Raw genomic sequence first — 288,358 nt, forward strand, 5'->3', positions numbered from 1 at the left:
GGGATGATTGGTTTCTATGCCATCAATGTTTGTCACCTGATATCTGGCATCAGGTAAAAGTTGCCTTGAGGGGACTAGACATTCAGCCACCATGGTGATGCTAGCCCCTGTGTCTCTGAAGGCCTCAACTTTCAAGCCATTGATGAGGGGCTCCTGTCTATACTTGCTCAAAGTGTTTGGGCAAGCTGTGAAATTGGCAAACCCCATGCCAGTCTCATAGACAAGAGTATCTGAGTTAGGGGACCTGGATAGGCCAGGGTCCACCTGTCCTCCAAAAGTAAACCCACCCAAATTCTTGGGGGTGCTCCCACCACCTGGGGGACCACTGCTAACAGTGACAGGAGGTGTTGGAGCCTTACCTGGAGGTATATTCTCCTTATTGCCATTCTTGGGACAACAGCTATCTGTTTTGTAATGCCCCACCTGTTTACAGGTATGACAATACGGCTTTTTCTGGGATGTAGAAGTGTCTTGGGACCCACCCCCATTCTTGGAGTTTTGGGGCCCTGGGGAAGTCTTTTCCTTACTTTTATCCCCACCCTTCTCTTGAGGCTTGGTAGTCTCTTTCTTTTGGTCACCACCTTGGTTCTTAGGCCTGATCCTGGTTCTGACCCATTTGTCTGCCCTCCTACCCAATTCTTGTGGGGAGGTCAGATCAGAGTCAACCAGGTGCTGATGTAGAAGCTGATTTTGACAATTACTTAAGATTTGCTCTCTCATAATTAAATTATACAATCCTGTATAGTCAGTAACCTTACTTCCCAGCAACCAGCCCTCCAGAGCCTTAGTGGCACATTCAACAAATTCAGACCAGTCCTGAGTCTGTGTCTTCTGGGTATCTCTGAACATTAACCTGTACTGTTCAGTGGTTAAGCCCAACCCATCAATCAGAGCACTCTTCAGGACCATGTAGTTTCTAGAATCCTCATCACTAACTGTGAGGAGTCTGTCTCTGCCTCTGCCTTCAAAGGAGAGCCACAAGATTGCTGCCCACTGCTCCTGAGGGATCTGCTGTACCATGCAGGCTCTCTCAAGTGCAGTCATCCATTTGTGGATATCATCCCCAGCTTTGTAGGGGGGCACAATCTTACTCAGGTTTCTTGTATCAAAGGACCTGTCTTTATCCTTCTGGATATTGCTGCCACCAGTGGATCCTAATCCACTCTCTCTAGGCTGTCTTGCTCTAACAAGTTTCTCTTGGGCCAGGGCAATTTCTAACTCTTGTCTCTGGACTCTCAATTCAGCCTCTCTAATTTGAGATTCTCTCAATTTGGCCTCATGTTCCCTTCTCTGAGGGCTAGTCATCCTCTTTCTGGAGTGACCATGAGAACCTCTAGAAGCATGGGAGTTGTCAGAGTCACCTGAGTGAGTCCTTCTCCTCCTAGGCTTCTGGTTAAGTCCACCTGGGGGTCTGAATGGGTTGTTACCTGATTCATTCCCAAGTAAGCTTAAGTTAGCCTGGTTCAGTCTACTGACCAGCACCTGACTATTTCTGTCATCATCTGACTCACTGCTTTCCACCTCTTCCTCTTCCTCTTCCTCCTCATCTACCTGAGGAGCTCCAGTGGCGGAGGCTTCCTCATCTACCAGGATGATAGGACCAGGGGTGTCTACAGTGTCATCCTCTAAAGGATGGCCTCCTTCAGCATCCCCTGTGGGGTTTGCCTTAGAGGGCTTTAGAGTCTCAGACTGGTCTAAGAGCTCTCTTAGGTGGTCTGTAGTAGGGGAAGGCCCTGTCTTCAGACCCCTTAAGACACAAAGCTGTCTTAATTCCTTAAAGGAAAAAATAGCAAATTTGGATGGTGCCCTTGGAGGGTCACTCTCAACAGGGATGTTCCCAGTGGAACCCTCTGCTCCAGACATTGCTCTAGTGTGGGTGGATGTGTTGCAATCTACCTACACTGGTGTTTACCTACTAAACCTATCTAGTAGTTGTAGCTAGGTTGTGCTACTCCCTTTGCTCTACAACAACTAAGTTCAGTAGAACTTAAGTATACTAGTCTTGTTTTATATGTACCTAGCAGGTACCTGTATGATCTTTCAAATGAAAATCTCAAAGATTGTAATGGTAAAACAACAGCAAGCTCAGATCCCAATCCGCTGCTCACCAATGTGAGAAGTTGGCCTGGTATATAATGCTCACTAATTCTTAGTGATCACTTTGTACCATGCCAAGCAACCCTTATGATGATGGTTGTAATTCAACCTTGTAGACCAGTTATCCTAGTGGTAACGTGGACAAAGCAGTCTTAGGCTAAACTCTGAAAGGCATGTGAAGCCAGCTGTTATACCATACACAACCCCCTTGAATACCAAATGAAAGGGACACCACACAGATATATATTGAAAATATATATTGATTTATTAACTATAAAATCCCCTGGACTCTTTATGAGCACAGAAGCACAAGCGTTAAATCACAAGACAGTTTAAAATACACAAAAGTTGCACAATATGGATGAGCCCTAGGGGCCACCTAAACCATATACTAAGAAAGTGGTATAAGAGATACCAAAAGGAAAGGGAACAGGCCTAGGGCCTTGGGAATCGCTGGAGCTATTCGAGACTAGCAATGATTAAGTCGGGAAAGGCCCATGGGACTCGGGTGCAGTGTTCAAAGTGCACGCACTTTCCAATGCAAAGTCTATGGTGCGTAAAAAGTACACAAAGTTAGTTTAAGGGCACTTCCGCTGAACCTAGAGGAACAAAACTTAAGACACAGACCCTAGAGGTGTGTACCAGTGTAGGGACACCGGCGTTGCAATGTTACCTCACCCACAGGAAGTGGGTGCACAGGGTCGAAGTGGCGTCGGGTTTTGACACGCAGGTTCTTGGCGCTTGACGCTGAAGATGCTGCAGGCGATGTGAAGGAGAAGTGTCCGGTGGATCCAAGGGTGGATCTGAAGTGGTGAAGACCTGAAAGCAGAGGGGACAATGTTCAAAGTCACTGACCAGTGACCACCGTGGAACCAGATTGAAACCAGGCAAAGTCGGGTGCAAACAGGTGATGAGGTGTTGCTTCTCTCTGCAACCACGTGGACACGAAGAGGTCAAGGACATCCAGGAGTCGATCACTAACTGTCCCTTGAAGGCTCTAGCTGATGGCAGTGTCGGCAACTCGATTGAAGCAAACAAGCCTTGGCTAATGCAAGCCACGGGGAAAGTAAAAAAGGCTTATTACTCGGACCAGCAAGGTCAGAGCGGGTACTCCTTTCTACAGGAGCGAGGGCAGGTCTGGAGCAACCAGACCCACAGTGTAAATTGTAGGTTTCGTCACCAAGATGGCCGCTGATCACGTGACAAGCGGCCGGGATGGCGAGTCGAGTGGCACAAAGCAAAAGGGCCCCACGCAGATCGTGGAGATGCTGGAGGGCTGATCTTTGGTGCAAATGCTGCTCGGTTATGGGGCTTCCTAAACCCCAAAGCACAGAGTCGAGGGTGCCTCGGGTGCTGCGCAGTCAGCGTCTCGGGGGTCTTTCAAGATGTCCGCTCCCACGTCTCTCGGTGCCTCCACGGGTCCCTTCTTTGCAGGGACTGTGGATCGGGCTGTGAGAAGTCTGGGAAGCTGGGTCTTGTTAGGCTTTGCACTCGGGCTCCGGCGGGAGGCGGCGACAAAGCAGACGTCGAGGTGCTGGGGGATGCCTGTGTTCACAGGGTGGCCCCTCCTAGGCCACAAGGGAGATTCTCTTCAGTCTTCTGTGCAGCAGAATGTTGAAGTCCAGTCTTCTTCTTGTTTAAAGTTGATTTCAGGATGATCTCAGTTGCATTGGCACTGCTCCCACTCTTATTCCAATCTGAGGGGTGGATCTCCTGCTAGGTCCCTCCCCTATGGGTGGGACCAGGAAGGGGGGTGGTTACACCCCCTTTCCTTTGTCCAGCTCCTCGCCAGGACTGGGGCTGGAAAGCCCCAGAACCGGTTTGGGCTGGCTTATGCACAGGGACACCTTGTGTGCCCCAGGCATGTCTCAATCTATTCAGCCCTGTCCTACCCAATACACAAAACCCTGTCTGGGGTGGTGCTCGCACCTCCCCAGGCAGGAAACCCTTTGTCCAGGCCCTCCTCGCTGGAAGGACTCCCTGCAGCAGGAGGTCAGACATGTGTCTGTGGTGGCAGCATCCATTTTGTGATGCTGAGGCTCTGGTTAACTTTAACCGGGGTTAAGGCTACACACATGTCGTGTCCCTCTAGAAGGGTGGAATGCTATCCCCGTCGACAGAACTGTCGAGGGGATAGTATTCCAATTCGTATGACACCTTACTCGACATGTTTTGATAAAGCCAAACCAAAGATAGCATATAACCGCGAGGATTATAATGCACTTAAGAGTATATGGTATGGCAATATCCCAGAACAGCTTAGGGAGTGGTTCCCGACAGCTGCAGACAGGCTCAGCTCACGCTAGAGCACCATCTCACATATTTCCAAGCACTCTGCCTCCAGGATTGATGAGGCCTTCCATAGGAGTGGCTGATAGGAACATATGTGTCCAGTTTAGGGTTAGGCACAAACATACTGTACCTAAGTAAGAGGTGATTACACCAACTTACCCCAGCTGAGTGATCAGCCAGTTGTGTCAAATATGGAGGCCAGGCCAGGGGTGGCATAATACATGCTGCAGCCCCTGGTAGGCCTTGGCTACACCTATGCCCTGGGTACCTATGGTACACTGTTACAGGGGCCTATAAGGTGAACCAATTCCAAGTGTTTTATGCACCTAAGGTACATGGAGTCCATTTTAAGGAGAGAGCAATCGGCCTGGGGCCCTGAATAGCAGGATCCCAGGCCAACTAAGTCAAAAACCAGCTAAACACCAGGCAAAAAGTTTGGGGGTAACCATAGTCAGATATCCACCTTCCTACAATGTTGGCACAGGTTCGCGGAACGCAATCTAGAGGGAATGATAGAGGCAGACGAGGAGGGGGCAATGCGTTGTACGGGTGTACGGATATAGCGGAGGATCAATGTGCTTACTGTAAGAAGTTTGGACATTGGGCTGATGATTGTCCGGTACTTCGTGAGCAGCGTAGTCAGCGTGGTAGAGGAGGTGGAAGGTCGAGGGGAAGTTACTCGGGAGCGAGAGGTAGTGGAGGTGATCGTAGCAGGTTTGAAGAGAGGGGCCGTGGCCAGGATGAACGTAATACGTTTGATAGACGGAACCAGTATCAGATATCAGAGGGCGAGAATGTGGAACATCAGGATTATGTACATGCATAGGATTGCGTAGGATGGGGTACGGAATCAGTTGAAGTGCCAGTAGATCAGAGTGGTCCATATGTATCAGCGGGCATCTTGGGTTCTACTGATCAGTTTCTAGTCGACACAGGAGCTACTCGTAGCGCTTTGTCTAAAAATTTGGTTCCGAGGGCTCCCCTGTCTGGCGATATGATAACATGTGTAGGGTTTGATGGCACACCCACTCCTAGCCCATTATCAAAGCCTCTTGCACTCTGTCTCGATAAAATTTTCAGTTTTGGCCAATTTTTGTTGTCACCTTATACCCCGGATAATATTCTGGGCATTGATTTGCTTAAATATTTTCGAGCAACGATACGCTGTGCCCCCGAAGGGGTGCGGGTTATTTTGAATGACAACTACCCAGATCCGCACAGATTTTTCACGATTAAAGACATTGAAGCATTAGCCTCTCTCCCTCACATGTTATGGGCAACCTCGGATACGGATGTGGGACAGATGCTTATTCCACCTATTCGGATTACTGTAAAAGAGGGAGCTTCCTTGCCACGTGTTCCGCAATATAAGATCTCTAAAGAAGGTGAAATTGCTCTTACACACATTGTTCAGGATTTGATCACTGCAGGGGTAGTGGAGGAAGTCCCCTATAATGTTTGCAATAGTCCTATTCTCCCGATCCTTAAGAAAGATACTGACGACAAAGTCTATCGATTTATTATTGATTTAAGAGAAATTAACAAAATTGTCATTCCCCAATACCCGGTGGTGTCTGACATCACGACCTTGCTTCGACTGGTGCCACCAACGGCAACGACCTTTAGTGTTATTGACTTGAAAAATGCGTTCTTTTCCATTCCCATCCATCCTGATAGCAGATATTTATTTGGTTTCGTGTTAAATAATAAATCGTGTAGATTTTGTCGTGTTCCCCAAGGTTACACAGAAAGTCCTAGCATTTATAGCCAGGCTTTAAAAAGACAGCTTGACTCTTTTGAATTGCAACATGGAGTAGCCCTTATCCAGTATGTGGATGATATTTTGCTGGCTGCGGATTCTTATGTACAATGTGAGGAAAGTACACTTGCCCTACTGTCCTTTTTAGCTCAGAACAACCACAAAGTATCTAAGAAAAAGTTGCAATACTGTAGACCCAAGGTGACCTACCTCGGTCATCTTTTGTCTAAGGAGGGGCGTGCATTAACATCAGATCGAATTCAGGCGATTCTAGATACACCAGTCCCCCGCACTCAGAGAGATGTACGTGCTTTCATAGGTTTGACGTCCTTTTGCAGACAGTGGATTATGGGGTTTTCGCATATTATCAAACCTTTGTTAGCGTTACTGTCTAAAACGACACCAATGCCCCTTGAATGGACAGATGAATGTCAGAATGCGTTTGAACAATTGAGACAGGCTCTTTGCTCTGCACCCGTGTTAGGTACACCAGACTATTCAAAGATTTTTGCATTGTACGTGCACGAGAAAGATGGGTGCGCGTTATCGGTGCTAGTACAAGTACACGGGGACAAGCAGAGGCCATGCGCATACTTCTCGGCGCTTCTTGATCCTGTAGCACGAGGGTTACCTGGGTGTTTCCGAGCAGTTGCAGCAACAGCAGTAGCTATACGACAGAGTGAGGGAATAGTTTTATCGCACAAATTGTTGGTGTTAGTTCCCCATGCAGTCGATGCCCTGTTGAATCAGACGAAAACCCAGTATCTCACGAGTGCACGTTTGACAGGATATGAGCTTACACTTTTGGCGCCACATATAACACTAAAAAGATGTGCTACCCTGAACCCTGCCACTTTATTGCCCTCTCCGGTCGAGGAGGGTCAGGAAGAAAAACATCATGATTGTGTCTTCCTGACTGAGGAACAGACAAAGGGTCGTGTTGACTTACAGGATATGCCATTTCCAGATGTGGATGGGGAACTGTGGGTTGATGGATCGTGTTTGAGGCTGCCAGATGGTACGACTTCCGCAGCATACGCGATCACGACACTTAAGACAGTGGTAGAAACAGCACGAATACCACAAAAATCAGCTCAGGCAGCAGAGCTGATAGCCTTGACGAGAGCCTGCGAATTGAGTGCTGGCCTATGTGTGAACATATACACAGACAGCCGGTACGCCTTCGGAGTAGCACATGACTTCGGGCTACTCTGGAGAGAACGTGGGTTTTTAACTTCTCATGGAGTACACATTATGCACGGAGAATTGGTGCGTGATCTCCTAAACGCGTTGCTTTGTCCGAAGAAAGTAGCGATCATTAAATGCAGTGCCCATAAAAAGATCACTGATAAAGTGGGCCAAGGAAATGCCTTTGCAGATAGCATAGCGAGACAAACAGCTATGTCCCGAACTGACTCCCCTATGTACGTAACAAAATCACAAGCTGAGCGATGGTATGATGCTAGAGCAGAGATACTAGACATCCAGAAATCAGCGACTGAAGCAGAACTTGCGGCATGGGCAGCAGATGGGGTGCTAGATGATGAGGGTTTTGGAGAAGCAAAGACATGGAGAAATGGAAATTGCCTGCAGCTTATTTGCAAGCAATGGTTCAGATGACTCATGGACTAGCACATGTGGGATCTCTGGCGATTACTCGGTTGTTGACACGAGTTTGGGAACATCCCGAGATTGCCAATACTGCCAAGAGAGTAGTGCAGACCTGCCTGATATGCTTACAGCACAATCCTGCGAAAGGGACCCATACTCCGAAAGGAGGGTTCGTTCCACCTTCTGCACCATTTGAGGTACTCCAAATGGATTATATCCAGCTTGAGCGTTGCAACAACCTGAAGTATGTCTTAGTGGTGGTATGTGCTTTTAGCAAATGGGTTGAGGCTTTCCCCATGAAAGACAATACAGCTTTGACAACAGCTAAGGTGTTGCTCAAGGAGTACTTCCCTCGATTTGGAGTTTGCAAATTTTTGTGGAGCGACAATGGGCCTCATTTTGTCGTGAAAATTGTGGAGTATGTGCTGAAAGGGTTAGGAATACAGCAGAAGTTTCACGCTGTGTTCCACCCCCAGTCAGCAGGTCTTGTTGAGCGGTACAATGCCACGTTGAAACTGAAATTGGCTAAGATTGTGGCGTCCACGTCATTGAAGTGGCCGGATGCCTTACCGCTAGCATTACTCTCTCTCAGATCAGTACCCCACTCTCGAACTGGCCTCACACCATATGAAGTGGTGTTCGGAAGGCCGATGAACATCTGGGGAGTGCCTAAGCCGCGATCGATACATGATGTGCCTTGTATAATGATGAATGACTATTTGGCACGATTAACAAATGATTTACTTTCTATTCATCAACAGGTTCGAGAAGCGCTCCCTGACAACTCTACTGGAGAGGCTCACAATCTCCGTCCTGGAGATTTTGTGATGGTCAAGTCATTTGAGAGGGCGAACAGCTTGGAACCGAGGTGGCGTGGCCCCGAGCAGGTCCTCCTGGCGACTCGAACAGCTGTACGAGTGACCAATAGAAAGCGGTGGGTGCACTCAACCCACTGCCGTCGTGTCTCTCCTGATCTGGTGAATCCTGCTGTGTTGACTGACTACAAGGAGATTCTGGAGAAAGAAAAGAGCCCAGCTGCGACGTCGGCCGAAGTTGAGGGAGCCTTCCCGGACCACACTGTTTCTGGACGAGAGCGCTATAATCTGCGGCCACGATAAAGAAGATTTTTGGTTTTTCGAGACTGGTTGGTTACCGCTCTGGGGTTTGTGAAACGGAAACCGGGAATCTCAAGGGGGGGGATCAGTTCTGCCAAGAGTAGCGACACCCGTCTTGACCCCGGAGAAGAAAACAACGGCTACCTCGGAGCTCAGCACCGTATTTTTCTTTTTTTTAGGTATATACATATGTACATTTGAGACTTTGTGAACTTTTGAACTATCTGAGACATTAAGGACTTTTTGAACTATGGCGTCTTCAGCATTACGAGACAAAAGAATACTTGGTGCCATCCTTTTCGTCTTGACAATTGTAGTAATAGCAGTGATAGCCTGGGTAGTTGAACTCGTGGTGCGTGCACGTGAACATTTGCTGCCGACTACCCCGGCTCCATCTGAACATTTTCACTTCACCTTGCCCTATCATGAAGAACGGCACCGACAGACTTATTTGAATAATAGCTTTATTCAGATTCTGCATCATACGCATAACATGACAAATATGTCTAATTGTTGGGTGTGTGGGATGTTGCCTGGGCATCAGAAGAAAGGGGGCACTCCACTCATTCCACTCCCGTTTTCACATAATGGTTCCTGTAACGCCTGGTACACTCTTCTCTTCACCTTACGATGGCCAACAAAAGGGGGGGTGCTTTTCCGTTTGAATAAAATTTGCTATCACCACCGGGATGGGTATCCACGGGCTGAGGGTACTCGATTTGAATGGGAGGAGTACCGCCCCGATAATGCGTCTGCCCCACGTGTTTACAGCAATCAAAGGAATATCAATGTATCCAGTTCACATGTTATTAATGTTATTGCCACTAAAGCTGATTTGTGCATACGCAATAAAGGTACAATTGCGGTGGGGAAAAGTGAATGTAACACTACACTTACATTTGACAGTCCGAATGGCATATCGTTTGTAGCATCTCGTAATACTTATTTCATTTGTGGAACAAAGGGTTATCATCAGCTCCCATTAGGATGGTTAGGCACATGTTATGTATCGTTTGTATTGCCCCCTGTATTCATTGCCCCACCGATGTATCATAATGATTATGTCCTTTACCACGATTTCGTGTTGAATCGTGTTAGACGTTCTGTTGTTCTGGAGGACATTGATCAGACCGATACTGCTTTACAACAATATGTGGACTTTAATTTGGGACTGTTTTCCTTTGTGGGGGCTGCACTGAATAGTCGGAAAATACGACGATTGACCCGTGTTGTTGAGGCTGTAGCTAATGATACTGCTATTGCACTGGGAAATATTACTGAAGAACTCCAGATCTCTAGGATTGTCACGTTTCAGAACAGAATGGTTCTAGATGTGGTTCTAGCTGACCGTGGGGGGGCATGTAGAATCATCGGAAGTAGCTGCTGTGTATACGTACCTGATAATTCGCCATCTGTTTATGATGCTATTTCGAAATTGCACAAGATAGCTGCCGAAATACTCCCGGATAATGGAACTTGGACTCTTTCAGGGTGGTTCTGGTCAATGCGTACCACTTGGGGCTGGAAACTGTTAACGATTCTATGTATCATTGTTGGGATATTGTTTTTTGTATGTTTGTGTATACAATGTGGTCCAGCTTTATGCTCCATGTGCTTATCGGCTTGCATACCATCAAGACGAGCTCTTTCTCACAACAAAATGATGCTTCATAAAGAAGTAGCCCAAATAATGCTAATTGATATAGAAGATGAACACCCTGACTATGTTCACTATGAGGTAGCTTCAGCTAAACGCTAAAAGGGTCGTCTGTCGTAATTTGACAATGGCCGAGTTAGCGCTTAGCTGTGCTACACGTTTTCCCGCTTAACTTGGCTATACTTGGAAACGCCATCTTGTTTGTTACGGCGGCCATCTTAGATCATGAGCGGCCTCGTGGCCAGCGTGCCCTTTAGTCCGTTGTCCGTACCATTGACCACTCGAGTTTGCCCAGCAACAGGCTATTTTTAGTAACGGTCAAGCCTGTGCATGCGCAGTCTCAACTGACCAGTCACCCGTCAGGAATGTGCCGCCAAACTGCCCAGCGGGGTTGTAACCCCTCCAATGAGCTGGCTGTGTTCCAAAAATGACCATATATGTACATACTGCTCTGTAACTCTGTACCGCCTATCTTTTTATTACCTGCATATTGTATAAAAGAACGGGTCACACCGATGTTCGGTGTGATACTTCTTGCATTACCGAAGGGTGCTGTAGGAATGTACCACCACCCCATGGGGTCTTAATAAACTTGTTCTTTGTACTTTTCAGTTTCCGTGCCAACAGTTCTTTCAATGTAAGTGGGTTATCTTCGGAACATGTAGGCCTTGGGAACCCGATACAACACCTCTTTTCTCTTTCTGCACCTCTCTTGCTTCTATCTAAACCCATGTTCCCTCTTTCTGAACATTTCCTTCCTGTTTCTGCACCTTTCCTGCCTGTTTCTGCACCTCTCTTTTCTCTTTCTGAACCCTCTGTCCCTCTTTCAGCAAACTTGTTGCTTCTGTATGCACTTTTCTTGGTTCTTTCTGCACTGCTGTTGCCTCTTTCTGTATCCATCTTACCTCTTTGAGCACCTCTTTTGCTTCTTTCTGCACTTCTCTCTCCTCTTTCTGCACCCCTTTTGCCTCTTTGTGCACCTCTGATGCTTCTTTCTGCACTTCTATTGCCTTTTTCTACACCTGCATTGCTTCTTTCTGCAGCTAACTTAGCTCTTTCAGCACCTCTGTTGCTTTTTTCTGCAGATCTGTTGCCTCTTTCTGCACATTACATTCCTATTTCAGCACCTCTGTTGCTTTTTTCTGCAGATCTCTTGCCCCTTTCAGCACCCCACTTTCTCTTTCTGCACCTCTCTTGCCACTTTCTGCACCCCTGTTCCCTCATTCTGCACCTCTCGTGCCTCTTTCTGTATCTCTGTTGCCTCTTTCTGCACTTCGCTTGCTACTTCTGCACCATTCGCACCTCTTTCAGCACCTCTGTTACTTTTTTCTGCACTTCTCTTCCTTCTTTCTGCACCCCTCTTTTTTCTTTCTGCATCTTTCTTGCCTCTTTCTGCACCTCTGTTCCCTCTTTCTGCAACTTTCTTGCCTGTTTCTTCATCTCTGTTGCCTCTTTCTGCAACTCTTTTACCTCTTTCTGCACCTCTGTTGCTCCTTCCTTCACTTATATTGCCTCCTTCGTCACCTCTGTTGTTCTCTAGATTTTAAACCATAGCCCAGCAGGCACCAAGGGAAACCTAGCCAACCGTACATTTTTAAAACTAGACACTTAGGAGTATCCAGGGTGGGCTGACTTCTATCTTTTGTTACCCAAATCCCTTGCAAAGCTCAAACTTTGACAAACATAACACATTTTCCTCACATTTCTGTAATCTGCAACAACCACAAACTTCTTTCCACCCGGCATTCCCCTACTTCTCCCAATACAAAATGGTACCTCACTTCCGTAGGTATACCTACTGCCCATGATGGGAAGCAGCCTAAAACGTAATATGGATACAGCACAACACTGAGACTCTTTTTCCAGTGTTGGTTGCTCTAGATTTTAGACCCTAGCCCAGCTAGCAGATTGAAGCCTAGTCAAACTGTACATTTTTGAAAAATAGGCACCTATGGGTATCCAGAGTGGGCTGACTTGCTTGGCTCTCACCATTTTTGTTATATAGAATCCCTTGCAAACCTCAAACTTTGACCAAAAAAAAAAAACACATGTCCCTCCCATGTCTGTGATGGAAGTTTATAGAATCCAAAGGGAGGCACAAACTTCCTTCCACCCACAATTTCTCTAAGTCTCACAATAAAAATGTTTGCTCACTTGTGTGGGTAGGCCTAGTGCAGGCAACAGAAAATGGCCCAAAATGCAACATGGACGCAGCACAATTTTCCACCCAAAACTCATCCACCTTTTCCAATGTGGGTAGCTCTAGATTTTGGACCCTGTCCAATATTGCACCTAGGGAAACCTAACCAACCTGTCAATTTATGACAACTCGACACCTAAGGGTATCTAGGGTGGCCTGACTTGTGTGACTCTCGCCAAGACTTGTTACCCAGAATCCCTTGCAAACCTCAAAGTTTGGCAAACAACACATTTTCCATGCATTTCTATGATGGAAATTTCTTAGAATCCTCAGCAAGCCACAACATTCCTTCCTCCCATGGCATTCCCCCAAGCCTACTGATGAAAGGGTACCTCACCTGTATGAGTGTACCTATTACCTGCAAGAGGAAATGGTCCGAAACGCAAAATGGACGCAACACATTTTTTAACCCAAAACCGATCCTCTTTCTCCAATTTGGGTGGCTCTAGATTTTGGACCCTACTCAGCTGGCACCAAGGAAAACCTGGCCAACTCTTACATATTTGAAAACAATAGGGGTGTCCAAATTGGGCTGACTTGTGTGCCTCTCACTATGTTTTGTTACCAAGGATCCCTTGCAAATCCCTAACGTTGACAAAAAATGTTTTTTCTCACATTTCCAGTAAGGATAGTTCTAAAATCTGTGAGGAGACACAAACTTCCTTCCACCCGGCATTACCCCAAGTCTCCCAATAAAAATAGTAGATCCCTTGTGTGTGTATGCCTAGTGCCGGCGACAGGAAATGGCCCAAACCGCAACATGGTTGAAGCACATTTTTCCACCCAAAACTGAACCTCCTTTTCCAATGTCGGTAGCTCTAGATTTTGGACCATAGTCTAGCTGGCACATAGGGAAACCTAGCCAACCTCTTAATTTTTAAAAAACTAGACATATAAGAGTATCCAGGGTGGGCTGGCTTGTGTGTCTCTCACCATGTTTTATTACCCAGAATCCCTTGCAAACCTCGAACTTTGACAAAAAATAACTAATTTTCCTCACATTTCTGTGATGGAAAGTTCTAAAATCTAAAGGGAGCCACCAAATTCCTTACTCCAATGGCTTTCCCCCATGTCTCCAGATAAAAATGGTAACTCACTTAGGTGGGTATCTCTGATGCCCGTTGCAGGAAATGGCCCAAAATGCAACATGGAAGCAGCAAATTTATTCCACCCAAAACTGAACCTCTTTTTCCAATGCGGGTAGCACTAGATTTTGGACTCTTGCCCAACCGGCAAATAGGGAAACCTAGCCAAACTGTAAATCTTTGAAATCAAGACATCTAGGGGTATCCGGAGAAGGCTGACTTGCGCGGCTCTCACCATGGTACATCGCTTATGTGGCTGGGCCTAGTGCCTGCACAACAACAAATCAAACCAAGGTCAAAGAGAGTCCCTTTTGCGAGAACTCCCATTGATGTTAGTTTGATTAGTTCCGGCCACGCGCACCAGACCAGGCCACACATGTGGGGCAGCATTTTTATTTAGACAAGTTGTGGAGCACTCCGTGGTATGAATTTTGTGTTTTCCTTCTGATTCTAGAAGAATATTGCACAGAAATGCAAGTGAAATGTGTGATTTTAGTCATAATTTGAGATGAGATTGCAAGGTTTTCCGGGTAAGATTTTTATGTTTTTTAGTTTTTTTTTAGAGTTTCAGTAGATATTTATTGCCTCTGCATCACCAAGAAAAGTGTTTTGATTTGTTTTAATCCTTTCTTTCCATCACAATTCCGAATTACAAAAACAATTTCCTTGCGTAGGTTACTAATGGCTAATGTATTTTGAAATATTTCTACAGTTCGCTTACAGGTTGTTTTCTGTTAAAAAATACAATTGGAATTCTACAGCCGTTCTTTTACCACTCCCTTTACCATAGCAAGATTGTCATGTTCTTCACTTAATAAACTCCTCTCGCTTTGCAGTCGGAGAAAGAAATGAAAAGTAAAACACCAATCTCTATGGTAGCAGAAAGGGCAGCAAGACATAGCCAGTCATTTGACCTCTGTCTTAGAAAGCACATCAAATCTGATCAAACAAAAATGTAAAGGTCTCTTTAATGCTTATTCACCTTCTAAACTCCAGCATGGCTATTTTGGATGTACTGCAGCCCTACACACACCTACCTCCCATGTCTATGCAGAGGAATAGAAATGCTATTGGCTACAGTCTGCCAAGTAGAATGACAATTTGAAATAAAATACAGCTATTAACATTGCTGGTCAATTTCAGAAGGAAGTCAGCACAATGATATGCTATGTTATTGATATTTGTATAAGGCACATTCTGCCATTAATGTGGCTGGCTTCCTAAAACTGTTGCGAGTGCCACGCATGCTATTCAGTTTTCATCTAGTAAGTCTTGTTAAGAACTGCAAGTGCCACTTTACTGAGAGAGAGAGAGAGAGAGAGAGAGAGAGAGAGAGAGAGATAGTGTGTGTCCCATAGAAAGATGCATAGGTTGTGATGATTATATACATAGATGAATGGATAATTAACCACATTGAAGAGGCAGGCCAGACCTCCCTTGCCAGTGCTTGTAAGTGATGGGTTAGACAAGTTGTCGGGATACATGAGAGGCATACCATTCTGCACTCTCCTGGGTTTCAAGGTTCTGAAAATATCTAGAGTTAGTAGATTGTCCCTAGAGACAATTTACACCCTGGAAGAAAAAAAAAATATTACTTCACAAGCATATATTCCTTGAGTTCACACACATACTGGTTGGATTAGGCTCGAGGATGGGTGATGGTTACAAACGTAAATTTAATTAATAAGAGATTTCAAAAAAATAAAATACACTGTTAATAAATGAAATCTTAAAAAACTGAACCAATGACTCACTGCTCGTTAGCTGTACTTATGTGTCAAGGCACCACCAACTTTACAGGCCACTCACACACGTTTGACAAGTGACACACACAAGACCATTTACACCACTAGCCGTGGGCCCAGCCCATTGCAACATGCACTCCAACAGACAATGAAGAGAGACAATGTAGCCCCCAGCAGAGAAAGACAAAATAGGTGAATATTACATTACCACCGTATACTCCTCAAGTACACATACATACTGGTTGGATTTGGTACATAAATTTGTATTAACAAGAGAATTCACAAAGAGGAAATACACTGTTAATAACTTTAAAGTTATTAAACACCAAATGACTCACAGCTTGTGAGCTGTAAAGCTGTGTCAAGGCACCGACCACTTCACATTCCTTTCACACACCTTCAAATGTGACACACACAATACCATTCACACTGTCAGCTGCGGGCCCAGTACATTACATCATACACATCAACAGACAGAACCATTCAATGGACCATCACTTTTATACGCCTACATGACTGACACAGCAATCACACTGGCTGGTGCCTGATGGAGTGGACTGTTTTTTGTCTAGCATTGTGTGTAATGACCGGACCAGCAGCAAGTCACTACTCACACACTGCCAGCCAAATGCCACCTCACACACTCAACCAGCTAAGCACCAACTCACACATGCCGCCAGCCAAGCACCAATCTACACACTGCCACCCAAGCGCCACGCCATGCAGACCACCATCATATTTTTCTGAACAAAAAGAAAACACAAACCGATTAGAAGGAGATGACAAACTATACCCAAAAGCACAGCAGCTCTCATTAAGTACATCACAAATACATCACACTAACGCCAACTGTGAAATCTGACCGGAAAATATAAAACGATACAGACCAGTCACGTTACTTTTATGCTCATAGTTGCTTCCAATAACTCTGTTGTGTGTAGTGCAATTTAAAACATGCAGACACACCTAAACCAGGTTTTGAAGGACAATCGAGGCAGTACATATGACTCTCCTTCCACACACCTCTTTGGATACAGAATCTATCAGCCACATGCATCAAGCTAAAAACCGGTCGTCTAAGGGCATTTGTGTGTGCAACATATGTGCACAGATCAATTTCAGGGGTGCAACAGGGTGTCCTTTGAACATCCCTTCACCCTTGAAATTGGATTCTCAATTTGCGATTCTCTAAATGAGAATCGCAAATTGAGAATGTCTTCCCATTCATTCCTATGGGCCTCTAGGCCCATAGAAATGAATGGGGAGGTATTCCTTGCGAGTCGCAATTAAGGAATATTAAGAAATCACATTTTTTTTAGCGATTTCTTCATGCATAGGGTTTTGCGATTCCTTAATTGCGATTCCTTAAAAATCGCAGTTAAGGAATTGCAAAAGCCAACAATGATGCAAGTGCCTGTATATCTCCTAATCGGAAAGACTATTTTGGTCATGGGAGGAATGTGATTCGGAAAGTGTTGATCAATCAATCTAATCACATCCTCCCCCACTCCAACTCTAGGAACTCTTGCCTGTTCCACTATAACACGGCTGCCTACCACAGACTGCTGAAACTGAACAAATGTAAACTATGACTATGTCGTTAAATACAACAAAAGCATTCAAAGTTGCCAAATTGAATAAATGGATATCCAACTGCTTATACCAAATCTATGCCTTACAAACAGTAGTGTAAGGTTCCAACCTCTGATCTACTCATGTGCTTATTGTAGTCTAAAATTCACACAGGTTTGTTCATTTCAGCACCCTGACCCCAAACCATCCCCACCCCAAACCACGCCATGCAGACCACCATCATATTTTTCTGAACAAAAAGAAAACACAAACCGATTAGAAGGAGATGACAAACTATACCTAAAAGCACAGCAGCTCTCATTAAGTACATCACAAATACATCACACTAACGCCAACTGTGAAATCTGACCGGAAAATATAAAACGATACAGACCAGTCACGTTACTTTTATGCTCATAGTTGCTTCCAATAACTCTGTTGTGTGTAGTGCAATTTAAAACATGCAGACACACCTAAACCAGGTTTTGAAGGACAATCGAGGCAGTACATGTGACTCTCCTTCCACACACCTCTTTGGATACAGAATCTATCAGCCACATGCATCAAGCTAAAAACCGGTCGTCTAAGGGCATTTGTGTGTGCAACGTATGTGCACAGATCAATTTCAGGGGTGCAACAGGGTGTCCTTTGCACACCCCTTCACCCTTGAAATTGCATTCTCAATTTGCGATTCTCTAAATGAGAATCGCAAATTGAGAATGTCTTCCCATTCATTCCTATGGGCCTCTAGGCCCATTGAAATGAATGGGGAGGTATTCCTTGCGAGTCGCAATTAAGGAATATTAAGAAATCGCATTTTTTTTTAGCGATTTCTTCATGCATAGGGTTTTGCGATTCCTTAATTGCGATTCCTTAAAAATCGCAGTTAAGGAATTGCAAAAGCCAACAATGATGCAAGTGCCTGTATATCTCCTAATCGGAAAGACTATTTTGGTCATGGGAGGAATGTGATTCGGAAAGTGTTGATCAATCAATCTAATCACATCCTCCCCCACTCCAACTCTAGGAACTCTTGCCTGTTCCACTATAACACGGCTGCCTACCACAGACTGCTGAAACTGAACAAATGTAAACTATGACTATGTCGTTAAATACAACAAAAGCATTCAAAGTTGCCAAATTGAATAAATGGATATCCAACTGCTTATACCAAATCTATGCCTTACAAACAGTAGTGTAAGGTTCCAACCTCTGATCTACTCATGTGCTTATTGTAGTCTAAAATTCACACAGGTTTGTTCATTTCAGCACCCTGACCCCAAACCATCCCCACCCCAAACCACGCCATGCAGACCACCATCATATTTTTCTGAACAAAAAGAAAACACAAACCGATTAGAAGGAGATGACAAACTATACCTAAAAGCACAGCAGCTCTCATTAAGTACATCACAAATACATCACACTAACGCCAACTGTGAAATCTGACCGGAAAATATAAAACGATACAGACCAGTCACGTTACTTTTATGCTCATAGTTGCTTCCAATAACTCTGTTGTGTGTAGTGCAATTTAAAACATGCAGACACACCTAAACCAGGTTTTGAAGGACAATCGAGGCAGTACATATGACTCTCCTTCCACACACCTCTTTGGATACAGAATCTATCAGCCACATGCATCAAGCTAAAAACCGGTCGTCTAAGGGCATTTGTGTGTGCAACGTATGTGCACAGATCAATTTCAGGGGTGCAACAGGGTGTCCTTTGCACACCCCTTCACCCTTGAAATTGCATTCTCAATTTGCGATTCTCTAAATGAGAATCGCAAATTGAGAATGTCTTCCCATTCATTCCTACGGGCCTCTAGGCCCATTGAAATGAATGGGGAGGTATTCCTTGCGAGTCGCAATTAAGGAATATTAAGAAATCGCATTTTTTTTTAGCGATTTCTTCATGCATAGGGTTTTGCGATTCCTTAATTGCGATTCCTTAAAAATCGCAGTTAAGGAATTGCAAAAGCCAACAATGATGCAAGTGCCTGTATATCTCCTAATCGGAAAGACTATTTTGGTCATGGGAGGAATGTGATTCGGAAAGTGTTGATCAATCAATCTAATCACATCCTCCCCCTCTCCAACTCTAGGAACTCTTGCCTGTTCCACTATAACACGGCTGCCTACCACAGACTGCTGAAACTGAACAAATGTAAACTATGACTATGTCGTTAAATACAACAAAAGCATTCAAAGTTGCCAAATTGAATAAATGGATATCCAACTGCTTATACCAAATCTATGCCTTACAAACAGCAGTGTAAGGTTCCAACCTCTGATTTACTCATGTGCTTATTGTAGTCTAAAATTCACACAGGTTTGTTCATTTCAGCACCCTGACCCCAAACCATCACAGTTGAAGTACTTTCATTAAGGATGGTAGTCAGCATGTAGACATCCCTCCTGTCTACAAAAGTAACAGCTAGAAGTTTATCACTACGCAAGGCACTGCACTGTCAACTCTCATGTGTTTTTATAAATAAACTCTTTTGGGTACCTTTACATTTAGACCGGATTGTAGCACAAGCAATAGTGTCCACTTTGAACAATTCCCTGAACAATTGTGTGAGATAGTCATCCGTTTTGCCTTGATTACCCCCATTTGTTGCTTGGTACTGGTGGTACCTGACTTTGACTATGCCCTCTGTTGTGATTACTATGCCCAGGGCCTATGCTCTGATTATGAGGCTATGTAATTTAGGTGTAACAATAATTAGTACTGACAATCTATCTTTAAGAACTAGGAAATAATAAGATATGTAGGTTTAGAGGCCCAGTAAACTTACTGTATTTAAGTGTGCCCTACTGTGTTGTTTGCTATCATTTTAAATGCAGCCCTGCCTTTTTAAATGCAGCACTGCCTTTACAATAAATGTATATGAAAATTTGACTTTGGATTCAAAGGTACTTCCAAAGTCTTATTAAACTTCCTTATTTGTATATATGAGTCACCCCTAAGGCCTCCCCTAAATGGTCCATGGGTAGGGTGACTTGTAACTGGCAAAAGGGCATAATACAATGTGTTGTATAAGCCTTGGTGAGTGAGAAACTGCCAATTTTGTATTTCTCCATTATAGCGAATGTCTCCGTAGGCTAACATTGAGATACGTTATTAAGTATAAATATTGACAGACACCATCTAAAAATATACTTCAAGGTATCCAATTAATAGATGTTGGAAGTGGAGGTCCCAGTCGCTTATCTGCCGCCTCCAAATGCTGGAGGTGTGCGTTCCGATCCCTTGCTTCAATGTTAGGATAAGTAAGGCCACCGTCTGAGATAACCCTTAGTAGCTTGCCACAAGCAGCCAGGCTTATCTACAAGGCACGAGTGTTCAATATGCACACCCTCGCTCACAGTAACCCCATGATGTCGTCACAAATAAACTCCACACGAGTATTGACAAAATGAGTATAATCTTTATATAAGCAATTATACGATATGACCACATGATACAAAATAAACATATAAGAATGGGTAGTATTCTTTCCAGTGGGTTGGTAGGATCTACTCCCAACCACACTTCTAACCAACAGTTAAGCTCATGTCTAGTTGTTTCCCAAAAGGTTAGGCAAGTTGTATTGCTAGAATCACACAGGTTGAAAAAGGAAACAATACTGCAATGCATAACGATATTCTTTATACTGTGCAACAGAGAAACAATGCCATACGTAGCACCACAGTAATGTATTTTGCAATTGAAGGAATAATGCAATGCGTATCACCACCAGCATGCCCTGTACCAGGAAGAAACAAATCAATGCATCTACAATCCTGTACAGTGCAATGAAGAAATAATACACTTTGCCACAATATACTTAGATGCTGTGCACTGAAGAAATAATGTGATGCGCTACGTTACAATCAGGTAATATGCAAGGGAGAAAATTCTGCAGTGCATAGCACACCAAGCATGAAGTTCGTCAGGCACGAATTAGGTCAGGTGTCATACGACAGTTGAATAGTTCATTAGCAGCAATAATGCAAAGTGTAATATGACATGTTTACATGCTCCGTTAACAGTGCCCCCGTTATGGATCAAATGATGACAAAAAAAAGTATAGCTTCCAACTACGGCCCCAGTACTGCTCTGCTCGGGTCAGCACGAACTAGCATCTGAGCAGAAGCAACGGCTCGTGCAGCTGACTGAAGTGGGAGGCTGAGAGAGTGTCTCTTCGGGCTCGTAACCCACCCTAAGTGTTGATCCACATTACCTTGGGGCGCAATCCCACACTCCTCTCCAACGTCAGCGACTTGGGCCTTGATACAGAACTCCGTCACAGGCTGCGTCAGACTGGGACGGTTGGCTTAGCTCTTCCGTAGCTGATGGTCCGGGCCACTGCTGATTGACTCCGAGGTCCCCAATGACTTGGCTCTCACTCCAGCAGTCTCAGTAAACTCCAAGACCCACCCTCAGCACTGTGGAGACTTTACTTCACTTTGGTGCACACCCTAACCAGGCACTCCGCACCAGCACCTCAGGTTGCACTTCGACACGCACACTGCACGTCCGAGACTCGCTTCTTCTCTGGTGCTCAGGACGATCCGGCGCTCTTCACCAATGCTCCGCTTGTACCTCAACACATGCCCTGTGCACTCAAGACTCTCTTCTTCTCCCGGTGCACATGATGTCCAGGCGCCCTTCACCAACGCCCTGGCTGCACCACGACATTCACTCTTGCGTATCCTAGTCTCACCTCTTCTCCCAGTGCACACAATGTCCAGGTGCTCTTCCCTAAAGCCCTGGCTGCACCAATCTTGCATGTCGGAGGCTCACTTCTTCTTTTGGTGCCTTCGAGGCCCCGGCACTTTTCACCAACACACAGGCTGCACCACGACATGCACCCAGCATGTCCGAGACTCACTTCTTCCATTGGTGCACATGATGTCCAGGTGCTCCTCACCATCACCCTGGCTGCACCATGACACCCACACTGCGCATCTGAGTCTTGCTTCTTCCTATGGTGCACACGAGGCCCAGGCGCCCTTTGCCAACACCAGGGCTGCCCCATGACACGCACCCAGCTCGTCCGAGACTCACTTTTGTGGTTGGTGCACACGATGCAACAGACGTGCAGTGGGCACGCCGAAGGCACGCCTAAGCACGATCATCTGGTCTGCGCCCGCCCGCGACGTGACCAGTGCCAGGAACTCTGGTTCTCCTAGACATCTTCATTACAGCTCCACCACCCTACACGCACTCAAACCCGGAAGACACCCCGACTGCGCAAGATCCTAGCCTATCAAAACCCACAGGCAGTTCTCTTGCATGCCCTGCCGCATAACCTTCACCATCACCAAAGTCCCAAAAACAGCAAAAAGAACTCCTGATGTGCACCCCACTGAAGCCCTGACCTGCATCCATCTCAATGTGCGCTTGGTTCACTGACACATCATAGAAATCTGGGACCTGCTCGACACTCTCTTGCCCGGTGTCACGTTCTTCACTGAAACATGGACAAAAGCCACCTCTGGGCCTGACCTCACAGCCGCCATCCCCGACGGCTACAAAATCCAGAGAAAGGACTGTTCTCACCGCCCGGGAGGAGGACTAGCCATCGCACACAAGACCCCACTCTGCCTCTCCACATCCAGTACGAATGACCCTCAACCACCACTAAGCACCTCCACTACCGGATACAGACAAACCCTAGGACCACGCTATGTGGTACCCTTATCTACAGACCACCAGTACCCCCCACCCACCACGCAGAATCCATCGCCGATCTCCCCACACCCCACGCCATCACCAGCACAGATTACATTCTTCTCCGGGACCTGAACTTCCACCTCGCCAACAGCAGTGACCCCGACTCCAATGCCATCCTTGACAACCTTGACAACCTTGGACTGAAGCAACTCGTCAACAAACCCATGCACAACACAGGCCACACCCTCGACCCCATCTTCGCAGGAGGAACAAACATTCACTTCTACCTCTCCACCTGGCCCCTCTGGACTGACCACCACTTCGTCCATTTCACTTTCAACAACACCCCTAAACTCAAAACCCGCCCCACGCCAGCCACAACAGAATTGGAGCAAAGTCACAAAGGTACTCCTCAACACCACCCTCCGCCAACAGCCCCCCACACCATGACAGACTCAAACATTGTAGCCAGGGATCTTCACTGATGGGTGTCCCATTGCGCCAATGAGCTTGCGCCCCTCTGCCCACCTGTACTACAACATACGCTGAAAGCGGCCTGGTTCACCACAGAACTCCAAGAAGCCAGTTGCTCCTGCAGACGCCTAGAGAAATCCTGGTGGAACCTGAAAACCACGGAAGCACGGAATGACTACAGGTACGCCCTGAAGGAATACCACCACCACATCAGGGAAACCAAAACGGACCTTCATAAGACAAAAAGTTCAAACCAATGCTACCAACGCCAAGGAACTGTTCAGCGTCATACAGCAGTTGGCAAAAACCACCTGCAAAGCCACGGATGTCACACCCTCCCAGGAACTCCCCGACAAGCTCAGCTCCTGCTTCCATCTGAATATAAAGTCCCTCTATGACAACTTCAGCGAACCAAAGACGAGCAACACCGCCCTGCCGACCACCGTTGATAAATCAAAAATCTCATCCTGGGACCCTCCCATCACCGAATTCATCAGAGCCACCATAATTAAGACCCACTCGGGAGCCCCTATGGACCCTTGTCCACCCAAATCTTCCACAGGGCCGCCCCCATTATCGCACCCAACTAGAGCGGACCATCAACGCCTCCCTCAGATCAGGCATCTGCCCGGACGACTGGAAGAAGGCAGAGGTGAAACCCCTCCTCAAGAAACCATCGGCCGACCCAACGAACCTGAAGAACTACCGTCCCAACTCTCTCCTCCCCTTTGCAGCCAAAGTCGCAGAGAGACTAGTGAACACCCAGCTCACTGCCTTCGTTGAAGAGAACTCCATCCTGGACACCTCCCAGTCCGGATTCCACAGAAACCACAGCACCGAGACCGCCCTCCTAGCTGCAACCAACGACATCTTCATGCTGCTCGATCAGGGACACACCACAGCACTCATCCTTTTTGACCTCTCCACAGCCTTTGACACATTATCTCATTGCTCCCTCGCAGCCAAACTACATGAGGCAGGAATACAAGGAACTGCTCTCAAATGGATCCAATCCTTCCTCTAGGATAGAACCCAGAGGATTTCACTCCATCCGTTCCTCTCCAAACCCACCGAAATCAACTGCGGAGTCTCCCAAGGATCTTCACTCTGCCCCACACTCTTCAATATCTACATGGCACCCTCACCACCGTTGTCAGACACCACAGACTCAACATCGTATCCTATGCCGACAACACTGAGCTCATCCTTCCGCTCACCAAGGACCCCGAAGACACAAGACTCTGCTTCTAGAAGGGCATGCAGAGTATGTCAGCCTAGCTGCCTGAAACTTAACTCAGAAAAGACAGAGGTCCTCATCCTCGGCCCCTGCACCTCGGCATGGGACAACACATGGTGGCCCTCCGCCATGGGGAGCCCACCCACACCGATGGACCAAGCCCGGAACCTCAGCATCATCCTGGACTCGTGCCTCTTCATGAACCGCCAGATCGCCGCCATTGCCTCTGCCAACTTCAACTGCTTGCACATCCTCTGTAAGACCTTCAAGTGGACCCCCCCTGACTGCAGAAGGACCACACACTCATCACCAGAAGACTAGACTACGGCAACACCCTCTACGCAGGAATCAACAAAACGCTCCAACACAGGTTGCAGACCATCCAGAATGCCGCAGCCAGACTTGTCCTGTGAACACCACACCAGGAGCACATGCCTCGAAACCTACGAGACCTACACTGGCTCCCCGTCGAGAAGAGGGTTACCTTCAAACTTCTGACCCAAGCCTACAAATCCATCCACAACATCAGACCCAAATACCTCAATGAGAGAGTATCCGTCCACTTACCCAAGAACCTCTGCTCCGCTGACCTTGCCCTGTCAGAAGTCGCCTGCATTCGCAGAAATAGAACCGGCGGGAGAGCCTTCACCCACATCTCAGCCAGGACTTGGAACACACTCTCTGTGACAATCAGATGCTCCACGACCCTGCACATGTTCAGGAAGGACCTCAAGACCTGGCTCTTTGGCTAACCCGGAGCTGCCGCCCCACCCTCCCCCAGCACTTTGAGACCCTCACGGGTGAGTAGCATGCTTTATAAACCCCTGACTGATTGAAATGATCGATGTCCACCAGACACTCCTCACCAACCCCCTGGCTGCACGACAACCAGCACACTGTGAGTTCAAGTCTCGCCTCTTCCTTTGGTGCACTCGAGAACGAGGCACTCTTCACCAACACCCGGGCTGTACCACAACATGCCACCTTGCGCGTCCAAGCTCCACCTCATCTCCCAGTGCACACCACAACCAGACGCTCCTCACCAATGCCTATGCCTGCACCACAACATGCACTCTGCACGTCTGAGACTTAGCTTACTCCTGCATGCCCACGATCACAAGGCACAACTTCTGAGGGTCTAGAGAGGCAAAAAGCACACACACACCGTGTTGCTTCGAACTTCTCCGTAAACTTTTATGAACCTGTGTTTTCAAACAGTGAGCCAGCTCACCTCAGGCCCTTGTCGTCACAACACACAGCACAAAACACGGTCTTCATCAGGCAGGGGGACCCAGAGCCTCCAAGCACAGCCCGAGATCATAAGCAAGGATTGGTCTATTCACAGCAGTCTCTTCAGTTGATTCTTCTTTAGAAGAGGTTCCTTTTGACCTCAGAATGGGGACAAGCCTTTTCGTTCTCAATCCATATCTGTTTCATTACAACTTTCAGCTCTCCTAGTTATACTCCTTAACGTATTTGAAGTTTTTTTGAGCTCAGGGGTCCCTGATCCCTCCCTAAATCAGTTCTCGATGCCTCCCTCTCAGTGTCATCTCTCTCCATTTGATACTGGGGGCCTGGATCCTTAATCACTCAGCAGGAAATGGGTCAATTGGTTTATAGCACCAGCCCAGGCCTTTTCACCTCCCAGGCCTCTCCACTCCCTACCCTCCAGATGCAGGGCAGCCTGGTGCCATCTCAACCCCTCCCCGGGTCAAGACCTATCCCAGCTTCTCTTCACATTTCCGAGACACACAGAAATGCTCAGAGCATGAAACTCAGCCACTTACTAAAAGAGTTGTTTGTAAACAAACAGTGACAAAACCATCTTCACAGAAAGATGCATTATGACACTGTGAGTCCATACATACTAAATTTCACCTCTCCATTATAAACGGACAGGAAACTTGGCTAACAAACAAAACACCCAACATCCCCCATTCTGTCCCATGGGCAAAAATGCCCTTTCAGCAGTGAAATACTAAATGGAGAGTTTTTCAGTGTCAGAACATAACACACACCTCAGTTTATGTCCTGCCTTTTACCTAGACTGCACCCTATCCAGGGGTTACCTGGTAGTACCCCAGGGGTGCCCCATGTGTATGTAAAAGGGAAAGTCAGGCCTGACAAGTGGTTGCACTTGTCAGGACTACATGCTAACTTAGCATTCTGTGTGCAGGCCCTACACTAAAGGCCTGATTTCCCTTCTCCGCGCACCTTTGCATTACTAGACCTTGGACACCCAGTGCACATCACTAGGGACTTTTACTAGAAAGGCAAACATACCCATCATGGCCAAGCAATCACCATGAAATTATAAACAGGGTACTCAGGTACGTTGTCACTTATCAGCAGTGGCAGAGTGCCCACAGCATCCAAATTGGCTATTCTATGTCAGGAAAACAGTCAAGGTGGAAAGCAAAAAGTTTAGGGAACTTTAACCAAAAAGGCCAAGTCCTACAGTAGTTATAATAAATCCAACAACTTGCCACTTTTGTATTTATCATAATTATGATAGAAAAGAGGATAATAAACTTTCTTTTGTGTGCGCCAAAATCCAGTCTTTCATCTAATCTCGCCTGATGGGCCAGTCTCTTCCCAGGAAGGCCAGGCTGCTTTATTAGGGTGTGAAAAGCCCTGCTAGTGATACTGTGTTTCCTGTGGGCAGAGCAGATGTCAGGAAGGGGTTGAGGGGTAGCCAAAATGTCTTCAATGGAAGAATGACACTGTAGGACAGCACAGGCTGACCCCCAAATCCTGCCACCTTGGCCACACAGGAGCCCCTGTAATTAGATGTGGGAGGTGGTTGAGAGGGGAGTGTTTAAGAAAATTAGTCACACCAGGAGGTTGCGTTAGCCTGATCCACCTCTTCTGGAAAGACTTTCTCCATTTTGGGTTTTAAGAGAATAGTGCATTCTGGGAGAAGAATATGCCACACTTTGGAGAAAGTGCCCATAAACCTGGCTGGCACCCTGCATCCCTTTGGTCAGTGGTGCTCCCCTTCTTGATGCCCAGGTAAATATAGAAGAGCTGCATAGCTCCTCAGATCTGCCTAAAGCTACAAGGAGAAGAAGGACTGCACCTGCTACACAATCTGGTACTACAGTCCTAAGGACTTTGTTAGCTTCAAGAAGGATTAAGTTGTGGACTCTCTGAAAATTGCAGGTTAATAGAGCCCACCTGCATCTTCTATCAAGAGTGATCATCCTGGAGTGTGTACAGTTGACTTCTAAGGATTTGTCCAGGTGCCTTGTTGGAATTGTAGTCCAGATAACCAAAGGCCCATTTAGGAGATTCCAGTCCCTTAACACTTTGAACCCTCAGAAGGAACTTCAGGCAGAAGTTCCAGTACTTTGGAGAGGTTTGGACCAACTTTTAAAGAAAGCTCCATAAGGTGACAGACTCGACGTCGAGAGTCGAGCCAGCTATCTGCAACTGGGACCCGGCCTGGATTTCAGGTTTGTCCCACTGAAAGCTACAGAGCCCCAGACTTCCAGGATTTGACAGGGGCCTTGCGTATAAGCAATCCGATGACACTGCATCAAAATCAGTCGCTGGAGGTCACCGCTAGAAAGAGAGAAAATCCTTCAGAAAAGTTTCTGAGTGCAGAGTTAACATTTTGACAGAGGCCTGCCGCATAGGGTATCTGTAGCAGTTATCCTCAAACATTGACTTTGTCCCAGTCATGCTTAACAAGATGTCAAAAAGTGGCACTGTATGTTTTTAAACACTAGTAAATGTTTATTCTTTAACAACTCATAACTCCAGTTTCCTACATTGGATGTTTGTCATTTTGGTGTCTATTTGTTGATGAAAGGATAATCTACTAGTATATGTTAGATTTGTATTGGTATTGTGTGTTGTGTCTTACTTATTTAATGTATTGGTGTTTTTAAATGCTTTAACCATAACACAAGCAACTCCTTTTTGTGCCAACCATTCTAGTGTATATTCCAAAAATGTATCTCAATGGTTCAGTAAGAATGTACTAACCAACAAATTCATCAGTACTCATAATATATAAAACAATATATCACTGTTTCTTTAATTAAAAAAAGTACATCCTATTTTTATTGTTGTCATACAGAATAAATACAAAATATTCATTATTCACATAATTAATACAATACACAGTTTAAAAGCCTTTAACAGTCATACATGGTCATATAATTTTATCTGGCTCACAGGAATTATACAAATAAAAATCAACATTAATGATCACTCTCTGTATCAAATTATACATTCAATTCTGTAAAAGGTTTATTACAAAAAAATAACTGTTGATGCAGCACTTGGTGGTTCTTACGGTAGATCCCCTATCTTTTTCTCCAGTGTGGAGGAAACTCCCAGCATCACACCACACCAAATCAGGAGGGAGGCAAGTAGCCAAAGCGAGGATAGAAGGCACCCAGGACCCAATGGGTTTCCATCTATTCTGTACAAGAAAGGCCCCCTGTATTGGAGGCAGAATCCTGGTGCTGGTCTACAAACAGATACTGAAGAAAGAAATGATCCTGGAATCCTGGAAGGGATCTACAATCTCCCCCATTTACAAACAGGGCAACAAGGGCAATGCAAAAAACTACAGCTTTGTCACTTTGATTGTCAACGAGGCCAAATACTATGGAGGAGTAATCCTGGAATAACTCATCATATCCTGGGCTTCGACTAAATCCATTACACCAACAAACCATAGCGGCGTCTGCAAACAAATGGGAACAGCATCCAATATCATGGCCTTATTATTACTGATTGATACTGTAAAGGAATTGTTATTTTTTTTTTCTCATCAATTATAGCTCAGCATTCGATCATGTCGACCCAGCAAGACTTTGGCAGAAGCTGAAAAGATGGGCCATTCCTCCAGCCCTCTTTACATCAGTTATTATTATTACACATGAACACTTGTGTCAAACTCAAACTGGGAGCTGGGACTCACCTTCCATGCATATTAACACCACTAAAGGGCTAAAACAAGGGTGTGTCTTACCTGTACCTTGTTTAATCTCTTTATGTAGGATGTATCCGTGATGTTGGGGAAAAGCATATCACATACCCCGAAACTTGTAAACATGACTCTTTCCAACCAACTCTATGAGGACGACTTGGTTTTAATAAGCCAAACTCCAATTGGACTACAGCACTTACTAAACACCACTCAAGAGTTCTCTCACAAGATTGCTCTACAAACCAGTTCAAGGAAAATGAAAAGAATGGTAATAAGTTACACCAAAAAGAAAAAAACTGCACTGACATCTGGATACACATCGCCTAGAACCAGCAACTGAATACAAATAGTACTCGTACTAGATAGTAAAGGCTTCTACAAACCACGGATGAAAGCCCTATGATGGAAATCTATTACAACATTAGTCATGAAGCCCCTAAAAAAGGCACTATCAGGTTCTACTTTGGATCCTCAACTTCAGGTCCTCCAGACAAAGCTCTTTTCAATGTTAACTTATGGAAGCAAGCCAAATGCGAGGGAGGGATGCAATCGTCCTGGAGAAAATCATCACCAGCATCACAGAGCTATCTTCCACCTCCCAAACTACAGAAACAGACCCTGGCAAGAAGGGGGGGCATACCTAAAAAGCTGGCACAAGATAAAGGGAGCTGAGCAGGGCTCACTAAATTCACACTTCTGGGCTAAACTGTCATTCAGGGAAAACTCCCCAGCCAGAGTTTACCGCCAAGACTCCTTATTAAAGCTAAGCCTAAATAACCTATGGGAGACCCTCACAACCCACTCGAGCTTCAAAAAGGTCATCCTGTAAGTCACAAAAACTATCTTTTTATTCAACGACAAATCAGCGGTGGCAGAAAGGACATGCGGCTGGTTTGTTCTCAACAATTACAGTGTTGTCACATCGCAACCATACCTGAGTTCTGAATTTAACATAACGATGAAGGAAAAAATCAAAAGACACCGCCTGGGCATACTTCCAATTCTCTCTCACCTACCTCCCTGGAAGAGGAAGCAGTCCTTGTACCATGTCTTTCTATGTACTTGTCACTTGTTACTACTGATGCAATATATACTGAAAATAAGGGTTGATAAATTCTAACAATCTCTTCTTCCCCCAGTTTCTCTTCTATCTTACTTTGTTCTTAGTCTTACAATATCTTCTTACCCCAGTCTCTCTTTTATCTTAATTCATTTTTATTCAGGATCAATCATTCTTCTGCTTGAGATTAAATCATGTCTACATTTCTAAAGTAAACTCGCAATTTATAGCTAAATACAGGACCGGGCTATCCATTCCTCATCTAACAGTTCTTCCACCGGTTACAAACTGCGGGGAATATGTACAATAACTGGCGCATCCCTGCAAATCAGCAGGGATGCGCCAGTTATTATACGCCACAGCTCCGCCATCATGGATGCACCGCATTTACAATGCGGCGCACCATGGGGCAAAAACGGCATAGATGCGTGACACATATGTGCCGTAAAAGTAGCGCATTGCTGAAGTTGCGTCGCAAGTACGACGCAGCTCCAGCAATGCTATGGGGGCCCTATCTAGTTAATGCTGCGTCAATCCTTACGCCTGCTTCAGGAAAGCACAGGGTTTTGAAGTAGCATGGGCCTAAAAGTGACTGAGTGAAATCTTGTAGATTTCACTCAGCCACTATTAGGAGGCGTTCCTGGGCCGGAACGCCCTCTCCATGCGCAGGAACGCCTCCTTCTGGCGCAGGGCTTTACAACGTGACGCATCTCCTCGATGCGTCACGTTGTAAGCATCCCCCGCACCGTGGTGCAGGATTTGCGCCGCCGCTGCATCACAAAAGTGACGCAACGGCGGCGTAAATGAGGCGCAAGGGGCTTGTAAATCTGCCCCTGCGTATATTTTATACGGATTCAAAATCCAACCGTACTCTGAGTCTGTAAAACCCGGCGACCTCCTAAGGGGAAGTATAAACTATTACTTCCCTAACCCATATTACATAGCCCATATGGTTACTTAACATTAAATGATTACATAATCCACTGATCACCACAAGACCTCAATTTATAATGCTCCTTCATATTATTTTATGGCTGAAATTTAAACTACGAATTGCCTTCATCCTACATTAATCTCCGCGTACCTTATTATAGTCTTATAGCCCGCGGTAGCAGGCTATACCGGCTATTAAAGGCCCGCTGAATCTTCGGCTCGGGCGTTTAACGAGACAGCGGGTTTTAATAGCCGGTATAGCCCTGCTACGAAGGGCTATAAGGCTATTAGAACATTCTGCCACAAGAGGGCAGAATGTTCTAACAAATTAAACAACAGGTTCTCGAAGCTCGAGGGGATATAAATCCCCTCGAGCTTCGAGAAGCCTTTGTAGAACATTGTAATGTTGCTCTGCGGGCCTTTACCGGCCCGTAGAAGCAGGGAGCACTCCATTGTCTGCAATGGATCTCCCAACATTCCAATTTTCTAATTCTACTTATGGTTTCTTTATACTCCAAAGTAGACCGATAGTCATGTGTGTTGGTAGAACATTACTCCCTTGTTGCAGACCTTCCCCCATGTCTATTGCCACAACAGATGGCATAACCTCTGCCTGTCATACTGTGGCCCACGAGGTTTGTCAAGATAACCTCTGACCAAGTATGTCACCATTGTCTTTCCTTCCCATTACTACAAAGATCCATTCCCCTGTCTACTCACCGTGACAGCTTAGTATTCCCTCATCTATCATACGTAAATGGCCACCATTTTAACTTTTTACCTTTTACTATATGTACTGCTGGTTCACATGTCATACACACATACGTATTCAGATCCCTTCACTCTATGTCGGCCAATATAGAATCAGGTCCAGGTTCAACAAATTAAGTTATTTTCTCATTTCACTATCTCACTGACTTTATATTAAATAAAAAAACACAGCAACCATATCAATAACATGGTCTATTTATTTTTATCAATCCCTAATATTATTTACTGGGACAACTCTTTTTCCCGTATCTAACTTTTGTACAGGATATTGTAAGTATGGCTCTCCCATATGTGAACAACTTTATGAGTCCTGTAAAGTGCTCTGATAGCCTAACGGGTCAAGTCTGCATTCTATAAAACACAAAATTAAAGAAATAAAGAAAGAAATGCTCAAATCACGAAACAATTTGTCCTTAGGTCATAACACCATATAACTATTTTGCAGTATTCCTCATCCTATATTATTATGTAAAGGGATTAGCCAATTATTCTTTCCCATTCTTCTCTATTGTTATGCCTGTAATTATATATACTAAATTTAGACATATAATACTGTTCTCTTTGTTTCCTCTTTTATCTAGATCTTGAACTACTTACATTTTCCAGAATGAACCATTTTAATTCATCATCTTCATGTTTACACTCCAACTAGTGTTCTACTAGAGGGGCGTTTTTTCCCCCATTATAATAGCTGACTTATGTTCACTTACTCTGATTCTCATCTCTCTGTTGGTTTCTCCCACATATCTTTTGGCACACACACAAATAATTAGATAAACCACATTTTTGGGTTCTGCAGTAAGCCATCATGTTTATCACATGGGACACTCCATGTACCTAAACCTTATTACTCTTTACAATCATATAGCAACTGGTACAGGTGCCACAGGGGGAATTCCCAGCTAGTATAGACCCATCGCTGATGATTGTTTGTTGAGCACCTTTCACCTCTTTATACCTCCATGCTACATGGTTTCTCCTGTATGAAAACATGGGTTTTAGTAGCTGTTCACCACCTACTACATTTAAAAGTGACCAACTTCTGTTCACTACATTTTTTAGCTTCTTACTCATATTAGAGAAATTGGTTACACAGACAATTCTATTATTGACACCCTTATTGCCTTGCAACGTATATTTAACAAGGACCCCCTGAAGACATAGATAATGTAGTTCCTAGGTCAGGGTAAAAATCTCATGTGACAAAAAACAACCTAGGCAACTAAAGATATGGAGGACAATGATTAATGTGAAGGGACACAAGCTGGCAATTATTCTGAAAGTACAATTTTATTCTCCAATTTAAAAACACAATAAACAGTGACAAAGAACAAATTTAAAAATATGTTAAGCAAGAAATTGTAATACAATGAAAATTTCATAAATCTGACATAGTGCATAAAATTAATTTATACAATGACTAATACATAATAAAAAACAAAAAGAGACAAAATATAATCAAATATTAAGAAATGAGTGGCCTAATGGTTCTCTACGCGCGTTTCGGCGACCAGCGCCTTCTTCTGGAGTTGCCACGTGATATTCTAAAAATAAAAAAAGTTATACAAAAAATACAATTATTTACAACTAATGATATGACAAGTTAAAAACAACTGTACTTATCATCAACAATACAGCCATAGTGTGAACCCTTTCATTTTACTAAATAACTAAATAACATAGTGCATTTAGTAGACCTATTTTGCCTTTGTTCATTTCCCTACTCATTCAGTTCCTTTCGGTGGAATAATGGTTAGTTATAAGGGTATTTACTATTCTCTATTATACATGCAAGGTGGTTACAGGAAGTTAACAGCCTAATTCTGTATTTCCTAAGACATATCAGTCATTATGGTTAGAACAGATAAATAAATACTTACACGTAATTGTGCACTGCGATTAATACGGTGCGGCTGATGTGACGTATCGTATTGTTGTCTTTATAAAACTTCAAGGCAGTCTTTGATAAAGCTTAGAAGAGATTTCAAAAATTATAATTAATTCTCTTCAAATGGGCACATATTTCTTTTAGAGGCTTTAGAAAGTCACACCTTACCATGATTATTTATTTAAAACTATGGATTAGAGAATTGGACCCATCAGGCTCATATTTTAACTTGCCTATTGGAGAGATTACAGATAGACAAGGCATATATCTATGTCAATACGTATTAGGGGTATAGTCAACCTAACTTACCCTCAATTTATGCGTCAAAGTACATTTATTTTTTCTTTTTCCAAAAGGATGTAGTTGGTGGCGTTTTAATGACGCTGAGTGATGGCTCCCGAATGTAGTTTAGATCAAATATAGTATATTGAAGGACCTCCCTACCTAAAAGAGGGGATATTAGAGATAACTATGAGACAAACCTGTGTTTGAGACAGGAATGCATTAAGGTCATGCAATATTTCAAAGTTGGACTTACTCGACATTCGACGACAGGGCTCCTTCACTCATTTGGAGAGATATGCAGACATGCAGACTGGCGTCTTGGTTTATATTCAATAAAATATTTTAAAAGATCTCCCTGCCTAGGAAAATAACAGACAAATTTTCGAGTTAAGATATACTGTTACGTTCTGGCGGTCAATTCACTATGAGGCCAAACAGGGAAGAATCAGGCGAGTCCATTGTAACTTACCCAGCAAAAGCCAGCAGAGCTCCTTAAATCCTTTAAAAAGATGCGACAAATTCGCGTTTTGTTCAGAGCGATGGATGACTCTTGACAAGTGCACACATTGGTGACTGATTTTATATCTATAAGAGAGATTCCTGCCTGTAAACAAATATACATATAAAATAGGACTTATTTTTATTCCCTATTGATGTTTTAAGTTAAGGGGCAAGGCGGGTCAAATTTGACTTACCCAGTGATAAGGAGCAGGCTCTTTTATTCACTCGCACTGCAAGGATTCGCGTTTTGATAGGATGACGTATCGTCAATAGTAAATGTTTTAAAAGATCTCCCTGCCTATAGGGAAACACACAGAGGATGGTTTTAGGAAAAAAAAAAGGATATATTCTTATTCTTTTAGAGTTAAGTTAATCAATGGCCAGGGACGATCTGTCAAGACTTACCCGAGGATAAACGGCAGGGCTCCTTGATTCCCTCGAGATACTGCGCAGGTTACGTCCTGTGTCTCGACCGGTGGAGATGGTAGATGAGGTTTCTCCGTGGGTCTCTCGCTTTTATATTGGTATTTTTAATTCAAATCACCTTCAGCTGGAGGGATGTTTGTTTTGCGAGAGGGAGAAGTAGGACTACCATTGCTGAAAGGCTAGAGATAGATGACGGACTAACTAATTTCTGTTGTTTTAGAACGATCCATGGCATCCATTACTAAAAGGTGCACGGATCGCGACTGAAGATAATTAATGTACTGACTAGCTTATATTGTGTGTCCCAATCTTTCGCAATAATGCGCTATTGTCTAAATTTATGCCAAATGGGCTGATCCCTGCTAGAAAATGCAGTAGGACTGATATAAGGGGAATTGAAAAATGGTATTATTTGACACAAGAGAGAGAAGTGGGACTACCGTCACTGAAAGGCTAAAAATAGAGGACGGACTAGCTCACTTCTGTTGTTTCGATTGATCCATGGCGTCCATTACTAAGAGGTGCAAGGATCGCGACTGAACTTAATTAATGGACTAGCTAACTTTTGTTGTGGATCCTGATCTTTCGTGGCACTATTATCTGAGTTTTTACCCCATGGATTGGTCCGTGGTATAAAATGGAGAGGGACTAATAAAAAGAGAATGGTATTGTTTAACACAAAGTTGTTGGTGTGTTTACAATTGTTGGTCAAAGATATATATTTCTAGTGATTCAGACTTCATTTCCAATTTAGGATTGAACTCTGAAGCAACTAGAAGGCCGAAAAGGGGGAGGAGGGGGAAAAAACAGCCATTGCACAGACATAATTGTTTCTATTTATATACAAAAAGTGTCTGTTCTGTCTACAATATTTGCCCCTTTCGTTGAGTTAGTTGAAATGAGCAACAATCTAATTGTCAAAACTTTCATTTCTGGCAAGCGAACTAGACTTTCCTGATGGTGACAATAAAGATGGGTGGTCAATGTATTAATGAATGGCATGTTCCCATGGGATTTCGCTGTTCAATCCCTGACTGAAACAGTTAAAAACAAAAATCCAAAAGACTTCTCTCTTTTTCCTGATTGCAGTGCCGCCATTGGAATCCGGGGTATGTATCTTCTCTAAGATTCTCCACTTGAAGTCTTCTACACTATGTCCTTTTTCTAGGAAATGTTTCACCATCGGTGAAGTAATCCTTTTTGTTCTTATGGCGGAACGATGCTCATTAAGACGGGTTTTATTATATATATATATATATTAGGATATTATTACAGAATGGACTATATATTCTTTGATATTTTTATTTCTTTTATTAACCCCTTTTTGCCCATAAAAGAAATAAAAATATCAAAGAATATATAGTCCATTCTCGTTTCAAATCTACCCCAGTTGAAGAGAATTGGACACAACGATCAATTCTAAACAACAATCCTGTGAGAGGAACCTTTCCTTGCTCCTCATGCACATCCTGTAATAATATCCTAAGAGGAGAGGAATTCACCCACAATGGCCATACAACAAAAAGCCAAAGAAATGTGGAATTGCAGAACAACCAATGTGATATACTTTCTGCAATGTCCTTGCCTCTTAGGATATGTAGGGGAAACGTCACGGATGATTCAAACCCGTCTTAATGAGCATCGTTCCGCCATAAGAACAAAAAGGATTACTTCACCGATGGTGAAACATTTCCTAGAAAAAGGACATAGTGTAGAAGACTTCAAGTGGAGAATCTTAGAGAAGATACATACCCCGGATTCCAATGGCGGCACTGCAATCAGGAAAAAGAGAGAAGTCTTTTGGATTTTTGTTTTTAACTGTTTCAGTCAGGGATTGAACAGCGAAATCCCATGGGAACATGCCATTCATTAATACATTGACCACCCATCTTTATTGTCACCATCAGGAAAGTCTAGTTCGCTTGCCAGAAATGAAAGTTTTGACAATTAGATTGTTGCTCATTTCAACTAACTCAACGAAAGGGGCAAATATTGTAGACAGAACAGACACTTTTTGTATATAAATAGAAACAATTATGTCTGTGCAATGGCTGTTTTTTCCCCCTCCTCCCCCTTTTCGGCCTTCTAGTTGCTTCAGAGTTCAATCCTAAATTGGAAATGAAGTCTGAATCACTAGAAATATATATCTTTGACCAACAATTGTAAACACACCAACAACTTTGTGTTAAACAATACCATTCTCTTTTTATTAGTCCCTCTCCATTTTATACCACGGACCAATCCATGGGGTAAAAACTCAGATAATAGTGCCACGAAAGATCAGGATCCACAACAAAAGTTAGCTAGTCCATTAATTAAGTTCAGTCGCGATCCTTGCACCTCTTAGTAATGGACGCCATGGATCAATCGAAACAACAGAAGTGAGCTAGTCCGTCCTCTATTTTTAGCCTTTCAGTGACGGTAGTCCCACTTCTCTCTCTTGTGTCAAATAATACCATTTTTCAATTCCCCTTATATCAGTCCTACTGCATTTTCTAGCAGGGATCAGCCCATTTGGCATAAATTTAGACAATAGCGCATTATTGCGAAAGATTGGGACACACAATATAAGCTAGTCAGTACATTAATTATCTTCAGTCGCGATCCGTGCACCTTTTAGTAATGGATGCCATGGATCGTTCTAAAACAACAGAAATTAGTTAGTCCGTCATCTATCTCTAGCCTTTCAGCAATGGTAGTCCTACTTCTCCCTCTCGCAAAACAAACATCCCTCCAGCTGAAGGTGATTTGAATTAAAAATACCAATATAAAAGCGAGAGACCCACGGAGAAACCTCATCTACCATCTCCACCGGTCGAGACACAGGACGTAACCTGCGCAGTATCTCGAGGGAATCAAGGAGCCCTGCCGTTTATCCTCGGGTAAGTCTTGACAGATCGTCCCTGGCCATTGATTAACTTAACTCTAAAAGAATAAGAATATATCCTTTTTTTTTCCTAAAACCATCCTCTGTGTGTTTCCCTATAGGCAGGGAGATCTTTTAAAACATTTACTATTGACGATACGTCATCCTATCAAAACGCGAATCCTTGCAGTGCGAGTGAATAAAAGAGCCTGCTCCTTATCACTGGGTAAGTCAAATTTGACCCGCCTTGCCCCTTAACTTAAAACATCAATAGGGAATAAAAATAAGTCCTATTTTATATGTATATTTGTTTACAGGCAGGAATCTCTCTTATAGATATAAAATCAGTCACCAATGTGTGCACTTGTCAAGAGTCATCCATCGCTCTGAACAAAACGCGAATTTGTCGCATCTTTTTAAAGGATTTAAGGAGCTCTGCTGGCTTTTGCTGGGTAAGTTACAATGGACTCGCCTGATTCTTCCCTGTTTGGCCTCATAGTGAATTGACCGCCAGAACGTAACAGTATATCTTAACTCGAAAATTTGTCTGTTATTTTCCTAGGCAGGGAGATCTTTTAAAATATTTTATTGAATATAAACCAAGACGCCAGTCTGCATGTCTGCATATCTCTCCAAATGAGTGAAGGAGCCCTGTCGTCGAATGTCGAGTAAGTCCAACTTTGAAATATTGCATGACCTTAATGCATTCCTGTCTCAAACACAGGTTTGTCTCATAGTTATCTCTAATATCCCCTCTTTTAGGTAGGGAGGTCCTTCAATATACTATATTTGATCTAAACTACATTCGGGAGCCATCACTCAGCGTCATTAAAACGCCACCAACTACATCCTTTTGGAAAAAGAAAAAATAAATGTACTTTGACGCATAAATTGAGGGTAAGTTAGGTTGACTATACCCCTAATACGTATTGACATAGATATATGCCTTGTCTATCTGTAATCTCTCCAATAGGCAAGTTAAAATATGAGCCTGATGGGTCCAATTCTCTAATCCATAGTTTTAAATAAATAATCATGGTAAGGTGTGACTTTCTAAAGCCTCTAAAAGAAATATGTGCCCATTTGAAGAGAATTAATTATAATTTTTGAAATCTCTTCTAAGCTTTATCAAAGACTGCCTTGAAGTTTTATAAAGACAACAATACGATACGTCACATCAGCCGCACCGTATTAATCGCAGTGCACAATTACGTGTAAGTATTTATTTATCTGTTCTAACCATAATGACTGATATGTCTTAGGAAATACAGAATTAGGCTGTTAACTTCCTGTAACCACCTTGCATGTATAATAGAGAATAGTAAATACCCTTATAACTAACCATTATTCCACCGAAAGGAACTGAATGAGTAGGGAAATGAACAAAGGCAAAATAGGTCTACTAAATGCACTATGTTATTTAGTTATTTAGTAAAATGAAAGGGTTCACACTATGGCTGTATTGTTGATGATAAGTACAGTTGTTTTTAACTTGTCATATCATTAGTTGTAAATAATTGTATTTTTTGTATAACTTTTTTTATTTTTAGAATATCACGTGGCAACTCCAGAAGAAGGCGCTGGTCGCCGAAACGCGCGTAGAGAACCATTAGGCCACTCATTTCTTAATATTTGATTATATTTTGTCTCTTTTTGTTTTTTATTATGTATTAGTCATTGTATAAATTAATTTTATGCACTATGTCAGATTTATGAAATTTTCATTGTATTACAATTTCTTGCTTAACATATTTTTAAATTTGTTCTTTGTCACTGTTTATTGTGTTTTTAAATTGGAGAATAAAATTGTACTTTCAGAATAATTGCCAGCTTGTGTCCCTTCACATTAATCATTGTCCTCCATATCTTTAGTTGCCTAGGTTGTTTTTTGTCACATGAGACCCTTATTGCCTTGTCTATCTTCAAATAGGCTCTCTCTATTATAGTACTTTCCTTGTCTGTATGCTCTTCTAATCAATCTGTTGGGCTATACCTGCACATCAATTTATCTTATAGGATTGTGGCATGTCTTTCAAAATCTACTTTATCAGTACAATTTCTGCAAAGTCTGATAAATTGCCTAGAGGGAATGCTATCCCACTGGCACCTTGGATGGTTACTTGAATCATGGATTAGAGTGTTTCAACCTTCCTTGAGGCTCTAAGTGAGGATACTGGGAGTACGGTTGGGCAATTCATAGCTCATGCGTTGCACATAGGAAGAGGAGGATTTGGAGCACACTAATTCTGTATTTCTCACTAATGTACTGATCCCGGGAACTATTGGCAAGCTGTGATGATGTTCCACATGTAGATGGAAGCTGCCTTTTACATCTAGATACTTACAGTGAAGATACAGGAAGAGAATATGCAAAGGTTGAATGAGCTGGCCCACCGGGTTATCCCAAGATTGTTACAAGAAGTCCCTGATTCAAATACACTCAGATAATCTGAGCCTCCTTCGGAAGGTGTTCCCTCTCCTCCCCGACAGCTCGAGGAAGACCTTGGTTCAGGCTCTCGTGTTGAGTCACCTGGACTACTGTAACGGTCTTCTCCTAGCGGCAAGTGAGGGCGTTTTAAACAAACTCCAAGTAGTACAGAACACCGCAGCACGCTTGGTGACTAACGCCCCTCCCAGAACTCCATCCCGGCCCCTTCTTAAACTGCTCCACTGGCTGCCCATCCGGAAACGGGTGGAATTTAAGACCTGCTGCGTGGTGCACAAAAGTCTGCATAATCTAGGGCCGTCCTATCTAGCTGACAAATTTGTCCATCATCGCCCCTCACGCAACCTGCGCTCTAGTAACCAGCTTTTACTGCAGATTCCCCGATTCAGCAAGACCAGACAGGGAGGACGTGCCCTCTCTGTTATGGGTCCACGTCTGTGGAACAACCTTCTCTTCTCCCTTAGGCAGTGTACCAGCCACTCAATCTTCAGGAAGAGTCTTAAGACCACTCTATTTCAGTACTAGAGCCTACCTCTCCTTGCACCCTCCGACAGCACTGCGCGGAGATACACCTTCGGGTGTGATTCCGGCGCGTTACAAACCTATAAATAAATAAATAAATAAATAAATCTATCTACTTCAGACCTACTCTGCCCTCATAGAATCACCAGGTTGTTCCTTTGCAACTACTGATTCTTGTCCCAGATGTGGGCAGATGCAGGCGGATTTTTATTAAATGGCCTGGAGCTGCCCTAAGATCCAAGGGTTCTGATACTTATTAGCCAGAATAGCAGGCAGGCTAATTCCTCTAAACATTGTGGTATGTTTATTGGGGTGGATTCAGCACCCTAATGTTCAAAACGATGTATATCTTTGATACTGGATAAAGCCAGCTCACATAGCTCTGGCTAGAAGTCACATTCAGCATCACGGATTAATGCTTTGCTTAAAGATGTACAGAAATGAACAACTGAAGAAGTAGATGCTTTGAGCATCATGATGAGATGAGGAGAAAATATCGAATAAACTCAAAGTTGGAGGGGCCTTCTGTTGGATATTTAGGCAAAATCAGACCACCTCCCATCGTAAGGGATCTGGAGTTAGAAAGCACAGGATTACTGGATGTACAATCAGATATGGACTGTTGAGTGGTTCATCACTTGGGGCTAAAGTTACACCTTGTGTCGAAACAAGTTGAAGAAACCGTCACTACCCCACCCTTGACATCTTTCTAAATTGTAGTTTACGTATTTTTGTTACATTGTAAACCGTTATCAAAATACACATATCTCCCTTTTTTTAATCAATTTGTATTAGGAAAATTATTAATTTCTCTGATTGTTTTGATACAAAACCCTCTCTAGTAAAGTTTTATTTGTTTTTTGCTGGTCCTCATTGCCTTGTTGAATTCTGTTTTGCCTGGGATTGTTATTTGTCATTGTACTTTTTGCCCTGACACAGGAAATTGATCCACATTCAGGGGGTCCTTGTTATTTACAATTGCATTCCTGCCCTTCGACATTGGCGTAGGGTAGCGTAGCAAGACGACTGGCAGCGCTGCCCTACCCCAATACTTCATAAATGAGGACCTTTATTTTTAGCTACACCTTTGACCACGCCCCCACGCTCTCTGACCTTTGGTTTGCTAAACACTGTTTATTATTATTTCCCCATTGTAAAAATGATTTTGCGTGAGAATTTGGGGCGTTTATGGTTGTCGATGATGAGGAGTACCAGGTTCTGGAAACTTTTTTCAGGAGGGAGGCCTTACTCCTAAAAAGGTTTGACAAGGGGTTCTCAGCATCAAAAAGTTAGAAGACCCCTGCCCTAGAAAGTGGTGCCTTTAGGAAGCATACTGAAAGTGCGCCACCTTTTTGTGGTACATAGTCAGTGCACCTTCTAAAGGTATGTTTGCCTCTGATCCGGCAGACAAAACATAGTGTGGGCGCAGAGGCAAAGTGGTTCACACACCCATGCAAATGAGGAAATGATCTCTAATGATAGAGCTGGCACTACATGAGCTCTAGCGCTATCTGTATTAGAGAAGGAACAGCACAAGTATATGCGTCAGCCCTGGGGGAGCAGAAAGCAGGCACACATGCCTGTTGCACTCTCTGTAAAATGCCCCTGGTGTATACAAATTACAGCATTTTGAAAAAGGGAGCAGAGGTAGTGGGGGCAGGCCATGCACATGATGGTCTTTTAGAACAGAAGCTCAGCATGAAAATGAAGAAGCATCGTCTGTTTGAGAGACGATTGCTGCTGAGCGGGACCAGCAGTTTATAGCACTTGAGGTACTGGCACTGGAACTAGCACAGAGGGACTTTTTCAAAAAACATTGACAAGTAATAATAGGAAAGACTCCATTTCAATTTCAGTTTATTACATATATGCAGAATACAGATTCCATAAAAAAAATATTGAGGAAATATATTTGCAGTATATAAGTAGATACATTCATTCTCATAAAATGTGGAGCATTGTAGAGGAAAGCAAAATGTGTTATGTCTCTCTGTTTAAGTGGTTGATTAAAGTTATGAAGCAAAGAAAGTGTCTGCTGTTAGACAATGCTATTAGACATAATTAAATGATAATAGCAATTGCATGAAGCAGCTTTTCTACAAGAGAGGAAAAGTAAAAGTCATTACCAGCATTTAAGAATCCATTTTATACTTTAGGAGACAGTATTAACCGCGCAAGGATGGAGCCAGAGACTCGGGTAGCACCGATGATGGTCTACGGGACAGTGACGTTTGTTGGCCTGTCCCAGCCTGCTTGTTTTTTCTCTTCTTCGCGCTGCTGATGGACTGTCGGACACACAAACGTGATCTATAGTGTCCTAGTTTTCGTAAAAGAATCAGTGCTGAGGCCCAACGTTTGTCTGCCAAGCCCAGGGCCTGTGCAACTGAAGGACAGAATTCTAGTCTGATGAGACATGTAAGTACAGTTTCCTAAAAAAGAGTGCTCATGATCCCCATCTGCAACAACCAGCTCAAATTAAGCAGTGGTTGCACTTGTAACCAGTTGTTTAGTAAGCACATGCCAGGATCTGATGCCTTACTGATGCTGCAGCATTCAATGGGTCTTTAGAATCCATTTCCTTTTTGCATCTCTAATTCCTCCCTTTGGCACTGATTTCCAGTCCTTTTCTTCCTCTTTGTATGCCTTTATGGTTTTTGATCCATACCAAAGCCTACTCCTCAGACAGGAGTGTTGGTGCATATCACCTGTGACCCTGGGCACAAACTAAACAGGTGGCAACAATCTCATGGAGGGTTCCAACACGCTCATGCTGCAGCCTATGGTCAGGATGGGAGGTGGGATTTAAACAGATAATGACTAAAAAAAAAATGTTTAGAAAAGGGCATCCAGGGGGGCGTGGCTTGGACGCCGTGGCAAAATGGCGGATCCAGCATGAGCTCCGATCTTCAGCGGAGCTCTGCAGCACTTTTCTAACCTTGTTTCTTTTGTTTTATTAGCTAGAGAGACGGTCATCGCTATCGAACCATGTGGTGAGGTTATGGACCGCTTCTGGACTGCCTACATGCCCCAACCTCCGCGCTACGGACAGCCGTAATTTCACTACTATCTGAGACATGGGCAGCCGCCATTTTAGGTTGCTGCGCTTGCGTTTCCTCCTCAGCACGTCTATTTTAAGTTACAAGTATTGCCAGGCACGCTTCCACCTGATGGTTTTGTGACTACATTTTTGCATAATGGACTTATGAGGCTTTAGTTCTTCTGGCATATATTTCATTCCAATGTGTGTTTCTACTTCTTTTGACAAGACGTCATTCCTTCAGTAAAAAGCATTCCTCAAGCTAGCATGAATGCTAATTCACTACACGTGTTTTCCATTATGTTCCTGTCAAATGAAATAACCATTTTCATTGATGTTTTTTCTCTTTGGGAATTGTGCCTGTACATCTCGAGGTAACTATTATCCTCTGTTCCATTACTATTGGATTATTCTTGAGTATCCTATGCAATTTTCTTTTTTTTGGTGTCTCTTTTTCGAGTTACAATGGCCAATGATGCTCATTCTGCCAGAGCCTCTGTTACTGGTACAAAACCAAAGAGACACAAAAATGATCCACCGTCTCCTATTCATTCATCTCAAAACCCGGTTCTGGACTTTATCTTAGACGAATTCCGAGGCCTTCAACCATTTATGTCTACAACAAATGAAAAGCTAAAACAAATTGAGGAGAGATGGATTGGTATGGAAGGTGGCTCACTTTCATACCAAGAAGTGTGGCTCACTGGTTAGAGCGGCAGACTCTGATGCAGAGGTCTGGCCCGGACCAGGGTTCAATTCCCGTCATGGCAGGGTCTTGAGCTCAATGTCCTCGGACCCGATAATTCTCTCGCCTCGGTGCCTACTCTAATCATGGGTCCCACTCTGCAACCCTGGGCAATAGCTTGCTTAATCTCCAACACTGGTCCTACCGCTAGGATGCCTGGTTTCACCTTGGGGTGCCCAGGAGTGGGTACCTCACAGGAACAGTCCAGGATGGGTTCCTCAGCGGCACAGCACGGGGACACACTGGCTAGTGTAACCAGGCGCTTTATAAGCTCAGTATTATTATTATTATTATTATTATTAATAAGGTAAAGTGTTAGAATTGGAACAACGTGTCAGTGACATACAGGACGTAGCTATAAAGATCCCAATGTTAGAGCAAGAAATTCATAAACTGAAAATCCACACAGAGGATCTTGACAACCAAAATCGTAGGAACAACTTACGCCTGTATGGACTTCAGGAAAATGTTGAAGGTTCAAATATGGTTCTGTTTCTTCGAAAATTCCAACCTGAGCTTCTAGATCTTCCGCCTTCAACTTCTCCTCTTAACATACAAAGAGCTCATCGTTTGGGATGCCTAAACTCCACTGCTTTGAAACCTCGAGGCATCATTATGCTCTTCTTGGAATTTACGGAACTAATGTCTATTTTGAAGGCTGTTAAAGTGAAACGTCGTCTTATTTGGTCTGGTCATAATATTTTCATTTCGCAGGATGCCTCTAATGCAACTAATGCTCGTCGCAAAGAATTCCTCGCCCTGCGCCCTCAAATGCGACATCTCAATATTTATTATTGCATACTTCATCCACGTCTCTGCAGGATTACTCATGATGGTCATTCACGCTCCATTGATGATCCAGAAAAACTCAAATTTTTTCTTCACAGTTTCTCTTCCAATAGAATGGATACTAACACCTGACTTTTCTAACATACCACTGTTGCCTCTTTGATCTAATTTGTTATGCCCTCTTTATTTTTCTCTGACGCAAATTGTTTTCTTCTTTTTTTTGTTTTTGTTTCTCATTCGTTTGAGGTTCTTGTTCTATCATTTCTTTTATTCTTATTGCTTAGGTCCTCACTACCTTGCGTCACTATGCTCCATCTTCACTGTTTTCCATTCTTTCTACAGATCTGGTTGTTTTGCCTTGATCTGTATGTTTGTTTCCCTCCTCAATCTCTTTTCTGTCTTTACTTCTGTTTCTCAATTCTTTTCTTTCCTTTTTCCTCTTTCTCTCTCTCCTTATTGTTTCTTCTCCTCTTGTTTATTTTCCTTCATTTGTTAATTCTACCTAACTTCTTGTCTGCATATATTGGTTCTGTGTGTTTTTTTGCAATGTTTTCCTTATCTGATTCTCATGTGTGGTGTTTTATTTTTGTAGCTCCACTCCTGATGTGTATCAACTCAACTTGTGTTTTACCCTCCTAACCCTCCATTATGTGTAAGTTTGTCTCGTGGAACATCCGTGGTCTGGTAAATCCCATCAAAAGACAAAAAGTACTATCTCATTTATCCAAGCTTGATTCTCAGGTTTCTGTTCTCCAAGATACTCATTTGTACTGACACAGAGTCGCTTACATTGAAAAGACATTGGGTGGGGCAAGTTGTTTTTCTCCTGCTTCTAGTAAAAAAGGGGGTGTTGCTATATTATTTCACAAGTCATTGCATGTACAAATTGTGTCAACACAGAATGATGGTGATGAACGATGGGTAATGGCAAAGGTTGTCATACATAACGAGACCCTAGTTTTGCTGAATATCTATGGTCCTGTTAAACCAGATCCTAAGATTTGGAATGACATTAAAATTCTACTCTCCTCCACAGATTGTCCTAATATTGCTGTTGCTGGCGATTTTAACCAATGGATCGATCCCTTCTCTGATAGACTATCCAAATGTAAATTTAACCCTGATAAATCTCACAAAGCTTTTCAATCAGCCATTGCCTCTCGACCAATATATATATAGGAAGACATGTAATCCTGACTTACTTGAATATACTTTCTTCTCCAATGTTTATCACACCTGTTCTAGGATTGACTATGTTTTGGTTAGTAAATCCCTCCTCCCTTCTATTCAATCTTCAGAAATTGAATACATTTTAATTTCTGATCATGCCACGTCCATGCTGTACTTGACCTCTCACTTACATCCCCCAAATTAGTTGCTGGAAACGTAATAATTTTTTATTATCTGACACTGTTTACGTTAAAGACGCCACCACTTTTATCAATGGATTTTTCATTTTAATAATCCAATGGAGACCTCAATTTCTAATAATTGGCATGCATTCAAGGCTTCATTTCATGCCTTCATCATCTCTTATGTCTCACATAAGAAGAAAGTAATGCGAAAAAAATATTATGACCAATTACATCATCTTAAATTGCTAAAACATACTTATTTTACCTCTACTTCACCTTCCACCCTCCATAAATTAATTGAGGCCAAGTCTGAACTCAACAAATTGGTAACGTTTGAAGCATGTAACATTCTTCTCAAAATTAAATTCAAATATCATGGTGGTCAAAATAAAGCAGGTAAAATGTTGGCCAATTATTTGAAAATTAAATCTGAACGTAAAAACATTGGTCCTATTTTTAAGGAGTCTACTAAAACAATGGTGTCATCAGATGAAGATATCGCCGAGGTTTTTCATGAATATTATGGATCTCTTTATACTGATGACACATTTCTCAAATGTAGGCACCTTTTTCTCAGACCTCCCTTCTCCACCTTCTGTTCCTGATGAATTCAATGCATTAGAAAAAAAGATCACTTCTCAAGAGAATATTAATGCCATTAAATATTTTAAAAAATGAAAAGCACCGGGCCCTGATGGTTTATCTGGTGAATTTTAAACTGCCTTCTCCTCCATTTTTGTCCCTCGCCTTTTTGCATTCTTTAATTCCTTTATTACAGAGGCTAAAGCTTTTGGCTCCTTTATGGATGCCTTAATTATTATAATCCCCAAACCAGATAAATATCACTCTCATTGTAACAACTGTCATCCTATATCATTAATAAATTATGACTGTAAGATATTTGCCAAGATTCTTGCATCAAGACTTGAAACAATTATTCCTCTCTTGGTTAAAACTGACCAAGTCGGATTTGGGAAAGGTAGATTGGCAGCTTCAGACAATGCACGCATGTTCGCAAATATTATTTCATATGCTAACAAATACAAATCACCTCTTGCAGCACTTTCATTAGATGCCGAAAATGCCTTTGATCGGATTAATTGGCAATTTATGTTTAAAACTCTCCAATGGTTTGGTTTTGGTCCTATTTTTATTTCATATATTAAATTATTATATTCATGTCCCTGTGCTAGTGTTTTTGTTAATAATCATTTTTCTAAATGTTTTTCCTTATCCAGTGGTACAAGACAGGGGTGCCCACTTTCACCCTTATTATTTGTTGTATGCCTTGAACCTTTCCTGGAGCGTATTCGTGTTAACTCACATATTTCAGGTTTTCTTCTTAACTCCATTGAAACCAAAATATCTGCTTATGCCGATGATATCTTAATATATATGTCAAATCCCACTGACTCCCTTCCACCTTTTTTGGAGGAGGTCCAATTATATTCCAATATTTCCGGTTATAAATTAAACCTCTCAAAGACTGAAGTGTTACCCTTAGACATCATATGTTACCAATATATGTATAATGATACTAATTTTGCTTGGCGTCCCACAAAAATCAAGTATCTTGGTGTTTGGTTTTCCACCTCTATGTCCACCACACTTAAACACACGTTCAAAGTGCTACTTGCCAAAATTCAATCACTTCTTCTTACTAGGTCTCCCTTGTATCTCTCCTGGTGGGGTATGTTAGATACTATTGAAATGATGATTGGACCTCATGTACTCTATACATTGTCTATGCTACCTGTCCAAATTCCCATCTTCTTTTTTTCTCAAATTAATTCCAAGTGCATAACATTTTTATGAAACAACAAACACCCACGTATTGCCCTTACCAGACTTATTCATCCTAAGTCTGAGGGTGGTGTATGCTTTCCTAATTTTAGAGCATACCACTCAGCTTTTCTCATTAAAAAATCCTTTGCTCTATCCTATGATTTTGCAGACATCCCTATACCTAGATGGATTGTTTTTGAACGCTCATTACTAAAAGAGTTTCCTTTTCAAGATGTACTTTTTATGTCCAATAGCACCTTTCTGTCAAGTAAACCTATTTTAAAATATTCCCAGAGTTTATTATATACTACATTTTCTAATGTTTTCGCTCCTTTTCAGTGTTTTCTATCCTCTATAATTTGGTATAATAAGTATCTTAAATATAAAGGTAAATCATTCTACTAGAAATTCTGGAAAGAGAAGGGAATTATTTTTGTTTACCAACTGATTTTCCGCAATTCTGTTATTCCTTTTCCCACTCCACAAGTACAATATAATTTACCTGACTCTTTTATTCATGAATATAATATATTTTCCAATGCCTTACAATCACAATTAGACACTTTTGACCTTCCAGCTGATGTACCTTCTCTTACCCCCACCTTCTCCTTTATATCTTTTATTTCCCACACACAGACCGAAGGCTGCTCTTGTATGTAAGTTTTTGTTATCAAATGTTACTGAGAGATCCAAATCTCCTATTGAAAATGCATGGGAAGCTGATTTGACTATTTCTTCTCCTGTTACAACTTGGGATAAATTGTGGTCTAAGTTATTTAAAGTTTCTGCTGCTGCTCGTATCACCCAATCTCTCTATTTCATTTATAATAGAGCTGTTATATTTCTAAGTTTTCTCCTTCTACTTCTCCTCTATGCTGGTCCTGCTCTAAAGATATGATTTCTCTATTGTATTAGCATTTTGGAAATCTGTTTGGTCTACATGCATGAAAATGTTTAAGTGTGATATTACTCTATCGTTACAAAATGTTTTTCTAGGTTCTTTATCACCTGATGTTGATGACTCAGCTTCTGTTTCCTTGTTATTTGACCATTTTATAGCATTAGCCTTTAAGGTACCTAGAAAGATAATTCTAAAATGTCCTCATTAACTTGGGGGAATTTTATTTGTGATGAGCATAGAATTGCTAATGTTTCTTCCATTTCTATCTCTCAAAAAATTAAGTCTGATCTTCTTTGGTTACCCTTTACAACTTATCTCTCTATTCCTACTCCTGTACACTAGTTTTATCTTTTTTCTTTCTTTTCTTTTATATCATTCTCCTACATTCTTTTAGACCTTTTGTACCCTTTGTTTCTTTTTCTCTCTTTCCTATCTTTACCTTTTCCTTCCTCTTCTTTCCTCCCCCTCTTATCTCTAATAATATTCCTCTATTAAACCTTTTTGCGATTTATTTACCTATGTTTTATAATATGCTCTTTTTAATATTATTTTTTTAACTTCATTGTGCTGTCCTAAATTTCTCCCCTGTTTCATGTAATTGAAAATCCAATAAAAACTTCTTAAACATAAAAAAAGAAAAAGGCGTCCAGAAAGACGTCACTTCTCACACTCAGCTCTACTTAAAATATTCTTGAAGTATACAGTAACAGCGCCTGCCACCACCCGACACCTGACCCTAAGGTAGTACCAACTGCTGCTCCTACTAGCGCTCCCAGAACTGCACCAACAGGACCCAACACAGCCCCAGTGACAGCCCCTCCTACACACCCAGATGCAAGCCCCCCTGTCAGAGCTCCCGCTTCAGCCCCTACTTTAACTGCGTGTTTTATGCTCCAGATAACTTGAGCCTCGGCTTCCTTTCGAGCGTTTTGTAGTTCAGCATTCATAAATTGTTCATTTTCTGCCAATTTCTTTTCAGTTTCTTCCTTTATTTTCGCATCCTCCTCCGGTGTTATTTTACTGTTGTTTTCCATCTTTCGCATTTGATCACGCAGTATTTCATCTTTCTTCCTTTCTGCTTCTACTTGGATCCCTTTCCTTATCTCTTCCTCTGTTTCCTGCACTGCCTTCTGCGCCCTCTCATACATTTCATGTCTGTGGAACCCCCCTTTATTCCTTTCCACCATGCTTTTAATGATGTCAAACAGTTCCCGCCTCTGCTGCTCCGCCTCTTCTCCTTTTGCTCTGTTGTTAAAAGCGCAGTAAGGCCGCTCAGGGTTGATGATCAGATCTTTATACGTCCCGTCAGAAGCATTCACAAAGTCCTGCAAGGACTCATCTTCCAGATCCTCTTTCCGGGTAAACAGGACCATCATGTGCTTCTCCGCCCCGGGTCCAAAGAGATCCCGCAGCAATGCAACAGCCTCCCTCTCCTCCGGGGTGAACCGCCCCGCCTGCAGCACCAGGATGATGGCGTGAGGCCCCGGGGCACTGAGGACGACGTTCTCGGCCACCTTTTGAATTATCTTCATGTTACAAATATTTGTGTCAAAGAGCCCCGGAGTGTCGACGAGTTTGAGGTCTTCGCCATTAAATTTACAGCTCGCCACCTTACAGTCCTCGGTCACTGACGTTGCTGAGGGTCTGGACTCAAACTCTTCTCTCCCCAGATGGTGTTGGCGGAGGCGCTTTTCCCAGCTCCGGTTTTTCCAACAAGAATTAGCCTCAGCTCTTTCCCCTCCTGGCATTGATTCTGAGGGCGGCCTGACAAGAGAAAGCAAGAGTGAGTGATTCTTGTATGATAATGACACCATGCATAATACAACTGTCATTATTATACTTACAGTAGCCCGTTTTGTTTGGGTTTCATTAAATACATCTTAATTAACAACATCTGATATCATGATAATGAGCAAATGACGTATCTAGGGGTTATATTTCTAAATTTATTATACTTAGGATACATATAAGGAGCCCCTTAACAGCCTATGCCAAACCCAGAATCCCCCCTCCAGAAAGAGATCGTTCGGGCGTTATGAAGAGATACAGCCGTTTCATCAAAAAGACTCTCTGATGGTACTTTGAATACAAACCATAGATCTAATCATACCCCCAAACCATTGGCAATGGATCATAATTCACAGCAGAGTGACCTTAAAGGAATTTGTCACAATGTCCCTGGTCTTGACAAGGAGCTCTTCCGGCAGTTGAAAACGTTCAGCCTCAAGGATTTGCCACAACTGATGTCCCCTATTAAGGGATCCAGCAGCAGCAGCAAAGCATCGAGTAACAAAGCAAATGCTAGAAGCAACTTCATCGACATGATCAATCAATCAATCAAGGGATGTGTAGAGCGCACTACATACCCGTTGGGGTCTCAAGGCGCTGGGGTGGGTAGCTGCTACTGACCAAAGAGAAAGGTCTTTAGAAGTCTTCTGAAGGTCAGCAGGTCTTGGGTCTGTCGTAGGGTGGTGGGGAGGGTGTTCCAGGTCTTGGCGGCGATTCGGGAGAAGGATCTACCACCGGCGGTCGTTTTCTGGATGCGTGTGACCATGGCAAGGGCGAGGCTGGCTGAGCGGAGGCTGCGGGTGGGGGAGTAGAAGCTGGGTCTTCCATTGAAGTATGCTTGTCCGATGTTGTGTAGGGCTTCGTGTGCATGGATGAGGAGTTTGAAGGTTATCCTCTTGTTGATGGGGAGCCAGTATAGGTCTCTCAGGTAGGGGGTGATGTGGCTGGGTCAAGGGATGTCGAGGAGCAGTTGTGCTGAGGCTTTCTGGATGTGTTGTAGCCGTCTCAGGAGCTTGGTTGTTGTTCCTGCGCAGAGGGCGTTTCCGTAGTCCAGCCTGCTGGTGACGAGGGCCTGGGTGACGTTTTTTCTCATTTCGGAGGGGATCCACTTGAAGATCCTGCGGAGCATTTGGAGGGTGTTGAAGTAGGATCTGGAGACGGCGTTGACCTGCTTGGTCATGGAGATGGTGGAGTCGAGGATGACCCCCCAGGTTGCGTGCGTGGTTGGTGGGTGCTGGGGCTGTTCCCAGCAAAGTAGGCCACTAGGAGTTGTCCCAGGCTGAGGGGGTGGAGCCGAGGATGAGGACCTCTGTCTTGTCAGAATTCAGCTTAAGCCTGCTGTCCTTCATCCATTCGGCGACGGCCTTCATTCCTCTGCGGAGGTTGGCTTTGGTGGTGAGAGGGTCTTCATGAAGGAGATGATAAGCTGGGTGTCGTTGGTGTAGGAGATGATGTTGAGGCTGTGCTGATGGGTGACATGGGCGAGTGGAGCCATGTAGATATTGAACAGCGTAGGGCTGAGAGAGGCTCCTTGAGGTACACCACAGATGATCTTGGTGGTCTTGGAGGGGAAGGGTGGGAGGCGGATGCTCTGGGTTCTGCCGGAGAGGAAGGATGTGGTCCAGGCCAGGGCCTCCTCTTGGATTCCGGCATTGTGGAGGCGTGCTGTTAGGGTGCTGTGGTAGACCGTGTCGAAGGTGGCTGCAAGGTCCAGAAGGATGAGGGCGGCTGTTTCTCCTTTGTCCATCAGGGTCCTGATGTCGTCGGTGGTGGCAATGAGGGCAGTTTCGATGCTGTGGTTGCTGCAGAAGCCGGACTGGGATGGGTCCAGGATGTTGTTGTCTTCGAGGTATCGGGTCAGTTGTCTGTTGACAATTTTCTCTGTGACTTTCGCCGGGAACGGGAGCAGTGAGATGGCCGGAAATTCTTGAGGTCCTTGGGGTCCGTCTTAGGTTTCTTCAGTAAGGCGTTGATCTCAGCGTGCTTCCATCTTTCCGGGAAGATTGCTGTCTCGAAGGAGATGTTGATAGCTTTCCGGAGGTGAGGGCGATGGCTGAGCTGGATTTGTTGAAAACGTGGTATGGGAATGGGTCAGACAGGGATCCAGAGTGGATGGAGTTTATGGTCTTGATGGTGTCTTCGTCGCTGACGTTCGACCAGACGGTAAGGCGGCTGGTGTGGATGGTGGTTGCAGGGGTATTGGGATCATCGGTGGATGTGGGGGTCGTGGCATTGAAGCTGTTGTGGATGTCGGCGATCTTGCGGTGGAAGAAGGTGGCCAGCGAGTCGCACAGGTCTTGAGAAGGGGGAATGTTGTTAACTTTGGAGATGGGGTTGGGGAGTTCTTTCATGATGCCAAAGAGCTCTTTGCTGTTGTGTGCATTGTGTTCCAGTCGATCCTTGAAAGCGGTCCTCTTGGCGGTCCTGTTGAGTTGGTGGTGTCTACGAGTGGCGATCTTGTGGGCCGTATGGCTGTTTGGTGTTTGTTCGCGGAGTCAGTTATTCTCCAGTTTTCGACAGATACGCTTGGAGGCCTGGAGGTCTTTGGTGAATCATGTAGCTTTTATGCTGGAGTGGTTGGCGGCGGGGGTCCCGAGTGGAGTGGAGCGAGGGTGTCGGATCAGTCGTTGATCCACTGTTTGAGGTTGAGGGTGGCGGTGTCGGGGTCAGTGGGGTCAGGGGCTGGTCTCGGGGCGAGGGTGGTGGTCAGTTGGTCTTCGGTGATCTTGCCCCAGCAGCGCCGTGGCATCTGTTGGGTGCGGTGGTGCGTGGTGGGTTTCTTGAAGGTGAAGTGGACGCATCTGTGGTCGGTCCAGTGGGGTTCGGTGGTGTGGTTGAAGGAGACGTGGGGACTTCCGGAGAAGATGGGATCAATTGTGTGTACAGCGGCATGGGTGGGTGTTGTTACAAGCTGTCTGAGTCCAAAGTTAGCGAGGTTGGCGATTAGGGCGGTGGTGTTGGCATCGTTGTTGTCCTCAAGGTGGAAGTTCAAGTCTCCGAGGAGGATGTAGTCCGTAGAGGTGAGGTCGTGAGTGCTGATGAGGTCATCGATGGAGTCGCTGAACTGTGGTCGGGGTCTGGGTGGTCTGTAGGCGAGGGTTCCTCTGAGGGTGGTGTTGGGGTTGGTGTGTATCTGGAAGTGCAGGTGCTTGGCAGTGTTGAGGGTGTTGTCGTTGTTGGTCGAGACTCTGATGGTGTTCTTGTGGATGATGGCGATACCCCCTCCCACTCCATTGGTGCGCTGTCTGCTGGAGATCTTGTAGCCTTCTGGGATGGCTATGGCGATGTCTGGTGCCAAGGTGGTGTTCAGCCAAGTCTCTGTCAGGAAGGCGACATCGGGGGGTGGTTGAGTCTAGGAGGTCCCAGAGTTTGATGGCATGTTTGTGAGTGGAGCGGGTGTTGAGGAGGATGCATTGGAGGTTGTTGGGATCTTTGCTTGATGGTTTGGGGGGCTGGATGCTGGTGAAGCTGCAGTTCTGACAGGTGACGGGCCTGTGGGTGCGCTTCGGTGTGGCCCGGTAGCAGGCGTGTTCTCGTCAGGGGTTGAGTGCACGGAGGGTGCTGGGGTCGTAGTGCAGTCGGGTGCAGAGGTGTCTCTGGGGGCCAGGGGTTCTGGAGCTGGGCGCGGTCCAGGCACGGATGGGCGCAGACGGGCTTGCATTTGGTGCGCCTTAGGCGCGCCATAGGCGTGACCGCTGCGCTGCCACGCAGCGGCTGCCATAAGAAGGGGAGGTGGGAGGGAGGAGCAGCTAGGTGGGGGAGTGGGCCAATGGGGGCGGGGAAGCGGAGCCGCAGGGGATGCAGCGGCAGGGAGCAGGATTGGCGAGGGAACGGGCACTTAGGGAGGATACAAGCACAGACAAAGGCAGGGAACAAGTGGCACAAGGCATATACAGTCACAAAACAATACAAAAAGCAGTACAAAAAACTGTGGTCACAGGCAAAATGCGAGCGGGCACAGAGCAATGGGGCGGGGGTAGGGACGCAGTTGCGGGGAGCGAGATCGACGAGGGAACGGGCACAGGGGGAGTAAACAAGCACAGGTAAAGGCAGGGAACAAGTGACACAAGGAAAATACAGTCACAAAGCAATACAAAAAGCAATACAAAATCAGGGGTCACAGGCAAAAGCGAGCACGCACAGAGCAAACCTAAGGCCTAGCACTGGCCACCAGGGATGAGGCACAGGTGGTATCCTGCAGGTGGAGGCGGGCCTTGAAAACCCTCAGAAGCAGCGGCTGGTCACAGGAGCACAGGGGCAGTCAGGTGGAGCTGCACGGCATGGGGAGCAACCTGCCTGTAATATGAAAGATGATGAAGAATCTATAACAGCCCCTAATTCACCTGTCTATGAAGATATGGGGTATTCTGAAGGAATCAGCTTTGGAGGCTATTGTTTTCATTGTGCAACAGCTGCACGTAAACTCCAATGCTGGATATGCTTCGATGGACCTCAGCAACTCTCAGATTTAAGAGCCGCCGTTGAGTCCAGAGAAAATGACGAGCCAAGGTTAATCAAAATGGTTATAGACACTTATAACATATATATGGCTATAATTTATTTTTAACAAATAGTTTGTCTTTTTTTAATTTTTTCAACCATAGGAAGCATCAGCAAAAAAACCTGTGTTAGAGGGGACTTAGCCAAAAGTTAACGTCATCAAATTTTACTGCTTATGCAGTTCAAAACAGACTGAGAGTTCCACAAATCAAAATAAAGATCTGCAAAAGAAATGTGTTTGTGTCTTTAATATTGCAGCTTTTGAAAAGGAGGCTCCAGGAGTACCCTATGATGACATATGCCTGTTGAATGTTTTACTGTGTTTGTTGTAAGCGCATGTATCAAACGTGAGTATTATAACTTCTGCTAAGGCCATAAAATGAATGATCTGCAGCAGGAGGCTCACAAGTGTCTATATGACTCATGCACTTCAAGAGCAATATGTCATTTATGTAGTTTGCTAGACCCAAACAAAGTATATGAACTGTTAAGGTTGGAGTATGGTTTGCCAGAGGAAAAGAGAAAATGTTCATCCTGATATGATTAAGGTCTTGTCGACCATGTTCAATGAGATCCTTTGTTTGAGTGAGCCAAGCTCAAAACTCTGTTGTATGCAAGGTTTGTGTATGTATTTTGTTAGAAGGATGGCAGACAGGGCTATAGAACACGTATGAGTAATATTTATTTTTAAAAATTGACAAGTCGGCTCCTTAGTCCGGCAAAAACTGTTTTAAAAAATGATGAGTCCCCCAGTATTGTGTCATTATTGTATTATTTAATGTTAAATACTTACACACTTTTTAGGCCAAGCATCAGAATGTTGGTGCACAAGATATGTTTTCTTAAAGAAAGAATAGCTGAATTACGGCCTGCAACTCTGAAGCTTAGTGAGCTGCCCATAACAATGCAGTGTGACAGTCCCACGTGCATAGCCAACTGGTGTATCAATGTGTGGCTACTGACAACGGATGAATACTGTAGCACAATTAAAAGCTGTATGAGGAAGTTAATACTATCAACGACAACCATCTTACATATCACCTTGAACCTACTAACTGAAGGTTATTTCAGAAGTAAAGTTTTTGTATTGTACAACAGAGAATTGTATGATCTTTTGAAAACCATCAGTATCCTGAGTGTACAAAGTTATAGGAGGGATAGGCTAGAACTCTTGTCTAGAGCTGTTGAAGTTATAGCTGTAAAAATATCAAAAGATGTGACACTGAGGCAAATTATCTACAGGACTCATAGCAATGTATGTAGCATGTGTCATATTATGTACACGTGTCATGAATCTGTGTAGTGTCCTGTCTGTGTTGCTAACATTCTTCATTTTTAATAAAATTCCCCTACACAAAGCCATTGTCTTTCATTTCATGGAAAACAGGAGCTGATAACATGTCTGGGGACGGTTTAAGTAAGATTTATTATGATGCATGTTGAGTCTGAAGCTTTGGAAGCATCAAAGCTCTGTTTAGAAGGACTCAAATTGAAAATGAGCAGTACACAGTGCAGGTGAAGATCTGGTTATCTGGGGAAAAGGTGCGTTCACTCAAGAGGTGTTTTAAGAGGAGACTGACCATCATCAATGTGCAGCTAGATTATCAATGGCAGTTGGATATAATCAGTCCTCAAGAGATAGCCAAGCATAATAATGGAATTCTATATGTATTAACATTAATAGATATATTGTCAAAGAACACTTTTGCAGAAGCACTAAGTGACAAAAGTGGGGCTAGTGTCAAGAAGGCCAATAAAGCCATCTTCAGGAAGGGGCATGCTCTTAAAAACTGCAAACAGATGCCAGAATTTTGTTTTTTAAACAATTGTTTCAGAAATGATTAAAACAACACACAGTTCATCATTTTGTAATGCACAATCAGTCAAATATCTTTATTCGGTTTATGAGCACCATAAAAGCAAGAAAAACAGTATATATAAACAGTTGTAAGTACCTAATCCATTCAACACAATCACGACTCATTAATATGTATAAAATCGATCAATAAAACCAGTAAAAACAAATTCATTTTAGACACAATGTTAAAAAGGAAATGTACATGATATAGTGTTTAAGTTAATTTTCTCAAGATTCTTACAGCTGCTGATAAAAAATTAGCAATGTTAAAAGTTTCCCAGTCAACATTTGCAAATGGAGAAAGGCTGGTCTCACTTACACAAAGCCCTTGTTACTTAGAATTGGGATAATAAAATGTTTCCTAATGACAATAAGGTGTTCACAGAAAAATTATCGCAAGTACAAGGGCCAAGGTCGTCTGCCCTCTTTCAACCTTTCTGTTCACCAAGAAGAAAATGAAATTGGTTAAATCTGAATCTAGTCAATAAGAAACAATGGTTATTGTTTGTGACATAGCCTAGATACGGTTCCATAGATGGTGTTGTTTTACATAGCTGGTGGGCCCTTACTGTCACCTTTACCAGCTCTCTCTGTTCCCTATCCATGGTGGCTATGCGCAAGTACATTTCCTTAGACCATTTTATATCTCCCTTCACTAAGGTTTCTGGGGCGTGATATAGTTCTGGTCGACCCAATTTACCTGCAAGCTTCTGAATGTATTTGAGCCAGGGTATACTCAGCCCGCAGTCGAGTGACATACAGTCTTTCAGAATGGTGTGGTTAAGCACTAAGTCAGTGTTTAACCAGGTGGCTATCCATTTCAGAAGAGGTGCCACAGCAATAGCATCTTCAACAAAGCGAATTCCAAGCTCCTGATGGACAATGTAATTAGCTGTTGTCTTAGGGACAGATAAAACGTTCTTTAAAAACCTTTCTTCAACCGTCTGTATGTTCTTAGTGTTTTTTATGCCCCACAGCTCGGCCCCATACATAGCTAGTGAAATACACTTGGCTCTGTATATTTGGATAAGGGCCTTCATTGGTCTGGCTCCTAACTTTCTGGCAAAACCCAGTACAGCCGGGGTAGCCCTTATCAATACGATTTTTTTCGCTATGATTTGGGTTACCCAGGATCCTTGATCGTCAAATATTTCACCCAGATAAGGGAATGACGTCACCCTGGTTAATATGTGTCCCTCGCAATAAAACGTTTTAACCTTTGGGGATTTCTGTCCAATAGCCATTATGTGCGATTTTGCAAAATTTAGACTCAAATCTAATGATTTCATAAAGACAGAGAAAGAGTCTAACATTAACTGAAGTCCCACTGCCGTCCTTGCTAGGAGGGCGGCATCATCCGCATATAAAAGTGCGAGAATCCGGCGTTTCCCTGCACGAGGAATATCTTTACAGGAGGCAATTAGGGCCATGTCTAGGTTATTGATATATAATGTAAAAAGCAGGGGCGCCAAGATACACCCCTGCCTAACTCCATTAGATATGGGTATGTCTTCCGTACAGTTACCCTGTTGGTCATACCTCACTGTTGCAGATAAATCCCTGTGCAGGTCAGCTAGGAAATAGACGATGTTTATGTCTACTCCACAGGTTAGGAGCATGGACCAGAGCTTCTACCTATTTACTCGGTCGAAGGCCGAGGACAGGTACCTTTCTTTGCCACCGTATATTTACCTATTAGTAGTTGCAAATTTAAACATTGATCCGTGGTGTCCATCCCTTTTCTGAAGCCATACTGGGCCACAGAGAGTGTTCCAGATTCCTCCAGCCAACCAGTCAGTTGGCAAAGGACCACCCTACCAAGCACTTTCACAGAGGAATCAATTAGGGATATCGGGCGGTAACAGCTCGGGTCACTTCTATTTCCCTTCTTATATATGGGTATAATGATAGATCTTGCCCATGTAGAGGGCAAGCCCAATTAACAGGCATTTACAAAGACATTATATAAAATCTTCGACCTGGTTTTTACATCAGATTTAAAGAGGTCTGCCAGAACTCCGTTCGGGCCTGGGGCCTTGTTACTAGTCATTTGCATAATGGCCTGTGTTACCTCTACCTCTGTAAATGACAATGAATATTTCTACATGTTTAAAACTGGGCCTTCCAGCATCCCATTTCCATCATAAACTTGTTTGAAATGACTGTGCCATTCTTTTTCCTGGATACCGCAATCAAGCTCACTATTGCTTTCATCCTGGAAAAAGGGCTTGTTCACCACAGTCCAGAATTTGGCACTGTTTTTGATTACGTCTATTGGTAAAAGCTCGTTCCAAGCTTCTTCCCTAATTTCATTTCTTCTCTTTTTTTGTACCTTTTTATAAATGTTCCTAAGGGCAGCAGTTTCCGCTTTATCAGGCGGAGCGGCTTTCAATGCTACCATCAGCTTCCGATGGGCTATTGAACAGTTGTGATCAAACCATTTTTCCCCCTTCCTGGGTTGCCCCTTAACTATTTTTTTGAGGTCACTATCAACCTGGGTACATATTCTGCCATAGGCTAGTAGGACCTCATCCCCTGTGACACCATCTTTCAAACAGGTGGTCATATCATCCCCAACCTTTCCCATCAAATTTTCCCTGAAATCTATCGACACCACTCAGCACCATGTCAGGCGTCGAGATTGATCGATAGGTCTTATATCATAGATTCCAGTTGTCTGGTTGGATTCAACTTTTTTCTTTAGGTCGTCAGTCAGAGACACCCTGACAGGGTTATGATCTCCATAGGTAGACCAACTCACATTATACTGGCTGACCCTACTTGCTATATTTACACTTACAAAAATATAATCAATTGTTGACCCGGAACCTCTTCCTTTATAAGTTGGGATGTCTCCTGTAGACTTGGTAGGGCATATCAATTAATTACTTGCCACCAAGTCTTCCAAGTACAATCCCTACGGGGTGTGTTCAAAATGAATATGATCTTGGTTCGCTGGACCTAGACTATCCCGTACAAAACAGTTACCATTACAACGGTGAACATTAAAATCTCCAAGGACAATAACCGAATAACAATTGGTATTGTTAACATTATACAGCTCCAAAAACTTGTGTAGACTGACTAAGTGTTCATTTAAAATACTCTTTTCAAAGGAGTTAAAAAAATTGACAATAAGCCAATTCCCAGATGATTTAGTAAGAATTTCCACAGCTAGACAGTGCGGTGTACCTGTCTCCACTTTATTATAAGTCCCCTCAAGTTTAAGTGAAATAAGGGTTAGGAGACCCCCCTTCGCCCTCCCCTTAGGGGAGGCAACTGCTGCCGACCAGAAAGCCACATACCCATCCAAGAAAAAGGTGTTCCTTGTGTCCCAAGTTTCCTGGAGCCCAATGATGTCACAATCAGTCAAACAATCCCTCCACTTTACATCATTTGCTTTGCTCTTCAACCCGGCGATGTTCCAGCTGAGGACCCTTGTTCCTGGACATGGGGCCCTCTCTACCACCATAACATCAAAACAACCGCTTGACCGGCCCCTACAGTGTTCATAACATTGAGGTTTCCACCCCCGCAAATGCTCGCTGAAGTTCCATTTAACCCACATTCCTCCTCCACAGCCAATGGAGAAGCTACAGCAACAGGTGTGGAATGGTCCCGGCCGTGTTCAAGGCAATCATTTGAATCTAGATCACTCAGGGGTTGGTATCGATTGAAAGTGACAAACCACCAGGGTGGTAAACCCTGTGATGCCAATTCCTCTGCCCCTACATAAATCGTTAACGGACTGCTGAGTTAAATGTCTATAAAAGTACCCCAATGAGCGAAGTGTAATGCCCTGATCGGACTGTGGCAGCGAGGAAGCCCTTAGCAAAGCATTATTGACAAGGAGTGGATTACTGAAGTTTATAATGACACAATTGCCACTGATGTTCTTTTGGGATCGTCCTATCCATGCAACTCTCCTGGTGGTTAATATCTCCTGTGATAAAGCTAATGGAAACCCACACTCTCTGTTTAGCCACGATACAGTTTTATTCTTTAGAGATTCGTGAGATTCTTGCTTATTTATATGACCAGCCTCTATAAAGGGTGGTACATTTGTCAACACTGCGACAAACGGGGCACATTCAGGAGGTAAGTCTGGCTGAGCACTAACAGTGCAACCAGTCTTTACTTCTGCCGGCCTTCTTTTACTCCCTAGACATGTTGTTGGTGGTGTATTTTTGCATGCAGTTTCCAGGGATACAGAGACTGCTTTTTCTACTGTACAGGATCCCACATTTGTGGGCTTTGTTGTCTCTTTAATAACCCTAAGGTCCTTTTCAACAGTTTTATCAGCTTTATCAATAGGGGATTCCAGGAGGCTGCCTAATCTCACAATTTCTGCAGACAGAGTGACAATTTTGGCCATTAAAGGTTTAAATAGCTCAGTGATTTTCGCCTCCATAATGCCAATCAGGCAATCTAATTGCTCTGTATCTAATTTAAACATGGCATTATTAGTTGCTACCTCGTTTAGATTTTCCACACTAACGAGTGGCGGGTCAGCTCTTTTATTGAGGGTTCGCCCCCCCCGTTTAATCTGCGTGTGCTTGCGGGACCTCAACACTCTCTGTGTTACCGGTGCCGTGGAGCGCTCGGCTGGAACGTCATTTGCAGGATATGCCATATTTACTGAGTCACTACTATCACCCAGAGTTGAGAGAGACAACGCCGTGGGCGAAATATGCAATGTAAGGGAACTGTTTCCCTGGCCTAGTGATTTTCGTCTTTCACTGTTTATTTTAGTCACAACTTTCACTAAATAATTATCTAGTGTCGCTACTGCAGGAGGTGTTTTACCTATTGCCGATTTCTTCATTTTTAGAAGTAGGAAAAAGGCCTTTAGGGGATCTGATGTAGGACAGAGGCAGAGGAGATTGGTGCACAATACAATGATTTGAAGTATTTCCATTCCTTGTCCTAAGTGACCCACACAAATACTCTATTAGAAATGAAGATCTCACTCACACCGTAATGACAATGGTCAGCTACGCAATACAGGAACCGAGGTCCGTGGCCCAGCCCTGCCTCTTTAGGCCTCTGAGGGCCACAGAGGGCCCGCCCTTGTCCCGGACTTCTCCCGGGGAGCTTCTGTGCGACTCGCGGGGCAAGCGGTGTTCCGGCCACTTGTAGCGCCTCCGGGCACGCTGCCGTCGTCAGGAGTGTGCATCACACCCCCCAAGCCTGCCGGGAATTGTAATTTGGGTGCAGGCGAGTGGTAGGTCCAGCCGTTCCCCTCACAGCATCCCGTGGTGTTTGCTGTGCTGTGCTGTTTCTCTCACGGCTGCCAGGTAGTGTCGGTGCCCCCAGGAGCTCACAGTGCTCCAGCCACTTGTAGCACCTCCGGGCGCGCTGCCGTCGTCAGGAGTGCGCGTCACACCCCGCAAGCCTGCCAGGAATTGTAGTTTGGGTGCAGGCGAGTGGTAGGTCCAGCCGTTCCCCTCACGGCGTCTGGTGGCGTTTGCTGTGCTGTGCCGTTTCCCTCACGGCTGCCAGGTAGTGTAATGCACATGGTGGCAAAAGCTCCTGTTATGGAGTGTTTTAACTGAACTTTAAAATGTGGAGATATTTCATGACCTACAACACCTAGCAATATGTGGATGTTCTACAGGCTTTTACAGATACTTATAACACTAGTTATCACAGAACCTTCAAAACGTCTGTCATAGAGGTAATGAATAATAATGCCTTTGTGCTGTGTTGAATGGTGTACGGGGCCGTTTTTACTGCCAAGGTAAAGAAGCCTCTTTTGAAAAAAGGTGATTATGTTAGTGTTCAAAAGTTGAATTGGGTCTTTATGAAGAGCTACCAGCAGACTTTTAGCGATTTAATATTTATAGTGGAGAGTGTGGAGCTTAAAGAAGGTATATACATTTACAGGTTGAAGGACTACGATGATGAAACAGTGTTGGGTGCCTTTTACAATGGAGCGTTACAACAGGTACTTGATTATCCACACAGGGTTTACTGGTCTGAAAAGATTCTGAAATTGGAAGTTAGCGGGGCTAACAGACAGGCCTTTTTCAAATGGAGAAGGTATCCCGAGAAATTTAATAGTTGGATGCTGGACAGCTTCCTGCAGGGTGTGTGAGTACACTACGGAGACAAAATCATTTTATATTATATTGCCATCCAATGCCTCGTAGGACATTTTCCTAGACAATCAAATTTTGAATTAAAAAGTGAACTGGTTATACCTGTGGGCCTAGAAGGTGAAGGGAAAGCCTAACCGAAATCCAATATCCAAGAACATGGTATACATTTTCAATGCTCAAGGTCAAATGTACTATAACTAGGCTGTGGGGTTTTAGGTTTAAGCCTATAACAACTGATAAAACCCCACTGAAAGAGAAATAGCCCTCACCAGTGAAAACATATAAACAATTACAAAACACCTGCACAACCACAAACTGAATGTCATTGAAAGAAAGGAAAAAGAGAGTGAAAGAGTCATTTATTTTCGCCCTGACGGGGCCAATACAATGTAACATTAGCAGTAACAATGCCTGGGCTAACATTATTCTGCTTGAGTTTTGTTGTTTAGGGATGCCACTAAAACATTTTTCTACATCCTCTTCCCTTTCTTCAGTTTTGTGGTCTTTGGTCTCCACTTTCAGATTCACACCGACCCTAGGACCACACTTAGAGGCACCCTCATCTATAGGCCTCCAGGTACCCGCACTCAATTCAGCGATGACATCACGGACTTCGTCAGCCCACACGCCCTCACCTCCGAGAACTACATTCTCTTAGGAGACTTCAACTACCACCTTTAAAAAAAACACAACATCAACACCACCACCCTTCTGGACAACCTGGCCAATCTTGGACTCAAACAACTTGTTGACACCCCCACCCATATGGCCGGACACACGCTCGACCCCATCTTCACCTCCAGCAAGCACATCTCCTTCGATCGCACCACAACTCTCCACTGGACGGACCACAGCTGTGTCCACTTCAGCTACAGAACCACCCTGAACCACAACTGCCCACAACCTATTCCTCGAAGAAACTGGAACAAAATCACCCCCGAACAACTCCTCACATCACTCAACCAAAACCCTCCTACCCTCTCATCGGACCCAAACCAAGCGGCCACCAATCTCAAGCAATGGATCGCCCTCAGTGCTGACGAATTAGCGCCCTTGAAAAAGCACCAGATCAAATCAGCCAGCAAAAAGGCTCCCTAGTTCAATGATGACATTAAAAAATCCAAGAAGCTTTGCCGCGCCCTGGAAAAAACATGGAGAAAAAATCCAACCACCGACAACATGTCCACCCTCAAAGCAGCCACCCGCAAACACCACCAACTGATTCGATCCGCCAAGAAATCAGCATTCAAGGATCGTCTCGACAACAACAATCACAACAGCAAGGAACTTTTCAACATCATCAAAGAATTCACCAACCCCTCCGCAGCATTTAACGACATCACTCCCTCCCAAGACCTTTGCGATGCGTTATCCTCCTTCTTCTACAACAAAATTGCCGACAGTCACAACAGCTTCGAGAATACTCCCAGCGTTCAACCCTCCCCACCCCCCTCAGATCCTACTCCGCCAACTAACAACCTTAGCGCCTGGAACCCAATCACCACTGAAGACACCATCTGCCTAATGAACTCCATCCACTCGGGCTCGCCAACCAACCCCTGCCCCCACCACATCTTCAACAAAGCGGACTCCATCATCGCACCCCATCTCCGAGATATCATCAACTGCTCATTCAACTCTGCCACCTTTCCAGAAATCTGGAAACACGCCGAACTCAGCGCCCTTCTGAAGAAACCCACAGAAGACCCCTTGGAACTCAAAAACTACCGACCCATATCCCTCCTCCCATTCCCGGCCAAAGTCATCGAGAAAGCCGTCAACAGCCAACTCGCCGCTTTCCTTGAATCCAACAACTCCCTCGATCCATCTCAATATGGGTTTCGAGCCAAACACAGCACCGAAACCGCCCTCATTGCAGCAATTGACGACATCCGAACACTACTGGACAACGGTGAAACAGTGGCCCTCATTCTACTCGACCTATCCGCTGCTTTCGACACAGTCTGCCACAGCACCCTTATACAAGGCCTCAGCAGCATCGGCATACAAGGAAAAGCCTTGGACTGGATCACCTCATTCCTCGCTGGGAGAACTCAAAGAGTCCGACTTCCCCCATTCAACTCTGAGGCCACTGAAGTCATCTGTGATGTACCACAAGGCTCTTCACTCAGTCCCACCCTCTTCAACGTTTACATGAGTCCACTCGCCTCCATCGCTCGTCATCACAACCTTAACATCATCTATTACGCCGACGACACGCAGTTAATCCTTTCCCTCACCAAAGACCCTAACACCGCCAAGAACAATCTCCACGAAGGCATGAAAGAAGTAGCCGAATGGATGAAACATAGCCGCCTAAAACTCAACTCAGACAAAACGGAGGTGCTCATCCTAGGATCTTCCCCCTCTGACTGGGACGAATCTTGGTGGCCTTCCGCCCTGGGAACAGCACCCACACCCACAGACCATGCACGCAACCTTGGCTTTATCCTAGACTCATCTCTCTCGATGTCCAGACAAGTCAACGCAGTCTCATCCTCCTGCTTCAATGTACTTCGCATTCTCAAAAAGATCTTCCGCTGGATCCCCCTCGAGACAAGAAAAACTGTCACCCACACACTGGTCACGAGTCGACTGGATTATGGTAACACACTATACGCCGGAATCACAGCAAAATTACAGAAAAAACTACAACGCATCTAAAACGCATCAGCAAGACTCATATTAGACATTCCTCGCCAAGACCACATCACCGGACACCTAAAAGACCTCCACTGGCTCCCCGTCAACAAAAGAATTACATTCCGCCTTCTCACCCACGCACACAAGGCCCTTTACAATCTAGGACCCTAATGCCTCAACACTCGACTGTCCTTCTACAAACCCACCAGACAACTAAGATTGTCCAATCAAACCCTCGTTTCTGTCCCGCGCATCCGAAAATCCACCATGGGTGGCAAATCCTTCTCCTTCCTTGCTGCCAAGACCTGGAACTCACTCCCCACTCACCTCCGACTTACTCAAAACCACATCTCCTTCAGAAAAGCACCTAAAACCTGGCTATTCGACAAAAATTGAACCCCTTCCCCAAGCGCCTTGAGACCCTCTGGGTGAGCAGTGCGCTATACAAATGCCCGAACTTGAACTTGAACTTGAACTTTTAATTGTTTTATAAATTATAGAGAATCTGGAAATATCAAAATCATATTTGATATTTTGGCTGCGTTTGATTCTTTCACTGATCGGTAAAATGGCTTGTTTCATAAGAATATTTCCTAATATGTGTAATCACATTTACTCACAGAGAATGGGTAAAAACCCTCACTACATCAGCCCACAGTTTCTAGTGGGTCAGTATTGACAGCAGGTGAATTGCCAATACCTCAGACTTTAAACATTTAATGCAAGGTACAGTGACAAGTATACGTATGAAGAGTGCTATCACCAAGCATCTGGGATAGTGATGAAAACATGACACCAGACTTTTGGAAAACATGGTGTGTCACTTGGAAAGCTCTTCAAAAAAATTTCTTTCCAAGTTCAACAAGAATTGGGGTGATATTGTTTGTATTTGCAGTGATTCAGCTACATATATGAAAACGTTATGTGATGACCTGTCAAAATTGATACCTGAGCTGAAGTGATTCCCTGTAGGAGATCTTTGCCACTTGTTAAATGGTATGTTGAAAGCATCTTTGCAATCTTCAGGGTTAATGAGGGATGCTATTGACTTTTTAGTCCATTTGGGTGCACTGTTTTCTTATGCACAGGAACTAAAATGCAAATATTTATAATGTTGTGCTTTGTGTGGCATCAAAGAAATAATCATCTTAACTGTGTCCCTTAGCTGATGGTTCTCACTCCAAGGGGCTATGAATGCTATATTATTATTGTGGCAAGCGTTTACAGAATGTTTGCTGAGTGATGGTGCCAAAGGCAAGAAATGTGAGAATCTTTGGTTGCATAAAGATAGTGATGTGAAAAACGTGCACTCTACTGCATTATTGGCTTTTTACAGGAAAACATAACTTCTGTAGTGGACATAATAAAAAAACTAGAGTTTGAAAACACCCTTGTCTGCCAAGTGTTCAGCATAATTGGTGTAGATGTGAAATCTCTCCTGAGAGTAGGATGGGCAACACCTTTAGTGACTTTGGCACTGCAACTAGTATTGGCAGGGAAAGCTATGTCAGTGGCCAGAGTTAAAAAATTGTGTACTGGCTGTTTTGGAGTTGCCCGTCTCAAGAGCCAATGTTGAGAGGGTTTTTCACAGAAGTTTACATGAGAAGGAAAGGGCGAGAGCACATGTCCAAAGACTCACTGAAGAAGTATTGTATGGTGTATTACAATAAGTTTAATTTGCAAAACTCTATTTGACCCTCATATATACTTTACGTACATTGTCTACATTGTCTACATATCATGTTTTATAAGTGCAGTAAGCAAGCAATAACAAAAGCAAACCATTACATAAACACCGGAAAACACTTTTTCTGTGGTTTTTAATGACGAGAAAATGTGTAACCACTGACATCAACTGTTTTTTAAGGTATTGAAAACACTGAAAAAACCCCACCAGAATTTACCAAAAATAGAAACTGAAAAAAGGAAAGCCTAATTATAACGTGTGATAAGGATCACTTGAGCATCAATGCTGGCTTTCCTCACATATATTACTTCAGCGTCACAGGGGTTGTCAAGGTCATCAAAAAATAAATAGCTACCATTGAAAGATATTTGAATATTCAGCTTGTATTAGATAATGGTAGAAGGAAGGTGTTTCTTAACCAGTTTACCGCTGTGGCAATTCCGCCATGGTGCGAGCATTCCATTGCGTGGGCGGGCCGCGTCGGCCAACGGACGTGCGCAGCATTACCAAGGTAGGGCTCATGATGGCCGTTGGCCGATGACTGCACTCAAGGGGTTAAAGCTCCGAATTGTAATACAGAGTTTAGCTGTACAGGTAAATTAAGAAGATCTTTAGGAACAGTGCAGCGCATAAAAAGCCAGGTGGAGTCAGACACTACAAGCCCCAATATTACTGGAGGGTTCTAAACATCTATGTGTGGAGTGATATTGTAGTGCTGCAGAGGATGGGATCGGGGATACCATTGTTAAGAGTGGTCCGGGAGAAGTGGGAAAATAATACAGTGATTAATATTCAATATATCAAACCTGACTATGGAGTAATTTCTTAAAAACATGACGGGAATGATCTTCGATGATAAGTCTGAGTCGGCATCCTTTAAATACGTGAAAGTTATTGCTAAGCTTCATTTAAAGCTGCGACGCAACAGCGACTATTATAAATTCATCATGGTGATCATGAAAATATACAGTGACCCTGCTCTGTACAGGGAATATTACAGACACCAGGACAGATGTTGAGGGCCACCATTCTTTCATGGGGCCTCAAATATTGACCAGGATGTGGTGAGATCTATAACTTCAGCTGTCACCAAATGTATAAACAAACAACCCCAAAAAGGAGCAGGACTTTTGTACAGCCTAAGCACATGTATTAAAAAGAAGCAAAGTTCTTTGTGGCGTAGGAATCCACTGGCTCCCTATAAAAAAGAGGCACTCTTCAAAAAAATGCTCACAAAAGAAGATCTGTAAGGCAGAAGAGATCCCAGAAGAACAAGAGAACACCAGCTAGCATAAATATTTTTTATAATGCAATAACCTGTAACATTACGCATTGGAAGAATGCTCCAAATCAGAGTTAGACTTGTTTTTTCTAAAACTCACTCAGACCAGTATCTAAAACAGTTTTCTCATGTAAGTATCACCTCTAGGAGCTTTGAATCCATTAGCACGGTAGAGTTTTTTGTGTCAGGGTCCACGGATATTTATCTGGAATATCAGCAATACTCTGCTGCATCTTGTTTGTAAAATTGTAAATGTGGATGGTGCCAACATACCGGGCGCCGCTAAAGTGGCAATGATCGCTTACCCCATCGTGACCATGTTTAACCAGGTGGACTCATCATGCAGGGTGATAACATGTAGGCCTACAGATCCTACATCTAGAGTATTAAAAATTATAGCTGCAACACCATGGACACATAGCTGTTAGCAGAGCTCTTCTACAAGTATACTTGGGCAAATTTTATTTTGAAGACAAGGAGCTGGATGATGACAATCAAGGTTTTGTACAAAGAGGAAGAGACAGTTTGACCTCCTCAGGCTTATACATTCAGACATATTCTTCCAAATAATCTGCTCATCAATGGTATTGATCTTAAGATCACACTTAACCGCAAAAAGGACTCATTCTGACTCAACAGCAGGGATGCGGAAGTGTAAACTGATCATACTGTCTGATAGCTTGTTTGTAAAGAGAGTGAACGTGCCATTCCATACGAGGGTTATTAACTAAAAATGTTTTAATGTAATTTTATCTGTACCTATTATGTGACGTTTTCATCCTGGTGGTATGTTCCACTCTTTTTATGATTTTAATAGATCAAATAAAAGTATTTTACTCTTGTGTCCTCAAATGTCTGACTGGCTTATGCCAAAATATTACAGCTGTTGAACACCAAGTATGCCTTTGAAAGAATAGCTCTGAAGATATTCAGCATCCCAGCTGGTACCGTATGAACCCAGCAGCAAAATGTTTCTTTTGGGTACAACTACCAAACCTTATTATCATAGGTTTTCTTAACAACACCCTTTCAATTTCAAACTCAATGACATCAACTATGCTGCATTGTTCCACAAATAGGCTGTAATTCCTCCAAAACCATACACACCCAGCTTTGGAGACACTAATTTTATCAGGGAATATCTGGGCTTGGTTTCAATAACCGGGAAACACCTGCATGACTCTGGAGTCATCATGTCAAGAGAACAATACGGGACAGTCTACATGCTGTTCGCTTTTGATCTGACCCCTGTCATGGAAGACGGGGACCACTACAGCTTTATCAAAAATGGAAATATAAAAGCAGAAATATGCTTTAGTCAGCCCTTGGCTACAAATGTGATCATGGTTGTTTTCTGTTTTTTTTTCACAAAATCATTCAGATCAACCACGCCTGGCAGATTTTCTTTGATTATCTTTAGCAGATTGATATTGTAAAATGGAAACTTTTTAGATTCTGTATTTTTTAAGCTGTCTTAAAAATGCTCAGAAATACTTTTTATGTGTTTTTCCAAGTGACACTACCTGGTAAAATAGGATTTGAACGACTCCACACACTCATCTTTAACACAGATTCACACTACATGGAAGGAACACATTGGGAGGGCCTGTTTTCAGATAAAGACAAGGTTACAGTGTGTGACAGTGCAGTGGCATTGCCCAAGCATAGCATCTATACAAAAACTATTTTCAAGCATGTAAAAAAAGCTGCTGCTAGAGTGGAGTATAATAAAACACAGGTACAGGATTCTCTTGCCGTCAGATGCAGAGAGCATTGTATATATATTATTAGCAAAATGTCTGAGGGTGCGACTTTTAGAATTTTTTAAAATCTATATTCCAATGACCTAATTAACAATGACATTATTGTTATGAAATATGTGAAGGAAAACTCTAGGTCTACATCAAATGCTTCTGAAACAGAATAGGTAGTTTTCCAACAGTGTAATGCTGGGTAACATCTCTTAGGAATTGTGACTGTCTAAAATAAAAGAATAAAAACTTAAATGCAGACTCACGGGCATATGTACAAGCCCCTGTCGCCACCACAATGTCACTTTTTACAACATTGTGGTTGCGATAGGGGCTTAGCCTTATTTACAAGGCAGCGTTAAGGCACTTAACATGGCTTAATGCTACTTTGTGAAAAAATCCTATTTGAAAAAGAACAGAGGTGGGTGTACAGGCTCTCTACGCACCTAATTGAACTTAATGATGAGATAGCCTGGAATAACATACTGTGAGAACCCCATAAAAAGGATTGAGATAAATAAGACTTTACTGTTAAAGATGCTAGTAAGATATGATTTGCACACATCTTTTTAACTCTGAAAATCTTACCTCAATGCAAGCAATTACACATCCTGCAGACTCAAAGGACACTGGAAATACCCTAATTTAAGAATATGGTACACACTCTATTGTTGACATATTCCACTCTACAGTCGCAAACCATAGATAGGATACTGGAAAGATTCTTCGATAAATCTAACTATAGGATCTTGAATCACAATGTTATCAATAATGTGGTACATAAAGCAACAGAGGAACGATTCCGTACCCCTCATATATCAAACATCATGCACAACCTCATGGTTCACATAAGAGGGTGGATACTATTGACTACTACCGGCACTATGTGATTAAGTGGCGTACACCGGGTTAATATAACAATGTGTAGTTTCCATGTAGTTCCCAATTTCATGTGATCCCACTGCGTAAACTGAAGCGCGGCCGATGACGTACTCCTCGAGTGCAATTCACATGCCCTAAACACAGCTGAGGTGATATGCATGTAGATTAGACAAAAAGAGAGTTTTCCCTAACAAACCCAGAAAAGACTGGGAAATATTGTAGCAAAAATAAGGGGTTCCTTTCCGTGGTTCTTAGATGCGAGTGTAATGTACTTTGTAAAGTAAGACACCTAAACCTTTCTGTCCTCAATTGTATATATACTAAACATCCCATGAATTATATCAAAAAAACATAATCTTCATTAAAATCATATTTATTAAAACAAACTCACTCAAATAACATTGTATAGGCAAAAGTTTTGCACATAAAAGATTACATAAATCATAGTTATTCACAAGCACATTACAATATAATACCCATGGTCTGAACAGCAGAGAAGAGTGGGAAAGACTGGTCAGATAATATTCAACTACCATTGAAAGCTCCTCTGGGCGCACCTTATGTTCTTTGAAATGATGTCTGTTATGAATTCATAAGAATATCACATCAACTGTTAAAACAAGCAAAATTATAAGAGATATAAAATGTATGCATCCAAGTATGTATATTTGTTTGTATGAAATGATGGAATTTACAATTGGATTATATATAAATGTGAACATGTAGAAATGCAAGAGGGCCAGCACTAAGTCCGAAATTTATCCATTGGGGTACTCTAGAAACTACGCACTGATAAATACAGAAACGATAAACTCCTCTGTGTTTATATGTATGTATGAGAATGTAAAAGGACGCTCCGTTGTGATAACCATGAGCATTCTTTAGCTACATAACTCCCTCAGTATCTTCATCTATAAATTGGTCTATACAAATTGTCACCCTTTATAATTAAAGTTTATTATGTTAAAAATAATGCATTTATGCTCTGAGTTCCACGACATGAGCGTTCCTTAAGCATATATACGTATAAGGTTTTATGTATTGAAATGTATAGCAAACCATTAGTGATATGTTTTATCCTCATATGAATTTATGGTAGGCATTGTGAAGTGACTGAAAAGCAGGGTTCTGCTCATTAGCACGCGGAAGCCCCATATAGAATGTCCATCAAGAATAAAACTATGTAGAAACGTAAAAAGAACTACTAAAATGGCGTGATAATTAATAGATCAAAAAATGATAATAGTCCTGGAAACGAAATAACACAATACAGTGCCCAGGTGTAATCCACTGTACTTGAATTTCATAAAAACGAATGGCCAGCCATAAGTTAAACGTGGCTTTTCATTTTCTATCATGAAGCAATACCGCTATATGGGTGTGGTCCGTCTTCATTTGTATGCACAACTATGTGCGAAGGGACTGAAAAAACTACCAAAATGGCGGCCATAGAGTAGGCAACTCCAAATAATCATGGCACAGGTGGTGAGAATTATCCACTCATGTAACACTCCCCTAACATATAAAAAGACCCGTACTGCTCTGGTCCACGATCTGACGCTGGAGATCGGGTGACCAGGCAGGCGGCACGCTGCTCCGACCGCGGAGGTAAGACATATGGGGTTACTGGGCGGGTGCACATCTAGGGTAACGAACAGACGCCTGCCTATAACGCGGCATTTAGATCATTCCGGTAATGCCCTACATGGGCCCATTTAACAGCCTGAGTCCCTATTAATATGCCTTTTTAAGTAATTTATATGTCAGCTTCATTGATTATTCTCTGACCTGACTTTCACCACGAGCTATGTTTTGCTCCTAATAAAGAATCCACACATTGGGTTCTCCCTCATTTTGAATATCAAGTAGTCTAACTTTGCTCCAATAAACAGAGTGATGTTTAATACCTGTACACTATATCTATTGTCTATTTAGATAAAAGAACTGTCTTCAATTTAAATAAGAAGCATTCCGTTCCAACTACGCTAAAGTAAAGCTGGGGAGTGGAAAGACGCCTTAAAACCTACCGAGCTGGCAATAATCTGAGTCTCCTGATTTATATGCAGACCGATTTACAACGCCACGATCATAAATACAAAGTAAGCATGAGATCTTTAGGTCCTACAAATAGCTCAATAGTAGTCGGTTGTTCATATATAAAATATACATAGAACGTATACCGAATTTCTTTCTTTATACACAGGTCTTTCAAGGAAACACAAAGACCCATAATAGTGGATAAGGTTACTCTATCCCCAGGATTAAGACTGGTACCGCTAATTGAAAACTGCGAAAGATGTAAGGAATTTGTCACTTGTAATATAGACACCATTAGAATTAAATAAACTTTTCTACAATGAAATTTAAATCCCTCACTGAATGTATACTAATCTATTGTCCATATACTTTTTAGATTCAAGAATGTTAATGTAGTCCTGAGGAAGGTGTGCCATCGATCTAAAACACCGAAACGCGTCGACAATTTTGGCTACTTTTAACTTTTTTATATGCAATTGTGTTGAATTATATTGTAATGTGCTTGTGAATAACTATGATTTATGTAATCTTTTATGTGCAAAACTTTTGCTTATACAATGTTATTTGACTGAGTTTGTTTTAATAAATATGATTTTAATGAAGATTATGTTTTTTTGATATAATTCATGGGATGTTTAGTATATATACAATTGAGGACAGAAAGGTTTAGGTGTCTTACTTTACAAAGTACATTACACTCACGATATGCATGTAGACCCAGAAACTCTCTTGCTACAACTGGGTCACGTGGCACGGCATCACCTGATCCCTAGCACAAATTACAGGCATCTTAAAAACCAGGAAGTGAACACTCTGGTTCTAACATGCAGGGAGACAATGTTACTGCTTAAATGCTCAGTGGATTCGTCACCCTTGACAAAGTAAGATAGCCCTGTACCGTTAAACCAAACAGAAGTACCAAAATCGTGAGCAAAGTATCAATTTACAAAGTTCTAAAAGTTGGTGTGTCCATTCTTCTTTTTAGTGTGTGACTACAGGGACAGTCAATCCCTGAAACTCCCTATAATGTCGGTAAACTGACTTGGACATCTAGGTAATTTCTATTGTTGGCTGGTGTAACACACCGCCGTCTATCCTTTTGTTTATGCATTTTGGTTGTGTATGTTCATGTTTTGTCAAGTGAAAATGACACTACCAATTTTCAATGGATATAACACGCAAATTAGTTAGCATTTATTAACCACATAAGAAGGGTGCACGTTAAGCAATGACTATCCCAATATTTGATCATGAAATTCTTTCGTTTCAGCATTGACCGTACGAGAAAAAGGTCCTTCAGTGCATGGTCTGTATAAATGTGCATGCGCTTTGAAAATAATATACATTGCACATGCTAATAGGCTGTTTATTACAATCAGCATGGTAAACGTAGGTCCTGAAGAAAGCCAAATGACCTTTCGAGGCAGTTTTATTGGCTGAAACATGTCAATTCAATTCAATTCAAGAAAACTTTATTCGGATTGCAAAAAATCCATGAAAGTCACACATTACATAAAAATACATTTTAAAAAATAATTTACACAATTTCCAAAAATAGTTAAAAACTGCAATTGGTTTTCAAGTATTAATGTAAGCAATCAAAGTCAGGTTATTAAAGTGCGTTCCAATGTGCATTCCAATTAGCTAAAGTGCTATTGCAAGGGAGGCATTTTAGGCACGTGAGCATTTCAGGGAGATTCCATAGATTTCCGTGCATAAAAGATGACTTTCAAAAATGAGCTTGCACGGAAAATCAGTTCAACATTTTCTAATTTTAAAAGCATGAGATATGATTGAGTTAGGGAAACTGGTCTTTGTTTTTTAAAATATGGAGCTAAAAACCACTTGATATATTTCATAAAAAATTTACAATGAAAGAAAAAATGTAAGTCATTTTGTCTGCTATGTCCATCGCAAGGGCAGGGGCTTAACTCGTGTCCAAAGTTCATCGTGCTGTGGCCCATGGGAAAACAGAGTGAGTATTTTATAGATCCAGCTCTTAGGCGAAATAATAACGACCTTTCCCAGTTGGTCATAGGGAGTCTTAAGTATAAAGGTATTTGTTGTGGAGATAAGTCATTGTTTATGTTGATCACATATGATTTGACAGTTTGTTTTTGTAATTCTATCTCCAACCTCTTTTCCCTGAAGAGGGCATAGAGTTCAATTTGTATGTCCTTTTAGTCCGTGCTCTTAATCTGGGAAGGATCGTTAAAAAGATGAGTTTTACCAATACTGTCTAGGCTTTCCTTTGTTGCCCGAAGCCACGGGATACTCATACCTTTGTCACAGTTTAGACATTCGGACACAATTTCCTGTGTTAAGGTAGCACGTTCATTAGCCCAAATGGACAACCAAAATATTGCAGGTCGCGTGGCAATGAAGTCGGTTATGTAGGGCAAGTTGAGCTCAGCATGGCAGATGTACCCGGAAGAGGAAATTGGAGCTCCAAGAAGTTTTCTACATAACCGGTTTTCTTCTATCTGCAGGCTGGATGGGCTCACTATCCCCCAAATCTCTGCGCCATAGGTTGCAACCGGGACGCATTGCAATTTATAGATTTTCACAATTGCCTCAGTTGTTTCTGACCTTTTTGGCCGGGGCAAGGCAAGGATTGAATTTATGGCCTTTGAGAACTTGCCTGTGGCGTGGGCGAGATGCCCACTCCACAGGCCGTTCGCAGCAAAGACCATACCTAAGTAGGGGAATGATTTGGTGGAGTGTAACTTCTCTTGACCAATCGAGATGGAGTTGAGTTGTTTGGCCCCTGGCCCGCATGTCATGATAAATGATTTTTTAAAATTCACCTTCAGGTCCAGATTCCCCATAAAATGTACAAAGCTCTTGACCAGGGCACGGAGAGCATTCGGTGTTAGGCCCATGATCACCGCATCGTCTGCATAAAGGAGTGCGGGTAGCAGGTTCCCTTGGATTTTCGGGACATCCGTTGTCGTCTTTTTCAGGGAGTCACTCAGTCCATTTATGTAGATAATGAACAGCAGGGGTGCTAAAACGCACCCCTGACGGACGCCTCTTTCTACCTTAATTGCCCCCGAGATTTCGCCCTCCATTCCAATTCGTACCTGGGCTTTAGTGTCCACGTGTAGGTAGGCCAGGAAGTGTACCAAGGGTTCGTCAAGGCCATAGGAGAGAAGTGTCGCCCACAGTTTCGACCTATTCACTAGGTCGAATGCGGACGACAAGTCCATAAAGGCTAGGTAGATTGGAGAAGCCTTGGCTATGGTGTATTTGCCTATTATGAGATTGAGATTCAGGCATTGTTCTGTTGTCCCGACCTTACTTCTAAAGCCCATCTGACATCTGTCCAGCACCCCTGTTTCTTCGGCCCAATCATTCACTCTGTTGTACAACACCCGACCCAGAATTTTCAGGGTGTTGTCTAAGAGTGAGATGGGCCTATAATTTGCAGGGTCAGATCTTTCACCTTTTTTGTAAATAGGCACTATTGTGCTTGTGGACCAGGTGGCAGGGATGGCGCCCATCGGTGCACTGTTGAAAACATTGACCAGAATAGGCCCCCAAAATTCTGGTTTGTGTTTGATTAAGTCAATTGGGAAGCCATCCGGCCCTGGCGCCTTGTTCCCAAGGCTTTGGTTGATGGCCAGAACGACCTCCCCCAGGGTTATATCAAGTGGGCTCAGTTTGTCGTAATTATGATCTTCTACGGGAGCAGCAGGGTTAGCATATATTTTGGAGAAATGTTGCTCCCAATGCTGACGTGAGATGGTGCAACTAATTGGTGACAACTGTTTCCCCATGTCCCGCATCTTCCTTACAGCGGGCCAGAAAGTTGCACTATTTCCCACAGCAGCGGAAACTGATAGTTCATTCCAATGTTCCTCTACCATGGTGGCCTTCCTTATCCCTATAGCTGCTTTGTAGGCTTGCCTGGCGGACCGTACATCTACTTGGTTCCTCGGTTTGGAGTTTAACGCCTTGCGAAGAGCCTTATTTGCCGCTGAACAACAACTGTCGAACCACCTAGGCTCGTCGTTATTTTTCCTGTGGGGGACTGTCAGAAGAGTCTTAATAACATGGCACAGATTTGCAAAGTCTTTGATTATCCTATGGTGGTTCCCATCGGTAAGTGAGCAAGAGGCAACTGTTGGTTGATGATTGCTTATAATTATGTCCATAATGGATCCGCAGTTCACCCCTTTCCACTTTAACCTGAGGTTATCTGTTGATGTCATAATATCTCTTGCTCCCAAGGTGCGGGGGGGTGCTTGGACCGGGCCCATTCTTAAGCTGAATTCTAATGCGTTATGGTCTCCGAAGGCTGTTTCTACGACTCCTGCTTGGATAACTTTATCTAATAATTCCACAGACGTGAAGATGTAATCTACTGTGCTGGAGAAATCTCTCCCTCTGAAAGTTGGAATATAAGCAGTATCGCTATTTTTGAATGTATCCATTATATTCGATAGGGTGTGGGTATTTATAAAATTTTTCAGTTCATTCCCGCGTTTGGTGGCCCTATCTGGTTGATTTGTACCTGCTTTGGTTTTCGATAGTTTGGCATTAAAGTCTCCAGCTAGGATGATCCCATTGTTTGCACAGTTGTTAGCTGATTCAGTTATTCTTGTAATGTTCTCGAATAGCTCTATATAGTTCTTATTAGGGGTCGAGTGAAAATCGTTATTATAAAAGTTGATCAAGTATAACGGTGATCTACATGTAAACTCGATTATTTGAATATTTGGGCTCTTGGTTGGTATTGGTTTAATAGCCCCCCCTAGAGTTATTCTAAACCCAATCAGCAGGCCTCCCACTGGGCGTCCAAAGACTGGCTTTTGAGCGCAGATGCTATAACATTCAAAACCCTCTATGGCTGTTTCAGAGGTGGCCCATGTCTCTTGTAACATTATAATGTCTTTGTTAGATATAAATTTTAACCATTCCTGGTCCGACACCCGTTGTTGGAGTCCGGCTACATTCCAGCTGACAATCGTTAGCACACTATTAGGGTTTTTATGAGTATATGGATCTGGAGGGTTGGATGTTTTGCGTCCTGTAGTGTTATCCATTACTTGATCTTTCTTTGCTAGTGGCAGCCTCGGGGAGTTTTGGGCCAGTTGTGTGCTTGGTGTCTCCTTGTCGTGCACCTCTATGTTTTTAACGAACTCATCGGGGCAACCCTGTTTTGTTCCCTCCAGTTCAATGTTCAGCAGCCCGGGTGATGGAGGAAGTCAATCAACCATCTCGAGGCTGCTGAATCTATTGAAAACTGGTATACCCCAATAAGCATCTCTACTTAGTGTGTTCCTATGGGGATGTCTATGGTTATCTTGCCCCCACTCACCCCAGTTATTTCCCACATCTTCTTGCCCCACCTGGCACCAGTTTCTCTCGAAGGCATGATCGTGCTGATTAGGTCTCCTAGATGGGTAGAAAAAGGAGAGGTGCCTTGTTTCTATACCTTCGCTATACCCCTCACTTCTCCATGAACAAATGTGTTCTACCGTGCGTGGGTCATCAAAGTTAACAATCACACAGTCACCATGTGTTTTCTGTGTTTCACGGCCCACCCACAGTACTCTTGTAACTGTTAGGATTTTACTCCTGCAGTATGGGGGTAGGAGTCTGTTATTATTTAACCAAAAACTGACTTTATTTAGTAGGGACCAGGTTGGCTCTTCAGTATTGTCCGGTATCTCGGGGACTCCCGTCATTACCACTACATATGGACTAGATCCGGGGGGCAAGTTAGCATGAAATCTTCCATGGTTTCCTTTATTCCTGTCCTTATGATTGCTAGTGGTGTCCCCCTTTGATTGTATTGGGTTAGGTTGTTTCCCCTGTGGGATTGTGTTTAAGGTGGGTGGGTTTAATTTTTTCATAGCTCCCTTTGGAGGTGGGGTTGGCTTATGTGTGTTACTAAGGTCTTTAGCTGGTTTTTTCACAGCTTGCCCCGAAGGAGGTTGAATATATGGTTTTGCTGCCACTGAGACTGGTGTATCTTTAGGGAGTGGGCTTTTAACTAGGGCGCTTAATTCGTTAAGTTGTTTTTCCATATTCCCTAGTCTTTTTTCGAAACATGTCAACCAAATAGAAACCTGTGATCATTAAAATCATAAAAATGTCACTAATCTGATTTTAATCAAGCCCCTAAACCTACACCATGAAATCATTTTTTTACGTTTTCAGAGGTTATTGTGCCTCACCTACACTCCCTGCCTTCACTCACAGTTACTTTAGTACTCTGCTTTCAATCGCATTGAGCCCACTCACACATCTTATATGTGTGGCTGAGGGTCCAATGATGAGCAAGCCATAGGTGGTACCTGTGGGTGAGGACCATAATAATATATATACATATACATGCATTTGTATATGTACTGAAAAACTATTTCTAGATTCAAATACAGATAAGTCGGATATAAATGTCTGAGAGAAATGTAAGGTAAGCACCGATTTACCTGGGTGCTGTTACTTACAGGTCTCGAATACACTAAATACGCGCACTTTATGAGACGCAAGGTTGTTGAATTTCTATCTAGGACCCTAATAAAGGCATACGAATCATATCTATATTCAGTAATAGCCCATGCAGTCCAAAGCACAGCACGGCTACTCCCATTGACTCCTAGAAAGTACAATGCGTTTTTTAAACAAACCAAGCCACCAGCAGCCTGGGAAATCCCCCCTGCTTTTGTTTTGATTTGAACAAGAACTCCTGGAGTCCAGCAAGAACTGTTAGTTCTTAGTGACGTCTTATGTCCAACCTTACGTCAAACCCAGCACCTTTCAGGTATAAAATACCAACAGTTGCCTTAAGCAAACACACGGTGGTTTTGGAGCAGGGCGGCCATCTACTTGCCCAAGAGCCTAGCTGATGCGAGAGCCCACGGAAGCCACCCCTCCCGTTTGACGCACTGAGAGAGACGCTGTCTTTTCTCCTGCCGAGAAACCAGCTCCGGTGTTCTCAGCCGCCCTCGCGGGTTGCTGGGATATCAAGTCCTGAGAGAGAGATACCAGACCTCCTGCATTCTTTTACCAAGGTACGGAGCTGACTAAACCCTTAAAGAGAAATCTTGACTCAGATTCTTGGGAAAACCAACTTAACTTAAACTGCTCCTTACTTATTAGGCTTAGGTCAGGTACACCGGGGTAGTCGTATTTAGAAGCACCAGTTGAGTACGTTAGTCAATGTATATATGTATGTATATATTTTATCCATTTTAAAGTGTCATATGGCTAAGAAACCATATCAATGCTTTTACAGTATTATTTCATAATACTCCTTTTACTGTACGCACTTTACTTTACATTAAGTATTGCAATTGTGGCAATTCATTTCTCTTGCATGAGAAAGAAGACTGCTCAATAAAACAACACCTTTTATTGAAAACGCCCGTCTCTCTATTTCTCTGCACTCTAGTGAAACTAAGTATGCACAACTGACTGAGTGAAATAGCTGTCTATTGTTTTCACACAACTCTAGAGATACACTCTTATTCTGAGGGAGCAAAGTTGTCATGTTTTATGGTTGTCAGAAGCTAATCCCTTCTTGTCTATTCAGGGCGGTTAAACTCCTTCTCGTCTATTCGAGAAAGTTTCTAGTGAACTCTGAGCTAGCTGGCAAACCTTAAGTCTAATATAGTCAGTAGAGACCTAGAAGACCTCAGTCCTACGTCTACACTGCTGGTCATATTATTCCAATGCGCAGAGCCTATTGGGAATATAGGAACTACACTACATGGCGCCCAACGTTTGGTAAGGTGATAAATCTAACGCAAGACGTTAGAGTAACTCAGTCGTGCTTTTTCACACAGACCATTTTACCGTAAAAACTCCAATAGACGTCTGGAGTGGGTAAAAGGTTAAAAATCCGCCGGAACTTAGTAGGAAGAGATTCCTATGTACAGTTTTTCGTTTAGTCAACGTTGAAGGATACAGTGTTCCAAAATATTGTGCACCTAATCTTTGTTTCCTTGAAACTTGATCTGCAACAAATAGCTTTCTGTCAGTAAAAATGGTGGAAAGTGACGAAGAAAGGGAGCAAGCTAGAATAGCGGCTCAGCTCTTAGAGGATGATACAACCATCCAGGAAAACGACTCGAGTGTTATACTCATTCCGGTCAACGTAAGAAGAACTATAACTCATAAACTTTCAAAAAACGGACTAACATCACGAGGTGGTACAGTCATATTCGTGGTAGAGGCCCATGAATATCGTCAGACAGAGGTATTCTATTCATGGATACACTTTCCAGCAGCACACGCTGTAACACACGACTTCCACTATTACAAAATAGAGGAACCTCCGGATCTATACACTCCTTTCGAGGACGTTGAAATCCCACTAAATTACCAAGAGCACCTGCTCTGGTTTAATGGCGCCCTAAAACATAATAATCATCACATCACCAGGCTCGGTCCACTAGATAGACCAGAAGCAACGGGCCGGTCCTATGCAACTATGCAACACACCCAGACTACGAAATAATGTCAAGCGAAGAACTCCTAGTTAAACTAAAAGAATTAACAAATGCCTATAGAGAATTAGTTCAATGGCAAGGGATGATATAAAGAACCTCCAGAAATTGAAGGAAACAGATATAGCAGACCAACCATTTGAACTTGCCAGAATCATAGAAAAATCCCATGAAGAGCTAGGAAGGGATAGTTTGAGTGGGAAACCGGTAAAACCCCAACTAACTGAAAATCCTGAAAAAACATTTATTAAAAATAATCTGAATACTCCAAAAAGGAGTTGGGATGGTAATAAAAAATCCCCTCCCAGGGAAAAATGATTCCAGTCCAGAGGAAGGTCTCCTCAACGGAGAGAAAGATCTCCTGACCGAGGAAACAAGTCTCCCCAGAGGAAGCCCTCTGAAAAAAGATACAACCTTAGGAATAGGGAAAATCTGAAAAAACCTGATAGATATCAAGATATCGATACACGTCCCTCTCGATCTTTTCAGACTTCCTCGCAGAAAGCGGAAAGAAGAGGACGGTCAGAACACAGGGAAGAGCACATCAAGTCCAAAGACAAGGAACCTGCTCATCAAAGTAAAAAATTACAATTTCCAAGAAAGAAAGTAGCCAGCATTAAAATAATAAAAAATGCTGAGGATACTGAGGACACAACTGAAAAACGGAGAGTGGGCCCAGACAATGCTAGACAGCGCAGCAGAAGTGACCATAGCTTTCAAGATCCTGATGAATCTTCTGGAGACAGTGGACACGAATGAATACATTCAGGTGGAAACTGCAGATACCAGAGTTAGCAAACCTCATAAAATATACGAAATAATATTGCGTATAGAGGGAGATAAGACTGGGAAATTTAGGGGTCTCTTTTGGGATAACCTTTCGAAAGGCTATGACATCCTTTTAGCTTAGAAAGACTAGCCACCAGAGTTTGTCAGGGAGTGCCCTCATGGCGAAAAAATGATTATGCTTGCGTTCTCAAATCATATTCCTATTCATAGAAAATATACACTTTCCAGAAAATGGGCAGTAGCCCAAGCTCCTGCATTATATAAAAATCATGTCGGATGGAATGAGGACTCTCCTCCTCACAAAATCCAGTTAAAATGTCAAGCTACTGCACAAAGGCAGTACCCAATTAAGCAAGAAGCTAAAAAACAAGTCAGGGAGATCTTAGATCAACTTGAATACCAGGGGGTGATTGAAACATGCACCTCACAAATGAACAATCCTTTGTTTCCTGTCTCCAAACCAGACGATTCATATTGTCTAGTATTGGACTACAGACACCTTAACTCATGTTGCAAAACATTTGCAGTAAAAAATTCACACAGAGCAGCACTAATGAATAACATTGTGCGCAAAAAATACAAAACGACATTAGACATCTCTAATGGATTCTTTTGTCAAAACATAGCACCTGAAAGCAGGTATTTGACCGCTTTCTCAATAATGGGGTCACAGAAAAATTTCTGTCGACTCCCACAGGGATTCAAGAATAGCCCAGGATTATTCTCAGCAAGGGTAACAGAGTTACTACAAATATATGATGATGAGGCATTATCTTATGTCAATGACATCTATCTCACAGATGATGACCTGGATACTCACTTGAAAAGAGTGAACACCATAATACTTAGGTTTGCAGCTGAGGGTTAAAAATTCAACTTCAAAAAGTCACGAATTGCCCATCTAACTGTCCTATTTTTAGGATATGAATGATCTTTTTTTTTTTTTGTTTGTTTTTTGTTTTTTGTTCCTCATCTCCTCCATGGCTTAATCCGTCAAACCCGTGGACAGGGGAAATTGGAATATGAGAAGTAGACATGCTGTCTCAGTGCAAGACTGGAAAGGGTGTAATCGATGTACGGATCCGTCAAAACCCTGCAGCAGTGTCGTTCTCCCATATAATCCTTACCCCTTTTGTGCTGCTTGACAGATAATTACCATTAACCAGCTTCCACCATTGCTGTTACCACCAATTCGCCAAAGAGAGAGAGAGCGAAGTTTTATAGCAAAAAGAGTGTATCGTGGCTTCGTAATCATTGGAACTGGGGGTAAAAAAAATAATAAAAACAAATAAATAAATAAATAAATAAAAACAAACCCAGCTCAAATTATTAAGACCAATCGAGTTTCAGCCAAAAGGCTCTTTTGTCAGATGTTCCAGCCCTGGAAAGATCCATTTTTGATATTTGTAACATGGAGGAACACCAGTCACGTAACGACGGAGGAGAATCCTCTTTCCAACGCTTACAAATTTCAGGTCGAGCCACCAGCTAGAGTAGAACAAAAGGTTGTTGTTTAGGCTTCGCTTTTTGTCCACTACTCTAAAAATTACAAGCCGGAGATCTATCGTCACGATGGAGCCTATTGAAGATGTTAGTTCATTGCCTATTGATTGCCAGTAAGATGATAAATTTGGACTATCAAAAAACATGTGTGTGTCCGAGGCCGCCACTAGGCCACAACGGGCACAGGCCACTGCTTCGCCTGTTGAAAATTTAGACAATCTCTGAGGGGAATAATAAGCCCTGTGGAGGGTATACAAATGGTTTCTACGAAGCCAAGCAGGTTTGACAATGTCCCAGAGAACATTACAGGAAGCTAACCATAATTAATGCAAGTTTATAGAGGGCAACAGGGAGCCCCACAGCTGCTCAGGAAGATGGAATTCCCCGTCAATCTCCTCTAAGATTAAATTGTAAAAGAAGGAGACCTCCTTGAGTGCAGGCGTCTTATCAAGTAAAGAAGATTCCAATTGGCTACTTCCTCCAAGAGGTAATTGAGGGCAGCGAGAAGCCCCTGTTGTTTGTGCTTGTGCCCAACTTCAGAGTTGTAAAAATTTTAATCTAGAAAAATTAGGGCCCACCTTACTCACTAGATGTTCCCAGGAGAGCATATCCCCTTCCAAAAACAGGTCTCCCCATGTAGAGATTCCAGCGTCTTTTAATGGACTTATCAGTACGTCGTTAGCACAGCCAGGAGGCGCAGGGAGATCCCATATAGGAGATCTATTTGAGTGATAACCTATTTTAGTAGTGACTGTGAGATTGTACCAGGATCTTGCTAGGCCCTGCAGCACCTTCAGTTTGATCTTGTTGAAAAAGTTGGGGTCTCCAAACTTAAAAAGAAACCCCAACTGCTCTAGACCTTCACACTGTATTAGAGTAGTGAACATTAACCCAATGCCTCGATCTAGTGGAGTCTTAAGTAACATTCGGGTATGTGTCATCTGAAAGGCCCAAGCATAGATCTGGAGGTCCGGACCAGCCAAGCCACCCTTCTCCCTACGATGCCTCAATTTCCTCCAAGCTATTCTCGCACTCTTGTTCCTCCAAACAAATGAGGTGATGTCACTCTGCATCTTCGCTATCAATGATGTATCAAAATAAAGTGGTACACTATTGAGGATAAAGGTCAACCTAGGTAAGATAGACATCTTGACTAAGTTTGACCGACCCAGGAGCGTTAGTGGAAGATGTCCCCAAGAACTCATTAATTTCCTACATTCTTTAGCCGCTAAGGTAAAGTTAGTGGAGACGATCAAGTTGATATCCTTGACGATTCTTATACCAAGATATCTCATGTTGTCACAGGTTTGCAAAGGAAGCCCCATTACTTCACTGTTCCACACCATGACCTCGGTCTTTGTGGCATTTACTTCATAACCAGAGATGTTACCAAATTGACGTGCTAAGTTTATGATTGTTGGAAACGCAGTGCTGATATCTGAAGTTATGATCATGATGTCGTCAGCATACAGGGATACTTTTTTTCCCAATCTCTATATCTAAAAGGTAAGATGTTTTTATCCTCACTGATTTTTGGAGAAAATGGCTCGATATAGAGATCGAAAAGCAGGGGCGATAGCGGGCAGACCTGTCGTGTACCCCTTGTGATGGTAAATGGTAATGACAATCCGCCGTTGACCAAGACAGAAGCAGTTGGATTATGGTATAACAGTTCCACCGCCCTGCGGAAAGCCTGACCCACACCGAATTTTTCCAAGGCCCCCGACAGGTACACCCAGTTAACCCTGTCGAAGGCCTTGGCAGCGTCCAAGGTGAGAATAGCTAAGGGTAGCGAGGAACTAGTTGCCATGTTAATTGCTCCTATTAGGTCGTACGTCAATTCAAAAAGCTGACGCCCTTTGACAAAGCCCTTTTGATTGGAAAGTAGGACTGAAGGAACGACCTGCCCCAACCTCTTAGCTAAGAGTGACGCGAAGATCTTGTAGTTGGCGTTAAGTATTGAAATAGGGCGGTACTGTTCCGATGCCGACCAGCCCAACACCGCAGGAGTGAAGAACGTCCAAATCCTTTACCCTCGCCGTGACCTCCAACCCCCGCGTTTAAATCGGGTGGTGGAGAACACGACACCGGGAGAAGGTGTGTAACAAAACAAGGGAACCCAAGGTCTTGGGGAACACAGATCGACTCCTCAGGCTTCTTGGCAGCTGACAACTTGACTCAGACGAGACCGCTATAAATGAAAAAAGGGGACAAGTTTAAACACACCTCTACTAATATTACCGGTGCCAAGTACACATACGAACCACTGACCTCCCTGCTTACCCCGGTTAACAAACGGGAGTGGCCTGATACGAAAAAGGATTCCTTCCACCGCAATCGTATTGGTTGTTTCTTGCGTAACCCCAGACCAACCACGCCCCCTCGGGAAACACCGAGAATGTCAAAGGGGGTGGAATACACAAACATAAGACATTAAGGGACAGGGGAAAAAAGGCATCAAGGGAATTCGAAAGACACCTAAAAAAACCCTGGAATCTAAAAAGAACACGAAGGTAGCACAAGAAAACGGCCGTTTTTCAGCTTCTTCGTGAAACCACCCAAAACAATATACAACAAGGTGGTTTGGATACAAAAAAGGGATAAATAACGGGACGCTAGAACTCTAGGAAATGCAGCCGTGAATCCAGAACATCACCGATAATCAAGAACAGGTCCCCAATAAGGGTTCAATAATGCCCAATGGAATAAGAAACATGGTAATAGGGAAAACAGGGGATCAACACCCAGCACTTGAAAAGACCGCTGGAACTGAGCTTGAAGGAAAGGGAACAAGGTAGAACAACAGGAACAGGAAACACACGGCAAGGGACCATAGTAGAAACCAAGCACCTGTTTCCTGTTGATCGCCCCCTTATAAAGCGAGCCCTAGGGAGCATCCATAAATTCGCATATGCACTTGGCACTTTAAGCTAAAACCAATAAACGGGAAACTAGACAGAAGGCACCAGGCCCCCCTGAACCCCAACAGGTAATAGCCGCAGTCGGTGGGAACCTTGCCTGGTTTCAGGATGAGTGTGATTGATGCTTTATTCCACGAAGTGGGCGGTAAATCACCCTCCATCAAAACTTGATTAAATAACTCGGCGAGAAAAGGAGCAATATCAGCCGCAAGGTGTTTATATATCTCGGCGGGCAGGCCATCTGGCCCGCCGCCTTTCCACATTTACTGTTAAGTATAGCAGTTGATACCTCTTCTACCGTTATTGCCTGATCTAAAAAAAGCAATTTATTCTTGAGAAAGTGATGGCAGTGAGATATTACTAAGCCAATTCTTTACATTTTCAGAAGAGATGTTATTGTCCTTTTTGTAGATAGCCCGGAAGAAGTCTTTAAAGGCTGACCTAATTTCTAAGTCAGAAGATACCGTACCGGAGCTATTGATTATAGACCGGATATTATTGTGTGTCTGGTCAGTTCTAGACTTCCAGGCTAATAATTTACCCGCCCCCTCTCCAAATTCAAAATGGGCTAATTTACTAGCTTCCCACCTTTGCAGGATGCGATGGTTAAATACAGAAGCTAATTGCCCTTTGAGCTTCAACAACTCCTCCTGCTTAGCCAGTATGGCATAGTCGGGGGCATTATTGAGATCTTCTAACTTAGTTCGGGCTGTCAGAAGGCTAGCCTCTATCGATGCGACCTCTTGAGTATACTGTTTCTTTCGGAACATACTTTTGTTCTTAATAACTCCTCTCAGAGTGCATTTAAAAGTGTCCCCTACTGAGCTAGAGCTCGCAGAACCGATGTTAATTTTAAAGAATTCTTGCGTTTCTGCTCTAATATACTCTAAATCGTCTGGAGAAGTAAGGAGAGACCTGTCAATAGACCATGACCTCATCGGGGGTTGAGATTGTGGTTCAAGATCTAAAAGTACCGCCGAATGATCCGACAGGTTAGATGGTAAGTAAGTTACGCTCTTAACCAAATTAGTCAGAACTCTACTTACTAAAAAGAAGTCGATCCTGGATCTATGACGATATTTGTAGTTTCAAAAGGAAAAAACAGCTTTCTGTCCCGACCTTTCTCTCCAAATATCAATCATTCCATATTGGTGCATGGATTTAAGTAAAAAGTCTCAGGATTAAGATAGACTAAGTTGTCGACTGGAAGTGGTCTTCCACATTAAAATCCCCCGCTATTATCATTGGCTCTGGAAAATGCAAGAGCTCAGAGAATAGCGAGATCAGGGCCGAGGGGTCATCTCGGTTAGGCCCGTAGTATCCTACTAACGTGAGGCGTGCACCACCTACCATTACAGTCGCAATAGCCCACCTACCCGCGGATCAACCTTCTGCTCTAAAAATCTAGTAGTTGTAGTTTTTTTAAAGAGGATAGTAACCCCTCTAGTATTAACTGTTTGAGAAGTAGTAACAGATAGATCTATTCACCTGGTTTTTTTACCACATCTAATACTTCAGTTTCAACTAGATGTGTCTCCTGAAGTATAATGACCTGCGCATCAAGATCACGTATATATTGTAAGATCGTGTTTGATCTAGGTTTGGTGCGCAGGCCATTAACGTTCCAGGAGAGAATCTTAATGACACTCATAGTTAATATATCTGATGAAGCTAGACTCTACCAACTTACACCCATTGGTACGGCTCGAAGATGCAAAGTCTGTCCATATTTTACATATATCAACCAATTTGGAGATGAGAAACTTTTTATGTTTATTTACCCTAACCCTCACCCTAGTGAAACCCGCCCCCCCTCCTCTGAGGAACCCTTGTTTGACTAACCGGAACACGTCCGGTTTGTGGTACCCCTGACCCATTCTAGGCTCACGTGAAGCGTTATTGACTGTAGTGTTGAGGACTAAATACGTCTAACTAGAGTTTAGCATGCTGTGGTCACACTCCGATCAATTAAATTATGTTAAGTTGGGATTTTTTTTATTCATCTTTTTTCATTTTTTTAATTTTTTTATTTTTCTCTCTACTTTCTTTTTTCTTATTTATCCTGTTTTTCTAATCTTTTGCTGGAAAGTTTAAAGTCAACTTAAAATTATAGTGTGTATGTAATCATGCATGCGTAAACTCTATGGATAGCAATAGTGGGGGACCACAAATTTCTTAATTTAAGTCTAGCCTAGCCTCAACTCTTAGAAGAAGTACCAAGATTCATCAAAAGCTCGTCCGCTGCCTGGACTGTACGAACATTGTACATTTTGTTGCTAAACATAATCTTCAGTGCTGCAGGAAAACTTAACTGTACAGATGCTCCCAAGTTCCTAAAGGCCTCCATCCTCCTGCCCAGTTCCCACTGTCTGTCCAGTGTTGCCCTTGAGAGATCAGATCGGATTTAAAAAGTGAAATCCACTCCAGTCAGGGATTTTTGTTTGAGGGCTAAGTTAAGAATGTGGTCCTTCAATAAAAAAGTATGAAAGTTGACCAGTATCTTCCGGGGCTTCGTCCGCTGCGGATTCCGCCTGAAGGGATCCCTATGAATCCGCTGAATGTCTACATTTAGTTCCTCCTCTGTATGAGGTAGATTAAGAGATTTTTTAAGGAGTTGGATGGTATATGCCTTAATGTCAGCTCCTTCACTTCCTTTAGGAACATTAAGAATGCGGATGTTACAGCGCCTCGCTTTGTTCTCCAGGACCTCCATTCTATTAGCCAGTGTAGTATCCTCTCTTTTAAGTTTCGCTATATCACCCTTAGCACTTTCTAATTCTAGAGACATAGCAGCTGTTGTTTCTTCCAACACCCCAGTTCTTAAAAAAAGCCCGTCTATTTTGTTATCTAGTGATTCACAGTATGTCCTGATCTCTCTCTGAATTTTTGATGACTCTTCAAACCCACGTTTGATGTCAGCCGACAAATTGGAAAACATAGTACTGAGGAGATATCTGGGGGTATAGCAGTGGCAGCAGTACTGGCAAGTAATGGTGTATCAGAACTTGGGGAAGGACTGTGAGCTAGTTGTAACTGGATAATCTAGTTAACATTTAAGGGGGTCTCGAGCTGTTGTTGTTGCTTCCCTAATCCCACTGGTTCGAGTCATGCATCCACCTCCGGACCGGTAAGCTTGCCAGGGAGGCCACAATCATCTACTTCACCGATTCTAGTTGATAGCACCGGTAGCAGGACAGGCTTGTTGAAACTTGAAAACCTGGTAAGGTTGTTGCTGCTCTTAGGACGCTGCTCCAATAGCACCTCTGAAGGAGGGATAGCTGATTCTACATCAGTCAATGTAATAACAGTAGATAAACATCCCTTCTCACCAGGTTGACTCTCATTACGTGCCTCCTCTTCCATATTTTGAAAACAAGGGTCTGGAGAGGTCACGCAATCAGTTGTAGCTGTGCTAAAAATTGTGTCTGAAGAAACAGAAGCAGTGGGGGGACTGCTCTGTGCTAAGATTAAGACCTGTGGTATGGCCTTAAAATAAGATCGCAGAGGGGGCGTTATTTTAGAACCTGAATCCAAAACAGTTTTTGCTGCCTTGGATTTCTTTGCTCATTTAGGTTTGACCTCTGAGGAGAGGTAGGAAGAGGTTTTAGATGGCGCTTTACTGGCGCTAACGGTAGTACTGTTGTTGCTGGCAAGTATTGGGTTAGTTGGTTTAATTGATTCCAGTCCTCAACAATAGTGCCGTGGTCCTCCCCCGGCCTTCTGTGCGGTTTCCAGGGCTGAGGGACCAAACAGTTCTCTTCTCCCCCAATTAGGCTTTCCCCCCTGTTTGTGATGTACGTTTTGGCTTTTAGTGGCTTTTTTTCCTTTACGCCCCTTTTTAGTTGTTGGTAAACTCAATTATAAGGGAAACTCAGGTTGAATTGAGTTATAGCCCCTGAGGGAATATGTATTTTTAACCAAGCTACCCCCCTGTCTGCCGCTAAGGCCTGCACCCAGTTTTAGCCCTACCTCAAGCCCCCCAAGTCCCTGTTCAGGTGTCTCTTCTGGTGTCTTCAAAGATTTGGAGACTGCTGTCCTCCCCTCTCCCTGCTCACCCTCCACCTTATTCGTTGCTACACCAGGTGAGACGGTCTCTGCCACTGCTTTTGTTGTTGTCGCCGGAGTGGAAACGGTTATATCAGCAATTTCTTCTGTTGCCGCCTTGCCCCCCTTCCTGCCTGGGGCCCCGAGGTGAGAATCTCTACAAAGGGAGAGTTGTCTCCCACGGCGGAGATCCAGGGCGGCCCGGTGCCACTTCCACAGCACCGCCGGCGCCCGTTTCCGTGTCTGCAGTGGCAGCTGAGCCTCCAACGATGAACTCGGGAGAGCTCGAACAACCACCGAGTCAGCCTGAAACACGCCCCCGTAAACACACATGAAAAGCGAGAGAGGAGACCGGGTCAGGCAGCCGGAGGAAAACTCTTCGTATTCGGAGGAGAAAGGTATTTACACTAAACAAAAAGTCTCCCAAAAGATAGCAGGGCTAACAGGATTACTGACGCCCTCATTCACAGAAGATTTACAACGCTCCGCTAGAGCCTAGAGCGGAGTACCGCGGCAGCTAGCCTGCTGCTGCCATGTTCCTCTCCAGTAGGTGTCTATACGTACCAAGGATATGAATTATGAAGCGAAGGCAAAAGCCTAGCAAACAACTTCTTAGAGAAGTGCGCTGTACTCCAATCACCAAAAACGCTGAAGAACTTACAATCAATACTAGGATTCCTGAATTTCGGAAGAACTTATATTCTAAATTATGCAGAGAGGGTTAAACCTCTCTATGAATTAATAAAACCTGATTTTAAGCCAGTTAATTGGACTCAAAAACACACAGAAATTTTGAGGTCATTACAAACAGACATGTTAGCTAAAACAAAATTACAAACTCGCGACAACATACGCAACCTTGTTATCCGAGTCATCCCAGGAAGATGCGGATTCAAGTACCTAACCTCTAATGAGGGAGAAACTTTACCAATAGCTTACAAATCACACTTGTACACACAAGCTGAAATTAAATTCAGTTCAACTGAAAAAATTCTAACTGCGGTTCAGACTGCTGTAGCAAAAGAAAGAGCCCTAGCACAAGGTAAACGAATAATAATCGTAACACCAGTACCTGCCCTAGAAGCGGTAACAAAAGCAAGCATTCCAAATGCTAAAGCACTACATCCAAGATGGATACAATGGGTTAATTCTCTTGCTGCAACAGACGATGTATACAAATTTGATCCAAATTTAAAAACACAAGACTTTCTTCAATATGAATATCAATGTCCTCTGCCAACCGAAATCCTGCCTCTAGAACATTATGTCTGTATAATATATACAGACGGATCAGCACAACGCGCAGTTGGTGGTAAACAGGCTTACAGTGCTGCGTGCGCGATTGTTAAAGGTCATTGGCACAAAGGAAAATTTAGACCACTGGTCACTAAAACGCAATCTCTAGGAGATTGTACAGCTCAGCTAGCTGAACTATTAGCATTTAAGATGGTGCTTGAGAATACCGATCGCGAATTCCCCACACTGATAGTGTGCGATTCATATTACTGCGTTCAGTCTTACAATGAAAACTTGCAGAACTGGGTTCAAAATGGTTTCAAAGATGCAAAAGGAGGCACAATCAAGCATAAAACGCTTTGGGAACCGGTAGTTCATTTACAGAAAGAACTACAACAGACTCACGTGATGCATACACTGAGTCATCAACGTGATGGCGTTCACCTTGCGGGGAATTCAGTGGCTGATGAAGCTGCAAAGGGAGCTGTGCAAACGGCTTCCGTAGCTGCTATCACCCGGTCAAAAAAAAATAGACAGCAACATACTACAAGCTGTCAGTGCGTCAGTAAAAGATGACAGAAAAACACTCCCGAAAGGCTTTCCAGTAAAGTACTCATACATAACTGATGCGAATAATGTTCCTTTTGCTCGAATCCATGGAGTGGGGGATAGGGCAATTCCAAACATGGAACACAGGTTAGGACTAATTACAACGGCACACGAAGGGTTGGCTTCTGCACATGCTGGTGTTTCAGCCACAATATCAATATTAAAACAGAGATATTGGTGGCCGCGCATGAGAAAACAAACTAAGAACTATGTTCTAGAATGCGAAATATGCCAAAGAATGATAGTATCAACAGTGAAACGACCAACACAGACGCCCCTTATGATCTCAGATAAACCATTAGGTTGGGTTTACCTGGACCACTGTGGTCCCTTAAAAAAGGGATGGCAACTATAAATATATCATGGTCGCAGTGGATTCCTGCATGAGATTCATTTGGATGTGGCCCCAGCGCTCGGCTGATGCCAGAACTGTTATAAAAGATTTGCGAGTCTTTATCGGCACATACACAATTAGCATGCTACATTCTGACCAGGGTCCTGCGTTTAGCTCTAGGGCTTACAAGGAGGCCATGACCAGCATGGGCATTGCATTGCGGTACTCTTGTCCCTTCCATCCTGAGGGAAATGCGGTAGTGGAAAGAAAAAACTGGGACATAAAGCAATCTATAACAGCGAGGGTATTAGGTTCGGGTGATGGGTGGGTCCAACATTTAACAAGTGTCCAACGTAGTCATAATAATCTACCAAGAAATTCTCTAAAAGGTTTCAGTCCGTATGAACTATTGTTCGGTACTAGAATGCATATTCAGGACCTTGATAGTCAGACTTCAGTGGTAGAAGAAAAAAGCTTTGATATCAAAGACCGTTTGGCTGTTTTACAGGACTTAAATGAAACAAGAAAAAGCCTGAGCAACATAAAGTTAAAGCAACAGCCAACAGCCACTGAAGATAAACCACCTGTCCCAGCAAGACCTGTCTGGATTCCAAAGATTGGGGATCTGGTCAGAGAGAAGATCGCGGTAAAGAAGGAATTTGGGCCTTCTTACAGAAAAACAGTACATGTCTTAGCTGTCAGCGGAACAAGATCAGTTGTACTACCGCCCCTTGCTGGTAAAACGGAGAACCGAGTTGTATCCATCAACCTGGTAAAACCTCAATCATGTGGCCGATAATAAGTAGTAGGCCCAGTGGACTCCCAAGAAATAGCAGAATACCAAAATTTGCTACAAACAAAGAGGTTCAATCTGAAAGACTAATCACATTTGATAAACCTGCAGTGAATAAAAAAGGACTATGCAATAATGCCATGGAACTTGTGCCTCTTGGAACCCGAATTGAAACAATCCGTCAAGAAACACCTGTCTACAACGATGTAGCCTCGGACTATGCTAATGAAACAAAGAAAATTGCAAAAACTAATGATAATCCGGAAAAAATTCCAACAATTGACAGAACTGCATCTGGCTACTTTATCAATTTCGACGACTTCTCTGAAGATCCAAGCGAGCATGAAGAAATGCCTCTAATAAAAACTTTCAAAGACAAAGTAACTGAACTCTTGCATCAACTCAAAGAAACCTATCTGATTTCTCCGTGGATTGAATTTTGGATTGTGTTAGGTGTACTTTTACTCCTGCTTTGGCTCATCATAGTTCTTTGTTTGGGAAAATTCATTGGAGGAAAATACAGTACAATGGACACAGCAAGTCAGAAAATCAACTTGGTCCTAAAGCCTCACAAGTCATCTCACATCAAGAAAAGAGAGCAATCATCAGTGAATGTCACAGCCAATCCGATACCCGGTGGGGTAGCATGGGACAAAACGGACTATGAAATCTATGGCCCGATTGAGCTCTTGAAATATCCACATCAATTCAAGGTTTCATTAAGTGACTTTGTAAAACCAAGTACATTCTCTGATGATTGGGACTTTGAAAGTATTAATGATATGATGTCAGATTTAGTTATGTCAGCAAAATTCACAGAACATGATTATTTACAGGGTTCATCTAATTATGAACAGTTGTACTGTTACAACCATTATGGTGATCACTATTTGCATAAAACTGCTCAGCCAAGAAATGTTTTACCTTATAATCAATGGGAACATTGTGAAACTCCACCTAAAAGCAGCTCAAAAATATTTGTTGAAAAATTCCCATACTTCTCAGGGTTTAACATGAGTGATCCAGAAACATTTTATTTTAAAATGTTAAATAAGACAGGAATGAAAACCATGTTGACAAATACTACATTGATTTATTCTGAAACATTCTATGAAAAAATTATTACATTCGGTTTTGAATTCTGGAAACACAACATTGAAACAAAAACCATCTGGGGTACAAAAGAATGGCAGGTCCAAGATGTAGAAGCATTGTTTAGAGCCTGCATGATCCCAGAACAAATAATATTCTTGAATGACACCGTTCAACAGACTACTTGTCTTGGCCTAGCTAAGATTAAAGACTTAAACAAACCGTCTATTCCAAAACCCATACCTGATAGTAATAGCACTACTGATATGGAGATAGACGTATCCCATATTTTACACCAAAACAGAACACATCCTGGTTGGAAAAAGTGGTTGATCTGGCCAACAGACACGTATAACTGTCAAGATAGATTCCTGGACAAAATACAGGGGTTCAAAATGACCAGGCCAGACCCAAGATACTCCCAGAGACAACATCCAGGGATAGTTACAACATACAGTGTAGGGAAACTATGCCTTGAGTGGCTAGAGAAATCCACACTGGCTGAAATTAAGCAACCCTTGACTTTACTTAAAGACAGTGATGACTTGCGTGATTTCATAATGGGACCACACAAACAGCGTCAAAAACGTTTCATAGCGGCCGGTATATACGCTGCGTACAACGAAGCATGGAAAGTAACTCAAATTGAAACTGCAGAAAAAATACGAGAAATTGATTGTATAAATTGGGAAAAATCACTTTCTGTTGTGGACAATGGGTTAACGACTCTGTCCTCCAGAATATATATTCACTGGACAGTATTGTATCATCTGCTATAGATATAATAGAGCAGGACTTACTAATGTTACAACACGTCAGTCCCAATTACGTTCTATTGTACAGCTTGGCTGGACCTTGCAAAATCTGCGTTCAGGCTACGTGCCGTGGCGTTTAATCAACACAACGTCATTATTTTCTATCTTTAACCTTACTGATAAACAAATCAGTTTGGCAGAAAAAAGAGCAGAGTATACGATTCTGAGCATTGAAAAACTTGAGAGATTACCGTTGACAATGTCAGAAAAACCTGTCATTTAATGGATAATGCACGGAATAATTACAATTCCCATAACAACTTTCCAATTCAAATACTGCCAAGAGTATATACCAGCGAGCCAGTATGAAAGGTTGGGTAAAGGGTACATCAAGTCATCATGGAAATTACCTTATACACACACATGTTACAGTGAAAAGAAAAGGAATGTATTTCTTAGTGGAAACAATTGTAAAAAATCACTGGGCTGTACACTTCTTTGTCAAGGTATTAACTTGCATGGGGCCTGCAAAGGGTCTTCAAATAACCTTTCATGTCACCTGCACGGCCCTCCTGCAACACATATAGAGCCATTCTTTAGACAACTCTCTAACGGGAGTTATATTCTAATAATTGACCACAGCTGTTGTGGCATGGTGCCAGGGAAAGCCCATCTCGTGAGCGTTAGTTCCATGGTCACATGCTGTATGCAAGTTTTGTATCCACAACAAACCAGATATGGAGGCGGCAATATGGACTCGTTTGAATATCTCTTCTATTCGAATTGATACTTTAAGCAGAATGAAGTCTATTCTTTTACAGACAACTGTGCCTTTGACCTTGTCCAAAGAAACGTATGATCTGCAAGTCGCAAGGACAACAGCAGAGATACATACCCTTTTATCAACAAATTGCCCCGTGCATTTCGTAGAAATGCTAAGCTAAATTTTAAACATGTCTGATACCAGTGGCATCGCACATGTATTTAAGACAATTTTTTCGGGACTGTTAACACTCTTCAAAGCAGTTCTGGGCATCTTTCCCAATTTTGTCCATTCTGTCTTTGACGGCCTACCACTACTTTTGGGACTCGTAGCAGGAATTTTATTATTGATCCTTTTGCTCCGATATGGCAAGCCAAGTCGCAGACACGACTCCAGCAACGATGGAAGAAACAATCCTAGCTATACGCTATCGGGACCGCATAACTAAAATCCTTGGATTAGCCCGGCTAAGAGATCTGAATATGACCTGGTTTCTTTCATTCAGACCTATCTAGCAAAATTGCATCTTACCTGTGCTTCGATATATGCTGTGCGGAGAAGAATGCGTGTTAGACATCTGTCTTACACTACCATCAGCAGTACCAATGGATATTGATACTTTACTAAGTCCTGTAACGGCTCATGCATCATGTTGTCCCCAGCGGCTACTCATTCTGATGACGGCATTCGTTGAGACTTCACCACTAAGAGTATGTGGCAGTGAAGTACGAGATGAGAGCAGCATCACCCAGGTACAACCAGTGAGCATTGCTGATCCTGACATCGATGATAGCATTCATTCTCACGACTGCACTGTTGCGGCATTTACAAACCTTGGTCGAACTTTCACCTGATGTCGTAGACCACTTTTATGCGAGTCTGTCTGAAATGATGTTCTCCCCTGAACAGAAATAATAAAAAAATGTAAGCAGCAAGCACACAGCGTTCCCTGAACTCTGAATTCGGCCTTCACCTTTGATAAACGAAAGCTATCGAAAATATTTGGAACTATTTTTTCGCCTGAAAGCGACATTTTTTTTTTTAACTTCCAAAATATTTACCTTTTTTCGGCACAGAGTACTCTGCTTAAAAAAGAACTATTCTTAGAGAACAGAGCTTCTATTTTTAGGATACTAGAGACAATATTTTACCTCAGCCTCTAGCATAAGTAAAGCATTTTTGCATAAATATGTGATGGAATGGTCTGAACCTTCTTTTATGTATTAAGAGCCATTTCATGTGTAATTTTCGCAATTTGTTCAGCTGATAAATATATGCATTTAACTGAATGATGACACTGCTTGAAAAGCGTACAGTACCAATACTCATTTTCGTGTATTTACCATATACCATTTCAAATGCGAAATATGTATTTTGGGGTGGGTTGGAAAACACACATGCAACGCTATATGTTTACTATTGCTTCGTTTTTTAGTAATGATGGACATTAATCCATGAAGTGGGTGTTGTATTCCTATCTAGGACCCTAATTCGATATTCCCGATTCGTGCCCTTATGCGGTTATAATCAATAATATCCTTAGAAAGGCATACGAATCATATCCATATTCAGTAATAGCCCATGCAGTCCAAAGAACAGCACGGCTACTCCCATAGGCTCCTAGAAAGTACAACGCGTTCTTTAAACAAACCAAGCCACCAGCAGCCCGGGGAATCCCCCCTGCTTTTGTTTTGATTTGAACAACAACTCCGGGAGTCCAGCAAGAACTGTTAGATCTTAGTGACGTCTTATGTCCAACCTTACGTCAAACCCGGCACCTTTCAGGTATAAAATACCAACAGTTGCCTTAAGCAAACACATGGTGGTTTTGGAGCAGAGCGGCCATCTACTTGCCCGAGAGCCCAGCTGATGCGAGAGCCCACGGAAGCCGCCCCTCCCGTTTGACGCACTGAGAGAGACGATGCGTTTTCTCCTGCCGAGAAATCCTGCTCCGGTGTTCTCAGCTGCCCTCGCGGGTTGCTGGGATATCGAGTCCTGAGAGAGAGAAACCAGACTTCCTGTGTTCTATTACCATGGTACGGAGCTGACTAAACCCTTAAAGAGAATTCTTGACTCAGATTCTTGGCAAAACCAACTTAACTTAAACTGCTCCTTACTTACTCCTTCCCACTTATTAGGCTTAGGTCAGGTACACCGGGGTAGGCGTATTTAGAAGCACCAGCTGAGTACGTTAGTCAATGTATATATGTATGTATATATTTTATCCATTTTAAAGTGTCATATTGCTAAGAAACCATATCAATGCTTTTACAGTATTATTTCATAATACTTCTTTTACTGTACGCACTATACTTTACATTAAGTATTGCAATTGTGGCAATTCATTTATCTTGCATGAGAAAGAAGACTGCTCAATAAAACAACACCTTTTATTGAAAACGCCCGTCTCTCTATTTCTCTGCACTCTGGTGAAACTAAGTATGCACTACTGACTGAGTGAAATAGCTGTCTATTGTTTTCACACAACTCTAGAGATACACTCATAATCTGAGGCAGCAAAGTTGTCAGAAGCTAATCCCTTCTTGTCTATTCAGGGAGGTTAAACTCCTCCTCGTCTATTCGAGAAAGTTTCTAGTGACCTCTGAGCTAGCTGGCAAACCTTAAGTCTAATATAGTCAGTAGAGACCTAGAAGACCTCAGTCCCACGTCTACACTGCTGCTTATATTATTCCAATGCGCAGAGCCTATTGGGAATATAGGAACTACACTACAAGGTATCTCCTCGCTTAGTTTGTTGATGGCTACTAATATAACCGTACAAGACTAGCTCTTGTGCATCCATCTGTAGGCCATACCCACTCTTGCTCTGGGATTATCAATTCAGGTAAATTTGAGCAAGAAATGTATGCTTTAAAATACATTGTGGTTACAGACATGAAGTGGCAAAGAGAGTGAGGTTCCCATACAGACAGTATAAACTTCCTTTTCCTGTCATGAAGACTCCTCCCTGTGCCTAGTTAAGCCATGGTGATTTTTCTTTTGGATTTTGGATGGAAAGCATCACTCTTCCTTTGTCTGTGATTTGTGCTGAATAAGCCATCCTTGGAAGCTGGAACCCTTTTTTTGTAAGAAATTCAATTAAGCTTAGTCCATCTCACTGCAAAATGTTTATGTTCGCATGCACCAGTATTTTTGTGCTTTTTACATTTTATTTGTTGCTGATGGCCTGGAGTCAAAGGTGGGAGGTGCAGGCTGATCCATGTGAGAGTTAGGAATAATGGACATTTTTGGATGGTGGAGTGTTAGAAATGGGATCTCTGGTTGTCTAAGGTTTGCGCCAAAGCCAGGCAGAGACCACCACTCTAGTCAGGACAAAGGAGTTACACGCCAAAGATAACTCCTGCTCACCCCCTTGGTAGCTTGACACGAGCAGTCAGGCCTATCCCGGCGGCCATGTGTAAAGCGTTTGTGCAACACAAACACACAGCAGCAACACACTAGGCATACCACAAAAGGAACTCCACACAAGGTTATATAAAAAATAGCCTTTGTATTATCATAAACACATAGAATAGTAATCACACGATATACACTGTGTCAACTGGCACTAGGCAATATTTACAGGGGACTATTTACACACGACAGGGCCATTGGGGCCACTGTCAAAACCATCACAAATCACCAATTGTAAAGGTCGAACAAATAGTAGATGTAGAGCACAACCAGTAACTACTGGCAAAATAATGATCTAAGCATTAGACACCATCCTAACATATCCTGACATGACATTAGGCATAAAACACATTAGGCCTAAAAACCATTAGCATAACCGCATTACACACTAACCTCATAACCATAAACATCATTAGAGGCATAGACCAGGGCTTAAAGGCATTGTGCATAAAATCAGCAATGCAAACCTTTGGGGAATAGCATTAGGCATAAAACACAGTGTGCCCCAATCGGGGGCCCCACAAACTGGAACTGGCCCCAGGCCAATTGGCCTCTCCCAGGGGCCCTATGTCCAACAATGTCAGGGCCTATGTAAGAAGTTGGCCTGATATGTGATGTCCACTATTCTAGTGGGCACCCTGTATCAGTCCAAACAACCCTTATGGTGATAGTTGTAAAGTCAACCTTATAGACCAGCTATCCTAGTGGTAGCATCGACAAAGCAGGCTTAGGCTAACACTTCAGAGAGCATGTGAAGCCAACTGTTTTACAAATAATAACCCCTTGAATACCAGATGAAAGGACACCACAAAAGGTATATATAAAATATATATGTATTTATTTCTAACACAACCCCTCTGCACTCTTTATGAGGTTAGAGTTTGAGATACAGCACAAGTAACTTAATAAGCATACGTTAAGTTGCACAAATACAATTCTGCCCTAGAGACCTCACGAACCATATAATAAAGAAGTGGTATAAGTGCCATAGGGCCTAGGAAATCGGTGGGGCTACACTGAATAACCACAGGTTAGGAAGCAGGAGTCCCACAGGATGCGTGTGCAGTGTCTAAACAGACATGCGGGTTCTCATAGACTTAAAATGGGAACGTAAAGTTTAAAAACTAGTTGATTTCGGACAGTCTGGGTGGACTTCGAGAAAGCCCAGTTAAATTAGGACACTTGGATAGTTATTACCCACGGGAGCCCTGGAGTACTCGAGTTACCTCACCCAGGGAAGCCGGGTGCATAGGTGCAAAGTTGTGTCAGGTTTCGTCGTCGATTCCTATGGAGAGCTGCAAGAAGATGCTGCAGGCGACCAGGAGGAAGATGTCCTGATGGATCCAAGGGCGGATCGGAGAAGTGAAGAACCTGAAAGCGGAGGGGACAGAGTCTGGGTCACTAGCCAGTGACCAGGATGGAACCAGGACGGAACCAGATGATGTTGAGCTGCGATCAGTGAATAAGAGAAGCTGGTCTCTGCAGCCACGTGGACCATGAGGCGTCAACAACAACCAGCAGCTTGATACAGACTGTCCCATAAAGGCTCTCGCTGTTGGTGGTGTCGGCTTCTGGATCGGAGTCAACAAGCCTTGGCAAAGGCAACCCACCCAGGATACAAAGATTGGCTTCCGGTACAGACCAGCAAGGTCTGTGGAGGTTCCCTTTTGCAGGAAAGCAGGAGCTAGCCCAGAGCAACCAGGTAAGCAGCGTTGTTTCAAAATGAAGTCTTCAAGAGAGCCACTAGCTAATGGGCCAGCAACTGTGAAGACGCGTCGAAAGGAAATGCAAGGGCAGGCCCAACGCGGCACTCGTGGAGTGGGGAGGGGTGAGCTTCAGAGCACATACGTATTGGTGTTGGGGATTCGCAATCCCCAATGCACAACTTTGAGGACGCCTCAGAAGCTGCACAGTTTATCAAAGATCAAAATGCCCATGTGTCCAGTCCCACGTCTCTCATGTCCGCCACGGGTCTCAGCTTTGCTGGAAGTGTGGGTCGGGTCGGAGAAGTCTGGAGGTCCAGTCCTGTTAAGCAGGGTCATCGGGATCCTTCAGGAGTGACAACAAAGCAAACTGGCAATTCACTAGTTGGTGCCGGTTTGCACAGGGTGGTCACTCCTTGACCACAAGGGAGATTCTTCAGTCTTCTAGTTGCAGTAGAATGTCGAAGGTCCAGAGTTTCGTGTCAGAGTTTCAGTTCAGGATAATCTAAAGTCTCTAGACTCAGCTCTTAGCTTTATACGAATTAAAGGGTCTGGATTACCTGCTAGTTCCCTCCTATGGGTGGGACCAGGGAAGCGGGTGGTTACACCCTTTTCCCTTTGTCCAGTTTTGCGCCAAAGCTGGGGCTGGAGTGCCCTAGCAACTGGTTTGAACCTGACAAAGCATGGAGCACCTTGTGTGCCCCAAGCAGTGTCTCATTCCTTTCAACCCACCCTGCCCCAATATACTATAGCCTGTCTGGGGAGGTGCTAGCACCTCCCAAGGCAGGAAACCTATTGTCCAGGCCTCCCTCGCTGGAAGGGCTCCCTGCTGCAGGAGGTCAGACTTGTGTCTGTGGCAGCAGCATGCAATTTGTGATGCTGAGGCACTGTTTAACTTTAACCGGGTAAAGCTACAACTACATGTCTTCTCCCTCCAGAAGGGTGGAATGCTACCCCCGCCACCAGAACTGGGTGGGGGATAGTATTCCAAAGCGTATGACACCATACACAACATGTTTTGATGAAGCCAAACCAAAGTTAGCAGTAACCGCGAGGATTATAATGCACTTAAGAGTATATGGTATGGCTATATCATAGAACAGCTATAAGGACATGGTTCCTAAAGCTACAGACAGGCTCAGCTCATGCTAGAGCACCATCTCACATACAACCAAGCACTCTGCCTCCAGGATTGTTAAGGCCTGCCATAAGAATGACTTATAGGTATATATGTGTCTATATGTAATGGTAGGTATAGGAATACTATACCAAAGCAAGGGGTGATTACACGTCCTTGCCTCAGCTGAGTGATAAGCTGAAAACTATCCAACAGGGCACTGCGAGTGTTATACCTGGAGCAGACTTATCATGCCCTTGACAGATGTTATATTCTTATTGTGGTGCCCTCAAGTCATTAGATTGACACCTTAAGAAGCTTACCCTTGAAGGAGGGTTGGACCTCTAACACTCTGGGATTTTCACCTGACCACTCACATAATTGGGAATTGACATGGCTGAGTTTACTACTGACTATTACCACAGATATATCTTTTTGGGTGCCCAGCGTGATTGTAGGAGAGTAGGGTCTGCTATCCTATGGTCACCCCAATTTTTGCTTTTTGCTTCACTGGTTTTCGACTTACTGAGGCTGTGGGCCTGCTAATCAGACCCCCAGCCTGCTGTTCTCTCTCTAAATTCATAATACATGTGCTATAGGTACATACCACAATTGGAAAATGGACTCCTTGTCAGCCCCTGTACCATGCACTATAGGTGCTCAGGGCTTAGGTGCCACCAAGGCCTACCAGGGGCTGAAGCATAACTTTTGCCACCCCTGGCTGGTTCTTAAATTGACACAACTGGCTGATCACTCAGCTGGGGCAAGTGGGTGTAATCACCCCTTGCTTAGATGTAGTATACCTATATCTAAACCTATATCTGGACACATATAAACCTGTGAGCCACTCCTATGGAAGGCCTTACCAATCCTGGAGGCAGAGTGCGTGGTTTTATGTGATATGGAGCTCTGGCATGAGCTGAGCCTGTCTGCAGCTGTCGGGAACAACACCCTAAGCTGATCCGGGATAATGCCATACCATATACTCTTAAGCGCCTTATAATCCTCGCGGTTATATAGCAACTTTGGTTTGGCTTTATCAAAACATGTCGTGTAAGGTGTCATACGAATTGGAATACTACCCCCTCGCCAGTTCTGGTGACGGGGGTAGCATTCCACCCTTCTAGAGGGAGAAGACATGTTACTTTACTGAAACGCGGTTGATTTAAAATGAGCCTCAGATCCACAAAATGGATGCCTCTGCCACAGACACGGGTCTGGCCTCCTGCTGCTGACCGAAACTCAGCAAATGGTGGCCTGGACAAAGGGTTTCCTGTCGCAGGGCGGTGTCAAACCACCCCAGACAGGAGATAGTGGATTGTAGCAGGGAGGTTTCAAAGAAACCAGATACTGCCTGGGGAGCACAAGGCTGCCCCTTGCATAATCCGGCCAAACCGGTTCTGGGGCACACCAGCCCCAGGCCCAGCGCGGCCTGGATCAAAGGAAAGGGGTGTAACCACCCTTTTCCTGGGTCCCACCCATAGGAGGGGACCTAGCAGGATGTCCAGCCCACCAAATTCGAATAAGAGTGGGAGCAGTGCCAATGCAACTCAGATCATCCTGAAGAAACATAAGAAACGAATTCTGGACCCTTCGACATCCTACTCAACGTAGAAGACTGAAGAATCTCCCTTGTGGTCAAGGAGTGACCACCCTGTGCAAACAGGCAACATCCAGCCCTCGACCCTTGCTTTGTTGCAGTTCCCGCCGGAACTCGAGCGACAGAGATCGACGAGATCAAGCTTGCCTGCCTTCTCCCAGCTCGATCCACAGTCTCTGCAGAGCTGAGACCAGTGGAGGCGACCGGAAGCATGGGGCATGCCATCTTGCAAAGGCCACGAGATGCTGACCGTGCAGCCCACAAGTGACCCTCAAAGCTGTACACCGGGGTTTGAGAAGCCCCATTCTTGAGCTACACTTTCACCAAAGCTACCCCCTCCACACTCGACGAGTGCTGCATGGGGCCCTTCTGCTTGTGTTGGCTCGACGCGTTGGCCCGGTCACTTGCCAGCTGGCTTGTGGCCCCTGTGCCAACGAAAACTTGAATACGACTTGCTTTTCTGGTTGCTCCAGATCTGCACCAGCTCCTGTGAAAAGGAGCCCCACTCTGACCCTCCTGGTCTGAGTGAGAAGCAATCTCCCGGTTCCGCGTGGATTGCTTTTGCCAAGTGCTGTTTGCTGCAATCTTGAAGCTGACGGTGCTGACGGCGAGAGCCTGCGTGGGACAGATCGTGACCTGCTGCTGGACGTCGCAGATGCCCCAGAGCCCACGTGACAGCGGAGAGAACCCTCTCAACAACCATCTGATTGCGCCCAACATTGCCTGGTTCCGTCCTGGTTCCACCCTGGTCACTGCTGAGTGACCCAGACTCTGTCCCCTCTGCTTTCAGATTCATCTCGACTTCGATCCACCCTTGGATCACACCGGACACTTCTGCTTCTCATCGCCTGCAGCTTCTCCAGCTCCAAGCACCAAGAACCTGCGTGTCAAAACCCGACGCCTCTTCGACCCTGTGCACCCACTTCCTGTGGGTGAGGTTGTGCACAGCAAGGGGGCTAAAAAAGGGCAGAGGCCCTACCATTCCTTCCCTGATAGCTATCCTGGAAAAGGATGACTTAGATAAGGTGAGTCAGGCTCCCTTAGATTCAGGTGAGGGGGTGAACTCCCCTGAGAATGAGAATCTTCCTGAAGAAGAAGAAGAAGAGGAGGAGGAAGAGGAAGAGGAGGGCTCAGACATAGAAGAGCCTGTTGATCAGGATCAGAGGGTGACCCTGGTACAGGTTGCCAGGCTTAACCAGGCCAACCTAGACCTACATGGGAAAGGAGAGGGCCAGTACCTCCCCAGATTCCATAACTTAATTCTCCCAGGCAACAGGAGGGTGAGATCTCCATCAGGGGACTCTCGTGTTTCTAGTGTCTCAAGAGAATCTCAAAGGGGAATGACTTCCCCCCAGAGGAAAGAGCATAGGGCCAGGATGAGGGCTGTCCAACTCCAGATAGAGAGGGAAGAGATAGCCTTGGCTCAAGCTAAACTTGCTTTAGCAAGAGAAAGAAAATTGTGTGGCTTAGATGCCACTGGTGGCAGCAAAGTTCCTAAAGAGAAAGACAGGGCCTATGATAATAGAAACCTGACAAAAATTGTGCCCCCCTACAAGGAAGGGGATGACATCCACAAATGGATGACTGCTCTTGAGAGGGCCTGCATGGTACAGCAGGTCCCTGAGGATCAGTGGGCAGCAATTTTATGGTACTCCTTTTCTGAGAAAGGAAGGGATAGGCTCCTCACTGTTAGACCTGAGGATGCCAACAACTACTCTGTCCTGAAGAGTGCTCTTATTGAAGGGTTTGGCCTAACCACTGAGCAATACAGGTTGTTGTTCAGAGACACCCAAAAAGCACAGACTCAGGACTTGACTGATTTTGTAGATTGTGCCACTAAGGCTCTGGAGGGTTGGCTGCAGGGAAGTAAAGTCTCAGACTATACAGGATTGTACTATCTTATAATGAGAGAGCAGATCCTTAATAACTGTCAGGACCAGCTGTTGCATCAATACCTTATTGACTCTGATTTGACCTCTCCCCAAGAATTGGGAAAGAAGGCAGACAAATGGGTCAGAACAAGGATTAAGCATAAACCCCAGAACCATGGTGACCAGAAGAAAACAGACCAGAAGGGTGGGAATCAGAAAGATAAAGATAAAGAAAAGGACCAGAAGTCTTCAGGCCCTCAAACTAGTAATAAGGAGGGTGGTTCCCAAAATGACAAAAAGAAAAAGAAGAATGATGGCCCAAAGGAACCTTGGTGTAATACCTGCAAATCAGTTTCACACTGGGGCAGTGAATGCACTAAGAAAAATCCAGTTCCTGCCACTGCAGCTCCAAAAGCAACTGCACCCCCTAGTACAGTCAGCAGTAGTAGTGCTCAACCTAAGGGGATAGTAGGGTTAACCTTGGGTACTGAGGTGGAATCTGGCCTAGTCAGAATCCCCACACAGGCAGTTCTCCTATATGATGTGGACTTATCTTTGACCACTGCAGTGAGCCTCAGTAACCTGGGCAAATATAGTCAGACTCCCTTAATCAATGAGAAACTGGCTCAGGCCTACAGGGACACTTGTGCCAGTGTCACTATGGTGACACCAGACTTTGTGGACCCTGGTCAGATTGTACTAGGTGAAAGTTACCTAGTGACCAATGCAAGCAACTCCACTACTTCACATAGTGTGGCTGTTGTGAACTTCTCCTGGGGAGGGGTAAATGGCCTAAAGAAAGTTGTTGTGAGTGCAGACCTCCCAGTAGACTGTCTGTTAGGCAATGATCTTGAAAGCTCAGTTTGGTTAGAAGTGGAGTACAGGACTCATGCAGAAATGCTAGGGATTTCAGCTCATGTCCTTGCAGTGACAAGGTCTCAGGCTAAGAAGTGCCTTCCTGAACCAGTGGTGGATCTTGAAACATTAGACCAACCACAACCCAAGAGAAGGAGAAAGAGGGTTAAGGCTGTGCCTTCCCACTTGCCCCAGGTTGAGGACCAGGTTTCACAGGAAACTGATTCTGCAGTCCAAGAGGAGACTGTCTCTGAGGAGCTTGAACCTGATCAGGTTGAGTTTCTGGGGACAGGGGGACCCTCAAGGGCAGACCTGGGGCAGGCCCAATTAGATTGCCCTTCCCTTGAACCCCTCAGACAGCAAGCTGCTGCTGAGGCTGCAGGGAATGCTCAAGGTGCCCATAAAGTTTATTGGGATGATGGACTCCTTTATTCAGAGGCTAGAGACCCCAAGCCTGGTGCCACCAGGAGGTTGGTTATACCTTTGAAGTTTAGGGGTTTCCTTCTCACCTTGGCCCATGATATTCCCCTTGCAGGACACTTGGGCCAGAATAAGACTTGGGACAGGCTTGTTCCTCACTTTCACTGGCCTCACATGTCAGAAAATGTCAAGGAGTTTTGTCGCTCCTGTGTCACTTGCCAAGCCAGTGGTAAGTCAGGTGGCACAACAAAGCCCCCCCTGATACCACTACCTGTGGTGGGGGTACCCTTTGAAAGAGTTGGAATAGATATTGTGGGTCCCATGGTTCCTCAAACAGCATCTGGGCACAGATTTATACTGGTGGTAGTGGATCATGCCACCAGGTACCCAGAGGCAATTCACCTGAGGACCACCACAGCTCCTGTGGTGGCAAAAGCCCTCATTGCAGTTTTCTCAAGAGTGGGCTTTCCAAAGGAGGTTCTTTCAGACAGAGGTACCAACTTCATGTCTGGATACTTAAAAGCAATGTGGAACGAGTGTGGAGTAAGCTATAAGTTTACCACACCCTACCATCCACAGTGCAATGGGCTTGTTGAAAGGTTCAACAAGACCCTAAAGGGAATGATAAAAGGTTTACCAGAGAAGCTTAGGCGGAAATGGGACATCCTTTTACCCTGCTTGCTCTTTGCTTACAGAGAGGTCCCACAGAAGGGGGTTGGCTACAGCCCTTTTGAACTTTTGTTTGGCCACCCTGTGAGGGGTCCATTGTGTTTGGTGAAGGAAGGATAGGAGTTACCTCTCAAAAAGCCTAAACTAGATATTGTGGACTATGTACTTGGTCTCCGCTCCAGGATGGCTGAGTATATGGAGGGAGCATCCCAAAACCTTGAGGCCAGTCAAGAATTACAGAAAGCTTGGCATGACCAAAAGGCTGTTCTGGTTGAGTTCCAGCCAGGGCAGAAGGTGTGGGTGTTGGACCCAGTGGGGCCAGCAGCTCTCCAGGACAAATGGACTGGACCCTACCCTATCATTGAGAAAAAGGCAGAAGTCACCTATGTGGTTGACTTTGGCACCCCTAGGAGCCCCCACAGGGTGCTCCATGTAAACCGTTTGAAAGCATTTGTTGACAGGGAGGACATGAGTCTCCTCATGGCCACAGATGGGGATCAGGAGGAAGAGAGTGACCCTCTCACAGACCTGCTTTCTCAGAACCCTGATGATGGTTCAGTTGATGGAGTAGCCTTGGCAGGCAGCCTCACTGAGCAGCAACAGGTGGACTGCAGACAGGTGTTGCAGGCCCACAGGCATATGTTTTCACTCACACCCAGCCAGACTAATTGGTGCATCCATGAGGTGGACACTGGTGACAGTCTGCCTGTGAAGAATAAGATCTACAGGCAACCTGACCATGTCAGGGATTGTATAAAGGCTGAGGTGCAAAAGATGTTGGAGCTTGGAGTGATTGAGCCATCAGAGAGCCCATGGGCTAGCCCAGTGGTCCTTGTGCCAAAAGCTCATACCAAAGATGGAAAGAGAGAATTGAGGTTTTGTGTGGACTACAGAGGTCTCAATGCTGTCACTAGGACAGATGCACATCCCATTCCAAGAGCAGATGAGCTCATTGATAAATTGGCTTCTGCCAAGTTTCTGAGCACATTTGATTTGACAGCTGGCTACTGGCAAATCAGACTAGCTGAAGAGTCAAAAGCTAAAACAGCATTCTCTACCCCTAGTGGTCATTATCAGTTTGTGGTAATGCCCTTTGGTTTGAAGAATGCACCTGCCACCTTCCAAAGGTTGGTGAATCAAGTCCTTGCTGGGTTGGATGACTTTTGCGCAGCATATCTAGATGATATTGCTGTCTTTAGCTCCACCTGGGAGGATCACCTGATCCACCTGAAGAAGGTTCTGGAGGCCCTGCAAAAGGCAGGCCTGACTATCAAGGCTACTAAGTGCCAGATAGGGCAGAGCAAGGTTGTGTACCTGGGCCACCTAGTAGGTGGGGGTCAGGTTCAACCATTGGAGAGCAAGATCCAGACCATACAAGACTGGGCTCCTCCAACTACCCAGACACAAGTCAGAGCCTTTTTGGGCCTGACTGGGTATAACAGAAAATTTGTAAAGAACTATGGGTCCATTGTGACACCATTGAATGACTTGACAGCCAAGAAGATGCCCAAAAAGGTTCAGTGGACAGTTAGCTGTCAAAAGGCATTTGATGACCTGAAGAAGGCCATGTGCTCTGCACCTATCCTGAAGAGTCCCGACTACTCCAAACAGTTCATTGTATAGACAGATGCTTCTGAGTTGGGGGTGGGAGCTGTGCTTTCACAACTTAATCAAGATGGTCAAGACCAGCCCATTGCTTTATTAGCAGAAGCCTGACCCCCAGGGAGAAACGTTGGTCAGCTATTGAGGGGGAGGCCTTTGCTGTGCTTTGGGCCCTGAAGAAGTTGAGGCCATACTTGTTTGGTACTCACTTCCTAATTCAGACAGACCATAAGCCCCTCTTGTGACTAAATCAGATGAAGGGTGAAAATCCCAAACTGCTCAGGTGGTCCATTTCCCTACAGGGGATGGACTTTACAGTGGAGCACCGCCCAGGGACTGACCATGGTAATGCAGATGGTCTCTCCAGGTACTTCCACTTAGAACATGAAGACTTATCTGGTCAAGGTTAAGTTTAATGTCCCTGCGTTTGGGGTGTTGGGGGCTGTGTAGGAGAGTAGGGTCTGCTATCCTATGGTCACCCCAATTTTTGATTTTTGCTTCACTGGTTTTCGACTTACTGAGGCTGTGGGCCTGCTAATCAGACCCCCAGCCTGCTGTTCTCTCTCTAAATTTATAATACATGTGCTATAGGTACATACCACAATTGAAAAATGGACTCCTTGTCAGCCCCTGTATCATGCACTATAGGTGCTCAGGGCATAGGTGCCACCAAGGCCTACCAGGGGCTGAAGCATAACTTTTGCCACCCCTGGCTGGTTCTTAAATTGACACAACTGCCTGATCACTCAGCTGGGGCAAGTGGGTGTAATCATCCCTTGCTTAGATATAGTATACCTATATCTAAACCTATATCTGGACACATATAAACCTGTGAGCCACTCCTATGGAAGGCCTTACCAATCCTGGAGGCAGAGTGCGTGGTTTTATGTGAGATGGAGCTCTGGCATGAGCTGAGCCTGTCTGCAGCTGTCGGGAACAACTCCCTAAGCTTATCCGGGATAATGCTATACCATATACTCTTAAGCGCCTTATAATCCTCGCGGTTATATAGCGACTTTGGTTTGGCTTTATAAAAACATGTTGTGTAAGGTGTCATACGAATTGGAATACTACCCCCTCGCCAGTTCTGGCGACGGGGGTAGCATGCCACCCTTCTAGAGGGAGAAGACATGTTACTTTACTGAAACGCGGTTGATTTAAAATGAGCCTCAGATCCACAAAATGGATGCCTCTGCCACAGACACGGGTCTGGCCTCCTGCTGCTGACCGAAACTCAGCAAATGGTGGCCTGGACAAAGGGTTTCCTGTCGCAGGGCGGTGTCAAACCACCCCAGACAGGAGATAGTGGATTGTAGCAGGGAGGTTTCAAAGAAGCCAGACACTGCCTGGGGAGCACAAGGCTGCCCCTTGCATAATCCGGCCAAACCGGTTCTGGGGCACACCAGCCCCAGGCCCAGCGCGGCCTGGATCAAAGAAAAGGGGTGTAACCACCCCCTTCCTGGGTCCCACCCATAGGAGGGGACCTAGCAGGATGTCCAGCCCACCAAATTCGAGTAAGAGTGGGAGCAGTGCCAATGCAAATCAGATCATCCTGAAGAAACATAAGAAACAAATTCTGGACCCTTCGACATCCTACTCAACGTAGAAGACTGAAGAATCTCCCTTGTGGTCAAGGAGTGACCACCCTGTGCAAAAAGGCAACATCCAGCCCTCGACCCTTGCTTTGTTGCAGTTCCCGCCGGAACTCGAGCAACAGAGATCAACGAGATCAAGCTTGCCTGCCTTCTCCCAGCCCGATCCACAGTCCCTGCAGAGCTGAGACCAGTGGAGGTGACCGGAAGCGTGGGGCACGCCATCTTGAAAAGGCCACGAGACGCTGACCGTGCAGCCCACAAGTGACCCTCGAAGCGGTACACCTGGGTTTGAGAAGCCCCAACCCTGAGCTACACTTGCACCAAAGCTACCCCCTTCACACTCGACGAGTGCTGCGTGGGGCCCTTCTGCTTGTGTTGGCTCGACGCGTTGGCCTGGTCACTTGCCAGCTGGCTTGTGGCCCCTGTGCCAACGAAAACTTGAATACGACTTGCTTTTCTGGTTGCTCCAGATCTGCACCAGCTCCTGTGAAAAGCAGCTCCCACTCTGATCCTCCTGGTCCGAGTGAGAAGCAATCTCCCGGTTCCGCGTGGATTGCTTTTGCCAACTGCTGTTTGCTGCAATCTTGAAGCCGATGGTGCTGACGGCGAGAGCCTGCGTGGGACAGATCGTGACCTGCTCCTGGACATCGCAGATGCCCCAGAGCCCACGTGACAGCGGAGAGAAGCCTCTCAACAACCATCTGATTGCGCCCGACATTGCCTGGTTCCGTCCTGGTTCCACCCTGGTCACTGCTGAGTGACCCAGACTCTGTCCCCTCTGCTTTCAGATTCATCTCAACTTCGATCCACCCTTGGATCACACCGGACACATCTGTTTCCCATCGCCTGCAGCTTCTCCAGCTCCAAGCACCAAGAACCTGCGTGTCAAAATCCGACGCCTCTTTGACCCTGTGCACCCACTTCCTGTGGGTGAGGTAAAATTGCAACGTCAGTGTCCCTACACTGGTACACACCTCTAGGGTCTGTGTCTCAAGTTTTGTTCCTCTAGGTTCAGCGGAAGTATCTTTAAACTAACTTTGTGTAACTTTTACGCACCATTGACTTTGCATTGGTGCAAGCCGCACTTTACGTGCTGCACCCGAATTCCGTGGGCTACTCCCGACTTCAGCATTGCTAGTCCTGACTGCTCCCAGCGATTCTCTAGGCCCTAGGTCTAACCACTGTTCGATTGGTATCTATTATACCACTTTCTTAATATATGGTTTGAGTGGCCACCCGCCCTCATCCATAATTGTGCAACTTTGTATGTTATACTGTGCTTTTGATTTAACGCTTGTGCCCCTTTGCTCATAAAGAGTACTGGGGATTAATTTAGAAATAAACACATATATTTTTATAATATATACTTGTGTGGTGTCCTTTCATTTGGTATTACAGGATTGTAGGTGGTAAAACAGCTTGCTTAACACGAACTCTTAAGTTAAGCCTTTAAGGCTGCTTAGTCCATGCTACCCCTAGGATAGCTTGTCTACAAGGTTGACTTACAACCAGACACCATAAGGGATTGTTTGGACTGATACAAGGCGGTTCCAGAATTGGAAACACCACATATCAGGCCAACTTCTCACAGTGATTTAGCGTGGGCTCTAGCTATCTTACTGGCTGTATGTTACTGAGTGACCATTGATAAAAACCGACAATTTACTACTCAAGGAAAAGGTCACATATCGCGTTGGCCTTTCCGTTCGGTTGGACTCCGGTTATTTGTACAGAGTGAACTTTATTTTGATTCTTGAGTTCGGTAAATTTCTTTTATGATATCTGGATTTCTACTGACTTCTTATTCTTAACCTGATGAGCAAAGACTATTCCAAGAATAGCTCTGCCTTGAGGAAGTCTGGTTTGAGACAAAACATGTGTCGGCAAGTTGGGCAAGTTGTGCTGGAAAATCTTTTAAAGAAATCAATAAAGACATCGAAGAATTCTTCGTTTCTTGGATCCTTCTTGTCATGCAATGAGGAAATGTTTAGGGACAATTTTTTTTCTGTGCTGAAGGGTGCTATTTAGACACTCATACTGTTGCTTATACTTGGTACCTATTTGAAACTCTAACATAGGAGTACTGGCCAACCCCTTATTTCATTGGTTATTGATTTGTAGCACATATTTGTGGGCTATTTGACACCGTTGGGTAGTAGGTGTGACAAGGGCTATCTGAGCACCCATTTCCTTATACGATTTTTTGAATAACAAATATTTGTGTCCACTTATACAGTATACCTGAAGACTTACTGGGTTAAAGAGTGTGCTGACGCTTCTCCCTAGGGAGAACGCTACTACCCAAAATTTGGAAATATGATTAGCCAGTTGTTTCCATTTGGATGGCCAGCCAGGGGTGGCATAATTCATGCTGCAGCCCCTGGTAGGCCTTGGATACACCTATGCCCTTGGTACCTATGGTACACTATACAGGGGCTCACAAGGTGACCCAATATCCAATTAGGTATGTACCTAAAGTACATGGAGTCCATTTTACAGAGAGAGCAGATAGCCTGTGGCCTGAATAGCAGGATCCCAGGCCAACTAAGTCAAAAACCAGCTAAACACTAGGCAAAAAGTTTGGGTATCCATATAGTCAGATATCCACCTTCCTACAGCCTAGATGCAAAAACTCCAAAGGGGCGCAAATGACAGGGCCTAAACATTGCAGCTGCCGCTAATGGGGGTGCAGCTGGGGAGATAAATCTGGACAATGGCACTCACTGGGCTTTCCTGGACCCCCACTGGGGCTCTCGACAACAAAACGTGCCCAAACATTGCTGTTGTCCGCTACGGCGGCGCAACTGAGGAAGTCAACTTGTACGGCCTCTAACATGCCTTGATACCTTGCTGGGACTCTGCACCTATGACCCGAGCAAAACTTGCACTGCTGTACTGCACGGGGGTGACCAAGGAGGGGAGGGCACTGACAATGTGCCCCGGGGAGCCCATCTCACCTGGGACTGCTTGTAGTGCAGAAACCAGGCATGCAACCCTGGGGAGCTACCTAAAGCCTTTGGGAGCCCCTCCGTCCTTGGGCTTCATTCCCTAGTGCTCTCCTACAGGCTCCTCAGTGCCTATAGCAGTCCCGCTTGGGCCCCACTCACCGTTCCTTGGGGACTGAGCGGTTCCTTGTAGCGGTCAGCTGGACATCTGGGAGCCTTCCTACCTCTCTCCGGTTCCACCAACAGGGGACCGCTTCTCCAACACGGTCACTCGCTGGGGAAGAGGGTGGATTGCAACCATGAGGTAACCGCAGTCTCCGGCCTCTCCCCCCACACTGATCTTGCTCTCCCACCGCAACACGCGGGGCTCCCCGAATCCTACAGTCTCCTTGGGCAGTTCTCATCTTGCCGGGTTCTCACAGCAGCAGCGCGCCATCCCAGGACTCCGCCCTGGATCAGGCGGACCGACCTGGCTTCCGGTTCCAGCTGCAGCGACTGCAAACTTGTTCACTGAAAAGCAGGGTGGGTTCCCTCCTTCGATTTAAGTACAGCTGCGAGGTGGGCACCCGCTCGACAAGGCAAGCATTTGGGGCTCTTCCTGGCAGCAGGCAGGGTGGGCACCCGTTCTTGAGACAAATACCAAAGTGGGGGAGGCTCCTGCTGAAATCAGCCAAAAATGCGGGGTGGGCTCCCGCTCCCTCAAATCAGCACACAAGTTGCAAAGATGCGGGGTGGGCACCGGCTTGGCGCACACGAATGCAGCGTGGGCTCCTGCTTCAATAAGGAGCTCAGGGGGGAATCTCACACGCCGGGATTCCATCGCAGCCTTGTGCTGCAGCAGGGTCAGCTCCTCTCTACTCAGGCAATTAACACACAGGGCTCATGAGGTGCTAGGGAGCCCTAAAGTCCTTAAAAGGGGCAGACCAAAGCACAGTGCAGCAAGGCAGGCCAACATTCAGGGACCCCCAAGAGTCAGCAGCAGGGTCGCACGGCAGTCCTTCCTGGCAGAGTGTCCCCCCAAAGGAAGAACAAGCACAACATTTTCATGGGGTCACATCCCCTTCTTTTATAGGACATTATTCTTTGTGACACAGCACAGGGCTTGGGAAACCAGATGCAACTGGTTTTGGAGCACTCTGTTTACCAGGCTCCTCTTCCCCATTGTTAGGTGGGGGCTCAGTGATCAGTCACACCACAGGGGGCAGAGCCAACATTGTGGAGGGGAGGCAGAGCCCTATTCAGGTCCCAGGTGCAACTCCTCCCTCCCGCCTAGATGCAGATCTCTCTATTCACCACTGGGCTGACTCACCCTGTCTCCTAGAGCCAACCACACCATCCAGCCCCTGTCACTAACAAGCCAGACAGGCAATTCACATCAGACAGGAAGATACATACACACAGGAATGCCTACTTCTAAAAGTGGCATTTCTCCATCAGTCACCATAAATCTGCACATTTATTCTCACAAGTTCATACATACTAAACTCACCCCTGCACTCCTTTCATACAAGGAGTTACCAGGGACACACATTTCCCCATGCATTCCTATGGAAAGGCAGGCCAATCTCACCAGCCACTCAGAACGCGCATGCACTTTACACTTGGCCACCGTGCTAAAGTGTGCAGAGGCCAAAAACTACCAATATTAGGTCAAAGAAAAGGCAAAAAGTTTAGGAGCGAACCTGCCAAAAGGGCCAAGTCCAACATGGAGCCGTGGGATTGATAATATTTTCTCATTTTCTTTGTGTTTCTAATGAATTTGGTCCAGATTTGACTTCATGTGTGGAGTGTTTTACCTTTTAACTCTCAGACTGCTGTAGGCCTTGTATGCATTTTCAGCATACTTTGTATATTCTCATTGCTGCTGTGAAAGATATAATTTAAATTATTTGAGGGGCTTGTTGATGACCTCCTATTCATGGTAAATTGTGATTATTCTTTTTTGTCTGCGTATGCCTGTTGGTGACTAGGGTCAGGGTGGCTCTAACAGCCATGTCCCATTTAGCAATTTTGCTTAGTTCCTTCCATTGTATTTTTCTACAATTGTGTGCGTTTGTATGTGTTTGTGTGAGATGATTGCTTTCTTATTTTTCTTCAGCTTTAAAGGAAAATGCTCATGGGGTGCCATTCGAGTGCATAACATTCAGCTTTTCCATCCACGGCGAAGGGCCACATTTAGAGTAACTCTGCCGGCAGGACCACAAGGCCAATAATTCCTGCAACACCCATTAGGAACAGCTTGCAATTGGGCACCAGTTGGGTGCTTTAAATGCTGTCTCTCTGTCCTTGGTGCAGGACGAATGAGGAGTAACTCTGATAGCAAGGCCAGCAGGCGCATACCTCCTGCTACACCCCAGAGGAGGAACTTGCAAAAGGGTGCCAGTCAGGAGGATTAAATGCAGATAATCTGGCTATGGCTCAGGACGCTTGTGGGATGTGCCCGGGCTCTGTGAAGGATGGAGTAGCTGCTAATATGTATAAATTAGATTCTATGAATTGGTTAAACATTTTAACTATCATCTTAAATTCCACATGTAAAGAGGGGATACCTCCGTTATGGTCTAATGTCAACAATTATAGCTGTTTTAAAAAAAAATCGATTCAGTGGTTGAGGTTAGGAGTCATGTTATTCTTACACAATTGAATGTGGTGAATGAAATCAACGTACTGTCTAATTTGCAATATGGTTTTAGGCCAATGTAGTGCAAGAGGTACTCTTGTGGTCTGACACAGTAACACTAGTTCAACATGGCCGCTAAACTAAGTCCCATTTCTGTTTCTAACGTCCCTCGTCCACTCGCAACCAGCCTTCTAACATCAGTTCACTTCCGCATAAAAACAAGACTGTGTCACGCAGGAACCACGGGAATATAAGTAACGAGACGTCTTACACATGCTACGACTTTGAATGAAACCTGCAAACTTTCTGGTTTACAAGTAAGCTGTAGGAGAGTAGGGTCAGCTATCCTATGGTCACCCCAAATTTTTGCTTTTTGCTTCACTGGTTTATGACTTAATGTGGCTGTGGGCCTGCTAATCAGACCCACAGCCTGCTGTTCTCTCTCTAAATTACTGTCAATGCACTCTAGGTGCATTACGAATTGGAACTGGTTCCCCTTGTTGGCCCCTGTAACAGTGTACCCTAGGTACCCAGGGCATAGGTGTTTCCAAGCCTACCAGGGGCTGCAGCATGTATTGTGCCACCCCTGGACTGGCCTCCATATTTGACACAACTGGCTGATCACTCAGCTGGGGTAAGTTGGTGTAATCACCTCTTACTTAGATATAGTATCCCTATATCTAACCTTAACTGGACACATGTTAACCTATAAGCCATTCCTATGGAAGGCCCCTACAATCCTGGGGGCAGAGTGCGTGGTTACATGTGAGATGGTGTTCTAGCATGAGCTGAGCCTGTATGCAGCTGTCGGGAACAACTCCCTTAGCTGTTCCGGGATATTGCCATACCATATACTCTTAAGTGCGTTATAATCCTCGCGGTTATATGCTAACTTTGGTTTGGCTTTATCAAAACATGTCGAGTAAGGTGTAATACGATTTGGAATACTATCCCCTCGACAGTTCTGTCAATGGGGATAGCATTCCACCCTTCTAGAGGGACACGACATGTACCTAGCCTTAACCCCGGTTAAAATGAACCAGAGCCTCAGCATCACAAAATGGATGCTGCCACCACAGACACAAGTCTGAACTCTTGCTGCTGGGAGTCCTTCCAGCGAGGGAGGCTTGGACAAAGGGTTTCCTGCCTTGGGAGGTGCGAGCACCACCCCAGACAGGATTTTGTGTATTGGGTAGGACAGGGCTGAATAGATTGAGACATGCCCGGGGCACACAAGGTGTCCCCGTGCATAAGCCAAACCAAACCGGTCCTGGGACTTTCCAGACCCTGGCCTGGCGAGGAGCTGGACAAAGGAAAGGGGGTGTAACCGCCCCCCTTCCTGGTCCCACCCAGAGGAGAGACCTAGCAGGTGATCCACTCCTCAGATTGGGAATAAGAGTGGGAGCAGTGCCATTGCACCTCAGATCATCCTGAATCAACTTGAAACTAAGAAGACGACTGGACTTCGACATTCTGCTGCACAGAAGACTGAAGAGCATCTCCCTTGTGGCCTAGGAGTGGCCACCTTGTGAACACAGGCACCATCCAGCAACTCGACGTCTGCTTTGCCGCCACCTCCCGCTGGAGCCCGAGCCCAGAGCCTGACAAGACCTGGACTCCCAGACTTCACACAGCCCGATCCACAGTCCCTGCAAAGAAGGGACCTGTGGATTCACCGAGAGACGTGGGACCGGACCTCTTGAAAGACCCTCGAGAAGCTGACTGCGCAGCATCCAAGGCACACTCGACATTGTGCTTTGAGGACTGGGAAGCCCCACCACCGAGGAGCCCTTGCACCGAAGATCAGCCCCCCAGCATTTCCACGATCTGCGTGGGGCCCTTTTGCATTGTGCCACTCAACTCGCCATCCCGGCCACTTGCCACATGGTCAGCGGCCATCTTGGCAACGAAACCTACAAACTACACTGCGGGTCTGGTTGCTCCAGACTTGCCCTCGCTCCTGTAAAAGGGAGCACCCGCTCTGACCTTGCTGATCTGAGTATTAAGCCTTTTTTGATTCCTGCGTGGCTTGCATTAGCCAAAGCCTGTTTGCTCCAATCAAGTTGCCGATACCACCAACAGCGAGAAGCCTGCGTGAGACAGCTCGTGATTGACTCCTGGACGTCCTCGACCTCTTCGTGTCCACGTGGCTGCAGAGAGAAGCTACACCTCATCGCCTGTTTGCACCCGACATCGCCTGGTTCCAATCTGGTTCCACGGTAGTCACTGGCTAGTGACTTTGAACATTGTCCCCTCTGCTTTCAGGTCTTCATCACTTCAGATCCACCCTTGGATCCACCGGAACTCTTCACATCGAGCCGCCTGCAGCATCTTCAGCTCCAAGCACCATCAACCTGCATGACGAAACCCGACACTACTTCGACCCTATGCACCCGCTTCCTGTGGGTAAGGTAACTCAGCAACGCCAGTGTTCCCACACTGGTATTCACCTCTTGTGTCTGTGTCTAAAGTTTCAGATTTCTAGGTCACTCGGAAGGTTCCTAAAACACTAACTTTGCAACTTTTACGCACCATAGACTTAACATTGGTGAGTGCATGCACTTTAAACACTGCACCCGAGTCCCGCGGGCCTTTCCCGACTTAGTCACCGCTAGTCCAGATCAGCTCCAGCGATTCCCAAGGCCCTAGGCCTGTTTCCTTTTCGATTGGTATCTCTTATACCACTTTCTTAGTATATGGTTTAGGTGACCCTTAGGGCTCATCCATATTGTGCAACTTTTGTGTATTTTAAACTGTGTTTTGTTTTAACGCTTGTGCTTCTGTGCTCATAAAGAGTATAGGGGATATTTGTAGTTAATAAATATATATATATATATTTTGAATATATATCTGTGTGGTGTCCTTTCATTTGGTATTCAAGGGGATTGTGTATGGTAATACAGCTGGCTTCACATGGCATTCAGAGTTTAGCCTAAGACTGCTTTGTCCACGTTACCACTAGGATAACTGGTCTATAAGGTTGACTTACAACCAATCATCATAAGGGTTGCTTGGCATGGTACAAGGTGATCACTAGAACTAGTGAGCATCATATACCAGGCCAACTTCTCACATAAGCCACTTTAGAAACACATTTAACTTGCATGGCAACTTAAACTTTCAGGGTTCCACTATAAGCGTCCGCGCTTGACATTAGGAGCAGGTTGTGGGGGTGCGTGGTCTGGCCACTGCTGAAGATGGCTGAAGATGGCCGCCTCACAAGAGGGGCTTCAAAAGGAGTTGGCGCCCATTAAATGCGAGACCTTTGACATCATTTTAGCATTAGGAAGGTCATGAAGTCAACAGAACAGGTGTGCTGGTTTTCTTCAGTGTGGGTCAATCAATCAATCAATCAGTGACACTTATAGAGCGCGCTACATACCCGTAGGGTCTCAAGGTGCTGGGGGGGGGGGGTGCCGCTACTGCTCGAACAGCCAGGTCTTCAGCTTCTTCCTGAAGGAGAGGTGGTCTTGGGTCAGGCGCAGGTCGGTCGGGAGGGAGTTCCAGGTCTTGGCGGCCAGGTAGGAGAAGGACCTTCCTCCTGTAGTCGCTCTTCGGATGCGGGGGACGGCGGCGAGGGCGTGGTTGGCTGATTGGAGGTGGCGTTTGGGAGCGTAGAAGTTGATCCGGCTGTTGAGGTAGCTCGGGCCTTGGTCGTGTAGGGCTTTGTGTGCGTGGGTGAGGAGGCGGAAGGTGATTCTTTTGTTGACGGGGAGCCAGTGAAGGTCTCTCAGATGTCCGGTGATGTGGCTGGTTCGTGGGATGTCGAGGATGAGTCTGGCTGAGGCGTTCTGGATCCGCTGGAGTCTCTTCTGGATCTTGGCGGTGGTACCGGCGTGGAGGGCGTTGCCGTAGTCCAGTCGGCTGGTGACGAGGGCCTGGGTGACGGTCTTCCTGGTCTCGGTGGGGATCCACCAGAAGATCTTCCGTAGCATGCGTAGGATGTTGAAGCATGCCGAGGAGACGTTGTTGACTTGCCTGGTCATGGAGAGGGAGGAGTCCAGGATGAAGCCCAGGTTGCGTGCATGGTCTGTCGGTTTGGGTGCGGTGCCCAGGGCGGGAGGCCACCAGGAGTCGTCCCAGGCGGAGGGTGAAGAGCCCAGGATGAGGACCTCCGTCTTGTCAGAGTTCAGTTTCAGGCGGCTGGTCGTCATCCACTCGGCTACCTCTTTCATCCCTTCGTGCAGGTTGGCTCTGGCGGAGGCGGGGTCGTTGGTCAGGGAGAGGATCAGCTGGGTGTCGTCGGCATAGGAGATTATGCTGAGGTTGTGTTTGCGTACGATGGCCGCGAGGGGGCTCATGTAGACGTTGAAGAGGGTGGGGCTCAGAGATGATCCTTGAGGGACGCCGCAGATGACTTCGGAGGCCTCTGACTTGTACGGTGGTAGGCGGACTCTCTGTGTTCTTCCGTCGAGGAAGGAGATGATCCATTCCAGCGCCTTGTCCTGGATTCCGATGTTGCTGAGGCGCTGTACTAGGGTGCGGTGGCAGACCGTGTCGAATGCCGCGGAGAGGTCTAGGAGGATGAGGGCCGCTGTTTCTCCATTGTCCATCAGGGCTCGGATGTCATCGGTGGCGGCGATGAGGGCGGTCTCGGTGCTGTGATTGGCTCGGAAGCCGGACTGTGAGGGGTCGAGGGATCCGTTCGTCTCGAGGAAGGCGGCCATCTGCTTGTTGACGGTCTTCTCGATGACTTTGGCTGGAAACGGGAGGAGCGAGATGGGGCGGTAGTTCTTGAGTTCGGTGGGGTCCGCTGTTGGTTTCTTGAGTAGAGTGCTGAGTTCGGCGTGTTTCCAGCTCTCAGGGAAGATGGCGGTGTCGAAGGATGTGTTGATGATGTCTCGCAGGTGGGATGCGATGACAGCGTCGGCCTTGTTGAAGACGTGGTGAGGGCAGGGGTCGGTCGGTGATCCGGAGTGGATGGAGTTCATCGTGCGGATGGTATCTTCGGTGCTGATCGGGGTCCAGGCGTGGAGGGTGGTGGTGGGGGGTGGTTGTTCGGTCATGGTGTGCGTTGGTTGGTTGTTGAAGCTGTTGTGTATGTCCGCGATCTTGTTGTGGAAGTATGAAGCGAGGGAGTTGCAGAGGTCTTGCGATGGGGTGATGTCGTTGTTTCCTGCGCTGGGGTTGGAAAGCTCTTTCACGATGTTGAAGAGTTCCTTGCAGTTGTGTGCGTTGTTGTCCAACCGGTCCTTGAATGCTGTTTTCTTGGCGGCGCGGATCAGCTGGTGGTGCTTCCGGGTGGCAAGCTTGAAGGAGGTCCTGTTGTCCGGTGTAGGTTCCCTTCTCCAGACTTTCTCGAGGGCTCGGCAGTTCTTCTTGGAGCTCTTGAGTTCGTCGGTGAACCACGGGGCTTTCTTGCTGCCGGGTCTGCTGGGCGGGGTCCTCAGCGGGGCGAGCTCGTCCGCGCAGATGCTGATCCACTTCGTGAGGTTGTCGGCGGCCTGGCTGGGGTTCGCTGAGCTGGCAGGAGGGTGCTGGCTCAGGGAGGTGGCGAGCTGGTCTGCTGTGATCTTGTTCCAGCTTCTGCGGGCGGCCTGTTGCTGGTGGTGGTGGGTCGTCGTTCTCTTGAAGGTGAAGTGGACGCAGCTGTGGTCCGTCCATTGAAGCTCTGTGGCGTGGCTGAAGTCGATGTCTGTGCTGGAAGAGAAGACTGCGTCGAGTGTGTGTCCGGCGAGGTGGGTGGGGGTGGACACCAGTTGCTTGAGTCCAAGATTGGCGAGGTTGTCGAGCAGGGTGCTGGTGTTGCGGTCGTTGTTGTTCTCCAGATGGAAGTTGAGGTCTCCCAGGAGGATGTAGTCAGCGGAGGGGAGGGTATGCGGGCTGACGAAGTCGGCGATGTCCTCGCTGAATTGTGTGCGTGGTCCAGGGGGTCGGTAGATCAGGGTGCCTCTGAGGGTGGTGTTTGGGTTGGTGTGGATCTGGAAATGCAGGTGTTCGGCGCTGGTCAGGGTGTTGTCGGTGCTGGTCGTGAGACGGATGGTGTTCCTGTGGATGATGGCGATGCCTCCTCCCATCTGGTTGGCGTTGCGGTCCCTCCGGACGATCTTGTAGCCCTCTGGGATAGCGATGGCGATGTCGGGAGCTGAAGAGGCGTTCATCCAGGTCTCCGTGAGGAAGGCAACGTCAGGGGCTGTGGCGTCTAGAAGGTTCCAGAGTTCGATGGCGTGTCTGTGGACGGAGCGGGTGTTGAGCAGGATGCACTTGAGGTGGGTGCTGCTGGTGTTCGACTTGGCGGGTGCTGGTGTGAGGCAGGTCCGGATGCAGGTGAACTTGCAGGCGTGGCAGCTGAAAGGTCCGTGGGTACGTCGAGGAGTGGCTTGATGGCATTCTGGGAGTCGGCCGGTGTTGAGTGCGATGAGGGTGGCGGCGGAGTACGTCAGGCGGGTCGTTCGGGGTCTTCGGGGGCCAGGGGTCCTGGCGCTGGTCGCGATCCGGTCGCGGACGGGCGCAGACGGGCTTACCTTTGGCGCGCCTTCGGCGCACAAACGGCGCACCCGCTGCGCGTGACCGCTGCGCGTTCGCACGGTCGCCATTTAAGGCGAAGTGCGCGGGTGGGCGGAGCAGCTGGGAGGCGGGAGCGGGGAGGGTACAGAATAGAAAAAGGGGCGGGGAAAAGCGGCGGTGGCGGGAAGGGAGAGCGGAGGGCGGCGAGGTAGGCGGACAACCAGGAAGGAAAACGAAAACACAGGCACAACAAAATTAATAAAAACAGGCACAAATGGGGGCAAAAACAGAGCAAAAGACAACACCTAGCAGCAGAAACAGCAGAGCCGGCAGGCGCTCACGGAGCACGCCGGGGGGGCGTGGTCAGTGGCAGCGAGGCAGCAGGGCAAGGGGCACACGCAGCAGCTGGTGGCCGTGCGGCGCGGGGGTGTCCCACAAGTGGGTCACACTCACCTGCGTCGCACGGTCGCCATTTAAGGCCAAGTGCGCGGGTGGGCGGAGCAGCTGGGAGGCGGGAGCGGGGAGGGTACAGAATAGAAAAAGGGGCGGGGAAAAGCGGCGGTGGCGGGAAGGGAGAGCGGAGGGCGGCGAGGTAGGCGGACAACCAGGAAAGAAAACGAAAACACAGGCACAACAAAATTAATAAAAACAGGCACAAATGGGGGCAAAAACAGAGCAAAAGACAACACCTAGCAGCAGAAACAGCAGAGCCGGCAGGCGCTCACGGAGCACGCCGGGGGGGCGTGGTCAGTGGCAGCGAGGCAGCAGGGCAAGGGGCACACGCAGCAGCTGGTGGCCGTGCGGCGCGGGGGTGTCCCACAAGTGGGTGACTCTGTTCCTGAGGAATGGAAACTATGCATTCTTGACACCGGAGCTCCGTGCTGAGAGAAAGCCCTGACGTCACTGGCAGCCTTCCTTTTCATTTATTGAAACTTATTTCTATCCACAACACTGCTTAAATAACTGTGCTCTCTGAGGTGAGAATTACAGGACACTGCATAAATCCCTTCAGAGGACATGTGGCTGTTGTACTTTCAGCGCCATTATTTCAGCCTCTGACAGGGATCAGCTGTCCCTGCTCCTGCCCTGTGAAATGCGATTCTGAAGGAAGATAAGCTTACTGGATTTGTGCCTCTTGAAATACAGAGACTGAGAGAAAAACATAGGAGCCTTTCATTTTGAGTCATGACTTCAACTGACTTCAGTCAAGGTCTGTAAAGTTCATTTGGAGTTCATATGCCTGCTCTTTAAAATAATTAACTCAAGAAGTGAGGGAGGGGATTCAGCTGTAATTACTGGTGTGAAGTCTCCCTTTTTCTGAGGAATTAAATGTGGCTGTTTTGTGGAGCTGAATTACCTAATTATAATAAACAAAGGCTTTGCCCTTTTGTGAGGAAAATCTGAGTATTCTGCGCACAGTCTGCAACATTGTATACCAAGGCTTGCATTTTTACATTGTGAAGTGCCTGGTGTGTCGACAGAGGTGCTTTGGTGGAAGAGATGGTGATGAACAATCCTTGCTGAAATATAATTGACATTGGAGCAGTTCATGTGCAATTTTTGTAAAATGTCCTCTAAAACCTTAACTAAATTACAATAATTTCTTGTGAAGTTTGTGTTGCTGGGACGGCTGCCATTGAAATTCAGCTATACTGTTGTTCAGCACACAGTTTAACTGAACAAATGTCCAGACTGCCTTTGAGATTCTTTTGTGGATATATGTGCAGTCCTTAACTTTCTCGAATAAACCTTGCTTTTTAACTTATGTGCTGAGAGACTCTGGTCCTGTCAGCCTGCCTACAAACTTGAGCCTGGAGTTCACAGCTTCCCACTTGCAAAGTTCCACTGGTCACATCTGAGCTTCCTGGCTTTTTCTCACGCGCCTCAGTCTGCTCACCACACACATGTATTTGCTGACTGCTGTGCTTCAAGAACACACTTTAATCCGACATTTTGAAAAATGAGAGCTTTACAGTGGTGATACTTCTGAGGGATTCTGAGAGACTTAGCAGAAATCATAATGTCTACTACCAAACATGGAAATAAACCCTCTAAACAGTCTCTTTTCTCGAATGTACTTAAGCAGTCACAAAATACAACTGCCAACAGCTCTTCCTCTACAATGGACAATTCTATACAAACTAACCTCACCATGCACAGGCAAACCATGGATCGCATCCTACAAGAAATATCAGTGGTCAGTCACAGACTTGAAGTCATGGATTCAAATATTTCCTCATTAACAGCAGAGACTAAAACAATACGAGCGGACATTGCAGGATTTCAAGCCAAGACAGAGGAGCTTGATCACTGGCTAATAAATGTAGAAACTCATCTAGATTCAATACAAAACAGACATCAAGAGCTTTTATTTTTACGAAGTAAGTTAATAGATTTGGAAGACCGAAGCAGGAGGGATAATGTTTGCTTTTTTGGTTTTCCGGAAAAGATTGAAGGTTCAAATGCTAGAACATTTCTACAAAATATCCTTACAAGAATTATGGACATTGCTTTTGACCCTCCACTGGAGATACAACGCGCACATCGAATTGGTCCATTACGTGAAGAATCTGCAACAAACTCACGTCCCCTCATTGCTTGTTTTTTTTAAGGCATGAACAGACCAGGCAAATATTAATATTAGCACGTACTCATGGTCCATTCTCATACAATGGGTATGAAATTCGTATTACAGTTGATTTTTCCAGAGACACTAACGAGAGACCAAGGCCTTCCTTTTATTTATACCTCAACTACGTCAGCAAGACATTAAATATAGTCTATTTGATGCTGCTCGTCTCCGAATTTCTAAGGATGGAATACCTAAAGACTTCTATGACCCTGAGGACGTCTGTATATTTTTAGACAATTGGAAACCGCAACAAATGGAAACTCAGCAGTCCACTCCAGATCTGTCACATCACGGTTCTTTTCCTTGGGGCATCGATCAATCCACGACGTAATGTCATCAGTCCTTGACAGAGAGGCAGAGATTTTGAAAGGACTATTCGTGGTCATGAGGACAAGAATGCTGCTCTTCAATCTGTATCTGCCTTCACTAAGGAACAGCCTAGGGATAAATCCCGATCTCCACTAAAATCCACTTTGAATGCAGAATGTGGATGACGCAATACTTCTCTACAATTTTGATCAAATTAACCTATGCTCACACTTGTATCTTTAAATGACTAACCACTCTTAATGAACTCATAACATACAAGAACTGAAGCTGTTATCTTACCTGCGGACAGATGAGTATTAACATCTAATTTGAATTAGAATGTTGATGATTTAATGTTTTAATATACTTTTATTCAGATTTGGCTCTGTCTTCACACCCATTTTCCTCTAGGTGTTAGATCAAACTTAATGAACTCATGATATGAATGGGGAGAAGAAGATATATCGTCATCAGTTTGCTGAGTAATACAGTTATTGTACTGTTATTTATTGCTGTTCCTTTCTTTTCTCTCTTTTACTTTTCTTTTTGTTTCATCACATCTATTATATTAACTATATTGCCTTCAAACAGTGGGTCTGTCCCTCTCACTGTTTTTACACATATCTGATTGATATTCTTGGTATTTATTTATTCACTCTAGGATTGTGGTTATTACAACTCTTCATGCTGATAATCCCAATCTTTTAATTCTTCACATATTATCTAATTATCTACAGGGTTACAACTCCCTCTCTCCTTATCTTATCTTTATTCTATTCTTTATTTTAAATGTAATACTCTAATGGTTTAACAATGTGTTTCGCAATTATATTATAATGATATGTTCTTTAATATTACTACGATACCTCTTCATTAAAACCCATCTGTTCCCACTGTCTTAAGCCATCTGCCTCCTCCCCCCCTCCCTCTCAGTAGGTTATGCTGTAGTTTCTTCAGCGCCGGGACGCCTCGTTGCTGGGGCAGCTGTCGCGCTTTAAAAAACTCATAACATAACATAACATAACATATGAATTATAATAATTCTCGTGCTTCTGCATCTATCATTCAATGCAAGAGCCTTATAATTACTGATAGGTATATACTAATTAATTTTGTTTTCTTTTCCTTCTATTGATTGCGTAATGTTAGTAATACTGTTTTTTACTACCAAATTTACTGTTTACTTTCTCCCATTCATATGGTAAATATTCTCTGTATAGATCAGTCATAGGTTTCAATGTTACAGTATTACAATGTATTGTTCTATATTTTATTAATAGTAAGAATACCTGTTATTATAAACATTTTAAAGACATCTTTGGATTTATATTTGTCAACCACTGCTTCACTCTCCTGGTGGGGCCCCTCCTCGTGGCGGAGGTCCATTAGAGTTTAGACCCGTGGTTAAAAGTCCTGAGATCCCCTGTGCCATTTTATACTTGGCACTCTTTCCTCCCTATCTTTCCCTTTGTCATTTATACTACATATTACTCCATCTGTTGCATACACCTCTACCTATCTCCACACATATATTCTTCCATCATCAAATAGCAATACAATTTGATCCATTTATTATTTACCTGATCTTTGCTACGGTCCAAGGTCCCTTTTTATCCTCTTAATTTAAAAAAAAAAGAATTTATTTTTATTTTTTCTTTCCTTTTTCTCATTTCTTTCATGTTCTTATCTGACATGGCCACTTCACACAATCTTCGAGTAATACCCTGGAATGTTCATGGATTGACACATTATATTAAAATAAAAAAGACACTCTCTTATTTACAGTCCAAGCATGTGGACATAGCGCTCCTCCAAGAAACCCACCTTGATGCTAAAGAGTCTGAAAAATTACGTAGAGACTAGGTGGATCGGGTAATACACAGCAGCATACAGAAGAGAACTGACTCAGATGCGACACCAACCCACAAATGTGGAGTTGCGATTCTTATCCGTAAATCCTTACCAGTGACAGTCTTGAACTCCTGGATAGATCCGGATGGCCGATATGTCTTTGCTAAACTTCGCATCGGTGAAACACACATATGCGTTGGCTCCATTTACGCTCCGACTGGAGCAAAACGATCATTCCTCCTTCAATAAACCGCCTTTTAACTGAAATAGGTGCTTCCCAGTTTCTTATTGGTGGAGATTGGAACCTAGTGCGTGATCCTGTCCTTGACAAAATAGGCCCTCTAGATAAGGCAAATGTGGCAGATAGGGCTCTAATGGATGATGTGGTGGCAGAAAATGGTTTGGTAGAACATTGGTGACTTTCTCACCCGATGGATAAGGACTACACCTTCACTTCCCCTACGCATTGCACGCTCTCTCGTTTGGACTATTTTTTAATCTCCCAAAATGTAGTTCAAATAACACAGGACTCTCAGATACTGGAGGCAATGATCTGTGATCATTCTCCAGTTCTACTTTCCTTACAAACTGGTTTATCTAAGCTAGGTCGCAAGCCCTGGCGTTTAAACATTCAACGTAACAGGGCACCCAAAAACAAAATTTTATTAAATCCCATTTTCAAGACTTTATGTCAGTCAATCAAGGGTCCGTTGACTTCAACAGAACTCTCTGGGCGGCGGCAAAAGTCACTATTCGTGGGCAGCTTATGAGAGATGCAGCTCAATTTAATAAAGAAAATGCTAAAAAGCTAAAAGAATTGGAGCAAGATATTGTGTCTTATACTTGCCTATATACACTTAATCCAACGATATCACATCGTAAATCATTGGAAAAAGCTTTTATGCCTTTAAACAACCTTTTTACCTCTAAGGCAGAATACGCCCTACATAGAATGAAAAGGATACATTATGAGCAGGGGGAAAAAGCGGGAATATTATTAGCAGCCCAACTACATCAGCAGCAAGCAGCTATGGCTATACTGGCCATTAACCCCTTAAGTGCTGCTGACGGCCAACGGTCGTCAGCAGCGCTACATCCCCAGTGCTGCGCACGACCATTGGACGTCCATTCAGCACTGGTTCCAATGGACAGCGCAGCACTGGGGAGGGATGTTTACACGCAGCTAAGGTGTTAAGTCAATGAATGATGTTACCCTAACTAAACCCCAAGATATTGTTAACGAATCTGCCCAGGATTATCAGTCTCTTTACACTGCTGAAATTCAACTTGACACTGACAAATTGGATTCTTTCCTTACAAATGTAACCTTACCCTGTTTGTCAGATGAAGATAGAATCTTATTGGAAGGTGAAATTACCAGGGACGAACTATAGCGTGCAGTTGCTGGTTTCCCATACCATAAGGCCCCAGGAGAAGATGGCTTTCCTGCAGAGTTTTATCTTTGGGCAGGATTTGATGTGTTTGACTCTCTTTAACTCGCATTCCAAGAGGCAGAGCGTGAGGCCTCCTTGGGCCTCATATCTGATAAAGCTATTATTGCTGTGTTACCTAAACCTGGTAAAGATCCTCTATTATGTAGCATCTATAGTCCCATATCTTTATTGAATTGCGACAACAAAATTCGAGCTAGCATTCTGGCCTCTCGCTTGCGTAAGGTTATCCCATCTCTCATACACTGTACCCAAGTAGGATTTGTTCAATCTTCGCACTCTTGCCCGCACACTATGGTATGCCAAGAATCTTCCTGATGACGCTTTGGCCTTGTCGCTGGACGCGGAAAAGGCATTTGATCGGATTGAATATTAGGGTGTTGCAAAAATTCAGCCTGGGAGACCAAGTCATAAACAAAATACGCTTGTTGTACAAAAATCCCTCGGCACAGATAAATTGTGGGGGCTTTATCTCAGATCCATTCCCTATCAATCGAGGTACTCGTCAGGGTTACCCCCTCTCCCCGTTACTCTTACTTCTAGCCATGGAACCGTTAGCTGCCTCCTAAAGACAATCTACTTATATTAAGGGCATCTCTCTTCTGACAGGTGAATCCGAAATTTATCTCTACGCAGATGATATTCTTCTTACACTCACAGATCTCTCCATCTCTTTACCATCTGTATTAAAAATAATAGATGACTTCTCCTCCCTATCTTGGTACAACATTATTTGGAACAAAAGCGAAGTGCTACCCATCTCGAACGGGACCACAATAGCGGCCATTCAAGGTTTTCCCTTTCAATGGAAATCTTCTCATCTCAAATATTTGGGCATACTAGTGAACAAAGGTCTAGAGGGCATTGTTACAGATAATCTCAATCCCCTCATTGCTCAAATGCAACGTGATTTTGAAAAGTGGAAGGCTTTGGGTCTCTCAATGTGTGGCAGGGTTCAAGTCGTGAAAATGGTTACTCTTTCTCGTTTTCTTTATGTCCTCCGCATGCTCCCTATTCAGGTCCCTGTGACTACGTTATGTTCAATTGATTCTAAGATAAAATCTTTTATATGGAATCTGCCAAACCCCGTCTCTCAGCTTCAAAACTAAAGGCTCATCGATCCTGTGGAGGAATAGGTCTACCTTCAGTGGAACATTATGCTTTGGCATTACAACTTTCTCAAATGTCATATATGCTTCCACATTCATCAGATGGGCCACAGTGGGTACATCTTGAACACTACCTTTCATTAACAAAAGCAGGTCTTCCTGTTTTATATGGCTCTGAATCACGTCCCCGAGACTCCACTAATCCTATTTTGTCGGCACCATTATGGAATAATTCTGCAATCCGCATTAAAAGAAAATCAATTTTTTGGCCAATTTGGGAATCAGCAGGTGTTTCCACCCTAGATCAACTTTTTTCAAATGGTGATATTAAATCATTTGTCCAACTGCAGGAAGAATATCATTTGCCTGATATTCAACTTTCAAAATATAACCAGTTACGGCAATCCTTACAAAGAAGTCTAGGACCTCCACCATGGCTCTTGCCTGACTCACCAATTGTGACATATCTCCACACTTGGGGTAAGATGAAAGGACCTACATCTGGTTTCTACCAAACTCTTACTTTGCATCTTTTTTCTCAACCCTTATCGCAAACTCTACGTACTAAATGGCAAACCTTATTATCGGTCTCTTACACAGATGATGATGAATGGTCTGACATTCTTAACAATCTCAATAAGGGTGCTCGTGAAGCACGATTGAAATTTTACATGATTTTACATGATTGGCACTGGTCACCAACAAAACTGCATAAAGCTGGCTTGCTTCCCCATTCTAACTGCTGGAGATGTGACAGTATGTCTTGTAACATTTCTCATATCATCTGTGGATGTCCTGTGATCCAACCCTTTTGGAATTATGTAGGTGAAACTTTTTGTTTCACGATGCCTCTACAAAGTCCACTTTCGCATGCTACCATTCTTCTGCATGATACAAATCAATCACAATCACTTTCTAAGCCACAAGCCCGACTTTTACACACAGCCTTAGCTACAGCCAAAATTTATATATTACGGCAATGGAAATCGCCTCAACCACCATCACAAGAAACATGGATGGTGGCCATGATCCAAACAGCTTCCTACGAACGTATTATATACAACATACATGATAAAGCTGATCTCTTTCTTCGAATATGGTCACCCTTTCTAGCTTCAAATACCGATGCTAACGTTAAGGACCCTTCTACGCAGTAATTTAATTTCTATTTCCTCTTATTCTCATTCCTTATTCTTTATTGGTGGTTATAAATCTCAACACATATTATATTTATGCCGTCCTGATCACGGAAGAGGATATCTACTATTTGTTGTTGTTTTTAATAGCTATTCACCAGAACTTTTACTTGTAATTCTATATCTTTTAATATGCATATTTATTCATGTGTGTCTCTCTGCTTACACTTACATTTTCCATGATATGCCTATTGTTTTCATTTATTGTTTGTACATTTCTCTATATTATCAATTTCACTCTCTTTTTCCATCTTCATCTCGTATTTCATTTTCCTACTCATCTCCCTTGGTTCCGTAACAATATATTCATATACCTGTAATATAATGTAATTTATTTAATTTTGTTTAAGTCACAGAATATTTTTATATATTTTTTCTCTTTCTTTGAATCAGCATAATTAATGTATGTTATAGTAAGTATTTATTGTATTGTATTTTGCCTTACTTTATCTTATCATATCTCATCTATCTTGTAGAATGTCCTCTCATACACTTATGTTTATGTACTTCAAATGAAATTATTTAACCCGTATATTCACCTTTTACCTATCCGCATTGCTTTTCTAGAGTGTCTTTTTCTCCTTGGAACATACTCATATTGTATTATGCTTCATATGTGTACATTTTTTTACTTATCAATTTCTTTTGTGATCCCTTCTTTCCTTACCTCTCTCTTCCCCCTTCCATGAATTCCATTTTTTATGGCCTCAATATAAATCCAAATATTTGTCCTTGAACTTATATGTTTATGTATTTATTACATTATATTATATGATTAATTATTCAAAAAGTTTTACTATGTGCTTATAACAATGTTCTTATATATTTATTGTATGATAATACATACAGTTATCATAATATATGTATTTTTCTATTAATAAATGTCAATAAAAAATGTAAACACAAAAAAGAGCGGGTCGTGATATCCTACCACTTACGTTTGACACCGCTTTCTGATCACTATCTAATTATTTCTTCACCAGTGAATTCAGATAACACTCAGCACTTTTTACACCGGCAATACACTTTACGTAAAGCATGTTCTAACCCAACTAAATATTTTGAGTCTCTTCAGACACATTCAATCTTTGTACATCCCTCTTTTCCCTGGGCACTTCTCATTCTCATTTTGACTGCTCATTTTGACTATATATAAACTCAGTGCTTCTTCTTATCAATCAATACATATTTATTTAAATGTATAGATCATCTCGCAAGAAGACCATGTTGGCCGAAATGCATTGTAACAAATGCATATTGTAAACCACTAATAATGCATTTTGGGTATTGCAGTTTAAAAGCTTTATTGAGCACTCGCAACTTTGTGACATAACAATACATTGATGTAAAAAACTCGGAGTATTTTGGTTTATTTAACATTTCAATATTTGATTAACTGTTGGAACTCCATTGGAGAACGCAAGCCAGTGCCTAGGGGACATACCCCATAGATATGGGGATGCAGCAAAGGTTGATTTGCATACACCTCTATTGACAAAACACAGCTGTGTGCACACTGTTACCAATTCTACCTACCATTACTGCCATAGAGGGTGACCTGGGCACTGAACCCTTGAATATCGTCTGCATTTGGTTATTTGTCTTTTAGTGTTTGTTTTTCTGTTTATATTGTAAAATGTCATATTGTAACAGAAGCCACTTTGTTAAAATTTCGACCCATCCTATTCCATATTCTAGAAATGTTGGTGTCTGCAAGGGCTACAAGATTTTAAGTGTATGTTTATTAACTTACAGGATTGCACCATCCACAACAACACATGTGGGAGTGCTTCATCAGGGTCATACAGAGCAGTAGCAGGGAAACCAATAGAAACACCTCTTAGAATGTTAGAGTGTTGCATCATGGGGCATAGAGAGCAATAGTTGGTACCAATAGCTACAGATCTTTGGAAGTCGGAGTGCTTTATCAGGGTGTATAGAGAGCACTATTGGGTAACCAACAGGCTAGCTCGAAACCTGTGGCACAGTGAGCAGAGGTACCACATCCAGGCATACTCGTCCCGCTTGTTTGCAACACATGTGAAAAGAAAAAAAACAATGGATGGATGGCTGAATAAATCAAACATTCACCCTCAGTTACGGAGCTGGCTTGAATCTTTTTTTTTCTTGCTTACCATGCCACCCCAGTTTTGAATTAGCCATGTGCAAATCCTTCTTGACCTTGCTCCACATGGGTACAGTCCAGCCCGAACTGCCAGGCCAGGTCCTCCCTGAACTGTAAACAAGCATACTGGTACTGATTTCGGGGTATCACCCCTCATCAACCAGGCTTGCCTGTATTGAGTGGAACAGTGAGCATGGGATCCACGTCTGGGAATACCCTTCCAAACTGAGGACAACAAATGCAAAAAAAATGTTTGACGGAATGCTGAACAAATCAACATTCCACCATCAGTCAGAGATCTGGGTTTAATCCATCATTTCTTTGCTCACCACAACAGCCCAATTTGGTCTCAGCCAGACCCAGCCCAGACCAGTCTCGACCCTGCTTCACATCGAAACACTCCAGAACAAACTGCCACGCCAGGTCCTCCTTGGGCTGGAAACAAGGATCCTCAGTGAATTAAGGTGTTGACTGCATGGGCCTGTGTTTGACCTCATGGTCACAGTTTCAAATCCCAGCAGCTCCACTCAGCCTTTCATCCACTTGAGGTCAATAAAATGAGTAACAGTGAGTTGTATGACAAAAACATCTGTTATTCAGTGTCAAGATACCTACGGGTGAACGCACGCTTTACTAATACACATATTATATTATGGTATGTTATGATGGACAGAATGATGAGCATATCAGACATTCACCCCTAGTCACAGACCTGGGTTTAATCCATCTTTTATTTGCCTACCATGTCACCCCAGTTTGAAAGTAGCCATATGCAAATCATTTGTGATAATGCTACCCATGGAACTGTCCAGCCGGAAAATCAAGGCCAGATCTTCCATGGACCAGAAATAAGCAACCTGGGCCCTGTTTTGGGGTATTACTCTTCATCAGCAGGCTAGCTTGCAACCATTGGCACAGTGAGCACAAGACCCACATCTGGGCATAACCTTCCCACTTTTGGCAACAAATACAAAAAGAACAGATGATGGACAGAAAGCTGTCCAATTCAAACAAGCCCTGCCAGTCAATTATATGGGATTAATCCATAATTGTTTTGCTTGCCAGGCCACCACAGTTTGAACCCAGCCATATGCAAATCAGGGAGAATAAGGCCTGGCAGTTAGACCTGCGAAAACTGATTTGCATATGACTGGGTACAAACTGGGGTGGCGTGTGGAGCTAAGAAATGATTGATTAAACCCAGATCTGTGACTGGGTTGAATGTTTAATTTGTTCAGCATTCCATCTATAATTTGTTTGCTGTCATATGAAAATAAGTCTTGACCCTGCTTTCCATGGGCAAACAGTCCAACCAGAACTGCCAGTCAAGGTCATCCCTTGGCCGGTTTTGGAGAATCACCCCTCATCAGCTAGGCTAGCTTGAATCCAATCGCACAGGGAGCACAGAACCCATGTCTGGGCATACCCTTTCCAATTCTGGCAACAAATGCAAAAAGAGCATATGATGGAAGGAATGTTGAAGAAATCAAACATTAACCCTCAGCCACAGATCTGGGTTTAGTCCACTACAGGCAAGGCTAGACCTTGCCTGGCAGTTCGGGCTGCAGTGGGTCTAATCCACCATAGAATGCTTATTTCTTGTCCATGGTGGACCTTGCCTGGCAGTTCCGGCTGTAGTGTTCCGAAGGGGAGGAAGTTCAAGACGATTTACATATGTTTGGGTCTCTAAACTGTAATGGAGTAGCGAGCAAAAACACTGGATCAAACCCAGATATGTGACTAGGGGTGAATGTTTTATTTGTTCAGCAATCTGTCCATATGTTTTTTACTGTAATTTTCACCCAAAGTGGATGGGTATGCCCACGTTCGGGATACATTCTCGCGTTGCCACAGGATTCAAGCTAGCCTGGCTGATGTGGGCAGATAACCCAAAAAAGATCCAAGGATATTTGTTTCTGGTCCAGGGAGGACCTGGCTTGGCTGTTCCCATGGTGAGCAGGGTCAATACTTACTTGCATATGTCTGATATATTAAGCTGACTCTGTATAAACTATAGCAAATTAAAGTATAGTGTGCACAGAGTCCAGTGGGTCCCCAGTGGCTTACAGAGGCTTAAGTAGATAACTCTAAAAGCTCCATTCGTGTTAGTGTTGTTGAGTAATTAAGCTTATCAGAGGGCCGTGATAAGCATGTATTGTACACACTTAGGCAAGAAATGATAGCACACACTCAAATACTGAAACTGGGCCAATTGAATGCATAAAAAGTTATACTTTCCAAATATAGTAATGATTGTTTTTTTGAGTCAGTAGAAAATGCTTTACAGTGAAAGAAATATTTTGCAGAATTAGCATGGAACAGTAGAACTTTGCAATGGAAATAAATAGATGTGTGTATGCAGTAGATTTGTAAATGCAATGCAATGCGAAAACAGTAGCATGCCTTGACAGGTAAGTTCACAATTTACTCTACCAATCTTCCAGGGTTTAGTTTGACACTGGGTAAGGTACCTCCAGCGGCACTGGGGGTGGCTGGATGCACAGATCAATGGGCCCAATTTAAATCAATGAAGGCTGGGGCTACCTCAGAGAGGCATGGTATGCAGGTAAGCGCCCACGGTTTCAGCAAACAGGCCCTGGGGGTAAAGAACAGCACAGGGAGGGGCACAAGCCAGCACCAAAGCTACACCACCAGTGGTGGTCGGATATAGGATACAAATTCAGCGTTGGGTGCCCCATGCTTTTCAATAGGGAATCTTAGTCATAGCAAGAGGTTGCAGGCTCAGACCAGGACACTGGATGAAGGTGAACTTACCAGCTGGGCAGGTAAGTTGGAGAGCTGGGAGAGGTCCAGGCACCATCAGTTGAGGTCCCCAATGCAAGGAGGCTGAAGATGCAGGGGTGCCTTTTTATGTTGTATTTTCTTGGTTGGAACTGTTCGCGGTCAGTAGCCCCTACATGAAAAGAATGCAGGCAACTTTGTGGGGTCCATAGAGGTCAGCCACCGATGGAGTAGAAGTAAGGATCATTGGGAAGATGTCACTGGACAAGTAAGCCAGGTAGGTCACTCCCCCCCCGCTGCAGCTCCACCAGCGCTCTTGGTGTTTTGTGCTCTGTGCCCCACTGACCATTGTATTTTATTCCCCCTTCTTGTGTATTCTTTTGCCATGTGTAACCTTTTATGCCTTGTGTAAGCTGTTGTGCCTTGTGTAACCTTTATTGCTTTTTGTTCCACCATGCCCATTCCCCACAGTTCCCACCACTGCTGCCCCTGCGGCCCTGCCCCCGTGCCCATTAGCTGCCCCCTGCCACCCGCCTCCGACCTCCCAGCTGCTCCTCCCTCCCACCTCCCCTTATAATGGTGGCCGCTGCGCGGTCATGCCGCTGGCGAGCAAAAGGCATGCCTAAGGCAAGCCTGTCTATGCCCATCCGTGTCTGGACCACGCCCAGCGCCAGAACCCCTGGCCCCTGCACCAGCCATGAAGACCGCCTCAGATACGATGCCAGCACCCTCATCGCTCTCAACCCAGGACGGACCCCCACCTACTGCAGGGCCACCCCAAAGCGCACCCATGGCTCCTTTAAATAAAATAGAATCATAAATCATACATTCTTATATAGCTCCCTTCACCGTAAGGTCTCAAGGCGCTTGCTTTGGGAACCCGTCCTGGCTTTTTCCTGCGAGATGACCCCTACTGGGCATCCCCAAGGTGAAAGCCAGGCATCCCATCACGGTGGGGCCGTAGTGGAGATTAAGCAAGCTATTGCCCAGAGTTGCAGATTGTGAACCCATGATTCGAGTAGGCACCAAGGTGAGAATTATCAAGTCCGTGGACATTTTGAGCTCAATACCCTGCCGCGTCGGGAATTGAACCCTGGTACCGGGTCTGACCTCTGCGTCCGGGTCTGCCTCCTCTAACCGGTGAGCCACACTTCTCCTTTACCTGCCAGAATTGCAGCTTCTCCTGCATCGAAGACACAGAGACTCCAGCGATGACAGAACACAACAATCTCCGATGCATCCTGATCAACACCCGCTCCGCACGCAAATACGCCATCGAGCTCTGGGACCTACTCGACACCACATCACCAGACGTTGCCTTCCTGACCGAGACCTGGATGAGCGAAGTCTCCTCTCCAGACATCGCCGTAGCCATCCCTGACTGATACAAGATCGTCCGCAGAGACCGCACAAACTGAGTCGGAGGAGGAATCGCCATTGTCCACAAAAAGACCATCAGGGTCTCAACAAACACCAATTACACTCTCAGCACCCCCAAACACATGCACTTCCAGATCCACACGGAACCGAAGACCACCTTAAGAGGCACCCTCGTCTACAGACCACCAGGACCCCAACCACAATTCTGCGACGCCATCACCGACTTCATCAGCACGCACGCACTGACCTCCAGCGACTACATACTCCTCGGAGACCTGAACTTCCATCTGGAGAACAACAACAACAGCAACTCCTCCACCCTGATAGACAACCTTGCCAATCTTGGACTGGAACAGCTTGTTACGACGCCAACCCACATCCCCGGACACACGCTCAACGCCATCTTCTTCTCAAGCCCCAAGTCTCCTTCAGCCACGTCTCCGAACCCACCTGGACTGACCACCACTGCATCTACTTCACCTTTCGGAAATCCGTCACACATCACCTCACCCCACAGATCCCCCGTCGCTACTGTGGCAAAATCACCGAAGTACAACTACAGACAAACCTCACACTCAACCCACTGACCAACCCCGTCAACCCCAACGATGGTGCGCGAACCCTCAGACGATGCATGGACGACTGCGCCAACACCCTAGCCCGCTGAAAAAACAAACCTTCAAAGACACCAGCAAGATAGACAATTGGTTCACCCCAGAACTCCTAGATTCTAAGCGCACCTGCCGGAAGCTGGAGAAGATATGGCTCAGCGAGGAGTCACCAGACAGCCGCACAGCCCACAAAAACGTCATCCATAATCACCACCACCTCATCAGGACCGACAAGAGAATTTCCCTCAAAGACCACCTCGAGAACAACGCACACAACAGCAAGGAGCTCTTTAACGTCATTAAAGAACTCTCCAAGCCCTGTGCGACTCCCTCGCCACCTTCTTCCACCGCAAGATCATCAACATCCATGACAGATTCAACTCCCGGATGACCCCACCAGGCCCCAACACGCTGGACCCACTGCACCCCACCGACCCAGACCCCCTGACAACCTGGGCCAACGTGAGCATTGAAGACACAATCAAGACTATGAGCACAATCCACCCCGGCTCGCCGTTTGACCCCTTTCCACACCACATCTTCAACAAAGCCAGCAGCTCCATCGCACACCACCTGTGCAAGATCTTCAACCTCTCCTTCAAGACCGCGACCTTCCCTGAGAGCTGGAAGCATGCCAAAATCAACACCGTACTGAAGAAACCCAAGGCAGACCCGAGCGAACTCAAAAACTTCTGGCCCATCTCCCTGCTTTAGTTTCCAGCTAAGGTCATCGAGAAGATAGTCAACATCCAGCTCACCCGCTACCTCGAAGACAACAGCATCCTGGACCCCTCCCAATCAGGATTCCACAGCAACCACAGCACCGAGCCCACCCTCATCGCCGCCACAGACAAAATCAGACTCCTACTGGACAGCAGAGAGACGGTGGCCCTCATCCTTCTAGATCTCTCTGCCGCCTTCGACACCGTCTACCACCGCACACTGCCCACACGACTCCACGACGCAGGGAACCGAGACAAGGCACTGGACTGGACCTATTCCTTCCTCTCTGGCAGAACCCAGAGAGTCCGCCTCTCCCGTTCCGATCCGGAGCCTCCGAGATCATCTGCGGCATCCCGCAGGGATCCTCCCTCAGCCCGACGCTGTTCATCGTCTACATGGCGCCCCTCGCACGCCTCGCCAGACATCACTATCTCAACATAATCTCCTACGCCGACGACATGCAACTCATCCTCTCAATCACCAAGGACCCTCTCACCGCCAAATCCAACATCCACTAGGGAATGAAGGCTGTCGCCGAATGGATGGAGGATAGCTAACTTAAGCATAACACAGACAAGACGGAGATCCTCATCCTCGGGCCCAACCCCTCAGCATGGGACAACTCCTGGTGGCCTGCATCACTGGGGACACCCCCGCACCCTCCAACCATGCACGCAACCTGGAAGTCATTCTCGACTCGAAACTCACCATGACCAAACAAGTAAACGCTGTCTCCTCCACCTGCTTCAACACCCTCCGTATGCTCCACAAGATGTACAGATGGATCCCGACAGACACAAGAAAAACAGTCCCCCAGGCTCTAGTCAGCAGCAGATTCAACTACAGAAACACCCTCTATGCCGGCGCCCCGACCAAGCTCATCAACAGACTGCAAAGAATCCAGAATGCCTCTGCACGCCTGATACTCGACGTCCCGCACCGCGACCACATTAACCCCCACCTTAGGAACCTGCACTGGCTCCCTGTTGACAAAAGAATCTCCTTCAAGCTCCTGATCCACGCACACAAGGCACTCCACAAGACTGGCCCAGCCTACTTCAACAGCCGACTCTCCTTCTACGTACGCAACAGGAAACTCTGCTCTGCAGACCTCTCCCTGGCCATCGTCCCAAGCAGCCGTAGAACCACAGCCGGAGGCAGATCCTTCTCCCACCGCGCTGCCTCAACCTGGAACACCCTCCCCCTCATCCTACGACAAACCAAAAACCTACCAACCTTCAGGAGACAACTCAAGACCTGGCTGTTCGACCAGTAGCTACAGCACCCCCCCTTCTCCCCTCCCTCAGCGCCTTGGAACCCTTGCGGGTATGTAGTACACTCTACAAATTGATTGATTGATTGATTGAGTAAGCCACTCGGGCTTTGGGCATCTGTGTAGAGTGGGCAGGGCTCGCAGATCCACCTGGATTCGGAGTCCTTAAAGTTTTCTCTGGACAGGGTCACTGTCCTCGGAGATCTTGGTCTTTATTGAAGAGTGCTAGTCTTCCTGGGGTTCTTGGAAGTCATTGGCCACAGGACAGGCATTGTCTTCTTTGCAGGCTCGGGTAGTAGGAGACAATGTGGTAGGGCTTGGCCCAAACAAGTAGGCGTCTTCGTGCTGGGCTGCACAGCGTCCTCTTCATTCTTTTTAGGATAGGATAGGATATAAGCTTATATAGCGCTCGAATGCCGTGGCGGCTTGGCGCTGATGTAAGTGGAGATGGTGCGATCTACGTTATCTGATTGTATTGAGACAAAAAGCCATGTCTTCAGTTCCTTCCTAAAGAGTCGTCTATTAGATTGAAACCAAATAGATGTAGGCAGTTCGTTCCAAAGCTTTTCAGCAGTGTGAAAAGGTCCCCCCCATCTTACTCTCCTGATTCTGCCAATCTGTAGGAGGCCTAACTTATTGGATCTTAAGGGACGGGCTGGGAGGTAAGGTCTAAACATTTGTTGAATGTCTTTAGCACCTCCCCCATAAGTAGCTTTATGGACCAAACACAGCACCTTAAATTTCACCAGCTGCTGTACGGTAAGCAAATGAATTGCTCTTATTCCAGCAGAGGTTGATTGGCCTCTAGGTATATTCAGGAGAAGCCTGGCAGCAGCATTTTGTAAGGATTGCAGCCTACTCATCAGTGTTTTGTTTATTCCCAACAACAGGCCATTGCAGTAATCTAGCTTGGACAGTAGTAAAGCTAGTACCACTGTCTTTTGCAATTCCTGTCCTATAAAAGGAAAGATTTTTCTGAGCATTTTTATAAGAAAAAAGCAGGACTAGGAAAGGCTATTTACCTGGGCAGAAAAATTTAACTGACTGTCAAAAATTACCCAGAGGTTTCTGACCTTAGAGACTGGGCTAGGACATATTCCTGCTCTCTCTGGCCACCAGGAATCATTCCACGTAGGTGGCCGATGACCAAACTCAATGATCTCGGTCTTGCCAGTGTTGATCTTTAAAAAGCAATGGTTCATCCATGTGATGATTTCATCCAAACATGTATGGAACCTAATAGCCGTGTCTTTGGGTTGTTTGTTTATTGCGATTATCAGTTGGGAATCATGTGCATATGAAACCAACGCAAATCCGCGTTTCTTGACTAGTTTCGCCAGGGGCATAACATAAATATTGAACATGGTTGGTGACAATGCTGACCCCTGTGGAACCCAACAGGGCAGGTGAAAACTCTCTGATTGCATGCCCTCCCAGTACAAAGTCTGTTCTCTATCGCCCTAAAATAACGAAAGGAGAGACAGAGCTGAGCCATCGATGCCTACCTCCCGCAGCCTTCGCACTAACACTGCATGGTTCACAGTATCGAAGGCTGCCGACAGATCCAATAAAACCAGAACTGCCTTGCCCCCTCTTTCCACCACACCTCGGATCTCCTCCGTTGCTACAATCAGAGCAGATTCCGTAGAATGGTGCGATCGAAAGCCGTGCTGAGTAGAATTCAGCAAATTATCAGTGTCCAAATACTCAGTTAGTCCCTTGTTTACTGATTTTTTCAGAATTTTTGCAGCTATGGGCAGGCCAGCTATTGGGCGATAATTCTTGGGCTCCGTAGGATCTAATGCAGGTTTTTTCAAAATGGGCCTGATCATCGCATTTTTCCAGCTTACTGGGTAGCTGCCTGACTCTAACACTTGATTAGTTAGAGGGGTCAATTCCTCTCCAATTTTCCTTGCAGCCAAATGCATGATGGTGGCCGGGCATGGATCTTTAGGTGAGCCCTATTAAATTGAGAGTAGAGATTTATATATTTCTTCTTTTGTAATAGCTGGAAAGCATGTTTGCCTAGAGTTTGTAGTGCCTGCCTCTACCGATGGGCAATCCAGTTTATCTAAATCCTGGTCGTGTGGTGTAGTGCATGTAGTCAGCAGGTCATCATAGATTATTTGGACCATACTCTGAAAGTAGGTGGCCAGTTTGTCACACAAACTTTGGTCTTGTTAGAACACATTAGTTTGCTGAGATTTGGAGAGCAAAGCAACAGTTGTAAAAGGTTCCTTGGAGGAATTACCAGCTGCCTCAATCTTGGAGGCAAATAATTTCTTTTTTGCAGCAATAATTTATACTGTTGAAGACCAAGATTATAGGTTATTTTCTTATCTTTACTAAAGTCTTGTCTCCACAAATGTTCTGCCCTCCTATAATTTATCTTGAGTCCCTTCAACTCATGGCTATACCAAGGTGATAAGGGCTTTGATCTCTTTACTGTTAGCCATTTTTCAGGCGCAAAAGAATCGGCTGCTGTCAAAAGCCATTCATTAAACCTGGACACAGCCGTGTCATTATTCCTAGCCCGTGAGAGAGAGGATTGAACGAGCGCTGTCTCCAAGTCATCCGCTTGGACTTTATTCCAGTGTCTGGTCTTTATCTTCACCCCTTTCAATTGAGTTTGGTGTGTTGGTGAGGTGACCTTGGTGTTAAAATAGATCGATTAATGGTCTGACCATTGGAGGGTAGACACTCTAGACAGACTTGTCTCCAGATTGTTGGAGAAGATAGCATCCAGGGGGTGGCCTGCCTAGTGAGTGGGTTTGTGTATCAACTGGTTAAAACCAAAAGCTGCCATATTATCTAGTCATAGGCTTGAATCAGAGTTGTTAAATAAGTTCCAGATGATAATTAAAATCACCAAGGATTACAGAAGGGTGGGGATCAATATGGGATTCCAACACTGTCATCCATGACTGTGCAAAAGTGGCTTTGGGTTCTGGTGGACTATAGATCAGTATTCTTTAGAAATAAAACAGATTTTTTGATTTGACAGTAAAATATACTGCTTCCACCGGTAGATCCTGAATAGCTTCTATTTGCACTTTTAGATGTTCCAGATAGATTATAGCTATGCCCCCTCCCCTACCTTCCTCCCTATCTTGTGAAATGACCGCATTGCCGTTGGGTAGCGCTATGTTCCAGTCAGGACTTGATGCTTTATCTTTCCTGGTCTCGATCAAAAAAATGATGTCTGGATTTGTACTTTGAATCAGATCCTCAATCTGATACTTATGTTTACCTACAGAACCTACATTTACCAAGATGCTATATATGTTCTGTTCCTTAACTGTAGGAGTTCTATGCGAGGCGTTGCATGTCGCGGTGTCCTTCCAGTCGCGGTGCATGCTACAGCTCGATGACGCATAAGGACGGAGTCGGTGAGCGCAGAGCTTGCGTTGTTCGAGGCGGACGTTGCTTGATGCGGTGCCTACAGGACACTGGGCCGGTCGTGAGAGTCTGTCACAGCTCCCTGCCTCTATAGCCACTGAAACAGCATTTCCAGCAGCAATTCACAAAGGTTGGTGAAGTCCACTGGTCCTGGGACTTCGGTTAGGGGGCAAGCTCTCTTTCGAGCCCTTGGAGATCTTTGCGCAAGTTGAAAGTAAAGTCCACAAAGTCCTTTATCTTCTCTTTGGCAGTCAGGCAACCACTGCAGGCCAATCCCCAAGCAGCACTTTAGCTTGGGAACAGTCTCTCCTCAGTCTTCTTCAGGTTCCTTCTCCTCAGCAGAGGTTTTGTCTTGTAAGTCCAGAAGTGATCTAATTTCATGGGATCACGGTCCCAATACTTATACCCCAAAATCCTTTGTTCTCTGAGAGGAGAGGGGCCTGTGCCCAAATCAATCCAGTTCTGAAGCACTCTGTTTACCATACTTCTCCTTTCCTTTCACAGTGCAAGGTAGGAACATCAAACGCCCCACATGAGGTGGAGCCTGCATTGTGGAAGGCAAGTACAGTCCTGGAGCACTTTGTTGACAGTCTTCCTTCTCTTCTTTCAGTGTGCAGGGCAGAGACATCAGACACACCACAGGGGGTGGAGCCGGCATTGTAGAGGGAAAGCCCAGCCATATTCAGGTCCCAGGTGCACTCCTCCCTCCCATCTAGATGCAGATCTCTCGATTCACCACCGGGTGGCCTCAGCTTGTCTCCTGGAATACCCCAGCCATGTCACATACAAACCCAGACAAAGGAATACACAACCTAGCAGAGGCGGGCTGAAATGGTTAGGCAAGCAATTACCTACTTTCTAAAAGTGGTATTTGCAAACACAGAATATTAAAATAAACTTCACTAAAAGATGTATTTTATTATTCTGAGTCCAGGCATACTAAATTCGAATTTCCACCATGTTCTCTGAGCCTGTTAGGATTATAAAGTGTAACAATTCTAACAGCCTATTCTGGCCTATGGAGAACAGGTAGCCTTGCAATAGTGAAAAACAAAAATGGCTGTAATTCACTATTAAGACATGCCACACACATCAGTGCTTGTCCTACCTTATACTTACAATGCACCCTGCCCTTGGGCCTACCATAGGGGTGACTAATATGAATTCAAGGGAAGGTTTAGGGACTGCCAAGTGGGTGTACTTGCCCAGTAAGCATGACAGTACCAGACTGCACGCAGGCTCTGCAATGGCAGACCTTAGACACATTTTACAAGGCCTCTTCTGTGGGTGGCACAACCAGTGCTGCAAGCCCACTAGCGGCATTTGGATTTACATGCCCTGAGCACAATCAGTGCACTGTACAAGGGTCTGACAAGTGAACCAAATATTCAATCGCGGAATCACTAATCAATACATATATTACTTTACAGTAGGGAGCACTCGCACTGGGACACTGGACATCAGTGGCACAGTGCCCAAAGCATCTAACACCAGCAAAAACACTTGAGGCAAAAGAAGAAATGGAAGGGAGACCAACGCCAATGCTTCCAGGCCTAACAGGGTGAATGTTTGATTTGTTCAGCATTTTGTCCATCATTTGTTTGTTTTCATTTTCATCCTAAGTGGGATGGGCAGGCTTTGACGTGGGTTCCTTGCTTCCTATGTAACTGGATTCAAAATAGCCTGGCTGATGAGGGGTGATACGCAAAAACCAGTCCCAGGATGCTTGTTTCTGGTCCAGGGAGGGCGTAGCCTGGCAGTTAAGGCTGGACTGTTCCCATGGAGAGTGATTTGCATATGGCTTGGTGTAAACTATAATGGTTTGGTGAGCCGGATAACAATGGATTTAACCCAGATCTGTGTATAGGGGTGACTGTTTGATTTGTTCAGCAATCCGTCCATCATTTGTTTGCTGTCATTTTCAACCTAATTGGGGTGGGGATGCTCAGATATGGGTCCCATACATGCTATGCCATCCGATTTAAGCGAGCCTGGCTGATGAAGGGGGATACCCTAAACCTAGTACCAGGATGGTTGTTTCTGGTCCAGGGAGCACCTGGCCTTGCAGTTCTGGCAGGACTGTTCCCATGAGGAGCAGAGTGAAGACTGATTACATATGGCTGGGTCTAAAAAATACAATGCCATGGTGAGCAAAAAAACAATAGATTTAATCCAATCTGTGACTGGGGGTGAATGTTTGATTTGTTCAGCATTATGTCCATCATTTGTAAAAATATGTAATGGGATTGCATTTATTGGGTAAACCCAAGAAATGTCATGTTTTATTCCTTGAAAATATATTGAATATTTGTTCAATCTTCTAACCATTTATATTATATATATGTAGCATTTTAATAAAAACAAAACAAACACCACTTGCTAGAAAAGTAACCCGCCACCAAATATACAATTTAAAAAAAGGTAAATTACAACTAAGATGTATGTTCTGAATTTCGGACAGCTGCTGTTCTCCAGTGTGGAAACCCTACTTTGCGGCAATCCATAGTTTTTACATTCAACCCTCCTGACTATAAGAACAGTAATAGATGTGCTTTATCTAATGTGACACCTGACACATATTTTCTACTACCCTATGTGACTAAATCAAGACGAATTATGAACTTCCTGTGAAGTTCAATAATCTTGTCTCTCTTAAAAATATGATAAGCCGTTAATGCTTGTAGAAATTCGATATAGGTAGATTTCAAGACCCCACCCTCCCCCCCACAAAAAATAAAGAGATACATACAAAATACAGGGAGCATTGGCGAATTGAATGACTTTTCACATACCCCTTTCTTGTTTACTAAGGGGTGGGGGACCAGGGGTGGTTTGAGACCAGAAGTTTATTATCAAGCACCATGCAGGAGATTAGAGGTGGAGACTATCCTCACAGAAAGGGCTTTCAGACAGGATAGAAAGGGGAGCAAGTTGACTCTCCCTATAGCAGCATCCTTTGTTCTACTCCCATTCCCCAATTTCAAGCCTCAATTGTCATGCCACAATTGTACTGCTGCACCTCATTCTCAGTAGACAACAGAGTGACAGAGAAGGAATGCTCTGTCATTTCCTGACAAAGAGGGCTAGTTCTGCATAGTACTGCATAGTCCAGTGAAAGCACAAAGGGGAAGGGAAGAAAGACAGACTCACCAATGCTGTCCAGGCTGTCCTTTTCTCCACTGGGAAGTGATTGCTGCACATTGCCCATTGCACTCCTGCCCTGCTTTGCGGTCTCGCCTCCCACGGGTTGGGCACTCTGGCTTCTGCAAGGAAGTTGAGCATATCAGTTAATACTCGCGTCATCAGGAGGAAATAATGCAGCAATGGGGAGGGGAAGCAGCCGGCAAGACATGACCGGAAACCTTCAAGGGGGATAAAAGCGTTAATCTGCCATTGGAACATTGATTTCAGTGATGATTTAAATCTGCCGGTTAATCAGCGGAATTAATGAGAAATTCTGCATTACATGAGTAAAGGGGAAATACTAAATAACTCCAATTCCACCAGCCAAATTAAACATTCCACCTATCCCTAATGATATACGATTGCTCTTGAAAGTAATAGGAAGAATGTTAGTGTCATGAATGCAGAGATGGTTATATAAGTCTGTCAAAAAATAACAACTTCCAAGGTCCACCACTCATCATTACATGATTTGGCAATGAGCTGAAAGTTTGTTGGAGACACAGAGGGCCAGATTCACAAAAGTCAACTTTGGTTTAAGTGTACGTTTACTACTTTTTTGTATTCACAAAGCTAAGTTACTACTAGTAACTTTACTACCTATCAGGCACTGTGCAGTTACTGTGGTGTGGCGCCTTTCCACAAAATACCAACAGGCACATAATGACCATGATCAGACAACATGTGCAACTCTCATATGGCAGGCTTGACGTAATTGAACCGCATGCGGTTGCGGCACCTTAAGGTAGTGGATCAGATAGCATTATCATTTGAATGCCTAAGGTAAACAAGATACACCACTGAATTTTTTGGGAGGCACAGTACACTCACTGCCAGACTGTTCACTGATTAATGCAGCTCTGAAGTGAGCGTGGCTCCTTGCGACTGGTCCCAGGGGCTATATAATGTGTGACTAATCCATTTTAGTGTGGTCATGCGCACACTAGCAAATAAATGCACTAGTCAAACCCTTTATCCTTGGTATTTGGTGGGGCTGCAAGTACTAACCCAAAAGCCAGTGGCGTAACGAAACTTGAGGAGGCCCCCCTGCAAACTACATGGAGGGGGCCCCCTCCCATCCTCCGTGCCAGTCTAGAGCTCTCAGGCCAGCGACCCGCCGTACTGCAAGGGATGCCGGGCTATTGTTATGCCACTGTCACCAATCCAGCCGTTATAAGTAACACTGGATGGTGGAGTCAAAGGTTGGGCTTAGTCTGCCCGCAGGCTATCATAGGTGGTGGTCCATTCATTACAGGGTCCCTGCCATCAGTAGGCCGGGGAAGTTTGCCCAATTTTAGGTGGGTTTCCTGATGCAGACTCCTGTCATGATATACAACATCGGGCCCACTCATTGTTCAGTTTTGACAAAATTGCATCCACTGCTCCTTCTCGTTTCCGTTTTAAAACATTAGACAATGCGACAATGCAGTATCTCAAAAGCAGAAGTAACTTCAAAGAGCAAATTTTGATAATACATTTTTAATAGTAGACTATAGCAATCTTAAGAGGCATTGCATAGCCCCATACACACTGTGACCCCAAATCCATCACAGTCTCTGTCTATCTCTCTCTCAGTGAGTCAGTCTCTCTCTGTCAGTCAGTTGGTCTCTCTCTCTCTCTCTGTCAGTCTATATCTCTCTTTCTGTCAGTCTCTTTCTCTTTCTCTCTCTCTTTCAGTCAGTTTCTCAGCCAGTCAGTCTCTCGGTCAGTCAGTATTCAGTCACTGAGTCAGTCAGTCTCTACTCTCTCGCCACTCTATCTCTCTCTCTCTCCATTCTCTCTCTCAACTCTGTCCACTCTATCTCCACTGTCTCTCTCTCCACTCTCTATCCACTGTCTTTCTCTCCACTGTCTCTCTCTCCACTGTCTCTCTCTCCACTGTCTCTCTCTCTATTCTCTCTCCACTCTCTCTCTCTCTCTCCACTCTCTCTCCACTGTCTCCCTCCACTCCACTCTCTCTGTCTCTTCTCTCTCTACTCTCTCTCTCCACTCTCTCTCCACTCTCTCTCTTCTCCTCTCTCTCTCCACTCTCTCCACTCTCTTTCTCCACTCTCTCTCCACTCTCTCTCCACTCTCTTCTCTCTCTCTTCTCTCTCTCTACTCTCTTTCCTCTCTCTCTCTCTCTCTCTCTCTCTCCACTCTCTCCACTCTCTCTTCTCTCTCTCTCTCTACTCTCTCCACTCTCTCTCTTCTCTCCCTCTCTCTACTCTCTTTCCACTCTCTCTCCCTCTCTCTACTCTCTTTCCACTCTCGCTCTCTCTCTCTCTCTCCACTCTCTCCACTCTCTCTCTTCTCTCTCTCTCCACTCTCTCTCTCTCTCTCTCTCCACTCTCTCTCTCCACTCTCTCTTCACTTTCTCTCTCTCCACTCTCTCTCCACTCTCTCCATTCTCTTTCCACTCTCTCTCTCCACTGTCTATCTCCACTCTCTCTCTCTACTCTCTCTCCTCTCTCTCTCTCTACTCTCTCTCCACTCTCTCTCTCTCCACTGTCTCTCCACGCTCTCTCCTCTCTCTCTCTCTCCACTGTCTATCTCCACTCTCTCTCTCTCTACTGTCTCTCTCCACTGTCTCTCTCCACTCTCTCTCCACTGTCTCTCTCCACTCTCTCTCCACTCTCTCTCCACTCTCTCTCCACTCTCTCTCTCTCTACCCTCTGTCCACTCTCTCTCCACTCTCTCGCTCCACTCTCTCCATAGCTGTCAAGGTTTCAGGTTGCTTATGTGTGACATTTTCATAATTTCAGTGTAATTATGGGTGACATTCAACGTCTATGAGTGACACTTTCTCGCAAGCAAAAATAAAGCAATGAAGGCAAAGGAAACACATAAATATCAGAAAAACACACCCCTTTGAGCAAAGAGAAACTCTAGGAGATCCTAAAACATGCTGCAAAGCAGCAGAAACATAGCTGCCAAGTTTGCAGACTACTTAAGTGTAACAATTTGGTGGTGTCAGTGTGCGAATGTGCTGGGCTACCGGAGTTATGCAATTGTGCAGTGATTTTTGCATAGTAGTAGATTTGCCACATTTGCTACATAATCCTGCATCTGTTGCATAATCTACAGCTACAAAATTTTGTTTCAAGCTCAGATGGTTCAAAAGTTTGTAAAAACAGATAGACACCTGTTGCAGTGAAGTGGAAGGCCCATTCCAAAGGTTGACTGCTCAACTTTATGTAGCTTATTGCTATATATGACGCACAACTAATGCTCACACAATGTTAACAAGCTTAAAAATTTCAAATTAATGAAGTAGTACCATCACAAAATGTGCCGCATAATTTGCCTTTTCTGGTCCTCTTAATTTACTCAACTCTGCCGCATGATTTGACCCTCCCCTGCCACATAATTGCAGTGGCCCTGCGTATGAGTGAAATTCTACTTCAAATGAGCAACACTCTGAGTGACACTTTCTCACAAGTAAATTTAAGCAGTAATTAACCATTACTAAGATCTGTGAAAGGGCTGCTGGCCTAAGAAGTTTCCAATCTCTCCTGTTCTCTCTTTACACTGCTTGTATCTACAGTCTTTCACTGTTAGCCACTTGTTCCCTCTTTTTCTCCACATCTTTTTAAAAACCTTAATCTGCATATTTTGCATCATCTCTTTCCTCATCCTCATTTGTTTTTCAATATGTCCTGCATGCACAACTTGTATTGCCCTCGTCATCCCACATCTACCCACCCGCTCTTCCCTCATTTTAAATCACACTTTTTTTTCATGCAATCAATATTTCGACATTTACATATTACTCCAGCACTCATTTTTGTAAAAAATAATTAAATCACAATTGGCCTACATGTGAACATCTCTCTACAGAGAGGCCAATGCTTGACAGTGTAAACAGATTAATTCAACCCATTGTGGGAAGCTCTCCATGCCTTCAGCCTCAGCTACACATCTATCTATCATGTCCCATTATACCCACTCACAAGCTTTAACTAGCTCAGACGCCTATAATCAACCAATAGAGTTGATAGTTCCAATGCTGCCTCATGCTGAAATGCATACTTGGATGACACACCCTCTGCTCTCTGACCTGCCCATTCCGTCAGTGAGCTGGCCCTCATAAAAAACGTGGTGAACCTAGCTCGTCTCGCATACCTAGCATTCGGTGCCTTTACCATCAGGGCAGTCCAGAGCCCTGCTGGAAGTCCGAGAACCCCTTCACGAGGGTGACGGGGGCCCTCCATGGAGGTGGTGGCGGGTAACCCTTGGAGCCCAACTTTAGCCCTAATTAGACCCTTGGAACCCAACCTTGCCACTAATGAGGTACTGGTATGCCTGGCTAAGAATCCTCGCGAGAGCCAGCTGTACACAATCTGGCACCAAAGGAATTTAGGGAAAAGATGTCTGTGGAAAGGGTGACTAATAGGAAGAGAGTCCGACCTGCCAATCACTGTTCGGCTGTCTGTTCATCAAAGTGTCAGAAGAGGCAGGAGCTCTCCCCCGCAGGGGGGCAAGTACACAGTGCACTGCTCACACATTTAACAGCCGCATAGGGGGGAAGGGCACTAACAACACCCCAATCTCAACTGATAGAAGAAAAGTATACAGAATGAGCAATGGCAAAAACAGCGCTAAGTCCAAGCGAAACTGAAACCAACGAATTTGGTGAGGATCACACACTATACACGCGATGAATGAAGCCAGGATTAGAACTCAGCTTTCTTGGATTCAGATCAGAAAACTTGCCTCATAGGCCATATCTTCTCATCAAAAACGTGGTGAACCTAGCTCGTCTCGCATACCCAGCATTCGGTGCCTTTCCCATCGTGAGATCGCCCCCAGACACAGTGCCACAGCCGGCCTGTCAATTCAATCTATCTCTCCCTGCCCAGTGGCGTGCCAATCAGAAGGGGTGGTGGGGTGGTGGGGGGAGGGGGGATAGGCTCTCATCAACCTGCAGTGCAAACTATCTAATGCAGTGCAGACTTTTCTAATGCCAGTACGCAGAGGCGCTGCCCACGCCCATCAGGCTGCCAGGTGCACTATGTCATTTACTGACGGGAAACGCTGCCGGGCAATCAATCATGTAAATGATAAAGAAGGCCCCGCACTGGTGATGGGACACCGGACGGACTTACTTCAGTCTACTTTCAACTTCAGTTGTTCACACAGTCCTGTCCTCTCTGACTTGAGCGTGGGCGGGCCTGGCTTTGTTTCTCTTCTCTCGACTCTTCTTCTTCACTTCTTCACGTGACGCCACACCTTGCATTTGCGTGTTTGCGCCACGGCACCAAGCGATTGCGCATGTGCTGCTGCAGTGCTCTGTGTTCTTCTGTTGTTAACTTAAATTATGGCTATGCGCGCCACCGCGCCCGGGCGCCCTTGATGCCACGCACACGCTGGCCGCCCCACACGCACCTGAGTGCTGCTGCTTATTGGCCCGGGTGGCTGGCGCATGATGTTTGTGCGTGTCACCACCACTCAGCAGCAGCCAGCCCTAGTGCCCACGCCCCCACGCGCATAAGCGGCGGCGGAAGTGCGGAAACAGAAAGTGAAAGGAATGAAAGGCCTGTCCCGCGGCCCGCTGCCATTTCATAGAATCAGGCGGGCGGGCTTTGATTAAGAATGATAACAGTTATCTTAGTCTAAGCCTGCCTGATTGTATGAAATGGCGGCGGGCCGCGGGACAGGCCTTTCATTCTTTCACTTTCTGCAGAGTGACTCCAGTCCGATGCACACTGCACACTCACCCACAGGGTGACGCCGGCGGGGGGCCCCCACCATTTCGGACTTGCTTCTCGGGGGCCCGGCCGGGGCCCCTGCCGGCCCCCCAATCCATCGAAGAAGTAGATCCTGACTCGGGCCCGGCCCGGCCGGGGCCCCGCACGCACCATGGCATGAAAGCATTTATTTTCGAACACTTTGACAGTGACTGACTGTCACTTCACTGACTAGACTGACTGTCTCAGGGTGAGTAATGGCCCCGGCCGGCGGCCGCAGCCGCACCATTTACTACTAGCTCCTCCAGACAGTCACAGTCCCACTCTCCAGCCAGCCTCCCAGGGGGGCCCCCGGGCCCGGCCGGGGCCCCGCACGCACCATCTCAAATATACTCGCAGGGGCCCCGGCCCCCTGCCGCAGCGCTGCGCACCATTATGAGCCTCACTGCCTAAGCCTACACAGGCCAGGCCATCGTACTGTATTGTGTTGTACTTGTGCAGCTGAGAGTGACGTGAGAAGGGGCCGGGGGGCCCCCAGGAGCTCGGGGCCCCCCCCCGCAATGCGTGGTCTGCGGGGGCTTGTGTTACGCCCGTGCCAAAAGCCCACTCTTCTGTCACATTGAAAGAGCATTTACAAGAGAAGTTGTTCACAAGGGAGATACATAAGGTGAACCTCACTATGTAAGTACAGGGAGGAAGATGAGAGGATTGGAGTAATGAACATTACCAGAAGGTAATCTGAGCAACAGCAACTCAAGCTGTGCTCCCTAGCAGACATGGTGATCAACCTACAGGCATGCATTAGAGGAATGCCCCTATGTGATAGTACAACCAGAAACAACAATTTACTGCACTACACAATATTATCAAACTGATTGAAAACCATGGCATCTTTATAAATTAACTTTATTGTGGTAGGTTGTTCTTTTTTTATTATATTAGTTTATTATTTTAATATATTATTTTCTATATTACTCCACAGACTCTGCTAACATGGCAGTTCCAGGTATTAAAGCACCTCCTATATCTCATGCTAAACCTGCAAGAAAATACTACACTTTTTTACATACATTTTCATTCTAGCAATTCCTAGTGACTAGTGAAAGAGCAAGCAATTTTTCACAATCAATTAGGAGTAGAGGGCAAGTGGTTATATGAACAACTAACAAATTTCACTTAGCGATGGTGTTGGGCAAGTTTATGAAATTTCACTGCTCATACTAGACATAGATTCCACAACATAGTAAACATCTCAAATGTATTATTTGCAAAAACTCAAGGCATTGCATTGTATGTAGTTGCACTAAGATGTTTGTTTTTAATGTTCTAAATTTGGAGACTTTTGTGATTTTCTTATAAGGCACCAAAGTAATTTAGAAAAATAAAGTACATTTTAATAAATTAAATGACACAAAATGCCAAAGTCCAAAAGTTGGGCCCCACAATTATGATTTTTTAAAGTTTTAAATGTGAAAAAAGCACTGAAAAGCAATAGGTGCCAACAGAGCAATCTGGCTGCACTTGACTGGTACTTAGGACCAAGGTCATGACAACTACTGCGGATCACGGGTTGGATACAGAAACCAGGTTCAGCCATTCAGAAGTTTTACCTTCAGACTCAGTCCTTGAAATGGAAGTCATAAATCCTAAGCTGGTAAGGCAGCAGGCTGTGGCGGAAGAAGGCCCCATGTCATAGGATAACAGCTGGACAAGGTCTCAGTGAAGCTGTTGACTTTTGGCGGTAAAGCTGAAAGTGGGAGAATTTTGAATTTTGCGCCCTGAGTGTATCCCTCCCCATCTCGATACTTTTCACATTGAAGATATCTACCTTCATACTTAGTCACTTTTTTGAGCTTGTATTCTTCCACCATGAGGCCGGATACCTTCTCTGTGAGGTCCCACTAAATCAGATTTGCTGCATTTGAAAAGGCTTGAGTGGAACCAACCTTAATCTTTGGCTCAGAGTCACGCACTTTTGCTGGATGGGCGTGGCAGATAGGCCCCAGTCCTATGGAGGTCTTTGGAGCCAAAATATTTCTAAGTCACATGCTTCAGGAAACATTAGCAGAATTACACTTTGTTACCAGCCGATGGTCCAGGACCTTTTAGACAGCACTTGGGGTCAGAACTCACTCAAGCAGAGGCCAGCAGTATGGTCCTGGTCAGGTCTAGTTAAAACTGGTCAGTTTGGTAGTTGCAAAAAAGACCTATTGTAGCTTTTTGTGTCCCTGTAGCTTGAAGAGAAGGTCAGATTTATGGACCTTGGAGTCTGTTTCTATGGGCTGGATATAAGAGGGAATGCAGATCCAGTCTTTTGGGCTCATCTCAGTCACAGACATAAAGTCCAATCTTCGTCTGTTCATCTATAAGTCTGGAGAGTGTTCTGAGGAGGTTACTGTGTTTGAATGCCTGGCCCACCCCTATCCAATGGGGTAAAAGTTCCCATAGGCAACCCTACCAATGTTTTCCAAAATTCCTGCATGCCCTACTCCAAACAATCCCACAGTGCTTCTCTCTACCTATAACCAAGATGGTAGAACTTTTCTGCGTAGAGCATCTGGGCCCACCCTAGAGGTGTGTCCAAGGAAATGAGCAACCTCTTCTCTGTGGTCCCTCAAAACTAGTTCTGGGGGCAGCTCATCTCCAACTAGGATTGTGGTCTAGCTGATGATGTGGACAAAGAAGAGGGCCATTTCCGACCATAAAAATGCTTTGCCATATGTACAAAACACAAATTGCAATTCTGTAACACATAACAAATTGCAGTTCATGTAATTCAGTATTTGGAATCGCCGTATTTTGGGCATCCCTTCCAAATACTGAATCTGAATGGGATGTATGAAAGTTTTGCAACCGAATTACGGTGGCAAAACATTCATATTTTACGAGCTCCTTGAATGAGGTGTACACCCATTCGCAAAACAGGACAGGGTCCCCAGGCACCCTTCCTCTGTGAGAACGGAAAGCAAATACTTTTTTTAAGCAGGTAGTGGTCCCACAGACAACTGCCTACACTTAAAAATAAAACTGCAATGTTTCTTTTTTTCTTTTTAAACGCATGGCATTTTCCTTTAGGAAAACAGTCTGGAAAAAGCAATCACAGATATGATGGTCTGCTGACCTGTGATGGTTGTGATTCCTAATGAGTCACAGATTGAAACTTATCTCATTAATATGCTTGAAGTAAGTCTATTTGCAACCCACTAGTTCGCTAATGAAACCCAAAGAGTGTCATACATTAGGAATAACAATTTCCAGATTGCTTTATGGAGTCGCAATTTGGAGATCGTTATAGCTGATGTTAGAACATCTGACCCTAAATTACTAGTTGTGGGAAAAATGTTAATTACGATAGAGTATAAGCAGAGATTATTTTTGTGTTACTCTTGTCATGCAAATGTACTGAAAATAACTCAATTATGCCTGCTTGCATTATTTGGAGTAATTTATGGCAAAATACCCCAAACGAGAGGACATGAATAGAGCATGAGGAGCTGGTGGCTACTACGGTTCCTGTTTCTTTGCATTTAGTGCTAGTTTCTTAGCACAAAATTAGTCCTCTGTTTCATTTTGGACGTGAGAGTGCACTTTGCTCTCTGAAAATAGCACTAAAGGCCGGGTTTCACTCCTTCCATAATTCTGCATAATCTTACTTAGGCTTTCTGTAATATTACATAATTACAATACAGCAAATGTCAGGAATTACTCCCTATTGGACTTGGCCCTTTTCCCTGAAATTTTTTGTTTTTCGCTCCCCTAATTCAGGATGTCCCCCCATCGTAATAAAATTGTACAGGCCTGTGAGGTTGAGATGCCCTGGGTAATATTAAAATCAATGCTATGTGCAGGTGCTCTCTACCCACAACATGGCTGCCACTGACCCCTGCTACTGCAGCGTGGTCTTTTCAGGCACACTCTAGTTGCCAGGACCTGGCTGGAACCCCTAAACTTTGTAACCATTCCAGCCTGCCTTGCCTGCCCACAATTAGAGTAGGGAAGCTCCTGGCACCTTCTAGAATAGGGGCGGAGCCTATTTTTGCCGCCTTAGAGGGTGGTCACCTGACCTGGGCCGATATAAAGAAAGGGAGGGAAACTTTCCAGTCAGTTGGGGCATCACTGACCTGGGGGACCCACGCAAGAGACTTAGGCGGTAGGGCCTAGTCAAGGACCTATGCCACTTGGAGTGACAGGGCTTAGGTGCTGCTTTCCAAGTAGAGTGAGGAACCCTGAACTAGCCCACTGATCTGGCCCGGAGGCAGGGGAACCCAGGGACCACCTGAAGTGACCTGCTGACAAGCCTTCAACTCAAATCCCCCCCCTCCTCAAGAAACCAAGAATCCACTTCAACCAAAGGGCGCCAGAACCAACAAGTGCCAAGAAGAAGCTCACCTGCGCTAACCAGGACTACCGGGGGATCAATCAGGTACTGGACTATGCTGCACCTGCAGCCCCCTGCCTTCACCTGGGCCTGCGCTGTCCTGCCTAACTCCCCCTGACTGACTGTCTGTCCTGGACTGCGATACTGCCTTCCCTACCTACCCAGCGCTCTCCTACTGTGCCCCCGTGAGAAGCGCTGTGATTCCAGGGACTGGGGCTGCTCCAGAGCGCTGTTGTTGAGACCTGCATAATTGCTCCTCAATAGCTCTCCTGTGTGCCACCAGAGAAGCGCGGCCTTCCCCGAGCTGCTGCGCCCGGACAAGCGCTACATCTCCCCCCAGGCACTGGACTGCCACTTGCTTTCTGTGCCCCTGAACTGCTCTTCCCCCCGCACCTGAAGTGCTGTGGTGCCCGAGACTGTTGGTGTCCTGTGAAGCGCGGTTCCTGCAAGCACCCTACTTTCCCCTCAAGCGCTCACCTGCTGTGTTCGGCGAAGCGCTGTGATTGCCCTCAGGCAGCCCCCAGAGCCTTGGGGAGACCGCCGCGATCATCCGCCCGGCTGTGCCCTGAATGAAAGCCTCCTGTCCAGGCCTTCGCAAATTCCTGTCAGGCGGCTACGTACCTCAACTAGGCCGCGCTAGGCCCCGAGGCCTTTCACCCCCATCACGCCCCCGTCCATAGCCACGCAGCCATTGGCTGCAAGTGTCACGCCCCCTGCAGCCGCTCCGCGATTGGCTGTGAGGTCGGAAACCTTCACTAGCCTCCTCCTGATTGGTTCCTGGGCCTGGAAGCCACGGAAGGCCCGGGAACAGCCTGCCGAGACCCCGGAGGGCTCGGAGAGAGAGCGAGAGCCCCACCTGCCAGCGCCAGCCCCCGAAGGGCCGGGAATCAATCGAAAGGTCGTAGGAGGCCTACCCACCATCTACAACCCTCCGCAAGGGGCCGGGTGTGCCCAGAGATAACAGGTAAAGCCCCGGGGGGAGGGCAGAGAACCTGGACAGAAGCAGGGCCTCCCAGGAGCGAGTAGGAGGCCCCGGGACCCCCCCCCCTCTCGGGAGGACTTGAGACTGGGCCCCGTTGGCCCTAGTTAGCCCCTTCAAGTATTGGAACGGGGACAGGGCCCTAAAAAACACCGTGGGGCCTCTAGTGACAAAATGTTAACCCCTGCCTGGGATATAGTTGAATGCCCGCCGTGGCAGCCTTATGCCTGGCCAATGTTGGAAGTAATGAAATGCTCATTTTAAGCCGGATACAGGGCTTATTGGTGCCTAATGAAATCCTTGGTGCTGAGTAATGGAATGGTGATAATTTCCTAATGAAAGGCTGATTCCTAATTGAGGAAAACTGGTGTCTGGGGCCCGTTGTCCCCCATTAGCCCCATACCAGTCCTAGAACTGAGCAGAACCTCCGGTAGGCCCCTATAATGGGGCTAGTAGGATGCACCCCTGGCTAGGGGTCAGTTACTGGTCCTTTGAATGTTGCCTGATCCTTGAGGAAAGATTCTTACACCTGCCTAATACAATATTCCCTGAAAGTCTTTAGTGAGCAAATGAAATGTTTATTCCTGAGGAGATGTTGATTCTTGATGCCTAGTGTATCTATGCTCCTTTTTTTACCTTAGGCACTGCTTACTCTTGCTTTACTGAAATTCACCACATAAGGTAAATGAAATGTTGGTTCCTGCTTGACCTTTGATGAAAGGTTTGCCTTACCTAAGGGGATGGTCATTCTTTTACCCACGGGGATGCTTATCTTTGCATAGAGAAATGTTACCTGGGCCAGGGCCCCAAAAAACAACGTTGGGGGGCCTCAATGAATAAAAGTTAACCCCTGACTAGGGGCTGTTATGAGATGCCTGGCTAATATAGCCCAGTAATTAAATGTTTTCCCCATGCTTACGGGATGGTTTTCCTCTGCTGAACCAACTGTTCTTCCTGCCCCAGTGTTCCAATTTCTACCTACCAACAGGGTTACTCCAGAGTGCTGAAATGTTTGTGCCTGCTTAGTGTAGGTACTGAAATGCTGATTCTGACCTACTGACCTGGGGATTGAAATGCCTACAGTTCTATAATGAAGAGGTTGCTTACATAATGAGATGGCCATTCCCATTCAATGAAATGTTGCCCTTAACTAATGAGATGCTTGTTCTCTTATAAGGAGATGTTGCCTGACCTCTAAAGAGTTTTACTTGCCTAATGTTATGGTCACCCTCGCTGGCTGCCTGGTTATTTAATGCCTAATGAAATGCCCTCGGTGAGCAATGAAATGATTATCCCTGAGTAAGGAAAGGTTTACTTCTGTATTATGAAATGGTTACTCCTGTTTAGTGCCACCTTTCCTAAAGAGCCTACAGTTACCTACTGACATGGTTACTGCTGTGTCAAGAAACGTTATTTCTTCCCTGACAGGGTTATTGCGATATGCTGTGTTGATTAAGGAATCACACCCTTTACTCCTGCAGTGAAATGATTATTGAAATGTGTGGGATTGATGATGAATGTTTATCGTTTGCCCTCAGGAAATGTTCCTGATTAATAGGGGTAATGCACTGCTTATTCAGGCAGCAGGTAATGTGTTGGTTTTCACCCTAACGAAATGTTTTTATTCTCACCTGATAAAAAGTATATCTTTACCAGATGAGCAGTTTTCATTCCTATCTAATGAGATGTTCTTCCCCTGTGTGAGGACAGGTTTATGCCTGAGTTCATATGAAAGGCTATTGCTGGGGAAATTAACTGTTTCTTCCTGTCGGATGACCAATTTATTCCTGCTAAGGAGTTTAATTAAATGTTCACCCTTGCGCGGTGAGAAGTTAATGGATTTGCCTACTGAACACGTTACTTACCTGATGAAATGTGTACTCTTGCTACATGACAATGTCATCCTTGCCTGATGAGCTGGTTGTTAATGCCTAATGAGAGGCTCACCTTCGCGGGGTGCCTTGGTAGTTAAAGCCTCATGAAATGTTTTACTCTGGTCTAATAACATGCTGATTTCTGATGCAAGGAAATGTTTATCGTGAAGTAATGAGATGCTAATCCTTTAATGAAATATTTATTGTGATGTGTTAAATTGGATATTGAACTGCTCCCTCTACTCCCCTCTGATGAAATGCTTTGTTGAGTAAATGATACTGTGATTTTTGATTACCTTGATCTTATATAAATCAAACAACCTGGTGTTGTCTCAGTCTGTGTGTGCATTTATTGTCTCAGTGGATGAGTGTGCTGTGTAGTCACTTAACACCTAAGCTTTCGGGTGCCTACCTGCTCGTACCAGGCTACCCCCGGGGAACTGGTGACCCCAGTTCCTACACTCCCACTCCTCTAAATTACTGGAAAGTGTGCTGTTATGCCCACACATGTCAATTTGAGTAATTTGTGGCAAAACTGCCTACTCAAGAACATGTAAACCTCGGGCAAAGCTGCTGATGGCTGCTGCTGTTGCAGTTCTATTGCAAGTACTTATATTTTTTTAGTGCAAATGCATCCTTGGGTCAATTTAGGAAGATAGGGTGCAAATAGCGCTAAATGCAGAGTTTCACTATTCATGTAATTACGCTACAGTAAATTAAGCAAGTTACATCCACTCCTACTTGGGACATTTAACTTAGAGGTCCTAGGTACACTTGCATACCATATACCAGGTTCTTATAGATATGTGAAATATGCAGAGTAGGGGTATTCCAATTTCATCTGTTGAAATGGGGAGCACAGGCACTTGCCCCTGGTTAGCAGAGGTAAAGTGCACAGAGTTCTACAACCAGTAAAAATAGACATGGCACATATCTGGGAGTACACTACAACGAAGATGGTCATTTCCAACAAGTGCTATACATTTTCCACTCATGCTGTACCCTACTGATGAGCCCCAAGTAGGAAGAATCATATATTGCAGTTCAAGGTGGACTGTACCTATGAGGAGCAGGGTTATTACTCATTTTTATAAGGTGGTTTTAAGCAAATTCATGGTGGATGAAAACAGTGGTCTCAAATGAGGCCTGAGCAATTGCCAATGGCTGAGATTAGTTCAAACATTCCATCCATCTATATCTCCTTGTTGTTGTTGTTTTACAGTTGATGATTGATGTTAATTAGGGGCAACCTTCCTGAATACCGATTCTATGGCTGTCCCTTCTCAGTGTGCATTTTGAGCAGTAATAATCACAATGCACAACCTCAGTTTCTCAATTAATAATACATTTCAGTGACCACCTGGTTGGTTGCTCCTGCCAAACAGAAATGTTTCATTTTGCTTTTACTTGACTTAGGATCACACCCCTGTTCAAAAAGTTTGCAAGTTTGCACAGAGGACTAGCTAAAAGTGGTCAAGCTCAAGCCAAAGCAGGTCTATCCAAATGGTAAGGGTAGCCCACCTAAATCCTGCCAAAGATAATCATAAACATAGAAGGAGTGAAGGAGACAATATTAAATGACTGTTGGACTTGGCCCTTTTGGCAGGTTCACCCCTGAACGTTTTGCTTTTTAGTATTACATAATGATAGTGATTTCTGGCTTCTACACACTTTGACACTGTGTTCCAGTGTAAAGTGCATGCGCTCTTTGAGTGCGTGTGGTGAGATTGACTTGCCCTCCCATAGGAATGCAAGGGGAATATGTGTGTGCATGGTTGTTCCTGATGTGTGGGGAGTGGATGGTCGAGTTTAGTATGTGCGAACTCGTGAGATGAAATGCTGCACGATGATGTGCGCAGATTTAAGGTGTCTAGTGTAGAAGTGCTACTTTTAGAAATTGGCATGTCTGTGCAGTGAATGTGAATTGACTGTCTGGCTTGTGATTGACTGGTGCTGGCTGGTGTGCTTGGCTCCAGGAGCCAGGATGGGCCTGCCCGGTGGTGAATGGGGAGATCTGCATGTTGATGGGCTGGCCCTTCCCTCCACAATGCTGTCTCCACCCTTGTGGTGTGACTGATGTCCCTGACCCATCCTGTGAATAGGGAGAGGGGCTGAGCAAAACAAAGTGCTCCAGAACCAGTTGCATCTGGTTCGCCCCTTGCCTGCACCTCATGAAAATGTTCTTGTTCCTACTTGAATATACGAGGGGTGTGCTGCAGCTGAGGCCCAGGGGAAGGCTTGCCTCCCTGGGCCCTGCCCAGCCCCTGGATGCCCTGGATGCCTGGAAGACTTAATTCCCTTGGGACCCTCCTGCTTTGCCCCAGGATCCTCTTTTTACCTTCTTGGACCTTTTACTTGATGTTGAGTTTGCCAAGGTTTGTTACAGCCTGTCCAGCGCCATGGGAGCGCTTTTGCTCTCTTTTAATCAGCGAGCGAGAGCCTGGAGGTTGAGCAGCACGGCGCTGCAGCCCTTGCCGAGGGAATCCCCCTCGTAGGGATTCTCCCCTCCTTGTGGGCTTTTGCGGGTGCCCACCGCGCTTATGTGTAGTTCCTGAACGCAGGTGCCCACCCTGCATTACAGCTGCCTATTTGAATCAAAGTAGGTGCCCACCCCGCTATGTATTTGTTCTTACGAGGGAGCCTACCCCTCTTATTCCTGGGAGAGATATCACCGCCACGGCCCGCAGCGAAAAAGAAAGTGTTGCCACCAAGCGCATGACGGCGGACGGGAATTCCGGTTTCAAGGAGGAAGTCCAGTGCCTGGGGGAAGTTGCCTGAAGCTGCCGGAACCTCGCAGGCTCTCACCTGAAGTCCCGGTCCCCGAAGGAAGGGCCGGGTGAAGTACGAATGCCACCGCAAGAGCAGCAGCGCGATCTCTGCTGAGGGGGCGCGAGGCACATTGCCTGTGCCTGCCCCCGCCGCATGCTGAGAGTGGAGTCCACCGAGGGCATCCCGGTAAGTTCAAAAGGGCTGGGGGGGCTACATAGGTGCTTTGTCCTGGCCGACCACGGCCCGGAAGGATAGCGGTGCAGAGTGGTGCCGCCAGGGAATGGACCACTCCAACGATGGGCACCATTTTTAGTACGTCCCCAAACGGGACCCGAGGAGCCAACGCTTCCCGGTGATGGCAGTCTGAGTGGGACTGCCAGGAGAGTGGGCCGCTCCCACATGGGGTACTATTGTCCCCAGAGCCAGCACACACCAACGTCAGCCTCATTATGTCTTTCAGACCTCAAATGGCTCCCCCAAGTGGCCATACATGTATTCCCGGGTCCTGAGGGGCCCATGCTGCATTATTAAGATGGCCAGTTCTTCCCCTCGAGAGGCCCCATTGTTCAAGGCGCCAGTGTGCTCCCGGGGGCATAGCTGATTTCAGAGCCTGGAGGGCTCCAACATGTGGCACATTTGTTCCTAAGGGCTAGTGAGAGCCAATGCCGCATGTTTGCTTTCACAGCTGCCCAGCAAGTATTGGGCAGCTGCACCGTTTAGGTATTTCTTGCAGGGGACATGTTCTTGGTGAATATAGGAGTGAGATGCATTCCTTTGCCCATACCTTGGCCTGTACAGCTATGCAGCACTTAGTTCCAGCTGCATCGTTTAGACCTCCCAGTCATTGCTCTCAGCTGCCCAGCAAGTAGTGGGCAGTGGCCACGTTTAGGTTATGTGCCGTGGCGCACCCTTGACTCTCGCTGCCTAGGCAGCAGCCCTGACTCTCTGGACATAGGGCATTTGAGCCCACTTCTTAGATGGCCAGTTGGCCAGGGGGATGGTTAATTTTATAGGGCAACAAATTAGGAAGGGTCAAGGGGATTTATATTTATAGACCCTCCATATTCAAACACCCCTACTTAGACTAAGAACTAACAAGAAGAATTGGAGGGTCTATGAGACAAGAGGCTGAGTCTGTAAGGTCCCTATTGAGATACCACACTGTTGGATTACACAAGACCAGTCCAAGTGGTCACACGACACTAGCTGTGTAGTCGATATCCTATCCGACCACCCACTTGGCGGAGCCTCGTCATATAGGACAACTAGAACCAGGGTAGTGCGTCAAGGCCAAGATGAATTGGCCATACAACCCACAGTTCTGGTTCAAACAGTGAAAGTGTCCATGCCACTGAATGGTACTGGTCATGTGCAGTGCAAACGAAAAAGTGAATAAGTGATGTTTAAAATGGCGTTCCAGGCAAAACAAATTCTTTATTGATATTCACCAGGACGTCAGGTTAAAAACAGGTGTAGAACAGTGTGAAAAAATCACTGTTTGCTTAGCTATGTTGTGAAAGCGGCCAACATGTTTCTGCCAACTGGTGTAACTACACCGGCATTCTTCAGGGCCATATAGATAAGCTGTTGCTACTGCATAGAAACACGCTAATGTTTTTCTATAAAGTGGAGAAGACAGGCCAAGAATCCTCAAGGACTGTCAAACTACTGGTGTGGTCACATTGACCATCCTACCGTATCCCCTTGTGCAAATATCTTGATGGAGGATACACTCCTGTAAAAGAAACAGAAAAGGAAAAAAACTATTTTGTGTTCATTAAACAATGTAAGCTAAAAAATGTCATAAGGACCATAAAGAGGCTCAGCGAGGCTAGTCCCTATTAGAACAGCCAATGAATATTATTTAGGTTGCAAGAAAAGTAAACCATAGACACTGCTAAATGTAATTTAACAAAAAGTAAAGTAAACACGACTTACCCAGCAGTATGTGGGAGTCAAACCTCACCTCACCCGGCAACGGCTCGGAGAATGAGGCCCCGCTCTAAGCACAAAAAACATATATAAACATGTAAGCCTAAGTGACTCAGAGGGCTAGAATAGTGTCCTGAGTCAAAACTATGTTTTAAAGAGTTTGTGCATACAGAAAACTGGTTGTTAGATTGCCCACAATGATCCTAAGTCCCATGGAGAGTAAAGGAAGGCTGGTTGATTGGAACTAATATAAAAACTTGACTGACTGAAAAGATCCTCTGTGAAAACATATTCTTCACTAGTGACAATTGTCACATGGAAATGTACCGTGGTGTATCTAATTCACAATACAGTTTAAGGTTTTAGGCTGTGAAAAACAAACATAGCCAATGTCTGCATCTAAGGCTTAATTGCAATATTGGGCACATTGCAAGTCCTTACTCATAAAATCAATTGTAAATTATTGTTCTTGCAGGAGCAGGTGAAACTATTCAAAGCTAAGTGATTAAACAAAGCTCCTACAACAGTTTGGGCACAGCGCGACGCTCCTACTTACCTCTCCGTCGGTACCTCTCGGCTGAATGCGAAGCCGAAGGGGAGGCGACGAAGAGAGGCGAGGCGCGTGGTTTTATACCCGCTCTGATTGGAGCAATTGTCCGTAATGTCAGACAGCTGCTATTCGATTTGCGATGACAATCTGCGAGCGTCTGATACAGCGCGCATGCGCACCACGATGCGGTCAGTACCTGGGGCATGCGCAGAAGGATAGAGGCGTGCCCTCGGTTGTGTAAACAAGCACCGCTCAGTCGCGCATGCACCGCTGTGTGTTCCATCAGTTTTTTAACAAGAGAAGTGGCTCGCAAATTGAGCGTGGTCGCTCGTCGTGCTGGAGATAATTATAAAACAACACGCAGAGCATACGATGGAGAAAAGGAAACGCTCTAGATGTAACAGTGTCATCTCCATAGTCTGGAGACTTGATGGAGGCACTGTGTAAGTTCAAAAGGAAAGTTACATTGCCTCATGTTTCTGGCAGGTGTTAAAAAAGTCTCTTGATGTTATTGAAGAGTATAGTAGAGGGCATTATGAAGTTTATGACGCGCCCAGGTTTTATAAGTTGCTTGGAAACACCACAGGGCTAACTTCAGAGTGTAGAGACCGTGTAAGGGTATAAGCTGAGAACTACCCTAACACTGATATTGGTCGTGTGGCTAAGTGTGAGCCACTAGGGATACAATCTGACCACTATAGACCATGAGTTTAGCTCCTTGATAGACAGGGCGAACACATCATAGGGGACTAAAAGAATAGAGCCACCCGCGATGTATACGCTAACCCCCAGATAGATGCCAATGGGATGAAAGTCATTGATTCCCAACGTCTGTGGCATATGGTTTTGATCAATGGAGGGGTATGGTGAAAGAATTTTTGTACTTTGATTCAGAATGTATAGAATTGACAAATCCTAAGGGTTATGTTTCCATGGAAAATCGAGGATGGTCATATGGACACCCAAGGGATGTTGTCGTTCAACCCTGATATGTCAGTCTTCAATTTGAAGATCCAGCGTTGTTCCTTAATAAATAGAAATCGTGAGACATCTGTTATGTGCGCTGGGATAAAGGGTTGTTCTAATACCACCCACCTCAGGTCATCTGCTTTGTGCTTCTTAATTAGAAAGTGGTTCGTCAGGCAGGTGGACTGTTTGTTGCACCTTATCGTGCTCTTGTGCTCGCCGATACGCAGCTTAACTTTTCTAGTGGTGTGTCCGATGTAAGCCAGACCACACGGGCATGTGATCATATAGATCAATCGCTCCAAGTTGCAGTTCGTGTGGTTAATCAATTTCCATGGCCTCGATGTACCGATATCTATGGAAAGGGTCTTGCGGGTCTGCGGGCAAGCCGTACAGCTACCGCATGGGTAGTGCCCCTGTACCGGAGTGGTATTCCAGATGGTGTCCAGAGTGGTAGTAGTCTCTCTCCTCTGTGTCCTTGGTCTCGTGTGAACCAGACTGTCTCTGATACTGGGTCCACGTTTAAAGGCAAACAAAGGCCTGGATATCGCACCAGAAGCTGTGTTGAGCATTTTCCAGTGCTTCAGTACTATTTTCTTCACTGTGTTAGATCGAGTACTGAAGGTGTGTACCATTGTAATCCTGTCAGTCGGTGTTCTGTTTTGTTGATGTTCAATCAATGCCTCTCGGTTGTTATTGAAGGCTCTTTTGTGCGCCTTACGTATCAGATGATTAGGATAGTGCAGTTCCTTCAAGTTCCGTGATAACTCTTTTGCGTGTTGTTCGTACAGGCGATTGGAGGAACAGTTTCGCCGAATCCTCAGAAATTGACCCACCGGCAGGTTGTCACGTAGTGACTGTGGATGGAAACTCCGGTATGACAGTAAGGAGTTTCGAGCCATGGGTTTCTTGTATAATCGACTCTGCAGGCCGTCCTCTCCCGGAAAAATGAGAAGATCCAAAAATGGAAGTTGCTCCTTGCTGTACTCAACTGTAAATCGGAGATATTGATTTCTCGAATTCAACCACGTATGGAAGTCATTAACCTCCGGAGTAGTGCCTCTCCATATGACAATGATATCGTCTATATATCTGCGCCACAGCAACACCTGATGAAAGTAAGGGTTGCTGTGGTTTAGGACATGGTGTTGCTCGAATTGATGCATATACAGATTTGCCAAACTGGGGGCAAAGACACTCCCCATTGAGGTCCCGGAGACTTGGAGATAGAGGTCATCTTGATATTGAAAATAATTCTCCATCATAGCCAGTCTGGTGCACTCCATGATGAAAGGTATTGGAGTGATAGTATCCGGAGGTTTAGATTCAAGTAATTGCCTGATACAGTCCAGAGTTTCTTGCTGAGGGATACACGTATAGAGGGATTCGACGTCGAAACTCACCAGTAGGTCGGTCTCGACGTTGAACTCGGTCTCAGCAAGTAGTCGTAGAACGTCACCAGTGTCCTGCAGGTACGTGGGTGTCTCTCTCACTAGTGGTTTTAGAAAAACATCTACGAAGGTGGATAGTGGCTCAAGTAGAGACCCAATCCCCGAAATGATTGGACGACCCGGAGGGGGTCTCTTCTCCTTATGTATTTTGGGGAGGCAGTAAAAGTAAGGGACCACCGGATGTGTCGTGGTCAGATACCTAGCCTCCTGAGGTGTAATCCAGCCCTCGCAAGATGCTTCCTCGATAAGACTTCTTATTTCATTGGAGATTCTCGTAGTAGGGTCCTCCGTTAGTCGACGATAGGCTTTGGAATCATTCAATTGACGTACGCACTCCCTGTGGTAAGTGTCAGTGTCCTGGATGACAATAGCACCGCCCTTGTCGGCGGGCTTAATTGTAATGTTGGTGTCTTTGGACAAGGTAGTGAGTGCCAGCCTTTCTATTCTGGTCATGTTGGAAAAAGATCTTTTGTTCGCTTGGTCCATATTCATGATATCATGAGTGACTGCCTGCTCGAAAGCAATGACCCTCGCTGGCACTTGGTGGTTGAGAGGCGTATATATAGATTTCGGTCTGAGGCCAGTGTTCCGATCAGAAAGGTCCTCCAAATCTATGTTTTCATTGGCTGATTTGAAGAAAAAATGTAAACGGACCTTCCTGAAAAAAGATTCCAATTCGCATCTCAAATTAAAGGGATCTCCTTCATTAGTTGGAACAAATCCTAGTCCTTTGTTAAGGACTTGAATTTCGGTGGATGTAAATGTTCGGTTGCTCAGGTTTACCACTAGATCACTAGTCTCTTCTAGGATTGTGCTCCTCTGTTGTTCGCAGTCTCTGGGGCCCAATTCACTGACTGTTGGCCTCTTCTTTTCCCGCGACTTCTGCCTCGGCCCTGCCATAAAAAAGACTGGTCATAGTAGAAGTTTGGGTTGGGTGGGTAGTTAGGCATTTGATGGCCCATAGGGGGTCCCATAGGTGGTTGAGGATAACCCCAAGGTGCGGGCGGCCACCAGGGCCCTGGATTAGGGTAGTATTGAACCCCTCGCCCTCTGTTGGATCTTCTCTGGGGACCCCTCCCTCTCCCTCGATTAGGTGTACCTCTGTTTGAATCACCTTGGTCACTTGACCCTGAATCTGAACCAGAGGAAGAGTAATTAGACCCGTATCTCTTTCCTCTCGAGTTATATACGGGGGCTACATAGGAGTCACTGATGTAGGGGTATGTGGTTTCCATTGAGAAACGTGCTAGATCTTTTTTAAATTTTTCAACTTTGGTCGAGAGGATGTTGTCATAGTATTCTTTATTGGTTTTGTTGGTCTCGTCCAAGTTCTTTTTGAATGGTACTGACCGAATTGCTGCATTAATTTGGCCCTCAAGAACTTGGATTTCAACCAGTAAAGCATCGGCTGTCTTCTTAGCAGTTTTGATAATCAAGATAAGCCAATCGTGTGTGCAGCGCCACGTAATGAGCGCCCAATCCCTTAAGAACCCCTTATCTGTTAGAAAGAGGCGTGGTGTGTTGGTAACTATCAGGCCTGATGGTGCACACTTGCCATGCAAGTATTCATTCATAATTACTCCATGTATTGTGGTGCGGGAATGATTTTTCTTCATGTTTAATAGAGTCACCCAATCATCCTCAGTTGTGGTAGTGGTAGTGGCAGATGTTGAAGCCAAACCATCTAGGATGCTAGGGTTGTCAGTCAGGAGTGTGTTAAGATCATCGTCATCAAAAGCCAACCCTCCAAAGTCAGCCATGGTAAAAGATCAAAATGAGGCAAAACAATCAACCAGTGAGCAGAACAAGACAACAACAATGGCGTGTTGTCGAAAATAAAATAGACCCGCAGCGGAAGCTGCTCAATACTGAAAAACAACAAATTAGGAAGGGTCAAGGGGATTTATATTTATAGACCCTCCATATTCAAACACCCCTACTTAGACTAAGAACTAACAAGAAGAATTGGAGGGTCTATGAGACAAGAGGCTGAGTCTGTAAGGTCCCTATTGAGATACCACACTGTTGGATTGCACAAGACCAGTCCAAGTGGTCACACGACACTAGCTGTGTAGTCGATATCCTATCCGACCACCCACTTGGCGGAGCCTCGTCATAGAGGACAACTAGAACCAGGGTAGTGCGTCAAGGCCCAGTTGAATTGGCCATACAACCCACAGTTCTGGTTCAAACGGTGAAAGTGTCCATGCCACTGAATGGTACTGGTCATGTGCAGTGCAAACGAAAAAGTGAATAAGTGATGTTTAAAATGGCGTTCCAGGCAAAAAAATGTCTTTATTGATATTCACCAGGACGTCAGGTTAAAAACAGGTGTAGAACAGTGTGAAAAAATCACTGTTTGCTTAGCTATGTTGTGAAAGCGGCCAACATGTTTCTGCCAACTGGTGTAACTACACCGGCATTCTTCAGGGCCATATAGATAAGCTGTTGCTACTGCATAGAAACACGCTAATGTTTTAATCGTGAGACATCTGTTATGTGCGCTGGGATAAAGGGTTGTTCTAATACCACCCACCTCAAGTCATCTGCTTTGTGCTTCTTAATTAGAAAGTGGTTCGTCAGGCAGGTGGACTGTTTGTTGCACCTTATCGTGCTCTTGTGCTCGCCGATACGCAGCTTAACTTTTCTAGTGGTGTGTCCGATGTAAGCCAGACCACACGGGCATGTGATCATATAGATCAATCGCTCCGAGTTGCAGTTCGTGTGGTTAATCAATTTCCATGGCCTCGATGTACCGATATCTATGGGAAGGGTCTTGCGGGTCTGCGGGCAAGCCATACAGCTACCGCATGGGTAGTGCCCCTGTACCGGAGTGGTATTCCAGATGGTGTCCAGAGTGGTAGTAGTCTCTCTCCTCTGTGTCCTCGGTCTCGTGTGAACCAGACTGTCTCTGATACTGGGTCCACGTTTAAAGGCAAACAAAGGCCTGGATATCGCACCAGAAGCTGTGTTGAGCATTTTCCAGTGCTTCAGTACTATTTTCTTCACTGTGTTAGATCGAGTACTGAAGGTGTGTACCATTGTAATCCTGTCAGTCGGTGTTCTGTTTTGTTGATGTTCAATCAATGCCTCTCGGTTGTTATTGAAGGCTCTTTTGTGCGCCTTACGTATCAGATGATTAGGATAGTGCCGTTCCTTCAAGTTCCGTGATAACTCTTTTGCGTGTTGTTCGTACAGGCGATTGGAGGAACAGTTTCGCCGAATCCTCAGAAATTGACCCACCAGCAGGTTGTCACGTAGTGACTGTGGATGGAAACTCCGGTATGACAGTAAGGAGTTTCGAGCCATGGGTTTCTTGTATAATCGACTCTGTAGGCCGTCCTCTCCCGGAAAAATGAGAAGATCCAAAAATGGAAGTTGCTCCTTGCTGTACTCAACTGTAAATCGGAGATATTGATTTCTCGAATTCAACCACGTATGGAAGTCATTAACCTCCGGAGTAGTGCCTCTCCATATGACAATGATATCGTCTATATATCTGCGCCACAGCAACACCTGATGAAAGTAAGGGTTGCTGTGGTTTAGGACATGGTGTTGCTCGAATTGATGCATATACAGATTTGCCAAACTGGGGGCAAAGACACTCCCCATTGAGGTCCCGGAGACTTGGAGATAGAGGTCATCTTGATATTGAAAATAATTCTCCATCATAGCCAGTCTGGTGCACTCCATGATGAAAGGTATTGGAGTGATAGTATCCGGAGGTTTAGATTCAAGTAATTGCCTGATACAGTCCAGAGTTTCTTGCTGAGGGATACACGTATAGAGGGATTCGACGTCGAAACTCACCAGTAGGTCGGTCACGACGTTGAACTCGGTCTCAGCAAGTAGTCGTAGAACGTCACCAGTGTCCTGCAGGTACGTGGGTGTCTCTCTCACTAGTGGTTTTAGAAAAACATCTACGAAGGTGGATAGTGGCTCAAGTAGAGACCCAATCCCCGAAATGATTGGACGACCCGGAGGGGGTCTCTTCTCCTTATGTATTTTGGGGAGGCAGTAAAAGTAAGGGACCACCGGATGTGTCGTGGTCAGATACCTAGCCTCCTGAGGTGTAATCCAGCCCTCGCAAGATGCTTCCTCGATAAGACTTCTTATTTCATTGGAGATTCTCGTAGTAGGGTCCTCCGTTAGTCGACGATAGGCTTTGGAATCATTCAATTGACGTACGCACTCCCTGTGGTAAGTGTCAGTGTCCTGGATGACAATAGCACCGCCCTTGTCGGCGGGCTTAATTGTAATGTTGGTGTCTTTGGACAAGGTAGTGAGTGCCAGCCTTTCTATTCTGGTCATGTTGGAAAAAGATCTTTTGTTCGCTTGGTCCATATTCATGATATCATGAGTGACTGCCTGCTCGAAAGCAATGACCCTCGCTGGCACTTGGTGGTTGAGAGGCGTATATATAGATTTCGGTCTGAGGCCAGTGTTCCGATCAGAAAGGTCCTCCAAATCTATGTTTTCATTGGCTGATTTGAAGAAAAAATGTAAACGGACCTTCCTGAAAAAAGATTCCAATTCGCATCTCAAATTAAAGGGATCTCCTTCATTAGTTGGAACAAATCCTAGTCCTTTGTTAAGGACTTGAATTTCGGTGGATGTAAATGTTCGGTTGCTCAGGTTTACCACTAGATCACTAGTCTCTTCTAGGATTGTGCTCCTCTGTTGTTCGCAGTCTCTGGGGCCCAATTCACTGACTGTTGGCCTCTTCTTTTCCCGCGACTTCTGCCTCGGCCCTGCCATAAAAAAGACTGGTCATAGTAGAAGTTTGGGTTGGGTGGGTAGTTAGGCATTTGATGGCCCATAGGGGGTCCCATAGGTGGTTGAGGATAACCCCAAGGTGCGGGCGGCCACCAGGGCCCTGGATTAGGGTAGTATTGAACCCCTCGCCCTCTGTTGGATCTTCTCTGGGGACCCCTCCCTCTCCCTCGATTAGGTGTACCTCTGTTTGAATCACCTTGGTCACTTGACCCTGAATCTGAACCAGAGGAAGAGTAATTAGACCCGTATCTCTTTCCTCTCGAGTTATATACGGGGGCTACATAGGAGTCACTGATGTAGGGGTATGTGGTTTCCATTGAGAAACGTGCTAGATCTTTTTTAAATTTTTCAACTTTGGTCGAGAGGATGTTGTCATAGTATTCTTTATTGGTTTTGTTGGTCTCGTCCAAGTTCTTTTTGAATGGTACTGACCGAATTGCTGCATTAATTTGGCCCTCAAGAACTTGGATTTCAACCAGTAAAGCATCGGCTGTCTTCTTAGCAGTTTTGATAATCAAGATAAGCCAATCGTGTGTGCAGCGCCACGTAATGAGCGCCCAATCCCTTAAGAACCCCTTATCTGTTAGAAAGAGGCGTGGTGTGTTGGTAACTATCAGGCCTGATGGTGCACACTTGCCATGCAAGTATTCATTCATAATTACTCCATGTATTGTGGTGCGGGAATGATTTTTCTTCATGTTTAATAGAGTCACCCAATCATCCTCAGTTGTGGTAGTGGTAGTGGCAGATGTTGAAGCCAAACCATCTAGGATGCTAGGGTTGTCAGTCAGGAGTGTGTTAAGATCATCGTCATCAAAAGCCAACCCTCCAAAGTCAGCCATGGTAAAAGATCAAAATGAGGCAAAACAATCAACCAGTGAGCAGAACAAGACAACAACAATGGCGTGTTGTCGAAAATAAAATAGACCCGCAGCGGAAGCTGCTCAATACTGAAAAACAACAAATTAGGAAGGGTCAAGGGGATTTATATTTATAGAACCTCCATATTCAAACACCCCTACTTAGACTAAGAACTAACAAGAAGAATTGGAGGGTCTATGAGACAAGAGGCTGAGTCTGTAAGGTCCCTATTGAGATACCACACTGTTGGATTGCACAAGACCAGTCCAAGTGGTCACACGACACTAGCTGTGTAGTCGATATCCTATCCGACCACCCACTTGGCGGAGCCTCGTCATAGAGGACAACTAGAACCAGGGTAGTGCGTCAAGGCCCAGATGAATTGGCCATACAACCCACAGTTCTGGTTCAAACGGTGAAAGTGTCCATGCCACTGAATGGTACTGGTCATGTGCAGTGCAAACGAAAAAGTGAATAAGTGATGTTTAAAATGGCGTTCCAGGCAAAAAAATGTCTTTATTGATATTCACCAGGACGTCAGGTTAAAAACAGGTGTAGAACAGTGTGAAAAAATCACTGTTTGCTTAGCTATGTTGTGAAAGCGGCCAACATGTTTCTGCCAACTGGTGTAACTACACCGGCATTCTTCAGGGCCATATAGATAAGCTGTTGCTACTGCATAGAAACACGCTAATGTTTTTCTATAAAGTGGAGAAGACAGGCCAAGAATCCTCAAGGATATATGACGTTAAAACGCATATTTTTACAACGCATACCGTTACAACGGGACTTTTACAACGCAAATACTATTACCACGCATGTATTTACAACGCATTTTTTTACAACGCAGGTACCTTTACAACGCATACCATTACAACGTAAGTATTGGTAAGTATATATAATTTTTTTAATTGTATATTATTTAAAATTATTTTTATTTAATGTAATTGTATTTAATTTAATTTAATTTAATTTAATTTTATTTAATTAATTTAATTTATATTTATTTTTATTTTATTTTTTTCTTGTACCCCTTTATCTAAAATTCCCAAAACTGACCCTGAACCCTAAAAATACCCCTTTACCCAAAAACTGAAAACTGACCCTAAACCCAAAAAATACCCCTTTACCCAAAAACTGAAAACTGACCCTGAACCCTAAAAATACCCCTTTACCCAAAAACTGAAAACTGACCCTAAACCCTAAAAATACCCCTTTACCCAAAAACTGAAAACTGACCCTGAACCCTAAAAATACCCCTTTACCCAAAAACTGAAAACTGACACTGAACCCTAAAAATACCCCTTTACCCAAAAACTGAAAACCGACCCTAAACCCAAAAAATACCCCTTTACCCAAAAACTGAAAACTGACCCTAAACCCAAAAAATACCCCTTTACCCAAAAACTGAAAACTGACCCTGAACCCTAAAAATACCCCTTTACCCAAAAACTGAAAACTGACCCTAAACCCTAAAAATACCCCTTTACCCAAAAACTGAAAACTGACCCTGAACCCTAAAAATACCCCTTTACCCAAAAACCCAAAACTGACCCTGAACCCTAAAAATACCCCTTTACCCAAAAACCCAAAACTGACCCTGAACCCTAAAAATACCCTTTTATCCAAAAACCCAAAACTGACCCTGAACCCTAAAAATACCCCTTTACCCAAAAACCCAAAACTGACCCTAAACCCTAAAAATACCCCTTTAAAAAAAACCTAACATATAACATTTTAAATATAATTATATACTTACCTATACTTACGTTGTAATGGTATGCGTTGTAAAAGTACCTGCGTTGTAAAAACATGCGTTGTAAATAAATGCGTGGTAATAGTATTTGCGTTGTAAAAGTTCCGTTGTAATGGTAGTGCGTTGTAAAAAATGCGTTGTAATGTGTGTTTACCATCCTCAAGGACTGTCAAACTACTGGTGTGGTCACATTGATCATCCTACCGTATCCCCTTGTGCAAATATCTTGATGGAGGATACACTCCTGTAAAAGAAACAGAAAAGGAAAAAACTATTTTGTGTTCATTAAACAATGTAAGCTAAAAAATGTCAAACTGTTGTAGGAGCTTTGTTTAATCACTTAGCTTTGAATAGTTTCACCTGCTCCTGCAAGAGCAATAATTTACAATTGATTTTATGAGTAAGGACTTGCAATGTGCCCAATATTGCAATTAAGCCTTAGATGCAGACATTGGCTATGTTTGTTTTTCACAGCCTAAAACCTTAAACTGTATTGTGAATTAGATACACCACGGTACATTTCCATGTGACAATTGTCACTAGTGAAGAATATGTTTTCACAGAGGATCTTTTCAGTCAGTCAAGTTTTTATATTAGTTCCAATCAACCAGCCTTCCTTTACTCTCCATGGGACTTAGGATCATTGTGGGCAATCTAACAACCAGTTTTCTGTATGCACAAACTCTTTAAAACATAGTTTTGACTCAGGACACTATTCTAGCCCTCTGAGTCACTTAGGCTTACATGTTTATATATGTTTTTTGTGCTTAGAGCGGGGCCTCATTCTCCGAGCCGTTGCCGGGTGAGGTGAGGTTTGACTCCCACATACTGCTGGGTAAGTCGTGTTTACTTTACTTTTTGTTAAATTACATTTAGAAGTGTCTATGGTTTACTTTTCTTGCAACCTAAATAATATTCATTGGCTGTTCTAATAGGGACTAGCCTCGCTGAGCCTCTTTATGGTCCTTATGACATTTTTTAGCTTACATTGTTTAATGAACACAAAATAGTTTTTTCCTTTTCTGTTTCTTTTACAGGAGTGTATCCTCCATCAAGATATTTGCACAAGGGGATACGGTAGGATGGTCAATGTGACCACACCAGTAGTTTGACAGTCCTTGAGGATTCTTGGCCTGTCTTCTCCACTTTATAGAAAAACATTAGCGTGTTTCTATGCAGTAGCAACAGCTTATCTATATGGCCCTGAAGAATGCCGGTGTAGTTACACCAGTTGGCAGAAACATGTTGGCCGCTTTCACAACATAGCTAAGCAAACAGTGATTTTTTCACACTGTTCTACACCTGTTTTTAACCTGACGTCCTGGTGAATATCAATAAAGATTTTTTTTTGCCTGGAACGCCATTTTAAACATCACTTATTCACTTTTTCGTTTGCACTGCACATGACCAGTACCATTCAGTGGCATGGACACTTTCACCGTTTGAACCAGAACTGTGGGTTGTATGGCCAATTCATCTGGGCCTTGACACACTACCCTGGTTCTAGTTGTCCTCTATGACGAGGCTCCGCCAAGTGGGTGGTCGGATAGGATATCGACTACACAGCTAGTGTCGTGTGACCACTTGGACTGGTCTTGTGCAATCCAACAGTGTGGTATCTCAATAGGGACCTTACAGACTCAGCCTCTTGTCTCATAGACCCTCCAATTCTTCTTGTTAGTTCTTAGTCTAAGTAGGGGTGTTTTAATATGGAGGGTCTATAAATATAAATCCCCTTGACCCTTCCTAATTTGTTGTTTTTCAGTATTGCGCAGCTTCCGCTGCGGGTCTATTTTATTTTCGACAACACGCCATTGTTGTTGTCTTGTTCTGCTCACTGGTTGATTGTTTTGCCTCATTTTGATCTTTTACCATGGCTGACTTTGGAGGGTTGGCTTTTGATGACGATGATCTTAACACACTCCTGACTGACAACCCTAGCATCCTAGATGATTTGGCTTCAACATCTGCCACTACCACTACCACAACTGAGGATGATTGGGTGACTCTATTAAACATGAAGAAAAATCATTCCCGCACCACAATACATGGAGTAATTATGAATGAATACTTGCATGGCAAGTGTGCACCATCAGGCCTGATAGTTACCAACACACCACGCCTCTTTCTAACAGATAAGGGGTTCTTAAGGGATTGGGCGCTCATTGCGTGGCGCTGCACACGCGATTGGCTTATCTTGATTATCAAAACTGCTAAGAAGACAGCCGATGCTTTACTGGTTGAAATCCAAGTTCTTGAGGGCCAAATTAATGCATCAATTCGGTCAGTACCATTCAAAAAGAACTTGGACGAGACCAACAAAACCAATAAAGAATACTATGACAACATCCTCTCGACCAAAGTTGAAAAATTTAAAAAAGATCTAGCACGTTTCTCAATGGAAACCACATACCCCTACATCAGTGACTCCTATGTAGCCCCCGTATATAACTCGAGAGGAAAGAGATACGGGTCTAATTACTCTTCCTCTGGTTCAGATTCAGGGTCAAGTGACCAAGGTGATTCAAACAGAGGTACACCTAATCGAGGGAGAGGGAGGGGTCCCCAGAGAAGATCCAACAGAGGGCGAGGGGTTCAATACTACCCTAATCCAGGGCCCTGGTGGCCGCCCGCACCTTGGGGTTATCCTCAACCACCTATGGGACCCCCTATGGGCCATCAAATGCCTAACTACCCACCCAACCCAAACTTCTACTATGACCAGTCTTTTTTATGGCAGGGCCGAGGCAGAAGTCGCGGGAAAAGAAGAGGCCAACAGTCAGTGAATTGGGCCCCAGAGACTGCGAACAACAGAGGAGCACAATCCTAGAAGAGACTAGTGATCTAGTGGTAAACCTGAGCAACCGAACACTTACATCCACCGAAATTCAAGTCCTTAACAAAGGACTAGGATTTGTTTCAACTAATGAAGGAGATCCCTTTAATTTGAGATGCGAATTGGAATCTTTTTTCAGGAAGGTCCGTTTACATTTTTTCTTCAAATCAGCCAATGAAAACATAGATTTGGAGGACCTTTCTGATCGGAACACTGGCCTCAGACCGAAATCTATATATACGCCTCTCAACCACCAAGTGCCAGCGAGGGTCATTGCTTTCGAGCAGGCAGTCACTCATGATATCATGAATATGGACCAAGCGAACAAAAGATCTTTTTCCAACATGACCAGACTAGAAAGGCTGGCACTCACTACCTTGTCCAAAGACACCAACATTACAATTAAGCCCGCCGACAAGGGCGGTGCTATTGTCATCCAGGACACTGACACTTACCACAGGGAGTGCGTACGTCAATTGAATGATTCCAAAGCCTATCGTCGACTAACGGAGGACCCTACTACGAGAATCTCCAATGAAATAAGAAGTCTTATCGAGGAAGCATCTTGCGAGGGCTGGATTACACCTCAGGAGGCTAGGTATCTGACCACGACACATCCGGTGGTCCCTTACTTTTACTGCCTCCCCAAAATACATAAGGAGAAGACACCCCCTCCGGGTCATCCAATCATTTCGGGGATTGGGTCTCTACTTGAGCCACTATCCACCTTCGTAGATGTTTTTCTAAAACCACTAGTGAGAGAGACACCCACGTACCTGCAGGACACTGGTGACGTTCTACGACTACTTGCTGAGACCGAGTTCAACGTCGAGACCAACCTACTGGTGAGTTTCAACGTCGAATCCCTCTATACGTGTATCCCTCAGCAAGAAACTCTGGACTGTATCAGGCAATTACTTGAATCTAAACCTCCGGATACTATCACTCCAATACCTTTCATCATGGAGTGCGCCAGACTGGCTATGATGGAGAATTATTTTCAATATCAAGATGACCTCTATCTCCAAGTCTCCCGGACCTCAATGGGGAGTGTCTTTGCCCCCAGTTTGGCAAACCTGTATATGCATCAATTCGAGCAACACCATGTCCTAAACCACAGCAACCCTTACTTTCATCAGGTGTTGCTGTGGCGCAGATATATAGACGATATCATTGTCATATGGAGAGGCACTACTCCGGAGGTTAATGACTTCCATACGTGGTTGAATTCGAGAAATCAATATCTCCGATTTACAGTTGAGTACAGCAAGGAGCAACTTCCATTTTTGGATCTTCTCATTTTTCCGGGAGAGGACGGCCTACAGAGTCGATTATACAAGAAACCCATGGCTCGAAACTCCTTACTGTCATACCGGAGTTTCCATCCACAGTCACTACGTGACAACCTGCTGGTGGGTCAATTTCTGAGGATTCGGCGAAACTGTTCCTCCAATCGCCTGTACGAACAACACGCAAAAGAGTTATCACGGAACTTGAAGGAACGGCACTATCCTAATCATCTGATACGTAAGGCGCACAAAAGAGCCTTCAATAACAACCGAGAGGCATTGATTGAACATCAACAAAACAGAACACCGACTGACAGGATTACAATGGTACACACCTTCAGTACTCGATCTAACACAGTGAAGAAAATAGTACTGAAGCACTGGAAAATGCTCAACACAGCTTCTGGTGCGATATCCAGGCCTTTGTTTGCCTTTAAACGTGGACCCAGTATCAGAGACAGTCTGGTTCACACGAGACCGAGGACACAGAGGAGAGAGACTACTACCACTCTGGACACCATCTGGAATACCACTCCGGTACAGGGGCACTACCCATGCGGTAGCTGTATGGCTTGCCCGCAGACCCGCAAGACCCTTCCCATAGATATCGGTACATCGAGGCCATGGAAATTGATTAACCACACGAACTGCAACTCGGAGCGATTGATCTATATGATCACATGCCCGTGTGGTCTGGCTTACATCGGACACACCACTAGAAAAGTTAAGCTGCGTATCGGCGAGCACAAGAGCACGATAAGGTGCAACAAACAGTCCACCTGCCTGACGAACCACTTTCTAATTAAGAAGCACAAAGCAGATGACTTGAGGTGGGTGGTATTAGAACAACCCTTTATCCCAGCGCACATAACAGATGTCTCACGATTTCTATTTATTAAGGAACAACGCTGGATCTTCAAATTGAAGACTGACATATCAGGGTTGAACGACAACATCCCTTGGGTGTCCATATGACCATCCTCGATTTTCCATGGAAACATAACCCTTAGGATTTGTCAATTCTATACATTCTGAATCAAAGTACAAAAATTCTTTCACCACACCCCTCCATTGATCAAAACCATATGCCACAGACGTTGGGAATCAATGACTATCATCCCATTGGCATCTATCTGGGGGTTAGCGTATACATCGCGGGTGGCTCTATTCTTTTAGTTCCCTATGATGTGTTCGCCCTGTCTATCAAGGAGCTAAACTCATGGTCTATAGTGGTCAGATTGTATCCCTAGTGGCTCACACTTAGCCACACGACCAATATCAGTGTTAGGGTAGTTCTCAGCTTATCCCCTTACACGGTCTCTACACTCTGAAGTTAGCCCTGTGGTGTTTCCAAGCAACTTATAAAACCTGGGCGCATCATAAACTTCATAATGCCCTCTACTATACTCTTCAATAACATCAAGAGACTTTTTTAACACCTGCCAGAAACATGAGGCAATGTAACTTTCCTTTTGAACTTACACAGTGCCTCCATCAAGTCTCCAGACTATGGAGATGACACTGTTACATCTAGAGCGTTTCCTTTTCTCCATCGTATGCTCTGCGTGTTGTTTTATAATTATCTCCAGCACGACGAGCGACCACGCTCAATATGCGAGCCACTTCTCTTGTTAAAAAACTGATGGAACACACAGCGGTGCATGCGCGACTGAGCGGTGCTTGTTTACACAACCGAGGGCACGCCTCTATCCTTCTGCGCATGCCCCAGGTACTGACCGCATCGTGGTGCGCATGCGCGCTGTATCAGACGCTCGCAGATTGTCATCGCAAATCGAATAGCAGCTGTCTGACATTACGGACAATTGCTCCAATCAGAGCGGGTATAAAACCACGCGCCTCGCCTCTCTTCGTCGCCTCCCCTTCCGCTTCGCATTCAGCCGAGAGGTACCGACGGAGAGGTAAGTAGGAGCGTCGCGCTGTGCCCAAACTGTTGTAGGAGCTTTGTTTAATCACTTAGCTTTGAATAGTTTTACCTGCTCCTGCAAGAACAATAATTTACAATTGATTTTATGAGTAAGGACTTGCAATGTGCCCAATATTGCAATTAAGCCTTAGATGCAGACATTGGCTATGTTTGTTTTTCACAGCCTAAAACCTTAAACTGTATTGTGAATTAGATACACCACAGTACATTTCCATGTGACAATTGTCACTAGTGAAGAATATGTTTTCACAGAGGATCTTTTCAGTCAGTCAAGTTTTTATATTAGTTCCAATCAACCAGCCTTCCTTTACTCTCCATGGGACTTAGGATCATTGTGGGCAATCTAACAACCAGTTTTCTGTATGCACAAACTCTTTAAAACATAGTTTTGACTCAGGACACTATTCTAGCCCTCTGAGTCACTTAGGCTTACATGTTTATATATGTTTTTTGTGCTTAGAGCGGGGCCTCATTCTCCGAGCCGTTGCCGGGTGAGGTGAGGTTTGACTCCCACATACTGCTGGGTAAGTCGTGTTTACTTTACTTTTTGTTAAATTACATTTAGCAGTGTCTATGGTTTACTTTTCTTGCAACCTAAATAATATTCATTGGCTGTTCTAATAGGGACTAGCCTCGCTGAGCCTCTTTATGGTCCTTATGACATTTTTTAGCTTACATTGTTTAATGAACACAAAATAGTTTTTTCCTTTTCTGTTTCTTTTACAGGAGTGTATCCTCCATCAAGATATTTGCACAAGGGGATACGGTAGGATGGTCAATGTGACCACACCAGTAGTTTGACAGTCCTTGAGGATTCTTGGCCTGTCTTCTCCACTTTATAGAAAAACATTAGCGTGTTTCTATGCAGTAGCAACAGCTTATCTATATGGCCCTGAAGAATGCCGGTGTAGTTACACCAATTGGCAGAAACATGTTGGCCGCTTTCACAACATAGCTAAGCAAACAGTGATTTTTTCACACTGTTCTACACCTGTTTTTAACCTGACGTCCTGTCCTGGTGAATATCAATAAAGAATTTTTTTTGCCTGGAACGCCATTTTAAACATCACTTATTCACTTTTTCGTTTGCACTGCACATGACCAGTACCATTCAGTGGCATGGACACTTTCACCGTTTGAACCAGAACTGTGGGTTGTATGGCCAATTCATCTGGGCCTTGACGCACTACCCTGGTTCTAGTTGTCCTCTATGACGAGGCTCCGCCAAGTGGGTGGTCGGATAGGATATCGACTACACAGCTAGTGTCGTGTGACCACTTGGACTGGTCTTGTGCAATCCAACAGTGTGGTATCTCAATAGGGACCTTACAGACTCAGCCTCTTGTCTCATAGACCCTCCAATTCTTCTTGTTAGTTCCTAATTTTATAGGGCGCCAGGCCCAAATGTGATTTATGTGCTCAAGTGATTTATGTGCTAATGCTTTTGGGTGCTATGAAATGTATTGTGTGTAGGATGTTTTGCGCACCCTGTTTGATACCTCTAGATGTGGTTGATGCATAGGAGGTAGTTTTACCTATTTAGGTTTCTGTTAGGGAGATTATACTTCCCTGTGTGATTTATGCCCCTAGTATAATTTTTATTTAGGTGGTTAGGGTCTAGTGTATTTTGACTTGTGGGATACTGTGCGTAATGGAGGTCATGTCACAGACTGTTGCAAAGTACAGTGATTGCCAGTGTTTACTGGTTGTACGTTCTATGACCTATTTTACTTGTATGTTTATGATCTAGTTACTTTTACCAAGTTCCCTTTGTGATGTTCTGGCAGTGGCCCATGTGGCCCTGTCATGTGTAAATAATCCCTTGTAAATATTGCCTAGTGCCAGTTGGCACCATGTACATAATGTGATTATTATTCCAATGTGTTTTGAGAAGACAAAGGCTATTTTTGATATAAACTTGTGTGGAGTTCCTTTGGTTGTGTGCCTGGGATGTTGTTGCTGGTGGGTGTGTGCACAAATACTTTACACATTGCCTCCGGGATAAGCCTTACTGCTCGTGCCACGCTAACAAGGGGGTGAGCAGGGGCTATCTTTGGCGTGTAACTCCCTTGCCCTGACGAGAGTGGTGGTTTCTGCCTGGCTTTGGCGCAAGCCTCAGCAAAGCAGAAATCCCATTTCTAACAATGACCAACATCTCTCTTACGACAGACAAAGAGTTCCGATCATTGGGGTCAAAGTGATACATCTTTTAATCACCTGTCATGGTTTACTTTTGATGGCAATGGTGATGATAAGGTAGCCAGAGAAATACACTCTGAGGGGTTGATTCACAAACATTGCTTTTTTAGTAAATCTACACTTTGGTGTACATTTACTGCTTTTTGATATTCACAAACTGCATTTTTGTAGTAATTTACACTTTTTTTAGCAATTCCAGCACTATACATGGCCATCCACTGGTACTGTAACCTCCATTGTTATTTATGGGAGAGTGTTGCAGTATAGTGGTTGTCCCTGTGTAGTGATGGACTTACTACAAATGTATCAGTTACTACAAACATGTAGTTACTGAACGTACTACTGGTTTTTTTGTAGTAACTTACAGAATACAGAAAAGTTGTACATTTTGTTAAACTCAAATGTATAAGTTACTGTTGTGAATTGTGCCTGAGGAGCAGGTGTAATCAGAGGTTTAAGCACTGGTGTTTAACTGATTCTCCCCTGGGAATCCTGAAGTCAGAGAAGCCTCATGTTGCTACCTTTTTAGGCTGTGGGGTACACTTCTCTAGAGTGCTGTCCACCATTAACTTTCATAGCAGGCAGGGCTTGTATCCTTGCAATACAAATCTGCAGTCATTGCAGAAAGAATTTTGTCTTAGATGTTTTCCTTGCCTGGTAAGGGGAGACAGAAAGTAAGCCAATCCGGACCCTATACTGCACTGGTGTACATCATCTTTCTTGGTCATAAAGAGTCCTAAAAAAGTATTGGGCAGGATAGTAAGTATGTATCCCTATACCATGTCTCTTGCAGAGGTCTGTAATGAAATTATTCCTCTACCAAATTCTGGATGATCCCTGCATGATCAGCTCCTGCCAGGCAAAATAACAGAAACCTTTCCTGGGCTGGCACCAATGGCTGATGAGCAGGTAAACTAGGCCCCAATAGCAGGCCAAATCCATTGAGACTGAACATCAGGCAGAAGAAGAAGTGTTGCTGGGAATCTTCTGCCAGTAGGCATGGCAGCCAAATGCTAAGGAAGGAATATGGTTGTGCTACCCACATAGTCCTCTGGATCCTAGAGCATAATGTAAGAAAAAGCAAAAACACAGAGTCCCACAGATTTTCGCCCAGAGACCTACACCATTTTGGCCTATTCCAAGCATAAGTCTTTAAAAGAGACACCTTTTCTTAGGGTTCATTGTTGAAGAACCTGATCAGCAAAATGAAAATGAAACACACATTATTAATAATCTCATCTATACTTGAGACGTGTCCTTCTGCCATTGACAAATGAATGCTTAATCATAACTTTATACCTAATTTCTCCCATCTAATAATCAAAATTATTCTGATGGTGAACCACAAAATTCGCTAAATAAACCTGTGCTTATTACTCTAGTAGCCTTGCACAGAAGCAGTCAAGTTCAACTTACAGGTGATGTGTAAAGTATGTATTCAGTACTACAACAGTAATAAAGTGAAAACACATCTCAACAAAAATCCCAAAGAAATTTACAAAAAATAGTGTAAATTGTAATAAATAAAATGAAATCTAAACACTGAAAATGTAATAAGTAGAACTATAGATATGACTTGAATTAGGAAATAGTGCCAAATAAGCACAAAGCATCAACTGCAGTTATCTGGTTGGGTAAGACTGGGTCAACGTCAAAATTAAGGCTAACAATAATGGAGCGCGGGTGGCATAAAAGGACCAGGTTGTTCCTGGTCCAAGAGTTACCTTAGGAATAGGAAAAAATTCAGAGAAAGTAAAATCTTCAGAGTTGGAAGGCACCAGACTTGATCCAAAGACGATCATAGACGATGGAAAGCGCCTGGACAAATTTTCTGTGAAACTGTTGATGATGGTAGAAAAATCTCAGAGACCAAAAGTCAAGATTTCATGCAGAGGAGGTTGTCTTTGTCAATGGGGTGCAGCTTGACGTTGGGCACAGTGAAGTTTTCTACCTTTGGTCTTAGAAGTTTTTCTTCAGCTCAGATTTGCTCAGCAGGTCAAGGTTGTGAACTGTAGCCAAAGAGGGCTCAAGGAGGCCAGATACAGTCATCAAGAGGTCCAGCTGAACGGCATTTGTTGTTGTGGGGAAGAATGTAGTGGGAGCTGCAGCAAAGTCAATCCTACCAGAGATGCACCCTCTGCAGATTGGCTTGCAGGTGGGCACTGGTCCCACACTGGTTCTAAGAGCAGAAATTTGTAGAAAGGTTTTTAAGTCCCTGTTTGTCAAGCTAAGCATATGGAGTACACTCTAACACCAATCCAAGCGCCTATGACCTGGGGTCACCACTTGATGGTGACATAGGCCAGCATCAAGTCCCAGGACAGGTTGGTAGCTCAAATGTGAATTTGCCTTCAGAAATTAAAAGATAAGAGGTGTTAGGCAAAACAGGAACAGTTGGTTTAATTAAATGCAGCGGCCGAGAGAACAGCAATAGAATTGGGGTCTGAAGACTGTCAAAGTACATTTTTTTTCCCATTGTTTTATACATTCCTCGAATCATCATAAAACAATTTGTACATTCTTTTAGAGAAAGAAATCCGGGCCTAGTCACGGGCTCATGAATTCTGATTTCGTAATAAGGAACACAGGTGGGTCTTGACCTTGCCTGGACACAATGTGGGCAAGAGTGGTAATGTGTCCATATGTCAGGCATGGGAAGCATGTGTTCACCACTTGTATTGTATTGTTCATGCAGTGTTCTGGTTGGCTGGGTGTTCCTAATTTCATGTGGCTTTTAACTTTATGATGCTTTGGGAATGCGCTCTTCTTCGGCCAAATGTATTTTATTGGGTCCTATCTCTTGGGACCATTGTGGTGTAACTGCCTATCTGTGGTACCAATCTGGGTTATCCCTGTTCTTACATTTGTCCACAGGCTATGTGTCACCCCTCCTGAGATCTGCCGATCAGTTGTTTCAAGCCTAGGTTGCAGGGCCTGCCTTACCGCGTATTTCTGACTCAGGGTTGATGGGGAGGTCATATCGAGTGGATTTGACAGGAGTGATGCAAATTTGTTGTAATGCCTACATATATAATGGCGTACCTCCACATCATATTTCCCAATATTACCATGTCCAATTGGAGCTTGACTTCAGTGAAGTTTCATAGGAGTTCAGCCAATTGTCCCTTAGATTCACTTCTGTGCTCTGGGGCTCACAGAAAGCAGGTCTAGTCTCCCTTCAGGATCTTCAGACATCAGTGAAGTCCTTCTTTTCATCTTCACAGGTCCAGGAGGGTTCTGTGCAGGGTTCTGGTGCCACATTTAGGCCTAGTGCCTGCCTTTAGGTGAGGTAAACTACTGGGCACCCCCTAACCCTTAGGGCTAAAAGTTTCCAGAGGTGAGCCTAATGACTTTTGCAACACTTGCTGTGTATTTTACTGAACACTATCCCACAGGTCCACTTTGTACCTAATTCCAACATGTCAGAACCTTTCTTCTTCTGGACATAGCTCCCATTGCCCACCCCAATGTGTAGCTATGATAATGGCACCTCTTCCTTTTGGTAACTACAAATCAGTTCTGGGATATTTTCCCCTCACCTGCTTTGGAGAAAAGCTTGTTATGAAGACAAAAGGCATGTAAGCCTAGATATGAGCTACTTATACCAGTGACAGGATAGATATTCTTTTATGCCCAGGAAGGGGCTTGGCAAAGCCCCCAGGACCTCCTACTCAGGTAGAAAAACATCTCCCCACACCCAGGCCCTTCGTCAACACATCTCACTATAGGGGGGTGTTGGAAAGTAGGTTATTGGTAAGGGCAAATGTAGATTTGCCACTGGCAATAAGGCCACTAACACATGATAGGACTCAGCATAGGTCTTAGAAAATTATTCCTATGCTTAACCCTTGGTAGCTTGGTTGTGAGCAGGCAGGCTTAACTTCAAAGACAGGTAAGGAAAGCATTTAAAAAACACCAATTCAGTAAATATTTAAGACACAACACATAATGAAAATCCAATACCAATTTATTTTTATCTTTCAAATGACACCAAAACAACAAACATTTAATGTAGGGAAACAGAGATATGCATTTTCAAAGATTTAGCAAAATATAGCACTTAGAAGATTATAGCACCATAATGGAATACCTGCACTTGATAGACTGGGTCAAAGTCAAATTGTCGGGCCTACCACGATGGTTCTCTGGGCTGCTACAACTCACAGCAGGTCCCTGTCTCAGGTTCTACCTTTACTACTTAGAAACGTTTCTGGAGCTTTTATCCCCGAGGTCCCTCGAAGCTCAAAGACAGTCCGGATTTGGTGAGGGTGCGCCGGATTGCCTTTCGACTAACTCCCGGAGCTGACTTATGGTTTGCCGGCATCATATTTCTTTTAGTCCCAGTCAAACTCTGGAAGTTCGATCGAATGAGCGTTTAGCCGGACAAACCTGGGTGGCTTGGTCGGCTCTCGGTTGAAGGCAGGCTGCCTGGCTGGCCAGTTTTAGTCGGTCCATCTATGGAGTTTTTTTCCAAATATGCTTCATATGTCTCTAAACTTCTTTAACTTCTTCCTGTAGTTCCTCAAGGGATTCCAAAGTGTCTCAGACTCGCTCCAATGGTCTGGAAGCTTCACAATGGTCTTTGAAAGATGAGGATTTCGGTTCCCACAATCCACTGGTTCAAAACCCTACAAATCCACTGGTGTTCTCCACGGTGCGGATTTAGGTGGTGATGTTATAGATGAGCTCTTTTAACCTGTAGCTTTCAAGGAGTCCACTCTTTAGTTATTTTTCAGCAAAATAATCCACAGGGCTGTAGTTTCAGATGGTGCAGTTTTCAGAGATTAAGAAATCTTTGCACAGCAATCTTCTCAGCTTGGCAATGTATTGCTTCAGTAAGTTTCAAGCAGCAGATCTGGAGGGCTCTGCCCCTCTCAGATACTTATTCCAAGTTTTCTGGGTCAGGCAGGAGGTCACTGAAAGATCTGACCACATCCTGTAGAGTGTGGCGAATCACTGATATCGAGAGACAGAAAATCGACCTACAGAAATATCAATGCAAAAATATCAAAGTCAAGAATATCAACATCCTATCTACTTTATGGTAAGTACAAAAATATCGAAAAAATAATATCAATGTCAAAAATATCGTTGTTAAAAATATTGTTTTTTTAAAGTAACAAAAATAATGTAAAATAGAGTAAAACATATCATTAAACTAAAATTAGTTAAAACTATTTTAAAATGTTTAAAAATTATAACTAATATATACTGTAAACATAAATTAAACACGTAAATTTAATATATATTATATACGTGCTTAATATTAATTTTCAATAATTATTTTAATAACGTATACAAACAATAATATAAATACACATTAAATACATATATAATATTCCAAAATTATAATTATTTTTAATATTTCTTAAATTAATTATATACTACATTAACTAAAATAATAGAAAAATTTTAGGGTGCAGAGGGGATAAAATTACAAAATCCAAACAGTGCAACAGAAGGGAAAGTGTTGGATAGCGTAATTGTAAAAAATACTATTCTCACTCCAGTGAGTGAAACATTAGGTAAAGTGTTGGATAGCGTAGGGGTAAAAATTACTAGTCGCACTCCAGTGAGTACAACAGTAGGAAAAGTGTTCAATAACTTAGTGGTTAACATTACTATTCCCACACCAGTGAGTGTAACAATAGGGAAAGTGTTGGATAGTGTAGGCGTAAACATTACTATTCACACTCCAACCCATTTAATTTAATTATTCATTAATCAATTATTACAATGTAATTACCATGTATTAATTAATTAAGAATACATTAATTAACAATAACAATAAATAAATACATAAATTATAATTAATATAATTATACATTTATCAATTAATACAAATTAACTACCAATTAGTAATTAAATGGCAATAAATGAATAATCATTAAAAATAAATAAAACATATTAATTAATTAAATATGATTAAATTACTTCCCACCCTATTCCCTATAAACACACAACCCGCTCTGATACTAAATCGCAAAATGTACTTTAAGAAAATGTATTAATTTCTGAACATTTAACACATATATTTAAGAATAATTAAAACACAGTAAAAAAAATGTTAAACACATACATATGAAATACATACTAAAATACATAACACTAATATGAATATCGATATTATTAACAACGATATTTTTGCTAACGATATTACCTACTTCGATATTACTTACTTCGATATAAACAAAACCGATATTACGTAATTCAACACCTTGACAGTGGAGCAAATTCCTCTGCGGTGCTGGCATTCTAATGATTGGGCGGGGTTCGGACGGCCCGCGGCTGTCATCCGCACACACCCACTGTCACGTGGGACAGCCGGGGGCCGTCCGCAGCATCGAAGGGGTTAAGGTCAATATTCTGGTCACCGCTATTCTGGACTTCAATATGCTGTCCCTACAATATTTAAAAATCAATATTAGTGTAGATCGATAATAAAAAAATTATATTATGACTGCATGCCGAGTGTGGCATTATTTTGTCCCAGAGTGCACCAAATCTTCGAAATCCATGACGGCTGATTTTCCAGCAAGGAGGTAAGAGCTGGCTAAACACACCCCTAGGATGGCTAATTAACTTAGACTCTCCCTAATGCATCTGCTCATACTTTCCTTAATCCTACCGTCTGCCTCAGGTGGAAAGTTTAGAGTTGTAAATTACACTGTTCTCTGCTCTCCACTTTGAAGGACATAGTTTACAGCTTCTCCCCCTGGCCTGGCATTCCTATGGAACAGCACACTGCCCTGCCAGCCGAGCTGGTTGACCCCAGGGGCTCTTCATCACCTCTTCAAGGCAGCCAGTCTAATCCACTTAACTCTGACCAATCAGGGCAGACCATTGGAATGCTGACTCTAGACTTACAAACAAGAAAGTCTTATAACTTCTTGTATACTCCATTCTTGGACTCCCTGGACGAAACTCTGGGATCGCTCATGAGCCATTATTCCACTTTCACCTTCCTCGGTGATTTTAATCTCCATTTGGAATCCTGCACAGACTCCCACACCTCTAATTTCCTACACTCACTTGAGATTTTCGGCCTTTCTCAACGGGTCTCCCACCCTACCCACCCGGCCGGGCACACGCTGGACGGCATCTGTACAAACTTGGCTTCTCTAGATGTCTCTCCCCCGTTACCACAAATATGGACAGACCACTGTTTTATTCCTTTTTCTATCAAGGCCAAACCCCTATTGTTACCGCACACCAAATGCCCTCCCACCCCCTTCCCTACCAACTGGAAGAAAGTGGCCGAGCGCATCAAGCTTAACCCCCAGCTCCCTGTCCCCCCTCCTCCTATCGTCGGAGAGGCATCACAAGACTCTAAAAACTTTCATTTGTGGATGGACAGAGTGGTCTCTGCCAACTCCAACTCCACCAATCAAAAATCTGTTCAATGCAAAAGGAAGCCCAATGCCCCCTGGTACACCCAGGCCCTCACCGACTGTCACTTAAAGTGCAGGGTCCTTGAAAGAGAGTGGAGGAAAACTTACGATCCCACTTCTAGATCCATATACATCCAGCAGAGGAAACAATACCTCTCCAACATAAAAAAGCCAAAAAGGTATTCTTTACCTCAGCTATAGAGGAAGCCAAACAGAAACAACATACTATTTTTAATATAGTAAAGTCCTTCACCCACCCAAAGGCACTGGCACTTGAAATCCCCCCATCACAAACCCTCTGTGACCAAATAGCAGAGTTCTTCATTGAAAAAATCAACAACATTCATAAGGATTTCCCCCCCCCACCAATTCATATACAAGATACCGACACTACTATACCTTTTCTGAGTAACTTCACAACAGTTTCCCTGGCACAAACACAAAAGGCTATTATGACCTGTAGATCGGGAGCCCCCACTGATTCTTGCCCCCCGATTATTCTACACCACCTCATTGAGGTCGTCAACCCGTCAATCAATGCCATTGTTAACGAATCCCTCAACTCAGGCATTGTCCCCGCTCAATGGAAGAAGGCCATAGTTAAGCCCCTCATGAAAAAACAAAATAAATCCCCAACTGATCTATCCAACATGCGCCCAATCTCCCTACTCCCAGCCCTTGGCAAAATCACCGAGCAGTTAGTTCACGAGGAACTAAAAATTAATTTTTGTGGAAAATAATCGCATCTTGCACCCACAGCAATCTGGCTTCCGCCCGGGCCATTCCACAGAAACCGCACTGATCGAACTTTCGGATACCATTAAGTTCTTGCAGGATGAGGGAAGACAGGCTGTTCTCATCCTGCTCGACTTAACCGCAGCCTTCAACACCATCTCACATGCCATTCTCATTAACAGAATGCGTGAGATTGGTGTGTCGGGTACTGCTTTGGCCTGGATAACATCATTCCTATCCGATCGATCACAAACGGTTTCCTTAGGCCCCTTTCTTTCTGGCGAAAGACCCACCATATCAGGTGTACCCCAAGGGTCCATACTGAGTCCTCTCTTTTTTAATATATATATGGCCCCCCTCCTCACGCTGATCGAATCTCACGGGATACTCGTGACTTCCTATGCTGACGACACTCAGCTTGTCGTCACCATAGATAAAATACACCCTGACGCCGCCCTGAGATTTCAAAATTGCCTTTCTCAAGTCTTTTCCTGGCTCAACCTGAACCACCTTAAATGCAACAGCGCCAAAACCGAAATAATACCCTTAGGCAAAGGCATCCTCTTCTCCCCCAAAGATTGGTGGCCCCTAAACTCTGAAGCCCCTCCGAGTGCGGTCTCCTCGGCCCGCAATCTTGGGGTTCAATTTGACTCGTCCCTCAGCTTTGACGAGCATGTGCGCATTACCGCAGGGTGCTGTTTTAGTCTGATTAGACAGCTAAGGAAATTCTTTGACTTCCTTCCCATCTCAGCCAGGAAATCAGTCGCGGTGGCTCTCATCCTTTCCCGGCTGGATTATTGTAATGGCCTCCTGGCAGGCATAAAGAAATCCTCTCTCAAGAAACTGCAAAGTGTCCAACACGCAGCACCCAGACTCGTTCTCAAACTACCCCGAAGGTCCTCGGCCTCTGCAGCCCTTAACACTCTTCATTGGCTGCCCCTCCACAAAAGAATTCTCTTCAAGCTTCTCGTCACGGTCTTCAAATTCACCAGGAACACTGGCCCTTCTTATCTGGCTAAGCGCTTCCGGCGGTACATTCCATCCCGTTGCCTGAGGTCGTCAGGAGCCAATTTAGTTACTGTACCTCGAATAAAACTAAAAACAAAAGGTGGAAAGACCTTCTCATATCTGGCTTCCAAGGCATGGAATTGTCTCCCCCCCAACCTTAGGCATACCCCCTCAGAAAGCCTTTTTAGGAAGCTTCTGAAGACCTGGATTTTCCCTCAGTCTGACTCTTCGGTCCTCGCAGCCATCTGATTCTCGCTTTCTATCGCTGGTTTTCTGTTTGCTCAGCACCAAGATGCTCCTTCCGGAGCGATAGTCGCGCTAAACAAATTCCAATAAATATCAAATATATATACTTTAGGAGAAATTCAACAATACCATATTTTTGAATGTATTAATACCATTTGGGGAAGTCTTTGTAGGGCACTTCTGGCCCTCTCCTATCAAGAGTTATTATTCAATAACTTCCTACCATGTGCAACTAGGGGAGACTTGAGGAGTTCTGAATCTGTAGAAATATGGCAGATCCTCCCTCCACAGTGCTCCTAGCTTCAACGTCGAATTTGAGAAGCAGTTCACCACAATGTGGTGAGTGAAATGTGAAATTTCACTTAACGCAGGGCATATAAAACTTATCTTATAACGGTGTCCCTTATACATATCTGACCCCCCCCCCCCCCACACACACAACCATGGGACACCTAGGGGAGACCTTGGGGGTTCCTAATATGCCAATACATTGTATGTAATCCATTTTTAAGTGCCCAAATCCCAAAGTCGAGTATGGGCACAATTTATTTTTAAAAGCAGTCCTCGCACACATGGCTGCTTTTAAACTGACCTCAGGCTTCAGCAGTGCACATGTAAGTGCAAAAAGAGATTCTGGCCTCTAAACTGCCATGCCTTATGGTACTAGGGATCTGCCTGCCCTATTATATACTAGGGGCTTACAGGGTAGGTCATGCCAATCACAGGGGTACCCCACCATACCATTGTGTACCCTTGCATACGTAGGTGTTATAACTGTATTCTAATGGTTCTTTTTCAGCATAGCACTGGCCCTGGGCCTGGTTAGGTATGAGCTCAGGGTCAGTCAGAATCAGTTACCACCTGTATCAGTCAGCAAAAAGTTGGGGGTGTCCAGGGCACAGAATGACTTTGCAACAGGGGGGATCAACAATCAGTTGACACTGAACACTGGCAGAAAGGCACCTGTGACTTAGGGATGAAAATGACAACTTTCTAAACGTGTTGTTTCTAAAACACTAATGTTACATCCTGCATTGTATATATTTATCATAGTAATGGTCTTTTAAACATTGTGCATCTTTTAGCACTGCTGTGATTCTACTTAGAATCTCCACTGCTGCTAGGCACCAGGTCAGTTGCATTGTTCCTATCTGCCAGCGAGATGCTGTTTGTTGCTGTGCCACTATTCCTGATTAAAGACCTTAAAAATAATATGTTTCAGTTTAATCTGTAACATAATTTTGGCGACGAGGGTCAACTAAGAAGATTTTACACTCCATCCACTTCTTGTGGCACAGGTGAGGTGTGGAGTGAATCGAAATTTTAAAAGGACTCATTACTTTAATTTGAACCTGGATTTAAAATTGGAGGAAGTATCGCAATTTGGAGGTATTGTTACTTCGTTTTCCTGGAAACCCGAATTCTTTATTCATTTTGGGTCGGGAGAAGAGGAATTTAAAGCATTTTTGAAATATTTGAGCTTTAGTTTACTTTTGAAACCCTCTTTGAGCTCTGCGAGCGATACTTACTGGATATATTGGTGTGCGCCTGCATCCTCGTGACTGCGTCGGAAGATTCTGCACCCTCGTTGAGGAAGAAGCTTCTCAACATTCGTGTATGATGCTGACGCTGACTGGGTATTCTGCAATCGCGTCTGTAAGAGAACCTTCTCAGGATTGGTCTGTACCACACTACGCGACGTGCAACGTCATTGAAAACGTTTCGGCCATTTTGTGGATCCGGTTTCCATAACAACGAGTCACCGAGTAAAACGATCGTCTAAAAAAAGATTTATACGATACAGTAAGGAGATTACAGCAGCATTGTGTCATCGGAGAAGTAGTATCTGCAGATTATTGTTTCCTGTTGTTTTAAGAAAGAAGAATTTTCGTTATATTTTTTTGAAGCATTTTTGTGGGACAGGTGAGACTTTTTCTTTACTAGATACGAAGCTTGGATGACTTTTGGAGAAATAAGCCTCGTTAGTATTGACTCCTCAGGAATCTTTCATCAATATATACGCATTTAAATATATTTATTTTAATTTTACTATTCAATCCCATATATTTCATATTGTGGTTTTCTGTGCTTCCTTGGATTGGTGTGTTACACAGTCTTTTATTAAGAAGAGTTTTCATAGCCATGCAATTTGATCCACCAGAGAAGTTTTTGCAACATAAGGGAGATCCACCTTTGCCTTGGACACGTTGGATGGAAGAATTTATTAATTACATGAAGGCAATTGATGGCGAACGCATGGGAGCAGAGAGGAAGAGGAGCATTCTTTTACATTGCTTGGGGTCTGAGGGACAAATGGTGTTTAGGGCTCTTCCACAAATTTTGCCCTCTGAAGGGGAGGGTGAGGGTACTAATGTGTATAAGGAAGCTTTATTAAGATTATAGAAGAGGCCTATCGAAGGAATAGAAATCTTAGGGACATGTTAGAACATACTAGACAAATTAAAAGCTTCCCTTCAGAAAAATTGCGCTCTATCACAGGCTTACCGGCTGTTCTAGGTAACCACAGATGTGGTTCATGCCACGCATGTGATTCAGCAATCACATCTGAGACTATCAAATATAATGACAGAGAGATCAAACTGCGACATTTGACCAACTGTCGCAGTAGTAACATTGTTTACATCCTATTCTGTAGTTGTGGTTTGGCCTATGTGGGAGAAACGGGTCGCGAATTTTGCGTCCGTTACAGTGAACATAAGTCTGCCATCAGGACTAAAAAACTGTTGGCTCCCATAGTCCAACACTGCTTGGATAATAATCACACCGAGCATGATATTAAATGGTCTATACTAGAAAAAGTAATACCTAAAATAGGCCATCCTAATGAAGTTACCCGCAAGAAATGGGAAACTTTTTGGATATATCATCTTGATAGTGTCAAACAAGGACTGAATGAGGAAATTTCCTGGTATGTCACAAAATAAAGAAATGTGGGTTATCTCCATTTAGAATCTGTATCCCAGTTCTGAGTAACCATCTTGCGATCATGCATTTTAATTCCGTTTTTTCCCTTTATTCCTCTGTACTAAGATTGCATCCATAGTTTTTTTGCCCAGTCATGTTAATAAATACTAGATTATGAACATACATCTAATCTTTTATTGACGGCACGTAAATATGGTTCCCTGTTTTATTTATTTGGCTAGATTCCCTTATGTGATTTTTGACCATGGATATTTTCTATTAAGGGACTTCATCTATTTTGAATATCGGTGATTTACTTTCTGTGCTCTATAGTCTTTGGTCTCCTTTCTCCTTCCAGTTGTACTTGGTGCTATGCATATACCTCAAGTAACTGGCTAGTGTACTATAGTCCACCCTTTATGTTAAGTTAGAGCCAATGCCACGGAGATACGTCGAGTAATTGGTTAGTGAATCATAGTCCACTCTTTATGTCAATTCTGAACTGACGCCCGTACTCTCGTGGTAACACAGTAAATTTCGCGTGATCTCACATTCCAATGGAGGGATCATAAACCGGGCGCAATACGCAGTACTCCGTCTGCCGCCGATTTCAAAGGAAGATGAGAGTAGACTCCGCGACACAAGACGTTCGGGTACGTAGTGATCTAGGATCATGTGTAACTATGCTTATTCGAGCCGTATGCCTCACAGTTACGGAGGTAAATTCATGTCTATCGTACCCGCTTAACTCTCTATGCCGTGATTATCCTGCCGTAACTTCGCGAGACTAGAGTCTCCTTACAACCTTGCATCTACTTGTTCGTTTTCGGTCCGTATACACACCTTAAATTTCTTTACATTTTAGATGCACGCAAAATAGTGAGCGGCGTTACAAATATACTCTCCATGAAAATATCGTCCCAGAAGCAATAAACGTAAGACCCTTTTGTATGTACATACTTAGGCAACTTGATACGCCACTTTTTTCATCTTTGGTCAAGACATCTTACGTTTGTGTATTTGCATCTTTTTTCTATTTCTTAGATTACAATTGTCAAGACCAAGTTACGCCATATTAAGAACCAATCTCAATTTTACTGTGGTCGCATCATTGAGGGCATTACCAATTATTTAGGAGGTGCGTTTTTGATCCTTATGCACCTTAAGTTATCCATCTTAGTACTGTGTTTGTAGAAGAGAAAAAAAGAATATTAATATACATATTATAACATTGGCACGTTTATATTGTAGCCAATTTGGTTTACGGGAGAACAGACAACTATTTTCAAGCAGACCGGAGTAATCGCTACCATCGCTCTCTGTCTTTCACCATGATCTGGTAAGATTACCACTAACGGAGAAATGTATGTTGAGCCCATTTACTTGTGGAATGTAGAGTAAGGGTCCTCGTATTTCTCATGCAGGTGTCTCTCGACATATAACCTGTTTTAAAATCGTTCAACTGGTAGGAAAATAGTATCAAAGGAATAGGAACCTTCTTGCTTTTCACTGTAAGTAGAGCAATGTCCTTGTCAATATGAAATTGCCTCCTGTGTCTTTAACTCAACATGAAAGGAATCTTTTGAAATAATATGAGCCTAATTTATTACTTCTTATTCTTATGCAACTTTGGTCTCAATTTATATTATGACTCTACGATATGCAGAGAGTTAAGTTTTTGCTCATGTTTTTTTCCCTGCAATTGGTGGTCATGTGAGAAGCTGCTGTGTAAAATCTAAACAATGTTGTTTCGTTGCATTGGTGTTTTTGTCTTTAATTTGTTGTGACAGTGTTGGTGACAGATATATTTTCTTTTTTCATGTACACATTTTATAGGTCCCCTGATATCTTTGAATCAAAAAAGAAAAAAGGTCCTGAGGAAGGTGGTTTACCCACCGAAACGCGCGTCGACCGACCTGGTGCAGGGGTCTCGAATTACCTTCTGAGACCCTAGTATTGGCATTTTTGATCTTGTCAACTAATACTCAGTTTCCCCTTTTTCCTTTTTATTAGTGCGGGTTGATTGTAGTATGTATGTGTGTATGTTAGTGATTTGAGTTGGGTGCTTGATATCAGGTGGTTTTCTTAAAATTAACTGTGTATTATAATTGTGTATATATTTTCAACCAATAGTGTGTTAATAATTGTACTCGGTCATAAAAACAAAATTTACTCACTTTAAAAATGTATTTATGATGAACTGTCTCCTTTTTATATAAAAAAGAAAAATGAGAAATTATACTAAATGAAAATAAAAATAATGATAAAGTAAATATTGTCATATTATTCTGTCACCTTATTCAAATAATTCTATGTATATTGTCAATTGAAGCCCATGACCATTGAAGGAACATTTTCTCTAGAACGAACTTTTCTCTTTCCCCTCTGTTCCTTGGTCATAATTTATTCTTTGAGGGGGTCCCATCTTTTATGCTGTAGAGAAGAGGTTTAAACCAGTTACGAATATTGCGTTGAACAGGTACAAGTTTTATACCAGAGCGCAACTTGATACGGAATCCTTTGATGAATTTATTACTGCCTTGAGGTCATTATCCATACATTGTAATTTCGGCAGTATGTGTGATGAAATGTTGAGAGACCAAATTATTGTACATGTAAAAAATAAGAAAACACAGGAACGGTTGTGGGAATTGGGTGATCCAAAGTTATCTGAAGCCATTGCAATTGCAAAATCCTTAGAACAGTCTGAAAAGTGGATGAGTACCATTAAGAAACACAGTGAACAGAAAAGTGACTCTGTGGATGAAGTATGTCCGGTAAAACGCACAGAATCAGCTATCAGTGGAAATGCACATCCCAATTTAAATTTCAATTCCAATAGGACAAATGTTCAGGGAAATGTAAGAAGATTTGATAAAACTTTCATATGTTTTAGATGTGGAGGTAGAACACATCTGGCTTCATATGGGGGATGTCCCGCTGTCAGCAGAGAGTGTAGGAAATGTGGTAGGTTGGGGCATTTTTCTAACATGTGTAGAGATGTAAAAAAATGTGTGCAAAATTCTCAAGCAAAGGTAGCATCTGTCACAGGAGAAATTTCAAAAATGAGTAATTGTGAATGTAATGGGAATCACTGTGAGGACAAGAAGGGTTTTGTGGTATATCTGATGGCGGGTGTTTCAAATGTTAATGATCCTTCTGATTGCATTTGTATTAAAAAACTGTTGTGTGAAGTTGAAGTTTTAGGTGTCAAGCTAGATCTCATGGTTGACTCAGGTTCTCCTTGGACGATTATTACTAAGGAGTATTTTGATTTATGACTAAGTTCTATCCTTTGTTTGAAGAATATTTGTCCATCTGACATTTGTGCTGTAAGCTTTAATGGGGAAAGAATTGATATGTTAGGTTTTTTTGTGATGGATCTTACTTTCAAAACCAAATGTTTGAGTGTTAAGTTATATATAGCCATCAAAGGTGTCAATGTTTTAGGATGGAGAGACCAATGGAAGTTTGGCATTATTCTAAATCCTCGTGCTAAAGAGCCAGTGATGTTGGATAGTAATATGGAGGTAAATGATATTGCAGTGGTTAAGAGAGATAATTCAGATAAGTTAGAAATGTTAGTTAAAGAAGAATTCAAAGATGTATTTTCGGATACTTTGGGTAAGATTCAGAATTATTCACATAGAATTAAACTTAAAAGTGGTGTGATTCCTCTCAGGCAAAGATTAAGAGCTGTACCTATAACTGTTAGAGAGGAACTTAACAATATGCTGAATGATTTGGTTGCAGAGAGTATTATTGAGCCTATTGAGTCAGCAGAATGGGTTTCTCCCATTGTTTTGGTGAGGAAACCCGATAAAAGTTTAAGAATGTGTGTGGACCTTCGGGCTCTTAATGCTGGTATCATTGTGGATTGTCATCCTCTTCCAAACATAAACGAAGTTGTATCGATGTTGGAGGGAGCGAAGGTATTTTCAACTTTAGACCTGAGATCAGCCTATCATCAGGTGCCTCTTACTGAGGAATCAAAGTGTCTTACAGCTTTTATCACCCCTCAAGGATTATATCAATACACCAGAATGCCGTTTGGTTTAGCATCGGCGGCATCAGTATTTCAAAGAGTCATGTTCAATATTTTTAGAGATTTGGATAAGTTTGTTAGATGCTTCCAGGATGATATATTGATTTTTTTCAACTAATAATGAAGATCACTTGCAAAATTTAAGGTGGGTGTGTGAAAAACTGAGAGTAAATGGTCTTTTTTTTTTTTTTGCAGACTAATTGCTTTATTGATTACAAATTGAACTGTACCAACATGCAGTACTTTTTTTTTTTTTAAAACAATTTTTATTACACAACATTTTTTCAAAACATTTAGGAGCCCCCCCCCCCACCCTCCACCCACTCAAATACAGGCATGATTGCACGATATTATTGATCATATCGCCTAACATCGACTAACTAAACATGACGAGTAACTATACCCTTAAGACAAGACTATAAACATTTGCATTTAAGTAATGAATAAAAATAAATAAATAAATAAAATAAAAAAATAAAAAAATGGAGTTAAATTACTATCCAACCCCTTCGATCCATTGTGTAAGTGGGTACCAAATTTCTAAACCCTTCTTTTTCTTTTTGACACCCTTCCTGCTGTATATTGATTTTTCCAAGCTATAGGCTGAGAGTAATCTGGCCTGCCATTGTTGGAAAGATGGGGGGACATTATCCAGCCAAGAAGAGGCAAGACAGATTCGAAGCACCGCCATGGAGACAAATAGAAGTCCCTTCATGTTATCTGGGTGGTTCCCACTGTCAAACCCCAATATTATTTCCGGTGTTGTAATAACAATTTCTGATTCAAATATTTCAGAGAAAAAGGTGGATATCTCACATCTGATGGTACATAGTGCCCCGCAAGTAGCAAACATATGTATTAGATCTACTTCAGGCATCATGCATCTCGGACAAAATGTCCCTTTACCTGTACTCCATTTAGCTAGCATATAGGGGGTATGGTATAGAAGAAAAAAAGTTTTGTAGAATTGTGCTTGCAGTTTTGAAGACATTAGTATTGATTGGGATAGCTGGAATGCGTTCTGGATGGGTATAATTGAGATTCCGAGTTTATTCTGCCAATTATCTATGTGTTTGTCCATATCATCTGGGAATCCAGTGGTTAACTTGGTGTATATTGCCCCAATTTTTACTTTGCTACAATGAACAATAGATTCTATTAGCTCGTTTTTCTGAAGAGCTACCCTACCCCCCCCTTTTTCATGATATAGTCCCTGACCTGTAAATATTTGAAGAAGTCCCTATTTTCTAGGCCATATTTGTGTTTTAGAGACTCGAATGAGGCCAGACCAGCTGACTCATAAAGAGAACCGACTTGGATTATACCAAGTCTGGTCCACCGTGTCATACACATGTCAGAAAAGATATACGGGAGGTTGTTGTTGCCTATAAAAGTAGTATAGTATGAGTACCGGCCTAGCCCTAAATGTTTACGGATGTCATTCCAGGCAGCGTAGATACCCTTTAAAGTTTTGAAGCGTACTTTCTTAAAATGGCAGTCATAAGTCAGTCGCCACAAGTGTGCGCTTGCTTGATTGCCAAGAATAAGTTCCTGAGGGTTGGGAACAGATCTTTCTAAGCGATCGTCCTGATTATTCCTGAGCAGCTGGCTACTATACTTAAGTATTGTCGCCCACCAGTAGGTTTTAAGGTTTGGGAGTGCCAAACCTCCTCGTTCTTTTGGTAGGGTAATAAATCTATTGGATCTTCGTATTTTCCCATAGCTCCATATGAAGCGAGAAAAAATGTTATCGATTTCCTTAAATAAAAGTGGTTCAAAATTCAAGCAAATGGTTCTGAAAAAATATAAAAATCTAGGAAGATATACCATTTTGATTAGATTGCACCTTCCTATGATTGTAAGGTGTAGATTGTGCATTTTTTTTAGGCATTTTTCCGTTTGTTTCATTAGAGGAGCCATGTTAAGTTTAACCAGATTGTTTAAATTAGCGGTAAGGTTGACACCGAGATACATTGCCTTATCCGTTACCCTTTCATCGACAATATTGCTATTGCTGTTGATTAAGATTTGAGTTTTAGTCTGGTTTAATTTATACCCCGAGATTTCGCCAAATTTGTTTGCCTCTAGTTCCATTGCCTCTACTGATTTTTTAGGATCAGCTGTAACTATGGCAATGTCATCGGCATATGCTAAAGACTTTGTTTCGCCATTGATAGTCCTTATTGGCATTATTGAAGTATTCATTTCCAATCTGTGGATGAAAGGGTCGATGAATATGGCAAATAGGAGAGGTGAACAAGGGCACCCCTGTCTTGTACCTCTTGATACTTTAATTGTGGCTGTGTTTTCTCCATTTATCGAGACCACAGCTTCTGGATTAGAGTACATCTTGCGAATAGCATTGATAAATGTCTCCCCAATCCCACTCCTCGAAATAGCGGTCCATAGATATTTCCAGGAGACCCTATCAAAGGCTTTTTCAGCATCTAAAAGGATAAGTGCCATAGGGTCTCCTGTTACGTCCGCTATGTCGAAGAGCGTGATCACCCTCTGAATGTGATCAGTAGTAGATCTACCGGGAACGAATCCATGCTGTCTTACGGAAATAATTTTGTGGATTACCGGGGCCAATCGACTAGCGAGTAATTTAGAATATATTTTTGCGTTGTTATTTATCAGGGTAATGGGGCGGTAAGCCCCTAGTTCCTTTGGATCTTTATTTTTTTTAGGAAAAACTATGATTTTAGCCTGATTCCATGATTCGGGTGCTCGCCCTCCCTTAAATACCTGAATTACCAAATTGGTTAGGGTTTCTTTTAGTTGTTTGTTGAATTTAACGTAGAATTCGACTGGAATTCCGTCTAGGCCCATTGCTTTTCCGGTTGGGAGACTATTTATCGACAGGAGAATTTCGAGCCATTGTGGAGTTTCTGCAAGTTTGTCTTTGTCGGTTTCGGGTAGTAGACAACCTGTACCAAGATCCAAATATGTATCTATTTTGTATTGATTTTTCCCTGTCTCGGTGTACAGATCTTCATAGTATCTATGGAACGCTTCCCTTATCTCTTTAGAATCACAGGTCAGGCCTTTAATTGGGTCTCTAATTTTAGTGATTGTGTTGTCGCTGATCTGTTGTCTTAAGCGGACAGCTAGTTGGTGTCCTACCTGCTCATTAAGCTCATATATTTTCTCCCTGTTCACGATGGCATTGGTTATTGTTTTTGCGGTGAATGTCTCTGTTATTTGATTTCTTGCTATCGCAACTTTTCTTGCTGCACCTTCTACATTACCATTACCCTGGACAGCTTTCATCAGGTCTTCCTCTTTGCTAGTAAGATTATTATTTAATTCGTTTAGTTCTTGTTTTGCTTCCTGGTTGTGTTTGATGGAAAATCTAAGAGTTTCTCCCCTTACACCGGCCTTTAATGTGTCCCAGACCACCTCTAGGGGAGCACTCCCTAGGTTATATTTTAAGAAGTCAGGGATCCATTTTTCCATAAGGTTACAGTATTTTACGTTGGCCAGAAGAGCCCTTTCAAATGTCCAATTGCTGCGGGGTCTATGCAGATCCCCCAAATCCATATTAATAATTAAAGTGTTGTGGTCGGAAAAGACTCTTGGTAATCTGGCTATCAAACAGTGAGAGATAATTACATCAGACACAAGAAAATAATCTAATCTAGCAAATTTGGAATGGGGATGTGAAAAAAAAGTATACCCCGGGTCGGTTGGGTGTTGCATCTCCCAACAGTCAGATATCGCATGGGTGTTACAAAGATCATTGAGTGCTCTAAATGTTTTTGGCTTCCTTCCCTGGTAGCTAAAGTTATGAGTAGATATCCACTTAGGCGGGAGATTTAGATTAATGTCACCGCAAACAATCAGCGGAACAGGCCAATGTGATAATTCGTTTGATAAAAAGTTCAAAAGATCGGGATCGTCAGAAACACAGCCATACACAGAGCAGATCGTAAATTTGTTCCCCTTATCATAGTTGCATTCCACGATGGCCCATCGGCCAAATGTGTCTGCTGCCCGTCTCGCAAACTGGGCTCCACCACCTTTTGCCATAATAGCTACCCCTTTGGTTTTATTCTGTTGGGTGGTGGCGGTAATAACTCTATATCCTAATGTTTTTAATAAATGAAGCTGAGACCCCTCAACATGGGTTTCTTGTAGACAAACTATATCTGCTCCAATAGATTTCAAACCAATTGCAAACCTTTGTCTTTTATGTGTATCATTTAACCCGCATATATTAATTGTCAACATTTTCAACTTAACCATTATTACCTAATGAATCTGTCCTGTCTTCTAGTCGATTTTTTCTTTCTTTCATACCTGTATATCCACCCCCCCTACTGCTAACCCCCCCCCACAACCCCCCACCATATCTTGAGGCTACTTCCCTGTATGAGAGTAAATGGTCTTACATTAAAACCTGGGTAAATGTGAAATGTTTCAACACTCTGTAGAGTACTAGGGACATACATTGTCAGGTGACGGTGTTGTACCAAAAAAATCAAATGTTGATGGCATCACTAATGCTCCTGCTCCTGAAAATAAGGAACAATTGCTCTCTTTTGCAGGTATGTGCGAATACTATAGCAAATTTGTATACAATTTCGCATCCAAGATGGAGCCCTTAAGGAAACTGCTCAGACATAATGCTGTTTTTGTTTGGGATCATGAACAACAAAAAGCTTTTGATCTCATCAAGTCTGATATTCTACCATCTCCCACTCTTAGACCATTTTGCTTGAACAAAATGTGCATAATCACAGTGGATGCTAGTATGTATGGTTTGGGTTCTGTTCTATCTCAAATTTCGGGTAAGGAGGAGTGGAATGTTTGTTTTGCTTCACGTACACTGAATGAAACTGAAAGGAGATATGCGGTCATAGAAAAGGAACTTTTAGCCTGTGTCTGGGCAATAGAACATTTTCGCAATTACATATGGGGTAGTAAGTTTCTTTTGCGTACTGACCATAAACCGTTGGTAAATATTCTGCCTACGGGTGGAGGATGGAGTTCTTCTGCTCGTATAGCTAGATTGACTTCAAGGTTGCAGGAATATTGTTTTACACCAGAGTTTGTTCCTGGTAAAAAGAATGTCATTGCAGATTTTATGTCTCGCATGCCTTGTAATGTGACTAGTGATGAAACTTCTGTTGGGAAAGAAGTTGTTTCTTGTTTACAAGATGTCCTTGCGGGTTCGTTTGAGGATATTTCTGAACAGGCTTGGAACCTTGCAGATGTTAATGATGTCAATTTACAAACTATTAAGAAGTACATTCTGGAGGGTTGACCTCATAAAAATAATATTTTGGAAAGTGCTATTCCTCAGTTTCATGTTTTGAATGAGTTGGAGTTAGAAAATGGTTTGGTTTTGAAAGTCTGGGAAATGTGTTCCTCCTTTTGAAATGCAAAATGTGATTCTAGATATTGCTCATAGAATGCGTCCTGGAATGTCTGCCATGAAGCGTCTTATAAGAAATTATTTCTGGTTGCCAGGTATTGATAGAATGACAGATCGTAAGGTAAGAGAATGTGAAGTTTGTAAGGGAAGTGAGAAAATGTTGAAGGTAAATGTTTCTGCATTAAAAACTTTGGTTTGGCCAAGTGAACCTTGGAAGAAAATTGCTTTCGATATTTCAGGTCCTTTTATGTGTCTTCCACTTGATTCTCGTTATGCCCTAGTTATGCCCTAGTTATTGTTGATTACCATTCTAAGTGGCCGGAGGTTAAGTTCGTTTCTTCTGTTTCCACTAACATGGTGATAGAGTTTTTCAAGGAGGTGTTTTCCAGAGAAGGTTGTCCTTCTGTTCTTGTAACCGATAATGGGGTGCAACTTACTTCTCTGGAAATGGAAAACTTTCTTAAATTACAGAACATTAAACATTGTACTGTTTCTGTGTATGAACCTCATGAGAATGGTTTAGTTGAACGTTTTAACAGAGTTTTGAAGGGTTTTGTTTCTGATGTCATCAAGATGGGCTCTGGGTGGAGGAATTCTTTAAGAGAAAAACTTTGGTTGTACAGGATAACCCCACATTCTACAACAGAGGTTAGTCCTTTCATTAAAAGGGCGTGACCCAGCTTCTACTATTTGCTGCTGGTGTTTTAAGGACAAGTGTTCAAATAAATCATTTTCTGGTGATCTTAATCAAAATGTTGTAGAAAGAGTAGAGTGTAAACAAGCCAAGGTTAGAGAATGGTATGATAACAAATGGAAAGTTAAGAAATCAAGTTTTTGCATTGGTGATTGGGTCAGGATTAGGAAACCTGGTTTTCTCACCAAATGTTCAAACGAATTTGGTAAACCTATGAAAGTTGTAAAGGTTTTTAGTAACAGTGTTATCACTCAAGATGGTAAGTTATGGAACATAAAACGTGTTGCTAAATGTCCTTCTTTACAAAATTCCACCAATATATATTCTTTGCAAGATTCTACTGTGCCTGATGTACAGTTGAATTCTGATGGTGATGTTGCGTCAAGAGTTAAGGTGTCTGTTCGTTCCAGATGTCCACCAACTAGGTGTGCTGATTATGTTACCTGAATCCTTTGTTTTATTTTGTTGCCAGTTTACACATTTCTTGTTATTTCTTTTTCCTTTTTTTCTTCTTTAAAAAAAGAGAGATGTGTTACATCCTGCATTGTATATATTTATCATAGTAATGTTCCTTTAAACATTGTGCATCTTTTAGTACTGCTGTGATTCTACTTAAAATCTCCACTGCTGCTAGGCACCAGGTCAGTTGCACTGTTCCTGTCTGCCAGCGAGATGTTGTTTGTTGCTGTGCCACTATTCCTGGATTAAAGACCTTAAAAATAATATGTTTCAGTTTAATCTGTAACAACTAATATAAAACCCAACTTGACCTTTAAGATTTTAAATTACTATTAAAAAGAAGCTTTGAATCATTTTTCTAGCAGCTCCCAAAGTGATTCTTATATTTATAAGCTGTTATAATGTATCCCAATGTTTTCTATAGGTGAGCCAGCCTTGTGACAATGACAAATAACCAAAGACAGTCACCTTCTCTAGCAAGGTGCCATTTAAAGAGGGGTTTGGGTGAGATGTTTTGGCTGGGTTGAAGACCATACATTTGGTCTTTGTTGGGTTAATCTCCAGCCCCTGATATTTACAAATTAAAGAGAACCTGTCCAGGATCCTTTGAATGCCCATAGGGGACTTGGACAACAACAAGGAGCCGTCCGCAAACATCATTGCTGGCGCCTTGCTTTGCACCAGCTTTGGGGCATCATTGTTAGCGACATCATTTAAATGTAAATGTAAATGTACATGTATTTATATAGCGCAAATCACCCACCGAGGTAGGTATCTAAGCGCTTGCTTAGGGAACCCGTCCTGGTATTCCCCTGTGAGATAACCCCGGCAGGGTATCCACAAGGTGAAAGCCAGGCATCCCACCGCGAGGGGCCGTTGTGGAGATTAAGCAAGCTATTGCCCAGAGTCGCAGAGTGTGAACCCGTGAGTCAAGTAGGCACCGGAACGAGAATTATCAAGTCCGTGGAATTTTTTTTTTTTTTTAGCCCAAGACCCACCGAGGCGGGGAATTGAACCCTGGTCCAGGGCCGATCTCAGCTTCCGGGTCTGCCGCCTCTAACCCCTGAGCCACACTTCTCCACTGGGCCACCAGATTGTTGATAGTGAGGCCAAACAGGGTAGAGCCCAGCACACACCCCTGCCTTACTCCTCAATTAACTGGGAAGTGGGGGACAATTCCCTGGATTCTCCATACTTAACTTGGGTAAAATTACCTGTATGCAATCACATAATCAGTGACAACAGGTAGGGCGGAATACCCAGCTGTTCTAGAACCTCCCCCAGTTTGGCTCGGGGACCAGATCGAAGGCCGATTTCAGTTCAACGAATATCAAATAGAGGCTGCCACTCTCTATTGACACTGTCTTCCAGTATAATAGTTGGAGCCTGAAGAGCTGATCGATGGTGGAGATATTCTTCCGAAAACTAGCCTGATACGCACTCAGAATGTCATGCTCTTCCATCCAAGAGTGGAGACGCTTGAGGAGAATCCTAGCGAACAATTTCTGGGTAAGTCTACCAGGCTGATCGGCCTGTAGTTGGTAGGCAAGAGGGGTGAGCCTTTCTTGAAGACTGGGAAGATTTCAGCCCCTAACCAGGTATCCGGGATCTTCATGCCTATCAGGATGTCATTAAATATTGCCCAGAGATATGGTCGCTAAATAAGTCACCAGGGATCTTGTCTAGTCCAGTGGACTTTCCTAGGTGGAGATTCCTAATTGAATGTATAACTTCTGTTAGAGTAATCCATTGGGGGTCTTACAATACACTGGATGTCGTGGGATGAAGTATTCAACGGCTCAATGGTACAATCCAATTGGGTAGCGACCCAGGTGCATAAACACCCCAAGGGTCTATTCTTCCACCTGTGATAGCCAGCACATTGAAGATAGCAAAGCCCCCCTCACTATGTCCTTTCTTGCCCATGTCTACTGAAACATACACACATCATAGTTGCCTACAAATTGTCCCCAGTCTGGGCAGTGCAGTTTGCTTTTTATTCCAGCGACATTCCAAGATAGAATCCTTAACTTATGACCAGGGGTAGGATTGCCACCATATGCATTATGGCTGTTATTACTAGGGCTTCGGATGGCATCTGGCTGGGCCATGGGGATTACTTCAACATCTTTCATTAATGGGGTGCTCCTAACTGTATTATGGGATAAATGGTTCAAAGGAGTTAGAGGTGGGTTAATAAACATGTCTACACTTGCTGTCCAGTGAGTTTAGAGTTGTTGGTCCCCTAATTCATATCCGTTGCGTCTAAGGGTCTGCGTCTAAGCGTATGTGTCTGCTGTCCACTAGTATTCACCCCTGATTCCCTCTTGAGCCCCCAGTCCTGATGCTAGGGTAATGACTACCTTGCAGCGCGAGTTAATCCACCTCCTCAAGGGCCCCATATCTATTTGCCACTGTGATGATAAAGAGAGGTCTAAGGGGTTGACCTGCTATTGGCTAGGGTTAGAATCTATTTGTTGGGGCCCTGTGTATTGGAGTCCAAGGTAGGGTGTAATTGCAGGAATAAAAGAAGTCCAGAGTATCAGCTCAAACCTAGGTGCATGCGGCATGGGGACTGGCAAACTGGCCTGCTATTGAGTGTACAGTTATGGGATTACTAAAGTTAATAGCTATGCAGTCTCCTTGTAATGATTTTGAATTTTTTCCCAACCATCCAACTCTTCGAACCATTACAATTTCCCTAGCCTCATCATAAGTGAACTGCTTGTGCCTGGTTAGCCAAAATAGGCACTTGTTCCTTAGGTCTAGCTGTATTTCTTTCTGACCATTGGTAATCTAAGGGACCCCAGTTAATATGATAACATAAGGGAGTGAGGCAGGGGGTAGGTTTATGATCGCTGTAGTCAGTAGTGCTGGTCCAATGGCCTCAGCCTCTGCTAAGTTTAGTCTTTCCCTGCCTTCCTTATGCTCCGTACGGATGGGCCCTCTTCTTTGTAAGTCCTCCCTAGAAGGGGCAGAGCGGTTGCTCCCTTTTGCATTAATGGGGATCCTAGGGCCAGTTGTTGTCCTGAGATGGTGAGGTGGGCAGATACCCGGTTTTTCAGGATGTGCCAAGGTGTTATCAACTGGTGCGGTACTAAGAGCCTCTCCCCTTCCGACACTCAATTGGGCAATGGGGGATAAAGCCCTCGAAGGCCCCTTCTTGTCTGGGGAGGATTGGGCTGTACTATCTGTCTGGGAACTACAGTCTTTCCTCTTCCTCTGAAACAGAGGTAGTGGTACCGGGGGAATTGCCCTTACAGCTCAACCCAGTCAGTTGCCCTGTGCCTATGTGGTTGAGTAGGAGCGCAAGCTCTTCCTTTACAATAACTCTCATCTGCTTCTCCTACTCCACTATCAGGTTCCTCACTCAGCCAAGGAAGACAGTCAGAAGCTGTTTGGGGGTTGGTAAGAGGTTCAGTCATTCTACCACTACTAAATATTTCAGCTACGCTATTTGTTAATTCTGTTTTTTTTCTTCTCTTAGATCCTGTCCCATTTCCAGTTTTGCCTCCAGTAGACTTAGAGATGCTGATGGTGGTGCCACCTCTGCAAGTTACTGGCTTTACTGGGAGTTGTTATGGTGATGGTGACGATGACTCGATTGTTCTAGACAGGGATTCTGTTGGCCTCAATGGAGAGCCAGGAATTATTGGTTGAGGGATAGGTGACTCAGGCCTGTGTCTGAATATGTCTGGAGTTAGAGATAGGCGCCTCTCCGTCAGTTATATTATTGTCAATACCACCCCTTTAGCCCTCTGAAGCAACCTGTCTATTGAGGTTTGGGGCAAAGGGGCCGGGTTAGGCACCTGGGGGCGTCTTTTTACTGCATAGATGCTCTTACCCATATTCAAATCAAGGAAAGGTCAGCCCCAGTGTAAGCCTAAAAGGAGTAGGGCAGACTAAGGCACAAGACCAAGATTGCAATTTTAAAGAGGCGGATATATAGAGCACAGCCTGAAGGCCCGAACAAATAACACTAGAATTGTAAGAGAGGGGAAGTTAAGGGGTCAATAAGTACATGTAGGTCTCTCAGCTAATGTCCAACAAGATATGACGGAGTTCCACGGATTGTCCTTGTTGGTCGATGAATTACAAGTTCCCCGAGAGAAGTCTTACTGATATAGATGCAACGGTGATTCAAGAGCCAAAGGGGGTGGCCCTGCCCTGCGTCTTCATGACAATGATGGGCAAGGACGGGCCCGCCCTTGGCCCGCGCACGTCCTGAGCCTTGGGTAGGGGGAGGCAGCGATTTATGTGTGTGCTGACACCTTGCGCCTTCCCCTCGTTAGTGGTGGCAGGTAGAAGCGCTCTGCACCCTGGGCTTTGTGGTCCTGGAGCAGGGGTGGGACAATGGCTCCTGGGGCTATGTGAACAGGTGGAGGTGTTGGCCCAGGCTCTGGGACAACGGTCCCACCAGGGCATCAAAAGATCACAAAGTTGTGACCCCGAGCAAAGAAAACAGCGCACCAGCTATATAACATTCCTGCAGAATATATCCAAGAACCAAATATTGACAAATGTGTGCACAGTGCACTCTATCTCTTACTCCTGTTCCCATCACTGCACTATTAAGCTCTGAGGCCCAAAAAAGAACACCAACAGGTTCACTCTAATATTACACCAATACTCTAACCACATGAACCACACTGCAATACAATAGTCTTCCAACCAAGCGCACAGTGCCTAATGACCACAACTGCCTTTGAGCATTGATGGTCAGCCACAGCAGCTTTGCAATCAGGGAACAAGGTTACCCTTAAGGTCAACCCAGGGCACTTGTTGAAGATCTGCTAGTTTTTAATATGTCTGGTAGCAGAACAACATATTGCAAACACTGAGATCATGTTAGTGTATGCAATGTGTAGTGCCTAATGTCTAATTGGGCCCTATGTTAATTCCTATGTCTATTCAATCTGTGCATGATATTTGAAAGTCAGTCAAGGTCATACCCACACAACAATGGAACACTTGTGGATCTTTTTCTTTTAATTATATCTGTCAAAGTTGGGAAGCAAAGTGGATCTGTTAAGTGACCTTCAAAATCGCCTGAGGAAAGTGATTTCCATACATGCCAACCTTTTGGAAGAGGAAAGTATGAGATTTATTTTATTCATGAATTGTGTTAATGTTGCTACCATGTTTTGAATGTGTTCCTAATTCCTGGAGCATCACATCTAGTCCTGATGAATTTTCCATTTCCACCTTCTGTTTTTCCTCCTGTCCTTCTAGTTAAATCTTTCTTAATATAATATATATGTGCATTGTGTCCTAAGGAGCCTGTGGCAGCCGGGATTCAGATGTTATCCACAGTGTTCATCTACCCTTAGACTTATCCCTGAAATCTGTTACATCTAGAATTGTGATGATCAAATAATTCCCAGTAGAGTGACAGCCATCTGGGATGAAGCACTTTACATGGTCAAAACATCCTCTTGCCTGGGATCTCATTGCAGTTGTGGTCACATGTAAAGCACTTTACTAGGGACCTATAAGTCAATTAAATATGCCAATTGGGTATGAGCCAATGTTACCATGTTTTAGGGGAGTGAGCATGTGCACTTCATCTCTGGAGTGAGCACGTGCACTTCATCTCCTGAGTGAGCACGTGCACTTCATCTCTGGAGTGAGCACATGCACTTCAGCCCCGGTTAGCAGTGGTAAGGTCCTCAGAGTTCTGAGGCCAACAAAAACAAAGTCAGAAAAAGTGGAGAAGGAAGACAAAACTGTGGGGAGTGACGCTGCAGAGAGGACCATTTTCCAACAATGGAGAGAAGCTTAGTTGGGCCTTTTAGAAAGTTTATTGGTAAAACAAATAAAGACGTTAACTGCATTTGAAACTGTCCAACAGCATCTAGGACCAGGTGTACTATTTACCACTCATGAAATAACTCTCACATTCTATGTTCAGTATTTTTGCGAGCAGTAAATCATTTTCTTAATCATTCAAACATTCAGATTCATAGAAGATTGCAAACTGACCCACTTCATTAATATTCATGAGGCAGGTGACAAATTGCAACTCACTCTGACTGTGGCTGTCACAAGGATGGTGGTTGGTGGAAGTTTGCAACTCGCCATGTCTGCGAGCTTAATCATATATATAAGAAAAGTTTTCTTTTTTGTTTGTATGAGAGTTTGCGTAGGTGACGACAACCTTTTAGTTTGTTTACATTCCTATAGGAGGAGGGGTCTTGGGGCCGCTTCCCTCGTGTGAACGGCTCATCCGTCAATCTCGGGTTTTCCAGTGGTCCATTGACACACACGGAGAACACTGGCTATTCTGCTACAACGCGCCCCGTCCAAATAGTGACTATGTTTTCAATATTTCTAATCCCAATTTAGGGGTCGGAAAAAAGTTACTTTCTGGTAAAATGCATTTTTGGGGTCGTAAACTCCGCACTGGAACTTTACAACGCACAAAAATGCTTTCTACATCTGCCACTAATAATGTGATGAGATCTTAAAAAAAGAGACATTTTACTCCTGTTTATAGGTAGAAAGAGACAATAGCGGTTTCGATGAGTATACTGTACACTGCACGATATTGAAAAAAATAAAAATGAGAAACAAATCAGATACTTTGGAGTAAGTTCCCTGTTTGGCCGCTGGACTCACCTGTGCTCGCTGCCTCTGCTTCTGTCTCCTGTCTGGTGCTTATGCAGGGCCTCTGATGACGCTCATCGTTGAAATATTAACCCCGGCGGTCCCGCCCCTAGGCGCTTTAATATTAGACAAAGACCATGTAATATACAATGTCAACCACACGGTGGCATCAAATGCACGCACATAGCCCGAACGTGCCCAGCCTCAGGCCATGGATCTGCAGAATAGGAGAGAGAAAAAGAAACCTGTTCTTTTTGTAGATTAGCTGAACATGTTTATATTCCATGCTTAGCCAACAGAAGCGAAAAAAACACAGGGGGGACGTTCAACCAGCAAGTGGGAACTGAGCAACTTATTAAAGTGATCTATCTTGTTGCAAGTGAATACCTGCTGGTAGGCACTATGTAGCATTTAATGAACATTACTCGTTATCACTGGTAGAGGAATTCCAGGTTGTCCCTGGAAGTAGAAGAAATTCACTTCATGTTTTGCATTGTAGTGACTTATAAATGCCACATAGGGTGACAACACCCCAGAACTGCTTACGTGAAGTCTGCTACCGACTTCAAATGGACAGTGCTGCAAAGGTTTGTTACACAAGAAACAAGCATTTGCAATGCAATAGGTCTCGCATTAGCAAAGTTTGAGCTAATGGTATTGTAAATGCCAATTTTTTTATTTATGTTTTGTTTTTGAAAATAACAAAATTATTAGCTTTGTCCTTTACAATGCCAATAGTTATAACTTTCGTAAATGGCATCTATAGCATTTGTAATGCAATATGTCTTGTATTTACGTGACTTACATGTATTTTTTATTACAAATAACAATGGCTTTTCATTTTTTAAAATTCGGTTACAAAATGTGCAATATACAGTCATTTCACATGTCAATGTTTCTACGAGTTTCTTTTTACGTGTGATGTTAATGTAACTTGCCCTGTCATGTTGATTATTTAACCTGGTTTCTGCTTGAATAATAAAATACATGTAAAAAAAAAAAATAAGCAACCCTCCTCAGATTCCTGACGGAGTGGTTGAGGGAGGTAACTGAGAAAGGATGGTGCATGATACATCACATTAGCAATCAGGCCCTATGGGAAGTCCCCTGGAAACCAAAAAGGCAGCAAAGAGGAAATCTCTGTAACTCTCCAACACTTCACACCACTGTGTGCAAACTCAGAATTTAAGCCAGGAATGAAGTTGGCAGTTTCTCTGACAGGAAGGGCAGAGGTTTGCTTCAGATAGGGGGGGTGGGGGGTGCGGGGGGGGGGGAGGGGTGGGGGGAGGGGGTGCTAGACAAATGATCTGAAAAAAATTAAAGTGATCAAACATGAATGGGGACCGTCGGAAATAGCAACTCGGATACACTCGGGTCCACCACTGGGTGTGTGAGATCGGAGGAGACTCGGTCTCAAACCACACCGTGAACAATTTACATCAAGAGAAAAAAAAATACTGCGTGTAAACACTGTGCATGAAAAAAAAAACACGTTAGCGTGCGTGACCAGAGAGGAAGGGGCAGACGCCTAGCAGATTGCATAATCTTCCCAAATAACACGAAGATAATAGAATATAAAATGCATAAAGACATAAATAAATAAATACCGCCTTCGGGTAAAGTCCGCGCTATATAAAAATGCATAAATAACTAAATAAATAAATACCGCAAATCACCGCCGTCACTCTGCCGGCCTGCGACCAGGAAGTCAGGCAGGCCAGCGCGACAACAGGAAACAGGAAGTAGGAGGGCGGGAGCCTACCCCGCCTCCCACGGAAGAGCCGCGATTGGACGGAGCCGTGTTTGGAGCACCGGAGCAGGCAGGAGCCTACCCTGCGCCCCGGTGCCGAAGGAGGGAAGAAGAGTCCTGCTGCCGGGCCCTGCAGCTGAGGAGAGCCGCCGCACGAAGGAAGCCGGTGAGTGGGTTGGGTTGGGGGGGGGGGGGGAAGCATGTGCGCGCGCGAGTGCGAAGGGGGGAAGCATGTGCGCGCGCGTACGGCCTGGCGGGCTTTGTGTGTGTGCGTGCGTGTGTGTGACTGTGGGGGAGGGGGGTGTGTGTGTGTGAGCGAGTGTCTGTGTGCCTGCGTGTGCATGCGCTCGCCTGTGTGTGCGTGCGTGCATGCAGAGGGGTGGGGGCTGCCTGTGTGTGTGTGTGTGTGAGCAAGGGATTTGATTCGTGCATGCGCAGCTACCAGACGCTCGCTCCCGAGGTGAAATCTGACCTCGTCAAAGCGCGGGTCTGGTAGCTGTCTACATTCCTAAATACGGGCCACAAAAGGTCTGAAGAAGACACCTTCAATGCTCACGCATTGAGGGTAGGTCTGCTCGACCTAAAAACAGCATAAAAGGAACTACTTGTAATAGGAAACATTCTTTGTTGGCTCATAGTTTGAGAACAGAGCTACCACAAGCCCATCAAACTCGATATTACTCATACCTGTTATCTACAGCACTTCGAACCTTCAGGGTGCAGTATGAAGCACTTTAAGAATATGCATTACGAAGAGTACCGTCCATTCATCTGCAAATCACATCATGATCATTTTAAAATAATACTGCACGCACCATGATTTAACTCATCTCAATGCAGCTTCTCTGAGCTCTGTTGTATATTTCTACCTCCTGTTCGGGTGAGAAATGATGGCGTCATTGTTGACACGCCCCTTATTTCTGCTCCTTACTTCTTTGGCAGCACAAGGAGAAAGAGGAATCTAAAGATTGGTTTGTGCAGGGAAGTGTCCCTTCATGCACAAAAGAAATCCTGCCTGCAACAGAGGCACCCTTGCGCCATGACGCAAACGTGCCTGTGTTGGCGCTAGACAGCTCGCAGTGTGCCAGCGCTATGAGAGAGCAGAAGTGTGTCGTATCTTAGTAATTACGGAGCATGTCTTCTCTCTCCTTTTCACAATGCAGCAACTTTGCTTGCTGACCTGCGTTGTGTGAACGTTTAGCTAAACACAAAGTGAAACCTTTCATGTTGTAACAGGAGTGCACTGTCTTGGAGTCTAGTTAAGAAGTGCTGCAGAACCAATCCAGGGCATCCTCAGCTGTTGAGGGCTGAAAGTGACCCTCTGAGCTGTTCTCTGTGGCTTCCGCATGCCCAGGGTCACTGTTACCAGGGGCATAAAACAGGCCCCTGAAGCCCCCTGGTGCAGGGTGGCCCTCACCCTCCAGGGGGGTCCGTCAGCACTGCACTTCTGCTGGGGAGCTCTAGATTAAGTTTGGAGGGGGCCCCTTCACGTAGCCTGCAGGAGGGCACCCTCAAGGTAAGTTACACCACTGACTGTTACTGCAGCCGAGAACAAGGGACCAGCCGCCCCTACAGCTAGGCACGGAGCACTTTTGCTGTGTTCATTTCATCATCGTGTTCAGTCCTGTCTGGTGCCACGTGGTGCGTGATTTTCTTGCGTCCTTGAGGGGATGCGAGGCAATAACTGACATGAGCTAAGCTGACCCGGGGGTCTGGACACTTGCAGGGCTGGCAAGGGGTGGGTTATTATATAAGGGAGAAACATTTCATCCTGGCAAGACTTGACTACTGCAACGCAATCTATTTGGGAGCTCCCGAAGCCACCCTCAACACCTTGCAGAAAGTACAAAACGCCGCAGCCCGACTACTCACTGACACACCCGCCAGATCATCGGCAAAGCCAGCACTTAAGCTTCTCCACTGGCTCCCAGTCAGAGAAAGGGTTGCCTTTAAGGCCCTCTGTCTGGCCCACAAAACCCTCTATAACAACGGACCTCCCCTCCTCAAGGAATTCATCATCCCCTACAAAGCGGAAAGGGCCCTCCGGTCCAGCGGAGAGAACCTCATTACAGTCCCCAGAGTTAAAAAAGCCAGGTCCGGAGGCCGCCGCTTCTCGGTCCACACGGCCAAACACTGGAACAACCGCCCACGGAGACTGAGAACTGAACCCAATCTCCTCCAGTTCAGGAAATCACTAAAGACCATTCTCTTTCCTCACCCATAACCCCCTCCAATGCTGAACCCCTCTTGAGTTTCAGGTTCTAGCGCTGGCATGCTCTAGGGTTACTACGCGCTCTACAAAACCTTTAAATAAATAAATTTCCTTGAAGAGCTGTACTGTGAAGCTCCTACCACTTTGTCAACTAGTTCGTACTTTGTGAATGTTCTTCTAATCTAGAGTGTCACCCTTTCAACTTTCCTTTACAGGGCATTTCAAACACAAAGACATTTTGTACACGTGGAACCTCCATATGGACCTTTCTATGGGCCAGATATAGGTAGCCCAATACCGGTCGGTAACGGCCAAAATTACCGAATTTCGTCCGTTACTGACCAGTATTAGGCATTTGGGATGTAGGTGGCTACATTTCAGATTCGGTAATTTAGCGAATCGGTAATTTAAGGAATCGGTAAATTAAGGATTTCTTAAAATACCGAATCTGAAATGTAGGGAGCACTCAAATGAGTGCATTGCATGGTTAAGGATTCATTATTTACCACCAAATAAAAGTTGGTGGTAAATATCGAAAACCTTTGAAAAAGCACATTTGTGCTTTTTCAAAAGTGCCATGTGGCAGACATACATACCCTTAGGGCATGTATGTGTGCCACATGTGCACCCATGCACTATTCAGGGGTTCAACAGGGTGTCAATGTGAGGGAGGACTTACTTGAGGTCCAGTGACTGTGTCCAGCCGTGAGGGCAACGGCTGAGCGGGCGGAGCATTCTCTTTGCTGTCAGGGGACAGCGGGTCCACTTTCGCGCCGTGAGGGAAACGGCTGCGAGAAACTACAAACCCCAGGTGCCCCGGGACCCGCGGCGCACTCCACACGCCACCACCAGCGACCAGAGGTGCTACAAAGCACCTGACACCCAAGCGAATCGTGGGAGGACATACTTGAGGTCCAGTGACTGTGTCCAGCCGTGAGGGCAACGGCTAAGCGGGCGGAGCATTCTCTTTGCTGTCAGGGGACAGCGGGTCCACTTTCGCGCCGTGAGGGAAACGGCCGCGAGAAACTACTAACCCCAGGTGCCCCGGGACCCGTGGCGCACTCCACACGCCACCACCAGCGACCGGAGGTGCTACAAAGCACCGGACACCCAAGCGAATCGTGGGAGGACTTACTTGAGGTCCAGTGACTGTGTCCAGCCGTGAGGGCAACGGCTAAGCGGGCGGAGCATTCTCTTTGCTGTCAGGGGACAGCGGGTCCACTTTCGCGCCGTGAGGGAAACGGCCGCGAGAAACTACAAACCCCAGGTGCCCCGGGACCCGCGGCGCACTCCACACGCCACCACCAGCGACCGGAGGTGCTACAAAGCACCGGACACCCAAGCGAATCGTGGGAGGACTTACTTGAGGTCCAGTGACTGTGTCCAGCCGTGAGGGCAACGGCTAAGCGGGCGGAGCATTCTCTTTGCTGTCAGGGGACAGCGGGTCCACTTTCGCGCCGTGAGGGAAACGGCCGCGAGAAACTACAAACCCCAGGTGCCCCGGGACCCGCGGCGCACTCCACACGCCACCACCAGCGACCGGAGGTGCTACAAAGCACCGGACCGCCTCCCGCCCCGCGGGACGCGCGCGTACAGCGCCGGGCTAAGCCCGGGCAAAGGGCGGGCCCTCTGTGGCCCTCTGAAGCACAAGGAGGACGGGACGGGCCACCACTCTTGGCCCCATCATAGGAGAAGGTACAGCCAATTTTTATCCTTTCAACCCTTACCGTTCTAACTACCTACACTGGTCCCCGGGATCCTGTCTTCCACCTACTATGTCCATCTGGGAAGAGCTGAATGCCCTGTGTGGCACAAACTATATCCCGGATACTTCAACCCCCCCCATAGTGACCAGAGTCACTGATCAAACAATTAGCACTCCCCAGGCTTCCCCCAATATTACCCTCTCACTATCCAATGACTGCAGCCCCTCTTTACCTGGCCCCAACCCAGCCTCATCAACGTTGGATAAAGCTGAGACCCGACCAAATGACTTTGTATCCCCCCTACAATTGACCCTTTTGGCCCAAATCGAGCGCCTATTATACACTGCTCTATCTCCATTGATAGCAAAAATAAATGATTTGGGGGACAGGCTGTCCAGGATCGAAAAACCTGTAATAAAGTCAATTCCAACACCTGGAAACGCTGTTATATCTACATGTTCTATCCCCACTAACATCCAGGAAAGGTCTATCAACAATGCTCCCAGGATACCTCAAACCTGTGACTCTCTTGTTATACCAGCCATTCAATCGGGTCGCAGTGATACTCTGAATCCTGTATATGCCCCACATAGAGTTTCTATTATCCCACTAGAAAGAGGGCATCGTATTGATCTACCCCCTGAAGCCGCCCCATATGTCACCGTTCTTTCTGGGGTCCCTGCACTCAGCCCAGGCACACGTGAATTACATCAGGACCTACTGAATAAAGCCATTTATTGGCTCAAAAACAATAGACCATTACCATCCGCGCTAGACGGTGGGATACTGAGTGTCAGAAGGGTGGGGTGGCTTGGTCATCTGCCCAAAAATGTTCCGGGGGACTTGATTTTAATCAAATTCAAACGCAGGAACATTACCCCCTTTTTGCGATCTACCCAGCCCAAACTTGGAGATGGCTCCATCTGCATTTGGGACCTGCATGACTTTTACCCTGGTTCCCGAGTACCAAATCACCATAACACTGGATGAAAAAGGGGGATTTTGTGTATCTTGGGTTATTGATTTGCTTTGAATCGTTGATTTGCTAAACTATTTTAGTTGGGTTAAATGTACTCCCTTTTAATTATGCTATGTTATGTTGAGTTATTTTTGGATTTATGTATTTGTTTTTGCTGCTTTTATGGTTTTAATCTCAAAAGCCGAATAAAGCTTATTTTTGACTTTTGACACCCTGCCACACTTGAATGTGTACCCCGATTACCGAAACGGTATTTACCGATTCAGTAATTCCCATTCATTCTTATGAACCTCCAGGCCCATATGAATGAATGGGAATTACCGATTCGGTATTTACAGAATCAGTAATTACCGAATATTACAGATTCGGGAAACTTTACCGAATACTTACCAACATACCATTTACCGATTCTGAAATACAGTAAAATTTGGTATTTTAGAATCGGTACCTACATCTGGCCCTTAGTCAGCAGGAAGGGCATGTGAGAAGCAAAGCACAATTTTGAACTTTTGGAGTTCTCTTCCATAAATGGAGGACTTTGCAGAGTTTCACTCTGCGGAATTCGGCGTACTTACATAGCAACTCCACAGACTTCTGCCAAAGGAAATAGTTATGAGTAGCATTGAAAATTCATTGCAAACTGCACCATGAGTTGAACAAGAGTGCACACCCATTCACATTGATTTTGCTGCTGCCTGGGTAGAAAATCTACTTGAGCGACAGGAAACTCATGGGAGAGAAATGCTGCCATGTGTCAGAATTCGGTCGCAACTCCACATTAATGAGTAACTGACTCCCGGCTGGCGGTCAGAATTATGACCTCAGCCGTCTGTGCCATTGAGTGTGTTCATGGACATTTTTTGAATCTTTTAACCTTTAATTTTAACCTGCTCTATTTGCACTTAATATTTGGGCATTAGGCAACTATATATCATAGTGTAAGATGACGTACTTGCCTCCTGTATCTGCACTATTGTTTGGCTGCACTGTATGTCCCCGTTCCGCCGCGGCTTGTGCCATTTGTGCTGTTGGACTCGTGACTTCATTTCTCCACTTCCGGTGTTACCGGAACTGAGTTGGCGGTCTAGCCGCATCTACGCATCCTCCCCTCCTGCCTACTTAAAGCAGGAAGGGGAGCAGATGCGCAGCAGATGCGCGCACCGGTCACATGCAGCGGAAGGCGTGCCAAAGGCAAGCCCGTCTGCGCCCGTTTGCGCCACACCACCGCCAACTGCCAGGACCCCTGCCTGTTTTACTTAACCTCATGCATGCGGAGGCTTTTCTCACGCTGTGCGGCTTTTTTTAAAAAGCCGCGTTACATGACGAGCTGAGCTCGCCATGAGCATGCGAGCGGCGCAACGCATGACGAGCTCAGCTCGTCATGAGCATGGAAGGGGTTAAGCTTACATAGGTAATGAAACTGAAGTTTGTCCAGCCTAATTATGGCTAACCAATGTTACTCTAGTTAATTGCTCAAACTACTAAATATACCCTCAGTCACCTCTAAACTACAAAGCCTTCCAGATCCAGAGGTGTATATTGCCTCTCCTGTAGCAGGCATCCGAATGCCCTCAATGAGCCCAATACTCTTTCGCCAGGTTACTTTTGTCATTTCATTAATCTGGATGGGAACTGGGCAATAAATTCAATTGAAGTGATATCTTGTGATGTAACAACTCACAGGGTGATTGGAGTAGTTTGAAGATGTTACCACAATTTAAAATGTCAAAATAACATCTGGATATATATTACGGGTTAAAAAGTATTAGAGTTTGGGCTTGGAGCATTAAGGCTGCATGCATGTGGTTTAGTAAGTGAATGTACCTCTCTGTCCGAATGGCGAAAGGCTACAGAGTTAGTTTGGATGGAGGTGAATGGGGAATACTGATCGTGGGATCTTCCAGTGAAACAATGGAAGGTGACTGGTACTGCGCCCTTGTTGCTGAGTGCATTGATGGAAGGTGAGTGCAGGGCCCCTTCAAGTGGATTACCATCAGGACTCGGGATGCCCTTTCCAGGTGGCCACAGTTGAAGTGTCTGAGTCTCTGTTGGACTCGTAAATGCTGGTCCGTTGTCATTATGTCGAATATTTTTAGGGTGATATCCGCAAAGTTGGTCTTTTGTTGTTTAATTGGCCTATTATTATTGCCCTGTGGGTTGTCCAGCCATGCCCTAGGGACACTTACCATGTTGGACAGGCCTGGAGTGGCTAATGGTACAAATGTAATGAGGGGATGTAGGAAACTGGCTCTATATATACTGCACAAAAATGAGGTATATTGTGTATAGAGTCCAGGTCACACCAGAGGTTTGGCAGTGGTTAAAGTTAGATAGATCCTTACTCTCTATTTGTGGTAGAGTGGTCGAGCAGTAAGGAAGTGCCAGAAGACAGTGTTAAGAATTTGATGTACACACTCAGTCAGCAAATTAATTCACACACTCAAGAACTAAATTCTAGGCCAATTGTTTTTGTATAAAAAATGTACTGTTGTTTTATTTTAGAACCAAGCAAGACTGGCACAGGTAAGCATTAAATACTTTACATCAGTATGTTTCTGATTGTAGAACAGTTTGAAAATGCAATAGGAATTGTATTTTTTTTGATTCACCGGGGATGCAGTATGTTTCAATACTTAGCAAATACAGTACATTGAAATGAATAGGCTTTTTCAGTAAATTACGGTAAGTGACTTTTTACGTTTCTTTTCTAACTCAGTGCTGGATACCTAGATCCAGCACTGCGGCATTTCCTCTAAACAGGTAAGTAAATAAGTTTTGGATATGCATCTTTTTTAAAGAATATTTTTAGATTTCAAAACTCCACACTTAGAAACTTTTTGGAAGAAAATTGTCAATGTTATCCTTTGGAGGAAAACTAGGTTATCGGTTCACAGGTAAGTTATCTAGTTTGGGGGTTAAGATTCTGTGGTTAAAATCAGGGTCCCCAGGGTCAGTGGTGCACTCTTGTTACACCCTCAGCGGCACAAGGGTGGTCGGTGCAGAGTTGTGAGGGCCAATGTTATCCAATGCAGGATAGGGGGCCTCACGTTGGTGGCAGCTGGAAGCAGGCCACTGGGTTGTGGGAGCAATAGTTCCTAGCGTATAGATCAGGGCAAATGGGGAAACAAAGTAGCACAAAAGGTGCACCCTCAGCGGCACTAGGGCGGCTGGGTGCAGGGTGCTGTTTCAAGGTCGGGTGCCTTGTTGTTTTAAATGGAGAACCTCTGGTTTGCAAAAGCACTGCAGGCAGGGAGATTAAGGACGTCTGGGTGCAACAACCACTTTGAGAGGTAAGTTAGGAATTTAGGGGTAGGTTAGGCATTGACGTTTTGGGCACACAAGGCCGTGGGGCATCGGGTGCGGGGGTGCCTTTTGGGGTCAGATGTTCTTACCAGCTCTGTGTCGTGGTTAGGGGGGCCTTCTGGATTTAGGCTGCAGGCATACGCTGGAGGCTTGAGGCAGGTCAGAGGTTGCCGGATCTCGGGTCAGGATTGCCTGTGTGACCGCCTTGTGGTGTTTTTCCACTCAAGCTCGGGCTGGTTTAGGTAGATGCAGAGTGTGCCGGATTCGCGGTCTCCAGCTGGTATTCCATCAGGTGTTCACAGGAGAAGCAGTCTTTGGAAGTGAAGGCAGGCAGGTCCTCCGGTGTTTTTGAGCTGGCTGGCTGCATGACACACTGAGAATTTGCAGGAGCAGGTTCAAGGGGAGACAGGCCTTTAGGGCTGGGGCCAAGTCGGTGGGTGTCTTCCACTTGTTAGCTGGCTGCACAGCTGTTCGGTCCTTCTTCTTCTTTTCTTCTTGTTGTTTCTGGATCTGAGGAAACAAGGTTCAGGGTGCCCCCTAAATACTAAATTTAGGGATGTTACAGGTAGCTAAAGGGCAGGGAAAAATGGGTCCCTTCCCTGGGGGTGTGAGTTCTAGAACCAGACGTTCCCAGGCCCGGACCCGCTCCAGAGCCGTAGCCGCACCAGCCCTAAGTGCCAATTGCAGCCGCACCTCCCCCTCACAACGTGCCCATTTAATGAGCTCCGCCTGCCATCTCTCCACTGAGGGGCCCCTATTCGCCTTCCATGTAGATGTTTTGGCTCGTTTCGCTAAAAGTAAACCAAGATCCAGGAACTTGCTAGTGATTTTGTTCTTTGACGTATGTGGGAACCAATGTAGAACACAGTGTGCCATTGTGGGCTGTAAATCCCTCTCAGTGACCTCCCGTAGACTCTCCACTATCCCCTGCCAAAAGGAGCCCAGTGCCGGGCAGGACCAGAACATGTGTTGAAAATTGGCCACCTCTGCCGGGCAGCGCGGGCAGGTCGCCGAGTGTGCTGGGAAGTATCTATGCAGCTTATCAGGGGTCAGGTATGCTCTATGTAGGATATAAAAATGCACCAGCTGAAACCTCGCGTTGCGCATCCCTTTCCAGGCTCGTTCCACTATACCAGACCACACCGCATCAGGGATCTCCATAGTGAAATCCGCCTCCTATTTCGCCTTCAAAGCTAGTAGCGGGGTCAAGGCTTCCACATTCATGCGCTTATATAGGCACGTAATAGCCTTAACCGTTCCCGTTGCCATCACCACATATTGGCAACCCATGGAAAGTGGTGGTTCCGTCATGCCCGTCCCCCAGTGCTTACGGATTGCCGCTGTCAGTGCTGCATGGAGGAGGAAGTCGCCTCCCGAGAGATCGAAGCGATCCCTCAATAAATCGAAAGGTAGCAGTACCCCGTTGTCATACAGATCTCCAACGGTCGCTAGGCCCTGGAGCTCCCAGTTTTTTCAACCGGTGCCACGTGCCCCCGTGCGGTAGCGCCCTGCAGAGTTTGAGTGGGATCTCAGGCGCATATGGGACATTAACGATTAACAATTCTGAATCATTTTTGTCCACCATAAGCGTGGAAGGGTATACTGAGATGTGAGTCCCTAGCTCATTGCACCATCCGGATTCAAGCAAGCCGGGCCGAAGACGGCTGAAATGCAAGAAACCGGTCCCCGGTAGCTTGTTTCCTTCCCAGTATAAGAATTGGCTTGGTAGTTTGGTCTGCCCTGTTCCCATGATGCACTGGGCCAGGGTCAGACTAATTTGCATATAGCCAAGTTCCGAGCTGGGATGGTGCAGTGAGCTAAAAAACGGTGATGGATCAAGCCCTGATCTTTGGACTGGGTAAGAGTGGTCTGCTTAATTCAGACACTCTGTTCATCACCACCCCCTTTTCTGAATCATTTTTGTCCACCATAAGCGTGGAAGGGTATACTCAGATGTGAGTCCCTAGCTCATTGCACCATCAGGATTCAAGCAAGCCGGGCCGAAGACGGCTGAAATGCCAGAAACCGGTCCCCGGTAGCTTGTTTCCTTCCCAGTATAAGAATTGGCTTGGTAGTTTGGTCTGCCCTGTTCCCATGATGCACTGGGCCAGGGTCAGACTAATTTGCATATAGCCAAGTTCTGAGCTGGGATGGTGCAGTGAGCTAAAAAACGGTGATGGATCAAGCCCTGATCTTTGAACTGGGTAAGAGTGGTCTACTTAATTCGGACACTCTGTTCATCACCACCCCCTTTTCTGAATCATTTTTGTCCACCATAAGCGTGGAAGGGTATACTCAGATGTGAGTCCCTAGCTCATTGCACCATCAGGATTCAAGCAAGCCGGGCCGAAGACGGCTGAAATGCCAGAAACCGGTCCCCGGTAGCTTGTTTCCTTCCCAGTATAAGAATTGGCTTGGTAGTTTGGTTTGCCCTGTTCCCATGATGCACTGGGCCAGGGTCAGACTAATTTGCATATAGCCAAGTTCTGAGCTGGGATGGTGCAGTGAGCTAAAAAACGGTGATGGATCAAGCCCTGATCTTTGGACTAGGTAAGAGTGGTCTGCTTAATTCAGACACTCTGTTCAACACCACCCCCTTTTCTGAATCATATGGGACATTAAGGCGTCCCCTCCGCAGATATCGCTTCCAACATTTACGGACCATCGAGAACTCCTGGGTGAGGTGGAGGTGGAGGTCCTCCATTGGGAGGTCCAGAACAATCCGGGCCACCACCCGAACCGGTCCCGCTGGTACCCCAGTTCCATCTTCTTCTCTCGTGGCCCTAGTTACCCTCTGTGTCAGCCACAGCAGCTGGGCCGCAAAGTAGTACAGCTCATAATCCGGTACCGCAAGCCCTCCCTCCACCAGAGGCCGCAGTAGCGTCGAGTGCGCCACTCTGCGTCTACTCAAACCCCACAGGAAACCTATCACCACGGCCCGCAATCGTCTCGCCAGGACCCAGATCGGAAGAGTTCGGAAAAAATAGAGCAGTCTCGGGAGGGTCACCATCTTAAGGAGCGCTACCCTTCCCGCCAGTGACAACGGAATCGTACTCCAGAAGTCGAAATTTGTTTTAGTGAGTCTTATCGCCGATCCGAAATTGCCCTCTAGGATATCTGTGCTATGATGGTATATCGAAGTGCCCAGGTACCGCAGATACCTCGCCTCCCAGGCCACTCCTTCCCTGGGTCGTGGGCATGTGCCACGCGCACGAGTCGTTAATTTATGCTATTTCATTAAACTAATCAAGTTATTCATGGGATAAAGACAGCAACAGGTTATATTGGATTGTCCAGGCCTACTGCAGAAACTTCGCCACAGCTAACGCCAATGGGGGGGTTGGGATCTGTACGTAGAATTCTCAGGGCCTCAACGTACCTCCGAGTGCTCATGAGTCGACAACTGGGTTGAATCCACTTGCGACGGGGTAGAATATATTACGAGCACACAAACAGAATATGGCTTATGGTTTCTTGTTGGTCCTGTCACCTAGGACATTGTTAACTGTCCCTTCTCATTTCTCAGTAAATAGCTTAGTAGGGAGGGTGCCAACCCGCTGGTCAAGTCTTAAATTCCAGAAAATGGCTAGTAAGGTTTGTGGATAGGGTTATCGAACATGTTAATGCAATAACCATTTCCCAATACCTTCCCTTCAAGTGTTTTTTCATTGAATTGAAAAAACAGCATGTTGTGGGTTATCCCATAATTCTGACATACCCATCCTCCCTAATAGACACCTAATCTCTCTAAGCCATTTAATTTTTTGAAAGGTGTCATTTTTAATAATGTCCTTACGGCCCTGGACATAGTGAGACAATTCATCTGTAGTCCATATCCTACGCCAGTACAATAAAGGCCGCAGGCTTGCCAAGTCTTTTACTGCTTTTTTGCCTACATCCCATAATAGTGGAGTTAGCAGGGTACTTTGCGGGAAACTTGTCATTTTGCGCATAAACTCATTTTTCACCTTGGACAATTGTGTCATAGTTTCGAAAACCCTCAGTTCGGCCCTGTAAAGGGCCGAACTCAGTACCTTCATCCCGTAATCTTTGAGAACTGGACTGATGATTTTTGTCAAGGAGATTTAAAATTTTTGCAAGAGAAAACTGGCTTGTTGATTGAGTTTTAGAACAGCCAGATCAATTTGACTGTTCCAGCGCATATCCCTCTGCAAGGTAATGCCTAAGTAAGTAAATGCGTCTACCTGCTCTAGGGGAGATTCGTTCATAAATATACTACCTCTAAAAGATCTGTGTTCATTAAATGACATGAACTTAGTTTTAGCAGTATTTATTTCCAGACCGTGCTGTAGACAAAAGTCCCCAAACGGCTGGAGGGCCTTCTGAAGGCCACTAGGTGTTTTAGATACTATTAAAGTATCGTCCGCAAACATGAGGATTGGGATATGGATGCCTGCCAGGACTGGTGCATCCGTGGGGGTCAGGGAAAGGTAATCCGCCACCCCATTGACAAAGAGCTAGAACAGGGTCGTTCCATGACGCAGACCTGCCGCACTCCCCGCTCAACGGGGAAGGTTTCAGTAACCTCCCCCTGTAACCCCCATCGAACCCGAGCAAAATTGTCTTCATGCATGCGTACGATCAATGTAAGCAGCTCAGGGGCCATCCCCAGCCCCTCCAATACCTGCCATAATTTACCTTGCGGAACTAAGTCAAAGGCTTCTCTCAAGTCGACGAACACAGCGTACAAAGCCCCTTTCCCCAAAATCACAGTTCGCCAATATAACATAATAAAACAAAAAACCTGATCGATTGTGCTCGTTTTAGGGCGAAAACCAGCCTGCACAGGGCTCAGAATGTTATTTTCTTCTATCCAAACCTGCATTTTAGATAACACTAACCTGCCCATAATTTTTTGGATGGAGTCAATCAGGCTAATAGGCCTGTAGTTGCCTGCAACCGACTTGTCCCCTTTTTCATATACCGGAACGATTTCCGCCCCCTTCCAAGAGAGGGGGACAACCGCTCCTCGGGCAATAGCATTTGCCAAATGCACAATATACACCCGCCATATTTTTTTATCGTTTAAGAACACATCTGCAGGGATACAATCGATGCCGGGTGCTCTCCCCTCGATTACGGTATCCAGGGCCCTATCTACATCTCCCATAGTAAAAGCATCTCCATGATAAAAAGTGCACTCGAATGTTCCACAACTTAAGTTACTGCCACAAGCAGCATATTGCGGCTTGAAATACTCTACCCACAGATGTTGGGCAACGTTGTTTTGTGGGCGATGCGGACACCCTCCTCTATCCCATTTATACGTATCTAAGAATAATTTTGGGTACCTTGCCATGCATGCATCGTTAAGCTCCTGCCACTTGCCTTCATCCCATAGCCTTTTCGCCCCCTTCTGCACTTTCCTATACTGGCCCGTGCCTCTCTTATCTTATTTGAATCCCGCGTTTTTAATGCTGTGCCCAGTTCCATTCTGGCTTGGGTACAAGCCTAGATTGTACCAACTCTCAGGTTTCTTAGTGAGTATTCCTCTACCAGGCCTTATCTTCAAAAGTAGGTTTTTAGCTGAACAAAGAGTTTGGTGTGGGCTTCAACAATTAAAGAGAGTGGTTCCATGTTAGGAATGGCAGACCCGAATTCAGCTAGAACTTTATTTACATGATCCCTAATAGAGATCAGGGTTTCAGGGTTCTCAACTACCTTACTCCACTTAAGGTGCCGTTCATCATTTGTCAGAACCACTTCCAGGGCTGGGTTTACCAAAATATCAACCACAGCTCTATCTGACACCAACTTAAATGAGGAAATAAGGGGATTATGGTCGCTCTCTATGCGCACCATTACTGCCATGTCCATAAGACAATGCGACAACTTTAGATGGACAAGTAGATAATCTATGCAATTAGACCTGAGGCCATACGTTTTACTACCATGTCTGTCAGATGGTGTACGACCGTAGGCAGCCCTTAGCTGGTTCCCCATACAGAGGTCCTTCATTTGTATAGCAGCCTCTGTCCTTTTTTTTATGGGTGCCAACTCGAGGAATACCCCATCTAGAGTCCTCCTCCTCCATTAGACATTGGTCATCGTGCCCCAACAGCTCAAAGGTGGTATTAAAATCCCCCGCTACAATAGGCAGGGTTTTAGTAGGTAAAGCATCAATTAGGGCATCCAACACAGATAGAGTGGAGTGGTGTGGCTCACTGGTTAGAGGCGGCAGACCCGGAAGCACAGAACGGCCTTGGGACCAGGGTTCATTTTCATTTCATTTCAAATAACTTTATTTCGATTCCACAAAGAAATCATAAAAGTATACATCAAAATAAAAAAACACCAGCTACAATAAAACCACGGTACATATTTACATAATTCTGATTTTCATGAACATTCAATATCGGTTTCTAATCACAAGAGCTGATCTAATAAAACTCAGTACAGCATTACAGATGTTTGCAGTTGACAAAGATAATAGATATTCATATCCTTCTTTATAATAGCACGATCCAAAGGATAATAGTAATGGTCTAATAAAAGTATTTCTTGGGACCTTATACAAAGTGCAAAAAAGAATAAGGTGCAGAGTGTTTTGCGAGACCTTATTATTACAGGGGCAACAAGGTATCTTCTCACTCCACCCCCCCTGCTTTGGAAAGGCAAAAAGGAAGTGTAGAGTACTAAGGCGAAACCTTGTCAGATAGAAACGCCATTGTGTATTCATAATATATGATAAATAAAAGGGTCGCACTAGTTTGCCCTGGACACGTAAAACATATTCACTATTACTTAAGGAGCCCAATTTAGAACTATAGGCGTTTTTGATAGTTAACTTAGCGTCCTTATTGATCATGCCAGGGTTTGTAAACATGTTGCCTAACCCAATCTTATAAAGGGTATCTCTGACATATCGAAGCCATGGGATTTCCCTATAGTACTCAAGTTTAAGGCAATCTTGTAGGATATCTTTTGTCAATTTCAATTCCTCAGATTGCCAAACTTTAGACCATAATACTAATAGAGCTACGTGTATAATGTCACTTGCAAACTCAATACCAACCTCTCCATGGCAAAAAATGTTTGATGTGCCCGATGGGACCGATAGGAGACGTTTTATAAATGTATTCTCCATAATCTGTAGCTTTTCACAATTTTGTGACCCCCAGACACCAGCGCCAAAGGTCATAGCAGAGACACATTTAGCTTTATACAAAGATATTATTTCTGCTATATGTCGTTGTCCTAATTTACTGGCAAAGCGAAAAAGAGCTTCAATTGATTGTGTAACCTTTTGAACCCGGGCTAATATCAGAGGTTCCCAGTTCAATTTTTTATTAAAAAGGTTTCCCAAGTAATTAAAGTTGTCAACTTTCTCTATATTTGAATCCCTCACCATGTACTTGCGGATTTTAACACTTTTCGGACCGCACGTCATGGCAAAAGATTTAGGGTTTAGGGTTCAATTCCCGACGCGGCAGGGTCGTGGACCAGGGTCAGCAGACTTGATAATTCTCGCCTCGGTGCCTACTCTAACCAGGGATCACACTCGGCAACTCTGGGCATTAGCTTGCCTCATCTCTACAACGGCCCCCCACATTCGCCGGGGATGCCTGGTTTCACCTTGGAGATACCCAGTAGGGACCATCTTACAGGGATAGCCTGGACGGGTTCCCCAGCGGTCTACAGCGCCACGACGCCTCAGGGCAGCATTGCGCTTTACAAGACACATACATACATACATACTACCTCAGACCTTTTGCCCCCTGGTTGCCCTCTAGCATAGACATTAAACATTTCTAAGCTAATACCAGATGGAAAACAGAGTCTTACTACCAGGATATCATTATTTGGAACGGGTTTTTGATGAATATCACAACTTAAAGCCTGCTTGACCCAGATCACTAGTCCTCCTATTGGACGTCCCTTTACCTTCTTTTCTGCTTGGATATAAAAATTCAAATATCCCTCCCGAAAAGCGGGATCCACCAACCAAGTCTCTTGAAAGAGATAAATATCGAATTTATCAATGAAAGTGGACCAATCAGGCAAGATCAGTTTTGTGCCCAGTCCCACCACATTCCAAGAAAACAGAGACAACGACCCTTTCCCAGTGCGTAAACATTCAATATTATCAAACCCCCCTAATTCTATTTTCAACTCATTTAAGGGAGAAGGGTTTCTTATACTCGGGCAGTTAGTCCATAGTAACTCACAATCCTGTTGATGTGGGGCTACCCTACCTACTTCATGCTGGATCCCACCCTGCGAATTAATTATGTCAATGAATACATTTGGGCCCTTTTTAAATGTATCTTTACGTGTGGCTTTACGCTTCCTATGAACTTCAAGGGGTCGACGTCAATCACAATTATCCAACCCCGACAACACTTCAAACCTGTTAAAACATCCTAGGACCCCCTGCTGAAGTACAATTCTGAGCCCCCCAACTGATAATATATTTCCAGGGGCTTGGAATGCCGGTGGGTAAAAGAAGGTCAGGGACAATGACTGGATTACAGTATTTAAGCCTTCATAGGGCCAATTACAAATGTATCCATGAAGTTAATGATTACACAATCCCCATCTATTGTCTTATATCTTGCCCCCACCCAATCCACTCTTCTTGCGAACAGAATTTCGGCAGATACATCGGGGGGTAGTGGGCGATTAGAACTAAGCCAGAAAATACATTTATTTTTGAGCTCCGTGTATGTCTCTCCTAAGCATGGGCGTAAAATCTGTTCCGCTCGCGGATTTCGCGGATTTTCGGCAAATTCGCAATCCGCGAACTCTTGCGAACTTGCCGAAAATTCGTAAATCCGTGCGAAGCGGATTTTCTGCTCGGTCGCACTTGCCAACTAGAATACTATACAATTTTGCAGGAGTAAACACTTGCGAACACGTAGATGCGGCGGGCAGCGACAATCTCGCAATTGCGAGAATGCAAAATTTACAATTTCGCACAAGAAATCCACCAGCAGGCAGCATAAACCTTAAAAATTATGATTTTTATCAGAATAACTCCTCAGGTTGACATTTGCCTGCACTTTTTTTTGCAAGGAGTCCATTTTGGGGGGGTGGTGGGAGGAAGGAAGTGCCCCACAGTCTCCAACTTCCTGTTCCTGTCCAGCAGGCTCCTCCCAGTGCTTTCTTCATGTGCTGGTCACTTTGATTTGGATCTTGACCTGGAAGGATTACTTTTTGTGGATGCTGCTGGATATTTGGATTTTTGCAAAACTGAAAGCACTCAGCAGGTGCAAAAGTTCAATCTTATCATTAGTAACCATTCCCTGTAGTGCCTGGAAGGATTACTTTTTGTGGATGCTTCTGGATATTTGGATTTTTGCAAAACTGAAAGCACTCAGCAGGTGCAAAAGTTCAATCTTATCATTAGTAACCATTCCCTGTAGTGCTTCCTGAGGGGCCCCTTCAGAGTTCAGTTGCCTACTTGCAACTATTCTATGACCCAGCTCTGACCCTCACAGCAGGCTCAGAGGTTAGCTACAAGTATACAACAAAGGTCCTGTTAAAAAAACTACACTGCAACAGAAAGCAATTACAGATAAGGAAGCAGGTGCCAGCCTGGAAGTTCAAATTCAGTGACACATTAATCAGCCCCTAATTCATTCATGTCAGTTGAGGCAGGGCAGGTGTGCTTTTCCCCCCATAATCTACAGTGATGAACTAGAGGGTGGCATGGGTGAGCCAGAGGGTGGCATGGGTGAGCCAGAGGGTGGCAGTGGTGAAACAGATGGTGGCAGTGGTGAAACAGAGGGTACTGTGATGAACCAGACGTAGAAACAACATGGTCGCGACCGTTGCTACCCGACAAGTAAGTTCGCGTTTGCGAACTGGTAAAAAACCCTTGCAAAATGGCAGAAACACTTGCGAACACAAAAAAAAGGAATCCCCAAAATTCGCGAGAGTTCGCGGATTTTGGGGATTGCGAATCCGTAAATACGCAATTTCGCGGATTGCCAATTCTCAAAATCCGCCCATGCTTAGTCTCTCCTTTATTCTGGCTCAGCAGAGGGACCCCCTCCAGTACCACTGTTAGATTTGGGGGTCTCTAATTGGCAGAGGTAAGTACCTTAGACCAAGTAGGGACCCTTGCTTCTAGTCAAGGTGAAGGAATACACACAGTAGATAACCCCTGCTCACACTCGGGTAGCTTGGCTCGAGCAGACAGGCTTATCCCCAAGGCAATGTGTATAATAAATGCACTTAACACAAACAATGATCCCCAATCCACCACAAACTGAGACCACACAGGTAAGTATATTTATAAAAATATAACTTTATCTAGTTGCAGTAATTAAAAAAAATCAACAGTTACACGACAATAGCTCTTAAAACGTTGCACTTAATCTTGATGGTTACTTAGCTTAGTAGGAAGTTCTTATTAAAACAGTCTCAAGTCTCTTTAAATCGGAATTAAAAAATATAACACCGGTCTATTTAAAAATCAGCTCTTTAAATGATTTGCCAAAGCAATGCCAGCGTGTTTATCACCTCAAAAATCCACCCTTTGGACTGATAAGCCCAAGCAATGCGAGCGCGCATCACCAATGACTTCAGGCACCACCGTGCCGAGCAGGACTGACTCGCTCCCAGCCCCGGCCGGTCCGGGCAGCCCTCCGCCCGCTCTCAGCACTTCAGGGAGCGTCGGGGAGCTAGTTCGGCGCTCCGAGCGGGGACAAACAGGCCAGGGGCAGGAAGCACTCGCGTTGCTCCCTCGGCGAGGTCGGGTCACTCTTCCCCTGCTTCGGCGAGCAGCACCCGGCTCCCGGCGGCTTCAGGCGGTGATGCTGGTGATGCCCAATTAGTGCACAGCTCAGCTAGACGAGCCCCTTTTTTGACGTCGCGGCTCCTCTTCAATGGCCCAATCTCGTTGCGGCCTGGCAGACGAGCCCCCCTCGTGACGTCGCGGCTTCGCTACAATGGCCCGATCACGTCGCGGCTCTGCCAGACAAGCCTCCCGCAGCCCGCCAATGGCAGCGCAGCGCTTTGGGAAAGCTTCTTGTGGACAACAAATCGGAGCGCGGCCCCTTCGATATCTCGGCCACGGGTCCGCGGCGCTGAAGGTGTTGATTGCGAAGATTCCAAGCCTGGGCAGCGGCGGTGAACAGGCGGCAAGGGCTTTTTACGTAGCCAGAGGCGAGCAGAATGCTTGTGGAGCCTCCACTCCTGCTGGGGAGTAGATCACAGAGGAAAGCACAACCAACCTCTGCTCCGCTGCCAAAACGTGCCGATGAGCACGACGATCTTCCTCCACGGCCACAGTTGCAAACCACGCTCTGAACAGCAGTTAAAGCACGATCTTCCTGGCGTAGCTCAGTTACAGTGGAACCTTTTGACCCTGGGTTCCAAGACAGGAGGCCAGCTCTTCTCAGGCCCTTGGAGATTCTGTTAGAAGACACAGCACACAGCAAAGTCTGTTTAGATCAAGCAGGCAGGGTCACAGCACACAGCAAAGTCCCTCTTCTCCTCAGCCTCAGTTGGACAGCAGAACAGGTCAGCCCTTAGAGCACACAGCAAGGCAATCTTCCTTCAGTTCTCCAGCAGTCCTTCTTCCAGCAGAGGTTCCTCTTGATTGTAGAATCCAATTTTCTGTTGTCAGGGGTCCTTCTCTTATACCCCTAAAAGTCTTTGAAGTTCTTTAAAGTCTTTGTGCAAGTGGGCCCTGAGCCCGGTCTAAACCAGTTCTGGGTGTTGCTGGAGCACTGGGGCTTTCCTGGCTTCCTTTTTTCTTTCAGTGTCAGGGACAGAGGTGACAGTCGCCCATCGGGAGGTGGAGCCAGCATTGTGGTCAGGCAGGCACAGCCCTATTCACTCCCAGGTGCTATCTCCTCCCACTTCCCTGGCAGCAGATGCAGCCTTTCATCCACGGGCTGACTCAGACAACCTCCTGGGGGCTCTGCAGCCCCTGTCACCCTCAAACCAGACAGTCAATCCACAAGCAGGCCCAGGCACACAGAAAGGGTAGACAAGAGAACAGCCACTTTCTAAAAGTACTATTCTCAAACACAGAATTTAAAAACAACCTTGCCTAAAAGATGTGTTATTAAATTCTGAGTTCAGGGATATCAATCACTTATGTCCCATCTTGTTCCTATGGGAAGATAGGCTGGTATCCATTGGGACCAGCCTCCCCATGTTAGTCTATGGAGCAAGATAACCTTGCAGCAGTGAGCACACAAAATGGCTGCTGCTCACTACCAGAGCATGTTACCTGCACTAGTACATGCTCTACCTTACCCATACACTGCACCCTGCCCAGGGGGGTACCTTGAGCCTTCCATAGGGATGACTGATGTGCACAGACAGGGAAGGGTTAGGCCCAGCCAGTGGGGACACTGGCCAAGCAGACATGGCAGTTCACTGACTGCACACAGGCACTGCGGTGGCAGGCCTGAGACACCATTTTAGGGCTACTTATGTGGGTGGCGCAATCAGCACTGCAGGCCCACTAGTAGCATCTGTCATCACCAGCCCTGGCACACACAGTGTACTTTACTAGGGACTTCATGGTGATACAAATATGCCAATCAGGTATACCCAATCAATATGACAATTTACATAGGGAGCACTTACACTCTGTTACTGATCAGCAGTGGCAGAGTGTCCAAAGCATCTAAACCAGCAAAAACGAAATACAGCACAGCATCAAAAATACAGAAGGCAGAGGCAAAAAGATGGGGGAAAACCACGCCAAGGGTGTCAGGTCAAACACGTGTCCCCTCCAGCTGAAAGTGGGGAGAACTACCCAACCTCTTGGGAGTCCTCATCACTAAGGCGGAAGAATCTGGACAGACCATCGGCATTGGCGTGTTCTGTACCAGGGCGGTGCTCCACCGTAAAGTCCATCCCCTTTAGGGATATGGACCACCTCAACAGTTTTGGATTCTCGCCCCTCATCTGCATTAACCATCTGAGGGGCCTGTGGTCGGTCTGAACATGGAAGTGAGTCCCAAACAGGTAGGGACTAAGCTTCTTCAGAGCCCAGACCACAGCGAAAGCTTCCCTTTCAATTGCACTCCATTTCTGTTCCCTGGGGAGTAGCCTCCTACTAACGAAAGCTACTGGTTGGTCTCCGCCCTCATCGTTGATTTGTGAGAGTACTGCTCCCACGCCTTGCTCTGCAGCGTCAGTTTGCACAATGAACTCACTGGAAAAGTCAGGTGCCTTAAGCACCGGTGCTGTGCACATGGAAGTTTTGAGGGCATCAAAAGCAGTTTGACAGGCCTCGGTCCAATTTACTTTCCTGGGCTGATTTCTAGATGTCAGCTCTGTCAAAGGGGCCACAATGGTGCCATATCCTTTGACAAACCGTCTGTAATACCCGGTAAAACCTAGAAAGGCCCTCACCTCAGTATGGGTCTTGGGGGTTCCCAAGCCAGGATAGTATCAATCTTTGCCTGTAGGGGCACCACCTGGCCGCTCCCCACCTGGTGTCCCAAGTACACCACTGATCCCTGCCCTATCTGGCACTTACTTGCCTTGATAGTGAGGCCTGCTTTCTGCAGGGCCTGCAACACTTCACAGAGGTGTTGCAGGTGTTCCTCCCAAGTGGAGCTGAACACAGCAATGTCATCCAGGTATGCATCGCTGAATTTCTACAGCCCTGCTAATACCTGGTTGACTAGTCTCTGGAATGTGGCAGGGGCATTTTTCAACCGCGCCCCTCTGGTGTTGAAAATGCTGACCTCCCTTTGGCCCCCTCAGTTAAGGCAATCTGCCAGTACCCTGAATTCAAATCAAAGGTGCTGAGGTACTGGGCAGCTCCCAACAAATCCACCAGCTCATCAGCTCTGGGGATGGGTTGCGCATCAGTCTTGGTGACCGCATTGAGCCCACGGTAGTCCACGCAGAACCGGAGTTCTCGGGGGCCACGGGGGAAGCAGCTTTCTTAGGCACTAAGACCACTGGGCTAGCCCAGGGGCTGCGGGAGGGCTCAATTACCCCTAGCACCAACATCTTGGAAACTTCTTCCTTGATGCTGGCTCTGACCTTGTCAGCCACCCTGTAAAACTTTTGTTTCACAGGAAGACTATCTCCAGTGTCCACATCGTTGACACACCAGTTGGTGACACCTGGGGTCAGGGAGAACAGGGGGGCGAACTGACCCAAGACCTGGCGACAGTCCTTTTGCTGCTCTGGGGTCAGGGTGGGCGAGAGGCCCACACCATCCACTGACCCGTCTTGCTCCTTGGATGCCAGGAGGTCAGGGAGAGGATCACTATCCTCTTCCCCTCCAGCATCTGTAGCCATGAGCATAGTCACTTCAGACCTCTCAAAGTGGGGTTTGAGGCGGTTCACGTGCAACACTCTCAGGGGCTGCCTGGGAGTCTTCATGTTAACCAAGTAGGTAACCTCGCTCTTGTGCTCTACCACCTCATATGGCCCGGTCCACTTGTCACAGAGTGCACAAGGCTCCACTGGCGCCATCACCCACACTTTCTGACCAGGGTGGAACTCAACCAGAGAAGTGTTTTGGTCGTACCATCTTTTCATTTCCTCCTGGCTAGCCTCCAGGTTCTCTTGAGTGAGCTTCCTGAAGCGCTTGGTCTGGTTGCGAATGGCCAGCACATAGCTGAACACATCCTGAGGGATTTTCCCATGGGATTTCTCCCACCCCTCCTTCACTAGCAACTCAAAGGGACTGAACCCTAAGGATTTCTGAGGCACCTCCCTGTAGGCGAACAACAGGCATGGTAACAAGACGTCCCACTTCCGCCTCATGGGCTCTTCTAGGCCCATAATCATGCCTTTTAGGGTGCAGTTGAATCTTTCAACCAACCCATTTCCTTGAGGATGGTAAGGAGTGGTGAACTTGTATGTCACCCCACACTCCTCCCACAGAGACTTCATGTACTTAGAGATTAAGTTCTGTACCCCGGTCAGAGACCACCTTTCTGGGGAACCCCACACAGGAAAAGATCCCCATTAAGGCACGGCCCACCACCGGGGCTGTGACTGTCCTGAGAGGGACTGCTTCCTGGTACCGGGTGGCATGTTCCACCAAGACCAGGATAAACCTATTGCCTAAGGCTGTCTTGGGGTCCAGGGGCCCCACAATGTCAATGCCCACCCGCTCAAAAGGGGTGCTCATCACAGGAAAGCGTTGGAGGGGTGCCACGCACTTCCCTCCGCTCTTGCCACTGGCCTGACAAGTTTGGCAAGACCTACAAAAGGCAACAACGTGCTTCTTCATCTGGGGCCAGTAAAAGTGGGTGACAAGCCTGTGATAGGTCTTGTCTTGCCCCAGATGTCCTGCAAGAGGCACGTCATGAGCCAGACCCAGTAGTTCCTGAAGCGCTCGGGTACCACCAGCACACGGGCTGCACCGGGCTCAGCGAACTTAGGCTCACTATAAAGTAAGTCATCTTCCCAGAAAATCAAATGTTCCTTGAACCCCAGGCCTGCTGCCTGGTCTGCAGCCTGCTGCCGTACACCAATGAGAGAAGGGCACCCCTTATGACCCTGGCAGAATTCCTCCCTGGAGGGACCACCATCTTGCTGCCACTGGGACAGCTCAGGCAATTCCCCCAGTTCGGCCACCTGCTCCCCTGTAGGTTCCAGGGCATCCCCCTCAGGTTCTGCTACCTCCTGGACCGTGGGAACGGTGGGGGCTGGTTTGCCACGCCCTCTACCCCTTCCTCTCTTGGTAGGTCCCCGGGCCATTGTTCCAGGCTCCAGTTCTGCTAATCCACCCCTACTGGCTGCCATAGCATGTGTGGTCACACAGATCCACGCAGGCAAGCCCAACATTTCCAAATGAGTTCTGTGCTCCACATCCCTCCATGGAGAGCTCTCCAGGTCATTACCTAATAGACAGTCTACAGGCAAGGCATGACTGACAACAACTTCCAAAATACCAGAGACTCCTCCCCATTCAAAGGGACCACGTGCCAACTTACAGAGGCGCACTGAACTGTCAGCTGCCACCACAGGACGGAGTACATTGGAAATGATCTGCTCTTTAGACACCCACTAACACCTGACAGATGTCACGCTGGCCCCTGAGTCCCTCAGAGCTTCTATCTCTTTTCCATTGATGGTCACCTTCTGCCCATATTTTCTAGTGTTAAGGGGCAGCAAGGTTTCCTGGGCCATCTCTTGGTCTCCTAAAGAGACCAGGGTCATCACTGCTAACCCCTCCTCCCCACTGGAAATCAAATCCCCTCCCAAAGCTACACTGGCTAACCCCGGGGTTGGAGCACCAGTGGGTGCTGGAGGTTTGTTTGGACATTTGGGGGCAATGTGCCCCACCTCTCTACATGCATAGCAAGTAGGCGGGGACCTGTTGTCCTGCTTGCACTTATGGGGCCAGGACTTCTTAGGCTTGGGGGGGGTTGAGAATCCTTCTCCTGGGAACTATTTTGGTGCCCTTTAGAAAACTCCTTTTGATTACCCTTGTCCCCCCACTCTTCTGCTGGGGACCCTGTCCACCTTTGGCTGGGGTACTTACCACCCCCTTGTGGACCCTGGTGCTAGTCCAGCGTTCCGCCACTTTAGCAAGCTCACTGGGATCAGTTAACTTGCTGTCTAAAAGATGCTGGCGCAGCTCTGGAACACATAAACTACTCAAGTGCTCCCAACTAATCAAGTGACACAACCCCACATAATCAGTTACTTTGCTGCCCTTTATCCAACCTTCCAGTGCACGCGTGTACATACTCACACACTCCACCCAAGTACTAGAATCAAGCTTCTTGAAGTTCCTAAACTTCTGGCGGTACTGTTCTGGAGTGAGCCCATACCTGAGGCATAAAGCCTCCTTCATAGTGGGGTAGAATAAAGTACCTGCTGCTTCTAAGGGTGCCAAGACATCCCTCCCAGAGGCCTCAAAATGCTTCCACAAACCTGCCCCCCAACTCTTCTCAGGCACTTCATTCATCTTCAAGGCAAGCTCATACGATCTAAACCACGCATAAATATCCTCACCCCTCTGATAATTCTGTACCAGATCTTTTGGTATGTATGCTTTACCCGCCTGTACTGGTTGTGCGCTGCCACCATTAGAACTGGACTCCACCTGTTTTGCTTTAATGTCCAGCTCCCTCATGCTCAACTCATGAGCCAACTGGAGTTTCCTCTCTTCAAAAGCGAGAGCATTCCTCCTCTCCTCCGCCTTCTTTTCACTTTCAAGGGGCAGTTTCCTCTCTTCTGTTTGAGCCTTGAGTTTAAAAAGCTCAATCTCATGGGCCCTAGCTCTCTGATTATCCTCCAGCTCCTCTGGAGAAATAACCCTACTCGAGTGGTTGCTGCTAACCCTAGAAGCTGGCCTATTCACTGGCAAATCACTGGATACAAAAGCATTCTCCTGTTTGCCTCCCTCTCCAGTAACATCTTCTGGAACATGTTTGGCCTCCCACCAGGCCCTTAGAGCTTTCTGTAGCTCTTCCTTGTTTGCGCTGCCCTTCACTGGGCATCCAAGCTGTTTGCAGAATTGCTTCAGCTGCTCCTTTTTATAGATGAGCAACTCCTGAATTTCAAATTCCAATTCTACTCCTTCGCTTACTGCTTTCTGAGACATGATGCTTCCTAGACTTTCAAAAATAGGTTTCACCAAAAATAAAAATCTTGTGCAATCTGTGCTGCTAAACTAGACTAGTGATGTACAAGAAATCACTGTAGGTCAAGTGCAAATATTAGTTCAAAATCCACACCGCTGTCCAACAATGTTAGATCTGGAGGTCTCTAATTGGCAGAGGTGAACAGGCGGCAAGGGCATAGGGAGCACTTACACTCTGGCACTGTTCAGCAGTGGCAGAGTGCCCAAAGCATCTAAACCAGCAAAAGCGACATCCAGCACAGCATCAAAAATACAGGAGAAGAGGGAAAAAGATGGGGGAAAACCACGCCAAAGGTGTCAGGTCTAACAACAACTATGTAAGGAACAGAATCAGATGGAAGGTCAATACGTGGTAGAGTTCTGGGTGGTGGTACAGGAGGAGAGTTATTCACAAGTTGTGATTGAATTACTGGGCCATAAGTTTCTGTTAACTCTATCCCATTGCTCTGTAAAGCTTGATTAGGAACTACTGTCAATGGCCCAGGTGTGGTTTGTAAAACAGAATTTGAAATACCACCTGGGGCTTTAGCTTTATCAGAATTATTTCCAATCTGCGGAATAGTAAGATCAACACCAGCTATAATATTTCCAGGCAATTTCGTTTGTTTGCCAGCTACTCCATTAACCCGAACACCTCCCCACAACTGCCCCGAAGCGAGAGATAGTTCCAAACATACAAGTCTACTTTCAATAGTGTCCAGTCTATCATAAATTGGTAGACGTGTCTTTTTCAAAATGGCTTCCAACTTGCACTAGAAAGCAGATCCCAGCTCGTCAGGTAGTGTATCCACTGTTACACTTGGGATATGAGGAGCTGCTACGACACTGGGTGAGCAAGTAGGAGTACTTTGTGAGGTAGTTGGGGCCGTGCCCCCATTAAGTTTCATAACTTTTGCTCTTCTTCCTTTTGACTGCGTTTGTGCCCCAGTCCGCTTCCTTTTTTGCGTTGAACTCTCCACTGATTGAGAAACCCCTGTTTTAGCACTACTAGCTGAGCGGGTCTTGACACTGATGTATGTCATTACCACGCATGCTTTTACAATGCAAGCCTTTACCACGCAACTTTTGCAACGCAAGTCGTTACAACGACTTGCGTTGGGGGGTGCTGGATAGTGAAAAGTTTAATTTACTATTCCAACTACAGTCCCCGTGGATAGTAGGGAAGGTTTTGGATAGTAAATTAACTATTTCCTATCCTAGAGCGCCTCCCAGCGCAAGTCGTTGTAATGACATTCCTTGTAAAAGTTGCGTGGTAAAGGTATTGCGTTGTAAAAGTTGTGTTGTAAATGCTGTTCCCCCTTAAAACTAGATATCAACGACCTGGAAGGAATATTGCTAGGAATGGCGTTGTTAGAGGCTATTAAAGGGGCATCGCTTATTGTAGGGGATGGCAAGCATCCAGTAGATTGTAATAAATGGTCCTCCTTTCCACTTTCAGGAGTTACCAATATAGCAATAGCTGGCACCAGCGAGGGAATTGGAGAGCAGACCTTAGCTAAACTTCCCATCGAAGATCTTTTACTAAAAGCAATATCTAGAGGTAATCTTTTTTCTGTCTGTTCAATCTCGCGAGCTAGGACCGTCGAGGCTCTAACGAGAAACTGATCCAAAGTGCCAATAATTGACCCTCCAGTTGCTGTTTTCCTAGCAACTCCACCAACCGTAAGGGACATGATGATAGTAAGTATAAGACCGACACCCCCCTATAAGTAGTGCTAGACTTCAGCTACAAATCTGTTATTTACAACATCCACAAACTAACCTTGATTGCAAATTTTAGGGGGATGGCCCGTCCCGCCCTCAACGTTCTCAAACAGGCTCAAACTGGCCCACCCTTGGCCCGGATTTCGCCCGGCGCGCGCCCACGAAGCAGTAGGTGTGGTTAGTTATATACCAGCAGGTAGACGTGGGAAGAGGACACAGCTGAGGGCAATGACGGGGCTGCTGGTCCTCGCAGTCCTGTGCGGTAAAATGCAGGGAACACCAATGTCCAGGTCAGACTGCTGTGAGCGGCGCTCGCGAAGCGGGGGCTGCGAGCAGTTTATGTGATGGCAGATAGAGGCGGGAAGAGGACACAGCTGAGGGCAATGACGGGGCTGCTGGTCCTCACAGTCCCGTGCGGTAAAATGCAGGAAACACCAATGTCCAGGTCAGACTGCTGCGAGCGGCTCCCGCGAAGCGGGGGCCGCGAGCAGTTTATGCGATGGCAAGTAGAGGCGGGAAGAGGACAAAGCTGAGGGCAATGATGGGGCTGCTGAGCCTTGAGGAACCCCACACGGTAATGACAATTTGGCAGATTGATATGGGCCCAAGGTGACTGCCTGGGATCTATTGGCCAGGAAAGATGTAATCAAATTTCTCGCTAAATGGTGAATGCCCATCTTTTCGACACGGTCGACCAAGATCTTATGGTCGACCGTGTCGAAGGCCGCCGATAAGTCTAACAGTACAAGTACTGCTGTCCCTCCTTGGTCTCGAATTGCCCTGATGTCATCTGCAGCCTTGATTAAGGTGGTTTCAGTGCCATGATATCTTCGAAAGCCAAATTGGGATTCATCCAGTAGATGGTGTTTCTCTATGAACTCGACCAACTGTTGATTCATGGCCTTTCGATTACCTTCGCTAAAAATGGTAGACTCGCTATAGGCCTATAGTTCTTTAATTCGGCCTTATCTAAACTTGGTTTCTTCAACAAGGGCTTCACCAGGGTGTTTTTTAAGGAATCAGGGAAAATTCCAGAGCCTAATATAGAATTACAGACTAAGGTAATAACCGGGATGAGTGTATCCATCACTGGTGGGAGGACTGAAAATGGGCAGGGATCTAATATTGATCCAGTTTTAATAGAAGATACGATAACTTTAGTCTGTTCTTCGGTAATCGCCTTGAAGCTAATCATGGCCTTGTCAAAGGCCAGACCAGGAGGAACTAATGTTGTAGGATTCGGAGAAAAGGCCTGATAGATATCATTCACTTTTGAAAAAAAGAATTTGGCCAATGCATCACAGAATGATTGAGATTCTGGCGGGGTAAGATCGGGAGCATTACCTGACAATGTTCTAGTGATATCATATAATTGTCTGCTTGAGTTTTTGGCTTTTTCTATTTTATCCGAAAAGAATTATTTTTTAGCTTCTGTAATCATCGCTTTATAGACAGTCAGTGACTCTTTGTATTTAGCCTTATCCTCAGGAGCATCATTTTTTCGCCACTGCCTTTCCCTGTTTCTATTCAGCTGTTTTTGCCTCCTTAATTCCTCTGTATACCATGGAGCAGATGGTGTGATTCTGCTCCTAGATAAGGTTTTAGTTGGTACTAACGTGTTAGGGGTGTGGCCTAACCAGTCGTGAAATTGTCGGGTAGCAATGTTGGGATCTGAGGACAGCAAAGGAAGAGTACTGTCCAATAGATTGGTTAATTCAGCCTGGTTAATATTTTTCCAAACTTTGATTGATGCTAGGGTCGGATGAATAGCCCTTTTCTTTGAGGTTTCCCTTATTGTTAGTTTGCTGAATATGGCATAATGGTCAGTCCAGGGCATAGGTAAGATATTTAAAATCTGTAAACCCTCCACATTTGAAAAGATGCCATCTAAAATGTGTTCGGCTTGGTGGGTCGGGGAGGTAATCATTTGTCTAAGCCCCAACGTGTCCAGGTCCATAATAAGGGCTCGTGTATCCTTATCATCCTCATGATCCAGATGAAAGTTCATGTCACCAAATACTGAGAAGGATTCCTCCAAAACTAGCGATTCCATTATTATACTTAGATTGTTTAAGAACGCAGTCCTTGTACCGGGAGGTCGGTATAGAAGTAATCCCTTAAAATTATAAAGGGCACTAAACTTAATGCTAAACTGCAATGCTTCGCATGCCGTAGTTGAGATGGATGTCGTTCTAATGGGAAACCGTTCTCTGGCTATAATTGCCAATACCCCTCCTCGTTTCCGTACCCTATCCTGTCGATAAACTTTATAACCTTGAGGTACAGCAATGACTAAATCTGGATCTGAAGCCTCATCCAGCCATGTCTCAGTAATAAACAGGACATCTAAGTTGTTATCAGTTATGAGGTCCGCTATTTCCTGTCTATGTTTGCATACTGATCACGCGTTTATGAGCGCCATTAAAAAATCGGTTTCGCTAAATGGAGTTAGTGGCTTGGGTTGAATATGATAAATATGACAAGCTTTTTAAACCCTATTTTTTTTACCTCTGTTGTGTTACTGTCAAACTCAGCGCCAAGAAACTAATCAGTGTTAGTGCGCTTAATAAATAATGTAATAACATAACATAACATAACATAGGAAACGTGGTATTGCAATCGAAGCATTTAATGGTGGCATTGTATGATAGGTTTGTTGGATCATGCACCGTACAACGTGAGGTATGAGGTGCTCGAAGCTCCAACAGAGAGGAGCGTGAATAAATCATCCTGTGATCTGGTAAGACCTGACCAGGGGTCATGGCCCCAGGCCCGGACTCAGCGCGGACGGGAGCAGACGGGCACAGACGGGCGCAGACGGGTGCAGACGGGCGCAGACGGGCAATAGACGGGCTTGCCTTTGGCGCGCCCGCTGCGCCCGCTGCACCCGCCAGCTGCGCGGACGGGGAGGCATGCTTTATTTATACGTGTCACTGATGGAATTTAGAGGAGGGTGGGAGGCGTCCAACAACTGGAACGTGACCCTTTCCTCCCTGCAAGATGGAATCTGTGTTGGGTGTAAACACGGAGTCAGCCCGAAAATCGGCTGCACCATGCCAGAACGAGTGTTAATTTCGTCTTCAGTGCGATGCTAATCTCGCGCCGAAGTCAGTTGCAATACAAGTTTAAAAAGCACCATTAAAATATTTACCATTCTAAAATGTCAAGTACTTCGTAATCAGTTTCATCAATGCCAAGAATTAACTATGGGCCCCCGCTTCCGCCTCAGGGTTAGATTTAAGGGAAAATCACCGCAATACTGGAAGCCCGCCCTTAAGTAGGCTGGGAGGCGGGAGGCGTCCAACAACTGGAACGCGACCCTTTCCTCGCAGCAAGATGGCGTCTATGTTGGGTGTAAACACGGAGTCAGCCCGAACATCGACTGCACCGTGCCAGAACAAGTGTTAATTTCGTCTTCAATGCAATGCTAATCTCGCGCCGAAGTCAGTGGCAATACAAGTTTAAAAAGCACCATTAAAATATTTACAATTCTAAAATGTCAAGTACTTCGTAATCAGTTTCATCAATGCCAAGAATTAACTATGGGCCCCCGGCTTCCGCCTCAGGGGTAGATTTAAGGGTGTTAAAAGCCTTTTGGCAACTAACCGTCCAGTTTACCATTTTGGGCATTTTCTTGGAGGATAGTTTTGTGAGTGGAGTCACTGTGGACCGATATCCCTTCACAACCCCCCTGTAGTGCCCAGTCAAGCTAAGGAATGCCCTGACTTGGGTCTGGGTGGTTGGAGATGCCTAGTCCAGGATGGCCTGGATCTTGGGCTGTTAAGGTTTACCTGGCCACAACCAACAAGGTGGCCTTAGTACACTACCGTTCCCTGCCCTATCTGGCATTTGGATGCCTTGATAGTTGGGCCTGAAGTTTGCAGGGCTTTTAACACCTTATCAAGGTGGATAAGGTGATCCTAGAACTAAAGACAGCAATATAATGTGGCAGGTTCATTCTTTAAACCAAAGGGCATAACAGTGAACTGATAATGCCCATCAGGTTGTGGAGAATGCAGTTTTTTCTTTTGCTCCAGGGGCCAAGCCAATTTGCTACTACCCGGCAGCTAAGTCAAAGGTACTTAGAAATTTGGCTGCACCCAATTTGTCCATAAACTCATCTGCTCTTGTGATAGGGTGAGCATCTGCCTTGGTGACAGAGTAGAGTCCTTTATAGTCCACACAGAACCTAATTTCTCTCTTTCCACCCTGTAAATGAGGTTTGGGGACTAGAACCACTGGGCTGGCCAAGGGGCTCTCAGAGGGTTCAATAACCCCAAACTCCAGCATCTCGCTGACTTGAGTTCAGATGATTTCCTTGACTTGGTCTGACTGTTGATAGATTTTGTTCTTGACATGTGCACTGTCACTAGTGTCCACATCAGGTTGTCAGACCAGGGGACAAGGAAAAGAGCTTCACATATTGTTGAAAGACTTGCTTGCAGTCAGTCTGCTGTTGGGCAGAGAGGGTGTCTGAAAAGACAACTTCATCTACTGACCCATCATTTGGACTGTAGGAGAGGAGGTCAGGGAGAGGTTCACTCTCTGCTTCTTGTTCCTCATTAGTCACCACTAGCATGGTGATGTCAGCCCTGTCATTGTAGAGCTTTAGGCGGTTCACATGGATAACCTTTATGGGTGTCCTGCTTGTGCCCAGGTCAACCAAGTAGGTGACCTCACTCTTTATTTCTAGGATAGGGTAAGGCCCACTCCATCTTTCTTGATGAATCTCTCAACAAGGCCGTTGGTTTGTGGTTAATAGGGTGTAGTACACTTGTACTGCACTCAATACTCTTTCCACATGTGTTTCAGGTAAGCAGACATGAAGTTGGAACTTCTGCCTAAAATCACCTCCTTAGGAAACCCTACTCTGGCGAAGACACCAATGAGGGCCTTGGCTACTGCAGGAGCTGTAGTATGCTTCAGGAGACCTAGTGGAATGATCCACTGCCACTAGAATGATTTTTTGCCCTGATTCTGTGGGAGGTTCAAGTGGACCCACTATGTCCACACCAACCCTTTCAAAGGGAACCCCCACCACTGGCAGTGGTATCAGGTGGGGCCTTTGGGTGGCCACCTGTCTTGCCACTGGCTTGACAGATAACACAAGAGCTGACAAACTCCTTTACATTTTGGTACATCGGGGTCAGATGTGTTCCGCAACATTGAGTGCATCAACATCAAAGTACAGAACCCGAAGGTTGACTATTAGAGTTTGTGGCAGGGAATATTTTGGCTGGTGCTCATGAGGGACCTGTGTTCTGACATTACTGCCTCCTCTCCTGTAAGTGAGTGAAGGCATCAACATAGTAATATGAATCTCAGATTTCATTGAGACATAGTACACATACTGAAATCCTTTGTCATCCCATGTTGAACTTTTGACTCATATGTCATGGCTCACATGTCTACCTTGTCAAACATGCACAATGCATACTCAGTGGCATGATCATGTTACACCGTTCACAGTGATTGATTACGTGGTCAGTAGCTTTGCATATCCAATGGCAGTAGACACATATGAGTGTCTTACTGGAGACACCAAGGTAGTACGCATAGCTGGTCTGACAGGCATGTAGTACACTGTCCTGTATCATCTATGCATGGCGTCATGTAGCAGAATCATATAGATTTGAATCCTGAAAATAAATTACATTTCATAGATGTAATTAATGCTCTGCAAACAGCGACATCTGAAAACCTCAGCTTCACAATGCCTCAGGTGGAGCACCAAATACTGGCACATCTGGGTGCAATAACTGTATGGATTCTAGTAACTGAACCCATTTTCAACATGAGTGCAGTCAACACTGTTGAACAATCTTGGCTACTTTGAACAAGTCCACCTTTATATGGACAAACTCTGACTGTCCCACTTTGTATTTATTTTACTTATTTATTTTATTTATTTTAAAAGTTTTATATAGCGCTGGCACTGCTAATATTGCTCATGTCTAACACACCATGTGGTTAACAGAATTCTATTTTGTGCGTATTTGACATCTCAGAATCAGTCAGTCAGTCAGGCAAAATCACTTTAATCGGGGATGAAAAACCATAAAAGCATGTTAAAATACCCATCGCATAAAGCCAAATATTACACATATCCGTCATAGGTAAACACATATATAAAATACATATCAAAAAAGGAATCGATTATACATTAAAAATGAAATGCCGTAGGTAACTAATATTATAAAATACATATAATATAAAAAGAATCATTATCGAATGTTATGATAATAAAAATTCAAAACTTGTGGGCCCAGACTTATTTCCTTCTTTTCCTTGCTCTCACTGCAGCATCTAAAAAACAGTGATATTACACATTTCCCAGGGGCAATGCAACATCTGCAGACAGGTTAAGGCAAGCCTGACCTGCATGAAGCTTTTGTCTTTCAAAATCGGAAAAATAAAGCACTTGCATATCTGCAGACACTAGTACAGAACATGGCAAAATGCAGAGTTTCTTGCCTCAAATAATTATCACAGGAGCATGGTCCCAGATCCTCTATCTTACTCCAGCCCATAGGCTCAGCTAATAAAAAATGCAAGAGGTTAAACTTCAACCTTGTAATGAGAAAGCAGTGTTGAGACTTGATGACTATCGCCAAATGGAGCTCCATAGAGTAAGAGGTTTTTAAAATCTGGTTAGCCCGGACAGTGGGTTTCAATAATTCAGTGTCCTCCCTTTCTGTAGATGCTAAGCGTAGAAATTAGGTCGTGGCCCACACTGGGTCTTTTTTGCATATTATTTCAGGGTTATCAAAAAGCTCTGGTCGGCCAACAATCCTTGCTGTACTATCCACATATCTCAGCCATGGAATATTACCAGCCCTGTCTAGTGCCATACAATCTCGAATGATCTCTCCAGATTGTACCTGGTCGAAATCCATTTGAGAAAAGGGGACATTTTAGTTAAGTGAGCCACATAACAAATACCCAATTCTTCATAAATTTCATCTCAGAATCAGACAGTGATGCCAAAAAAACATTATGTTTGAGTATTAACATGTGTCAACAGTTGTGACTGTGTACTTCACTTCAGACCTAAACAATCGAGCCATGTTGCGATAAGTGACAACCTGTGTTTGACACTGAATGGCTTGTGATTCCATAATCACAAACTCCTACACATGAACTCACTCTTCCAAATGTTGTTTGTTGTTTTTTACAAGACATTATGGGAAGGTCGTTGTAACATGTGACCCAAGTTACCCTAGCTGTGACTGTTCCATGGGATGCATGTGATCACAATTTGCAGCACATCCGTGAAAAAACATTTGCACAGAGACTAAACCAAACCAATCTATGTCTCTACATAGACAAATCATGTTGGCAAAATGTTTAGCATGTGATTTGCACAATTGAAATGTCCTATCACAACATACTTCAATGATTTGTTCAGACCACTCTGAGAACAGTATCACACATCAGTGAATGTGCAGACATTTGTAAAGCTATGGGATTCATGCTGAAACTCATACACACCACACATCTTGTGAACATTAGAAACACTATGTCTACACTATTACAATCCCTGAACATAACTCACTCACATGTCCCTGATGAATGGGGAATTTCCTGTCATCTATTACTCCATCTGCTTTTTCCAGCTAGTGAGAATGATTGCACATTGTACAGTCTTTCAACCTGTAAAAGTGCCATCAAACTCAGATCGACAAAACCTGCTGGAATAAAGATAGAAGTGCTACATGTAAGTGACTTACCCCCTCCTTGCTGCTGTTTTGCCTTCAACTGCCCATCCAGGTCATGGAAGATCACCACTATGGTGCAGAGCATGTGTGGGGTCCATATTTACCAGCTGCCTCACTTGCATAGTTGTGAGAGGCCAAGCTGGAGCTCAGCAATCCTCCTGGCCTAGCCACGAAGGTCCTGACACCTCTGGTATGATGGACCTGACGATATGTGACCCCAACGTCACGCACCTTCTTGCTGATGCTCAGCCACATTCTTGCCTTCTCATGGGGGTGACCTGTAAGAATGATATGGTGATAGTCCCTTAGTTCACATGTATCATGTGTCTCAATCATACACTACTATACATAGCTCATGTTCATGTTTTCACTAATAACTAAGGGTAAAGTATGTGGCATCATGTGCAGCAGTCCTGGGTACAATCGAATCTCTTCCATTTGGGACAGTGATGCCATGTTTGCCCCAGTACACACACTTCTACAGAAGGGTTTCTGTCCAAATCTGCTCCCTGCACCCAGTGAAGCTTAGCAAAATATAAAGGAATGACTATGATAGAGATTCCTACTGCCAGTAATGCACAGCTAGCAAACATGTCCAAGGGCAATGCACTGTTATTCTCACTCACCTTCTCCTCTGATTAGCCATACATCTGGCTGGGTAGTGGCAGGAGTGTGTCCAGCAGGGTCTGGTTCTCCTGCTCACTGAAAGCTGGGGCCCTGGGGTGTGTCCTTGCAATTGTGGCTACCAGAGTATGTTCACACAGCAGCAGAGAGATGGGGAGGTGCAGGCATGAAGCTGGTGGTGCAGTCAAGTGGTTGCATTTTACAAATTGGTCTAATGCATAACTTTGCTAGCAAACGACATGCCTACCGTGACATTCAAACATTCTTCATGTGATCTCTGTTGAAATGAATACATTGGTGATGGGAGGTGATAGAATTGTTTTCGATGCACTGAAGACATGAGTTCTAACACACGTCATTCAACATATCAACAAACAGCCAATGGCTGTGACCACATTATTTTGGATGCATATGACGCATCCTTTGAATACTCATCGGAATCTTTCACCATGACAACCACTGGCTGTGACCAAATCCTTTCGGATGTGGATAACACGTCCTTTGACTACTCACACGCGTCTTTCACCATGACAACCAATGACTGTGACTGAATTGCTTTGGTTGCGGATAACGCGTCCTCTGAACACTCACTCGCATCTTTCACCATGACAAGCAATGGCTGTGACTGAATCATTTCGGATGTTGATAACGCGTCCTTTGAATAATCGGTCGTCAGATCATGCACTGCTGTGAATGATGTCTCATAGAACAATACATGTGTGTATGCACTTCATATATATGAAAAAATGAGCTTTGCATGAATAAGACGCACTCCCATGAGGAGCTATCCTTAAGGGGCACATGACACACTGTATAATTTGCATGTAAAGCATGTCAAGATTTAGAATCCTGTTATCTGCATTGTATTGGTCACAGTGAACATTATTTTAACCCTTTAACTGTGGTGGAAATTCCACTGCAGTGCGGGCGAAATAAAAGGTGGGAGTGGTTTGGACGGCCACCGGCCGTCCTCCGCACATGATCACCATGACGTCAGATGGCCGGGGGCCATCCAATGCATGCTAGGGGTTAAGTGTGGTGTACATGTGCAATCTTTCCTTGTCACTGCATTTGTGTACTGTATGACTAATTGCACAATTTGTGAAATTTCAGACTATATATGTCTTTTGTGTAAGTAATGGCTAAGGCTTTTACCATTGCATAATTCATTATGCATCTTCATCAGATTTGTGAAATGTGATTTACTAGTCTATTTGTGTGCCCGAGACTACAGTTTATGGTATTGTTACATATTTCAAAATCCACTACATTGAAAACAGTCTGTGCATGTGTAATGTACAATAACATAACATAACATGTGTTTTTGTAAAGTGCACGATCACCACTACGGGTATCTTGGCGCTCAATAACAGATGTTTGTCGTTACCCAACACAATAGTACTCATTTTATCGACCTCATATGGATGAAAGGCTGAGTGGACCTGCAGGGATTTGAACCTGTGACCAAGAGGTTGAACACAGGCCACTGCAGTAGACTCTTTAGTCCACTGAGCCATCAGACCCGGCTTGGAGACATAACTGAATTACAGTGTTCAACCAGTGAAAGTTCTGTGCATGACTAAGTATGTGAGAAGATGTGTATATCAGGTGTTACACATCTCTTGCATTACATGTTCCGATTCTGTCTACCACTTTGCACATGTAATGGGTTTAGGTAAACCATAAAGTACAACATTGTAACTGGTGATCCTTGGAATATTTGCTGTTTACAGACATTCTTGATGTCAGACTGGAAATGCCCATCTGGTGTGGAGAATGCTGACCTCTCCTTTGCCCCATCAGTCAAGGTGATCTGCCAGTACCCAGACGTCAAGTCAAACGTGCTGCGATACAGTGCAGCCCCTACCCGATCAATGAGCTCCTCAGCTCTGGGGATGGGATGCGTGTCGGTCTTCGTGACCGAATTGAGCCCTCTGTAGTCCACACAGAACCGGAGTTCGGGTGGGTCACCCGGAGCTGCAACCTTCGGGACCCAGACCACTGGGTCCAAGGTCTACTGGAGGACTCAATCACCCCTATGGCAAGCATCTTTGAGACCTCCACTTTGATGCAAGCCCTCACCTTGTCTGTTACTCTGTAGGACTTGTGCTTCACAGGCAAGCTGTCTCCTGTATCCACATCATGGACACCCCAATCTGTGATACTAGGAACCAGGGAGAACAGATCAGAAAACTGTCCCAGCAATTGGTGGCAGTCATTCTGTTGCTCAGGGGTCAGGGTGGAAGAGAGGTTAACACCATCCACTGACCCATCTTGCTCTATGGCCGCCAGTAGGTCAGGAACAGGCTCAGTCTCCTCCTCCATTCCAGCATCTGCCGCGAAGAGCATGCCCACTTCAGACCTCTGGGGCTAAGTGGGGGCTTTAGGCGGTTGACATGCAGGACTCTCAAGGGGTTCCTGGGAGACTGCAAGTTCACCAAGTAGGTAGCTGGACTCTTGCGCTCCACAACCTCAAAGGGTCTGGTCCACTTATCCTGGAGCGCGCAGGGCTCCACTGGGGCCATTACCCACTTTTTCTGTCCAGGTCGAAGGTCTACCAGAGTGGCATTCTGGTCATACCAGTGCTTCATCTCCTCCTGGTTGGCTTCCAGATTCACTTCAGCGAGTTGTCTGAAACGCCTAGTCTGGATCCTGAAGTCAAGTCAAGTCAAGTCAGGAAATTTATATAGCGCGCTACATACCCATAGGGTCTCAAGGCGCTAGAGGGAGGGTGGGGAATTATTTGTCGAATATCCAAGTTTTAAGTTACTTTCTGAATGCTAGGTGGTTCTGAGTAAGGCGAAGGTGGGTGGGAAGTGAGTTCCAGGTTTTAGCTGCCAGGTAGGAGAAGGATCTACCTCCCATAGTGGTTTTGTTGATGCGAGGTACCGTGGCAAGGGCTTGGTTGGAGGATCGCAGCTGACGGGAGGGGGTGTAGAAGGACAATCGTGTGTTGAGGCATTCGGGCCCTAGTTCGTAAAGTGCTTTGTGTGCGTGGGTTAGGAGGCGGAAAGTAATCCTCTTATTTACGGGGAGCCAGTGGAGGCTTTACGCGGGATGTCTAGTATGAGCCTGGCTGAAGCGTTCTGGATGCGTTGGAGTTTATTCTGGACTTTTGCGGTGGTACCGGCGTATAGTGTGTTTCCGTAGTCCAGGCGGCTCGTGACCAGTGCGTGGGTGACCTTTCTTCTAGTTTCGGTGGGGATCCAGCGAAATGTTTTTTTGAGCATGCGAAGAATGTTGAAGCAAGATGATGAAACGGCGTTGACTTGTCTGGTCATCGAGAGTGAGGAGTCCAGGATGACGCCCAGGTTCCGTGCGTGGTCCGTCGGGATGGGGGCTTTTCCAAGGGCTTCTGGCCACCAAGAGTCATCCCAGGTGGAGGGGGAGGTGCCTAAGATGAGGACTTCTGTTTTGTCTGAGTTCAGTTTCAGATGGCTGTGCTTCATCCACTTGGCTACTTCTTTCATTCCTTCGTGTAAGTTGGTTTTGGTGGTGTTAGGGTCTTTGGTGAGTGAGAGGATCAGTTGAGTGTCATCCGCGTAGGAGATGATGTCGAGATTGTGTTGGCGAGCGATGGCCGCAAGGGGGCTCATGTATACGTTGAAGAGGGTGGGGCTGAGTGACGATCCTTGTGGCACGCCGCAGATGACTTCAGAGGACTTTGACTTGAATGGTGGGAGGCGGACTCTCTGTGTTCTTCCGGTGAGGAACGAGGTGATCCATTCCAGTGCTTTTCCTTGGATTCCTATGTCTCTGAGGCGCTGTAGAAGGGTGCTGTGACAGACTGTGTCGAAGGCAGCGGAGAGGTCGAGGAGGATGAGGGCGACTGTGTCTCCATTGTCCAGTAGAGTTCGAATGTCGTCTGTTGCTGCGATGAGGGCGGTCTCAGTGCTGTGTTTGGCTCGGAAGCCGGACTGTGAGGAGTCAAGGGATTTGTTGGTTTCGAGGAAGGCGGCGAGCTGGTTGTTGACAGCTTTCTCAATGACTTTGGCCGGGAACGGAAGAAGCGAGATGGGGCGGTAGTTTTTGAGTTCGGTGGGGTCAGCTGTGGGTTTTTTCAGAAGGGCGCTGAGTTCCGCGTGTTTCCAGCTTTCCGGGAAGGTGGCGGAGTTGAGGGAGCAGTTGATGACATCTCGGAGGTGTGGTGCTATGATGGAGTCTGCTTTGTTGAAGATGTGGTGAGGGCATGGGTCAGTTGGGGATCCTGAGTGGATGGAGTTCATCAGGCGGATGGTGTCCTCAGTGGAGATTGGGTTCCAGTCATTAAGGATGTTCAGGGGGGGTGAGGGTCGTGCAGAAGATTGGGTGGATTGGTCTTCGGGTGGGTTGTCGAAGGCCAGCATGTAGCTATATACATCCTGGGGAGGTTTTCTGGGAGATTGCTCCCAGCCTTTCTTGACCAGACTCAGAGGTCCCCTGACCGGGTGCCCAAAGAGAAACTCAAAGTGACTGAACCCTAAGGATTTCTGTGGCTCCTCCTGGTATGCAAACAACAGGCATGGTAAGAGGACATCCCAGTTATGCCTCATGGGTTCCTCAAGACCCATAATCCTGCCCTCCACCAACCCATTTCCTTGGGGGTGGTAAGGAGTGGTGAACTTGTAAGTTACCCCACACTCCTGCCACAGGGACTTCATGTACTAAGAAATGAAGGTGGTGTCCCGGTTAGACACAACCTCTCGAGGGAATCATACTTGAGAGAAAATTCCCATTAGTGCTCGTCCCTCCAAGGGGCCATCACTGTCCTCAGATTTATGGCTTCCGGGTACCTGGTGGCATGGTCCACCAAGACCAGGGCGTACCTGTTGCTCAGGGCTGTCCCGAGTCCAGTGGCCCCACAATGTAAATCCCCACCCGCTCACAGGGAGTACTGACCACATGGAATGGCTGGAGAGGAGCCTTCTGCTTTCTCCCACTCTTTCTACTTGCCTGGCAAGTCTAATAGGTCCTGCAATGAGTGTCTGAGCTCTTGTGCATTTGGGGCCAATGAAAGTGGGTGACAAGCCTCTCAAAGGTCTTGTCCTGCCCCAAATGTTGTGCCAATGGCACATCATGAGCCAGCCCCAGTAGGAAGGCTCTGAAGCTCTGGGGTACCACTAGCATACAGGCTGACCCAGGCTCAGCAACTTTAGGCTCACTATACAGGAGGCCATTCTCCTAATAGATCCAATGTGACCCAGACTGATTACCTGCTGCCTGGCTTGCAGCCTGTTGGCGCAAGCCCTAAAGTGAAGGGCATTCTCTCTGCTCCCGGCAGAATTCTTCCCTGGAGGGGCCTCCTACTTGCTGCCAATGGGTCAGCTCAGGCAGGTCCCCCAGTTCAGCTACTTGCTCCCCGGTAGGCTCTAGGGCATCTCCCTCAGGGTCTACCTAGTCCTGGGCCGTGGGAACTTCAGGGGCCGGTTTCCCACGCCCCCTGCCACTTCTCGCCAAGGCAGGTTCCTGGGCCTCCCTCTCAGGCTCCAGGTCCTCTTGAGCACCCCTACTGACTGCCATTGACCGGGTGGTCCCACAATCCTCAGGTGAGTACTCTTCTCCACCTTCTCCCAAGGTGAGCTCTCCAAATTGTTCCCTAACAAACAGTCAACAGGGCCTCACTGGTAGCTGAAGAGTACCAGAGACTCTCCCCACTCAAAGGGAACCTGCGCCATTGGACAATGACTCTCTGTGTTGTCAGTGTTAACAACTCGGCAGAATGCATGGGGGACAACCTGCTCTTGAGACACCAGGTGACACCTGACAGCTGTCACACTGGCTCCTGTGTCTCTAAGAGCCTCCACCTTTTGGCCATTGATGGTCACCCACTACCCATATTTCTTAGTGTTGTCGGGCAGTTGGTTATCTGGGACCACCTCACAGTCTCCTAAAGAGACAAGGGACATCTCTCCGGTAGTACACCCACCTTGGACTTCCACCTCCTCCACAAAGGCTACACTAGCCATCTGCCGGGGCGGAGCACCAGTGGGTGCTGGTTTACCAAACAGGCGGCACCTGGTATCATTCACCTTGTGACCCAGATCCCCACATCTGTAACATTTCAGGGGTCCCTGTGGAACAGGATTACCTGTCGGGACCACTGGCTTTTTCTTAGGGGGAGGCTTGGAACCTATCCCTTGGTTCCCTTGGGAATTTCTTTTGGGCCCTCTGCGGAACTCCCTCTGTTTACCCCTGTCCCCCCCCCACTCTACTGCTGGGGACCCTGCCCACCTTTAACTGAGTCTCCCACGTGACCCTTGTGGACCCTGGTACTGACCCAGTGGTCCGCCTCCTCAGAAAGCTTCCTAGGGTTAGTCACCTTGCTATCAATCAGATGCTTATTTCAGAGAACAAGGGTCCTAAGGATTTAAGATATGACAGGAGAATAATAATATAGACTACAATCAGTGCTATATTTTTAACGCCCAGCCGGACGTGAGTTTATTTAAGGAATAATGTAGAATCGTGTTGACACGGAGAGGGGCCAAGATAAGTGGCAAGATAGGGTACAATCCTGTACCTATCCCAAAAAGGTTAGAAAAACAAATCAAGAACAAGGAGATGGAAGGAAGGAAGAAGTTATTCAGGCAAGCGAAAAGTTTTTGAGCCAGAAGGTGACTTGCAATTACAGTAAATGATTTCAACAAATTCACCCTGCAGTGTAAACAATTTCAAGTATACATATTAAATCATATGTTACACTGCATATTGCGTCGACGTTTCGATCCTTAAGGGCTCATAATACACTGGGATCATCATCAGGACAGTTTTACAATTAATGCCTGCATTAATTTGCGAAAGCCTGTAAAAAAAAGGGGGGTAAAAGAATAAAAACAATTTTAAGGCATAAGCCTAGACCAAGGAATTTTTCAAGGAAAGTCAACACTCGACAAGGTACAAGTGCAAGTTAAAGGCCATTCTAACATTTGAACTCGCGGGTATTTTGACTAGTGTGACCGTGATATTTAAAACCTTATTTACAAGTGAAAAAGCGGCGCAGTGACATAGAAAGGTGTCATTCAATTGTTGTGTCCGTAGGGAATTGGGAAAACCTTTGTTGCGTCGTGCGTGCTCAGTGAAAAAGTGATTCAGCGAGTGAAGTGGTTCTGATGAGTGAGACAGTGTCTATGGGCAGTCACCGGTCCATTGAGGGCAGGAATTTACCTTTCAGGACCCAGAATTGAGAGTATGGTGGCTCAAGATATTAATCCCGGTACAGGAAGCTTATTGCTGCTGGGTAAAAGGGATTGCCATTAGTGGTGCAGCCACGGGTGTGCAGGACCATACTAGGAAATTCACTGAGGGGTCAGAGCTTACCTGGCGCTACTGGATGCAGTCGCCTGGGGTTTGTAATAATTCTTCTGACCGGAGAAGAGATATTTCCTACCGGTTCGAATCACAAGATGCTGTGTGATAAATAAGTGTTGCCGTTAGTCTGGCACTCCGAGTGAGTCGCTATAAGTTAATACAGGGAGGGGAGAGGCTTACCTGGCTACGTGTAGTGTAGCCGTTTTAGGAGGGGAGTCTGTTATCCTTCGTTGTGCACAAATTATTCGGTTTTGAAGGAGAAGGTAGTATCCTTTCGATTGGGTCCACGAGGTTGCTGGGGATTACAAGTTTAATGGATTAGCGGAGGAACTCTATAAGTGAGGGAGTTCTATAGTTAACCGCGTTCCCAGAATGTGAAGAGAGGCTTACCTGGCTACGCTTGATGTAGCCGACCAGGGGGGGAGGTTGTTTTCCTTCGTTTTGGACGAAAGTCAATTTGGTCCACGAGGTAGCTGGGGAATACAGAGTAAGGAAGTGAGGGGACGGACTCCATAATTAACGGAGCGCTCGAGTTAGCAGCGTTTTCCAAGAAGGGCTTACCTTGCTTCTTGATTGAAGCGACGGCGGGACGGGTGAAGCACGATGGACTTCTACCCCCTTCACTGGCAGCGCAGGTCCGCTGTGCTGTGATTGCTCGTGGGCTAAGCTTATGGGGCAAGAAAATGAAAATAAAGGACGGACTAGTTCCTAGCGACTCGTATTTCGGCAGACATCTTGTAATGGTGAATTTGCCGAGATACAATTAAGTAGATTGGTAAATAATGTCTTTGAGGCATTGCTTGGGCCTGTGGTTCCGGGAGTTACGTAAACATATAACCCATTTAAAATGTAAGTCAGTCACTTCAATATAGGTGATGTTAACTTTGTGAGCGGGGCCGTGAATTTCGGACTAGGTTGTGTTGCCATTTATATAAGGCGTGAGGGGTGACTTAAGTGAGTTAAATTGTGCACATAGCAGCGAGTAGTGCAGGCCAGCCATGCTCTACTTTCATACACATTTGAACTAACAGTATTATTAAAGCAACAGTTTGTTCACATTTTCCAAAGTTTTTGCACTGCATTATTTGAGAGAAAACACAATTGGTGCAATGTTTGGGCATAACAGCGTGTTTGGAACTGCATCAATACACTTAGAGTAGTGATGTCCAGTCCTCTGTGCGATTAAGTCCCTTGCGGATAGAGTCTAGTAATATTATGCATTTCAGCTCTTCTTTATTCAGTAGGTGGGGCATGCCTCCCCCTCTTGGTGGAAGCTTCAGTGACTTCAAGACAGTCCAACGAATGTCATCCTCATTATGATTGAATTCCTGGAAATGTTCCACCATTGGGGCATTTGGCGTACGACACCTGATGCGGCTCCTATGTTGGCATATCCTGGTCTTGATTTTCTGAGATGTCTGTCCCACATAATTTTTCTTACATGGACATTGGATCAAATAAATTACGTTGGTGGTGTTACAATTTGTTAGTGTGTTGCATTTAAAGGTGACGTTATCAAATACAAAACTTTTTCCTTCAATTGTAAAATTACAGACTGTACAACCACCACATTTCACGTGTCCAACTGTGGGGGACAGACCCCAAGCTGATTCAAGGGTAGAAGAGTTGGTAGAGCTAGGAAGAGCTGCCCGAACCAGGTGGTCCTTCAGATTCTTGCTCTTTTTGAATGCAAACAAAGGGCGTTCTAAATCTAAAATCCCTGCATTAATTACTGGCCAGTGCTTCAAAATCATTTTTCTCACACTATTGGAGATGGGAGAGAATGTTGTCACACAGGCTATTTTGTCCTGCTTTATCTTTTGGTTAGGGACAAGGAGTGTCTCACGGGGGCGATACCACGCTCTTTTGAGAGCGTTTTTGACAATCTTTCTGGGATACCCCCTATTTTTAAGCTTGATCGCCAAGGTAGTGCTTTCACGGAAGTAATCCTCCTTGTGGGAGCAGTTTCGCCTAATTCGTAAAAATTGGGAGAAAGGTAAGGAGTCCCTCAATGCCCTTGGGTGGTTGCTTGAGTATTCTAGCAGAGTATTTCTCTCTGTGGGCTTTCTGTAGAGTTTTGTGAACAGCTCACCGTCCTGATGCAGTATTGTCAGATCAAGGAAATTAATGGAGTTCTTGTCTGAGGTGAGGGTGAATTGGAGACCCAGACAGTTGTTGTTCATCCAATGTAAGAAGTGGGACAATGCACCGATGTCTAATCTCCATATCATGAAGATGTCATCGATGTACCTTCGCCACATAATGACACCGGAGAAAAAGGGGTTGGAGGGCACAAGAATTGTCTGCCTCTCTATTTCGTCCATGAACAGTATGGCCAGGTTTGGGGCAAAAATAGCCCCCATGGAGGTCCCTTTGATTTGTTGGTAGAATAGGCCTTGAAAGGTGAAAAAAATTTTGGTTAGACAAAGTTCCAGAAGCTTACAGATAAAGGATGTTGGAATGGCATGGGGACGGGGGCGGTTGTCTAAGGTTCTCTGTATAACAAGTAGGGCTGCTGTTTGCGGGATATTCGTGTACAGGGACTCCACATCCATGGTGCAAAGTGTATCAGTGAGCGGATTGAAGGGATGGTGTTCAATCAGATTGATCATGGACATGGAGTCGCGTACATAGCAAAGTGTGGGGGGAACAAATTCTGTGATAAAGAAGTCGACATAAGCTCCTAGGGGCTCCAATATTGAGCCACAAGCTGACACAATTGGACGGCCCGGGGGAACGTTCAGATTTTTGTGAATCTTTGGCAAGGTGTATATTACCGGTAATCTTGGGCTTTTTACATTTAGGTAATTAAATTCCTTTTTAATCAGAAACCCTTCTAATACTGCCTCAGTTGTTATTTTCAGTATTATTTCTTGGATACTTTTAGTTGGGTTGGATGCAAGTCTAAGGTAGTGATCTTTATTCCCTAGCTGTCTCTGGATTTCAGCTGTGTAAGAGTCCAACTCCTGTATAACAATGCCACCCCCTTTATCAGCACTTTTTATTACAATGGAGTCATTATTTTTTAGGGAGACAATGGACTCTTTCTCTTTAAGAGTGATATTGTATGGTATGAACTTTTTTTGTCCTTTCATGTTCGAGAGATCTTTGAGGACTAGTTTCTCGAATGTGGTGACCTCTGGTGGGATCATATTGGCCGATGGTAAAAAGGTAGATGGTGGACGGAAGGGAGCATATTGGCCGATGGTAAAAAGGTAGATGGTGGACGGAAGGGAGTTTGGGCATTTATCTCGGGAGAAGGGTGAATTTGGAAGAATGCTTTTAGGCGTACTCGTCTGAAGAATTTCAGGAGTTCGGTGTGTAGTTCCATAAAGTTAGGAGCCACAGTTGGGACAAAGGTGAGACCTTTTTTCAAAAGAGCAAGTTTGTCTTGTGCCAACACATGAGTAGAAAGGTTGAAGATAGGGATGGTGTCTATTGTAGGGCTAGGCTGTATTACCACTGGTAGTAGTTGTTCCTGGTCCTCCTTTCCCCTGGTGGGTTTACCCATCTCTGGGGTTTTTTGACTTTCCCTCGCTGTGGCGGTTCTTGTTGGCCTCTGGCTAAAAAAGAATTTGAATTCTGATGTGCTCCGCCACGTCTCGATGTACTTGATCCTTCGCCGGTGTCTGAATTGTCAGACGATTCGGCTGAGGTGTCGGAGAAGCCAACCAAGTTCTGTCTCCTGTTAAACCTCCCCCAAGGTCTATTTTGTTGGGGGTTGTTGTATGCCTTAGTGGTATAAAAATCCTTTTGTAGATAAGGATATGTTGTTTCAATGTTATAGGATTTTATGTCTTTTTTAACTTTATTTGATTTTTTATTTTGCTCAATCCTATAGAACTCTGCAACTGTTTTATCTACCTGTTCTATCAATTTCTTGCTATCGGCAATATTGTCAGGGGCCTCAAGTTGTTTCAAAATTTCTGCAATTTCTGTCTCCAGTGATTTTAAGGTTTCAGAGGCTGTGTCAATCCCTAGTGCCAGCCAATGGCGAGAGCAAGTAGTCCCTATGTAACTGAATCCTGTTATATATTTTGGGTTGTCCGTGAAAATACCTGGTACATTCCGGACTTGCAGACCCAAGGGGATAACCTCAGCCTTAAGATAGTCAGTTAACATCAATATCATTAACTGTAGGCGGACCTGTTTTTTCCTCAGTTTTTCTAGCTGTTCTGGAAGTGAGTTATTCACTTGATTGGAGATGTCTGCATTATCAGAAAGTAGTGACGGTCCAGAGCATAAATGTTTTAAATAGTCATCTATGTATAGCGGGGCATGGTTTGACATAGTAGCCTTGTCGAGGCAATGAGGGGGGGAAAAAGGGAAGATGGGAATCGCCCGTGTTGGATAAGTGTAGAAACAGTGGGGTAAGAGAAAATACTAGGTACTAGGGGACCCAAACTAGTTAGTTTGGACAAGATTGGAGACCTTGCAAACCAGCGTTTGCGCTCAAATCGTTTTTGGAACACAAGGGAACCCAATACAGGGCCTTCGGACCATGGGTTACTTAACTTATTTCAGAGAACAAGGGTCCTAAGGATTTAAGATATGACAGGAGAATAATAATATAGACTACAATCAGTGCTATATTTTTAACGCCCAGTCGGACGTGAGTTTATTTAAGGAATAATGTAGAATCGTGTTGACCCGGAGAGGGGCCAAGATAAGTGGCAAGATAGGGTACAATCCTGTACCTATCCCAAAAAGGTTAGAAAAACAAATCAAGAACAAGGAGATGGAAGGAAGGAAGAAGTTTTTCAAGCAAGCGAAAAGTTTTTGAGCCAGAAGGTGACTTGCAATTACAGTAAATGATTTCAACAAATTCACCCTGCAGTGTAAACAATTTCAAGTATACATATTAAATCATATGTTACACTGCATATTGCGTCGACGTTTCGATCCCTAAGGGCTCATAATACACTGGGATCATCATCAGGACAGTTTTACAATTAATGCCTGCATTAATTTGCGAAAGCCTGTAAAAAAAGGGGGGAAAAAGAATAAAAACAATTTTAAGGCATAAGCCTAGACCAAGGAATTTTTCAAGGAAAGTCAACACTCGACAAGGTACAAGTGCAAGTTAAAGGCCATTCTAACATTTGAACTCGCGGGTATTTTGACTAGTGTGACCGTGATATTTAAAACCTTATTTACAAGTGAAAAAGCGGCGCAGTGACATAGAAAGGTGTCATTCAATTGTTGTGTCCGTAGGGAATTGGGAAAACCTTTGTTGCGTCGTGCGTGCTCAGTGAAAAAGTGATTCAGCGAGTGAAGTGGTTCTGATGAGTGAGACAGTGTCTATGGGCAGTCACCGGTCCATTGAGGGCAGGAATTTACCTTTCAGGACCCAGAATTGAGGGTATGGTGGCTCAAGATATTAATCCCGGTACAGGAAGCTTATTGCTGCTGGGTAAAAGGGATGGCCATTAGTGGTGCAGCCACGGGTGTGCAGGACCATACTAGGAAATTCACTGAGGGGTCAGAGCTTACCTGGCGCTACTGGATGCAGTCGCCTGGGGTTTGTAATAATTCTTCTGACCGGAGAAGAGATATTTCCTACAGGTTCGAATCACAAGATGCTGTGTGATAAATAAGTGTTGCCGTTAGTCTGGCACTCCGAGTGAGTCGCTATAAGTTAATACAGGGAGGGGAGAGGCTTACCTGGCTACGTGTAGTGTAGCCGTTTTAGGAGGGGAGTCTGTTATCCTTCGTTGTGCACAAATTATTCGGTTTTGAAGGAGAAGGTAGTCTCCTTTCGATTGGGTCCACGAGGTTGCTGGGGATTACAAGTTTAATGGATTAGCGGAGGAACTCTATAAGTCCACCATCTACCTTTTTACCATCGGCCAATATGATCCCACCAGAGGTCACCACATTCAAGAAACTAGTCCTCAAAGATCTCTCGAACATGAAAGGACAAAAAAAGTTCATACCATACAATATCACTCTTAAAGAGAAAGAGTCCATTGTCTCCCTAAAAAATAATGACTCCATTGTAATAAAAAGTGCTGATAAAGGGGGTGGCATTGTTATACAGGAGTTGGACTCCTACACAGCTGAAATCCAGAGACAGCTAGGGAATAAAGATCACTACCTTAGACTTGCATCCAACCCAACTAAAAGTATCCAAGAAATAATACTGAAAATAACAACTGAGGCAGTATTAGAAGGGTTTCTGACTAAAAAGGAATTTAATTACCTAAAAGTAAAAAGCCCAAGATTACCGGTAATATACACCTTGCCAAAGATTCACAAAAATCTGAACTCTCCCCCGGGCCGTCCAATTGTGTCAGCTTGTGGCTCAATATTGGAGCCCCTAGGAGCTTATGTCGACTTCTTTATCAAAGAATTTGTTCCCCCCACACTTTGCTATGTACGCGACTCCATGTCCATGATCAATCTGATTGAACACCATCCCTTCAATCCGCTCACTGATACACTTTGCACCATGGATGTGGAGTCCCTGTACACGAATATCCCGCAAACAGCAGCCCTACTTGTTATACAGAGAACCTTAGACAACCGCCCCCGTCCCCATGCCATTCCAACATCCTTTATCTGTAAGCTTCTGGAACTTTGTCTAACCAAAATTTTTTTCACCTTTCAAGGCCTATTCTATCAACAAATCAAAGGGATCTCCATGGGGGCTATTTTTGCCCCAAACCTGGCCATACTGTTCATGGACGAAATAGAGAGGCAGACAATTCTTGTGCCCTCCAACCCCTTTTTCTCCGGTGTCATTATGTGGCGAAGGTACATCGATGACATCTTCATGATATGGAGATTAGACATCGGTGCATTGTCCCACTTCTTACATTGGATGAACAACAACTGTCTGGGTCTCCAATTCACCCTCACCTCAGACAAGCACTCCATTAATTTCCTTGATCTGACAATACTGCATCAGGACGGTGAGCTGTTCACAAAACTCTACAGAAAGCCCACAGAGAGAAATACTCTGCTAGAATACTCAAGCAACCACCCAAGGGCATTGAGGGACTCCTTACCTTTCTCCCAATTTTTACGAATTAGGCGAAACTGCTCCCACAAGGAGGATTACTTCCGTGAAAGCACTACCTTGGCGATCAAGCTTAAAAATAGGGGGTATCCCAGAAAGATTGTCAAAAACGCTCTCAAAAGAAGTGGTATCGCCCCCGTGAGACACTCCTTGTCCCTAACCAAAAGATAAAGCAGGACAAAAAAGCCTGTGTGACAACATTCTCTCCCATCTCTAATAGTGTGAGAAAAATGATTTTGAAGCACTGGCCAGTAATTAATGCAGGGATTTTGGATTTAGAACGCCCTTTGTTTGCATTCAAAAAGAGCAAGAATCTGAAGGACCACCTGGTTCGGGCAGCTCTTCCTAGCTCTACCAACTCTTCTACCCTTGAATCAGCTTGGGGTCTGTCCCCCACAGTTGGACACGTGAAATGTGGTGGTTGTACAGTCTGTAATTTTACAATTGAAGGAAAAAGTTTTGTATTTGATAACGTCACCTTTAAATGCAACACACTAACAAATTGTAACACCACCAACGTAATGTATTTGATCCAATGTCCATGTAAGAAAAATTATGTGGGACAGACATCTCAGAAAATCAAGACCAGGATATGCCAACATAGGAGCCGCATCAGGTGTCGTACGCCAAATGCCCCAATGGTGGAACATTTCCAGGAATTCAATCATAATGAGGATGACATTCGTTGGACTGTCTTGAAGTCACTGAAGCTTCCACCGAGAGGGGGAAGCATGTCCCACCTACTGAATAAAGAAGAGCTGAAATGCATAATATTACTAGACTCTATCCGCAAGGGACTTAATCGCACAGAGGACTGGACATCACTACTCTAAGTGTATTGATGCAGTTCCAAACACGCTGTTATGCCCAAACATTGCACCAATTGTGTTTTCTCTCAAATAATGCAGTGCAAAAACTTTGGAAAATGTGAACAAACTGTTGCTTTAATAATACTGTTAGTTCAAATGTGTATGAATGTAGAGCATGGCTGGCCTGCACTACTCGCTACTATGTGCACAATTTAACTCACTTAAGTCACCCAAATGGCAACACAACCTAGTCCGAAATTCACGGCCCCGCTCACAAAGTTAACATCACCTATATTGAAGTGACTGACTTACATTTTAAATGGGTTATATGTTTACGTAACTCCCGGAACGACAGGCCCAAGCAATGCCTCAAAGACATTATTTACCAATCTACTTAATTGTATCTCGGAAAATTCACCATTACAAGATGTCTGCCGAAATACGAGTCGCTAGGAACTAGTCCGTCCTTTATTTTCATTTTCTTGCCCCATAAGCTTAGCCCACGAGCAATCACAGCACAGCGGACCTGCGCTGCCAGTGAAGGGGGTAGAAGTCCATCGTGCTTCACCCGTCCCGCCGTCGCTTCAATCAAGAAGCAAGGTAAGCCCTTCTTGGAAAACGCTGCTAACTCGAGCGCTCCGTCAATTATGGAGTCCGTCCCCTCACTTCCTTGCTCTGTATTCCCCAGCTACCTCGTGGACCAAATTGACTTTCGTCCAAAACGAAGGAAAACAACCTCCCCCCCTGGTCGGCTACATCAAGCGTAGCCAGGTAAGCCTCTCTTCACATTCTGGGAACGCGGTTAACTATAGAACTCCCTCACTTATAGAGTTCCTCCGCTAATCCATTAAACTTGTAATCCCCAGCAACCTCGTGGACCCAATCGAAAGGAGACTACCTTCTCGTTCAAAACCGAATAATTTGTGCACAACGAAGGATAACAGACTCCCCTCCTAAAACGGCTACACTACACGTAGCCAGGTAAGCCTCTCCCCTCCCTGTATTAACTTATAGCGACTCACTCGGAGTGCCAGACTAACGGCAACACTTATTTATCACACAGCATCTTGTGATTCGAACCGGTAGGGAATATCTCTTCTCCGGTCAGAAGAATTATTACAAACCCCAGGCGACTGCATCCAGTAGCGCCAGGTAAGCTCTGACCCCTCAGTGAATTTCCTAGTATGGTCCTGCACACCCGTGGCTGCACCACTAATGGCAATCCCTTTTACCCAGCAGCAATAAGCTTCCTGTACCGGGATTAATATCTTGAGCCACCATACCCTCAATTCTGGGTCCTGAAAGGTAAATTCCTGCCCTCAATGGACCGGTGACTACCCATAGACACTGTCTCACTCATCAGAACCACTTCACTCGCTGAATCACTTTTTCACTGAGCACGCACGACGCAACAAAGGTTTTCCCAATTCCCTACGGACACAACAATTGAATGACACCTTTCTATGTCACTGCGCCGCTTTTTCACTTGTAAATAAGGTTTTAAATATCACGGTCACACTAGTCAAAATACCCGCGAGTTCAAATGTTAGAATGGCCTTTAACTTGCACTTGTACCTTGTCGAGTGTTGACTTTCCTTGAAAAATTCCTTGGTCTAGGCTTATGCCATAAAATTGTTTTTATTCTTTTTTTACAGGCTTTCGCAAATTAATGCAGGCATTAATTGTAAAACTGTCCTGATGATGATCCCAGTGTATTATGAGCCCTTAGGGATCGAAACGTCGACGCAATATGCAGTGTAACATATGATTTAATATGTATACTTGAAATTGTTTACACTGCAGGGTGAATTTCTTGAAATCATTTCCTGTAATTGCAAGTCACCTTCTGGCTCAAAAACTTTTTGCTTGCCTGAAAAACTTCTTCCTTCCTTCCATCTCCTTGTTCTTGATTTGTTTTTCTAACCTTTTGGGATAGGTACAGGATTGTACCCTATCTTGCCACTTATCTTGGCCCCTCTCCGGGTCAACACGATTCTACATTATTCCTTAAATAAACTCACGTCCGGCTGGGCGTTAAAAATATAGCACTGATTGTAGTCTATATTATTATTCTCCTGTCATATCTTAAATCCTTAGGACCCTTGTTCTCTGAAATAAGTTAAGTAACCCATGGTCCAAAGGCCCTGTATTGGGTTCCCTTGTGTTCCAAAAACGATCAATCAGATGCTGGCGCAGCTCTGGAAAACAATTATCAGACAAGTGCTCCCATGCAATCAAATCCAAGAGACCTTGTAAATCATTCCCTTTGCTGCCCTTTGCCCAACCATCCAATGCTCTGCAAAAGAAAGTGACATACTCTACCCAGGTACTACTTTCTATCTTCTTGCACTTCCTGAACCTCTGCCTATAGAGTTCAGTGGTCAAACCATACCTAGTCATGAGTGCCTCTTTCATGTTGCTATAGGAATGATAGACTTCAGAAGGCAAGTCCAACAGTGTGTCCCGCCCCTCACTAAGGAACTTTCCCCACAACCCTGCTCACCAATCTCTCATGGGAACCCGGTAGGAAGACATGGCTACCTCATAGGCTCTGAACCACTGCCCAATATTATCATTCTTAAAAAACTCCTTTACCACATCTTTGGGGATGTACACTCTACCTTCCCTATGCGCTGGTGGTGTGCTGCTTCCAGAGGGAGTGCTCTCTAGGCTCCTAGCTTTCAGATCCAACTCCCTCAAAATTTGGTCATGGTCCAATTGCAATCTCTTTTCTTCCAGAGCCAATTTATTGCTCTCTAGCTCCACTTCTAGAGCCCTTTTCTTGCTTTCTAGCTCCAGTTACCCATTCAATTTGAGCTTGACCATCTCCATCCCGTGCATCCGGTTTTCTTTCCTGTCTGCCAACTCTTCTGGGGACAGACCTCTGGCAGAACACTGCTACCCACTGGGGAGGGCGCACCCATCCTCTGAGGACCCAGTGGCCCACCAACCTGCTCCTCTGCATCCTCGTCATTCAATAGTCCACCAGGGGCATTCCTTGCTTCCACCCAGGCCCTCATCGCCGTTCCCCTGCAAATTCCCTCATTTCCATCAGCTATAGACTCTCAGTAAGACCCAACTTAGTGTTCCCCAGACGCCTTAGCAGGACTCTTCACATGCAATGTGGGTGAGGGGAGAGGTCGAAGATGACTCCAGCCTGAGGACTGTATTCCTCCAGATAAACATTCAGGGTCTCAGGGCCATTACCCAACCCGCCCCTTAAAGTAGCCCCACTATCTCTAGCCATGATATCCACTCTTGAGGCCTACTGCAAGCCAATTTCCATGTTAAAAAGCAGGGCCAGGGATCCCATCTTTCCTGGTATTGCGGAAGAGGGGGATTCTACTGATCACTTTTTAAGGGATCTTGTCTGTAATGAGGAAGGGATTTCTATGCTCTCAGTTGACCAAGAATGGTGCTCTGTTGTGGACTCCCATGATTTGATTTTCTTTCAGGAAACCTGGAGTTTGTACACTCTACACAGAAGGGTTTTTCTTCCTAAGGCATCAATGGCACTAAGAAAGAGATGTAACGACCCTCAGGAAGGAGGTTTAGCAGTCTAAGTTAAAACTGTACTGGGGTCCAAAGTCAAGCTCCTCTACGTTGAATCGCAGGATATATTAGCATTCAAGCTGATTCTTTTAATTTTTTAATGTATATAGCAGAGTGGTGCAGAGTTCAGAAGAAATCAACACAATCCACATTGTAGACCATGCCCTGTCCCAATTCGCGGATAATGTTCCTGTATTAGTGGTGGGTGATTTTAACTGCACCTTTGAACCCCTTGCCCTCACTCAGCCACATTTGACTGAATAGTGGGACCGTGAGTTGCATATTCCACAGTTATATCTCCCTACAGTTAGGTGAACAACGAGAGGAGGCCAGGTGTTGTCTCTTACACTACAGCATGATCTGAGAGCCATAAATGGGGAACAAACTCTAATCGCAAAGGAGATTTTGCTTTTAATAGACCCGGCCATGCCAGCGGATTTGACTATTGTTTGGTCGCCCTCAAATTTTGGACTCTAGTTGATGATATGGCTGTGGTCAAAAGAACTGACAGCGACCATAATGCCCTTGCCCTAACCTTGATCAATTAGATGGGACCGAGTGGAGGGACATCCGGAGGCCCCTGATGCAGTAAAAGGCAAAGCTCATCTGCAACTAGAAGAGCTAGCCAAAGACACTACTAACGATTATGTGAAGATTCTGGGATCCCTCCAAGAGTTACTATACAATGAGATTAGGGACATGCAAATTCAACCGCAACAAGTCCAAAAGGATGCAGGAAATTGCACACATCTGAAGTTTGATTCCCAGGTTGCTTGATACAATCAGGATTGCAGGAATGCAGAGGAGGCGCTTATACGTGCAGTTAAACTGAAAGCACACCCTGAGGTAGCGGTATGTAGAGCTAAGTATAGGCAGGTAATGGAGACAGCCAAGAAGAACTGGGAGGGTTCTTTGTGGTCTTCCCTACTGAGGGCATTGACAGCCAAAGGCCTCAAGACTTTCTGGAGCAAAGCAGCGTACTGGCTTAGGTAACAAGTTGTTCAAGGATTTACAGTTCAGCCTGAGGAGTGGGTTGTGCACTATGGTTCTCTTTATGAGTCAGGAACCACGGTAATAGATGGAGTTAGTGTCAGGTGGAGTAGGTCCCCGGTGGAGTGGGTGGTACTCTGTTTTTTTCTATGGTGGAAACACAGCCAGCAATTAGCTTGTGTGTTCCAGCCCATGCCCCTGGCCCTGATAGAATTCCTAACATTCTGCACAGAGAGGACATAACTCTCTGGGGTCCTTATATAAATGTGCTTGCTAACTCTATTACCTCTGGTGCTGCTATTTCCCCTTCATGGAATATAGCGGAAATAGTCCCGATCTACAAGAAGGGGGGCAGAGCCAAGCTGGCTAGCTACAATCCCATAGCTTTATTTACTCTATCCAGAAAATGTTTTGCAAACAGATTTTAGGTAGGATCCGGGATTGGATCCTAGATTCTGAGTGAATATCAAGAACGCTTCCACGCAAAAATGAGTACTCTAGATCAGGCTTTTCGCCTCCTCTGTATTTATTGGAATGAAGTTGCTGGTAAGGGAGGGAAGCTTAACATAGCCTTTGTTTATCTATGGTCTGTGTTCGACCTAGTCCCATGGGCTAGCCTTTTGAGAGTTTTAAAAGAGATGACTTTACCGGGAAACCTTTCAAAAGTTTTAATTAGATTACACTCATCTAACACAGAACAGGTCAGGTGGGGGAGAACAATTAAATTACGGAAACCTTCCTAGTCCAATGCGGAGTGAGACAGGGATGTGTGTGAGCTCCCACACTTTTTAATCTTTTTATTAATGACGTGATTGAATTTTTAGATAGAGATGGGTGTGATGCCCCTAAAATCGGTATAGGAAGAGCACACGCCCTTCTTTTTGCCAACTGTACCCTCCTAATTTCTAAATCCCCGCAAGGTCTACAACAACTCTTGACAACTTCACAAGGTTCTATGATGAGCGGGGCTTGGTGCTAAATGAGGCCAAACAGAATTTATCATTTTTACTAGAGGAACAGCCAAACATTCCAAAAGACATGTGCTTTTTGGCAGAAGTAAATTGGAGCAAGTTGGTGTCTTTGATAATTTAGGTATCCGTTTGATCCCCTCCATACACTGGGCCACCCACATAGAGAAAGTAAAATTGTTACTAATTCAACAGACCTCTTGTGGGACACCCCGCGCCGCACGGCCACCAGCTGCTGCGTGTGCCCCTGCCCGCCCTCTGCCTCGCTACTGCCTCGTTTTGCCGGCTGCCGGCTGCCTCCGCAGTAGGGTTTGTTTTGTCAAGCATTTGTGCCTGTTTTTCCATAACTTCGTGCATCTCCTTTATTCTGTCCTTTTTTCCTTGTTTTGTCCAACAGTTGTGCCTGTTTAGTTTACTCCGTGTATCTTGGTATCTTTCCCCTTATATCCCTTGTTTTGTAGCAGATTTGTGCCTGTTTTGTTTATCCCCCTTTTCACCCGTGTTTCTGGCTCTCCTTCCGTGTTGTCCGCCGCCCTCCACCCTCCCTTCCCGCCAACGCCGCTTGTCCCCGCCCCTTTCTTCTCTTCTGTATCCCTCCCCGCTCCCGCCTCCCAGCTGCTCCGCCCACCCGCGCACTTGGCCTTAAATGGCGACCGTGCGACGCAGGTGAGTGTGACCCACTTGTGGGACACCCCCGCGCCGCACGGCCACCAGCTGCTGCGTGTGCCCCTGCCCGCCCTCTGCCTCGCTACTGCCTCGTTTTGCCGGCTGCCGGCTGCCTCCGCAGTAGGGTTTGTTTTGTCAAGCATTTGTGCCTGTTTTTCCATAACTTCGTGCATCTCCTTTATTCTGTCCTTTTTTCCTTGTTTTGTCCAACAGTTGTGCCTGTTTAGTTTACTCCGTGTATCTTGGTATCTTTCCCCTTATATCCCTTGTTTTGTAGCAGATTTGTGCCTGTTTTGTTTATCCCCCTTTTCACCCGTGTTTCTGGCTCTCCTTCCGTGTTGTCCGCCGCCCTCCACCCTCCCTTCCCGCCACCGCCGCTTGTCCCCGCCCCTTTCTTCTCTTCTGTATCCCTCCCCGCTCCCGCCTCCCAGCTGCTCCGCCCACCCGCGCACTTGGCCTTAAATGGCGACCGTGCGACGCAGGTGAGTGTGACCCACTTGTGGGACACCCCCGCGCCGCACGGCCACCAGCTGCTGCGTGTGCCCCTGCCCGCCCTCTGCTCGCTACTGCCTCGTTTTGCCGGCTGCCGGCTGCCTCCGCAGTAGGGTTTGTTTTGTCAAGCATTTGTGCCTGTTTTTCCATAACTTCGTGCATCTCCTTTATTCTTTCCTTTTTTCCTTGTTTTGTCCAACAGTTGTGCCTGTTTAGTTTACTCCGTGTATCTTGGTATCTTTCCCCTTATATCCCTTGTTTTGTAGCAGATTTGTGCCTGTTTTGTTTATCCCCCTTTTCACCCGTGTTTCTGGCTCTCCTTCCGTGTTGTCCGCCGCCCTCCACCCTCCCTTCCCGCCACCGCCGCTTGTCCCCGCCCCTTTCTTCTCTTCTGTATCCCTCCCCGCTCCCGCCTCCCAGCTGCTCCGCCCACCCGCGCACTTCGCCTTAAATGGCGACCGTGCGAACGCGCAGCGTTGACGCGCAGCTGGCGCGCCGATTGTGCGCCGAAGGCGCGCCAAAGGTAAGCCCGTCTGCGCCCGTCCGCGCCTGGACCGCGCCCAGGGCCAGGACCCCTGGACCTCGACGATCCCGACCGACCCGCAGGACGTACTCCGCGGCCACCCTCAGCGCACTCAACACCGGCCGACGCCCAGAGTGCCACCAAGCCACTCCACGACGCACCCACGGACCTTTCAGCTGCCACGCCTGCAAGTTCGCCTGCATCCGGACCTGCCTCACACCAGCACCCGCCAAGTCGAACACCAGCAGCACACACCTCAAGTGCATCTTGCTCAACACCCGCTCCGTCCACAGACACGCCGTAGAACTCTGGAACCTCCTAGACGCCACAGCCCCTGACGTTGCCTTCCTCACAGAGACCTGGATGAACGCCTCTTCAGCTCCCGACATCGCCATCGCCATCCCAGAAGGCTACAAGATCGTCCGCAGGGACCGCAACGCCAACCAGATGGGAGGAGGCATCGCCATCATCCACAGGAACACCATCCGTCTCACGACCAGCACCGACAACACCCTGACCAGCGCCGAACACCTGCATTTCCAGATCCACACCAACCCGAACACCACCCTCAGAGGCACCCTGATCTACCGACCCCCCGGACCACGCACACATTTCAGCGAGGACATCGCCGACTTCGTCAGCCCGCATGCCCTCCCCTCCGCTGACTACATCCTCCTGGGAGACCTCAACTTCCATCTGGAAAACAACAACGACCGCAACTCCAGCACCCTGCTCGACAACCTCGCCAACCTGGGACTCAAGCAACTGGTGTCCACCCCCACCCACCGCGCCGGACACACACTCGACGCAGTCTTCTCCTCCAGCAAAGACGTCAGCTTCAGCCACGCCACTGAGCTTCAATGGACGGACCACAGCTGCGTCCACTTCACCTTCAAGAGAACGACGACCCACCACCACCAGCAACAGACCGCCCGCAGAAGCTGGAACAAGATCACAGCAGACCAGCTCGCCACGTCCCTGAGCCAGCACCCTCCTGCCAGCTCAGCAGACCCCAGCCAGGCCGCCGACAACCTCACGAAGTGGATCAGCATCTGCGCGGACGAGCTCGCCCCTCTGAGGACCCCGCCTAGCAGACCCGGCAGCAAGAAGGCCCCATGGTTCACTGACGAACTCAAGAGCTCCAAGAAGAACTGCCGAGCCCTCGAGAAAGTCTGGAAAAGGGAACCGACACCGGACAACAGGACCTCCTTCAAACTCGCCACCCGGAAACACCACCAGCTGATCCGCGCCGCCAAGAAAACAGCATTCAAGGACCGGCTGGACAACAACGCACACAACTGCAAGGAACTCTTCAACATCGTGAAAGAGCTTTCCAACCCCAGCGCAGGAAACAACGACATCACCCCATCGCAAGACCTCTGCAACTCCCTCGCTTCATACTTCCACAACAAGATCGCGGACATACACAACAGCTTCAACAACCAACCAACGCACACCATGACCGAACAACCAGCCCCCACCACCACCCTCCACGCCTGGACCCCGATCAGCACCGAAGACACCATCCGCACAATGAACTCCATCCACTCCGGATCACCAACCGACCCCTGCCCTCACCACGTCTTCAACAAGGCCGACGCAGTCATCGCACCCCACCTGCGAGACATCATCAACACATCCTTCGACACCGCCACCTTCCCGGAGAGCTGGAAGCACGCCGAACTCAGCGCTCTACTCAAGAAACCAACAGCGGACCCCACCGACCTCAAGAATTACCGCCCCATCTCGCTCCTCCCGTTTCCAGCCAAAGTCATTGAGAAGAACGTCAACAAGCAGATGGCCGCCTTCCTCGAGACGAACGGATCCCTCGACCCCTCACAGTCCGGCTTCCGAGCCAATCACAGCACCGAAACCGCCCTCATCGCCGCCACCGATAACATCCGAGCCCTGATGGACAATGGAGAAACAGCTGCCCTCATCCTCCTTGACCTCTCCGCGGCCTTCGACACGGTCTGCCACCGCACCCTAGTGCAGCGCCTCGACAACGCCGGAGTCCAGGGGAAGGCACTGGAATGGATCATCTCCTTCCTCGACGGAAGAACACAGAGAGTCCGCCTACCACCGTACAAGTCAGAGGCCACCGAAGTCATCTGCGGCGTCCCCCAAGGATCCTCTCTGAGCCCAACCCTCTTCAACGTCTACATGAGCCCCCTCGCGGCCATCGTACGCAAACACAACCTCAGCATTATCTCCTACGCCGACGACACCCAGCTGATCCTCTCCCTGACCAACAACCCCGCCGCCGCCAGAGCCAACCTGCACGAAGGGATGAAAGAGGTAGCCGAGTGGATGACGACCAGCCGCCTGAAACTGAACTCGGACAAGACGGAGGTCCTCATCCTGGGCTCCTCGCCCTCCGCCTGGGACGACTCCTGGTGGCCCCCCGCCCTGGGCACCGCACCCAAACCGACGGACCACGCACGCAACCTGGGCTTCATCCTGGACTCCTCCCTCTCCATGACCAGGCAAGTCAACAACGTCTCCTCGGCGTGCTTCAACATCCTGCGCATGCTACGGAAGATCTTCTGGTGGATCCCCACCGAGACCAGGAAGACCGTCACCCAGGCCCTCGTCACCAGCCGGCTGGACTACGGCAACGCCCTCTACGCCGGGACCACCGCCAAGCTCCAGAAGAGACTCCAGCGGATCCAGAACGCCTCAGCCAGACTCATCCTCGACCTCCCACGAACCAGCCACATCTCCGGACATCTGAGAGACCTTCACTGGCTCCCCGTCAACAAAAGAATCACGTTCCGCCTCCTCACCCACGCACACAAAGCCCTACACGACCAAGGCCCGAGCTACCTCAACAGCCGAGTCAACTTCTACGCTCCCAAACGCCACCTCCGATCAGCCAACCACGCCCTCGCCGCCGTCCCCCGCATCCGAAGAGCGACATCAGGAGGAAGGTCCTTCTCCTACCTGGCCGCCAAGACCTGGAACTCCCTCCCGACCTACCTGCGCCTGACCCAAGACCACCTCTCCTTCAGGAAGAAGCTGAAGACCTGGCTGTTCGAGCAGTAGCGGCACCCCCCCCCCCCCCCCCCCAGCGCCTTGAGACTCTTCGGGTAGGTAGCGCGCTCTATAAGTGTCACTGATTGATTGATTGATTGACCTCTCACAATAGTAAAATTCAAAGAAAAAAACTGTCCAGGCAAGTTTCACCAGCTTTGGAAATGTACAACATCAAGGTTCTAGGGGGGGGGCATTTATGGAGCAGAATTTTGGGGCACAGGCAATACAAACTTTCTGTATAGTATTAAAAATTGTTTTCTGTGATCATTGGTAGACCTCCCCTCCAGTACCCCTCTAACCCCCCTTTACTTCGAACTTGCCCATAGACAGCTGGCCCACAAGCAGAATTCAAAATTACTTAAAATGTTTTAGTACAGGCTGTGGTCTGTGATTGAGCTCACATTTTATAGTAAGGATCTATCTGGCCTTTTGAAACGCCCCTAGGTAACCTCGATCGATCCCTTGGTTCAGCTCTTTGAGAGATTTATAGGGGAGGCTTGGGATGGAGGCATTCCGAGGACTAAGCTCAAAGCAATGTTCTGGGATTCATCAATTGTAAAGGAGTTGGCAAAACCTGAGGACAGTTTGACTCATGAATTCCTTAATTTTTAATTCGTCCCTCGCTTCGAGGATACCATCCATGAAATTGTTCCGCCTCTGGCATGAAAAATATTTTTACAGTTCCGCTACATGGCTTTACCCACAAAATAGTTTTGTAATAAGTGGCACTGTAATGCTTTTAATGATGATCTTTGTCCGTCTTGTAAAGCCTGTCCAGAATCCATTGTGCATTTACTTTTTTTCTGCCTATACTATAGATCCCTGAGGAAAAAAATGATAAGTCTGTTATGTAGAATAGTTGGCCCTGGCCATTACCTTGAGGTGCTGAGAATCTTGTGCACTGACATATGCAGAGTAATAGTTTATGGCCTTGCCAGATATTGGTATGCACTGTGGATTAAGCATTCCAAATGTCTTGTATGAAGTACTGTATTTTCTACCTGTTTTTATTCTGCCTGCTTTTTAAATTATTTTATGGCTCATGTCTTTTAAAACAAAAATATGAAATTGTATTTTTTATACTCTGTATCTTACTCCTCTTGTGCTGGGTACTGTTTAAAATCTTTGTGATTGAAATAAAGTTATATATGATAATGATAAATTTGTCCTGTATCTCAATAGGCCAATTAAGGTACTTTTGAAAATCTAATGTATGTGGTGTACTTATCTAAGATGAATTTTAAAAGGTATTTTAAAATATGAATTGTTCTGTATTAGCCATACGGTCTCACACAATACACTATGGTTATTCAAGTTACTGTAATGAGTTCTGCACCTTAATTGGTAAATTGATGCACACTTGAAAATCACCTTTGAACACGACTGCTACGTGCCTGCTGTCTCCAGTACCATTGAGCCTCGAACTCTGTGCTCTCTCCAAAAACCAACAGCGGACCCGCCCGCCTGTCTCCCGCTGCCCGACTGCTCACCTGTCACCTGGAGCAGGGGCCGCCGAGAGGAGACGGGCGAGGAGCGAACTTCAAGGTCCAGTGGCCCTTGCGGTGTTCCGCCTCACGGAGAAGCGCCAGGCGGCGCTTAAATTTGCCATCAGCCCCATCGAGTGGGGGAATCACCTTTGAACACGACTGCTACGTGCCTGCTGTCTCCAGTACCATTGAGCCTCGAACTCTGAGCTCTCTCCAAAAACCAACAGCGGACCCGCCCGCCTGTCTCCCGCCGCCCGACTGCTCACCTGTCACCTGGAGCAGGGGCCGCCGAGAGGAGACGGGCGAGGGGCGGACTTCAAGGTCCAGTGGCCCTTGCGGTGTTCCGCCTCACGGAGAAGCGCCAGGCGGCGCTTAAATTTGCGATCAGCCCCATCGAGTGGGGGAATCACTTTTGAACACGACTGCTACGTGCCTGCTGTCTCCAGTACCATTGAGCCTCGAACTCTGTGCTCTCTCCAAAAACCAACAGCGGACCCGCCCGCCTGTCTCCCGCCGCCCGACTGCTCACCTGTCACCTGGAGCAGGGGCCGCCGAGAGGAGACGGGCGAGGGGCGGACTTCAAGGTCCAGTGGCCCTTGCGGTGTTTCGCCTCACGGAGAAGCGCCAGGCGGCGCTTAAATTTGCCATCAGACCCGTCTCACGGGATGCCGGCCGAAGCCCGGGCCAAGGGCGGGCCCGTTGTTGCCCGTTAGTGACCGGTAGAGACCGGACCGAGCCACCCCCCTTGACTCTTACTGTTAAAACCCGACACGTTTCTGTACACAGGATTTCGCATTTATCCATCATGGCTGGAAGAACTAGAAGCAAAACCAAATCCGCACTGGCTGTAGCCCAGATTACTGGACCCATAGATCAATTTATCTCACGGACCAACGAGGCCATCGAACATAGTATTTCCCTTTTGGAACGCAGAGTCTCTCTGGACCTTATTAAAGCGAAACGCTCTTCTATGGGCCTTTTAGCAACTGCGGCATTTCCTATCCAACAAGCCCCTACCACCGCTATTCTCCCCCCATGTGTGACTGTTGCAGACATTCATACAGTACCATGCTCGGTAGATTTATCAGTAACCCAATCAGAGTCTGACTCTCTTCTATCAGACGATTTAGAGGTTACTCCGGACCTAGAGGCTTGTCAAACACAGGACAGAATGGAATCAACCATAGATAAGCAGTTTCGGGGAGTGAGGGAAGGAGCCATCCCCAAACGAGGAAACACCAAACCATGTGATAATGTAGTGATCCCTGATACCCCCATGGAACCCGGGAGGGAATCTGGGAGGGAATCTGGGAGGGATCGACCCCTTCAGCCCACACAACCAACTATAAATATTCCAACTGAAAATAACTCTATACCACCTGCCATTTTCATAGAGGATATAGATAACCCATGTAAAATTTGTAAATCCACATCGCAAATACTAACCACAATCAAAGAGCTTTTTTCCCAGCATCTAAAACCTATACAAATCAGTATAAGGAATCTGGAAGCTCAAATAGCAATTCTATCACGCATTCACCCTAGTGTGAAGAGTCTACATCCAGTTAGTCAAGGGAAGGGAAACTCTACCCACCCCTCAAAAGTTTCCCAACAATCACAACCTGCTGTAGGAACTAAACAGTCTCTTACGACTATTCCACCCCCTTTAAAATCAAAGCATACTGTTCCATTAGCAAAACAGCATCACCCAGCGCCAAGTGTACAAAAGGCTAAAACATCTACTGATTTGCCCCAGCTCATACCTGGAACAGGACCTGTAAAAACAGTAAAACCCGTAAACACAACAGTAGATACAACCATAAATCAAGCTATAAAAAATAAACCGTCTATCACACCCTCTAAACCGTCGGTTACACAACCCCCGATGGTACCCAAAAAGGCACCAAGATCAAGGCGCCCAGTGCACCTCCCATCGGAGGCAACCTCTTACACGGTTATCCTCACAGGCGTTCCTGAATTAACCGAAGGTATGGTCGAAACCGCCTGGTCACTCAAGAATAAGGTCCTGCAGTGGTTAAGTATAAATAGACCACTAGAACCATACCATTCTGGCGGGATCTCCACAGTCCGCAGAGTAATATGGATAGGTGATGAACACAAGTCGATCCAAGGTGACTGCATTATAGTAACTTGCAGGGACCCAAGTACCGTGGACCACATTTGCTCATGGCCATCCCTGGGAAAAAAGGGCGGAATAGACGCCCAACACCTTTCTTTCTTCTATCCACCACTGAACACACACCAATATCTTCCCATTTCGAACTGGCAGCACCCCCAGGAAGATCATTGGAACCAGGTGGGATACAGCTATAGCTATGGGAACAGAAACAGAAATAGAGATTGGCACAACCAGCCCTGGCAATTAGGCAGATCCCACTGTCCACTGGAGGGCTAGCAGGGTCTTCCAACTAGAAATCGGTATGACTGCCTAGAAATGGTGGATTGACCGTTAAGGCCCATAAGAAGTAAGACCCAGGCCGTACATACCACCGTCGCCCCACTAAATTCTGGTTCACAGTCATACCCATTCAAACCCCAGGGACAAGTAAATCAAATCTCGCCCATTATTACTGCAGAATCTGGGATTACTGCAGAATCCCGCAACGCCACCTTAAATGAAACGATGACCAAAGGCCTGGTAACCTCCATGGATACCATCGACACAAGTTTCCATCAGCCTAACGATCTGAGTAATATTATCGAACCTACCACGATCCTATCAGAGCGTTTTCCACCTAAACACTCTGTCTGCCACCTACCACCTGACCCAAATAACTTGAATTTCTCTATAATATATTGGAATGTCGCAGGTCTGCGCTCCAAGTTGACATTAGAGCCGTGGCTTGAAACAGTGAGGGAACATCAGATACTCTGCTTTCAGGAAACATGGTCTATTACTCCAAACCTTCTAGCGGGTTATAAAACCTTTAATATTCCAGCAATTCAGGGAGCTTTGGGTAGACCAAAGGGGGGTCTCGTGGTCTATGCTGCCAACACTCTCCCTCTTCTATCCATTCGGATGCTAAAAGAATTCCCGACCTATCAAATTCTGCAAATAAATTTTACAAAAGATTGTATCTATATTCTGATTAACTACTATAACAATTCAACTACAATGGATTGTCTAACAACTTTAACTGAAATTGCCACTTTTTTAGCGTCCCTGCAAAACGATTTTAATCCCAACTCAGCACACTTAATTTGGGGTGGCGATTTCAACCTTCCATTATGTTCCAACTATAAAAATGGAAACTGCGGTCTGCAAGACGAACATGGCAGTCCTCTGTCCCATTTTGTCCACTCAACCTGAGGAAATAAATTAAATGAGATCATATTTTCCCTAGAACTGGACTTTGTAAACGATCTAGTGGAACCACAGAAAGATGTTTCTCCAACTTTCCATGGAAGAGGCTTCTTAACCACTATAGATTTTATTCTGTCCTCCCAGACTCTTAAGGGACAAGTGACCAATTTTTCTACCGGGACAGATGCTAGTAGCGATCACTTTCCGATCAGCGTAAGAATTAAGCCAAAAATGGTTAAGTCACATCCTTTTACTTCGAGTCACCTAAAACAAAATGTATTAACCATGAACAAACTGAATGGCTATACAGTCAAATGGGCCAAGGTTGACCCGGTGGAAGTAACAGAGAGGGTCCTCGAAAAATCTAAACCTTGGGTACTTGACTGTCTATCTCCAGATTCCACTCCCCAGTCAATCGTTGATAGTTTCCAGAATATTCTGAAAACAATTGGAAAGGAACTCTCTGGTAAACCAAGGATCAATAAGCCCTCCTTTACGAGGTGGTTTGACACAGCCTGCCGAAAAGCCCTCTCAAGTTTAAAAGAAGCCCTTCGTAGACCCACGAGGAACCCAGAGGAAATCTCAAATTTAAGGAAACTCTATAATTTAGCCAGACGGGATCGTAAAAGAGAAATTAAGAAAGATCTTTGGGCACAACTCCACGACAGCTGCCAAAGTAAGGACAGTGCTCTATTCTGGCAAGTCATCAGATCCCCCTTTTTGGCTGACACTGCAAAGGGGCAGCATCTAGATGTTGCAGTCACGGCCGATGATTGGGTCATGCACTTTTCAAAAATCTTTGGTCACTCTCCACAAGACCCAGTAGGAACAGACCACAGCGAAGCCCATACGTTGAAGAAGGTCACCTATCCGATAAACATCTATTTTCACCATATGGAAGTCATTAAAGCACTTAAGGCGTCGAAACCAGGCAAAGCTCCTGGTCCTGACGGAGTTCCAATGGACATTTTTCTCCACAGAACAGAACTATGGTCACCAATAATCACTCAGGTTTTGGCAGCAGTAACGTCTGTTGGGCTACTACAGTCATGGTCAACATCAATCCTGCTCCCTATCTTTAAAAAGGGCGATCGTAACGACCCGGCCTGTTATAGGCCAATTTCCCTTCTGGACTCCATGGGTAAAATTGCAGGTCGAGTGCTCCTGGACCGTTTACAATCTTGGGCCCAGAAAAACAACATCATGACCGACCTGCAATATGGCTTCCAGAAGGGTCTTGGGACCATGGAGCAGGCCTTGAACCTCGCCCTCTTGACTGGAAAATATGTTGGCGCAAAAGGAGGTAACATCTTCCTCGTATATGTCTATCTTAGTGCGGCATTTGACTGCGTCCAACATGCAAAACTTTGGACAATACTTAGCGACCTCGGAGTCGATCCACCCCTAATAGCCTTCCTCCGGGAACTCTCCTCTGATGCCACAAGGTGCGTCAGATTTGGCATCAACGGTGAGCTGTCTCGCTCCTTCTCAATAACAAAAGGAGTAAGACAGGGCTGTGTACTGGCTCCCTTCCTGTTCAACCTTTACACTAATGGACTAGAGCAGGCCATGTTGGAAGGGAGCCAGGATCTACCCCAGATAAATCATCGTCCAATACCGACACTGCTATATGCAGATGATTCAGTCATCTTGGCCCGAACACTAAACCAACTTCAAAAACAACTCAATAAATACAGTAGCTTTATGGGTTCACTTGGCCTGAAAATTAACATAAAAAAGACATTTACCATGCATATTGGTCCCAGGGTCAAAAACCCCAAACCAATATTAGTGGACAATACAAGACTGGAAAAAACCTCTGTTTATCCATATTTGGGCATCCTCGTGGATGATTCTTTGAACTGGCGACAATCTACGGCCAGTAGAAACCTCCTTTTCCAGCGAGCAACATCGGCCCTGGTCTCTTTCTCGAGAAAGTTGGGAAAACCCGCTCCACCCGAACTCCCGAAAATTTACTATGCTAAATGCCATAGTGTGGCTACTTATGGCGCAGACGTGTGGGGGTATGGCCATATAGATCCCATACAGATAACAGAGAATGGTTTCATTAAATACCTGCTGGCCCTTCCGCAAAGCGCCCCGAACTACGCTTCACACAATGAGCTTGGTATAGAATACATTATAGATACGATTCGCTCCCAACCAATTTTATTGTGGCAACGTATATGGTCCAAACCTGAGTGCCATCTGACACGATCTTTGATTACGGACTGTATAGCCCTAACTAATTGGCACAAGATCCCCTGGCTGGTCTATGTACGGAACTTTTTTAATGACCTTGGCTGTAAGTCTTATTTTGACGACCCTCCTAGCATCGAAGACATCTCCAGAAAAGAGTTAAAAAAGATGTGCTTGGTCCACTTGAGAGAGATGCGCAATCAGACGGATATTACAAAAACCTCGAATAACCAAATTTGTGCAACACAAACTGTTAAAGGTATACAAACCTATCTGACCTACTATCTGTCCAATCACGAGAAATACCTTCTGACAAGATTTCGTTTCAATACCTTTTTCCGTTTAGTTTCCTTTCCCGAAGTATAAAACTGGTCCTGCACTCTCATGAACTGTCCATGTGATGGACTCTCTTCACAAACAACAATCCATATTATCTTCTTCTGCAAATATTTCAAATCACCACGAAAACCTTGGATTCTCCCACTTCTTCAATCCTCAGGTCACAGACTATGTCATCCTGCATTTCTTTTTTTGCAGCTTTTGGACTCGCCACATGTTGCGAAGTGTATAGTCACCTTTTTAAAAGCTACGATCAAAATACGCCAAAACTTATAATGGATATGAATCTTCCACCTTAAATTTGACATACATGTATTTTTAAATGTATGTTTATTGTTTATTGTTTTTAATGTGTACTTTTTATAATTATAAACAAGTGGTAATCGAATAAAAGTTTATGAAACTGAAGCACACTTGAAAAACTGTACATAGTTGGTGTTTGGGATGAATTGGGTGTTCCTCTCGAAATGCATTTTAATTGCAAAAGTATTTTATATGTTAATGTATTTTATTTTCAGGGCTGTTCTATGTGTTGTCTGTATTGTTGTGTCCTGAAATTCGAAATGTATTATTTATGAACTTAAAAATAAAGAATTTGACTTGACTTAAACTTAAAATTTAAATATGTATGCAGCATCCAAACAGTAATCAAGTGAAAAAACTGCGGAGGGAAGAAGCCCATCTCATGACCTCTAGAAAGGTACTTTCAGAGTGTTATAGAAAATATAAACTGGACCAGCTACAGAGGAGGTCTACGCCTGGTCGTCTGACGCTCAGGTTTCTGGAAGTCAAAGACCAATACAGGCTTGAACTGGTTCTGGACGATATCTAGCCACTCCTTTGTTGTAATTTGGCAGCGATTAGGTTAGCGTTAGTAGAAGCCAACCTGTATTTCGGAAGCCATTTTGTTTGCCATGTGCTACCACGTGCGCACCATGTGCTCTGTCCTACCTTGCTGTTGTTTGTTCTTGAAATCTGCCTAGAGACAGGTTATATTTAGCCTCTTCTGCTTCGCACATGCTCAGTTGAGTTTGCAGCTGTCCATGCAGCTGCTTCCAGTCTGTAACTGTCAGGATGTGTTTACTAGAATTAGCCACTGTTAGTTCCTCCCACTTGTTGACTGTGGGTTTTCTGTATGACCTTATATGTACCTAAAAACTTCTTTTTGTACTTGTACCGCCTTCTTTTGAGTCCCTGTGTGGGTATAAAAGGATCAAGCTCCTTCCATTTAGTGTGCTACTTCATACACTACCAAAGGGTGTTGTGTGAATATAGTTCCACCTCATGAGGTTTAATAAAGCTTGGTTTCTATTCCAGTTTCCGTGCCAACTTCTATCCTATTGGTCTGAGGACTTGTGAAGAGAAGGGTGAACCCCTAGCACTGGTAGGCCTTGCTGAGGCCCACCACCACACCGTGCAAAGAAGCTATACCTCCAATTCAGACACAGGGTGCTCCGGCTGCATACATTTAATAATAAGTGGGCGTGCTCTCCCTTCTGGTTTGCCCAGTGTGTGAGAATGCAGACAAGACTGAAATACATGTGCTATTTTTCTGCCAAGGTTACAGGAGGGCAGTTATGTAGAAATTTGGAGTCCAGATATTGTTACGAGGCTTTTAGGCTACTTAAACATTATACTGATATGCCCATTGTGTTTTCTATTTCGTGTTTTTTATTCTCGTCGAGTACTCGCAGAGCTATCTTAAAGAAGAGCTCATAGGTCTGCCCAGTTCATTATTATCCATCATGTAACCTGGGCCCCACTCTTCCCCTTATAAAATGAATGAAATCAATTGATGACCTCTGTTTATCATTAATATTTTAATTAATACGTATTTTATAACTCCTTGTTTTTTCAAAATTGCCTTATTTTAAACTAGTTGCTTGTAAAATATCTTGCATTTCCTTTTAATTGCATCGGTTCCCTGCTCCACCGGAGTCCTGGTTAGGCATTTTAGCATGTATGGCTCTAAATCTAAGCAACAACTTTAAAGCAGCTGAAGCTTTGCATGTGCACTTTTCCTCTCTCAGGAACTTCAAGTCAAGTTGGTGGCTCCACTGAATCTTTTTGGATTGTTTTAATGTTTACATTTTTGTCTAGATATTACTAATGCATTTTATTGAAATTTCCTTTTTAATTATCGTAATTGACACCTGGCTGTTCAAAGGCTTTGCTCTTGTATCGTTTAATGAGACCACATCTGAGTGAAGATGGTCTTTCGCTAAAGCTACCCCACTATTTATGCACATGCACTTTATCGATCTGCGGCTAATGGAAGGACCACATGTTGTGTGTATACTGTAAAATCATCTTAAGGCAAGTGAGAAGGGTAGTTGATCTCGCCAACTAAAACATCAGACAGGAAATGTATTTTTATGAAAGTACTATCTGGCCTCACGTAGCCAAAAGAATATTATCAGCAAGTTGTATGCAATGTAGTGTATTTTTTACTTGTGTTTTTATGGCCCTACACGCCGAAATAAAGATTAATGAATGATTGAAAAAACTTTAAACCAATCTAGAAAGTGATTAATTTAAAAAATAAAATATCTACAAAATGACATAAATTCAATCAGTACAACTGTAAATGTGAGTTTTTAAAGTTTTAGGTTAAAATAGAACCAACAACCATTAAGTGCTACTTTCAGTTATTTGGTCGTGCTGGACCCCAATAAAGTCACATTATCAGACAGACAGCAATAAAGAATAGTTTGAATACAGAGACCAGGTTAGTCTTGCTAAAGAGTTACCTTTTCAAGTCCTTCTAAAGACTGCCATTCACGTGGGTGGGGTTGATGTTGGCACTTGGAGCAAGTCGGCTGTCCTGGACAGTCATTTCTTTAGAATCAATACCCAGACTTCGCTGGAGCGTTCGAGATGGCGACTAATGGGGGCTGTTGGCACCTAATATAGGTCTTGCATTGCCAGTTATCATACATGGTCGGTGTTGGCATGAGAAGCATATCTTGCTGGAGCTTCATGTTGGAGGTCATTATAGGTGGTGGATTTTGCCACAGAAAGGTCACTTAGTAGTACTGAGGAGCCCACAACCACTACATTTTAAACTTTTCTTCAGGAGGGGTTCCAACTAATGCCATTAAAGGATCCACGGCCTAAGGGGGCACCTTTTGAGGAAGAAGACTTTCTCCAGCAGAGTCCAGTCGCAGGGCTCACTCAGGTGGTGCTGGTCAGCTTGGAAGTTGCCAAGAGGTGCCTGGAAGCTTGTTGTGACCCTGTAACTTACACAGAAGGTCAGTCAACTATCACATGTAGTCACTGTGGGTAGCTTGGGTTCAAGGCAAGCAGGTTCAATTTTCCTCTATTCATCAGCAGGGTAGTCTTTCTTCCTCAGACAGCAGGGCAGTCCTTTTTCTGACTGTTTCGAAGGTTCAGTAGTGTTCTGATGAGATGTTCTGAAATGTCCTACCTTTGTATCTATTTTTATCCTTTGTTCAAGAGAATTTCCTTGCCTACCTCAAAAACTGGTTCTGCTCAATGCTTTTCCTGGCTACTAATTGTCAAGGGTGGCAAAGGCAAGGGTAGAACTGGCGTAAGGCTCCTAAGCCTCTTTTGTCTCAGTGTCGGAAAGCAATGCACAACCAACTACTGAAGAGCCATTTACAGTCATGTAACCTAGAATACTGGTGGAAAGGCATAGCTGGTTTAGGGAAGAAAATATCCACTTTGAAAAAAGTGGCATTTTCATCATTGTAACTCAAAAAGGGACTTTGCCATTAAAAAAGATTTTAAATTGCAATTCTTGTGAGTGGAAAGAGAATTTCTTTTTCTAGTCCCACTCTGAAGTTAACAACTATTATATGTGATAAGGTGACTCAGTGTTAGTGTATGGTTGAGCTAGCCTTACAGCAGTTAAAAACAACTTCTGGAGCTTTCCACTTTCGGGACATGTAAAACATAAATAATCATATAATACCACGTACCAGGCTCGGCTGGTTCAGG

General features: G+C 45.0%; 1 long non-coding RNA gene and 1 pseudogene across 2 annotated transcripts; both read right to left on the bottom strand.

Annotated features, from left to right (window-relative positions):
• Positions 1–28,529: 28,529 nt before the first annotated feature.
• Positions 28,530–43,727, bottom strand: LOC144828302 (uncharacterized). The gene is made up of 2 exons (XR_013610420.1): positions 40,098–43,727; positions 28,530–33,344 (listed from the first exon to the last, which is right to left on the bottom strand). It is a non-coding gene; the product is annotated as an uncharacterized LOC144828302 (long non-coding RNA).
• Positions 43,728–46,213: 2,486 nt separating this feature from the next.
• Positions 46,214–176,634, bottom strand: LOC144828301 (GTPase IMAP family member 7-like; annotated as a pseudogene). The gene is made up of 3 exons (XR_013610419.1): positions 176,601–176,634; positions 148,403–148,515; positions 46,214–51,530 (listed from the first exon to the last, which is right to left on the bottom strand). The product of XR_013610419.1 is annotated as a GTPase IMAP family member 7-like (transcript).
• Between the last annotated feature and the right edge of the window lie 111,724 nt (positions 176,635–288,358).

The sequence above is a fragment of the Lissotriton helveticus genome, chromosome 4_1, assembly GCF_964261635.1.
Source record: "Lissotriton helveticus chromosome 4_1, aLisHel1.1, whole genome shotgun sequence".
In the NCBI taxonomy this organism is placed as follows: Eukaryota; Metazoa; Chordata; class Amphibia; order Caudata; family Salamandridae; genus Lissotriton; species Lissotriton helveticus.